This window comes from Mustela nivalis (assembly GCF_964662115.1).
Source record: "Mustela nivalis genome assembly, chromosome: X".
Classification (NCBI taxonomy): Eukaryota; Metazoa; Chordata; class Mammalia; order Carnivora; family Mustelidae; genus Mustela; species Mustela nivalis.
The window spans coordinates 15,902,058-16,145,850 of NC_139040.1; the positions used below are offsets into that span (position 1 = coordinate 15,902,058).

General features: G+C 43.7%; 4 protein-coding genes, 1 long non-coding RNA gene and 1 pseudogene across 16 annotated transcripts; 4 read left to right on the forward strand and 2 right to left on the reverse strand.

The window, feature by feature from the left end:
* Nucleotides 1–24,150: 24,150 nt before the first annotated feature.
* On the forward strand, nucleotides 24,151–38,071 carry LOC309856448. Of its 2 annotated transcripts, XR_014307209.1 has the most exons (5): nucleotides 24,151–24,205; nucleotides 24,541–24,720; nucleotides 29,643–29,789; nucleotides 30,557–30,644; nucleotides 31,158–38,071. It is a non-coding gene; the product is annotated as an uncharacterized lncRNA (long non-coding RNA). The 2 variants fall into 2 exon arrangements; XR_014307210.1 differs by lacking the exons at nucleotides 24,151–24,205; nucleotides 24,541–24,720 and adding an exon at nucleotides 24,734–25,987.
* Nucleotides 38,072–53,677: 15,606 nt separating this feature from the next.
* Nucleotides 53,678–55,585, reverse strand: SMIM10 (small integral membrane protein 10). The gene has a single exon (XM_082716983.1). It carries the CDS (start codon nucleotides 55,248–55,250, stop codon nucleotides 55,026–55,028), a length of 225 nt encoding a protein of 74 aa, XP_082573109.1. The 5' UTR covers nucleotides 55,251–55,585; the 3' UTR covers nucleotides 53,678–55,025.
* A 58,941-nt stretch (nucleotides 55,586–114,526) lies between these two features.
* On the forward strand, nucleotides 114,527–137,540 carry MOSPD1 (motile sperm domain containing 1). The gene is made up of 6 exons (XM_082717670.1): nucleotides 114,527–114,723; nucleotides 126,526–126,783; nucleotides 126,898–126,973; nucleotides 128,624–128,838; nucleotides 133,545–133,706; nucleotides 135,812–137,540. The coding sequence occupies exons 2-6, from the start codon at nucleotides 126,630–126,632 to the stop codon at nucleotides 135,841–135,843; spliced, it is 639 nt and encodes a 212-aa protein (XP_082573796.1). The 5' UTR covers nucleotides 114,527–114,723; nucleotides 126,526–126,629; the 3' UTR covers nucleotides 135,844–137,540.
* Nucleotides 137,541–151,372: 13,832 nt separating this feature from the next.
* LOC309856438 (P2R1A-PPP2R2A-interacting phosphatase regulator 1-like) lies at nucleotides 151,373–218,107 on the reverse strand. Of its 4 annotated transcripts, none has more exons than XM_082717657.1 (12): nucleotides 218,004–218,107; nucleotides 215,219–215,405; nucleotides 209,776–209,851; nucleotides 207,173–207,259; nucleotides 196,213–196,275; nucleotides 185,835–185,878; nucleotides 185,677–185,731; nucleotides 184,134–184,223; nucleotides 183,653–183,741; nucleotides 182,994–183,055; nucleotides 178,770–178,866; nucleotides 151,373–151,487 (listed from the first exon to the last, which is right to left on the reverse strand). In XM_082717657.1, coding segments are annotated over exons 1-12 (900 nt in total). In that variant the 5' UTR covers nucleotides 218,053–218,107; the 3' UTR covers nucleotides 151,373–151,486. The 4 variants fall into 4 exon arrangements, 3 of the variants coding, with proteins under 3 accessions (XP_082573783.1, XP_082573784.1, XP_082573785.1); XM_082717658.1 differs by lacking the exon at nucleotides 218,004–218,107 and adding an exon at nucleotides 215,721–215,782; XR_014307206.1 differs by lacking the exon at nucleotides 182,994–183,055.
* On the forward strand, nucleotides 197,932–199,135 carry LOC309856586 (annexin A2 pseudogene; annotated as a pseudogene). The gene is made up of 2 exons: nucleotides 197,932–197,979; nucleotides 198,160–199,135. The product of its transcript is annotated as an annexin A2 pseudogene (transcript).
* Nucleotides 218,108–219,755: 1,648 nt separating the features above from the next.
* Nucleotides 219,756–242,879, forward strand: LOC309856439 (PABIR family member 2). 7 transcript variants are annotated; one of them, XM_082717660.1, is made up of 11 exons: nucleotides 219,756–219,883; nucleotides 220,658–220,901; nucleotides 223,040–223,118; nucleotides 228,078–228,134; nucleotides 228,423–228,466; nucleotides 228,557–228,611; nucleotides 228,898–228,999; nucleotides 229,392–229,477; nucleotides 230,234–230,298; nucleotides 232,455–232,551; nucleotides 241,058–242,879. In XM_082717660.1, exons 2-11 carry the CDS (start codon nucleotides 220,804–220,806, stop codon nucleotides 241,125–241,127), a joined length of 753 nt encoding a protein of 250 aa, XP_082573786.1. In that variant the 5' UTR covers nucleotides 219,756–219,883; nucleotides 220,658–220,803; the 3' UTR covers nucleotides 241,128–242,879. The 7 variants fall into 7 exon arrangements, with proteins under 7 accessions (XP_082573786.1, XP_082573787.1, XP_082573790.1 ...); XM_082717661.1 differs by having other exon boundaries at nucleotides 219,775–220,901; nucleotides 230,237–230,298; XM_082717664.1 differs by lacking the exon at nucleotides 241,058–242,879 and adding an exon at nucleotides 240,023–240,285 and having other exon boundaries at nucleotides 219,775–220,901.
* The last annotated feature ends 914 nt before the right edge of the window (nucleotides 242,880–243,793 follow it).

Sequence of the window (243,793 nt, forward strand, 5' to 3'; positions counted from 1 at the left end):
GAGAGGCAGGCAGGGAGTGAGAGGAGGAAGCAGGCTCTCCGCGAAGTGGAGAGCCTAATGTGGGGTTTGATCTCCAGGATCCTGGGATCATGACCTGAGCTGAAGCAGAGGCTTTAACCCACTGAGCCACCCAGGTGCCCTATTCAGGGTTTTTAAAAACACTTTATTTATTTATTTATTTGACAAAGAGTGAGAGAGAGACCACAAGCAGGGGGAGCGGCAGGCAGAGCAAGAGGGAGAAGCAGGCTCCTTGCTGATCAGGGAGCCTGGTGTGGGATTTGATCCCAGGACCTTGAGATCATGACCTGAGACAAAGGCAGATTCTTTTTTTTTTTTTTTTAATTTTAATTTTTTATTTTTTATAAACATATAATATATTTTTATCCCCAGGGGTACAGGTCTGTGAATCGCCAGGTTTACACAATTCACAGCACTCACCAAAGCACATACCCTCCCCAATGTCCATAATTCCACCCCCTTCTCCCAACCCCCCTCCCCCCAGCAACCTTCAGTTTGTTTTGTGAGATTAAGAGTCACTTACAGTTTGTCTCCCTCCCAATCCCATCTTGTTTCATTTATTCTTCTCCTACCCCCTTAACCCCCCATGTTGCATCACCAACAAAGGCAGATTCTTAACCAACTGCACTACCAGGCACCCTAGGTCTTTTTTTTAGGATTATATTTATTTGAGAGAGAGAGAGCACACTAGTGGGGGGAGGGGCAGAAGGGGAAGCAAAGAAGGAGAAGCAGACTCCCTGCTGAGCAGGGAGCCCAATGTGGGGGCTCCATACGGGGTTCAATATGGGGCTTGATGCAAGGCTCGATCCCAGGACCCTATGATCATGACCCAAGCCAAAGGCAGACACTTAACCTACTAAGCCACCCAGGCACTCCTCCTGTATTCAAGTATTAATAAAATATGTGATTTATAAATATTTTCCACTAGCCTCTGCTTTTTCTTTTCATTCTCTTAAAAGTGTTTTTTGAAGAACACCAGGTTTTTAATTTGATGAAGTCCAGTTTACCTAATTTTCCTTTTTTGCATTGTTTTTGCTGTCATAATTAAGAAATTCTCACTTAATTTGAGATAGCACATGCTTTTTCTTGTTCTCTCCTAGTTTTGTAACTTTAGGTTTTACCATTGGAACTATGAAACATTTTGTGCTATTTTTTAAAAGATTTTGTTCGTTTATTTGACAGATCACAAGTAGGCAGAGAGGTAGGCAGAGAAAGAGGGGGAAGCATGCTCCCCACTGAGCAGAGAGCCTGATGTGGGTCTGGATCCCAGGACCCTGAGATCATGACCTGTGCCGAAGGCAGAGGCTCAACCCACTGAGCCACCCAGGCGCCCAATTTTGTGCTAATTTTTAAAAAGATTATTTATTTCTTTGAGAGAGACACAGAGAGAGCACATGCAGGGGAAGAAGCAGAGGGAGAGGGACAATCAGACTCCCTGCTGAGTGGGGAGCCTGATGCAGGGCTTGATCCTAGGACCTGAGATCATGACCTGACCCAAAACCAAGAGTTAGATGCTCAACCAACTGAGCCACCCAGGCTCCCCTGCAATGTACTTTTTTGTAAATGGAATTTAATTGTTCCTGTATCATTGTTGAAAGGACTATTTTTCCACCTAAGTGCATTTACACCTTTGCCAGAATTCAGCTGTCCATATAAGTGTGGGTCTATTTCTAGATTACATATTATCTTCCATTAACCTATCTTATGACAATACTATACTGTCTTAATTATTGTAGCTTTATCACAAATCTTGAAATCAAATAGCACTAATCCTTCAAGTTTTTTTTTTCATACAGTTTTGACATTGCATGTCTTTTTCATTTCCAAATGAATTTTAGAATCAGTTATTTTACATATTAAATTTTTTCTTGCTGGGACTTTGCATTTATAGATCAATTTGGGGAGAATTAGTATATGTGCTGCCGAAGCAAGCACCAATTTGGGGAGAATTAATATCTTAACAACATTGACTCTTTCAACGCATGAACATGTACCTCTCCATTACTCAGATTGGCTGTAATTTATCTCAGGAATGTTCTGTAGTTTTTAGTGTACACTTTTTTTAAAAACAAGATTTTTATTTATTTGACACAGAGAAAGAGCGCACAAGCAGGGGGAGAGGCAGGCAGAAGGAGCAGGCTCTCCACTGAGCAAGGAGCTCGATGCAGGACTCTATCCCATCTATGTACTGGTGAGGATGCGAAGAGAGGGGAACCCTCCAACACTGTTGGTCGGAATGCAGGCTGGTGCAACCATTCTGGAAAACAGTGTGGAGGTTCCTCAAAAAACTGAAAATAGAGCTACCCTGTGACCCAGCGATTGCACTACTGGGTATGTATTCTAAAGATACAAACGTGGTGCTCCGAAGGGGCACGTGCACCTGAATGATTATAGCAGCAATGTCCACAATAGCCAAACTATGGAAAGAACCTAGATGTTCATCAACAGATGAATGGATAGAGAAGATGTGGTATATATATACAATGGAATACTATGCAGCCATCAAAAGAAATGAAATCTTGCCATTTGTGACGATGTGGAGGGAACTAGAAGGTATTATGCTTAGCGAAATAAGTCAATCAGAGAAAGACAGCTATCATATGATCTCCCTGATATGAGGAAGTGGAGATGCAATGTGGGGGGTTTGGGGGGTAGGAAAAGAAAAAATGAAAGAAGATGGGATGGGGGGGGGAGACAAACCATAAAAGACTCAATCTCAAAACACAGACTGAGGGTTGCTGGGGGGAGGGGAGACAGGAGAGGGTGGTGGGGATATGGACATTGGGGAGGGTGTGTGCTATGATGAGTGCTGTGAAATGTGTAGACCTGGCAATTCACAGACCTGTACGCCTGGGGATAAAAATACATTATATGTTTATTAAAAATAATTAATTAATTAATTAATCTTTAAAAAATAAAGATAAGTCTTAAAATCATGTAAAAAATAAACCAAAAAACACTAAGTATTTGGCTCTCCCTTCTCCAAGTGCACCCGGCTCCGCTCTCATCTCTGAAGACCTAGGGCCCTGGGACCCTCCTCTGGCCCCGCCCCTCACAGGCCGCCCACCCTCCACGGACCCACGGACCCGCCCCTCAAATCTGACCCCGCCTCCTGGAGCGGCCATTGGGCATGACGCTCCCGCGTTCGCTCCCATACAAGCGCACCGCCCCCGCGATCGCGCCTGCGCACTAGCGACCACTCGTACCAGTGGGCGGAGCCCAGAGAGGCCACACCCCCGGACCCGTGCCCGCCCCTGCGCACCCGCGCTTCCCGCCACACCTCCCCGCCCACCGCGGCCAGCCCCGCCCAGCAGTGCCCAGCCAGCGCGAGCGCGGCGCGATGGACGGCAGGGTGCAGCTGATCAAGGCCCTCCTGGCCCTGCCCCTGCGGCCCCAGACCCGGCGGTGGAGGAACCCGATTCCCTTCCCCGAGACGTTTGACGGCGACACCGACCGGCTGCCGGAGTTCATCGTGCAGACGGGCGCCTACATGTTGGTGGACGAGACCCTGTTCTCCAGCGACGCCCTGAAGGTGACGTTCCTCATCACCCGCCTGACCGGGCCGGCCCTGCAGTGGGTGATCCCCTACATCAGGAAGGAGAGCCCCCTCCTCAATGATTACCGGGGCTTCCTGGCCGAGATGAAGCGGGTGTTTGGCTGGGTGGAGGACGAGGACTTCTAGGCCGGGAGCCCCTCGGGCCTGGGGGCGGGTGCTCGGGGGAGGGTCCGCCGCGCCCGCCGCCGCCGCCGCCGCCGCGGCAGCCCAGATGGCCGCGGGCGTCGCCCCGCCGCGCCTCCCGCCCCCCCACCTTCGCCGCGCTCGAGTGGCCGCGCTCTCCCCCGCGCTGCTGTCCCCTCCCGCGTAGTGCTTGCCTTTGTTCCAGGAATAGCGCTCCAGGTCCCCGCCGCTGCCTCTGGGCCTGCCTCCGGAGCGCGCCGCCGCCCTGTGCGGCCAGCCGGGCCCCTCCCGTGGGCACTTGGACTGGGGCCCGCGCTCCAGCTGCGGGCCGGGCTCCCGTTACACACCCGCCAGACCACCCACCGCCCGGCCGCCGCGGGCCGCCTCCGCCAGACTGACCGCCAGGCCTGCAGCGCCGTCCACCGCGGTCCACCGCGCGCCCTCGACGGCCTGGGGCGCCAGCGATGTGGGCTCAGCCAAGAAGTGTCTGAGCCGGCCGCGGCCCCTGGACAGTGACTCCAGCAGCTCGCCACCCACCGCGTCCCCCGCCCCCGAGGGGCGGGCCGGCCTCTCACCTGCGGCGGGACCCGTCGCCCCCTCCTCCCAGAGACCTCTTCTGCTCCTGCCAGATGGCGGCCAGGTCCCAGGGGTGCCTGGCAGCCAGATCCAGCCGCTCGTTTTCTTTCTCCCGTGGACCTGTTCGTTTTGCCCAGAACCCAGTTCTCTTCTCAGTTTGCATTATTTTCTTAGGTGTTCTTTGGCCAGCATTATAACTCTGACATTCTACACAACTCCTCAACACTACCTGGACATACGTCTTTTCCTTCTTTTCAGTAACGCTATTAAAAAAGAAATGTCTCAGTAAATATGGCACTCCTCCTTCCCTGTTTCTGTAAAGGGGTCCATGTCCTGTTCAGAAGAGCTTTCCCTGTCAATTCCATGAGTAATATTAGAGACACTCTTCTCTTTGTTGATTCTTGCATATAAAACATCAACGTTAGAATCCTCTGGTGGTCGGGGATGGAGACCCCACTGGCAACTGGTCAATCCCAGATGATGACTCCTTTGAACCAGTTAGGATTGTTCCAAGCCTCTTAAGAAATGGATCTTTATTTTGCCTAAGGCACTGTGAGAACTCAACCTGGAGGTTACTCTGAAAAGGTTTTCTCATTTCCAAAAAGTCACTTGAATGTACCCACATTGTCAAAGTCCATGCGTCCCACATAGATGATGAAACATGTCAAAGTTTTAGTTAACCCATTTTCCAGGAAACCAGCAGAATGATATAGGTGCTTTAAAAACCATTTATAGAACCTTCATTATGTGGGGAATGGGGGTAGGGAAAGAAGCATGCACAGATGAGTTTGTTTATGTACAAAGTTGGTTGATGACCTATAGAACAATAAATGTATAAACTTATCTAATAAGCAGAAAGGAAGTCATTGCTCCTTTTAAAAAAAAAGATTTTATTCATTAATTTGTCAGGGAGCAGGAGGGCGCACAAGCAGGGGGAAGGTCAGGCAGAAGGAAAAGCAGGCTCCCTGCTGAGGGGGAAGCCACTGGACCTGGGATCATGACCTGAGCCAAAGGCAAACACTTAACCAACTGAGCCCCCTGGCATCCCTCATTGCTCCTTGTTTATCCACAGTATAACTTTATAGTACTCTAAAAAGCTTGCGTTCCCTTACCAATTGTCCAATCAAAATTAAATATCCTGAGTCAGATGACCCATAGGTGGGTTTATATGCAGTACCGTGGTGTGGTGTTTAAAGGTTGTGCCATCAACTTTTTGTCTCATTTCCAAGTTTTGGTGATTTTTCGGAACACAAATAGTAGAATAATCACACCAGTGGTTGGTTGGTTGGTTGGTTTTACTTCTTATTCCTCTCTCCATCTCTTTCCTCATTTGAATAGGTAAGCATTTGCCGTTCATTTGTTATGATTCACAGGACTGTACGTGGAGCTGGAGGCACATTACCTGTATCACATGCCTTGACTGGTTTTTTGTTCCTCCAAATAGAGAAACCACCATTAACTTGCAGTTTGGCCTGTAATATGACAAAGTCTTGAAGTCTGGTGAAAAATTGGACTAGCTTAACGAAATGAAGTTTTTAAAATTCACAGCGTTCTTGGACGCCTGGGTGGCTCAGTGGGTTAAGCCGCTGCCTTCAGCTCAGGTCATGATCTCAGGGTCCTGGGATCGAGTCCCGCATCGGGCTCTCTGCTCGGCAGGGAGCCTGCTTCCCTCTCTCTCTCTCTCTGCCTGCCTCTCCATCTACTTGTGATTTCTCTCTGTCAAGTACATAAATAAAATCTTTAAAAATAAATTAATAAAATAAAATAAAATTCACAGCGTTCTTTAAATAATTGAAAGCAGGCTAATTATGAGCTTCAAACTCAAGGTGCTGACAGTTGGCCTGATCGTTTAAAGTATATTTATAGTTTCTTTTAAAGTATAAAGATGATCGTTTAAAGTATATTTACTGTTGGGTTTTAAAGAGATTCTGCTGAAGTGGTTTGGAAAGTGTTTGGAAACATTTTATGGAATCGGTCTAGCATTCTCCCTACTCTGTGTGTCCCCCTGCCTATAAATGGAGGTAGGAGAGCGGGGACTTCCGGGTATATTTTGAATGATGTCAACGCCCCCCCACCTCCCAACAAAAATGCCCTGCAGTTTTCTCCCTCCTGCCAGCGTGACTCTTCAGGATTGTTCCTTCGTCTACGCTTGTTTTACCATCCCCAATCCATTACTGTGATAAGAATGTCTGGGAGATGGTTAATAGTTCTCACGAATCAATCCTTAGCATTTTCACAAGATTGTATAAAGGGAGAGAAGGAAGAAATGGAATTTGTAAGGGGAGAAAGCAGGCTCTTTTTCATTAGTGTCTCCCTTCAGGCTGCTGTAGTAAAATGCACCCGCTTGGGTGCCCTCAACAAAATTTTTTTCTCACGGTTCTGGAGGCTGGGAAAGGCAAGGTCAAGGTACAGACATTAGGTGTTTTGTGAAGGCTCACTTCCAGGTTTGCAAATGGCTGCTTTTTTGCAGTTTCCTCTCATGGTCTTAAGAGGTAGGTAGATAGAGAGTTCTGGTCTCTTCCTCTTACGAGGGCACTAATTCCACCACAGTGGCTCTGGTTTCATGACCTAATCCACACCTAATAAGGTCCACCAGTGCCCTCCATCCAAACACCATCACACTGGCTCCAACATGGATTTGGGAGGGGAACACACATTTGGCACAGATGATGTTGTTACCTCACCCCTAACAGCTGTCCTCGGTTTGTTTCCCTCCCAGCATCCTCAGCAATTTTTTAAAAGATTTTACTTATTTATTTGACAGAGATCACAAGTAGGTAGAAAGGCAGGCAGAGAGAGAGGGGTGGGGAAGCAGGCTCCAGGCTGAGCAGAGAGCCCAACATGGGACGGATCTGAGGATCCTGGGATCAAGACTTAGCAGAAGGCAGAGGCTTTAACCCACTGAGCCACGCAGGCATCCCATTCTCAGCAATTTCACCTCTGCCTCCACCATGAGTCCCTACCTCAAAAGCGAACACCAAGGGAGGGAGAAACATAAAGACTGATTTTTTAAAAAATATTTCACTTATTTAATTGTCAGAGAGAGATGGAGAGTGCACGCACAAGCAGGAGGGCACAAGCAGGAGGAGTGGCAGGCAGAGGGAGAAAAAGACTCCCCACTGAGCAGAGTGCCAATGTGGGGCTTGATCCCAGGTCGCTGAGATCATGACCTGTGCTGAAGGCAACTGCTTAACCTACTGAGCCAACCAGGGTCTCCAGATGTTTTTTTTTTTGTTTGTTTGTTTTTGTTTTTGTTTTTGTTTTTTAGTTTAAAAGGGGGCATGAGAGAGAAAAGGCAATTAACCTTTCTTGGGGGGAGGGGAAGGCTGGGGCCAATATTGACATGAAGTCTGTAATTAAGATAACACCACAAATTTTGTTACTCACATGGATAAAAAATTTAATAATGTAGACACAGAGGGGACAAAGTAGCCTTTGGTTTAGTGTCCTGAGATCTTGGGTTGCAGGACAATCCTGGTAGAGAGAACTTGTGTAGTAAGTGGCTTGAAAGTATGATTCTCAAATTGTTACAACCAGAATCCTCACACAGCTTGGCGATGAATGACTGTCAAAGTCTCATTTAATTGATTATTCAGGAAATCAGCAGAATGACAGAGCTAGATCAAAAAATCATTTAAACGGTGTGAAGAAAGGAATGCAGTAATACAAATGTTAATTTAGGTACAAGCCTGGTTGATGTCCAGAAAAATAGCACTTCTTACTCTATTTCAACAAATTAACCTCTTAAATCTACCGCATGTTTTCAGTTTTCATAAGGCCAACTTTATTTCATTGAAAAGATGTCCTTGTGCTCGCTTCAGCAGCACATATACTAAAATTGAAAAGATGTCCTTGAATTAGAGATTAAGGCCTTGATACTAACAAGAGAGCTGGAGATGTTTGAGCACTTCCTATGTCCCCAGACATTTATTTTTTTTTAAGATTTTATTCATTTACCTGACACAGAGAGATCACGAGCAGGCAGAGAGGCAGGCAGAGAGAGAGGAGGAAGCAGGCTCCCCTCCGAGCAGAGAGCCCAACATGGGGCTTGATCCCAGGACCCTGGGATCATGACCCGAGCTGAAGGCAAAGGCCTTAACCCACTGAGCCACCCAGGTGCCCTGTCCCTGGACATTTACACAGCTGCTCTTATTTAATCCTCAATATCTCCCGTGAGGTAAGCACCGTTTACAGTTGAGAAAACTGAGGCTTGGCATGGCCGATTCATTTGCCTGAGGTCCTACAGCTACAGAGTGGCAGAGCTAAGAGTGACACTGAAGACACCAGGGATCCACACGAGGAACCCACATGCCGTCTGTCCTGGGGCCATTTTGATTTTTAACAGCTTTCTTGACATGTCATTTACATACCATAAAATTCACCCAATTAAAATATACAAATCAATGGTTTTTTGGTTAGTTACAGAATTCCACAATCATCACCATAATCTCATTTTAGATTGTCTTCATCACCCCCAGAAAGAAACCTCACACCCATTATCAGTCACTTTAGTTCAGGCTATAATAACAAAGAGCGTGGACTGGGTGGCTTTAAAAACAAAAATTTATTTCTCAGTTCTGGAGGTTGGGAAGTCCAAGATCAAGGTGCTGGCAGATTCAGTGTTGGGTAAGGACACATTTCTTTGCTTGCAAATGGCTGCCTTCTTTCTGTATCTTCACACAGTGCTGGGCAGTGGGGCGGGGGGGGGGACCAGGGAAGCTTTTGGGTTTCTCTTTGTTTTTTTTTTTTTTTTTTTTAAGTAATCTCTGTACCCAGCATGAGTTTCAAACTCACAATCTGGAGATCAAGAGTTGTGTATTCTTCTGACTGAGCAAGCCAGATGCCCCTTTGGTTAATTTATTGAGATATGATATGTACATAGAAAGCTATATATAGTTACTGTATACAACTCAGAGATTTGGGAGATAAGTATGCATCTGTAAAACCATCACCGTCACTGAAGCCATAGACATACATATCCATCACCTCCCAGTCTTTCTTCCCACCACCCTTAATGTATGTGTGTGTGTGTGTGTGTGTGTGTTAAGAACACTTAACTCAAAACCTACTGGAAAACTTGACAGATCTCTTACAGGAACATGCAGGGGGAACGCTCCTTGACTTTGGTCTTGGCAATGATTATTTTGGATATGACACCAGAAGCACAGGTAACAAAACCAAAAATAAACAAGTGGGACTTCATCAAACTAAAAAGCTTCTTTTCATTTTATTTTTATTTTTTACTTTTATTTCTAAGTGATCTCTGCCCCCAGTGTGGGTCTTGAACTTACAACCCTTAGATCAAGAGTCACGTGCCCTACCAACTGAGCCAGCCAGGTGCCCCATTTCAGTATTTATTATAATAGCCAAAATAAGAAAACAACCTAATACCCATCGATCGGTGAATGGATAAAGTTTACTACCAGATAAGCAAGACCTGCAAGGTGGCATCGAAAAATGATGGAATTTTAGAATAGATGGAGGAGGAAGAAGAGGAATCACTTGTGGTCTGGAGACCAATTCCAGCGCTAATCTACATCTTCTAGGTTGTCTCTCAGCCAGGTAGATGCCCCTCTTCTTTTTTCCCCCCCTTTACACTCCTTTTTTATTCTCAAATACAGAAGATCCATTAGTAAAAATAATTGCTTCTTAAATTTATTAACTTCATCCAAAATAATTAAATCCTATGGGGTGAAGCTATACTATTTTGAAACCTGGTTTGTTTGTTCTTGTTTAAGTTTTTATTTTCATTCCAGCTAGCTAACATACAGTGTTCTATTAGTTTCAGGCGTAGAATACAGAGATTTCCTGGCCTTTCATCTCCACTATTTCTTTATCCTCCACAGGTTGTTACTCCCAGTAATTCTCTTGAATGTCTAATTCTATCTTGGCATCTGCTTTTCAGAGGATCTCAAATCATGAAAGTGAAAAATTATGAATTGGATTTCATATAAACAATAAAAAACTTTGCATTTCCAGACATAGCTTTCAGAAAATGGAAGAGCAAGGTACAGGCCTAGAGAAAGTATTTAAAATACATGTATCGGGTGCCTGGGTGGCTCAGTGGGTTAAGCCGCTGCCTTCGGCTCAGGTCATGATCTCAGGGTCCTGGGATCGAGTCCCGCGTGCTGAGCAGAGAGCCTGCTTCCTCCTCTCTCTCTCTGCCTGCCTCTCTGCCTACTTGTAATCTCTCTCTGTCAAATAAATAAATAAATCTTTTTAAAAAAAATAAAAAATAAAATAAAATAAAATACATGTATCTGGGGTGCCTGGGTGGCTTAGATGGCTAAGTGTCTGCGTTTGGCTCAGGTCATGATCTACAGGTCCTGGGATCGAGCCCCACATTGGGCTCCCCACTCAGTGGGGAGTCTGCGTGTCCTTCTCCCTCTGCCTCTTCTCCTGCTTGTGCTCTCTCTCTCTCTCTCTCAAATAAATAAATAAATAAAATCTTTTTTTAAAAATAAAATACATGTACCTAATCAATCGATCAATCAACCTGGCAAAGGGGTGTTACATACTATATATAAAGAACTACTGGGGTGCCTGGGTGGCTCCATTGGTTAAGCGTCTGCCTTCAGCTCAGGTTATGATCTCAGCGTGGTGAGATCTAGCCCCAGGAAAGGCTCCACCCTTGGTAGGGAGTCTGCTTCTCTCCTTATCCTTCACCCTCTGCCTCTACCCCCCCCCTCGCTCTCTTTCTTTCTCTTTTTAAAAATAAATTAAAAATAGGGGCCGCCTGGATGGCTCTGTTGGTTAAGCAACTGCCTCGGCTCAGGTCATAATCCCGGAGTCCTGGGATCGAGTCCCACATTGGACTCCCAGCTCCATGGGGAGTCCGCTTCTTCCTCTGACTTTCTCCCTTCTCATTCTCTCTCTCTCTCTCAAATAAATCAAATCTTTTAAAAAATTAAAAATAATTAAAAGTACATTAAAATAATGTCAATACCAAGTGTGGGTGTGTATGTGGAGGAAATGGACCTTTCATATATTGCTGGCAGGACCGTGTAATTGTAAAACCATCTAAGGAAACAGTTTGGCACTTTCTCACAAAGTTAAATATATACCAACCATATAATTTAGAAATTCAACTTCTGGGTATTTGCCCTAGAAATGAAAACATATGCTCAAATAAAGACTTGCATAATTATTTTCATAGTAGCTTTATTTATAGTGCCTCAAAGTTGAAACTACCCACATTTTCATCAAACAGATTAATCAAGAAGACAAATATGGTACATCCATGTGTTGAATGAAATACCGCCTAGCAACAATAGGAATGAACTACTGACTCGTGCTCTAACACAGATGAATTTAAAAACATTACACTGAGGTGAGAGAAGTATAGGGAAGGAAATATACTCCCTCTACCTCTCATAAACGTCCAGCTGGACTAAAAGATTTAAATTTATATTTTCAAGCAGGGGTGGGGGGAGTGCAGAGGGGGAGAGAGGATCTTAAGCAGGTGTGGACCTTGACTTGGGGCTCCATCTCACTTCCCCGACATCATGACCTGAGCTGAAATCAAGTCGGATGCTTAACTGACTCAGCTACTCAGGTGTTCCCAAGAATTATTTTTAAATGGGACAGAGTAACAGGAGAAAATAACCCAAATTGTCTAACACACACATGAAAAATGAGACCTAAAGAAATGACCAACACAGGCAGTTTTTACAAACTGACTAAAGATCTGTGAGGAATTATCAGGGTGATGGAAATGGACGCTTGGGAGTTTTAAGTTGGAAAGTTGGGCTAAGGCAGGAGATAAAAAAGCAACAGGGTTTGTTTCTGCAGTCTTCTCGGCTGTAAATTTCCTATCTCTGGTGATAAGGATGTCCTTTTACTTCTTAGTACAGGAAGGGTAACTTTCATATGAGAGACTGATTTCCTGCTTTTGCGGGGGCGGGGGGGGGGGCAACGGAGGAGGGTCTGAGTGTCTTTGCACTGGCTGCTTCCCCAGCAGCTTCAGTTCAAAATAATCAGTATGCCATCATACATTGTGGGTGGTCAGCCCTTGGCCCCTACAGAAGCTGTACATAAAATAGCACACACTGTAAATTTGCATTTATCTTTTTAAAGATTTTTAGTTATTCATTTGAGAGAGAGAGAGACAGAGAGAGAGAGAGAGAGAGAGCAGGAGCAGGGAGCACAGGGAAAAGCAGGCTCCCCACTGAGCAGGGGGCCACACTCTGGCTTGATGCCTCCTGGGATCCTGACCTGAGCGGAAGACAGACACTTAACCATCTGAGCCACCCAGGCACCCCTGAAACCTAAACTTTAAAGGAGTGATTTTACTGTATGTAAATTACAATTCAATTTAAAGTTGATTTTTATTTTTATTTTATTTTTAGGTAGGCTCCACATCCAGCATGGAGCCCAACTCGAGGCTTGAAGGCACAACCGTGAGATCAAGACCTGAGCTGAGCTCAAGAGTCAGACACTTAACCCACTGAGCCAACTGGGTGCCCCTAAAGTTGATATTTTAAAATTTTTATTTATTTATTTGACACAGAGAGAGAGAGATCACAAGTAGGCAGAAAGGCAGGCAGAGGGGGAGGAGGAAGAAGACTCCTTGCTGAGTAGAGAGCCCAATGTGGGGCTTGATCCCAGGACCCTGAGATCATGACCTGAGCCAAAGGCAGAGTTTTTAACCCACTGAGCCACACAGAAACCCATAAAGTTGATTTTTAACCCTGCCACAAAATGGATTGAATATCCACAATTTAATGAGATTTGTCCTATTTCAATATGGTGCCATATGCAAGTTTGAGGACCTATGAGATGCCCATGAGAGGAGCCACTAAAATAGAGTTGGTGGTTCAGGAAGAACTGAATGAAATAAACAGATCCAACAAGTAGGAAATAGTCTTATTAGCCTGGTGAAAATTATGGGAAAGCAGGGGCACCTGGGTGGCTCAGTCGGTTAAGCATCTACCTGACTCAGGTCATGATCTCAGGGTTCTCGGATCGAGTCCTGTGTCAAGCCCTGCCTCGGGCTCCCTCCTCATCAGGGAGTCTGCTTCTTCCTCTCCCTCTGCCCCTCCCCTCTGCTTGTGCTCTCTCTCAAGTAAATAAATAAAATCCTTTTAAAAAATCAGGGGAAAACAAAGAATACAAAATACCCCAGGCAAAGGAATAAAGAAGCTAGAGTCTGGCCCATGTCAGATCCAAGAATGGTCCGATTCCTAAGCCAGAGACTTCAGCCCATCCCGGATTCCTCTTTTCCCCAACTTCCACTTCCCAACGAATTCTTGAGTTCTAATGAATCTCAATATCACCTTTATCTTTCCATCCTCTTTGTCTTGAAGCCCTCAATAGCTTTCACCCACAAAACACTCTTTGCTGGACTTGACCCATGTTCCACCCTTCCACAACCTATGTGCAAGGTCAGCCCCAGGATGAACATTAAAACACACATATAATCCCATCAGTGCTCTAGACAATAGCTTTCCATTGTTCCCCAGTGATTACACGGTAATTGATATATGCCTTTGCGTGGCATACAAGAGTTTTCCTGGCTTTTATATATTAACCACACTGTCTCATTCTTTTTTTTTTTTTAAAGGTTTATTTATTTATTTGACAGAGAGAGAGATCACAAATAGGCAGAGAGACAGACAGAGAGAGAAATGAGGAGAAGCAGGCTCCCTGCTGAGCAGAGAGCCCAATACGGGACTCGATCCCAGGCCCCTGGGATCATGACCCGAGCCAAAGGCAGAAGCTTAACCCACTGAGCCAACCAGGCGCCCCCACACTGTCTCATTCTTCAGAGCCTCAGAGACAGGTGGTCCTCTTAGATTCGAGTCAAGTCTCAATGAATGTACTACTTTCTCCATGGAGATGGTCACTGCCTCAACTGGAGCAGATTTAAATGGTTTTTATCGGTGGTGCCTGGATAGCTCAGTCAGTTAAGCATCCAACTCTTGCTTTTGGTTCAGGTCATGATCTCGGGGTTGTGGGATTGAGCCCTCTCACAGACTCCACACTTATGGGGAATCTATTTGAGGATTCTCTCTCTTTCCCTCTCCCTCTGTCCCTCCCCCCACTTGCACTTTCTCTCTCTCTAAAATAAATAAATCTTTTAAAATAATGTTCTTTTTTTTAAAGATTTTTTCTTTATTTATCTGACAGAGATCACAAGTAGGCAGAGAGGCAGGCAGAGAGAGAGGAGGAAGCAGGCTCCCTGCAGAGCAGAAAGCCCAATGTGGGGCTCGATCCCAGGACCCTGGGATCATGACCTGAGCCGAAGGCAGAGGCTTAACCCACTGAGCCACCCAGGTGCCCCTAAAATAATGTTCTTTATCTTATAGTCCCACTGTGCCATATACAAGCACTAAGTCATTATCATACCCTAAAAAAACATAATACAAATGATTGTTGTTATCATGGTTATAGCAAGTCGCATTTATTGAGTGCTCAGATATCTATATCTGTTATCTCACTGAATTCTCATAAGGAACCCAATATATAAATTTTGTTTCACCTACTTTTCATAGGAAAAAACAATGGCTTAAGGAGGTAATGAAATTTGTCCAGTGTCATACGGCTAGTGTGATTGAGCATGGACTGAAGCCCTTCTTAACCAAATCCCAAACTGAAACGCCATAGACATGCTTTTCCACTACATCAAACTGGATTCTAAATTCGTGGAAAACTTGGACGGTCCTTTTGCAGCAATGTATCCATAGTTCATAGTAAGGTGCCTGGGACACATGAAGTACTTAATAATGATAAGTGACTGACCTACAAATGAGTGGAAAAGTCAATTAATCAAGGTCTTGTAGAGAAGATTGGCAAATGAATTGTGAAAGCATTATACCAATATCAGGCATTGTAGCATGTGTTAACCAACTAAGATATATAATGTGCTAAAGATGAGAGAGGCTGAATGCACCAATGTAATTCACCAGCAATATACTAATCTTTTTCAAACACGTTGCTGTAAAAACGTGAATTCTGTTGCTAGCACTCTCTTGTGTCTGTACATTATAATGCCATATAGAGATTTTGGGATGTATAAGAAATTATTAGGACAATTCATAAGTCCAAAATTATGCAAGTGCTTAGACAAATATACAGATCTACTAATTAGGAGACAATTCTTTAACTGAAGAAAAACTGATATACACTACTGTAATAGTTTTAAATGTACCACATAGTGATTTAATATTTATATACATTATGAAATGGTGACCCCAATAAGTCTAGTCACTATCTGTTACCATGCCACGTTGTTACAACATTATTGACTATATTCTGTATGCTGTACATTATTATATCCCTATGACTTACTTATTTTCTAAATTTTTTAAAAGATTTTATTTATTTATTTGACAGAGATCACAAGTAAGCTGAGAGCCAGGCAGAGAGGGGGGGAGGAAGATAAGGGTCTCGATCCCAGGACCCTGAGATCATGACCTGAGCTGAAGGCAGAGGCTTTAACCCACTGAGCCACCCAGGCGCCCCACTTATTTATTTTCTAATTGAAAGATTGTGCCTCTTAAGCCCCTTTACCTATTTCATCCCTCCTTTGGTAAACAAATCAGTTGGTTCTCTGTATTTATGAATCTGTTTCTGTTTTGTTTGCTCATCTGTTTTAGCTGAGACTCCACATTCAGGTGAAATCATCCAGTACCGTACTGATCTTTCTCTGTCTGACTCATTTCACTGGGGGGCGGTTCTGATGGGGAGGAGAGGATGGCCAAGTATGCCGGCTTCTACAGAATGTTTTCTGAAGAGCTGTGGAAGCCCGCCCAGCAGAAAAAAAAAATGTGTACATGCTCAAGAGGCCAATACAGAGGTTAAAGGTAAAAATTCTCCCTCTCCCTCCCTGTATCTATTTAGAAGCTGGTGAAATGCCTCACATCTTCTACTCCTTTCAGAGTGAAATGACATACAGGGTCTGAAATAAAGGGAGTCACGTGGACAGCAGAGACCAGGGAATTTTTCTCTTGAAGACACTGATATGAGCATGGGAGGAGTTATTGGATAAATTGTGTCTCCCCCCAAACCCACAGTACCTTAGAACATGACCTTATGTGGAAATAGGGTCTTTAGAAGGTACCCAAATTACAAAGTTCATTAGAGCAGCACTAATCCAGCAGGACTGGTTTCCTTATAAAAAAGGGGAAATTTAAACAAAGAGACAGATACACATAGAGGGAAAATAACGTGAAGAGACTGAGGGAGAGGGCAGCCAAATACCAGGCAAGGAGAGAGGCCTCGAGGGCCCACCCTCACAGGCCTCAAACGGAGCAGACTCTGCTCATACCTTGATTTTCAACTTCTAGCCTCCAGGACCCTGAGAAAATCAGTTAATTGCTGGTTAAACCCCCCTGTTTATGGTTCTTTGCTACGGCCACCCAGGCAAATAAACACAACCACACTTGAAATTTTTCTTTGTGAAATGAAACATTTTTGGGTTGTAAATCAGAATTGTGAGATTCCTGAATAAGAAACGAGGCAGAGTTGATTGAGTGCTGCCTTGTAAGCTCACGTTTTTTTTTACTTTAATCGGATACTTAACTTTTCCAGCTGTAGATGAGCTAGCCAAGGCTTTTCTCAGCACTGTAGATTTCAGAGGTTAGCAGGCAGAGGAAGAGGAAGAGTAACATTTTTCCATTTCTGCCTTTCAGAGAAATTTGTAATTTCATCAACCAGGTTTGTGCTAAATTAACAATCACACTTCTGCATTCCCTTCTCCTCTACTCACACAACCAAGGCTTTATAAATGTAAATGCTTTTTCTAAAGAACCTGTCATTCTGCTGAGTCCCTGAATAATGCATTAAATAAAATTTGACAGGTGTTCAGCAACGTATGTGTGGGATTCCTGATTTGTCACAGAAAGGTGTTGCGCCTTCAAGCAGCTTTTTGGAAAGGAGGAAATGTTTTCCAGAAGCCTCCCAGCTGCCTTTTCCTGATACCCCCTTGGCCAAACTCAGATGGAGGTCCACTTCTTGAGGGGCATGGGGCTGACTGGATTGGAAGGGTCAGCACGTGGGCCCGAACAACGGCGGATGGGGTGTGCGTCCCCAGGACCACCACACGACCCCCTGCTGTGTTTCACCACGTCAGAGTCAACCTCAGCCACAGAGCGGCAGGGGACACACCTGCTCAACGACACCCACGGACCCCGCGCACCGGCCGGGGGAGGCAGGGGTGCCCCATTCACCGAGACTCAGTTTCTTTTTAATAGCGTCTGACATTTATTGAAAAGAAGGAAAAGACGTTTGTCCAGGTAGTGTAGAAGAGCTGGGCAGAGTGCAGGGCTTAACTACTGTGTGGAACAAAAGGCACACCTCAGAGAGACAGCTGCAAACTGAGAAGAGAACTGGGTTCTGGGCACAACGAACAGGTCCACGGGAGAAAGAAAACGAGCGGCTGGATCTGGCTGCCAGGCACCCCTGGGACCTGGCCGCCATCTGGCAGGAGCAGAAGAGGTCTCTGGGAGGAGGGGGCGACGGGTCCCGCCGCAGGTGAGAGGCCGGCCCGCCCCTCGGGGCCGGGGGACGCGGTGGGTGGCGAGCTGCTGGAGTCACTGTCCAGGGGCCGCGGCCGGCTCAGACACTTCTTGGCTGAGCCCACATCGCTGGCGCCCCAGGCCGTCGAGGGCGCGCGGTGGACCGCCGTGGACGGCGGTGGCAGCGCGGTGTCTGGGCGGCGCGCTGCAGGCCTGGCGGTCAGTCTGGCGGAGGCGGCCCGCGGCGGCCGGGCGGTGGGTGGTCTGGCGGGTGTGTAACGGGAGCCCGGCCCGCAGCTGGAGCGCGGGCCCCAGTCCAAGTGCCCACGGGAGGGGCCCGGCTGGCCGCACAGGGCGGCGGCGCGCTCCGGAGGCAGGCCCAGAGGCAGCGGCGGGGACCTGGAGCGCTATTCCTGGAACAAAGGCAAGCACTACGCGGGAGGGGACAGCAGCGCGGGGGAGAGCACGGCCACTCGAGCGCGGCGAAGGTGGGGGGGCGGGAGGCGCGGCGGGGCGACGCCCGCGGCCATCTGGGCTGCCGCGGCGGCGGCGGCGGCGGCGGCGGCGGCGGGCGCGGCGGACCCTCCCCCGAGCACCCGCCCCCAGGCCCGAGGGGCTCCCGGCCTAGAAGTCCTCGTCCTCCACCCAGCCAAACACCCGCTTCATCTCGGCCAGGAAGCCCCGGTAATCATTGAGGAGGGGGCTCTCCTTCCTGATGTAGGGGATCACCCACTGCAGGGCCGGCCCGGTCAGGCGGGTGATGAGGAACGTCACCTTCAGGGCGTCGCTGGAGAACAGGGTCTCGTCCACCAACATGTAGGCGCCCGTCTGCACGATGAACTCCGGCAGCCGGTCGGTGTCGCCGTCAAACGTCTCGGGGAAGGGAATCGGGTTCCTCCACCGCCGGGTCTGGGGCCGCAGGGGCAGGGCCAGGAGGGCCTTGATCAGCTGCACCCTGCCGTCCATCGCGCCGCGCTCGCGCTGGCTGGGCACTGCTGGGCGGGGCTGGCCGCGGTGGGCGGGGAGGCGTAGTGGGAAGTGCGTGAGCTCGAAGGCGGGCCCGGAACCGGGGGCGTGGCCTCTCTGGGCTCCGCCCACTGGTACGAGTGGTCGCTAGAGCGCAGGCGCGATAGCGGGGGCGGTGGGCTCGGAAGGGAGCGAACGCGGGACCGTGGGACCCAACGGCCGCTGGAGGAGGCGGGGTCAGAATGCAAGGGTGGTTCCCACGGTTGGGGCGGCTGGCGGCCTCTGAGGGGCGGGGCTAGGGGAGGAGCCCAGGACACCAGGTCCTCTGTGGTGAGGGCGGAGCCGGGTGCACGTGGAGAAGGGAGGGCCAAGTGTTAAAGTTTTGAGGCGTTTGTCTGGTGTACTTGGTCTCTGCTGGCCACTAGCTTCTCCCAATGCCTTAGAGGACCCTTTGGCTCTGTACGCCCTTTGCATGAGTTTCTGTGAACCCATTTTCCTGCTTATTCATGCATCTCTTTGCCAAAGGTTATTGGCACCCAGGCATCAGATGTTCCCTGCAACATTAATGAGAATACCCTGAATGTTACCATCATAATGCAGAGAGCGGATTTAAGAATGATGTATAATGACTTGGAAATGTAAAATAGTTGGAAGTTAGGAAGACTGTTAATATGCTATATTAAGAGACCAAAAGAAAATAATCAATATCGAAACTGGAAGACAAATATGAGTTGTTGGATGCTTTAAACATGACTTCATACATGTTTGTACATTAAGAAAAAAGGAAAAGAATAAGATTTATCAAATTGGAAGGGAGGGTCACCTGATGGCTCAGTCACTAGAGCATGCAACTCTAGATCTTGCAGTGGGGAGTTTAATCCCTACATTAAACTAGAACTGACTTTCATAAAATGGAAAGGGAAGGGGAAATTAGCCATGGTATGTTATATCTGAATTCACTTTGTGGCTGAGTACAAATTAATATAAATGTATCTCCAGCTTTCATATATACAGAAAATAATCAGTTGAAATGTATAGTGACATTAAAGACCCTATTCAGAATAACAATTCAAAGGAAACAGTGCCAGGAATATGTATTTTAATTGTATAAAAATGCAGGAAGAAATGTCTTAATGGTTAAAGATGAAGATAAAAGAATATTCTAACAAGTGGAATGATACCTCCAGATCTGGGATAGGATAACTTGATGTCATAAAGACATTAAATTTCCCTAATTTAAATTATACTTTCAACACATGACCAGTGATTGGGTCAGGCTATGTGCCAATATGACTTCTAATCCAATGATGTGCACTATTTCCCCCCCAACATAATCTTACCAGAAACACAAAGAGGACATTTTTTTTTAAATATTTTATTTATTTGTCAGAGAGAGGGTGAGGGAAAGCAAGTAAGCACAGGCAGACAGAATGGCAGGCAGAGGCAGAGGGAGAAGCAGGCTCCCCGCCGAGCAAGGAGCCCGACGTGGGACTCGATCCCAGGACGCTGGGATCATGACCCGAGCCGAAGGCAGCCGCCCAACCAACTGAGCCACCCAGGCGTCCCAAAGAGGACATTTTTAATTAGACAAGCTGATTTTAACTTTCATATGGAAGAATAAACAACCAAAATGAGGGTGGAAATTTTTGAAATTCAAGGGTAGTGAGGGATGACTTGTTTCAAGAAATATTCACAAATATATCATTATTTATTAGTTGGTTTTTATTATCTTTTTTCCTGACTAAAATACAAGAAGTGGGCAACTTCAGATGATCTTGGTGTTAAACAATTGTCTCTGATCTCGATTTTTGTTTTGTTTTTGTTTTGTTTTGTTTTGTTTTCAGTAAATGCCCTGATGATAGGGCTTTCTCACAGCTACCTCCCAGTCAGGTTAAATAAACAATGTCCTATAATGAGACTTTTTAAGGGAGCTATAACAGGGGAAATAGTGTCAAATGCTCTAGGTTGGGACTTTCAACTGGTCTGCCATAGCCACACGTTTGCACTGTGAGACTGCTTCCTTCATGAGAGCCTTCTGTACCTGGATTGCCGTCTTCAGACTTCAGCCTCCCTGCCTCATGGCTGTGTCATCATCCTCTGGCAGAAAGCCTTGAGAACCAACCCCAGATATCCAGGATCAGAATCCTTTCCTATCTCCCAGCTTCCACATGGAACGAGGCTCAGCTACCCCCTGTGCTTTGACTTTTCAGGGTGGCAGGCACTGACGAAGGAGTCCATGAGAGGGACTCCCTCCTTCAACGGCTGTGTGTAAGCCCAGGTCAGACTCAGCTTACGAGGTCAATAGTGGACCAAAAGATGTATCATAAGAAAATATCCAGAATGAAACACAAAAAGAAAAACAGAGGAAAAATACAGGTGACATAAGACACATAGATGATTGTATGAAAAGAAAAGATGATGCTTAATAGGAGTTTCAGAAGGACAGGAAAGAAAATGAGGCAAAGCAATATTTGAGCAGATATTAGTTGAGAACAAACAGCTCACAGAGAAAAATGAAAGAAACCTACACGTAATCCCATTTTAGAAAAGCTATTGAAAACCAAAGGCAAATAGAAAAATTCTTAAACTATCAGAAGAGAAAAGCAAATTACCACCATAGTAGCAGTAGTTAGTTCGAGAGCTGACTTCTCAACAGTAAAAAATAGAAACTGATAGAAAATAGAATATCATCTTCAATGTTCTGAAAGAGAATAATTCCCAGTGGAAACCTCCTCGCCCTGCTGCAATATATTTCAAGAACAAAGATGAAAAAAGACATTTTTATACACACTAAAAAGAGAAAAACCTGAGAGAATTTGTCACCAGCAGAATAGTACTTCAAGTAAATACTAACAAATATTCCTCAGGCCGAAGAAACAATTTAAAATAAGTGAAAAGTGATGGATTGGAAAGATATATGGGCCAGTCTCAGAGAATACTGCCTTATGGGGTTTAAAATGCAGAGAGATTGGGGTGCCTGTGGGTTAAGCATCTGCCTTCAGCCAGGTCAGGTCCTGATCCCGGGGTCCTGGGATTGAGCTTGGCACCCCTGGGCTCCCTGCTCAGCAGGGAGTCAGTCTGCGTCTCCCTCTTTCTTTGCCCCACCCTCCCATTTGTGTTCTCTCTCCCTCAAATAAATGAATAAATCTTTTAAAAAATATGTATGATAATAGTAAGAGGTTCAATTCACTAGGAATATGTAACAGCTATTGTTTTATGCACCTCTTAACAAATTAAAAATATATAATGGCAATTGGAGAGATCCTCTAGGAGAAATAGAGGATCTTCTACCCACTGTCATGGTACAAGATATTTAATACAGTTTTCTCAGCAACTGATAGAACAAGCAGAAAAAGAATCAGTAAGGAAATTAAATATTTTTTCATAGCAAATAGGGTCTAATGGAGATGCACAGAACACCACTAACAATGAGTGAAGAATGTATATTCTTTGAAGGTGGGAGGAGGGATTGAAATGAAAATGGAAAAAAGCACGGGGGGGGGCGCTTTTGGGGTGATGGAAATGTTTTCTTTATTGACATGAGTGGAAGGTTCTTCCCATTTTCATTTGAACACTTTCCTATGAGTCATATATCCAAAAATGGGGGGGTGGGCTGTTTAATTTTGTTAAACTGGCAAAGTTTAGTATTTACAGATGCAAGCTTTGTCAGTGAAACTAAAAAGAAAGGGCAGAGATTATTATGAAAGTCAGGATAATGGTGACCTTTGAGAGGGAGGAAGAATATTTTGATTAAAAGGGACCGGGTGTGGGGTTTCAAGGTGGTTGTCCAGTTGTATTTCTTCTAGTGGATGATAGTTCCAAGTTTTCTTTTTTTTCCCCCCCTTTGGGATAAGTCATTGAGTTGTGCATTTCTATGAGGTCCTGATATATATGTATATATCGCAATTATATCAGAGTGTGTGGGGGGGGTGCTCTGGGCTTGGGGGTAGCCTTGTCTTTCTGTACCACAGAGACAGGTACTGCACAGGCTGGTGCTCACAACCCACCCGATCCTCACAAGGTAAGTAAATGGCTTCATCATTTCCTTGGAATTATCCCTTGTCCTTTAAACTGCCTCCGTTCTCTCATAGGCCCCATCAACTCTCATCGGTGCGCATTTCAGCCTGGGGTACTCTCCTGGCCGACTGGCCCATGGTAGCCAACCAAATTTTCCAGAGCCCTTTGCCAACTCCTCTGTCAGAGTTCCACTCCCACTGTGCCTCCTGGCCAAATCAGTCATTGGACGAGAGAGTTTGGGTGGTCCACAAGAGGGAGTATTTCTGGAGATGTCCCAGTGAAAGGTTCTATTTCGGTACCTATATGTGTACCTTTTGAATCCCCATATATACCATGCTCTATACTGAGCTATAGTATATATGGGAAACTGGTGATACATGTAGAAAGGAGATATGAGACATAGACAAATGAAAAATTAGGACTACTTGATTTATTAATTAGCATGGAGTAATTACCACAGATGAAAGTGATAAAGTTGTGGAACAAACAATGGGAGAACTGGATTATGCGCTTAGAATGGTATTAGAAAAATGCAGATTTATATGAGCTGTGTTGGTATGGGAAGGCTCCAGACACCAAGAAAGGGCCTGGCATTAACCCAATGAATATTACAACAGCCCAATGAAATGATACTTATTGGCACATTCATTTAACAGATGAAAAAATCATTGAGAGTCCACACACCTGTACCCCTGAAACAAATAATACATTATATGTTAATTTAAAAAAACATTGAAAGTTATCCAGCTGATAGGAGGAAGTGCCAGTATATGAATCCAAGCAGCAAAGGTCCAGCCCAGCAACGTGACCACTAGCCATAATACCCAGTGGATAAGTAGTGATTGGTAGTGCCTCTCGGACACATAGAAATCCAGGGCATTGGCCTGGGATAAAGTGTAAATGGGACAAGAAAGATTAGTGACACAAAGATGAAGGAGGCATACAAGATCTGAGAGATGAACTGTGTGGTATTGCTCATCACATACCAGGCATTGAAAGGGTCCAGCATGTGACCATCCACAGAACCGTCAGAGGGACAAACCTTAGTGACAGGTGTCAAAAAGGTTGCAGCTCCTGGACCAAATTCACATCAACAGCTCCAGTCTTGCTTCTCTTCTCTCCCCCTGTGGATTAACATCCCAAATCCATCCCTCTGCTGGTTGCTGGACAAAGCCTACAACAACTCTCCTGCCCTCTATATCTTTGTGAAATTCTTACCCCCCAACCCCAACTCTGGAAGAGTTCAACCCCAAGCCTACTCTGAGTTTGTAAATGAGCCACCAGGCTCTAGTGGGAAAGACACCCATCTGGGCCAATGGCAATGTCCTTGGTGCTGGCCCACTATCAGGCAGGCTGTCTGTTTCTGCTGTCTTCCTTTCCTTACCCACAATTTGGAACTAATTTTACTTTATTTGGTTTTGCTGTTTCTCCAGAGTTCTATTTGCGGCCTATGAAGCCATCTCTAACAGTTGGAGCCACTGCGATACTCCAGGTATGTTAGTCAGTGTTATCCAGACACACAGAATGAACAGGAGGTATATATCTACATCTAGATTTAGATAGATAAATATACAGAAATTATATTAGGAGGAATTTGGTTCACACATTTATGGAGGCTGAGAAGTCCCATGATCTATCTGCAAGTTAGAACCCCAGAAAAGCCAGTGGTATAATTCAGTCTGAGTTTGAAGGCCTAAGAACTGGGGGAAGCATGATATGATTCCCCGCCTAAGGGCAGGAGAAAATGAGATGAGATGTTCTACCTCAAGTGGTGAAGCAGGAGAAAAGGGGACAATCCTTCCTTCCTCTGCCTTGTGTTATATTTAGACCTTCAGTGGATTGGATAATGCACACCCCACTTGGAGGAAGGTCATCTACTTTCCTGAGTCACCAGTTCAAATGCAAATCTCTCTCATTCAGAAACACCCTCACAGATCCAGCCAGAAATAACCTAGAATCTGGGCATTTCATGGCCGGTCAAGTTGACCCAGGAAATTAATCATCATGGTGAGTAGGGAAACATCATACACTATCACATAACATTGTTCACAAAATAAAGCCTCACAACTCCTCCCAGACCCTGGAGAATAGGGAAAGGATAGTGCTAGCAAGAGAGCATCCTTCCCGGGAGCAGTGTGCACTGTGAGTGTGAAGTCTGACTAATGTGACCCAGTGGTTATGGGGTCCACCTGCCATGATAGAGTGAAGGGAGTTGAACATTCAAGGTCATCAACCCCAGGGGAGTTGCACCTCCCAGCTTGTACAAGAGCAACTACAAGAATTACTCAGCAGATGGCCTCCTGAAAGGAAGTGGACCTCCAGTGTCACCTTGAATAATTGTGAAACTTAGTGACCTTCACACCAGAGATATGAAGTTTCATCCTACGGCGACAAAAGAAATAGCTTTTCTTGGGATTTGAGGAGGGAACATGAAATCAAAGAAGGAATCGGAGAATTGAGTTATGTATGCCTTGGCCTCAAAGAGATGGCAAGATTTCTACAGAGAGAAAGGGTGCAAAGGATATGAAAATCCTGAAAAGGGTGGTTGGAAGTTGTTTGAATTTATGGCTGGGATGAATCCTGGGAGGCTCCTGCGAGGTATCTTTTTGTCAGTTTTCCCTGGACTTTCCCCAGATTTCTGCAGCCTTAACTGACTTCACCAAATTTCCAGGTGCAAACCTTGGGTCCTTCACAGTGTGCCCAACCCAGTAGTGTCTGATCCCATAGTCTACATGATTCCCCTGCTTCTCTGCTCTGATCTTTCCTCATGTGCATATATAATAGCCAGAAAGAACTGACATTGATCTCTAGGGACGGAAGGGGTAAAGCATGGAAGGCTTCCTGGAGGAGGATGCAACTGAGCTGGACGGGGATGAACTCTGTTAGCAAGATTTCCAAAGTCTGAGATGACTAGAACCAAAGGAAAAGGCATGTGTAAAGGACTAACTGGGGGAGTTGGGCATTGAGGGAAGGACATAGGTGTAGAAAGACAGCAATATGAGCAAAGATTTTAGTAATTTAGCAGGACCTGGAAATATGGCAGTTTCTCCCCATAGACCTGAAGAGAGTGGACAGTCTGCCTGTCAATCATTGTAGCCCCTCCAATGATGACGTTTGAGGGTGGGACCATACATAGAAAGGAGGTTAAAGAAGCCCTACCACGTGACCGGGCAAGTTTCCTTTAAAATTTGGATTGTACCTTGCGGCTTCCGTGGACCGTTCCACTAAGGGATTATGGCAAATGGCGGTTACTTTTTCGACGATCTCAAAAAATGTAAGTTTAATTTACTTTATTTCATACTTGGCTGTTTGTTAAATGTGATTTCGAGAGAATCGGACCCATGGTGTGTCCTAATGGGCTTTGACAGTTGTGTCTCACGGGATTCTGGATCAATGACAAGGAAAGGCCCGTTAGCGGCCTTCCGGGGCGGGCGCGGTGTTGAGCTTTATGTAACAACATGATGAATCTTACCGATCATCTTGTTTGTTTAAAGGTGGGTCCTGAGCCCACCGCCATTCGCGGGCTTCATGTTTTGTTTGGTTTGCAACTTAAAAAAAAAAAAAGAAAGAAAGAAAAAATGGTGCGGTTGGCTGAGCCTGCGTGGGCCCAGGACAGCGCGATGGCCGTTGGCTGCCAGGCCGCTGACTTTGCTTTTTATTGTACAGTGTTGTTGGGTGGGTATTGGGTTGGATATTGTTTAAATCTTGCCCTTGGCCATTTTCGTGAACTGTCTTAGTGACAGAATTTCTGTTGTTTTCGATCTGGAAGAAAAGAAAGTAAGGCCCGGAGAGGCATGTCTGTGATGAGGACAGCTGATGTCTGCCTTTGAGCGCAGTTTTGTCTTTCATTTAATGACATGACTGTTTGCTTAATATCATTGGTTTAAAATTTGAAGTGGTCTTTTTCATATGTTGCTTTAAAAGGGGGTGGAGGAATCCTGATAATTCTAACGTGAAAATGAGTAAACAGCCACTTGAGCGGCTCGCGGATCGTTTCACTGACCAACGGGAATTGTTATCATTGAACGCTGTATTTTTATGTGATGCATTTATGTATTTAATGTCATTGTAGTCAACCAAAAATGGTCCGGAAGCTTTTCGTGTGTTTTCCATTTAAAAAAAGTGTTGTTTACAGTTTTCGAATAAGAAAAATAGCGGTTTGTTTGGCAAGACCTTGTTTCTTTAAGTCCCTGATGGGAATCATGCCTGCTGGGGTCCTGTTTCTTGTTTTATTTTATAATATAACGGCGGTGGGGTTTTTTTTTTAACCTATGATATTGGAACTTTGCAGTATTTGAATTTGTTTAACTTTTATTTTAGCTGTGTTTCACAAATATTCTCCAAATGAAAGTATTCTCAGTGTGCACTTTGGAAATAAATTGTCCCGCCGGACACTTGAAACTTTTACACTGTGTATGTCCGCTAGCCGCTCTCGTTAGCCAAGACTGAGCACTGTTTTGACATTTGATTTTACATATTCATCTTAATGCATTCAATTGAATTTTGATCCTGGCTCTCCTCATGTTTCCTTTAAATGATTGGGTGTAAATTTCGATTTACAGGGGAATGATTTAACATCTAAGTCAATTGAGTGCCTTAAGTTTATAATATAATTGCATGTTTGACATAACTTATTTTGTATATTCTGGTCTTGTTCCCTATTGATAAATTTTCTGAAAAGTAAATGTTTTGAGAGGTGCCTGACTGGCTATAGCCTGTGACTCTTGATTTCCGGGTTGTGAGTTCAGACTCCACATTAGGTATACAGATCAGTTAAAAATAAAATCTTAATGAATAATAATAAAGGTTTTGAGGTACTTTTGAGTTACAATGCAGTAATGATAATCGGTTGGCTAAGTCCTTGATGTTTTATGACAGTGAATGCTTTTAACTGTTCAATGCCGGGCCGTTAACTGAGTTTGGGGCTCGTTTTACAGAAGAATTGTGTCTGGTATCACTTTATTCTATTGAATGTTTGTCCAGGCTATCTTATAAGCTTTGTGTCAAAATTTTTCACGTTATCTTAAATTTACAAATGAGGAAAAGATGGTTCTAATTAACATGCGTCTTGCTTTACGACAGTTACTGGCCTCCGGCATACCGGAAGCCCAACGTTTTTTTTATTTTACTATTAAAACGTTTCTGTGTGTAAAAAACTGAGTTCTGTGTCTTTTGTTTCATAGTTATACTTAAAATAAAGGAAGTTTTGTTTTTAATGTTAAAAAATAACAGATATTGACCATCTAACTGAGCGGTTGCTATTTTACGACAGTGACTTTCCGGAAGTGCCTCTCACTGGCCATTTCTGGAAGCTGTTTACGTCCTTCTGGGGTTTTATTTCTTGAAATAATTACGTGTTTATTATTAAATTTATTTAGTTCAGTTGTGTTCTTAGTCTTTAGGGCATTTCCTTTGAAAATCGTGGAGCGTTTTCAATTTACTTAAAGGAAATTCACCCCAGAATGGATGCTTTCTGTTTTCTTAAATTGAATGACCCTTGCTGGTCATCCTGCATACTTTTGAATACTATTTTAGAACTATAATTGTGCTTGTGACATATTGTTATTTCTTTAAATGTTGGTCTATGTGCTCCTTCCCAGGTGTTCTCCCATAGAAAAAAATTACTTGTGTAGTTTCTATTTACAAACAAAGACAATATACCAGTTTCTGTCCTGACCAGTCTGCCCCAGGACAACTGCAGTCCTCCTTATTTGAGGTCCTGGGCTAGACTGGACTTGCTAATCTCCTTCCATCCTATCCCACCCCAATAGCAGAGGATATTGTCCCTGCCTCTTTAGCCACAAGAGCTCACTGTGCCTTAATGCCTCAATTGCTAGCATATTGCCTTAAGAAATAGTCAATGGTTGCCTATTTATACTCATTTCTCCATGCGTGACATTTAATGTGTATTCAAGGGGAGAATTAAAGGTGTTAAGTAAAGCAGTTACTTCCTTTTGATAATGGTGATAGTTGAGTTTGCCTTATTAGCCTTTTTGCTAATAAGTCAGTTCTTGGTATTGACTTGAATTATATATATTAACTCATGTAGAAATAATGACTTGTATTGGTGGAACACTGAAGATCTCTAAATGTACCTTGATTACATTTAGACATGTTAAAGATTCATTGCTGGTATTTGGGTTTTACTTTATCTGTCTTTGGTACTGAAAGGAAAACAGATTTCAGGAACTGGACACTTAACTAGTCTCACCATTCCTGAGTTTTGAGACAGAGTCCTAGATCTTGAACAATATCTAAGTGTAAAATGAACAATATTTAAGTGTGCTTTTATTATCCTAGGGGCATACTTGCAAATGAGGAGCAGATTCCCCAAACTGTCTGTTTCTGGATGTCCCAATTTTTTCAAGTGTTTCCTCCTCAGAGACCTATGTTCAATGTCAGTTGGTCGTGACATTATGTAATGTATGAAATTCTTCATACAATTGTTCTGAATTAAACAGCTTATTTTTAGTTTTAGCAGTTTTTGATCTTACTATATTACCAATTACTAAGACTAATATAACAACACAGTTGTATAACTTGCATTTTATGGTCTATTAAGTAGGACACAAAACCCATCTGAATGATTTGTTACCCATAATCTCGCATGGTATATAAGTGTCAGTAAATTGGTAACAAAGTGAGAACACCACAACCCATTCCAAAGGTACCCACAATTTTTTATGAGTCAGTTGCCTTGTTAAGAGAAAAAAAATGGAGTTCTGAGACACCCCCCCAAGCAAATAACTGGTGATACCTCTCAACATAGTATTTAATAATTCCCCTATGATGTTTGATTAAAGTGGGATGAACCATGGTTCATTTTGAGGGGACAGTCAGGCCTCTAAAGCAGCAATCTTATCTTGTGGTTTGACTCATGCAGTTCCTGTCTTACATTATCTTTCACTCTTTTGGCCTACCTCAAACAGGCTGCATGATTGGGTACTGTGGCCCCACCAACCACTTTCAGAAATTCCCCTGGATAAGGGAAAGAGGAAGTTTGTCCCATCCACTCATCTTATGAGTTTCCAAGTTACCTAATTTTCCTGCAGTGGTGCTAAGCTGACCTGCCACAGGTAAGTCTTTTGTAGATTTGTACAATCACTAACTCCTTCAGGATCTGTGATGGAGAAATCCAGTTCTGGTCAGCCTACAGGCCTGTAATGAGAGGAGAGGACCTAGACCCAGTTGTCAAGACCAGCCATAAGGTAAGTGCAACCTTATGCTGTGTGAGGCTACAGGTGTTGGCTGGAGAATAGCACCTGTCTCCTCTGTCAGTTGTCTCATTATTTAAGATGGTTTTATTGTCTGATTATTTAAGATGGTATTGTTGTCTCATTATTTAAGATGGTGTTGTTGTCTCATTATATAAGATGGTGTTGTCTCATTATTTAAGATGGTGTTGTTGTCTCATTATTTTAGATGGTGTTATTGTCTCGTTATTTAAGATGGTGTTGAAATCCCTTCCCTGTCTCTAATTTGGAACTTCCAGCAATGGCAGGGTCACTGCCTGGGTACTACTGATTAACTCTGTGGTAGAGACTCTGTGTCTCTGATTTATTTAACTGGTCAGTGGAATCTTTTCCAGTCCTTACTTGGGTTTCTCTGTTTACTGTTGAATGCCACTCTTACAGACACGTTGGCTTTATTAGAATGTCAGATTTCAAACAAACCTGATCTCGATGTTATCACATCGCAGTTTTGATCTGTCTTTTTATCCTTTTGGAAGACTTGTAATACCATGTAGATGCAGGAGGGATTGGATGGGCTTGTCCAAAACATGCTTTGGGAACCTAGAGATTGTGGGAGCACTGCTCAGGTGTTTTGTTTTGTTTTGTTCCAGGTACAAGTGTAACTTTTTATCATGGATCTGAATGCAGTTAAATCCAGCTCCATTTAGGAAAGGGGAAAAGATGAGATCTGTACCCCAGGTGGGTGCTAGAGATTGCCAGTCTGCAAATGTACCCCCACTATGGGTGGGTGGGCATTTATTTGGCAGCTCCTGGAAGCACAGGGTAACAACTCAACCAATATGTAGCCATACTCCCTTAAATATTTCCTCTTAAATATTTGTTAGCTGGTTTTTTGGCCTTGCAGATGTTCCTCATTTGCTTTGCAGATGTTGCTGAGACCACTCATTGTGTTTTACTCACAATAAATTTCTATTATCTGAGTCTGAAAGACCCTTGGCTCTTTCTTACTCTCTTCTTTGAGCCTCAGATTCTACATTTGCATGGTGGAAATCACACCTTGCTATCAAGTGTGATAATCTTTAGAAAGTGCTCAGCACACAGTAGGTGCTGAAATAATTGGGCCATGGTTTCCAGAAGCCATATATTGTCCAGAACATTATGGCTTGGCTTAGCTCCTCTTCCTACCTGTCCAGACCCCACTCCCTTAGATTTTTGCCATAATTTCAGCTAAGTGTTTGTTTCCTTCCACAGGGCCAGCAGATATCCTCAGAGAGTATTGGGCGTCTCTTTGGAAATCAACCTCTTTAATTCTGCTATGATGCCAGGAGGTTGCCCAGCAACGCACACTTTGCCTTGCTCTGAGCTGCAGTCTTTTGTGGCTCACTTGGACAGCTTACACTGAAGCTGACATGTGTCAGCATCAAGTTGGGGCCACAGGGGGTTTGTTAACTGGCAGTGCCAAAAAGTTATCCTCTCTTTGTTTCCCTGTGTAAAGTTACTTCTTTTCTGGGCACTGGTTAATTTGTTGAAAATCAGGTGAAAGCTTTTGACAGTGGGTCAGGAGAGCATTGAGTGTAAATATGAATTACTCGAGGGTGCATTCAAAGACACTTCTGACCTTCAGTTTTATAGACCCCCCTGCCCTCGGTTGCTTTATTAGCACTGGTTTAATCCAGAAGGTGGCATCACAGAATCTGATGGGAACTCACCAAAGATTTAAAAAAAAAAAAAAGCCATTTCTTCGTGATCAGACACTAAAGTATGTAGCCCTTTTACAACATAGTGACATTTTGAAGACTTCTCTATCCCTATAATTGGTTAAATTACTTTAAAGCTGTGGAAGGTAAAAACCTGAGGTCTGAGGTACTTTGCAAAACCTGTACCCAAACCCATGTTCCTTCCCCAGGTGGTGTGACAGTGACCAAGACTGGCTTATCTGCTTGTCAAAAGCAGCTGTTCGATTGAACAACTGTGATGCCTCCTTCCCCTTCCACACACCCTTGTGCCCAATGCCTGTCAAAATCATTTTGGGTCATTTCATTGAAGGGAAGGGCTGGGGAAGGTCTAAATGAATGGTTTATGGGTAAATCTGCTGTGTACTGGTACTTAAAAATACGTCACTTAAAAATAATTCCAAAAGGGTGACTCTCTAACTGGTGGCATTCTCAAAGTCAGGACTCTCAGGGGTAAGAGAAGGTGACCCTCCTCAGAATTTAAGGTGGGACCTGGCTTGATGGTTCTTCCCCAGGAGGCTGTTCCTGGGCCAGCCATATCGACTGCCTCATGAGGCCTGTACTCAGTGAATGTCCCCCCTGTAGTGGGAATGTCCATGTGCTTTTAGTTCATGGTGTGAAGTATTCCATGTCAAACCTGTGTTTGCCTTAAGTGCTTCTTTATTCTGCTGATTTACGTGGGCGATGGAAAGAGGATGGATATTGAATGCTTTAAGGCAAGGCCTTTGAAATGGAGTGTCTTCCTTGTTGCATGTAAACTCTTGGATGGCCAATAATATTTCATTGTAGATATATACCACATTTTTTTTATCCATCGATCTTGTTGATGAATGCTTGGGTTGCTTCCATGTCTTAGCTGGTGTGGATGCTGCTGAACACTGGGGTTTGGATAAGCCTTTGGGATAGCGGCTTCTTTTCCTTTATATAAATATGCAGACATGGGATGGCTGGATTGGATAGTAGTTCTATTTCTAATTGTTGAGCAGCTGCAATGCTGTTTTCCAGAGTGGCCCTTCCAGTTGATGTGGGTGAACACATCTTGAACTAAATGGATTTCAGGGTTGGTTCTCCAGCCCCTTCTGATTGTCTGTTCTTTTAAGGAGAGGAACTTGAGAGGTTCGAGGCTTCACGGGGGCTCAAAGGGTATTTATGATCAGGAGAGATGGAATGACTGATTAATAGGGTCCTTCCTTCAGGAGATGGAGAGAGGGCTGGGCAGAGTGGCCTTCCCTTTGTAGACCTGCCCTCAGAGTATGGGGAGAAAGCAGGCAGGAGGAGCTCTGGGTCCCTGTATTGGACTTTTGTGTGTCCAAGGGTATCTTCCGCCTACTTCCCTGTCATTGGCTCTACTTAGGATCAGCATAGCTGGAGGACAAAAGGCCGATGATGCACATTATTGAATGTGACATGAGCACATAGGACCCTCTGACAAAGGTGAAATCCTTATGATGGGGTCTGTTCTTTATTTTCCCAGCTTCCCTGAGAATTTGGGACTTTGCTCCTGGGGATGGTTTTGTTGTTCCTGCCTCTCTGTACGCTGCCTTAGCCTGTGAAATGTGGCCCAAAGAATGGCGGCCCTTCTCCCCCCTCCCACCCCGTACCGTTTTCTAGTCCGAGGGAGCCTTCCTAGAGGTGATAATTGTTGTTTCTGGCAACTAATCTGACGTGGCTGGGTTGACCGCTCAGTCTTTCATGTTGATAGTGACCTGTGTTCTCCCGGAGAGCTTGATGAAGGTGAACTGCTGCTGTTGGCATGTTCTTTAATGCACTGGCCAGACAATTCTTCCCTTGACATTCCCATGGCTCAAGTGACTTGTTAAATTCCTACAGAAAATGCATACTGGCTGGCAATGGCAGCGTGTGGGGCATGGGACAGATTGGGTCCCAGGGAAGAAATTGGCTGTGGCTGATGGTCAGACTTCTGTGCTCTGACACAAAGATATTGAATGGAGTAATGTCCACCGTGCAGAGCAGTGGCATATGTGGGATCTTTGGAATCCCAATTTTGTGTTTGGGACTGCGGTTGGAATTCCAAGCATTTCCCTATTAACTTCCTTCACTCTTCTGCTGAGTATACTCTGCACGTTGGTGGGAGGAGAAGCAGCGCGTGGACGCTGTCAATGAACTGTACGTGAGTCAGGGGACATTTTGATCCTCATGGGCTTGTGCACGTGAACTTGGATGTCTGGGAACCTCCTGGGTCAGGTCTCCAGTTAGAGGATTAAGCCCTCCTGTTTCTTTTGCCCAGAAGGGCGTATACCCACAGGCTGCTGGCATCCCTTCCCTTATTTATCTGCTACAAGTAGCCGCTTGGTCATCCGACCCCTCTGCCATTTTGGGGTTCTCCTGGGAGGCGATGACTTTGCCTCCAGGGGATCTTGCCTGTTATAGACACCACAGTGTTGTACTGAAGCTACCAGAGGGGTGAGAGGATAAAGGGGAGTTGCAGTTTGAGGAGGGGAGGGGTGTTACGGTTTCCCCATTTCAAGTTCTTGCTTTCTCTTGATAGAGAAATCTCGGGCTCAGCAGGGGTGTGAGTACACTCTGAGAGTATGAGGAAACTTGACAGCACGAGGACAAGGGACTCGGGGTGAAAGTGGTGGGCCTTGTGGGCTCAGGGGTGGGTTTCCTGCCTTTTTCCATTTCCCCACACGACCTCTGGGGCGGCATAACTGGGGCACAGAAGACATTGGACGTTGCTGGAGATGGTCTGAGAAACTACGACTGTCTCGTTGAATGGAGACATTCGTTAGGATGAGAGGGGGGTCATTTTCCAATTTACCAAGAATGGATTTATAGGCGCATGGCCATTATGCTGTCTCATTTTAATTCTGTTACCGTAGGCCTATGGACAAAGGCCTCGGGAGGGAGTTAGCCCCTCACTCTGCTGTCTCTTTGCAGGTCTCAATGACCTGAGGCCCTTCGGAGGAGGAACTACTGTTGCTCATGCTGGTTTTGTTACCAGGAGAGTCTTTGTAGGCCCTCGGACATGGTCTTTGGTGGTCAGTCCCCTCTGCACTTCTCGGGAGGGTGTAGCTGAGCCTTCTGTTTCGGCAGCTTAAGTCGTCCCCCTTCCCCTCGTTCTCGGGCCCTGCAGGGTCCCCGGGGACCCATTCCTGGACTGCACAATTGTCCAGAGGCTTGTCTAGCTTTTGAAAAAGATTTGCCTCCTGTGCAGGGAGACTGGGACCCACATTCAGAAGTTTTCTGAAGTCAGTGTTCTCAGAAAAGGGAAGGGGAGGTCCTTCGCCTCCTTTAAACAGGGGTCACTTAACTTTTAGTTCTTATTTTATTTGCCCTTATGACACGCTAGCAGGAGATACCAGGTCCCCTTGGGATCTGCACCCTCCCCTGACTGGTGAGTCCCCAGCGCTGGCCACAGTTATCGAGGCCTGCACTGAGAACTCCCTCGAAAGCTCTTGGTGCCAACAGCACCCAAGGGACAGTTCCTCAGTCCGAACAGGGCTTCTCCTTCTGCCTGCTGCGGCTTTTACCCCTGCCTGTGTTCTCATGAGGAGCTCTCGCTGGGCCACAGAGCCCACTGCAGTGAGGTTTGAAACTACAAACCTTGTTTAGGGACGGTTCAAGTTGATATGCTGATGTCAGCCATCCACTGACAAGTTGAACTGTGCTATTCCTCCCTTTCCTGAGGGCCCTGGAGTGGCAGAGGGGCGATCTGTCTCCTTTGTGAGACGCAGGACTGGACAGAATACTTGGAGGGGAGACTTCGGACGCTGCTTTATGGAGCCTTAGTGTGGAGGCCTCTCAGAATGGGTGGGAATCAGCCATTGGCCATGGCTGATGGTCAGACTTCTGTGCTCTGACACAAAGATATTGAATGGAGTAATGTCCACCGTGCAGAGCAGTGGCATATGTGGGATCTTTGGAATCCCAATTTTGTGTTTGGGACTGCGGTTGGAATTCCAAGCATTTCCCTATTAACTTCCTTCACTCTTCTGCTGAGTATACTCTGCACGTTGGTGGGAGGAGAAGCAGCGCGTGGACGCTGTCAATGAACTGTACGTGAGTCAGGGGACATTTTGATCCTCGTGGGCTTGTGCACGTGGCTGTAACCCTGGGTGGCTCAGTGGGTTAAAGCCTCTGCCTTGGGCTCAGGTCCTGGTCCCCGGGTCCTGGGATTGAGCCCCGCATCGGGCTCTCGGCTCAGCGGGGAGCCCGCTTCCTCCTCCTCCTTCCTCTCTATCTGCCTGCCTCTCTGCCTGCTTGTAGTCTCTATCAAATAAATAAATAAATCTTAAAAAAAAAAAAAGAAGAATGGGTGGGAAGAACGTGCAAAACGTTGCTCTCTCAGACCGCTGATGAAATACTTCTAGGCCCCTCGGGTTTGAGTTGACCCCCTCTGCCCCCCCTGCTGCCTCCAGGAGTGCAGCCTGTGGATTAGACTGCTGCCCAGCGGGCCGCCCCTCAGCTTAGATTAGGTTTTCATCCTGAGCCCCTCTTGTCTCCTCTGCTCATGCAGACCTACCGTATTGCTTCTCAGCTTAGAGAAGGACGGGCCGCCCCTCACATGAGATTGGGTTGGCTTCCTGAGCCCCCCTTGTCTCTACGGTAGGTCTGCAGACCTACCGTATTGCTTCTCAGCTTCAGAAAAGGGTAGCCGTGGGCTGTGTTCGGGGACTCCCGAGGAGAATTCACTGATTGCCTCAGCCTCCCTGGTTAGTCAGACACAGTAGCCTTACAGAATGCTGAAAGGCCTGTTGGAGAAGCCAGGCTTCTGTCTGCTCAAGGACTGTAGGTTGTGGCCTTGGGGGGCTGACTCATAGGATGTGGAATATGGTTACAGGCGGGAGCCAGACACCAGGCTTCTCCTCCAGAGCTCAGAGGAGACACAGACTGCGCCATTTGCTAAGAGGGTAGATCTTCTACCTTCTGTCATCTTATTCCAAAAAATAATGCTAATTACTGGGGGTAGAATGAAACTTTGGAGGGGATGGCTGTGTTTATGGCATGGGTTATGGTAATGGCTCATGTATGTATACCGATCTCTGAACTCATTAACTTGTATACATTAAATATGTACAGTTTGTTGTATGTCAGTCATATACCTTCATACCTCAATAAAGTGGTTTAAAAAAAAAAAAAGCAAAGAAAGGGGTGCCTTGGTGGCTCAGCTGGTTATGCATACAACTCTTGACTTCAGCTCAGGTCTTGATCTCAGGGTTGTGAGTTTAAGCCCTGTGTTGGGCTCCCTGAGCCTACTTAAAATAAAATAAAATAAAATATGTTAAAAAAAAAACCTCCCATGTGTACAGATGAGTGCTCCCCTCAAATGTTTTTAGATTTGCAAACTGAAGGGGAAGGAAGTTTCTGTCCAGGGAAATGGGAGATTACTGCTTCTTTATTATTGCTTTGTCTGTATTGTTCCATTTACATGTGGCATTTGCCCTGGCGATGTATAAAGGTAACCTTTAGTCTGTAGGATTTTCCACTTCATTGAGTCACAGCAGTTCTACAGAAGCCGTGAACTTCACCTGGAGGACTTGGACTCAAGGAGCAGCCGTGGGCCATCAGCTGTTTGTCATCGAACCAGAAACTGACTTTGGGTTAATGTGACTTTGGGATTGGCCTGGATTTGGGGTTGTCTTCATGGTTTACAGTTGTGCTTTTGTGCTCCTGCAAGAAATCTGTGAAAATATTTTGTATATGAGAACATGTCAAAATGTGTCTATGTACTGTATTTGTGTTGTGCAGAATGGAGGGCAGTAGTCTCAGGCTGCTGGGTCTCCTCTGTAGGCACTTTTCTCTGAGGCTGTGTCCCACGCCCTTCTGTCTACTATGTGACTGAGTTCCCTAACCATAGCTACTTGGTTTCATACTTTTCACCTTATCAGAGTTGAGCCAATGATACTTTTGTTATATTTAGAGTTTGGGACTAGGCCCCAATAATGAGTGATAGCTCATCCTTGGGGGTGCCTGGCCAGCTGGGTCGGTAGAGCATGTGACTCTTGATCTGACTCAGGGTCATTAAGTTCAAGCCCCACATTGGGTATAGAGATTACTTAAAATCTTTTTAAAAAATGAGTGATATCTTGAAAGGGTACCTTCATATTCTTTTACTGCAGAGAATATAATTAGAAGGTGTATTGTTGTGTTTCCCTGAGCTATCCTCATTTCTGTATTTAAAATGTGTTTGTTGGGGCACCTGGGTGGCTCAGTGGTTAAGCCTCTGCCTTTGGCTCAGGTCATGATCTCACAGTCCTGGGATCAAGCCCCACATCGGGCTCTCTGCTCAGAAGGGAGCCTGCTTCCCACCCCCCACCCCCCACTGCCTGCCTCTCTGCCTGCTTGTGATCTCTGTCTGTCAAATAAATAAATAAATCTTAAAAAAAATAAAATGTTTTTGTTGCTTAATGTTCTTGCATTTTGTAAAATGCTTGTGTTCTTCCAATAAAATGTATTTGCTTCAGAAAATATCACTTGTCGATTTTTATTATTCACTGTGAACACCAGCATCATCTAAGCTGTGACCCTGCCATGAGAGCCATCCCTGAACCAGGGCGGAGCTCAGAAAGATAGACTTTGACACATTAACAACAGGGTCTCGGTAGGAGGGGAATGGGGTCTCCAGGCCAGGTTGGAGGGTCCCTCTCTTTGTTAAGCTCTACCCTTTGGTTACAGAAGTATGGCCCTTAAATTATTGGGCAATATAATACCTCCCTATGAAAAGTGGTCCTTTTAGCACTTCCTGAAGGCCACAAGCACCTATTTGGGGATTGTGGAAGTGGTGGGAGAATTTCCTGATATTCCCAAGGATAAGGCAGAGGTAGCATGACTGGTAGGATTGTACAGGGGATAAGTCCAGAAATCAGTAGGAGCAGCAAGCCCATAGTTGATTCCTGGTAAGGCCAGCATTAGAATCTTGGTCCTGTGCACCTGAGGTTTCTAGGTCTTAAAAAGTCTTTGTAATAGCAGAATTAAATTAGTTAGATGGGTAGAAGAGTTTGGGGGCAGTTTGTTTTTTAAACATATCAACACAGGGTTCAGTTCTTGCACACAATTTCCAGGTAGCTAAAATTGCATGTCTTCCCCACATCATGGGGGTTGTTTAAACATCTCAACAGGGGTGCTTGGCTGGGTCAGTCCCTAGAGCCTGGGACTCTTGATCTCAGGGTTGAGTTAGAGCCCCACATTGAGTGTAGAGGTTATTTAAAATCTTTTGGGGCGCCTGGGTGGCTCAGTGGGTTAAGCCTCTGCCTTCTGCTCAGGTCATGATCCCAGGGGTGGTGAGACTTGAGCCCCGCAACATTGGGCTCTCTGCTAGGAGGGGAGCCTGCTTCCCCCGCCCCTCCCCCGCCTGCCTCTCTGCCCACTTGTGATCTCTGCCAAATAAATAAATCTTTTTTTTTAAAAAAATCCCAACACATAGCCTATCCGTATGGTCGAAAAATCTCCCAAGGCAAAGGAGAGCAAGCCTGTGGCAGTCTGTTCTGTCTTTAAATATACAGGGTGGTGGGGCACAGGGCTCTCCCTGGGATTCATAAAGACTTCGGATGCAGGTGTCAGCCCTGCTGTTCTTGCTATCCCGTCTAGAGGGGCCCCAGCTGCAATGTCTCCTTCCCGGGGCCTGAGAGTTTCAGCAGCACCCAGAGTTCAAATCGCTTCTCTTTTTCTCCAGTTGCCGCCGCACTTTGTATCCCTTTTATTATCATTTGTGAGGCACATTCCCCACTGGGCCTATTTTAGGTCGGTGGGTATGATTTCACCTGAGACATTTGCTTTTAGTCCTTACCAAACACCATGAAGTCCCGTTAGTACCCATTTTTACATTCCCAGGCCCCTGCAGGCGTGCATTCCTTGGGGGCGGGACCAGGGAAGGGGAAGGCGGGGTCATGGGCGGCACCCGACGGCGGCGCAGGCTCCGCCCACAAAGCCGCTAGGGCGCAGGCGCATCACTGGGGAAGGCGCGCGAGGCTACGAGGTCGGGAGGAGCGGAGGGCCTAACGTTAGAGAGGAGGCGGGGTGGGATTCCAGGAGCGAGGCCGAGGGTTCCCAGGCGGACGGCGGGCGAGGGGCGGGGCCAGGGGAGGAGCCCAGGGCGCTGCGTTGTCCGCGGTGGGGGCGGAGCCTGCTGCACTTTGAGAGGGGAAGGTCCCTAAGTTTTCGAGCTGAGGGGTCCGCCTGGTGCACACCTTCCCCGCCGGTCTCTCACCCTTTGCAGTTCCTTAGCGGACCCTCGGCCTCTGGACGCCCCTTGCGCGAGGTTCTGTGGACGCGTTTTCATGCTTATTCATACATCTCGGAGCCAGAGGTTGCTGGCACGGAGGCTGCAGATGTTGTCTGCAACATTAATGGGAAAACCACAAATATTAGCCACCATAATCTGGGGCAGCATATTCCGAGTGATGCACCATGATGAGGGAATATAAAGAGGATTAGATGGTAAGAAATCGCTTAACTTGCAAATCATATGGTCATCTCCGCAGATGCTGAAAAGATGAAAACGGAGGGATTAGATGGTTTTATGAGAGGCATTTGCTTAAGTCTATTACCAACACCACAATGTTGAATTACCGCTCTGATGATGACATCACCTTCACAAACATCATAATCACATGTATGCCCATAACGCATCATTTGGTTAGGGCTATGACACTCCAGTGTCTTTTGTAAATCGTGTGTTTTTAGGAAACGGGGCTGCAGGTCACCTGCCTCCCCGACGCCGGCAACAGCTTGGCCCAAACTTCATGTGGCTCCTGGTGTTCCAGTTTAAAATATGTAATTGAATAATGGGTTTGGAGTTGCAATTTTAAGTAGAACTCTTACTAAGTTTGTATACTGCTTATATATTGGAACAGTGAAGTGAAACTTAGTTTCACTGATCTTGCTGGTTTACTTTTTTAAATAAATGGAATTATGTGGTATTTATGAAAGTTTTATTCAAGGTTTTTTTTTTTTTTTTTTTTTTTTGCCTCCCAAACCTGCTCTTCCTGTGTCTTTCCCTCCTTGGTATAGGGTAATTCTTTCCTTTCTACTCAAGACAAACACCTTGGTGTCTTTCTTGACTCCTCCATTTCTTTCTGCCCCACATTAACTTCATCGGCAAATCCTCAACTCTGTCTTCAACCTACAGCCAGACTCTGACTGCTTTATTGAACCTCCGCTATTACTACCCTTGCCCAGACTCCCTTTACCACGCTCCTGGGTTATTCTAACAGTCACCTAACTAGTCTCTCTGCTTCTTCCCTTGCTCTGCAAGGTCTGTTCTCGAGCACAGCGTTTCCTGAACAGCTGTATGGATTTCCATGAGGTCGAGAACTCAGAGTTACGATTGCCAGGTTGCAGGGGAGGCTGATGTGTAGCTTTGGTACATAATGCCAAATGGTTCCGCATTTGTGGGGCCAATTAACGCTCTCATCAGTAGTTTAACTTCACAGTAAAGGCAAGGACACTCGTGTAAGGAAGAAGACACGGCTGCCATCCCACCTTGTCATTGCATCGAGTGTGTTCATTGTTTCCTCAGTAGTTTTCATTTGGGACATGCTCTCTTTGTGCCACTGGGATGTCACAGTGGCATCTAGATGTGTAGATAGCCGTTGGTGATAGACCATGAGGCTTCAGTGGGGTATGACCCTGAGTGCGAGCCCACAAAACAGAGCCGACCAGGTCCTGTGGGCAGCATGGGTAGGACTACCTCTCCTGGGATGTGAGGGTCAAGGCTGAGTTTCAGGCAGGGCAGAGCCTGGGCTGACCACCATGCCGACTCTTTCTCTCAGCCCTGCCTACTCACGTGTGCATGTTTATAAAATGGAGTTCTGGTGAGAGTAGACCCTCAGGACAGCTTTGACAGAGAGCAAGAATCCAGAAAATGGCAATAGGCCCCCTGGAGGACGTACTGGAGAGAGCCCAGCCCCAGCTCTGCACCTCGCCACCCTGAGGAAGGCTTGTGGACTGCTGATATGAAGCTGGGGTTCGGGGCCTTCTCTCTGCCCTCCTGGAAAACTCTTGAGTCACTGCCCAACTGCCAGCAATATGGGGCCCTGCAGAGCACAGGGCCGAGAGCCACTGGTCCTTTGTGTCAGATCCAAATAGCAAGTCAGTATTTTCCAGCTTTAGACTGGGGCTCAGGGGTGCACGTGCCTAACCTGGCCTCCTCTCACGGGTCTCTGTATTTCGCAACTCCCAGGGCATTTAGGCTTCCAGGCTTCTTGACAGGGAGGTCTTGGGGCTTCGGGAGAACAAGAATAGAAGCTTCACAGTCTCCTTGATGAGCTCCCAAATCTCACATTGTCCCTTACACTGCCTTCTTTAGGTCAAGCAAGTCACAGGCAGCCCAAGTTCAAGAGCATGGAGAAACAGACTCCACTTCCGGATGAAAGGAGTGGTAGAATCCCAGAACAAAGGGCTGGGAGGAACTGCGGCGGCCCTTTGCAATCAATCTACCGCCGTCTGTGCGTGGAAATAGGAGCCAATACCTGAAGCAGAGTCTCAGAAGCACAACATAGACTCATAAAAGGACGTGAGCTAATATAGAAGAACACTGTTCGGGGGAGATGAGCTTACTCCAGGTGTGTGAATCCTTTCTAATCTAATAATGGTGAACACTGAATGACAAACTGAGTATAAAGGAACCATCCGTGAGTTTGCCAGGAGTTGGAATTCAACTCAGCCTTCCCTCCTTGTACCCAAAGAGGAAGGAAAAATACAGGGAGTATCCTGTCTCCCTCCAGGAGAGTGGAAGAGAAAATAAACATCTAGCCCCCAATGTGAATGTTGTGCAAAGTTCAGATGCAGGAAGAGGGTTTGTTTTTTTAAGATTGTATTTATTTATTTGAGAGAGATCACAAGTTAGGCAGAGAGGCAGGCAGAGAGAGAGGGGAGGAAGCAGGCTCTCTGATGAGCAGAGAGCCCGATGCAGGGCTCAATCCCAGGAACCTGAGATCATGACCTGAGGCCCAAGGCAGTGGCTCAACCCACTGAGCCACCCAGGCGCCCAAGAAGAGGGTTTTAGACCACTGTCTGGGATCGGTAAACCTTTTTGCTTTGTGATGATAAACAAGGCATGGCTTGGCTTCATCTATGATAGAAGTGAGAATGTGATTTGGACTAGCATTTTGAGCAGGCTCAGAATTTTGGTTCTTGTTGGTCTTCACAGAATACTCGGTTCTTTGGCAATATCTCTCATCACAGGCCATCAGAACACTTGGAAAACACACCCCTGTGGGTCCCTTTATGCTGTCTTCCCATAGGAAAATCCTTAACACCATGAACAGTGGTTCATCAAAGAAAATAGCTTACTAAGAATCTTAAGACGTTGACCCTGAGTGGCTTGGATACATCCTAGTACTATAGCCTGACTTGTGTCCCAACCCCCTGCCAATTTCATATGTGGAAGCCCTACCCCCAACATGAATGTACTTGAAGATAAGGCTTTTAGGAGGGAATTAAGGTTAAATGAAGTCATGAGGGTAAAGACCTAATCCCATTGGATTGGTGTTCCTATGAGAAGAGGAAGATCTCTCTCTCTCTCTCTCTCTCTCTGCACACACACACTGAGGAAAAGCCATGGAGGACATAGCTAGAAGACAGTCATCTACCAGCAAGGGGGAGAGCTCTCACCAGGAACTGATTTGGCCAGCACCTTGATTTTGAACTTCCAGCCTCCAGAACTGCGAGAAATACATTTCTGTTGTTTAAGTTCCACACACCCCCCTGCCCCATCTATGGTATTTTGTTTTGGCAGCCCAAGGTGACCAATCTAAGGTTTTCCTGAGTGTGATCTGAGAAATGCTCATGTATTGGTTCTGTGGTCAAACACCTTTGAGAAAGCTGAATGCCATTAACACCTATTGGAAATCCACAATGTACATTCAAATGTGAGGGGTTTCCAGAGCCCAGGAGTGAGGAAGACCTTGTTAGATTGTTGGAGAGGCACCTGTCACCACCTATATCACAGATCTCTAACATGGGAGTACTTTGGAAGCACCTGTGGGATGTTCTTTTGTTTTTGTTTTTTAAAAAAAGATTTTATTTATTTATTTGAGAGAGAGAGAGAGAGAGAGGAAAAGAGCATGAACAGGAGCGAGGGAGAAGGAGAATCAGATTCCCCTGCTGAGCTGGGAGCCAGATATGGGGCTCGATACCAGCATCCTGGGCTCATGACCTGAGCCGAAGGCAGACGCTTAACCAACTGAGTCACCCAGGCGCCCCTGTATTTAGTTTTTGTTTTATACCTGTGTCCAGGCCCTGACTCTGCTCCAAGCTCAGTGAGCCAGAATATTTAGGGGTAAATCATGGACATTTATTTCAAAGATCATAGACAATTCTGGTGAGCAACCCTAATTACCAACCCGTAGAGGCATACACACTTCATGGAGATGACTTTGGGAACCACTGATCTAGGACCTCAACCTTATTTTACAGGCAAACAAATTTAGGTCCCAGTAGGAAAAGGACCTGCCTAATTGTGAGCACAGCAAACAACCAATGTTCCAACACTTTTCCCTTTAATATGAATGACCTCTAGATGGCACTCTTATTTCTTGGTTTAGGCTGCGTTCTCACAGGCTGAAAAGTTGGAACTGGATGAATTCGTGTGGATATATAACAATTTAGTCAAATGAGTGTCTGTCATAATACGTTGCCTTGGACCAGGGAGCTCCTGGGCTATTTCTGTGGATGCCTCACAGGCCAGGCTTCCAGCCTGGAAGCTGGAGAACTGAGGGAAAATGATGTCTAGTCAGGGAAGAGACAGGGGAAGGGACAGCAGGCTCCCATGGAGCCTCTTGAGGCCTCGTCCTGATTGACAGGCACAGAGATAGGTCAAGCCAAGACAACCGCTTTTCCTAAGCCACCTGCTAGTCGATATGTTCTTTGAGAAGGAATACTTTGAAAAATGTATCTCATGAAGAACCATTTGGAGAGATGCCTTTTGAGATCCAGTCATTTCAAGAACCTTTTCTCTCATCCTAACTGGTCTTCATCAGAATCCTAGAATATCTGGAAAGTTTCAGACTCTCCAGGCCAATACCAGGGTTCTAGTCTTCTATCTGCTACTAACTTCCAAAGTGACTTTGAGCAAGTCACCTCCCTTCCCTCGGCCTTCACCATCTGATTTATTTTCATTGAATTCTTTCAATAAATCAGTGACAGTTTGAATGATGGCATTGACTTCAGTGACTCAGTTTATGTTGGGCAAGACATAGCATCCCAAACCCAGACACAGGAAATGCACGTGTGCATTTCAAACACCTGTGTTACACAATCAGTAAGAGCTTCCTTTTTTTTTGTGACGTCAGGGAAGACGTCCAGAAGTATAGCAGGCTCTGGACACAGAGCTTCAGCTCGATTTTTTTGTGATTCCCTCAGATCTGTCATCCTCCAGGACGGGGTGTATTACTGTCCAGCTCTTGGGAAGATGGCTACAATAATTCCCAGGGGACATTTCCAGACCTAACAATAGGGGAAAATGGAAAGAAGGGACCACAGGGAAAGAAGGACCACACCTCTGTGTATTTACTTCTTAGGAGAGAGACCTTTCTTGGAGGCACCCCAGTGCACTTTTCACATTTCGCTGGTCCTGATTGGATCAGTGGGGGGTTTTTTCCATCTGCTGACAGAAAGAATGGTAGAATCATGATCGGCTTGCACTAGTCATTGTAGGGGGCAATAAATATTGAAGTCAACCACTTGCTACTCTCCTTCCTCCCCAAGTAGAGAAGATATGCTTATTAGTGTGAAGATAGGGTTGTTCCAGATCCACTGAGAAGGATCCGATGGTCATTTAATTCATGGTGTGAGCCAGTCATTGCTGTCTGTTCTGTGTTTGTGTGCAGAGGGGAAGGAGCTACCTCATGGAGAGTATAGTATCCACCATCCAAAGAGTCTGTCATCCCTCTAGGTTGACTTAAGGCATGTTCCCTGGGGTTGGAAGTGAGATGCGGGGTTGGTCAAGGAACAGAGTTAAATGCAGAATGTAGACATTCATGAATTTTATTCACTGTGCTGGGCTCAAGTAGCAGGCTGTGATTCTGCTTTCTGAGTTATCTAACACAAACCTGGACCATCTGCTACCCTGTGATACTGGGCACTGAGGGGCTAGAACCCAAGAGCATAAGGCAGGGGAAGAGAATCAAGATTTCTGAACATGAGAATACTGTGTTGTATCCCATGGGCATCCGCCCCTTCACCCCCTCACTTTGCCCTCCAAAGGAATGTGTCTGTCCTGTAACCTTTGCCTCAAGAAACTAGTAGATGAGTGAAGCATCAGAAAATTGCAAAAGCGCTTTGGCTAGCTCTTCTCTCTAGATGAGGATGCCGGTGAAAAGTAGGTGCCATTCAACTGGGCTGTCTGGTTTGTAGCATGTTGGACGGAGCCAAGAATAGAGTCTAGGTGGTGGCAGTTCACATCAGCAGCAGAATGGGTGTTGGTACCTAACAGACACCTGGGAGTGTTCCGCCATGCTCTTATGCACTGAATTGTGTCCCCCCACCAAGCCCCCCCAAGTTCATATGTTGAAGCCCTAATATTTGGAGCTAGGGACTTCAAGAAGTGATTAAGGTTAAGTGAGGTCATAGGGGTGGGGCCCTGATCCTGTAGGACTGGTGTACTTCCAAGAAGAGGAGGAAAGGGGCACCTGGTGTCTCAGTGGGTTAAGCCTCTGCTTTTGGCACAGGTCATGATCTCAGGATCTTGGGATCAAGCCCCCCGTCGGGCTCTCTGCTCAGCAGGGAGCCTGCTTCCCCCTCTCCTTCTCTGCGTGCCTCTCTGTCTATTTGTGATCTCTCTCTCTGTCAAATAAATAAATAAATTCTTTAAAAAAAAAGAAGAAGAAGAAGAAGCGATACCAGAGATCTCTTTCTATGCACACGTAAAGAGAAGTCATGTAAGGACCCAGTGAGAAGGCGGCCAACTATAAGACAGTGCTGGGAGGAAGAATTTCCCTCCCCTTCAAGAGTCCTTCTAGATAGATTAAGAATCAAATTAACAAGAGACATATTGACAATCAAATGTAATAGGTTACATACAGGGACTCCACATCGACCTGGAAATTCCAAAGACAGGCAAAGGGAGGTCTATGTGTCATCCTGAACTAAACAGAAGAGGGCAGGGGTCTGGGACTTCAGAGGAAAGGGATGCATTTCATGGGGTGATAAAAAGAGCAGATATTGGTAGTTACATGTTTGGCCTGCCATCCAGATAGGTCTCTCGGATAAAATGTATCTCTGGTAATAACTCTTATTCTGGGAAAGACCTCCTGATTTAGATTCTTCTATGTCGTTAAAGGAGGGGCAAAAATGTCTCTTGAGCCCACAGGGTCTCTGCTGCCTTCAGCTCAAAATAATTTCATGCCAGAGTGGCCCTCCTTGGGATGACCTGCCTTCAGTTCCTACAACAGAAAGAGAGGCCTCACCAGAAACCAGCTCTGCGGGCCCCTTGATCTTGGTTGGACTTCAGTCTCCAGTGCTAGGAGAAAATGAATGTCTGCTGCTTAAGCTATGCAGCCCATGCCCTATCGATCGCCAAGCCGGCCCGAACAGAGTACCACACATACAGAGACCTCTGACTACGGATCCTTAAGCTTGGAGTCCCCAGGAATGGAATCCGTGGACAGTCCACCAAGGCCTCCGTTGATCTGTATAACCAGAAAGATTCTCAGGTCTGGCCAACAGAGGCGTCAAGAATTTGAATCACCATACCAGTGTAACAGCTGGAGGAATAGCTCGCATATAGTCCCAAGGCATGAATCAATTGACATTGACTCAGGGTTCTTATAATGGGGAGACACTGAGGTGAACCTGAGGGAGAAATTTGCTATAACACAGGTGAACCTTCCCCTTGGCCTTGTTCTGAAAGCACCTCTGCCCGTTGACCTTGGCAACTTGCAACTGGGAGCCGGACCAACCAAGACCTTTCAGAGGCTACTTGTAAAGTGCCTTTCCATCCATGCTGGTGCCAAGGGACCCAGAACACCCCTGCAGGAGTACCTACCGTGGAGGAGAGGGGATGCCGATGGCATTTAGGGGGAAATGGAGCTCTTTCCTGAGTCTGCCGCTCAGTGGGCCTGGTGGGACCCTGAGCCCCTCCTTTGGGTTGATTCTACCAGTTACCTGGTAGACTTGGCGTTGGGCAACATCTGCACTTGGCCTAGAGTAACCTTCTGTGACTGTTGTTGATGTTTAGCCTCTGGGTGCACCCCTGTCCCCGACCACTATGACTAAGAACCCCTCAGAGGGAGGAACATCTGAGTGACCTTTAATTAAGTAATTAATTATTCATTTATTTAAGTGAGCTTGAACTCACGACCCTGAGATCAAGAGTTGCATGCTCTACCAACGGAGCCCACCAGGCGCCCCTGAGTGCCCTTTGAAACGCGCCAGACCAAGTGCCCAGCCCAGGCCATCCAGGTGAAGTGTTCCTTAGTGGCCGGCAGCTGCCAGGGCCCCCCAGAGGTCCTGTGGTTTCCTCTGAGCTCCATACTGCAGCACATTGTGTCCCAGAAGGCACTGCGGTCTCCTTCTGCGCCATCTGAGGGTTGCCCAGAGGTACGGAGTGGGAGGCTGCCTCCACCCTTTTCTTCCTATTCACCCCACCGGTACAGGCTGCCCAGGCAGGCCTCCCAACTTCAGAAACCTGCAGCCTGAGACCAGCGTCTGCCTCCTGTATACAGCCGCGCTGGCTCCCTGGCTCCCGGAGAAGGGGGTATAGCATAAGAAGGGGTAAATGGAATCAATGAGTGCTCCCGCCCCTTATCAACAGACGAAGTAAAATGTCATAGTGAATCATTATGGGAACTGCAGAGATTCTTTGCCACCATCCAAGGCTTGAGTAATGAGAACATGTGCACCCGCAGCTGAAACAGGCTCTCCAGCAGGGGCCGCTCCCGGGCTAGTTCACTCTGCACCTTGGCCCTTATCATCTGGCGGATGCCAGAGTGGCCCCAAATGTTGGGGGGTAAACCAGGAAGCTCTATGCAGCCTGTGGCAAGCCCTAGCAGGAGAATCACGGCAGAGCGCTAGGATGTAATAAAGAATATGAACCAGCAACCAACATACAGTGCTGTTTCTCCCACTGCCAAGATTTGCAAGCCTGAAAGATGGGTGGGAATCAAGGAAGGGCTTCTCGTCATTGTGCTTGAGCCATCGGCAAGTTTGACTTCTCATTCCTGCTACTCTGCTGGTTTCGAGGTTTTAGTTCCCCAGAAGAAACACATCCAGTATGATCTGAAACCATGGTTCCACTGAATTGGAAACCACTCTGAGCTGCTGGAGTCGCTCTAAACAGGTGATCATGGTGTTCATGCTATAGAATGAAGACAAGTGGGAATATGAACGAGACCCAGGAGATCCCCCAAGGTGCCTTCTTCACTACAAGCCCGAGGGGGCACAGAACAGAGGCTTGTGATCCTATAGAGGACCATCAACGGCTCAGCCTCTTCAGGAAGGAAGACCTGAGCATTCCCAGGAGGAAAGGAAAAAAAAAAAAAAACCACGCAGGGTTGATAGAGATGTCGTAAACGGACAGGACCACCTCGTGGCTTTTGCATAAATCAGGACTATACCCTCCACCTGTGCTTCCCGGTTGATTGTCTGTTTGCTTTTTCAACTCTCTCACCTCTTCTTTAGTATTGTAAATAGGATAGCGTAGTGGTGATGAATTCACCCTTTAGGTCATGGTATTGCAGAATGTCAATATCAAGTTGGGATAAGGGCACAGCTTGAGAATTAAGGGTCATCACTGGGAGAACTTGAACTATAAACAGAGGCTCCAACACCTCACCCCCAGCTAGGATAGTTGGGAATGTTTGTATGCATAGTTCTTGGTTGTGTCGGGTAATTAAGTTATGCTGGGAGGAAGTGTTTTTAGAATCCTATAAATGTTAGAAGGGTGTTTGTACATGTTAGAAATTTAAGGAGTGCAAGGTTATAACTCTCTACATTACTTTTCTATCTACTTAATATCCCCATCTTTTGGGAACTGCCAGAAATCACCGGGATTCACTATTCCAGGCCACGGCAATGGAAATACAGGTGATGGAAAGACATTAGCATCTGGCAAAGCCCCGAAATATTGGATATCCTTCCTTGACCAGTGGCCTCCACCTTTGAAGACTTTGGTCAGCTTGCCCAGAGTCATTCAGATCCTTCGGTTCAACAAAATTTGGCTTGTGAACCTGACCTTCAGGTTCTCAAGCCATTTTCAGGAAGGATTTGAAGTGAGGTTCTCAGATTTGCAGTAGAAACACCCAAAATGAGACTTCTGGTAAGTCATGTCTTGGAAGACAAAGTTTACAAGTCTCCCACCACCTCTACCCATGTCTTGGGGACAAGAATTCTAGAGAATCTTTTTGAGATGCTGGAGAAAGGCGTCAATGCCAGTAGTCATTCAGGCGACCAGAACCAGTCTTGAGTCTGAAGGCAGTCACAGAACCGTGTCCAAGGAAGGGGGTCAAGGGTGACACAGAAGGCCCAGGCGGAGAAGTCCTGGGTCTGGAAGCTGCGTTTGTGCCTGTAAAGTCAGATGTTGGTCAAATCAGGAGAGGCCCTGGAAGGGGGAAATGATAGAGTCAAGGTAGGAAATATTAGCATGGACAGGAGGAGCTCCGACCCGTCCAATGCTTTCGTAGGATTGCATAGGGGAGTGTGAGTTAAAGGATATCTTCTCTTGCTGTAGGGTAGTATTAGCTGTGCTCGAGAGAACTGTTTCTTACTATAATAAGTCAGTGTAAACCTTGCCAGAGATATTCAGCTCTCGAAGGTCGGATGAGCATGGAAGAGAACAGGTTAATAAACCTAAGAATACTGTAGTTACACAGGCTGTCTTTTGTGGTTTTTGTTTTTTTTTTTGGTTTGGGGGCTTTTTTGGCTGTGGGGTGAGAGAAGTTATCCCTGTGGGGAATTAGGGGAAATGATTTGAAAAGTGAAACACAAAACAAAAAGCCTTGTGCTCTTTGCAGTTTAAAAGTTTTAAACTGTAATTGTTTAGAAATGTGTGTATTTGATCTTCGTTCGTGGGCAAGGAGATGTGTTTTCTGAGAATAAAGTGATGTTTAATTAGTTACAGTTTCCACGTTGAGACCAATTTGCTTTTATTTGAGTGTTTGCTATAAAGAATGCTTTTTTTAAAAAAAAGATATTTATTTATTTATTTGACAGAGATCACAGGTAGGCAGAGAGGCAGGCAGAGAGAAAGGGGGAAGCAGGCTCCCTGCCAAACAGAGAGCCCGATGCGGGGCTCGATCCCAGCACCCTGACATCACAATCTGAGCTGAAGGCAGAGGCTCAACCCACTGAGCCACCCAGGCGCCCCGGGAATGCTTTTAATATCTCATTAAAATTAGTTTCCAGGCACCTGGGTGGCTTAGTACCTTAAAGCCTCTGCCTTCAGCTCAGGTCATAATCCCAGGGTCCTGGGATCGAGCCCCACATCGGGCTCTCTGCTCGGTGGGGATCCTGCTTCCCCCTCTCTCTCTGCCTGCCTCTCTGCCTACTGGTGATCTCTGTCTGTCCAATAAATAAATAAAATCTTTAAAAAATAAATGAGTTTCCTTGGTTAGAATTCAAATCCTCTGTCAGTGGCTGAGCCCCTGTGGCCCTCCATTGTGTGAGGCCAGTAGCGCTAGAAGGGGCTTCCAGGAATTGAGAGCCTAGCTCAGGTTCCCCCAAATTCCAGCGTCTGTGGCACCCACTGGATAGTGAATCTTACACCAAAAATGCAATGGCCTCACAATTTAAGTAATAAGAACACAATTAAAAACTAATCATCACAATGAATGCCTCCTATTAGTAATAATACTGTATATATACATATGTACACATATACATATATATACATACATATATATTTATATATATATATAAACACACACACACACACACACACACACACACATAGTGCTTAGAACATCCCACGGCTTACTCTAAGGGTGCAATAGCATTTCCAAGTATTCTTTTTTTTTTAAGGTTTTATTTGTTTGTTTAAAAAAAGCAGGCAGAGGGAGAAGCCGAGCAGAGAGCCCGATGCGGGACTCGATCCCAGGACCTGGGACCATGACCAGAGCCGAAGGCAGACGCTGCGGACTGAGCCACCCAGGTGTCCCTCCATTTATTTACTTGAGAGAGACAGAAAGAGAGAGAAAGAAGCAGAATCCCCACTGAGCAGGGAGCCGGACATGGGACTCAGTCCCCGGACCCTGGGATCATGACCTGAGCTGAAGGCAGACACCCAGCCAACTAAGCCACCCAGGCACCGTTTCACTCCACTTAGTGCTAGGGTTTACGAATGTATATCCGTGTATACATCTGTACGTGTGTGTGTGTGTGTGTGTGTGTGTGTGTCCCACTGGCTCTATCACAAGCTATTTGTGAGGGGAGTTTCCATCGATTAGATTCATTTCACTTTGATCCAATAGAATCCCTTATTTTTAATGGCTACACAGTACTCCATTGTATAGTTGTGCTATTTTTATTAAACCAAAGTCCTGCTGTTGGGGAGGAAGTTCCTCTGCCCTTCAAGGTCCTTCCTGTCCAACTAAGACTCAAACTGACATGCTATAGATTAACAGAAAATCAAATTTAATAGCAGGGAATCCACACCGACAGGACACTGCAGAAACAGTGAGGCAACATGAAGCTTACAGGAAGGGAGAGGGGTAGGGTCTGAAAATAAAAGGGGAGAAAGACCATTAGGAAGGGGAGAGATGATTGGAAAACAAAGATCATCTTGGTATGCAGATCAGTTTTTTGGGTAAAGAGGAATCTCTGAGGCACCTCGTTGGCGGCTCAATCCTTGAAGCCCTGAAGTGTCAGCCTTGGCTCAGGTCCTGATCCCAGGGTCCTCAGATGGGATCGAGCCCCGTGTAGGGGGCTCCCTGCCCAGTGGGGAGTCTGCTTCTCCCTCTTCCCCTCCCCCAGCTCATACTCTCTCAAATAAATCTTTTTTTTCTTTTAAAAGATTTTATTTATTTATTTGACAGAGAGAGATCCCAAGTAGGCAGAGAGGCAGGCAGAGACAGGGGAAAGCAGGCTCCCCGCTGAGCAGAGAGCCCGATGTGGGGCTCAATTCTAGGACCCTGGGATCATGACCCAAGCCGAAAGCAGAGGCTTTAACCCACTGAGCCACCCAGGCGCCCCAAATAAAATCTTTAAAAAAAAAAAAAAAAAAGAGGACTGTTTCAAGCTTGCTTCCCAGTACAGGCAGGCAATTGATGGGGAGGTTTAGAGCTTTTCTGGCATCTGCTGGGTTCTGACTGCCTTTGACTCAAAGTCAAGGTCATACCAAGGCAGCTCTTCTCAGGGTGGCCTGCCCTGCACCCCCACACTGGCATGGGACATCTGGTTTGTTCCACCTGCTTGCTCTTACGACCGATACTAAAATGTAAGCACCTCGTTGAAGTGTCCATCAGTGTTCAGTCTGATCTCATGGATCAGTGGAATCGAAAAAGGCCAAAGCCACAGAAACAGAGGATGGGGGCTAAGGGCAGTGAGGAGATGTTAGTCCAAGGGTACAAACTCCCCGTTAGAAGACACACAAAACTTTGGGGATTTAAGACACAGCATTGTGATCCTAGTTAATATTTTATTATACACTTGAAAGTTGCTAAGAGCAGAATCTTGACTGTTTTCACCACAAGAAACAGTAATTATGTGATGGGAGAGGTCAGCAAAGGCTGGGGGCAATCCCACTGCAGTGTAGAAGTGAATCAAACCAACACACTGGGCAGCTTCTGTTTACACAATGTGATATGTCACTTATGCCTCAATAAACCTGGAAAGCAGTTTGGAAAAATCTCAAGTTTTATAAAATAAATCTTTTTTTTTTTTAACCTTAAATACGTTGCTGCAGAAATTTGGTCATGCAGTTTCAGGGAGTGAGGAAGCTCTGGGCTTTAAAAGCTTTTCCTTGAAGTCTAATGTTTGCATGGAAAGCAAGGGAATCATATTCCGTGGGATCGTTCAGAAACATTTTAGGATACACGTGCACATAACAGGGCTGCACAAAGGTAGGAAGGCAGAATCTCTCTGGCCTTCTGAGGCGATTCCCGGCTCCCCTCCCCCAAATGTTCTCCTAACTGCAGTCAGTTCAGTTTTTAAGAACTTTTAATTTTTAATCAAAGCAATACATACATAGTTTGCAAAAAATCCAAGAGTGAAAAAAAGGCATATAATGAAAAGTAGTAAATCCCTGCCCATCCTGCTCAATGCAGTTCCCCAAGCCAGAGGCAAAAACATTTACACCTGTTTAGTGGTTACCTCCTTTCTTAAGAATATGCTTTTATTACTACTTTTTTACTTGGTAACAGAAGGAATTCTGACTTCCTGCTTTCCCAATATCCCCTCCACCCTTCACTATGGCTGAATCATTATTTTTAAATCTCCTGTTGGCTACCTTGTTTGCTTTAATAATAGGATCCCTAAACCTGCTTTATTCTTTGAACTAGAGACCATCTGGACTTCCTGCTTCGTGAGAATAACGCCACCGCTCCATTTCCTCCTGTCTGCCCAACTGTCCAAGAGAGGCGAACCTTCCTATCCGGTCTTACCACCGTCGTGAAGTCTTCCCAGCTTAGCTGACAGATTTGGTCTAAAGACGAAAAACCATAACTTCTGTTTCCATCGGAATGATTATTCAAATACGGTTCACTGCAGAGCTGAGCTGCACGGGCTGACTTGTCTCTGCGAGCGCCGCACGTGCCCATCCGTGTTCGAGCTGATTCCCTTTCTCCCACTCCGGGCAGCTGTTCAACACCCGGCCGCGTCTGAGGTTGCTTCCCTTTCGAAGCCTGCTTTCCTTGCACAGTCTGAAGTGTTTGTTTTGCCCTGTAGCTTCTGTTCGCCATCGACTCGGTTTGGGGGATGAAGACATGTCTTCCATCAAGTTATTAATTCCCTCCAGCGTCCATCTCAATCCATCTAACGGCTTGGAATTCATTCCATTCAGCTGGAAGTCTGTTCACATCTTATTCTAATTTGGGAGATTTGCTTTCCCAATTGGACCGTTGTTACACAGTTAGTTTACCTCTCGGTCCTTAGCAATCTTTCCTCTTGTTGCCCCCCCCCACACCCCGCCCCCGGGCATCCTGGGACCACCGTCGCTTTCCTCTCGTTCGCGCTGTTTGGGGTTTTACGGTTGCAAGAACGTCGCAAGTATTTCTGAGGATTTTCAGAGTTTAAAGTTCTTTCCTGCTCCTTGAACTATTTCCTAGAGAATCACCCTTTCATTCTATCTTCGGCTTTTTTGGTTATGCTATAGGCTTTCTGCAAACGATGATTTCTAGCCGCCCATTGACAGGGAAAGATGAGGCGGTGGGAAGGCAGCCCGGCGAGTCCGCCGCGCGACCCTACTGGCCGCTGTGCTCCAGAGAGGGGGAGCCGGGGATGGAAGCCTGCCATCCTTCCGGGACCCCCGAATGCCACAAAGTCAGTTGCCCTAAATGTGTACCTGCAGGCGGACGTTGAGGATCACGGAGGCCACCACGTAGAAGTAGGGGAAGTTGGTGCGCAGCCGCCAGGCCAGGTCGAAGAAGGTGATCAGCGTGCGCGTCAGCCCCTTGCAGAAGGCGCCGTACGAGCCGCGGGCCGCCGCCGAGCGCGACAGCCGCACCCCCACGGCCGACAGGGCCGCCGCCGTCGCCGCCGCCGACAGAGCCGCCATCGGTCTGGTGTCGCCTCCCAGAGGGTGCCGGGAGCCAGGGACTTCTAGCAACCTGCGCCGACCCACCGATCGACGGACCGAGAAACGCGCGCGGGGGCAGTCGGTGCGGAGGGCCCACCGGGCAGCCGCAGATGCCAGCCGCGCTGCACCGCGAACACCCTCCTTCCCAGCCGCAGCGATCGACGATCTGCGGTGGTCGGTGTTGCGCCGGGGCCGCAAGGCTGAGCTGCCTTGGGGTGGGCGGGGCGCCGGAGCTCGCGAGCCCCCGGACGGGGAAGGGAGGGGGGCCGGGGGGGCGGAGTGGGGACCAGAGGCTGGAGGTAGGAGGAGGGAGGGGAAGGGGAGGAGGAGGAGGGAAGAGAGGGGGAGGGGCACGTGCCTTTCCCGGGAGACCCAGCTTCCTCCTCTTGGTGGTCCTTTTTTTTTATGTTTTAAATTTTAACGGAAGCAAAACGAAACTTGCACAAAACGTTAGAAGAGTGCCTTCGTAAACATGATCTTCAATAGCTGAGAAGCATGAACCCGTTTCCTGTTGCCTCAAATCCCTGTAGGAATTTTTTCAATCCTCAACTGTGAGCAAGTACGAACACACAAAACCTAATTCATTTTCTCAACTGTAAAATGCTTGCCTTCTGCTTTAATGATTCCAGTGACTTTGGAAATTTGGTTTTAGATCTTTAGCGTGCTTCTAAAGGGAAAAGTTATACAGACAAGTTGTTAAGACATTTTCAACAGCACAATTAGAACAATGGGAAACAGATTCCCTACTTAGTTTCGCATTCCTCACCCCGCCCCCGCCACGAACTACCATTCCGTTTTCTGTGTATACTTTCAGATTTGATATGTTCATACAGTGCTCCTACCATGTCAATGATACGTAACTACCTCACTCTCTGGGACGGCTGATCACTCCCCTAACATGTATGTTGATATTTAGTCATTTATTTAACCAGTCCTCTACTGATGAAGATTCTGAATGTTTCTGCTTTTTCTTATTGCAAACACTATTGCACAGAACATCAATGTACACATGAATTTTCAAGTGGCAGAAAAGAATGAGGAATATAATCCTGTTTTTATTTATAAAAACAATCATATAAACATATTTAGTGTTTGAGGTCAAAAAAGTTTTGCTTTTTAATACATATGGTTGATCAATGAGACTAGGGCTGTATACAACACTGAGTGTTAATCTTGGCATCTTTTCACCAATATGAAAGGCAATAATCACTACTCATTATTCCTCTAATTTGCATTCATTTTAATTAACAGTGAAGCTGAGTGACTTTTCTAAAAATTTTTTAAAAGATTTTATTTATTTATTTGACTCTCAGAGATCACAAGTAGACAGAGAGACCGGCAGAGAGAGAGAGAGAGAGAGAGAGAGGAGGAAACAGGCTCCCCGCTGAGCAGAAAGCAGGATGCGGGGCTCAATCCCAGGACCCTGGGATCATGACCTGAGCCGAAGGCAGAGGCTTTAACCCACTGAGCCACTCAGGCGCCCCTCTAAAATTTTTAAAAAGATTTTATTTACTTGACAGAGAGAGACAGTGAGAGACGCAACACAAGCAGGGGCAGTGGGAGAGGGAGCCCTATGTGGGACTCCATCCAAGAACTCTGGGATCATGACCTGAACCAAAGGCAGATGCTTAAGGACTGAGCCAATGGCTTTAAATATATATATCTTGCATATCTTTCCATGTTGATACCTTATGGGCTGTGTATTATTCCTTATGGATGGCCACTAATTAACGGATGGATATTTCGATGGTTTCAAATTTTTCACAAGTATAAACAGTGTAGAGATTAATATCTTCGTGTGCATATCTTTGTAGGCTTCTCTGATATTTCCCTGGGGTACATTCTGACAGGTGGAATTCTAGGATCAAAAGGTGTTCATCTGGGTTGCCTGGCTGACTCAGTAGACCATGCAACTCTTGATCTCGGGGTTGTGAGTTTGAGCCCCACCTTGGGTGTAGACATTACTTAAAATTAAAATCTTAAAATAAAAAGGATTTCATCTGTTAATGGATTTTGATACATGTTAAAACTGCCTTCCACACAGCTGCTACTATTGTATCCATATCCATGAACACTTTCAACTTTCCTAATAATGGGCATTGATTTTCTTTTTAAAAAAAAATATTTTATTTTATTTCAGTGTTCCAAAATGCATTGTTTATGCACCACACCCAGTGATCCATGCAAAACGTGCCCTCCTTAATAGGCGCCACCAGGATCACCCCACCCCTCAACCCCCACCTCCAAAACCCTCAGCTTCTTAGAGTCCTCAGTCTCTCATGGTTTGTCTCCCTCTCCCCCAACTCACTTCTCCCTGGGCATCGATTTTCTTTCAAATCATTGACATTCAGATAGCTGAAAGGTACCCCACTGTTTTAATTTGCATATTGTGATTACTAGCAAGGTTAGACTTAATATGTGCATATATCTTTGCACCTCTGTATGAAAGGAATTACTGTCTCAAAGTTTTGTGGTCTTGATTTTTTTAAAAGTAAGCTCCATGTCCACTGTGGAGCCAGCGTAGGGTCTGAACTCTCCACCCTGAGATCACGACCTGAGCTGAATGGGGTGCTTAACCAACTGAGCCACCCAGGCACCCCTGCTACCTTAATTTTTATCAGTATTTCCAATTCACCAATAAGAAGGTTGTACACACAGGCTAAGGGGGGCCCAGGAGCCCCCAGGGGCAGTGGTGACAGTGAGGAAGGGAATAGTTAGACAGGCTTCCCCTCTTCTCCCCTGTCTCCCTGACCCTCAGCCTGCTCAGGTCCTGGCCCCTTTATTTTTATTTTTACATTACAATTTTTGCCTGAGGCAGGCAGAACAGCATAAGCAGCCTGAAAATGATAAAATCTCAACCATAGCCTTGGGAGAAACCAAAGTAGACAAAATAGCCTACAGTGACGTGACCCATTAAGCAAAGGAAATGCCTTCCCCCACATCACACACTGACTATAAACGGCAATAGGCTAAAACTATTGTCTTTAGGAAATTATACAAGTCTCCTGGCTCTTCTTTCCCACGCTAGAGTGCATATACCTCAATTCTTCTATCTGTGGTCACCCACTCTTAATACATACGGGAGGAATACATTTTGCAAACTGCTATATTGGTTTAGAGAGAGAATAGGTCCAAGTGTAATCAGAGGCTTTTGTAGTAAAAGGTCCCAAATGAAACACAAGTGTTTGCCTTTCCAAATCAAACAGGAACAGTTAGAAAGAAGTGCAGAGTAAATTCATTCAGAAATTAGTGGAAAGGGTAAGGATAAAGGATCAAGAGTTTGAGAAATTCACCCAATGGATGTTGATGGGCTCCGTCTGAAAATCAGTCAGAGCCAGCAAATCTCAGGCAAAGCCTGGGTGGGGAGGGGGCAAAAGCCAGCTTCGTGGAGGAAGCATCCCAGCTCTCCAGGCATGCAGAGTGGAAGTGGGAAGATGGCACCAAAGGAGCTGGTTATTTAAAATCTATTTGAGAGGTGCCCAGGCTGCTCAGTTAGTTAAGCATGGGACTCTTGGTTTCAGCTCAGGCCATAATCTCAAGGTCGTGAGATCGAGCCCCACATCGGGCTCTACACTCAGCACAGAGTGGGCTTGTCCCCCTCCGACAGTCTGCTCCTCCACCCCTCCCATACACTCTCTCTCTCAAATAAAGTCTTAAAAAAAAAAAAAAACATATTTGACAAATGCTTGAGTAAGTGCATTTGCACCACGGCCCCCCACCCCCCAGCTAGTTATCTCCAGGATGAAAATGGGCAGTGTTTCTCTAAAGAAACTGGGTGGTGTGCTTGAAAGGGGAAGGCTCCAGAAGCAGGGGGTGGAGATGGAATTGGTGCCTGTGGTAGACAGTAAAAATAGCGCCAAATGTTTCCCCTCCCTGAATCCCAAATTTTGTGTGGACTTTGTAGATCCTGTCATCAAGAAATGGTCTGCTGGGGTGCCTGGGTGGCTCAGTGGGTTAAGCCTCTGTCTTCAGCTGAGGTCGTGATCTCAGGGTCCTGGCGAGCCCCGAGTCGGGCTCTCTGCTCAACGGGGAGCCTGCTTCCTCCTCTCTCTCTGCCTGCCTCTCTGCCTACTTGTGATCTCTGTCTGTCAAATAAATAAATAAAATCTTGAAAAAAAAAAGTGGTGTGCTGCTTTTTTCTGGAATCTGCCATATGACTGGCTTTGATTAACAGGCCATTGGCAAAAACAGTGCAGCAGGATGAAGTGGAGACCAAGGACCATGAAGAAGGCCGCTAAGGTAGCATAATAACTATGTCCCACCTGTCTTCCTAGCCATCCCCCAAAAGGACCTGCAGTGATTTCCCAAGGTAACTGTTCAAAGGAGAAATAAAAAACCCACACCATCCAGGGACTTTTGGACAGGGCTCTGAGCTAACCCTAAGCCTGGGGACTCAGAGCAACATTAGTGCCCAGTCAGAGCACAGGCTAAGGAAGGCCAGATGATAAATGGAGTTTGGGCTTAAATCCAATGTATGCTGGGCCCAGTGGGCATAAAAACTCGCTCTGTAGTAATTACCCGAGTTCCTAGATTTTCAGTTCTAATATATGGAACCAACAACTGGCCAGACACCCCAACTGGCTCCCTGACCTGTGGAATGAGAGTTTTTCTGTTAGGAAGGGCGCGATGGAAGGCCGGAACTTCCTTCCCCTTCCAATGGCAGCAAAATAGCAAACATAAAGCACTTATTTTTCTCTCAGATACTCTCCCAAGCGCTTTGCAGACATGAACGCATGATGCCTCAAAACTACAAAAAACACTACAGAAAAAACCCAATAGCGCTCAAAGGAGACACTATCATTGCACACCTTTTACAGAAAAGGAAATTAAGGCATTGAACATTTAAGTCACTTGCCCAAGGTCATTAGCGTCATTCCACCAATTATGGTGGAACCAGAATTGAAACCTCAAACCCGTTTGGGTCCGCGCTCTTAAGCTCTATGTTCTCCTCTTGGAAGAGCAAACCCAAACCAATACTACAGGCATGGAGGACTCCCAGAAATCGGGGCCACAGTCAAGACTCAAACTTCCAGGGTAATGAGCCCTATCACCTCCCTGTTCGATGTACCTGTTTGGCTAGTGAAGAGTATAGGGGGATCTTGAAACAGATGTGATAGCAGGTTATGGAGGCACAGGTAAGGCCCAGGAGCAGGGGTTCGCTCTCCTGGGGTGACATTGTCGGCCACACTGCCTTCCCTTTTTCCACCAACAGCCATCGCTTCATGGGGACTGGAATGGCCTGACTTGTTTCCCTGCTGAATTCATATGCTGAAGCCCTAATCTCTAGTATCACAGAATGTGACCATATTTAGAGATAAGGCCTTTAAGCAGGTAATTAAGGTGAAATGAGCACGACCGGTGTTCTTAGATGAAGAGGAGATTAGAACACAGATAGGCCCAGAGGGAAGATTATGTGAAGGTACAGGGAGAAACCAGACAAGGAAAGAGGCCTTTGAAAGAAACCGACTCTGCTGATATCTTACGTCTGACTTCTGAGTTTCCAGAACTATAAGAAAATAAATTTCTGCTTTTGAAACCACCTCGTCTGTGATACTTAGTTGTGGCAGCCGTCTCAGAGTAATCCAGGGACCTGGCTATAACCGGTTGAATCAGGGATCTCTAGGCTTCTCTTAGATCTGTAGACCTCTCTATAACCAATTGTCTTAGGGTATCCTATAGAACCAGTAGCATACGTGTAGATAAATAAGAGGAGATTTATTCTTGGGATCGTCTCACATACAAGGTAATGGAGGCCAGGAAGTTCCACGGTCTACCGTCTCTGAAAGCTAGAGAACCAGGAAAGCCCGTGGTTGAATTTAGCTCCAGTCCAAAGGTCTGAGAACCAGGAACTTCATCCAATGTCCAAAAGCAGGAAAGACGGACATCTCAGCTCAAGAAGAAGGAATTTTCCCTCTCTTCACCTTACTGTTCTGTTCAGGCCCTTGAAGGATTGGCAGCTGCTAGCCTCCATGGGTGAGGGGCGACCTCTTTACTTGATCAAAAATTAAATCCCTTCCAGAAACACCCTCGTAGACATACACAGAAGGATGTTTTACTAGCTATTTGGCCTCCCTCAGCCAGGTCAAGTTGACACAGAAAATTAACTATCGCATCAGTTGTTTGATGAGGAGATGATTCAAAGCTATGTAAGTCCAGTTCACATGACAGAAAGGCCCCAGCCAGAAGCGTACCGCTGTGGCATCACAGCCCCTCACAGGTAGCCCAAAATATTCTCTGAGAACATAGTTCCTATTTTTTTTTAAATTTTATTTATTTGTCTGACAGAGAGACAGAACGAGCAGAAAGAGCAGCAGGCAGAGGAGAATCAGGCTCCCTGCTCAGTAGGGAGCCTGACATGGGACTCGATCCCAGGACCCTGAGATCATGACCTGAGCCAAAGGCAGATGCTTAACTGACTGAGCTACCCAGGTACCTCTGAGAATATTGTTTTGAGTGGTGTATCTGGTTGTTCACTTTGCTTGGAAGGAGAAATGGCCTAAGGATATGGCTCTACACTGATGTTCAGGGACTTGGAAAGAACAAAATTTAAAGTATTGGTGACAAGAAGGTTTTTCAAAAGTGATATGTGGTTGGACCTCTAGGGATGGTCACAGAGCATAAACACATCTGTGTTTCATATAAATGCCCAACAGAAGTCATCAGTTGGGGTAAAGGCTGGGATAAAGGCTCAGTAATCGTGTGCACAAGATGACTTGCCTAAGAATGTCAGCCTTTTCCCCCAACCACTCTGAAGCTTGCTCGGAGGCCCATGTACAAAGTAGCCATGGTTGCAGGGATGGAGGCTCAGTGTGGGGTCAGCCACTGGGACTTCCAACCCCGAGGCGGATCTAGCCATCAGAACAGTTGAGTGTCCACTCCCAACCTGTCACTGGCAGGCCAATGCCACATCCCTGATATATACCATTTTCTTGTGGCAAGAGGAGGCTCCAACCAGCCATTGGGGGCAGGGTGATGACAGGGGCCCCTTCCATCATGGAGGGGGGCTTCCCTGCTCAGCTGATACCGCTTACAAGGGCATGATACCCCACTCAATGCTGCTTCTGACAATGGCACTCATTTTACAGCAAAAGAAGGCAAGAAAGAGCTCAAGAGAATTCGCACAGGTCATACCTTTCCCTAGTCGTATCTTATTTTCTATCATCTGGAAAGGTGGATTGCCTGTTCCACATCCATTCGATAGTAGTTTCTTCTTGTTGCCTTGATTTTAGCCCTATGCTAATACTGCGGTTGAGCTGTTCAGCATCTAAGCTCCACATGTCCCTAGACCAACAGGACAGATGAGAGTTTGACTGGTGTGATTGATCCCGAACATCAGGAGATGTTTTGTTGCTCTTCGTGCAGCAGAGAGGATTAAGAGTGAGACTCGGGGGCCCCCCTCCCCATCCTGCGGTGTTCCTCGGTCAAAGTAATGAAAGATTAGAGCGATATCATCCAGGCGGCACTACAGAGGGCTCACGTCTCTTGGAAATGACACTTTTTTTTAATAAAGACTTTATTTATTTGAGAGAGAGAGATAGAGTGAAAGGGGCAGAGGGAGAAGCAGGCTCCCCGCTGGGCAGGGAGCCCCACGTGGGACTTGCTCCTGGGACTCCAAGATCATGACCTGAGCTGAAGGCAGATGCCCAACCCACTAGGCTACCCAGGCGCCCCACTCAGAAATGAAGCTTTACCTCGGTCTGTCAGGCAAAAAGAAACCGGCTGAGAGCAAGAGAAAACAGAAGGGGTAGTAGAAGAAAAGTTTTAAATACCAACTATGGCCTTGTAACTAGTTTCAGAAACAAAATGGAAGTAGCTGCTCATGTTTCCTTTTTTCCTTATTTTGGGGTGTGTGTGTGTGTGTGTGTGTGTGTGTGTGTGTGTGTGTTGTAGGTATGGCAACATATTCTCTTCACCCTGTCCCTTATATAGGGTATGTTGATGGTAGTAGAACTTCACAATTTCGTGCACAAATTACAGAATAGCAGTATATAACTGTGACGGACTTAGAGATAAATGAATATTGAACCACAATCTTTTGTACATTTTCTTTTTTAAAAAATATTTTTTAAATTTATTTGCCAGAGATCACAAGTAGGCAGAGAGGCAGGCAAAGACAGAGAGTGGAGGAAGCAGGCTCCCTGCCGAGCAGAGACCCGGGGATCATGACCCGAGCTGAAGGCAGAGGCCTTAACCCACTGAGCCACCCAGGCACCCCTGCATTTTCTTTTTTAAAGAAGCTCCACACTCAACCTAGGGCTTGAGCTCCAGACCCCCAAGACCAGGAATCACATGCTCTACTGACTGAGCCAGCCAGGCGCCCCTCAACAGTCTTGAATTTAGAGCTGGATGTGATCATTCATGAGACACTGGGCATCCCCTATTGGGAAAAAATTGGGAGTGATTTGTTTTGTACAAGGCATGGTTGTGCTATGCTAAGTGGGAACATGGCATTATAGGAGAGGAAAAGTTTTCCCTTCTTCCCTTCTAGATTCATTGCCTAATCTAATAATTAAATTGACATAAAACAGATTAATAGGAGAAAAACAAATTTAATTTCATACATACAGCAGTTCCTGAAAACACAAGACTCAAGGGATTGATCAAAGCAGGCAGGTTTTAACCTTTTCAACAAAGAAATAACAAATTTGTGAAGAATTGATGAGGCAAAGAAGTTTGGGCTTAGGGTAAGTAAGTAACAGGGTTTCTTTATAAAGGCTTCTTGGCTTTGAATTCCCTACTTCTGGTGATAAGGATGCGTTCTATTTTCCTGGTACAGGGTACCTCCCACATGGGAGAATGATTTCCTGTTTTCACAAGAGGATCAGAGTGTCCTTGCACTGACTATTTCTTAAGTAACTTTATTCTTTCTCTTCCCCCGCCCCCCCATTAAGTAACTTTGACTAAAAAAAATCAGTATGTCAAAGTGGCAAATTTTGGGGCAGACCGCCCTGAAACCCCATCTTTTTTTTTAAGTCATCCTTACACCCAGTGTGGGGCTTGAACTCACAACCCCAAGGTCAAGAGTTGCCTGCTCTACCAACTGAGCCAGCCAGGCACCCCCGAACCCCATCATTATTGTTGCTATCATTGTTTTTATTTAGAATTTTAAGTGTGGAAAAGATTGTATATGCACTCATCATTATTCGAGTCTAAACTATTTCTGAAAACATGTTAGAGCCCACATTTTTGGATAGCAGAACTCTATCTTTTCTCAATTTAAATGGGAAAAATAATAATGCTTCCCATCTCATCCAAACCAATTTTCCCGAATGTCATGAAAACACCAAAGGCTTCTGCATAATATAAAGCACTTATAATCCAACCATCTAGTAATTTAATATTTCGTGAACTCACTGGTTAACAGGTACGCAGTATGATGCATTTTGACAATATCACACAGTATGGAGTATGAATTATACTCTCCTTCCACATTACAGGAAACAGTCTGTAGCGTAAATGGGGCCAAGTCTTATGTTTACATTTTATCTGCTTTATTTTGTAAATTATCATGCTATAATGTAACAGTGTGCTATTGGAAAGAGATAAACACACATATCAGTGGAACAAAATATAGTCCAGAAGTCCACCCACACACACATATGGCTAACTGATATGTTACAAAGACGAAGAAGCAATTTGATGGAGAAAGGATAGCCTTTTAGCAGACATGTTGAGATAATTGAAGGTCAATAGGCAAAAAAAAAAAAAGAAAAAGAAAAAGAAAAATTATACCTTGACCTAAAAATGACACCTTATTACAAAGTTCATCCAAACCAGATTATAAATTTAGATGTAAGACATAAAATGGCAAAAATTCTTTTTTTAAAGGATTTTATTTATTTTTCCTTTTTGTGTGTTAGTTTCAGTGGTAGAGTTTAGTGATTCATCAGTTGCATATAATAGTCAGTTCTCATCACATCCCATGCCTTCCTTCATGACCATCACCCAGTTACCCCCATCTCCCCACCCCCCTCCTTCCATCAACCCTCAGTTTGTTTCCTAGAGTTAAGGGTCTCTTATGGTTTGTCTTCCTCTCTGATTCCATCTTAGTTTATTTTTCCCTCCTTTCCCCTATGATCTTCTGTTTTGTTTCTTAAATTCCATGTATGAGTGAAATCATATAATTGTCTTTGTCTGACTGACTTATTTTGCTAGCATGATACCCACTAGTTCCATCCACATCATTGCAAATGGTCAGATTTCGGTTTTTTGATGGCTGAGTAATATTCCAGTGCATGCGCGTACACGTGTGTGTGTGTGTGTGTGTGTGTGTAACATGTCTTCTTCATCCATTCATCTGTAGATGGACATCTGGGCTCTTTTCATAGCTTGGCTATTGTGGACATTGCTGCTATAAATTTAGTTTATTTTAAAGATTTTATTATGTATTTATTTGAGAGAGAGAGAAAGAGTGAGGGCAAGGGAGGAGCAGAGGGAGAGGGACAAGCAGGCTCTGTGCTGAGTGCAGAGACCAACATGGGGCTCGATCCTATGACCCTGAGATTGTGACCTGAGCCCAAACCAAGAGTCAGATGCTCAACTGACTGTGCCCCACCCCCAGGTGCCCCCAAACTGTAAAAAGTCTTAGAGGAAAGCACAGGAAAAAAATTGTGTGTGACCTGGGATCGTGCAAAGAATTTTTATCTGTGACATAAAAGTACGATCCACAAAAGAAACAATTGATAGATTAGACTTTATCAAAAGTAAAAACTTGTGCTCTTAAGAAGTCATGGGTAAGGAAATGAAAAGACTAGGTATTGTGGGGAGTTGTACAGAATCTGAGATTTTACCCTCCTTATCAGCCAAAAGGTTAACTTGTTGCTGCTTCGTGGATATTGGCAAAAGACGCGAGATTCCCGAGTGTGAGAAAATGACCTTATTACTCCTGGCAAAGCAATGTAGCCAGAGCATCTGAAGAGTGCTCATGCTCGTTCCCCGTGCTCCCTAAGTCCCACAGGGGTGATGCTGCGGACCTCTCATGCGTGTTGGCATGTGCAGTGGGCTTCATTACAGGAGAGGAACAGCAAGCTGGGAGAATTCACTGGTTTTAGGGCAAGTGGTAACAAGCCCTCTCCATGTAGGGGAAGACGTCACCTCATCGCTCAGGGCCGTTGGCCTGGATGCAAAAACATTGCTGAGAAATGGCCAGGCAAAGAGCAAGTCAGGGTCGTCCAGTCTTTGCATGCCTGGCAAACAATGTAGGAAGGCACTCACGCGCATGGTGGGTTGCCTCTCCCAACGTGGCACCCTCTAGCCCCACCCACTTGTAGCTCCTCTTTCGGACTCTAAGGATATAGTCTGAAGCCAGACTGGTATCCATCGCACAGAGGGGAGCTTAGACTCTTCTGATGATCTTCATTGTCCTTGTCAATAATTATAAGGGGTTGGGGATCCTGGCTCAGTGGGTTAAGCGTCTGCCTGCAGCTCAGGTCGTGGTCCCAGGATCGTGGGATGGAGCCACACATTGGGCTCCCTGCTCAGCGGGGGTCTGCTTCTTCCTCTGCCTGCGGCTTTCCCTGCTTGTCCTCGCTCTCTTGCTCTCTTTGACAAATAAACAAATAAACTCTTTAAAAAAAAAAAAGGTGATGAGATGAGCCCTGGGAGGTACAGTCCAAGGTCTGAGGTAGTCAACCTGTCAGGAGTGAGCAGGGTCAATGGCCCGTGCAATTTGGCCTGCTTTGCGCCCAGTCCCTGCCGGCAGATGTGTTGCATGTCTGATGGCAATCTCACTGGTGAAGCCTTGGTCAGCAGCTTGATTGTAGTTGGTCTCACTGGAGAACGGACCTCTACTGTGGGCATCTCTGTGAGTGACCCCAACAGTCCCATAAGCATTCATAGTTAGTTTGCCCAGTTTTGTGACCCCAGAGAGGGGTGTCTTATTTATTTTTTTTTTTTTTGTAATCTCTACACCCAACATGGGGCTCAAACTCATGACCCCAAGATCCAGAGTCACACACTTTTCCAACTGAGCCAGCCAGGTGCCCCAAGAGAGGAGGTCTTTAATCTGCTGGTCTATACTTTGTCTTTTTTCTTTAAGATCTTATTTATTTATTTGACAGAGATCACAAGTGGGCAGAGAGGCAGGCAGAGAGAGAGTGGGAAGAAGGCTCCCTGCTTAGCAGAGAGCCCGATACCGGGCTCGATCCCAGGACCCTGAGATCATGACCTGAGCCGAAGGCAGCGGCTTAACCCACTGAGCCACCCAGGCGCCCCAAGTCTGTGCTCTTTCAAGTGGCAGATCAGATGGCTAGGCCATCGGCAACAGCCCTGGAGTCAGTAAAAATGTAACACGTTTCATCAAGGGGAGGGTTGGCCAGATGTCTGAGAGCAGCTGGTTCATAGGAGTTCTGACGTGCCAGCCATTGGCAGGGCAGTTCTGGGCATCAGAGGCTGGGGGTACTCACGCCAGGTGCTGACAGCCAGCCCCCTCACACACACGGTGACAAATAGCAGGGGAGTCTGTCCGAATCCTCATGTCGGTGTCCTCGACGGGAGACAAAGCTTCCGCTGCTTTAGGCACCACGTCGTAGTGAAAGCCTGGGACACATCATTGTCCTGACACATTTTCACAACGGTAGATTGAAGTGGCACAGAGCGCCCCATCCACGAGTCACCTGAACTGATTTTCTTCATGGAGAACTTTATTCAAATCCTATCAATTTTTTTAAAAGATTTTTATTTATTTGCCAGAGAGAGGGAGAGAGAGCTCAAGCAGGGGCTGAGCAGGGAGCCCAAGGGGGGACCGGGAATCCTGACCTGAGCCGAAGGCTCAACCGACTGAGCCACCCAGGCGCCCCTCAAACCCTGTCAGTTGGACTCAGGCTCTTTGTGTTCCATACGGGAGCATGGACCAAGGAGTAGAGCAGCCTCTCTGGGCATCTCTGCCTGGGAAGCAGGAACGGGGAGGGGACACGGCTGGAGGAGGCTGGCTTGAGGGAAAGGGCTGGAGGCTTTGTCTCCTTGTCTCCTAGCCCCAGGAGTTACCTGCTGTTTACCTCCTGCCGCTGGGCCTCCTCACAGGCCAGCACTCTAGCGGGGACCCCTCAAGCCCTGGGCCGCCTCTGTGAGCAGTGCCCCTGCTGCCAGAGGACCAGGGGGCTGGTGACTCGGATGCTGGTGGCCAACAATCCTGAGTTTGAGTCCCTCTCCCTGCAAGTTCCCCCACATATTCCTTTTCCAAGCAGCTGAAATCCTGGTAGAGGAGGAGGCAGCCATGTGGGGGTGTGGAGGCAGGGAGAGGTCTCTGGGAGCAGGCGAAGCTGTTTGTCACGTTCAGCTCTGAGCCGCTGCCCACTCGGGCTCACCAGATGAACTTCTGATGGTTTTCATTACCTAACGGTGGGTATCCCTGCTCGGACACTGTGTATTTCAGCTTTGGTGACCCCTTTAATCAGACCCCATAGTCCTATCCCCTTCCAGCTTGGACCCCATGGCCTGCTGCCCCACTGGCAGGATAACATCCCTTGCTCCGCCCACCCAGAGGAGAGGGATCAAGAACGAAGGTCCCCAACTTAGAGAGAAAGAGATCCCACTTGTAGTGACCAGAGGCAGGGGTGGAGGCAGGGAAGATTGGAGGAAGGTGGTCAAAAGAGTCACATTTCCAGTTGCGAGACACGGGGGCGCTGTTAGGAGAATAAATCTTAATGATACTGACTGATAGATCAGAGCCACTAACTGGAAAAATGAAAGGGTGAGCCCTGGTGTGTGCTCTGCGGGGCCAGCTGCTCTGGGCTGGGAACCCCGATGCGGCCGGACACATGGAGAGCACAGCTCTTGGCTGAGGTTGCCAACACTGTTGCCCAGCAAACTCAGATAAATTCACCCCAGGGAAGCCAGTAACTCAAGAGATGAGGGTCTGGGAAAGAGAAAGGGAGAAACGTGTTTCAGGTGCTGGCATCTGGGGGTCGGTGCGTGTTCAACCCACGATCATGAGCCCTGAAGGGGACACGTTGGGTGTGGTCTTCAAAGCTCTCCGGGCTTTTCTCTGGCAGTTGGAATGTTTTGGTCATGATAAAACGCAGTAAGAAATAAGGACAATAGGTTTTAGTTTGAGCACGAGTTAAACAGTCTTGGCTGTTTCTGATTGTAACTGTTGGGGTCTGTATTTGAACAAAAGGGCTCACTAACACTATGAGTTCTTTCATCACAAAGAAAACATTTTCCCCCATTTCTTTTTATTGTATCTCCATGAGATGACAGATGTTAGCTTAAGTTATTGTGGTCATTGTTTCACAATATATGGAAGTCAAACCTTTATGCTGCCCACCTGAAACTCATACAGTGATGTATATTGGTTGTATTCCAATAAAAACGCAGGCTCGGGGGGAGAGTTAGGTACCCAGTGGAGGAATCTTGTGATGGAGCCCAGGAGAAATTTTGTGTGATAACCGAAAATGCCTTGGAGAATGGGGACTTCTGAAATGGATACTGAGTCCCAGGAAAAGAAGGTGGTTTGAGGGGTGCCTGGGTGGCTCAGTCGATTTAATGTCTACCTTCAGCTCAGGTCATGATCCAAGTGTCCGGGGATGGAGTCCCGCATCAGGCTCCCTGGTCAGCAGGGAGTCTGCTTCTCTTTCTCCCTCTGCTGCTCCCTCTGCTTGTGCTCTCTCTGTCTCTCCCTCTGTCAAATAAATAAAATCTTAAAAAAAAAGTAGGTGGTAGGGGGCACGACCTTCTAGAAGGTAAATAGCCTGCATGTGTGGAGAGCCTCCTTTTGGGATGGTAGCTACTAGAAAAAAGGAGAGGAAGAGAACTCAGGTGTCAACAGGTGTGTTTTTTCAGTCTTACCAGTATTTAGCTTCTAACGTTCATTAACAGGAAGAACAGTGGGAGAACCTTATTCCTCACTTGCCCACCATCTGGGCAAGAGTTTTCCCTACTGCATCCCAGGAAGGTTTCCCACACACCTTACCTGGCTTGTGTGGACCCTTGTCCTCTTGTGCAGAGTCCCTCCCTCCGTCAGCTTCTCATCCGTATCACCAGAACGATCAAAGCAGTGCTTGAACCCACTGCGTGGGATCTGAGACTTTATCCTGCCTACACACTAACAGCTTAGCCTGTTCCTGTTCCGTGGATGCTGGCGGAAGACTGCGGAGTCCGAGACAAGGTGCTTCAGAATTCACTGTAAAAGTAGTAGCCAGAGCGCCTGTCTGATGCTTGGACCAGTCCCCACGTGCCCAGGGCCTGTGGGGGCGATGCAAAGGGCCAGTAGTGGGAGCCTGTACGCAGGGGACTGTGTTACAGGAGAAGACACCGAGTTCGGGGGATTCACTGGTTTTTATGACCGACAGAAGCGGACCCACTCTTTATCTGGGGCATGACAGAATGCTCCTCAGTGTGAGAAATGCTCAGGATACTTGGTGGTTAAGGCCTTACCCAGCAAGGCTGTGGAGGGACACACATGGCCCATGGTGAATTGCTTGTCCCAACAGACACAAGCTGGGAGAAAAGATTGCAAATCACCTATCTGACAAAGACACATATATCTGACAAAGACCTTTTATCCAAATCACATATAAAGCGCTCTCAAAACAACAGACCACGAATAACTCAATTACTCCGTCTTGTCGGCTTCGGATTGATGTTCTATCCCACGAAGCCACGTGGTCTGCTGACAGAGGTTTCCTCCTTGACAAAACTCCAGCCAGGCTCCTCAACCTTGGCCTATAAAGAAGTGAATGTAGAGACTTCTTTTAGGCAACAGGCTTGAGCAATGGAATGCAGAAAGGACCACAACCCCCCTCTGGCTGAATCCAGGAAGACCCGTTAGGTGACCTACCCTTGGAATACCCATAAGCCCTCACTGACCAATGGGCTACTTAGGACCAGACACAGTTACCAAAAAAGGGAGAAATCCGAAGATTGCCATACCCCCTCCTCATCCCCCCTTTAAAAACATCTCCCACCCCCTGTTTCTCCTGGCACACAGCCTCTCCCCTGCTATTCTGAGCACAGATCCCTTGCAGTGTGTTCCAGAAACTTCTATCTCCTTTGCTCTGCTTCAGGTGAATCCTTGTACTGCCTGCGCCACCGGCTTTCACGCGATCGTCACCCCACTCTTGGCAGCCCCTGGCCAATCAGGAGAGCCACCCCGTTTGGACACCACAGTGAACAAACACCAATATAGTTTTAACAGCTCAAGGCCTCAGCTCTAGGATGAAACTAGTCCCCCTTAAAGTACCTGCATGGGAAAACTCAAGGCTTCAAAAAACATTGACTGTCTGTTTCAGTCAGCCCCTAAAGATAGGGCCCCTGTTTCCCAGTCTCTGTGAGAGAGTAGGGCCTAACCTTAATGGCGACAAGGTAATAAATCCAGAGGGGTTTCGTATGGACCAATGCTCCTCCCCCCACTTCCCATTTTTTACAATAGAGTGGGGGAAGTGAGAGACGGAGAAAGAGGGAGGGAGCTCAGGGATGGGGACAGAGGGAGAGAATCTTCCAGCAGACTCCCTGCTGAATGGAGAGCCCAGCTCGGGGCTCCTTCCCACGACCCTGAGATCATGATCTGAGCCAAAGCCCAGAGCCCGCCACTTAACCTACTGAGCCACCCAGCCACCCCCCGCTTAATGAGTCCCCCCACTTACTGCCATCCTGCTTTTCATACTTCCTTTTAAGTGCCTGGTGAGGTCACCTCCCCTCCACACATTCATGCTTGCCTCCTTTCCCTGTTGCAATAGTTAAGATCCTTCTCTACCACTCTAATGTCTGGCTTTGTCTATCTTTGACACTACCACCAATAGCTACAGGTACTCAAGCCTTCTAGAAGTTACTTGTCATTCACAAAGCGTGAAGAAGGCATGCCCCAGAGGAAAGGGGCCGGGGAAAATGAACATACTTGACACATTAATAGGGTGGGATCATGGCCTTGTTTTCATTCCTCATATGACAACTTCCTTTGCTGTTGCTACAAAGTTGTTTTGTAGCAAAGTAAAAAAAAAATTCTAGGTGTGAAAAAAACACAAAACCAAACCAAACAAAAATTATAGATGTGAAAATGCCTGTCCTCCTCAATCAATACTTCCAGACACGGGGCGCCTGGGTGGCTCAGTGGGTTAAAGCCTCTGCCTTCGGCTCAGGTCATGATCCTGGGGTCCTGGGATGGAGCTCCACATCGGGCTCTCTGCTCAACAAGGAGCCTGCTTCCTCCTCTCTCTCTGCCTGCTTCTCTGCCTGCTTGTGATCTCCGTCTGTCAAATAAATAAATAAAATCTTAAAAAAAAAAAAAAACAAAAAAACAAAACCTTCCAGACCCAATGCCGGGTTAGGATGAAGGAGTCAGTTCCAAACATAATGAATGTTGAAGGCACTATCTAGAAGATGGAGTTACCGTCCAGAGCTCACCATGTGTCCCGACTACTCAGGAATTCAGGGAGAGAGCGGTGACAGGGGAGGCTTGTGGCAGAGGTATTTTGGAGACAGAAGGCTGCCTCACACATGACAAGTTTTCCACAGTGAAAGTGTGTGATGTTGTTACAATCGCTCACATCCAGGCTTGAAGCCTCCTACTTACGAGTCTGTGTCATGATGAGGGGAAAGCCCAGAGCTTCTGCTCAGGGACTTGAAGTGATCATTGCCTTCTGACTGTCCCTGGTCACAAGCAGTGGCATACCTCAGGGTGTGTGTGTGTGTGTGTGTGTGTGTGTGTGTGTGTTGGGGGGTGGTGTGAACCTTTACGGGGCCAGCAGCGCTGCTATCCGCTTTTGTGGTGAGACAGGGAACAGGCCTCCTACTGGTACGAAGCCACCTCAGCATGTTGGGCTGCCGGCTGGGAGAGAATGGTGGCGGAGCGGAGTGTGTTCTTTACAGGATATAGGACATCGTTATTATGGCCACAAGCTTCTTGTCAGCTTTCCTTTACCCCTACCCCCCCCCAACCACACCCCAGTTCACGAAAGCAGAGACAGGATAGCTGAAGAGCATAAGGGGCGGAAACATTTAAGTTCATCAGTAGTGAGGGGAGCAAGTTGTATATTTATCCTGAGCTGATTATTTTTGAGAGGTTGCAGAAACAGAAGCTCTAAAAACCCAGCAGAAGTTACTCTTTTGTAGGGACATTTACATTTATAAGGGAAATCTCTATTTGTAAGAGTGTATCCCTGGCTGTATGGGGAAGAGGTGTGGGGGGGGTTGGCTCTAAATGTCCAGAAATGACTTATTTTATTAAAAAAAAAGGTTTTATTTATTTGACAGAAAGAGAGAGAGAGAGAGAGAGAGCACATGAGCCAGGGGGAGAGGCAGAGGGAGAGGGAGAAGTAGACTTCTCACTGAGCAGGGAGCCTAGCATGGGGCTCGATCCAGGAGCCCTGTGATCAGGACCTGAGCTGAAGGCAAATGCTTAAGACACTTAACCAACAGAGTCACCCAGGCACCATTAAACTGTTTGTCAATGGTGAAGGTAATGAGTTAAATCTCCGTAAGAACCTTACCCTTGGTTACTGTGCTTTTCCTAATAGTCTCCCAAAACTGACTCCCCATCCCAACATCTTTTTTTAAGTTTACTTTTTTAAAAAGTAATCTCTACACCAAACATGGGGCTCAAACTCATGACCCCGAGATCAAGAGTCACATACTCTGGAGACTGAGCCAGCTACGCGCCCCGCACCCGCCATCTTCTTTTCTCTTTAGCTAAAAGTGGTAGTTAAGGTGATGGCTTCAGCCATTTGGGATGTTTTAGTTTCCTGGGTCTCTGCCACATACACAGAGATACACATTTTTAAATTACAAAAACTCAACCAAGTCCATTTTAAAGATGTAATTGGCTTTATTAAATGATTCACACAATCGGGCAGCATCCCAATTAGCAAATAGAAGGTGCTCCAAGAAGTGGAAGGTTTTTTATTTTTTCTTTTAAGATTTTATTTATTTATTTCACAGAGATCGCAAGTAGGCAGAGAGGCGGGTAGAGAGAGGGGGGGAAGCAGGCTCCCTGCGGAGCAGAGAGCCAGATGTGGGGCTCGATCCCAGGACCCTGAGATCATGACCTGAGCTGAAGGCAGAGGCTTAACCCACTGAGCCACCCAGGAGCCCCCAAAGTGGAAGGTTTTAGTAGGAGAGTGGGGCAAGAAGTCACTGGGGAGGGCGAGATTATTCCGGGCCAGTGGGCTTTCCCTTAGGTTGGGAAAAGATGGGGTCTTGTCAGGCAGATTACTTCATCTTTCTTTGGGGAATGGAGGGCCCAGGAGGTTGACTCCTTGGCCCAGAAGGTTGACTCCTTGGCCCTGACTGCAGAAGTCCTGACTGACCAGTTAAAACTACATTTCTGCAATTAGATCAGGCATTAAGCCCCAGTTTGGGAACTCAGTTTACATGACACCATCTTGGGCCTGTAGTTTTCTTTTTAAGAACACGTTATTGGGGGCACCTGTGTGGCTCAGTGGGCCTTCAGCCCAGGTCATGATCTCAGGGTCCTGGGATTGAGCCCCGCATCAGGCTCTCTGCTTAGCAGGGAGCCTGCTTCCCTCGCCCCCTGCGGGGCTCTCTGCCTACTTGTGATCTCTGTCTGTCAAATAAATAAAAATAAAATATCAAAAAAAGAGAACATGTTGGGGCGCCTGGGTGGCTCAGTGGGTTAAGCCTCTGCCTTCAGCTCGGGCCATGATCTCAGGGTCCTGGGATCGAGCCCCAAATCAGGCTCTCTGCTCGGCAGGGAGCCTGCTTCCTCCTCTCTCTCTCTCTGCCTGCCTCTCTGCCTACTTGTGATCTCTCTCTCTGTCAAATAAATAAATAAAATCTTTTTTAAAAAAAGAGAGAACACGTTATTAAACTTCTGTTTTTCTCCTGTTTAACCCACCTCAACCGAGAAAGAATCCACTGAAAATATAAGCAAATGGGCATTTATTTGGGCAATTAAAATTGCAATTCTGGAGACACTGATTCTGGCAGAAACCAGATTCCTGTTCTGAGGAAGACAAAGAAGGGCCAGAGTTAGAAAGGCAAAAAGTGACAAGTGTGGCTCTCATTTAGTTCCTTCGCGCAAAACAGGGATTGAAACTAGCTTAACTGGGATTGGTTGGGTTTATTTGCAAATGAGGGACTGAAATTTGTTAAAGTGCATTGGCTTTCAAAGTGAAGAATGCTGAAGAATGCGGATAATCTAGTTGCCTTGGTGAGGAGGTGAGGGGGGCACCTGGCTGAAAAGGTTTTAAGAAGTTAATCGTTTCTCCCACTGAGGGCATACATAAATTCCACCTCACAATCCTAGATCCTATTTTGAGAGAGATTCTCTTAGTTAGGATTGCTTGCTCTGTTTGGAAATCTACTTTTACATCTGTCTTGAATTATTAGAGCAGCCAAAGAACCTAGAAGGTGGAAAGGAATTTTTTTTTCTTCCCAGCAGTAGCCAAAGAGCACGGCTCTTTCGCTCTATTACATGCTACTCTGCTGGTTTCCTCTCTAACCCACGACTTCTGGTTTATTGGTTGACTTTGGCTGAGGCGTGCCCCATCTCCCTAGAACCTGAGGCTGGGGAACAGGACCTGTCTTATTCCATGCCAGGTTCCCAGGGGTACAGAGCGGGAGACTGAAACGATGCTCAATAAATATTTCTTTTACATTTGGTTGTGGAAGAGGTACAATTTCAAAAAACAATGATGCAAATATGTCGCCTGTCACATTGGCAGAGATTTCAAAAAGGAATGTTACAAAGAAAACCACCGGGCCATAAGGAGCCACTTCACATCGGGCCCCAAGTCTGTAAACCAAGACTTAATACCTAATCTAACTGCAGTTTCAACCATCCTAGGAATGTAACCTTTCGCCAGGCAGCCTGGGAATTTCCTGGTCAGCACTAGGAAATTCACTGATGGACCCTTTCCGCTCCCTTTAGGAGGGGGACCTTGCCTAAAACAATGGGTCCTTCGCTAATAATTTCCACTTTTCCTCTCCCTTTTTGCCTTTAATAGACCTTTCCCTTTCTGTAGTCCTCTGGAGCTCCTTTCTGGCTGCCAGATTCACAAATCATGGGATAAAGCCAAGTGGATCTTTAAAATTTGCCTGGTTCAGTTTTGTTGTTTAACCATAGGAACCCTGTTGGAAACGACAAGGCCAAAGCAGCATTCTCTCACATTTCCAGGAAGATTGTTGGTCCCCCATTTAGTAGAAAGCAACTTGTATGATGATGGTGTTGGGGGGAGCAGCGTTTGCTACCCCGAAATACTCATCTTTGGCATATTTATTTGGGGCTCCTTATTTTTGAGAGGCTGAAGACACTGGAGGTGCTCGGAGAACCCCAGTAGAAGTTACCCTTTTGTAAGAGATGCTCACATTTATTTATTTCAAGTTTATTTATCTATTCAAGTATCTATGCCCAACGTAGGGCTCCCCACTCACAATCCCAAGGTCAAGAGCTGTAGGCTCTTCCCACCAAGCCAGCAGGCCAGAGACCTTCACAAGTATGAGGGAAATCTCAATTTGTAAGGGTGTCTCCTCAGCTGTGTGGGGAAGAAGGAAGGGGATGTCTCCAAATCTCCAGAAACTCTCAACTCTGATCAAAGGAAAAGACTGCAACTTAAATGTGCATAACAACCTTGCTCTTGTTTACTATACTTTGCCCAGAGCCTCCGGTACTGGCACCCCAGCCCCCCACATCTTTTGTCTTTAGCTGGAGACAGTATTTAATGTGGTAGCTTGGGCCATTTGAGGGGAATGACTGTTTTCCTGGGTCTCTCCCACGTAGGAAGGAGATATACATATTATTAAACCTGTTTGTTTTTCTTCTGTTAATCTGTCTTTTATTATGGGGAGGAGGGAGTCTCAGTTAAGAATCTAGAACTTAATTCACAGACCTGTACCCTTGGGGCTAATAATATATTATATGTTAATTAAAAAAAAGAATTTTTTCTAAATAAAACGAACAGGTGCTCAAGCCAAAAAAAAAAAAGAATCTGGAAAGTTAGAAGGAAAATTATTTTTCCTCCCCTTCTGTATGCGCAAAAATTTAACCGCAGTGAAGAATGATTTTTTTTTCTTTTTGGTAATAATTAAGCGATAGCAAATGATACCATAGAAGGATATATCACACCTAGGAAAGATTTTTACAAGACTTTGTTACAGAGTGGAAACCAGAACATACGTAGAGAAATTTAACGTATTTTATTTACATTTAGGTGATGGGGGAGAAAGAATGTGAACAAAATGCCATAACATTCTGAGTGGTCATCAGATGACTTTTGTTTTCTATTGTTGGTTTATTTCTATTTTCCACCAACGTTGCACACTTGGGTCCTAAGAGTCAACTGTAATTTACTAAACTAAAGCAGCTTTGCCCCCTGGTGGCTCATTCAGTAATTGTCTGTCTTTAGTCTGAGGGAGGGATGTTGTCATCCGCCCGAAGCCAAGAGCAGAGCAAACTGCAGGCTTTAATCTCCAGGCAGAACTTTCAAGATTCACACATCCTTTGTTGGGACAAGTGGTTGTGTCCTAAACAAGTGGTTTTGTGGAAGTCTAATTGTTACCTTTGACTGCATGATAACGGGCTCTCGGCCGCTGCCAGCGGACATAGAGAAGCACCAACAGCAGGAAAACAAGGTTCCAGAATCTGCTGGGCACTGGTGCCAGGGGGTCCCGCAGTCCCAGGGTTAAGGAGGGCAGGTGACAGGAATTGGAGCTGGAGAGGAGGGGACCCACTGAAGGGAGAAGCAGGGCAGAAATGACTTGGCGACTGTCGGTGAGGGACCCGTGAGAGCGTGGGCATGAGGAGCCCTGGGGATGAGTGGGGGACGGCGGTGTGACAGCACGAGGACCAAAAGGAACCAAGGGAAGGGAAGGAGCTTAGTTCTGGGCCAGCAGCTTCCAAATCCAGCCACAGGACCAAGGCCTTCTCATAGACATGTCCTACCTCATCATGCTCCCAGGGGCCACCTTCCTCTCATCCAGGTTCTCAGGGGCTCATGGTTTCCTCTTGAGGGGCCCAGAGAGACCCTCTCATTTCCATAAATAGTGATTTCCTCATAAATATATGCATATTTCCATAAATAGTGATTTCCCAGGAGACTGCTCTCCTTATCCACTGAGTACAACAGGGAATGGGCAGCACTGGGGCTGGGGCTGGGGCTGGGGCTGGGCCTGCCCCTACCTTAGGATTGTCAGCTTTGCCCAGGGGGAGCCACGGAAGGGCGGAAAGGAGAGAACTCACTGACACAGGAGCACTCTTCCATGGTTCAAGTTTAATGGCTTGGCAATGACTTGTGGAGCCAGCACTTATATCTTCAGGGTAGCTACTTGCAATAGGAGAGCAGGGGAGTAGGGAGTCCAAGCTTGGTTGTAATCGATGAAGTGAACATGCTAGGACTGATTCGATATTGGGGAAGGAGTCAGAAAGTTCAAGGTGTCAGGGATGTGGCAATATTATAATGAAATTATACTGTGAGTCCAGACAACCTGCTACCAGGCTAGGTTCCCTGGGAAGGCCCAGAAGACAATCCTTCACAGGAATGCACTGGTAAAGCAGGGGAACCAGTTTCACTGAGAAGGGCGGTGGTGGTTTTCTCCTGTAGGCCAGGAGGGACCGTAGGAGAGGCTATGGTGGTGCTGGGCCCTGTTGTATCAGTGAAGGTTCTGGAAGAGCAGAAGCCAATGATGGTATTTAACTGACCTACATAAGACGGAGGTAATTATCATAACAGGACCTTGTCATGGACTGAACTGTGTCCTTCCCAAACCCTAGTACCTCAAATGACTGTGTGTGGACATAGCATTTTTGGAAAGCTAATTAAGGTAAAAGAGGCCTTAATCCAGTATCCCTGGTGTCCTTATAAGAGAGGGCAAGGGGAGAGGCCTCAGATAAAACCCACCCTGCTGACGCCTTGATCTCAGGCTTTCAGCCTCCAGGACGGTGAGAAAATACATTTCTGTTGTTCAGTCACCCAGTCTGTGTCTGGGCCGCAAAGCTGGATTCGTAACAAGAACGCCTTGACCCGCAGAAAGCTGTGGCGACGGTTAATAGACGTGGTGTTCTGAGGGTCAAGAGAGAGCATAGCCAGCTTGGGTGATAGATGACTTGTAGACCCCCGAAACGTTTAAATGTGGGGAGCAAAAGGCTGATGTCAGCCCTTGCAACAGGAAGTCATGATCGCATGTCCGGTTTCCAGATCTAAGCCAGTTCGCAGATCCAGAGTTCAGCAGTTGAAGGGAAGGGTGAGGACCTTTGGGGCGCCCATGTCCGTTTACCCTCAGTTACACTGGGAAGGAGGTGGAAGGAAGCAGCTCATTCGCCAAGGCCAGCATCCGTCTGCGGTCGAGAACAAAGAAGCTGCAGATAGAGACAGGACCGTAGTAGGTCACTAGGGACTGAATATTTGCGTCCTCCCCAAATTCACAGGCTGAAGCCCTAACCATCCATGGGATGGTATTCGAAGTTGGGAACCTTTGGAAGGGAACTGGGACGAGACGAGGTCCTGAGCCTGGAGCCTCCAGGATGGGACTAGTGCCCTTATCAAAAGAGGAAGAGAGGGACGCCTGGGTGGCTCAGTGGGTTAAGCCGCTGCCTTCGGCTCAGGTCATGATCCCAGGGTCCTGGGATCGAGTGCCGCATCGGGTTCTCTGCTCAGCAGGGAGCCTGCTTCCCTCCCCCTCTCTCTGCCTGCCTCTCTGCCTACTTGTGATCTCTGTCAAATAAATACATAAAATCTATTTTAAAAAAAGAGGAAGAGAGATGAGATCTTCCTTTCCCTGTCTCTCTCCTCTTTCTCTGTGTGCTTGGGCCAAGAAAAGGCTATGTGAGGACCTCACCGAGATTCTGGTCATGCTGCCTGCCTGACCTGGGACTTCCAGCCTCCAGAACAATGAGAAATAAATGGTGTTTAACCCCTCAAGTCTGGGGTATCTGTAACAGCAGCCTGACCTAAGGCTTTGATGTCAGAGTCAGATAAGTCATCTGCAGTGACCGTCTAGAAGACAGACACCGAGGCAAAGCTGTGTGTTGAAGCCGGTTAATGCCCAGGAGAATAGAAGGAGACATCATTCTGGTCAGTTTTCTTAGCCTGCTCTTTCAGTTCGATGTGGGATGACTTTAAAAAATATCTATATGAATTTCTAGAGGCTCAGGGGAGTACGACAGGAGTCTAAAGCCACCTGAGGACAGCCCTAGATTTGACGCTTTATTCCAAAGGAGGGCCCATCCTTTCCTGTCACGGGTCTCTTGGTTGCTGTTAATGGCAGAGTTCTGGCCTGGACAAACTTGCGTGCTGACCTCATTCGCATTCCATTTTTACATTTTGGGGGATGATGCCCTACTCCACAGTGACTCAACTACCTAGAAAGTACCATCATTGGATAAAACCATCTTGTTAATTTAAAATGTTGCAGAAGGGATGCCTGGGTGGCTCAGTAGGTTAAGCCTCTGCCTTTGGCTCAGTCATGATCTCGGGGTCCTGGGATCGAGCCCCACATTGGGCTCTCTGCTCAGCAGGGAGACTGCTTCTCCCTCTGCCCCTCCCCCCTGCTCTCTCTGTCTTTCCCTCTCATTCTCTCTCATACTCTCACTCTCTCGCAAATAAATAAACAAAATCTTTAAAAGAAAGCTGGAGAAAACAGATGTATAGCATTAAGAGGATTTGGATTGGCCAATATTTTCATCAAAGAAGAAAAGATCGTAAATAGCGTCTGTACCATTTTTGCCCGTTTGTATCAACTTCACAAAGTTTTTGTTGTATTTCCTGGCACCTGCCTTTTAATACAGAATGTCCTCAGGCCTAGTGACTCCTGATGGGACAATCTTAGCATTGCTTTGGCAGCACAGGTGAAACTGGACTGGATTAAACTGGACTGGGTGTTGCTACTAGTTGAAAATCTTCATAAATACATGCTGAGGGTTTGTTGCTATTCATTACGCAAATGTTTTGAAGAAAGTAATTTTAATATTGACAGTAAGGAAATTCTTGTAAGTACTTTACTAAGTCCTACCCTATGCAGCAGGTACTTAGCAAGGAGATGAGGGGTGGAGTTTGTTTGTTTGTTTTAATATTTTATTTATTTATTTGACAGGCAGAGATCACAAGTAGGCAGAGAGGCAGGCAGAGAGAGAGGAGGAAGCAGGTTCCCCGCTGAGCAGAGAGCCCGATGTGGGGCTCGATCCCAGGACCCCAAGATCATGACCCGAGCCAAAGGCAGAGGATTCAACCACTGAGCCACCCAGGCGCCCCTGGAGTTTGTTTTTTTTTTTTTTTTTTAAATTTTTTTTTTTTTTTTTTTTTTTTTAAGATTTTATTTATTTATTTGACAGACAGATCACAAGTAGGCAGAGAGGCGGGCAGAGAGAGAGAGGAGGAAGCAGGCTCCCCGCTGAGCAGAGAGCCCGATGCGGGACTCGATCCCAGGACCCTGAGATCATGACCTGAGCCGAAGGCAGCGGCCTAACCCACTGAGCCACCCAGGCGCCCGGAGTTTGTTTTTTAATTTGAGACCTACAGTAACCATCTTTTTTTTTTTTTAAGATTTTATTTTTAAGTGATCTCTGCACACGACGTGGGGCTTGAACTCACAACCCCGAGATTAAGAGTCACAGGCTCCACTGTCCGAGCCAGCCAGGCGCTCCCACTGTAACCATATTTTTAAAAGTTTTTTTTTTTTTTTATCATGGAAGAGAGTTCTGTTCTGTACGTAAACGGAATATCATTTTGTTTCGTTTTTTTCTGACCCATCAACTCACTCTGAGTTATGCCCTCGTATGGAAGGGAAACATTTCTGTCAGATCTGAGAGCAAGGGACAGATACAGCTGTGGCATCCCAAGCAAGCAGGTGGCTTTAGGTTAGGGTGTGTGGTCAAGAGTGAAGGGAGGGGTCCCAACTTGAAGTGACAAGAAATATATCGACAGAATCTTTGAGCAAGGAATGAACCAGAAGGTCCACAGATTTATTTGGGAACACCAGGCCCTTGGTAGCTAAAAGGGTAGGAAGGTCATCAAGTGGGAAGGCTACCAAGACCTAATGCTCATTCTGGAGTGTCCAGACAGTCCAGGTGTCCTTGGAGTGTCTCCTGGAGTCTCACTGCTAACATGAGCCTGGAAGGAAGCCAGATGTGGTGGAAGGAACACAGGTTTCAGAGATGAGCACACCTGGCTTCGCGTCATCGTTCCATCATTTACTTACCTGCTAGGTGACTTAGGACACACAGTGTGCCCTCTCTGTTATTTAACTCCCTCATCAATAAAATAGGACTAACAAGAGGACTGACCTAATAAGGTGTTTTTAGGGTTAATGGAGGCATTGGAAGTGTCATGGGTTTATCGAGATATTTCAAGTCACTGGGGATATATATGTCTCATTTTATTTATTTCCTATTTTCTCCGTAAATACCCCTCAACAGCTCTGTGCCCCTGATGGAGGCGTAATACCACATTCTGTTGAGGTGTGAAGCTCGTCGCCCTCACACTGTGGTGTTCTGGGCCAGATCGCAGGCCCCAATCTGATCTGTCCTTTGGGACAATTCCTCGGCTTGCAGACATAAGCCCCATATATCTTTCTTTTTAAAAATTTATTTGACACAGACAGAGAGAGAGAGAGAGTACAAGCAGTACTCTCCTTGGCCTCCTCTCCACTAGCCAATGCCTCTAGGCCTCTACCACTCCAGAAGCTCCTTCCTCTCCACCCTGCCAGCTTCGAGAAACCCCATCCCAGGAAATGCTGGGTTGCTTCCAAGCCTTATTTTTATGAGTGGTTCCATTAGCGTCTCCCTTCTCTGCTTGAGGGAGGAAAACACTGTAGGCCTCAAACCAGCCCTCTTACATCTACTGGGCAGTGAGGCCGAAAGCTCATTTTCCCCAGCAAGATCTGTGGGCTGGTGGCTGGCCCTCATGCTTTCTGATCCTCTGAACTCAGAATTTGGGGTAATGAATGTCTTTTGCTTTTAGTTTTGGGCCCTGAGCTGTGGTCCCTGAAGTATAGCAATAGGAATCAGACCAGTGGTCACTAGGGCCTCCGGGCAGGGTTGGGGGGTTGCGGGTGGGGGGGGTGTGCAGAAACTTTTGGAGCTGATGAAATATTCCACATCTTATTCTGGTGCTGATTCTATGGTAAAGTTCACAAAACTGGGCACCTAAAAAGGGCGAATCTTACTAAATCTAAATTATACCCTCATCAGGGGCACCTGGGGGGCTCAGTCCTGTTACCTGGGACCGCTGGAGTGTCCCCTCTAACGCCGGTGCTGGCGAGGTTCCTGTTGCTGTGTGTCCAGCAGAGGGACGGCCTGTGTCCTTGGAGGGTCCCTGGAAGCTCCGAGCCAGGGGGAGCTGGAGGATCCCCCCAGAGAGGACTGAGTCCCTGCTGGGAACCAGGGGGCCCGTGACCTCCCAGGAGCCTGGCCAGCCTGGTCCTCTGGGTGCCCGCTGTCCACACCGCCTTTCTCGACGTCCCTCCAGAGAAGCCCGACCTCATCCTGAGCCAGGCTCACTCACTCTCCTTCACAGAAGCCCTGCACTCTCAGTGCAGAGAGGCACTGAGAGGCACGGAGAGTACAGGGAGATAAAGCCAGAGAAGGAGGCTTGTTTTTTTGAAGGACTCCAAAAAAACTCGGAATAGTGGCAAATGAGGCCTCCCTGATGGGGAAGACTTCCCTGTTTTCATCAGAAACTTGGAAATATTTTATTTCGGTATTTCAAGCTCTTGAGGCTTGACACTTTGGAAAAGGGGGCCTTGCCCAGGGCTTTCGAATAGCAATTATAGAGGAAATGGGGGACCATCTGGGGCAGGCAAGGGGTCGGTAAAACTCAGATGTCATCTGGGATCACCCTGTCCCTTGAGACTCCTGTAGAATTGGCTTAAACCCCATCCCACATCCATAGGAGCCCCCCAGCACGGGTCTGCGCATTCTGAGGTGAACCTGCTTTTCTCCTAATTATACACTTCTGGCTCCAAGTTCTTGCTTGGGCTGAGTTAGCTCAGGAAGCAGATGTTCTCACATCTCACCCGCACTGACGCTTCCCGGCCCTGGCGACGGGGGAGTGTGGAAATTAAGAGCTCTGCCCGCACACTTGCGTCACCCCAGGAGCTCTGAAAACTCCCCACGCCAAGGCTGTACCCCGGGCCACTTCCCTCAAACCCTCCCACGGGGGAACCCAGGCATCAGGATTTTGTAAAGCTCCCTGGTTGCCTGTGTTGGGCAGCCGGAGTTGAGAACTAGTTGCTTTTGAAATTCAGATAGATCTGTGTTCATTTCTCTTTTTTTTCTTTTTTAGATACATTTATTTGAGAGGGAGAGATAGCAGGGGTGGGAGGGGAAGAGGAAGAAGGAGAGAGAACATCAAGCAGACTCTGAGTTGAGCATGGAGACTGACGGGGGCTCCATCTCACGACCCTGAGATCATGACCTGAGCTGCGATCAAGAGTCAGGCTCTTGACTGAGCCACCCAGGTGTGTCCCCTGGGTTCATTTCTTTCTTTTTTTCTTAAACTAGGCTCCATGCCCAATGCAGGACTTGAACTCATGATGGACTGAGCCAGCCAGGCACCCGGCTCTAGGTTCATTTCTTACAACTGCATATGAATCTACAATTAAGTAAAAGTGAAAGTTTTTCTAAAAAGCAAATTTTGGTTGCTGAAGGGGAGGGTGGTGAGAGGGATGGGGTGGCTGAATGATGATAGACACTGGGGAGGGCGTGTGCTATGGGGAGCGCTGCGAATTGTGTAAGACTGAAGATTCACACACCTGTACCCCTCAGACAAATAATACATTGTACGTTAATAAAAAGAAAATGAAAAAAGTACTGAAAGAAAAAAATAGCAAATTTCACAAAGAATTAAGTGTAATATGACTCATTTTATATGTGGGCCCTCAAAAGAATATATATATATATATATATTCTTATGTATATAATAGACAGATGTTCTTATATATATAATTATATAATATGTCTATGTATTTCTAGGCTTGTGGCAAGAAGCGACCTATGTTTTACTGTATATCCTTTCACACTCTCAATTATTTTAACAATGTGTGTATTTTCTTTTTAATTTAATTTAATTTTTTGAAGTTTTTTTTAAGTAATCTCAACACACACCCGATTTGGGGCTCAAACTCATGACCCTGAGATCAAGAGTCTCATGTTCCCTAACTAAGCAGCCAGGCACCCCTTCTTTTTAATTTAATTTAATAAATTTTTTTAAAAATTTATTTATTTATTTATTTATTTATTTACTTGAGAGAGCGAGAGAGAGAATGAGCCGGGTAGGGGCAGAGGGAGAGGGAGAAGCAGACTTCCCACTGAACAGGGAGCCCGATGCGACGCTCAATCCCAGGACCCTGAGATCATGACCTGAGCCTAAGGCAGACGCTTAACCAACTGAGCCACCCAGGCGGCCCCCTCCTTTTCAATTTTAAAGAAAAATTAGTTGCAGAAAATAAATAGTTGTCTCTGGAATCAGATGTGCCACTTTATCATCAGAGTACTGGCATCTGATTTCCTCCTGCTTTGTTGCACTCCCAGGAGCGACCTTCATCTATGCATTGTTGGATGAGACTGATGGCCTGCTGAGGCTATCATGAGCCAGGACATCACTGATGGGCAGTCTTACTGAAACTGATGCCCTTTATAGTTAAAAGCAGTAATTCTCTTCTTGTTTAAACGGACAAAAAAGTTTGGTGGATTTATAAAGGATGTTATTTAAAAAGATCTATGTCTGTCTATCATCTATTTATATACAAAACAAAGATTTTATTTACATACATATTCATCAAGTTTAAGAGCTAAATGGTGACCTTAGACAAATAGTTTTCATCCAAGCTCCAGAGCCTAATAGGAGAGAGGGCTCTGAGTGGATGGGGCTCTAGGCCCACTCAGTCCTGCTAGAGCTGAAGCATTTTCACTATTATCTATTATTTATATTGGGTTTTGGTGGCTGTATTAGTCCAGGTTCTGTAGGGGGAAAAGGAGCAAGAGAAAATCAGAAAAACTTACTGTTCTTTGTGTCTTTCCTTAGCCTCACACAGAACACTCAAAATGCTTTATGACACCAGATATGGTGGGGGTTTCCCCTCCCAAGCAACTCTCTGTGACACTAGCTGGGTGTCATACAATTTAACTCAATTTTGACACGCTCTACCTGGAGATGGCATAGTATCTCACAGGTGAAGAACTTACTCCTCTAGGAGTGCTCCAATCCCTCTTCAAATACCAATAGCAAGTCCAACAAGTCACCTGTGCTTCTGACCAATGGCTTATCAGTTGGAGAGTCCAAAGACCCCCACCCCCTTGGGTTTGATTAATGTGGTAGAGTGGCTCATAGAGTGTAGGGCCAGGTCTCAGTGAGTCCTGAGCACAGGGGCTTCTGTCCCCGTGGAGTTGGGGTGGGTCACCCTCCCAGTATGTGGATGTGCTCACCAACTTGGAAGCTCCCCAAACCCCGTACTGTTGGGATTTTTGAGAGGCTTCCTCATGCAGGCAGGATCAATAGTTAATTCCATTTCCAGCCCCTTTCTCCTCCTTGGAGGGTGCATGGGGGGGTGGACTGAAAATTCCAAGCTTATCCGGGGTCACCCTATTAGAACAAAAGATACTGCTAGTGCCCAGGAGCTTCAGGAGCCCTGTGTCAGGGATGGGGGACAAACACCAAATAAAAAACCCAATGTCCCAGTTCAGAAACCATTAGGTAGGAAGAATTTTCTCTTACCTGGAAAGGGCCAGCCTTTCTGTGCTATTCAGGCCATCAGCTGATTGGGTGAGGCCCACCCGCAATAGAGAGGGCAATCTGGTTTACTCAGTCTACCAATTTAATTATGTGCTGCTGCAGCAAGCACTCCATACCAATTTAAATGTTAATCTGATCCAAAAACATCCTCACAGCCAGCGTTACCTTGATCTCAAAACCAGACAAAGGCCCCACCAAAAATAATTTCAGACCAATATCCCTGATGAACACAGGTATAAAAATGCTCATCAAGATACTAGCCAATAGGATCCAACAGCACATTAAAGGATTATTCACGACGACCAAGTGGGATTTATTCCCAGGCTGCAAGAGTGATTCAACAACCGGAAATCAATCAATGTGATACATCACATCAGTAAAAGAAAAGACAAGAACCATATGATCCTCTCAACAGATGCAGAAAAATCTTTGGACAAGGTACAACATCCTTTCTTGATTAAAACTCTTCACAGTGTAAATAAGATAGAAGGAACATACCTCAATATCGTAAAAGCCATATACCGAAAGCCCACTGTAAATATCATTTTCAGTGTGGAAAAACTGAGAGGTTTTCCCCTAAGATCAGAACAAGGCAGGAATCCCCACGTTCACTGCTTTTGTTCAACATAGTACTGGAAGTCCTAGCCTCAGTAATCAGACAACAACAACAACAACAAAATGCATTCCCATTGGCAAAGAAGAGGTCACACTCTCACTCTTTGCAGATGACATGATAGTTTATGTGGAAAATTCGAAAGACTCCACCCCCCAAATTGCTAGAACTCATACTGGAATTCAGCAAAGTGTCAGGATATAAAACCAATGCGCAGAAATTAGTTGCATTTCTATACAGTAACAATGAGACAGAAGAAAGAGAAATTAAGGAATCGATCCCATTTACAATTTCACCCAAAATGTTGAGATACCTAGGAATAAATCTAACCAAAGAGGCAAAGAATCTGTACTCAGGAAACTATAAAGTACTCATGGAAGAAATTGAGGAAGACACAATGAAATGGAAAAACGTTCCATGCTCATGGATTGGAAGAGCAAATATTGTGAAAATGTCTATGCTACCTATAGCAATGAACACATTTAATACAATCCCTACCAAAATACCATCAACTTTTTTCTAAGAAATGGAATAAATAATCCTAAAATTTTTATGGGACCAGAAAAGACCCCAAAAAGCCAGAGGAATGTTGAAAAAGAAAACCAAAGTTGGCGGCATCACAATTCCAGACTTCAAGCTCTACTACAAAACTGTCATCATCAAGACAGCATGGTACTGGCACAAAAACAGACACATAGATCAATGGAACAGAATAGAGAGCCCAGAAATGACCCCTCAACTCTATGGTCAACTAATCTTTGACAAACCAGGAAAGAATATCTAATGGAAAAAGGACAGTCTCTCCAACAACTGGTGCTGGGAAAATTGGACAGCACATGTAGAAGAATGAAACTGGACCATTTCCTTATACCATACACAAATATAAATTCAAAATGGATGAAAGACCTAAATGTGAGACAGGAATCCATCAAAATTCTAGAGGAGAACACAGACAGCAACCCCTTTGACCTCAGCCACAGCAACTTCTACCTGGGAACATCACCAAAGGCAAGGGAAGTAAGGGCAAAAATGAACTCTTGGGACTTCATCAAGATCAAAAGCTTCTGCACAGCAAAGGAAACAGTCAGCAAAACCAAAAGTCAATCCACAAGATGGGAGAAGATATTTGCAAATGACATATCATACAAAGGGCAAGTATCCTAAATCTATAAAGAACTTATCAAATTCAACACCCCAAAAATAAGAAATCCAGCAAAAAATGGACAGAAGACATGAACAGACATTTATTATCCAAAGAAGACATCCAAATGCCCAACAGACACATGAAAGAATTCTGCACATCCCTCAGCATCAGGGAAATACAAATCAAAACCACATTGAGATACCACCTCACACCAGTCAGAATGGCTAGAATTAACAAGTCAGGAAATGACAAATGCTGGCAAGGATGCAGAGAAGGGGGAACCCTCTTATACTGTTGGTGGGAATGCAAGCTGGTGCAGTCAGTCTGGAAAACAGGATGGTGGTTCCTCAAAAGACTGAAAGTAGAGCTACCCTATGACCCAGCAATTGCTCTACTGGGTATTTACCCCAAAGATACAAATGTAGTGATCTGAAGGGGCACCTGCACCCCAATGTTTATTGCAACAATGTCCACAATAGCCAAACTATGGAAACAGCCTAGATGTCCATCAACAGATGAATGGATAAAGAAGATGTAATACATATATACAATGAAATATTAGCCATTGGAAAGGATGAATACCTACCATTTACATCACATGGATGGAACTGGAGGGTATTATGGTAAGCTATATAAGTCGATCAGAGAAAGACAGTTGTCATGGTTTCACTCTCTGAAGATATCAGAGAGGAGACAAACCATGAGAAACTCTTAACTATGGGAAACAAACTGAAGGTTGCTGGAGGGGAAGTGGATGGGGGGATGGGGTAACTGGGTGATGGGCATTAAGGAGAGCACGTGATGTGATGAGCATTGGCTGTTATGTGCAATCGAAGAATTATTGAACTCTACATCTGAAACTAATGTATTAGATGTATCTAATACATCATTAGATACTAGATTAGATTAGATCTATATTAGATTAGATTAGATCTAATACATCATTAGTATCGAATGATGTATTAGATGTTGGCTAACTGAATTTAAATGAAACAAACAAACAAAAAACATCCTCACAAGGGCAGCTGGTGGTTCAGTCGGTTAAGCCTCTGCCTTCAGCTCAGGTCATAATCTCAGGGTCCTAGGATTAAGCTCCGCATCGGGCTCTCTGCTTGGCAGGGAGTCTGCTTCCCCCCTCTCTCTCTGCCTGCCTTTCTGCCTACTAGTGAGCTCTGTCTGTCAAATAAAATCTTTAAAAAAAATCCTCATAGCAACACCCAGAATACTATTTGACCAAATATCTGGGCACTCTGGGACCCAGTCAAGTTGACAGATAAAATTAACCATCATAGTGACTAAAAAAGACTTGAACATCACTGACCTACTAAACGTCCACCATTGGACTGATGTGAAATTTGAAGTCAGAGATGGGAAGGCCCTTCCTTGGTCTTCTGATCTTTCTTACTGGATTTCCCTTTGCTGCTTCAATTTAGGTGGAAGGCTTCATTCCCTTGTGGACGTTCCAGGGTAGAATCTGCTTCCTCACTTTTTCCAGTCACATTCCTCAGCTTGTGACCTCTATCCTCAAAGGTAGCAATATGGAATGAGTTTTTCTCATGTCACATCTCTCCTACATGGACTTTCCTGACTCTCTCACTTACAAGGACTCCTGTGATTACTTTGGGCCCACCTAGATAATCCAGGGTCATCTCGCCATCTCAAAGTCAGCTAACTAGCAACCTTAATTCTGTCTACAATCTTAATTCCTCCTTGCCAAGTAACATAAAGTAGCCACAGAGGGATTAGGAAATGGACATCTTTGGAGCACATTATTCTACCTACCACAATACAACTGCCAGAGGTCTCTATAAGAACCTCTCTCTTCACACTGCTGACCTGTTTCCAGAGGGACACTGGCTCCCTGGATCAAGGCAAAACCCTCCCAACTCTCTGGCATCCAGATCCCTACTTAGCAAGCATTATCATCTCAGAATTTCTTCTTTTAGTGATTGCCTGCCTGGAAAGTGGTTGTTTCTTTTGGGGCCAAGATTATAGAACTCAAACCAATCAACCAACCTAAGGTCAGCTTCTCATTCTTAAAGGGAACATCTAGGGGTGCCTGCGTGGCTGAGTCAGCTAAGCACCTGACTCTTGGTTTCAGTTAAGGTCATGATCTCAGGGTCATGAGATTGAGCCCTCTATTGGGCTCTGCACTGGACGTGGAGGCTGCTTAAAATTCTCCCTCTCCCTCTGCCACTCCCCACCACATGTTATCTCCCCACCAAAAAATAAAAAATGGCACATCTAATAAAAAACTTGGCACTGGGGCTTTCCATAATTTGGTCCCTGTTTGCTTGTCATTCGATCATGAAATTCATGAGCACCCCATCAATGCCAGATGCCATTCTAGATTCCGGAGGCACAATAGTCAATGTGACAGAAAGCTCCTATGACTAACTCATAGGTCTTGAAACTGACAGATCCAGGAAACCAGGTGGGTTGAGGGATGGAAGTTGGAGTGGAACAGCTGGGACAGAAGGTATAAGAAGCACCTTTTGTAACCAGCAACCACCCCAGTGACTCCTTTCTTAACAAAATGGAAAATTTACCTTGGGGAGAGCCCAAGAATGAGTACTAGGACAAGGGGGGCAGGCAGAACAGAGCCCGGGGTTCATTTCTGACCTCCACAGCAGTCCCAAAATTAAAGAGGAAAAGAAAGCCACACCCAGGGATAAAATGCACTAAGAATGAAGTTTACCTTACATTGGTGATGGGGGTGTTTGGAGGATAACCTGAGCTGGCCTCTCTGTCCATTACCCAAAGGGAAGCTGGCCTATGGGGGGACCCGTTTACTGATATTGAGGCTAGAGTCAGGTGGTCCTTTCAAGGAAGATGATCTTGGGGTAAATAGTTCTATTCAAAGGCCAAGCTGTACCTCCTGTTCATTGAAGTCCTCCCGTCATAAATATAAACAGCCGCCCAAGGAGCACCAAGTATTTGAAAGAAACAGTAACATAAGAGAAGTCCAAGATGAACAAAGAAACATCCTGAGGGAGGCAGATCAAAGGTTCCAAAGGATCAAAAATGATCTTTAAAAAATCCTTTATTTAGCACCCTCAGAAAGATTAGAAAATATATCACATACATAAAACCAAAAAGAGCCATTGGGAAATGAGAAAGTTCTTTAAAAAATTAGAAAGTTCTTAGATAAATAGAGATATGATTAGAAAGTACAACAAATAATGGGGCACCCGGGTGGCTCAGTCAGTTAAGCATCCAGCTCTTGATTTCGGCTCAGGTCATGATCCCGAGGTCTGAGGTCCCTGGGTCGAGCCCTGCGTTGGTCTCCACGCTCAGCAGGGAGTCTGCTTGAGGTTCTCTCTCTCTCCCTTTCCCTCTGCTCATTCCACGCCACCCTTGCACTCACACACTCTCTCTCAGAAAACAAAAACAAGGAGCGCCTGGGAGGCTCAGTGTGTTAAGGCCGCTGCCTTCAGCTCAGGTCATGATCCCAGGGTGCTGGAATCGGGCCCCGCATCGGGCTCTCTGCTCAGCCGTGAGCCTGCTTCCTCCTCTCTCTCTGCCTGCCTCTCTGCCTACTTGCGATCTCTGTCTGTCAAATAAATAAATAAAATCTTAAACAAAAACAAAAACAAAACAAAAACAAAAAGAACCCAACACAATGAATATGACAGAAACAGCAGAAGAGCCAGATTATATTTTCAGAAAGACATAGAAAGTATGAGACAGATTTTACCTGTAGCATCGAGCTCATAAAAGGGAAAAATATTGTCCAAGCTGCTGCCACAGTTATTCAGAAAATCCCCACTTCTGTACTCAGCGTTGATCAGCCTTTTGCAAGCAAGCAGTTTGTGTTTTAGGCCGACAACTTGTTTCCACGTTTGGCAGCACAAACACATTGCCGTGAAAACTAGCATCCCTTAAATCTGGAAGATCTTTTTTTCAAAGATTTTATTTATTTACTTGAGAGAGAATGAGCATGAGTGGGGGTGTGGGGACTGAGGGAGAGGGAGAAGCAGACTCCCCACTGAGTAGGGAGCCCAATGCAGGGCTCGAACCCAGGACTCTGATATCATGACCTGAACTGAAGGCAGACGCTTAACAGACCAGGGCACCTAGGCCCCCCTAAATCTGGAAGGTCTTTTTGAAAGTTTTGCTCTTCATATCACAGGCAATATTTATCTATATTTTTCATAGGCAATATTTAAAATTAGTAACTGACAAAATAAAAATTAGCACTTTTTAAGAAGTAGAATTATCCACATATTTATGGGACTACGGGACTCCAGGAATATTTCAATTTATACCATCAGAGCTGGACAGAATCTTATCTCAATGTTAGGAAAAGAAAGCTGAGGACCACAGAGGGTGGGTGGGATGTTCAAGGTCAGTTAGAGCCTTAATGCTGAGTTTGGCCTTCAGATTTCTAGCCCATTGCAGACTGGAAGTCAGTTTAAGGTCAGCTTCAAACTCTTCTCGAGTTTCTATACATTTAGAATTCATACATTCCAACTGTATGTTGGCTAGTTGAACATTATTTTAAAAATAACTAGGTATTAAAAATAAATAAATGACTGTTCTCCAATAAATGTGCCTATTTTAAATGACATTCTAGGCCTCTTAGACACAAGTTCCCATGGAGATATAAAGGCCTATGAGAAATTGCTTGTCAGGGGGCGCCTGGGTGGCTTAGTGGGTTAAGTGTCTGCCTTCAGCTCAGGTCATGACCCCAGGGTCCTGGGATGAAGCCCCACATTGGGCTCCCTGCTCAGTGGGGAGTTTGCTTTTCCCTCTCCTTTTGCCCCTCCCCCTCCATGCTTATGTGCTCTCTCTCAAATAAATAAATAAAACCTTAAAAAGAAATCGCTTGTTGATGCCTTTCACGTTTTATGAGCGATGTCTGTGTCGCCTCACCAGCATGGGCTCCACCTCTGGGTCTGATGTTAAAGACTATTTTGACTTTGGACAAGTGACATCTCTCAGCCATGAATACATTTTTTTATAGATTTTATTTATTTGCCAGAGAGAGCAAGCACAAGCAGGGGGAGTGGCAGGCCAGGCAGGGAGAGGGAGAAGCAGGCTTCCCACGGAGCAGTGAGCCCAATGTGGGACTCTATTCTTGGACCCTGGGATCGTGACCTGAGTCGAAGGCAGCGGCTTAACCGATTGAGCCACCCAGATGCCCCTCTCTGAGCTATTAGTTATATTATTACGACTATTACTATAGATTCCCACTTCAAGTGAGGATAATTAAGGACCTGTCTCCAAGAATGGTTCTGGTAACTGCTGCCTCCAGATTTTTCCTCAGTTCATCCAGTCATTCCACAGGATTTATGAGGCCGTAGCATGTACCAGGCACTCACTGCCCTAGGAACTGAATACACAGGCAGCCCAGCCCTGTACCCTGTGCCTTTGCTTCCTCTCCCCCTTCCTGGGGCATGGGGGAGGGGCACTTCATGTGCTATCTTCATCATTTCTTCCAGTTCTTCCTTAAGGAGCTTTAATTTGGTTCCATTTTTCTGTTTCTGAGGACAGTATGGAGTGGAAAATCCCTTTGCACCCTCTTTTTGCTCAATTTCATAACTGCTTCCAGGTCTGGTAGGAGACAGCAGTAGAGAGAGAGGCAGTCACATGTGGGTGAGAAGGGAAAGAAATAGCAACTCCGCCTTTCTTTTTCTTTTTGCCCACCTCAGGCCTTGCCAGTGCATCATTTTGGTTGGGAGAAACAAAGGAGAAAAGAGCATAATCTATTAGCAGTGATTAAAAAGCACGAATTGCTAGGATGGGGTAACTCAACTCAGGAGTCCAGGAGCACCCGAGACCTACGGCAGCCCTGCAGGTGCATGAGTCTCAGTGGTTGGAGAGGCTGGGGTCACCTTAAACCCTGCAGATATCTCTAAGGTAGTAACAGCAACAACAAAATTCCAATAACAGGACTCCCTGGCCGGTCAAGCAGCTCTTTCCAGCCTTCAACACCAAGACGATGCTTTCTCAAATACAGATGATGTGTGGATGCTTCCAATTGGGGAAAAAATTGCTTTTATTATAATATTATTTAAATGTATGCTAACATACAATAAGACATCCTCCTTACGCTATAGTTCAACAACTATAAAAGCAGAATGTTTTTGTGTATTACAGGCCAACAGAGCCGCAAAATCAATAAAATTCAAAGTCACCAACCTTAACTTGATGGATGATGTTGTTTGGCTGAAACTAAATCACCTTCCCCAAGTGAATATGGGTACGCACGTTATTAAAACACTGCCTCTGAATTAACTATGATATTGTCTGCCTTGGTTTGGAGCAAATACATCACTTATGCATTAGGTCTCTGTTCTTTTCTCTCGGATCTGAAATAATTAAAAAATACTCTTTGTTCTTTTGTTTTATGTTTTTTGGATTTTTTAAAAAGATTTTATTTATTTGAGAGAGAGCAAGTGGGCGGTGCACAAGCAGAGCGACTTTTCTAAATTTTTTTTAAAGAGTTTACTTCTTTGACAGAGAGAGACAGTGAGAGACAGAACACAAGCCAGTGAAGTGGGAGAGGGAGAAGTAGACTCCCCACCGGCCAGGGAGCCCCACGCAGGGCTCGATCCTAGGACCCTGGGATCATGACCCTGGCGGAAGGCAGTTGCTTAACCGACTGAGCCACCCAGGCGCCCCAAAACAGTACTCTTTGTATTACTGTGATTTTAAACAGAAATGCAAAGTCTGAGGCTGAAATTGCAGGATAGTACAGTTAACCCTTGAACAACACAGGGGTTGGGGGCACCGATTCCTTGCATAGTCGAAAATCTATGTATAACTTTTGATGCCCCCAAATTTAACTACTAATAGCCTACTATTGACGGGAAGCCTTCCTCATAACAGGAACAGTCCATTAACACATATTTTGAATGTTCTATGCATTACATACAATATTCTTATACTAAAGCAAGCTAGAGAACAGAACATGTTATGAAGAACGTCCTAAGCAAGAGAAAATACATTTCCAGCACCGCACACTGCATTTATCCGGAAACTAAATCTGCATCTAAGTGGACCCTGCGTTGTTCAAGCTCATGTTGTTCAAGGGTCTCCTGTCCTTGGTTATAATGTGACCATCCACTTAATACAATTTTGGCAGATGACTTGAGGACCACGGGTTTGGAAACACTAGTGATTAAGAGCGTAAGATCCCCAGAACTGAGTCTGCATCCTGGCTCTGGCTTTGGAGCTTTTCAGTTGCTACTTTCCATGTGGACGAGTTATTTAACCTCTCTGTTCCTCAGGGCTCCTCCCCTATAAAATGCAGATGATAATAATAGTTCTTTAATTTCACCAGCAGAGACAGACGCCATGACCCACTTTCTAGGCATGTGTGATGTGGAAGCCTGGACCTGGAGAGACGCTTCGGCATAGCTCTTATTTCAGAACTCCTCTGTAACCTGAGAACCACAGGGAGTGGGGCAAGTTGAAAAAGAAAAAAAAAATGTTTCTCTGGCCTTCCCCCATACCTTCCCAATAACTGCGTTTACTGTCCCAGGTTCCCGCTTACAGAGGGAGTGGAATCCTTGCTTGGGCCTAAAAAGGGCAACAGTGGCAATGCCAGTAAATAGACCAATGAGAATCGGTTGAAGCCAGGCCACAAGACAGCTGTTTTTATCTGAAGCCCACCAATAAGGGCTTGCTTTTTGGCTTCCTGGCCTGGCAAGAATCCCCTAATTCCTGAGGCCCCCAAGGTTGAAAATAGCCCAGCCACCTGCCAGTGGTCGGTGTATTTTTAGGACCAGCAGAGTTGGAAACAGGGCCCTGGATGCCTGGAACTTGAGCTAGGCTGCGGGGTGGGTCCTTCACCTCCCGTGGGTTACTAGGTCTGGAGCTGTTGGATCAAATCCAGCAGCTAGTCGGAAGAGGAGAGGGAGCTCTGAGAGGAGCGGATTGGAGGAGTGAAAGGAGGTGGGGTTTGTTCATTTTATGGGGGAGAATTCAGGGAGAAGGGGGTGAGGGGGAGCCCTTAGTTGGTGGGTACTTGGATAAAGGATGTAGGGAGGTTGTGTAAAGGGTAGGACTGCATAACGAGCAAAATTCACAGCACTAGACACTTCCTTTGTTTAAAAAAAGGATAGTGAAAATTGATCTTCCTGTCTTTTACCAATCTTTCTAACAAAAAGCCCACTATGTTTGAAACTATCCAAATTATAACAGACAGATCTGAAGATCTGGTTCTCTCCTTCCTCTTATCTCCATTTCACTCAGGAGAAAAATGAATTTGAGAAGCCTGGGTGTCTCAGTGGGTTAAGCTTCTGCCTTTGGCTCAGGTCATGATCCTGGGGTCCTGGAATCGACCCCCACCCGCCATCAGGCTCCCTGCTCGGCGGGAAGCCTGCTTCTCCCTCTCCCACTGCCCGTGCTTGTGTTCCCTCTCTCGCTGTGTCTCTCTCTGTCAAATAAATAAATAAATAAAATCTTTTAAAAGATTAAACCCAAAGGATGAATAGTGTGAAATCATGGGGGTGTCATGGGGGAAGAGAACACTGCAAGTAGGGGGAAGGAGTTGCAAAGTTTCTGAGTGGGGGGAAAGGGTATGACACTTTTGAGGAGTTCAGAAGAGTCCTGTTTGGGGATGCCTGGGTAGCTCAGTCGGTTAAGCATCTGTCTTCAGTTCATGTCATGATCCCAGGGTCCTGGGATCGAGTCCCACATCAGGCTCCCTGCTGAGGGAGCCTATTTCTCCTTCTCCCACTGGCTGTCCCTCCCCCTGCTTGGTGCTCTTTCTCTCTGTCAAATAAATAAATAAAATATTGAAAAAGAAAAAAAAAGTCTCATTTGGAAGGAGTTGAGAGATCCTAGGGGAAAGTGGCAGGAAAGGAGATCCGAGAAAGCATTGAAGATCGGATCACACGTGTAGGGCCCCACAGATCATGTAGGGCCCCATGGGCTTGTCGGGCTCCACGTTCACCTATTCTTTGAGCAAGTATTTGCTGAGGGCTCCCTCTGGGCCTGGTGCTCATCTGCTAGGGATTATTTTAGTTTGCTAGGTCTGCCACAGCAGAGTACCCCACACTGGGGGGCTTAAACAACAGAAATGTAATTTCTCAGATTTCAGGAGGCTAAAGTTGGAAGTCAGGGCGTCATCAGGGTTGGTGCCTCCTGAGGCCTCTCTCCTGGGCTTGTAGAAAGCTGTCTTCCTCCTGTGTCCTTACATGATCTTCCTCTGCATATGTCTGGGTCCCGATTTCCTCTTCTTGTAAGGGTACAAGTCATATTGGATTAGGGCCCACACACGTGACCTTATTTTACCATAATTGCCTCTTTATTTTTCTTTTTAAGATTTTAAAAAAGATTTTGTTTATTTATTTGCCAGAGAGATAGAGAGAACAAGCGGGGGGGGGGGGTGGCAAGCAGAAGGAGAAGCAGGACCCCTGCCCAGCAGGGAGCCCAATGTGGGGCTCAATCCCAGGACCCCGCGATCAAGACCTGAGTCACAGGCAGACGCTCAACCGACTGAGCCACCCAGGCATCCCTGTAATTGCCTCTTTAAAAGTCCAATACTATCCTATTCTCGTGTATTGGGGGGTTAGGATTTCAACATATGAATCTTAGGCCGGGCACACTTCAGATGGTAACAGGCATGAAGCTGTGTACAAAACAAAGATGCATGATCTCATTTAAGAGATGGGAGATGGAGAATAAACAATACTTATAAAAAGTATACAGATGGTTGGAAAGTGGTAAGTACTATGGCAAAAAAAAAAATGTATGGTGGGATGAGGGTTTGGGAACAGCAGCCATGATGTGACAGAAGGTGGAGGGGGGGATGGAAGTAAAGACAGAGAGCTCCAAGTTTTGTTTGTCATCCTGGAGGAAAATGGAAAGCTGTCTAAGGGTTTTAAACAGCTGCATGATGGGGCGCCTGGGTGGCTCAGTGTGTTAGGCCGCTGCCTTCGGCTCAGGTCATGATCTCAGGGTCCTGGGATCGAGTCCCGCATCGGGCTCTCTGCTCAGCGGGGATCCTGCTTCCTCCTCTCTCTCTCTGCCTGCCTCTCTGCCTACTTGTAATCTCTCTCTGTCAAATAAATAAATAAAATCTTTAAAAAAAAAAACAGCTGCGTGACATGATATCTGTTTTTGCAAAAGATCACTCTGCTTATGGAAAACAGAACAATGAGTTGGGGATATGGCACTAGTCCAGGGTCATTCCACCCTAAACTAGGGAGGTCATAAGGGACAGGATGAGCGAACGGACTGAAGATACGTTAAGGAAAATGCAATTTTTAGGATTTGGTGACCGATTGAATGGGGAGGGCGAGGAAAATGGACAAAACAAGGATGATTTCTAGCAGTGTGTCTCACCTAATAAACTAGATGGCAGTGTCAGTCACTGGGATCAGGAACACGGACAGAGGACCTGGTTTGGGAGAGAGGAATCCTGAGTTTGATTTTGGACGTGCTGGCAGAAACGTCTGTATGATACCCAAGTGGAGATATTCACTGGTCAGTGATGTAGGTGGGCGTGGAGGTCAGGAGGCATGCCTGGGCTGGAGGCACGGGTCTGGGAACCAGCAACACAGAAATGGTAAAGGCTTGGGACACGGGGGCGGCTCAGTTGTTAAGCATCTGCCTTCGGCTCTGGTCATGATTGAGTCCCACATCAGGCTCCCCGCTCAGTGGGGAATCTGCTTCCACCTCTCCCACCCACCCTGCTTGTGTTCCCTCTCTGGCTGTGTCTCCTCTCTCTGTCAAATAAATAAATAAAATCTTAAAAAAAAAAAAAAAGAAATGGTTTAAAGCCATGGGAGTGGGGATCAACCATGCGTAGCAAGCTGACTTTGTTTCTCTTCCTGCTCTCTGCAGTGACAACCTCACACTTTCTCCACTTTCTTTAAGACTTCTAGTACCCCTGCTCATACAACGCGCAAACACAACACTCCCATCACCAGACCCCAACCTCTTCTCCTGAATCTTGCCCATGATTCCCCTCGCTCTTCTGTATCTACCGCCCGTTCCTCTCGATTTTCTCCATCCCATCATCATTTATACACACTCATGCTTTTCCCATGTTAATTTTTAAAAGATTTTCTTTCTTTCTTTGAGAGGGAGAGAGAGCAAACATGAGCTGGGGGAGGGACAGAGGGAGAAGACCAATCCTGGCTGAGCAGGGAGCCCCATGTGGGACTCGATCCCAGGACCCTGAGATCATGACCTGAGCCGAAGGCAGACGCTTCACGGACTGAGCCACCCAGGAGCTCTTTTCACATGTTTAGAACAATTTCCCTTGACCCTACTTCCCCTCCAGCTATTGTTTTATGTTTTCCCCTTCATTTGTTAAACTTCTGAGAAGGGTCTGTTCTCACGGCTTCCCTTCTCTTTCCCACTCCCATGTCAGCCTGCCTTTGCCGGTATGCCAGCCCCCCGCATCCAGTGAAAATTTTCAAGGAGGTTGGCAAGACCTCCATGTTCCTAAATCTAATGGACATCTTTTCTTGCTCATCTTCCTTGATATCTCAGGAGCATTTTTAACAGTTGACAGCAGTTGAGAGCAAAGGTTGTTCTCTTAGAGTTCTCGGGTCACGCTGGTCATTTATGAGAAAAGCATGTGACAAATATTCAAGTCTAAATGACCATAGTTTGTCTGTCATTCTTTCAGGTGAATATGGAGTTCCGTGAGAAGAACAGCTGGTTCCGTGTGTAATTCCACTGAGCAAGCTATTTTTTTTAATTAAAGAATTTATTTATTTATTTATTTTAAAGATTTTATTTATTTATTTGACAGAGAGAGATCACAGCAGGCAGAGAGGCAGGCAGAGAGAGGGGAAGGGAAGGAAGCAGGCCCCTGCTGAACAGAGAGCCCGATGCGGGACTCGATCCCTGGACCCTGAGATCATGACCTGAGCCGAAGGCAGCGGCTTAACCCACTGAGCCACCCAGGCACCCTTATTTATTTATTTGACAGAGAGAAATAACAAGTAGGCAGAGAGGCAGGCAGAGAGAGGAGGGAAGCAGGCTCCCCACTGAGCAGAGAGCCCGATGTGGGGCTCAATCCCAGGACCCTGAGATCATGACCTGAGCCGAAGGCAGAGGCTTTAACCCACTGAGCCACCCAGGCGCCCCTATTCTTTTTTTTTTTTTTTTTTTTTGAGACTACCGTCATACTTTTTTTTTTTTTAAAAAGATTTTATTTACTTATTCGACAGAGAGAGATCACAAGTAGGCAGAGAGAGAAAGGAGGAAGCAGGCTTCCCGCCAAGGAGAGAGCCCGATGCGGGACTCGATCCCAGGACCCTGGGATCATGACCTAAGCTGAAGGCAGAGGCTTTAACCCTCTGAGCCACCCAGGTGCCCCACCGTCATACTTTTTTAATAAAGATTTTAAGTCATCTCTCTACCCAATGTGGGGCTCAAACTCACAGCCCAGAGATCAAGAGTCGCCCGCTCCACAGAGGGAGCCAGCCAGGCGCCTCTGTAGGAAATTGGTTAGGGTTCAGAGCCAAAGGCCAAGAAAGAATTCTTGAGACGTCTTTGGTGCAAAAAGGTGGCTTTATGGGGCACCTGGATGGCTCACCAGTTAAGTGTCTGCCTTTGGCTCAGGTCAGAATCCCAGAGTCCTGGGATCGACCCTGCATCAGGCTCCCTGCTTCTCCCTCTCCCTCTGCTGCTCCCCCTGCCTGTGCTCTGTCTCTCTCTGTCTCTCTGTCAAATAAGTAAATAAGATCTTTTTTTTTTGTAAAGTGGTTCTATTAAAGCACAAGACAGAACCCCTGGCCAGAAAGACCTGCACTGGAATCAGGAAGAGTGGCCCATTATATTCTTTCAAGTGGGGATGGGGTGGGGGACAGCACAAGCTTCCGGGGCATTTTGGAAACAAGGTTTCCAGGACCTTGAGGGGGGGGGGTCAGCTATTGTTAGGAAAGGGTCGTTTATTAATGTTTGGTAAAAACTCAGTCATCTCAGCCAAGACACCCTTCAGATGTATTTCGGTGGGTCATACGCTTTGGGGATGATTACCAACATGTATCTTGGGGGATGGGGGTAGAAATAAAGGAAGTTTCGAAGGCATTTCTGTATGTTTAAAGTAGACTCCCAGGATCCTGGGGTGGGGTGGGGGCGGGGGTCGGGCTAAGATTGCCATTTGCCCTTAGCCTAGTGTCAACACTGAGGCAGCTGAGCTTCTAGGGTAAGGTCACCCTGCCTGTTTCAAGGACTTCTGATGGGTTGTAAGTAGTAAGGAAATTTAATGTTTTCTTTCTTTTATTTTAAAGATTTTATTTATTTTAAGATTTTTAAGATTTTAAAATTTATTTATTTTATTTATTTATTTTAAGATTCATTTTAAGATTTATTAATTTTAGGGCGAGATAGCCAGAGAGCACAAGCAAGGGGAATGGCAGAGGGGGAAGCAGACTCCCTGATAAGCAGGGAGCCCGATCTGGGGCTGGATCCTAGGACCCTGAGATCATGACCTGAGCCCAAGGCAGCTGCTTAACTGACTGAGCCACTAAGGTGCCCCTAATTTTTTCTTTTGCCTCTGTTTCCCACATCACCTCTACCATCATACCGAAGCAGGAGAGTGAGGTTGTTATCTCAAAGAATGACTATCACACCCAACGGAGAGTGAGCAAAGCTATAGAATTTTATTGAGCAAGGATACAGAAAAAGCTCTCCCGAGACAGGTTCCGACCCAACTGCAGATGGGAATCTCCGCGGACAGTCTTTTATTTAAATCTGACCAGGGAGCTTGTGGCTTAACATTCTTGTGAGGTCTTGGTTTGAGTAAGGACTGGTGATAGCATCTTTAATGGCTTACTTCTTTGTGGTCTGGTCATTCTTCGTGGTCACAAAGTGACTGCTTTAAAAAGACCCCACCTAGATGCCCACGGCAGGGTGGTCTGGTTTGTTCCCTTATCTCTGGTTTCGTCATGCCTCAGCATTTCTGGGATTTTTGGTGAGCAGTGTCAGGTCGTCTGCTACCTATCCCTCGCTACCTAGCCCCGCCTGTCCCTTACTCAGTACTCTTCTACACAGAAGTGCACACTTTGTTTTGTCACACAGAATATTCAAAAGACCTGTACTCAAGGGCTGAAATTTAATAAGATTGATACTTCTCACTATTTTTTAAAATATTTTTAATTTTTTAAATTTTAATTTAATATTTTTAATTTTAAAAATATTTTTAATTTTTTAAAAAAGTAATCACTACACCCAACATGGGGCTCAAATCTACAATCCCAAGATCAAGAGTCGCATGCTCTACTGACTGAGCCAGCCAGGCACCCTGTCCCACTGCTTCCTCTGGTAAAAGTGAGTTTGTCTTTCTTCTTCAAGTGTGAGGTGACAAAAAGTACAATGACTCTTAGTACAGCCTAATGCCACGGCCTTGATTCATGGCAGATTCACCCACAATTGGTTTTGCATCATCAGTGAAAATGTCCACACAGGAACCAAAAAAAGAGACTATTATTATGCAAATAGTTTTGACCTTGGGGGCTTTGGAAGGGAAGGAAGGGGAGATGACCACAATTTGAAAATCATCCTTTTAGATTCATCTAGATTTTACCCCTAACCTGATGAATCACGTTCCCTGAGAGGCGGATGGTGGAAAAAAGTGGAGTTCTGTTTATCTGGAAGAGGAATGGGATAGTGTCGACAGTGTAAAAGAACAAAAAGTCAACTGAGTCAATTCAAAGACATAATTGAATTTCTTCACTGATTCATGAATCAGACAGCATCTCTTCTAGCCAAGAGAAGCATGCTGAGTAGTTAGACAAAAATGGAAGGTTTTTATAGGCAGGAATGGGGTGGGACAAGGAAGTTATAAGCAAAAGAGAAAAAAAGAATTATTTTTCAGGCAAGGTCACCTTCCCCTAAAGGGAAGGGCAGGTGGGGGTCTAATCATGCAGATTACCTCACTAGTGCTGATCAGGAAATTCCAGACAGATTGGTTTCAAACGCCACTTCTTGGGAGAGGCTGAAACTGCAATTAGCAGTTAAGTCCTGGGGTGCCTGGGTGGCTCAGTCGTTAAGCGTCTGTCTTCTGCTCAGGTCATGACCCCAGAGTCCTGGGATGGAACCCCACATCGGGACTCTGTGCTCAATGGGAAGTCTGCTTATCCCTCTCCCACTTTCCCGGCTTATGTTCCTCTCTTGCTGTGTCTCTGTCAAATACACAAATAAAATATTTAAAAAAAAAAAAGAGTTTAGCCTTGGTGGGACTTAACATAAGTTACTCCATTTTGGACCTCTGGGCTTTTGTTTCTATTTAACAATAGCCAGTCAAATGACTCTTCATTCACCAAACAAAACAGGTTTAGTGGGATAATTAGAGGGAAATGGCATAATGAAAGGTTTGAATTAAGATAAATTTTTGCTGATTACAAGGGTTATCTAGTGTGTAACTGTTGGAGTGGGTGGCTTAGTGGAAGAGAGGGTCTTTGGAAACAAGGAGATCAAGGCTAATGGGTGGGTTGACCGTGTGGACATTGAAGGCCTCCGGGTTAAAGGCAGCAAAGCTTACAATAGAAAGGAAGACTAAGATCTAATTGTTAAAAGTCTCCAGTGGATATGGAGGAGTGGCTAGACATTCAGGCAAAACAGGGACCAATAGAGGAAGCATTAGCACAGCTGAACAGGATGGACTTCAAAGGAGGGAGTAATGGTTTGAAAGTCATGTTCACCAGTGTGGAGGACACTAACCACCCCCCTCCCCACCAGCCTATGGAATGTGGGGTGTTGAGAAATGAAGTAAAGACTATTTGAGAAGACTGCAAAGGAAATGGTGTCCTCAGAAGAAAATCAGATTTCCATTAAGATAAGGAGATGGAAAAATTGTTCAGAAAAGGTGTTGAGGGTATAAAGAAGTGTAATAGTTATGTAGTGGCTGAAAGACCCCCCCCCCATCGTTAACTAATTAACTGCTCTTTTGTTGTGTAAGAGTACCCCTCCTCCCCTTGCAATGAAAAGACCCTTACCCCAGGGTTGAATTCAATTTAACTGCTCTTTTGCCTTTCTGTAACCACTTGGCTTTTAGGGCATGACACTTGTCTCCTGTTTGAACAAGATACCTTCTCCTAATAGCCGAGGCAAGGTCACGCAGGCAAGGGGGCTGCATGGTCACGTAGGTCACGTAGACAGGGGGCTGCATAGTCACGTAGGCAGGATGTCTTTCTGCTGAGTAATAAGGTCAAACTTCCCCTCTTTGTTTCCCCTTCCCGCCTTTCTCTTCGCGAGAGGGGGTCTTCCAAAGCCAATCCGCTAACACCAAGTATGCCTTTTTTCAAATGTTCAAATTGTCAGCCAATCGGCCCCGTCCCATCCGGGACTTGTTGGTACCTGTCTATAAAAATCCTGCACCACCCCAGCCAGGTGTGCTCAGCTAGCAGGAGCTGCTGACCACCCACAGGCGCCTGCGCTACAATAAAGAACCTCTTGCAGTTTGCATCCTGTGGCAGTGTTGAATTCTTGGGTAAGGGGATCCGCGGGTCTTTCAGTGGCCATTCCAAAACAGGCATGATGGAAGTTTTTGGTTGCCCAGAGAAGAGCAAATCTTTGTGTCATGAGAAGAAACAGAGGATTTCGGTGAGAATATACTTGGGAGATGGGGGAGCAGGAATATATGACTAGAGGGACTTAAACAGTTGGGAAAACACCTTGGAAAATAAGCCTGTAACTACCCTAGATTTAGCCCTGACAGCCTCTGGGAGGACTAGATTATGAAAATTAATAAAGGGAAACAGAGCCTGGAGATTGGATGGGGGAGCTCTCACACCCTACCATTCCGCTCAATCGGAAACCTAACCGGAAGAGAAGGATCTGGCACACAGATACTCCTTTACTATCCCAGCAGGAGGAAGAAAAGCTTTCCTCTTCCCCCTGGCAACAGCCCAGCCAATGAGAAGCCACTATACTTAGAACTCCCAGTTTACTCCAATGGACTCCTTGTTTACAACTCCCCGCCTCTATAAAAAAGCCTTCCTCTTCTTCTTTTTCTGGACTTGCCTCTGGTTTTGCTGTAGTTTGCTTGTCCCAGGTCCTCTACTATTGCAGAATAAACATAGTTGGCAGTTTATTTTTATTTTATTTTTTAAAGGTTTATTTATTTATTTATTTGAGAGATAGAGAGAGAGAGCAGGAGCAGAGGGGAGAGGGAGAAGCAGTCTCCCCACTGAGCAGGGAGCTTGATGCAGGGGTTGATCCCAGGATGCTGGGATCATGGCCTGAGCCAAAGGCAGAAGCTTGACCTACTGAGCCACTCAGGAGCCCTGGCAGTTTATTTTTTAAGGTTAACAAGACAGACATCCAGAATTCAGCCTAGATTTGGGGGGAAAAAAGGCCATGAGGTTATCAAGTCCTGTGGGTACTGGGGCGGGATGGAGTGGGGTGGATGGGAACTGACCATCTTGTATTTTGTTAGACTAAAGGACGCTTCACGGGGTGGGGGGAGGGTTCTTTTGTTTGTTTGTTTGTTTTCCAGAACAAAGGAGTATCTCCCTGGAAGTCTGCAAATCCATACCTCTTAAGAGATGGAAATGATTCCAGCTTTGAAATGAACTCCAGTTTTTAACAATCTCATTAGAATTATTTAAAACTGTAGAGGCGGCTACCAGAGCACCTATTCAGTTACAACAAATCCCATTAAGTGGTATACATTTTAAAAAAAGACTATAAGATTGTTATCAATGGGACCAAAAAGAGCCGGATTGTTCCTGGTTTAAATATTTTAAGATACTGCTCCAACCAAACCAAAAAATGGGATTTGTTACCTATACGTAAATAATCTCTACAGTTTTAACGAGAAGTCACTTGGTATGTCATGATTTTTTAAAAAGATTTTTATTTATTTATTTGACAGAGAGTGGGCACAAAGGTGGGGGGCAGGAGAGGGAGAAGCAGGCTCCCCTCTGAGCAAGGAGCCCAATGAGGGACTTGATCCCAGGACCCCGGGATCATGACCAAACGCAAACACCCAACTGACTGAGCCACCCAGGTGCCCTGTCATGATGTTTTTAAGGTAACTGACTATAGCTGGTTACTTCCATAGTGGTCAGTTTTACCTAAAATGCTGCAGCATTGGTAAATGACTAAAGGCAAGGAAGTGGTTAGAGCTGCTGATGAGTAAATTACCATAGCGGTGTTTTCTTGCCTATTTTCAGAGGCTTGCTAGTGTGGCCACAGATGAGTAGCACTGGACCCAAAACTCCTTGGTCCTTTGTGATCACAAAGGGACAAGCAGTCATGGGCTTTCCTTCATTGCCAAGAATATACAGTTACGCAAGCTTAGGCAAGCTCAAATACCACTGGCCAATCAGAGTGTCCTTGGATGACATAATCATTTGTAATTTAGTTTTTATGGGTTCAATACGGTTTTATTTGGAGGTTTTGCTTCAAAGATGAGGAGCTCCTTTGGGTGTGTGTAAGCAGATTAAACCAGAATTGGTTTCTTAAACATGGAGTTGAGGTGTTTTTTTTTTTTTAAAGATTTTATTTATTTATTTGACAGGCAGAGATCACAAGTAGGAAGAGAGGCAGGCAGAGAGAGAGAGGAGGAAGCAGGCTCCCTGCTGAGCAGAGAGACTGATGCAGGGCTCGATCTCAGGACCACGGGACCGCAGGGCCACAGGACCACAACCTGAGCCAAAGGCAGAGGCTTTAACCCAACTGAGCCACCCAGGCACCCTGAGTTGAGGTGTTTTAAATGTTGGATTTCATTTATTTAGTAAAGTTACTGATCTAAATACATATCTCACCTCTGATTTTACTCCAAATGCCAACATTAAAAATGACTTTTGTAGCATTATATAAAGAACCTCCACATTTATATAATTCCTCCTAGGTTACAGATAGGAAAACTGAGGCTACAAGAGGCAGACTTACCCAGGGTCACACACAGACTTGCCAGAGATCAGGTTTTATCCTGATCTTGTCAATGCTCTTAACCCCTTCATCGCAGCAGAATGTACCTGCGTTCTGCAGTGGACCTTCGGAAAAATACTTAAAACTGGATTATAGGGCTGTCACTTTTGAAGTATGAAATCACATGGGCCAAAGTGAAGTCTAATTATATACAAGCTACATCTTAAGTAGCTGTTATAGCAAGATCTCCCTGCCATGGTTTTACTCATCCCAGTCATTAAAATCATCTGTGCCTCTGTGATGAAATGTTCCCAGATGGGCCATGGCGTGCATGCTTACCTTAAAAACATTGTTTTTGGGTATATTAAGTTCTGTCTGCCTTCCAAGTTTGCCCATGAAGTGATTTGATAAGTAGATAAGCACCCTAGATGCTTAATGAAATTTTAGTCCTACCCTTTGGCATGATCCTTCAAGGGTGTCCCCAAAGTCTAACTTGAAAAATAAAGAAGTATTTAAAAAAACATTTTGTAGACTTAAATATTTAAGTTTAAAAAATAGAAATATATTTTATGGAGCACCTACCAGATTCCTAGATAGAAGATCCCAGATTGGTGTGCCATTTATGAGAGAAGCCAAGGAGTTAAAGCACAAAGGGTTGGGTCATGGGGAGTGCAGGTGTTGGAAAGGAGCCCAGCAAGAAAGGGTGAAGACAGGAGGATAAGAGGAAGCTACTTAGGGTACTATGTGGGCTCTTCCTGACAACCCTTAAAATTTCCAGGAAAGTCACCAAATTTAGAAAATGCCGACTGTGTCAGGATTTCTTGTGGGAAATGGTGAGACTCATCTGGGTTTGATGTGGGACAGAACAAAAATGGCACTCACAAATGTCAGATAGCATAGAGGTGCTGATGTATGAGGATGTAAAAGCATTAAAATCCCCTGGAGTGCACTGACATATAAGCTGGGATCGGGGGTGACCCAAGCCAGTGTCTGGACTACACAACCATTAGATACTAGGGACTGCCCTTGAGTTTTTGTGATCAAGTTGACCAGTCTCAGTGGCCCATGGTCTTTCTTTCTTCCTCAGCTCTCAAATTCTTCATGATAATAAGTATCATGTCCCAAGTGCCTTCGATGGTGTCATCTCTTCACAAGCATGGCATTATTTCCTCTCTTCAGGCCGTGATCTGAAGGAAGCCTTGACAAATGCAGGATTTGAGCCCAGGGAAGTGAAGCAACTCACACCAGTTTCCACAGCCCATGACTCCATGCATCTTCCTGTAAACCGCCTGGCCTCACACGCCCTGTTCCACAATCACCTTCTCTAGTCAAAAGGAATTCTTGACTTTTGCTTCTTTCCCCTTAACGCTATGCCCAAGACCGTCTCCCTATCTTGTTCAATGTTCCTTAGTGTGGTGAATAGAAAGCCTTGTGTGACAGTGTTGTAACCCCACAGGTGCTAAGAGTACAGGTGTTGTGGTTGCCACAGCAGAAGACAACAACAACCATCCTTAGCTCTGCCCATAGGCTCACTAAGTCATAGGCTCCTCTTGGTGTCCTTGAGGCCACTTCAGGCTCCTGGAGCATGAAAAATGCTCCCACCACTTAAAGAACAAAACAAAGCCATTCATACATAGTGTTGACATCTAGCAGGAAATTCAGTAAATCTTCTTGACTAATGGATCATTTCATCATTTTTATTTTTCTATGGGTCATTGGGTAAAGGGGACAGAAACTGCGGAACCATGTTTCTGTGGTTGATTCTGTAAGTTTGGGTGAGGAATGAGGGCAGGAGAAAGTCTGTGTCCAGGACCTTGAACAGATATTTCTGGCTAGGCCTGCCACACACTCGTTGTAGTCCAGCAACCTCATCATAAAGATGGGTGAATTTTGAGGTCCAGGATGAAGTAAAGGATTTGCTCAAGTTCATACAGCTAATTGGTGGGACAAGGGATATCAGTTCCTTCTTTTGCAAAAACTACTCTAGACAATTCAAACTCTCTTCTCCACCATCAAATGCCTGCTAATATGATTCCTATTACTTATTTTTTTCCCCCAAAATGAGCTATGGGAAGAATGAAAGGAGAGGAACTCTGGGCAAAGGCTTCCAAAAGGAATAGCAATGCAATATGTCTGAACAGTCTAGAATTAAAGGCATGAACTCTAATGCCCTTGTAGGCCTTCATTTGCCATGTGTCTGGATTTGTCAGCTGAGGAGAATGCACTTGAAGCTGTGTGGACTGCCCCACCCCATTTTAGCTACATCTTCCAGTCCCAGCCCCTATCTCAGGGTAATGGGAGAGCTAAGCAATACGCCCCACTTAGCTCAGAAGGTCCTTCTGAAAACCACCTGGGATCAAAAGTTGCTCACCTTTGTTAAGGCTGTGAGCAGTTAGTTCTCTCTGAGTCCCAATCCCAAGACTGTCGGTGTAGGTGCCTAGCAGATCACCTCTCTCCTGAAGTAGCTAACATGGGCTCTATCAGAACGGGAGGTCTTTGTAAACACTTGCCGACCCATGACCCTGAGTGGCGTGAGGCGAGGACATGAGGATACAGAATTGACCTGTGCCTGCCCTCAGTGGCCTCCCAGTAAAGCAGGGGAAGCTTCCAGGCAACAGTTTCACACATCGGCCCACCATAAACCCTTAGCTATAACCCATCAGGCACCACGCTACATCCTGGGGATACAAGGATGGACAACACCAAATCCAGCCCTCGTCACCTCAGAGACAAACAGGAGAACAACAACAATAACAGTGTTTCCCTGCTGTGAAAGAGGTCTGCTTAGAAGCTGAGGAAATTCTGAAAAGAGGGATCCAAACGGAGTGTTGGTCATCAAACCCTTGCGCCACTGAGAAAACCCTGGGAAACCACCAGCTGGATGTAGGCAGCAAAGGCCTCAAAATGAAAGGATGAACTTTGTCTTTGGCTGGTAGATCAGATTCTTTGTAGGCTACAGGGCCTCAAGCCAGTTTCTTAGAGCCTGGGGGCAGGACAAGGGCCTTCAAGGGGAAGGTTTTGCCTGAAGGACTTGCCCACACAATTGTGACCCAGACTGCAGATAGATTCGTCCTCCGGAGCCTCCTCCAATGTTCTGCTCCCGCCATGATCTCTAGCTGTGAAGGCCTTTACCAGAAAGAATCCTAAACCAATTCGTTCCGATAGGTGAGTGCCCGGGAATGGCAGTGTCTCCCACACTTGCTTAAAGAGAAGAATCCCCCTGGGGATTCCTAACTGTACTGTTGATTCTTCTGCTGCGGGGGACTAGTGGAACCAACCACGTGATTGGAAGCTTGACCCTTTCAGTCCCATCCCACTGACGTCTCTGGACGGGAGAGGGGCTGGAAGTTGAATCGAGCACCAATGGCCAATGACTTAATCAGCTATGCCTACGTATGGAAGCCCCCATAAGAACCCCAAAGAAGAGGGTTTGGGGAGTTTCCAGGTTGGTGAACCAGAACACTTCCACATGTCACCATGCTGGGCCCCAAACTCCACGGGGACAGATGCTCCTTTGTTCGGGACCTCTCCTTACCTATCCTTTCACATCCTTTGCAAGAAGCTGGTAATCGAGGGAGTAAACTGGTTTCCTGAGTCCTGTGAGCTGCTTCAGCACATTAACTGAACCCAGGGAGGGGGGCGTGAGCACCTTTGCTTTACAGTGGGTTAGCAAGAAGTACAGGCGACAACCTGTACTTGCGATTGGTATCTGAAGCGGAGGGCAGCCTTGTAAGACGGAGGACGGAGGCCTGACCCTGGGAGATCTGATGCTATCTCCAGGTGGATAGTGTTACCCTTAAAAAAAATAAACCGACCCATTATTTTACCAGCAAAAAGGGGTTTTATTGAAGAATAGGAGAGAACTGCAACCGGGGACAGGCAAGCTATGGCAAAACCATAGGCAAGCATAGAGGAGGAAGGAAGGACGGTAGGGGAAAGGGGGCAGTTGTAAACAAGAAGCCCATTGGAGTAAACTGGGAGTTGGAAGTGTAGTGGCTTCCCATTGGCTGGGCTGTCGCTGGGGGAGGAGGAAGCAATCCTTCTACCCCCTGGGCTAGTAAAGTCCCACCTGCTAGTTCCTTCTCTTCATGTTGGTTCCGTCATAGACCACGAGGGTCGGGTGTCAAGAGCCGCCCCTGCCAACCCCCCGACTCCATTTTAGTGAGGTTTCCCCTGTATTAAGTTTCACAATAATGTCAGAATTGAGATGAACTGTAGGATGGTGTCAGAGAATTGTTTGGGTGGCATAGAAAAACCCACACCTTTAGAACTGTTCGGGCAGAATCTTACCTGGGAATTTCTATTCGGTAGGTTTGGGGAGGTTCTGGGAATGCTTCAGACAAGGGCTCCAGGTGATTCTTCCCTTAGGGCCAATTTGGGAAATCCTGATGTAAAGCACCACCCTAGGAATTTGCAGTGAGGGCTTGATTCCTAATGTGAACTGTCAAACACACATACCTAAGCAGCAGAGTGTAAAGGCTTTTTTTTTTTTTAAGATTTTGTTTACTTATTTGACGAAAAGAGAGATCACAAGTAGGCAGAGAGGCTGGAGGGGGTGGGGGGGTGTGGAGAAGCAGACTCCCTGCTGAGCAGAGAGCCCAATGTGGGACTCAATCCCAGGACCCTGAGATCATGACCTGAGCCAAAGGCAGTGGCTTAACCCACTGAGCCACCCAGGTGTCCCAAGGCTTTTAATCATAAAACAGACATTACATTTGAAGAGCATCCTATCCTTACATTATCACAGATACTATGAATATCACCACACTAGAACCTCCTAAAAGCCTAGTCTACCAGGTAGGCCAAGGATTCTTGTGCCCCCCCCATTTTAGGGGCGTGGAAACCTGTCAGAGTGCAGCTTGTAATATAATTGGCGAAAAAACAAATACACACTAAATGATGCAAGAATAACACAAAGCGGGGTGCCTGGGTGGCTCAGTGGGTTAAAGCCTCTGCCTGTGGCTCAGGTCATGATCTCAGGGTCCCGGGATCAAGCCCCACATCGATCGGGCTCTCTGCTGGGTGGGGAGCCTGCTTCCCTCTCTCTCTGCCTACCTGTGATCTCTCTCTCTGTCAAATAAATAAATAAAGTCTTTAAAAAAAGAACAACACAAAGCAAGATGCCTACTTTCACAAAAGAATACCTTGTAACCTGGGGTATAGGGCCTGAGGAGACCCGGAGCCCAAGGGTAGCCTGAGGCAAATAGGGATCCACAGCCTACTGATGGAGGAGATATTTCTGGCCTTTGGAGACTCAGTTCTTTTCTTTCTTTCTTTCTTTTTTAAAGATTTTATTTATTTATTTGACAGAGATCACAAGTAGGCAGAGAGGCAGGCAGAGAGAGAGGAGGAACCTGGCTCCCTGCTGAGCAGAGAGCTGGATGTGGGGCTCTATCCCAGGACCCTGGGATCATGACTCCAACCAAAAGCAGAGGCTTTAACCCACCCAGGCGCCCCCAGAGACTTGGTTATTTTCTGTGTCACCATGAAATCTGTCTACAGTGGATTCTCATGTGAACTGTACCAGTTACATTTTCCACAACCACATATTATACCACAAGCCTGTCTGACCTGCAAGGGAAGTCCACGCTTTGAGTCTTTTGCAATCTCAATGCTCTGCTGTCTAACCAGTTTGTGTTTGCAAAATGGTATGTGGCTGGGCCAACATGAAGATGTTCCTGCTGAAGCCTGGCCTGGGCTCCTTTCCCGGCCTACTTAGGGCTTTGGATACCATGTAGCTGAAGCATTTCATGTCTGCCGATTATACGGATGCCTTTTCTGGACTAGACAGTGTGTGCTAGCAGCCAGGGGTCGCTTTGAGGAATTCATAGGTAGAAGAGAAAGGATGGTAGATCACACAAGTAGTGATTACCTAAGTCAGGAAGAACTGCAAAGCAGAATAAGCTGGAGTTAATAGTTCTCATGGAAGATCCTGGGAGGTTTGTTGGAGGAAGTAGCATTTCCACTGGGCCTTGAAAGGCAGGTAGGTATTCCAAAGACAGAGCAGGGAATCAAGGAGCAAAGGCACCAGAAGCCTGAGCCCAAGGGTGATCTACCTGCAGCCCATTGCTTGTGGGGGGCAATCGAGGGTAATTCTTGGGGCCTTCTACTTGTAGGGAGGGAACATGTGGCTTTCTGGAGAGCATTAACATTTCATTCTGAATATTCCAGCTTTAATGCTATTCCAAGGGGCCTGTGGACATTACTTTCAAGGGGGAGTATTTGGGGTGGGCAGCCTGGTCGCTGGCCCCGCCTTCTTCCCGAGAGGCCTAGTTTTATGGCGTTAGAGTATTGGGGGCATCAGAAGGGGATTACAGAGGACCTTCTATACCATGCCGAGGGACTGGAGGCATTTCTGAGGCATTGAAAGTTTTTTTTTTTTTTAAGATTTTATTTATTTATTTGACAGACAGAGATCACAGTAGGCAGAGAGGCAGGCAGAGAGAGAGAGAGGAGTTAGCAGGCTCCCTGCAGAGCAGAGAGCCCTATGTGGGACTCAATCCTAGGACCCTGGGATCATGACCTGAGCCGAAGGCAGAGGCTTTAACCCATTGAGCCACCCAAGCGCCCCGACATTGAAAGGTTTTAAGCGGGGAAGTATGAGGTCACCTGTACATCTTAGATAAATCCCTCTGGTTGCCATCTAGGAGATGGTGTGGACAAAGGCAAGCGTGGAAGCAAAGAGAGCCCAACCACGAGGCTACCGCGCAGCTCCAGGCAAAAAGTCATGGGGCCCGACACAGAATCTGCAGCCCTGAGGAGGGAGTGGAGAAAGGTGGTTAATAAGCAATGTCTGGGCGGTCCAGTCAACTAGCTTTGGGTACGCCCTGTATGCATGTGTGTGCGTGTGTGCGTGTGTGCGTGTGTGCGCGCGCGTGCCTGGGGGAAGAAGGGGGAGGAGGGAACCGAGAATGACTGCCCGACAAGTGCAAAGAGGAACGACCCTCAGTGAGGGTCTCCGGTCTCCTCAAGGGGCGGCGGGAGGGGACGGGAGGAGAGGGCAGAGGAGGAAACGCTCCGGGACAGCGGGAAGAAGTTTGGATCACGGAGAAGGAGAAAACCCGAGAGGCCAGGTGAGCAAGAAGGCTCCGCCCCCGGGCCGGCCCCGCCCCCCGCTCCACCTCCTCTCCCTCTTCCCACCCACCCCCAGCCGCAGCTCATCCTCGAGGGCGGAGAGAGGTGGCATTTGAGTCCTCCGGTATCCCAGCAGGCAGTGCAGCCTAGAGACGCTGACAAAGGACCGGAGGAGCAGTGGCAGCTGCTTTCCGAGGAGCCGGTGTTGCCGAGGTGAGAGCCCCCCCCACCGTCCCGTCACCCACTTCCTCCGACTTCGGGAAGACGTGGAAGTTACGTTGCCGAGAGACCCCGCGCAGAGAACGAGCCGTACCCAGCCCCGGAGCTTGGCTCTGTGACTGACGGCGGGGCTCGGCGGCGCCCGGCTGCGGGTGGGAGGCGGGGAGCGGGCAGATGGAGCCCTTTCTGCCCCATCTCTGACTGTCAGCCGCCCCGCCGCCCGCGGAGCCCGGCGTCAGGGTCTGGCCGGCCCGTGCGCGCCTTTGCCGTGCCCGGGTGGAGGCAAGCAGGCTCGGGATCCCCCCGGTGCCCGCCCGGCAGAGTTCGGTTGCCCCGGGGATGAGGCTCCAGGGACAGCTCTTTGGCGGATGTGGCGAGGAGGGCTAGGGGAGGGAGGCTGACTCCCCATATGGGGTGACACCGTCCTCGCCCTAACTCCTCCTTCTCCTAACCCGGCCGGTACCCGCCCCCCCCACCCCTCCCCCGCTCCCCCGGCGAGCAACTGGGAGGAAATCGGCGGAGCTGAAGCGAGGCGTCCCGGGATGGCTGGAGGGAGGTGAAAGTGGGGTGGCGAGGCAGAGAGGGAGAGCGAACGCCTTCGTGGAATAGTGGCGGGGGGTGGCAGGGGTACGTGGCCTGCATCCGTCCCGCTTCCTGTACCTCCGCACGGATCCTGATGGTTGTACCAGCTGCTCGGCTGTAAACAGGCTCACATGACCGGTTTCACATGGAGCCGGCCGGTGTGGGGACGAAGGCTGGAAAGGCAGGGCCCGATCAGGTGGAGCGCCAGTCCTAGGACGGACCGGTTCACACTCATCTCCAGCCTTCCAGCTCTTTTTCAATGTTCCGTGGCTTCCCCTCTGGGTAAACTGACGTCTGCCCCCTCCGGACTGAAGTTGCTTTTCTGCCCCAGTAGAATCCAAGAGACCTCACCTCGGGGAGCGAGAGGGCAAAATAGTACATGAAAGCGGTCCCGGATTTTTTGACCTTTGAGGGAAATAAAGAGATGGCCCCAAACTTGGAAAATGGGATCCTTTGGCTCTTGCTTAAAAAGCAGCCCTGTTCTATTGGAATGCATTGCGTTCTTAATGCGAATTCCAGAGAGAAGGGGAAAAGTCTACTGTTTCAGCCAGGGAGCACCTGGAATTTAATATATACTTGATGATGGAAATCTCCTCTATGTTTCCTTTAAGTACTTGGAAATCTGCCTATAAAATGCTATATACAGGATATTGACTAGGGAGTGGACACCAACTTCTAGATTACTGTATATTTGTGGTAGAAAGCAACGGGAGGTTTGGAAAACAGGAAATGGGCCAAATGTGCCTTTCAAGTTGTTCACGTGTACATGCCCAACAGGATACAAGATTAAACTAGTTTCTGAAGAATTTCTAGAACTCTCAAAATACAAGATTTACTCAGGTACCAGGATATTTGAAAATTTGGAGTTTCTTAAATCTGTAAGGGGTAGTGGTTATAGATTCTCTTCACATGTAATATATAATTAGATGTAATGGGCAATATTTAGTATAAAGCTACCCCTTTGTAGGTGAAGACCAAAACCAGAATAGCTTATAAAATAATGCATGTTTCTCCCTTTGAATTGTTCATGACATTTTCTTCCCAAATTTTTTAAAATTTTAATTGTTTTCTCCTGAAGCTTTGACATTTATTTTTTATTTTTTTTTTTGAGAGGGTGGGGTAAGAGGGAGAGAGAATGTTAAGCAGGCCCCACACCCAGCAGGAGCCCAGGGTGGGGCTTGATTTCAGGACCTTGAGATCCTGACCTCAGCCAAAATCCAAGAGTCAGAGGCTTAGCCAGCTGAGCCACCCAGGTGCCCCTTAATTGTTTTTCAGAAACTAGAGTTAAGAAACTACAAGAAAATCTTCCCCATCCTCTAATAGCCCAATAAAGTAAGTAATTTGCTACTCTTCTTTTTGTTTTTTTTTTAATGTTTAAAATGGAAAATAGAGGCATTTTAAATATTGTCTAAAATTTAAATGGGCAGATGATCTGCATTGCTCTGAATCTTGTTCTGCTGCCTTGTAGTATTCTAGAGAATCTTGTCCTACAATAAATAGATGAAGTGATTTACTCTTTGAGGCTTTTTGTTTCCTCATCTGTAATATGAAAGTTTTGTTTTCATCTCCAGGGTCCCTCATAGCTCTCAAATTCCATAAAAACAGGGCAGTTTTTGATTGGGGAATACTCTTGGACAAAATAAGAGACTCAAATAAGCCAAGTTATTGGTATCAGCTGGAAGAACACGCAGTCCTTCACAAGAGCTATTCAGAGCCCTAATAGAAATAGGGATTGTGCCCTGCAAAATTCTCATTAGGTAAATTAGTCATATGGGTTGACCTGGACCCCTCTCTCCTCTCAGTCAGGAAATTGAAGATTGCCTCAGCTGAATCCTGCCTCCCAAATTAGAAAGTACAATTACACCTGACTTCCTTGACCTTTGGGGCATAGCAGAGTGATTCATTCATCCCAGGTTCTTCCTGAATTAAGTGGGCTGTGTGATCCGAGATGAAATGAGGATGAAAAGAAAGCTCTAGCAGGCGCTCACTTTGGCCGTGCCTTGGTTAGATCCCAAGAACCCATGCCCTTGTTTCAGCTTCGCGGCATTTGAGATTTAATTTTGCACGCGCGTCCTGAAATTATCAGTCTCAAGGATTGATTCACGCTAACCCAGTTCACAAAACATTTTTTAAAAAGATTTTATTTATTTGACAGAGATCGCAAGTAGGCAGAGATGCAGGCCAAGAGAGAGGGGGAAGCAGGCTCCCCGCTGAGTAGAGAGCCCAATGCGGGGCTCGATCCCAGGACCCCGAGATCATGACCTGAGCCAAAGGCAGAGGCTTAACCCACTGAGTCACCCAGGCACCCCTCACAAAACATTTTTATGTTAATATGAATGCCGGTTGACTGACTGCCTGTGAGAAGTCGAACGGCCAAGCTGACCAAGAAGACTCGTGAATAAGCCCGGGCACCCTTTGCTTTTGACGCTGTGGAAGCACAGACCTTGTCCTCCATCTCCGCCTTTTTCTAGGGACTGTGTGGAGCACTCCTTTTTTAAAACTCCTAGTGGTTGCTACCTTCGACAAGGTGACAGCTTTTATGTGAAAACCCTTAGATAGCTATTTCCGAGTCCTCTGATTGAATCTGGGCCACCTGTAAAACCTCTCTAAAATCGGTTTCCTCTCCATTCCTATGGCCTTCGTCTAGGCCCTCACTTCATGCCGCGTTGATTCGGGGGTGACTTGGTTTTTCCTGTAACTGCTCCAGAGTCCACTCTTGTGCTTAACTGGTCAGATTCCCACTTCGGATCTTCTCTAGTCCGGTCTCTGCTTAAAACCCTTCAGAAGTTTCCAACCATCGCCCACAGCAGTGGTTCCCAAGGTGCAGCATGCCCTAGAATCATCCAGAGGGCTTGTGAAAACACAGATGACTGGGCCCCGCGCCCAGGACTTCTGGGGCTGTAGGTCTAGCCTGGGACCCAGGAATTGGCTTTTCTAGCCAGTTCCCAGGTGAAGCTGCTGCCGCTGGTTCAGTACCACATTTTGAGAACCACTGGCACCCAGAAGCAAGTCTCCAACCCCAAACTTGGCTTACAGCATTTTTTCACCATCTCTCGCCACTCCTCCATACAGGCTATTTTTTAACCATGTGCTGTGCCAAAGCTCATCTTAAGAGTCCCTTTCATGCATCTACACATCTTCTTCCTGGAATTCACCACCCCCCACTCCTACTGCAAACTTCTATTTAAGGCAGCCTGGCACTTTCTTTATGCTCCTAGAGCTTTCTTATCTATCAGCATTTTAACACTTGTCACATCTTATCCTAATTACCATGTATATCTGTTTTTCTTGCTAGACTGAAATTTTCAAGGGCTGAGAAATTGTTTTCATTTTTTCTCTATATTCCTCAGCACCGGGCCTAGCACATAATACGTGCTCAGTTAAAGTTCCGTGAGTGAACTTGTGATTCTAAGACTCTGGAGAGGGCCATGGGTAGCAACATATGTATTTCTTTCTTATTTTTAAAGATTTTATTTGTTAGCACACAAGTGGGGGGCGGGTGGTGGTGGCGGGCAGAGGGAGAAGCAGGCTCCCCGCTGAGCAAGGAGCCCAATGTGATGTAGGACTCAAGCCCAGGACCCTGGGATCATGACCTGAGCCAAAGGCAGCCGCTTAACTGACCGCCACCCAGGTCCTCCACAACATGCATTTCATATAATGAATTCATAGGGATTTTGCTTTGAGAACTACACATCTTGAAATACCTGAAGACCCTGAGATATTGTAAAACAAAGGAAATAACTAGTTTAAAGAAAAATGCTTTTAAAACTGATGCTGCTAGAGGATATCCTTGGTTTTTTTTTTTTTTTTAAGTCTTAAAATGCATACTGCTTAACTTTTCCTCCTTGAGTAGATAGTAGCCTGTCATCACTGACCTGTAGCAGGTCAGTTCCATTGGTAAGACATCAAATTACACGAAAAACCTAGGACCTGTATAGAAACCAAATGGCCTAATACCACACAATGAATGATTGAACCTATAAAGTGGACATTAGAACGTTGCTTGTGAAAGACTTGACTTTATTTTTTTAAAGATTTTCCTTGACAGAAAACAAGCAGGGGGAGCAGGAGAGGGAGAAGCGGGCTCCCCACTAAGCCAGAAGCCTGAGGTGGGGCTCAATCCCAGGACCCTGAGATCATGACCTGAGCCAAAGGCAGAGGTTTATAACCACTGAGCCACCCAGGTACCCCTGAAAGACTTGACTTTAGGAATATACCAGCCATTCAAAATCCTAATAGATGGTACCGGAGATTTAAAGAGGAAGAGAGCAGAGCTGATGAAATGGGAAGGAAGAGAGGTTTTGTGTGTGTGTGTGTGTGTGTGTGTGTGTGAGAGAGAGAGAGAGAGAGAGAGGTTTGAATAATAGACTAAAGCAGAAGAACTTATTGCTCTTTTTTAAAAGATTTTATTTATTTGACAGATCACAAGTAGGCAGAGAGAGAGGGAGAAGCAGTCTCCCAGCTGAGCAGAGAGCCCGATGCGGGGCTCGATCCCAGGACCCTGAGATCACAACCTGAGCCAAAGGCAGAGGCTTAACCCACTGAGCCACCCAGGCGCCCCAAGAACTTATTGCTCTTAACTCTTTAGTATTTCACTGGCCATTGGCTGCCCACACCAAGTATGGAGAAAGGAGATAGTCCTCGTGCCCAGATAAAAGGGAGCTGGCCCAGAGGTGGAGAGTAATCAGAGTAAACAGAAGAGGCTGGGAATGGCAGGGAGGAGCCCAGCAGATGGGTTGCCAGTTCCTGGGGAAGCTGGACCTGCGATGATCCTTAGCTGTTTAAAGCTTGAAACCACTGCAGCACAAGAAACCCCAAGGACCTCTCATTTCATGTGATTTTCTTGCAACCCCCTCTTTCCGAAAAAAGGGGGGTAGGGTAAATGACAGTAGGCCTTTAAAGTGGTTTCTGTTTTGAATCTCCATTTTGAATCTGGTGAACAAAGGTATCGAAACTCCCATTTATCTCCAGGTCTGATCTTTTTCTCCTTCTGGTCCATCTCATGTGAGGAAAACAGAAAAAAAAGATCACACGTTGGGGTACTAATCTCCCTGGACTGATGGTGGGGAGTGTGAGGACTTGATGTGTTTAGGGCTGTGTGTGTGTGTGTGTGTGTGTGTGTGTGTGTGTGTGAAAGAGTGAGAGGGAGAGAGTAGTTTGCAAACTCGTCACAAGGTGGTGTACACACATAAGGTTTTCTTTCGAATTGCGTTCACGATTGCATTTCTGTGCCATTGGTACAGAGCAAACGGACAAGGCAGCTGCCGCATCACCAGCTCCCAGCCGCTCTGTGTCTCTGTGAGGTCCGGGCTCTATTGGAGCCTAGTTGGGCCCTGAGGGAGCCAGAGCTAATAAGGAGGAGAGGGAAACGGAAGGGCTGCGGGGAGGGGAGATGCAGCCAGGGGTGCAGATTCTCTGTTCTCTACTTACCCACAGTAAGCAGCTACCATAGATTGACCGTTCCTTTAATTGGGATCCTTTTCCTGTCTTTTTTGGACAAAATGTGTTCAGGCGTGAGGAGGAGGAGTGTTCCCTGATGGAGGAAACCGTTATTAGTAAGCACCTGTAGGCAAGCTGGCAAGTTCGGTATCTGCTGAGTGCCTAATACCAAGCTTGGGTCTATGTCGGAGGAGAAAAAACCAAAAACCGCCACAGAAAAACAATATGGCATGGTGCTTGAAGTCTGGGGAGTCCAAATGAGCCCACACAAAACAAATGTCAGAATATTCCATCAATGCAGGAAGTACATGAAGAGAGAATGTAATAAAATTAGTGAGATCATGTAGATCAGAAAAGTAGAAGACCACCAAGGGGGAATTTGAAGGAGGCTTTGAAGAATGAGGAACATTTTGGTGCCCAGACAGGTAGAATGCAGAATAAACCTTGTTTACTAATGCTCTCATAGGTAGTTACTGTCAGTCCTAGATCATCTTTCCTAATCAGGAAAAGAAAGCACACCCAACTTGGTAAGTGAAACTATTTTTCAATTGTTTTTCTTTATAAATAAACTGAAAAGGAAACACATGTATCAAGACTTGAATTGTGGCTCTTCCTTTGAGAATGCCTCTGGAAAAGCAGGGACCTTTCTAGAGATGAGGGCATGTGTGACAATGTGACAGGATCAGAGGCAGGACTTTTGAAAATGAGACACAGGAGATGGAACCGTTTAGGGAAGTGTGAGTCTGGAGCCCAGAGATCTGCCACCAGCACTTTGTGTGACCTTGGGTAAGTCCTTTAACTGTCACTGGGCCTGCTTTCTTCAGCAGTAAAATGAGAAGGCTGGGAGCTCACGTTCTTCGACTTTGTGTGTGTGTGACTTTTGGAAAGCAACCTCATAAACCAATTTGGAGTAAGGTTTTACCAAAGGCTTAGTATATAATCTGTTCCCAGAATTTTTACACTCTGTCCTTTTGCAGTATGGACAGGAACAAAGAGAAAGTGTTGGTTTCCAGAAGATCATCCATTAGAGGCAGGTTTTCTGCTTTGTTATGTTTTTCGACAGAATCTCTAATATTGTGCTTGGTGACCTGAGGCTGATTTCCATTAGCCAGGATAAATGAGAGATGGGAACAGGGATTGAAAAAAAGAATAAACTGGGAAGAACCAATGAAACACTTCTTTAACAGTGGCCGGGGGAATGGACAGCCTACTTAATCACCATTCGTGGGGCAAAGTGTATATATTCAGCTCGTCCAGAGAAAGCTTCAAAATGAAAAGAGTAATAATTCTGCTAAGCCGTTATGTAAAACTAGCGAAATTTCTACTCTGACTTGTGCCAATGAACTTTCCCCTTAAGGTTGGAAGAGTTCAGGGCTTGTTCTGTGTGGTTAATTTTGACTGCCCAGTCAGATTTATAAACCATGTCCTCCTCCTCTGTAACAGCTGCACATTTCCCACAGTTTGCAAGTCCTGCTAAACCTTTGTTTTTCTCAGTGTAATGAGTTTCTGTTGCATCCAAGAGGAGCTTAAAGAATTGAAATCATGGTATTTAACACATCATTTCAGGCTTTCCATGTTATTAAAGGATCATGAATTGGAAAATGAAATTAACAGATTTTTTCACACATTGTTTCTAAATTCCTGCTTGAGTTTCAAAACTGGGGCACCTTTTCCAAAATTGGCCCTGGAGGAGTTATTGTTTAATTTGACTTAAACACACACACACACACACACACACACACACCTTTTGAATGGGTGTTCATAGGGTTCAGAATTCAAAAGGTACACAAAGGTATCCCGAGGAAACTGCCCTGTCACCTTGTCGCCAGCCACTCAGGTAGTTTCTCCAGGGGCAGCCCGGGCTGTCCTTCCAAAGATCTTTTTTTTTTTTTTTAAAGATTCTATTTATTTGGCAGATCGCAAAAGAGGGAGCACAAGCAGGGGGCAGTGGGAGAGGGAGAAGCAGGCCCCTCACCTAGCGGGGAGCCCGATGCGGTTCTCAATCCTAGGACCCCGGGATCATGAACTGAAGGCAGACGCTTAATGACTGAGCCACCCGGGAACCCCCTTCCAAAGATCTTTTACCCAGAGCCCGGAAACAACCTCCTCCCACACAGATATCCTCAACACCACATCACGCCCTGCTTTTCTCACTTTGTACTGCACTTGACTGTCAGTCCACACCTACACGACACAGAGAGCTCTCCTTTTCTCTCTGACAGCTTCCTGGCCTCCCAGCGAATGGCTGTATTTTATTTTATCACGTGACATCCCCCCAAACCCCCCCCCCCCCGTCTTAAGGGACAGTTGGGCAGTTTCTACTCTGACTCTTGACAACAACAGCTAACCCTTGTTGAGTGCCAAGCTTTGTTCTGTGTGCCTCCCCTAAGTCATTTACTCCTCAGTACTGAGAATAGAGACTCTTACACATTCGGGACATCCCACAAGACAAATATTTATGCCGGCTGAATTCCTAGAAGTAGAATCGTGAATCTCCAGGTCCAAGGGCACAGGTGTTACTCGTGGCAGGTAGAGTCAGCATGTCAGCAACCTGCAGAACAGGCCTGGTGGCTCCCACTACGGGCTCCCAAAAGTTGTTGACTGAGCGCCAATCTGGCAAGTAGCAATGTGTATCTCTCTTGTGAGAGGTTCCCCCTCCTCTGGGAATTTTAAAAACAGTTTGTCCTTTTCTGTGAAATATTGTAGCATTTGTTTACTTCTGTTGAGTGCCTTTTCATAGTAATTTATATTTCTGGTATATCTGGTAGGGAAATTAGACCTAATTTATGATTGAAAAAGTTCCCTTGGCTTTATGTAGACTGGTTTTTTTTTTTTTATTGGTTTCGGGTGTGTTTTTTTGTTTTGTTTTTGTTTTTTTCTTTCCATGTGGCATTTTTAAGTGTTTTTAGATAGTTGAGTTTATCAATATTTTTTGGTTGCTGGTTGCTAGAAAGACTCAGATTGGAAAAGAAAAAAAAATCTCCTATGGTTTTAAGTGTTTTATGGATTTCTCGTTCTACATTTAAAACTTTTATCCATTTGGAATTTACCCTAATAAAGTTTTGGAATTTTGTGAGCAATAAGGGGTAAATTCAACCCCCCTCCTCAGGTTGATACTGGTTTTACCAATATTTATTGACTAAACTGTTTCTCAGAAATTAGAGATGCCATGCCACCTTTTATCCTAAGCTAAATTCTCGTCCTTTTTTTTTCTAATATTTTATTTACTTGAGATAGACAGCACAAACCGGGAGGAGGATCAGGGAGAAGCTGAACAGAGAGCCTGACGTGGGGCTCGATCCCAGGTCCCTGAGATCATGACCTGAACCGAAGGCAGATGCTTAACCCACTGAGCCACCCAGGTGCCCTTACATTCTCGTCCTAATGTTTTAGAATGAGGTGTTGAATACTATTTAGTGATGGCAAACTCGGATGTTGTTTTTCTGAAAACCAAGCTTACTAAGAAAGTAATAGAGCTAATTATTTTCTCTTGAAAAAATTATACCAAACTTCTGAGAGCACATTATCCAAATAGAAATGTGTATGGCCCTTAACAAAAAACAAAGAGAGAGAGAGAAATATGTCGCAAATAAAAACTCAAAATTAGAATGACTTCATAACAGATGCTTTTCAGAATAATCTTTGTTTTATTGTATTAGAGCGGAGAGTTCGTTAGCTTGAGTGGAAATGCTGGGCTGTGGCAGGAGGCCTGCTGACATTATTGTCTCTGTCTCTTTCTAATTTAATAACCATAGCAAACACTTAGAACGTTGCGTGGCCTACAGTGAGTGCTGAAAGCATTGCATGTATTAATTAATTCAGTATATGTAATTAATAAAAAGTTTGTGATCTGGTATGAATGATACACATATTACATGTTCTTACTAACAAAAATGTCAATAGGCTCTTTTGGCACGATCAAAAAAGCCCCCAAACCCAGCCCACCCCGTCATGAGCTACATGTGAGCATGTTGTAGGGTACGTGGATAGGAAATAGCAGCATGATGGTCTGGGACAGGTTGTGGATTATGGTCTCCCCAGCATTGTCCCTCACTTGCACATTGTCCCTCTGTGCCTGCCTACCTGTGCCTTCCCCCAACACAGAAGTAAATGCCTTTTTTTCTTTTTCTTTTTAAGATTTTATTTGAGAGAGTGCGTGAGTGATCATGAGAGGGGGAGGCGGGAAGAGGGAGAAGCAGGTGCCCTCCCCTGAGCAGGGAGCCCGACTTCTGGGCTTGATTCCAGGACCCTGGGATCATGACACGAGCCTAAGGGAGACGCTTCACCGATTGAGCCATCCAGGCGCTCCTGCCTTTTTTTTTTTTTTTTTTTTTTTTTGCTTTAGAGACTACCTCAAATGTCATCTCCCTGCCTCTCTTCCAGGTAGAATTATTCATGTATCTTCTGATTCCCCGCTGCTTTATAGATAATGATATGCGTTGTAATAGAGGTAGCTTAAATATTGTTTCATCGGTTAGATTTGAGTCTTTTGTTAAGATTTTATTTATTATTAGAACACAGGCAGGGGGAGAGGGAGAGAGAATCCCAAGCAGACTCCGCACTGAGCGTGGAGCCCGATGCGGGGCTCCATCTCATGACACCGAGATCGTGACTTGAGCCGAAACGACGAGTCGCTCCCTCAGCCGGCTGCACCACCCAGGGGCCCTTCTGTTTGAGTCTTCTGCATGCAGGGCCTGTGCTTTACTCATCCTTGTATCTGCACAGCTCTTGACAGAGTTCCTGGCTTGTAACAGGTGTTCAGCGGAAAGAACATAAAAATTTGCCTACTTGATTATACAGTATCTCATTTGATAAAAGTTGGAAGGGCCTCAAACGGAACCCAGCAGTTGAATCTTGTGTTACAGCGCTCCTGGAAGGTGTGGGAACTTGAACACAAAGTCTGCAATGGTGTCTGGCCTATTTTAAAGGTGTCATCTACAGAGGGAAAATCAGACTTTTTCTGTGATCAGATTGTTTTAGCTTTGGCATTTTCAGAAGCCACATTCTTAGGATACTAGCTAAATAAGAATGTTGTTGATTAAAATTAGATGAGGAAGTAAACACAGCAACAAAAGGTCTCCAAGTTGGAAGAAAATAGCTCTGAAGCCTGTGTGCTTGACGCAGGAGGGGAGGCACAGAGCTTGTGGCATGGCAGAGCCTACGTACTGACTTTGAATTTTCATAGAAAACTCCCAAGGACTCCTTAAGTTTGGATATTCGGCTTCCTTTCAAGACATTTTTTCTTGTCGTGGGTTTTTGGTAGGAAAAAAAGATGAAAAGAACTCTCCCACCCATGCTGCCAGAAGGCACCAAGGCATTGTTGAAAAGAGTGTAAAAGTGTTTTTCTCCCAGAACTCACAGAAACTTTCTTTGCTTTTTATTTTTTAGCCTTTGAGAATTTGGATTAGCTCACATAAAATCAGTTGTGACAAGACAAATTCTACTTTTTAAGAAATCCGACTTTTTAAAAAGAGTGATGGCCCTTTGATCTCATCTCCTTGAAAGAGGGTGATTAATTTGAGGTAGAAAGACTTCTTTATCCAAGCATTTATGTAATTTATCATAGGTTGAAAGCTTGAGCGTGAAAGGAGCATGTGTAAATTTCTTTGCATAGTTGGAAACAAGCTGTATAAGTAAGCCATGAGGAAAAGTCCAAGGGCATCTTTAAATGGTTCGGGGACCTGTTTTAATGCAAGCTGAACATGCTTTTTGTTGGAGGGACAGTAAATGAAAACAGGTGTCATTCGATTTCCTTCTCTCTTCTTCTCTTTCTAGATTGCCAAAATGCTTTGGAGTTTTTAACTAACTGACTTAAGAAAAGTCCCAACTAGATTTGAGACTATAAAAACCGAAGCTGCAGCAAGGGCGATTCAGTGCCAATGCATCAACAAAAAAGACAGCCAGAGTTAGTGGAAGGAAATCTTCCTGTTTTTGTGTTTCCCACGGAGCTAATATTTTATGCAGATGACCAGTCAACACATAAGCAGGTGTTGACTCTGTATAATCCCTATGAGTTTGCCTTAAAGTTCAAAGGTGAGTCTCCTAGGTCTCTTTTATGGATTGTAACTGGTCCCTACTAATTGTTTACTTGTAGAAACTAATTAAAAAAGAAAAACCACTAATGGCCATTGTGACTTTTTCTTTCAGTTTTGTGTACTACTCCAAATAAGTATGTTGTCGCTGATTCTGCAGGTGCAGTAAAGCCTCAGTGTTGTGTGGATATGTAAGTCAAAAATCCCTTCCTGGTAACATGTTTTAAGTGTGTTAGTATTTATGTGTTTAACTTGAAAAGGATCTCTTCTTGAAGCTGTACCCCCTTAGGCATTTTTTACATTTTGAATTTTTGCTGGAAGTTTTTAGTCTCTCACGGTTCTTTTTAAAATTTTATTTATGGTTTTTAAAGGTTGTTTATTTTTTTGAGAGAGTGAGAGTGAGCGAGCGAGAGCGAGTGCGGATGGCTAGGGGTGGGGGGAAGGAGGGGCAGAGGGAGAAGCAAACCCTGAAATAGATCATGACCTGATCCAAAGGCAGACACTTAACTGACTGAGTCACCCAGGCGACCCAGTCCCTCACAATTCTTAAGAAGCCCCTAATATTCGAAATAGGTCGATTCAATCCTTAGTATATTTCATGATGCTGGAGCGGATGGGCGTGTTACTGTTTCCATGAACATCTCCTCAGTTGTGCTTGTAGCCACAGCGGGGGTCGCTTACGAAGGTCAAGTTCTAACTCATTCCTTTAAATTTCTCTAGCTATAACAGGGAATTTAGCTTTCCTTGGGACATCCTATAATATTATAGTGACATTTGGGAAGCTAACACTGCTACATTCACAGAACAATGGTAATAGAAGTTCATCTGAAATAATATCTCGCTAATAAGCCTGGAAGTTAATCTCTACAAACAGGAAGCAGGCGTGTAACTACTCATCTGTAAAAGGTTATCTGAGCTCTTCCAGATAATTTCGTCAGAAATTAAGTGTCAGATAAATGATTGTTTGTTCAAGCTGTTCATATTTAATTTTCACTTTGGAGCTAGTGTTGACCAGATGGATCCATGGACCAGCTCTTAATTTAAGCTACCTTTGTTGAAACCTTCCGAGAAGCAGAGGTTGTTTTTTGTTTTTTTTTCTTAATACAGTTTTGTCCTCCCATAGCCGTAAAATGATATATCTTCACAGGATGTGCTTTCGCAGGTTTCGTTAGATTTTCATTCAATACACAATAAGCAAGAACTACTCCAAAGAAATGTAGTCTCTTGCCAAATAAATGCGTTATCTTTGACCTAATTGGTTTGTGTTCTCTATTAAGAATGAGGTAAGATCAACAGAATTGTAGATTGCTCTCATAAAATTGCAAGTGCTTTACGCTCTTCTCAGAGGAAGACAGAAGCACATTGTTAGCCTTCTGTAGCATTGGTTGTACTGGTTACTTACTATTTAGTTGCTTGTTTTTACCTGCATGCACAGACTTTCAGTATTGGGTCTAGGTGTGAGCGGCAGTAGAAATCCAGGAGACTTTCGTGGGGGAAGAAAGCATCTCTTGTGTCCTATTCGGTAACCACTGCTGCCCGCAGATCTCAGGGGGGAATCAATGTCTTTGCTAAAAGGAATTGTCTTTACCTGTCATTCTTTTACTTCAGACTTTTATTTTATATTGTAGAGTATGTGTTTTCATCAAATATTTTAGAATCACCCATTTCCTTTTGGGTTATGCTGGGACTTTTTTTTTTTTAAGCCTCCTTAGCAAGTTTCTGTATTTGAGCATTTGGTTACAGTTAGTTAATGTTCTCCTGTATGAAATCTCGGGCTGACTTCTGTTTGACAGGCCCCAGGAAATCTAAACAGCCTTTTTTTTTTTTTTTAATGTTTTCAGTGTGATCCGTCATAGAGATGTTCAATCCTGTCACTATGGTGTAAAAGACAAGTTCCGCCTCCAAGTTTCCGAGCAAAGCCAGAGGAAGGCTTTAGGAAGGAAAGAGGTGGTGGCGATTCTTCTCCCATCTGCAAAAGAACAAAAGGAAGAAGAGGAAAAAAGGATAAAGGAACATTTAACCGAAAGTTTATTTTTTGAGCAGTCCTTTCAACCAGGTAGTTTTGGGGTTGCTTTTAAAGGCCATTGGCGCTCTTAACGCATTTCTAACTGGAAAATCACCAGGGAGCTAAGAATCATTACTAGAAAAATGATCTGCCACTTTTCACCTAATTAACTACTTCAGGACGGAACCGAACTAGAGATCAGGTACCGAAAATGGAGCAAGAGGCCTAGAGCTGGACTTGAAATGGGGAGAGAAGCTCTCGGCCGCCTCGGCTGTGAGGAGAGGGCGAGCGTGGCTATCGCCTCTGAAATGTGTCGACCCAAGAATGCAGCCCCCCGCCCCGTACTTTCGAAGGCTAGCCCAATTTGGCAATTACATACTTTTGTTTCTGTGACTTTCCCGTATCCTTTCTCATTTAATTAGTTCGAAGAAGGAGAAAGATTGTGTTTGGCAATAGGCCAAGCTTGGTGCACTGTTCATATTATTTTGAAAAAAAAAAATCTCATTAAAGTTGAAGTTAATTAAACTAAGTAGATTATAATATCCCCTGTGGGCTATTAATTGAATCCCTCTCCATTCCTCATTTCCTTCCCAGCTTAGATATTCAGAAGTGTTATGATATATTCTTTCAACATTGACACTATCCTCATATGCAACTGTTTGGACGTCATTCCTCCTCCCTCTTAACGTCTCATTATCTCCTTCCAACCCCATTCTAAGAGGAGGAAGATAAAATTTTCCATAGAGAAACATGGAAACTTTTCTGTTAGTGATATATGAATGTGATAGCAGCTGTCCTTGAAATTGCAACATTATCTATGAGGAATTAAAAACAAATCTACTTGTCATTCCATTAATTCACAGACCCCTATCAGTTTGTTCATCTTAGTGTTTATTTGGATAACACAGGGAGTAATGGCTCTTTGATTTACTGTGCTCAAGACTCTTATAGTAGCCAGTAGAGTGCTTCCCAGCAACTGTGACTGACCGATAGGACCAGAATTTCATCTTTTGAAACTGAAAGAGAGCCTCTGGTAAATGTCACTGTGATCTCTGGTCAGTATTGGGAAGTTGGCTTATACATGTTTATGGAAATGGAATCTTCCCCCCTAAAGATGCCTCCTCTAGAATAAGAAAAGTCATACAATGAGCATTTTTGGTTTTTGATGTAAATTCATAATTTTAAAGGAAAATGGCCCTCAGCTCATTTCTGTATTTAACAGACCAGTTTAGTAGTCCCCCTCCCCCAATAATGAGGATTAAAAGTTTCATTTTATATTTTTTCCCTTTATTTTACAACTCATTAGAATTTAGGTGAAAAGCAATCCTAAAAGGCTAAATAATTACAAGTATTAATTGAGCATTTTATTCTTATTTTCCTTGGACAGTGAACCTTTCATATCTGAAGGATATTAGAGAATTCTTCTAATTGTAAAAGTAGATAAATCAATGAGGTGGTTTCTGTTTGGGGGGAAAAAACCTCTCTCAGCCGTCCATGTCAGGAAGCTCAGTGAAGACAAGCACCCTGTTAGCACCTTATTTGTGTGGTTAATTCTCACTGTCCTTGGCCTTGAGCAGAGTGCCCCCTGCACAGAGTCATGTGCGTGGGTTTCACTAGGAGGGCGGGACTCCTCGTCTGGTAGGGTCCGTTGGATTGGTTTGCTTTGTCTTACAAGGTTTCCATGGCTCTGGCCGCTCTTCAGAGCAAGGGCGATGCCACAGTAGAGCCCCCATATGATGTCCTGGCCCACATGTCCTTTTTGCAAGGAGTTTACCCCCATGTTTCTAATAGTGTGGCAGGAAACCAAGGGACGTTTTCCTCGTTAATAGAGTATAATGGTGCCTGATTTAATCCATGTGGACCAAGTGATATTTTTCACTTCTGTTTATTAAATGAATAGTAAATTAACATGTGGTTTCCAGTATGTAAAATTCTATGTTTTTTTTTTTTCATTAAGTGTCTTTGAACTAAAATGTTGAAATGAATTGAGATTGTTTGGGGGGATGTTTTGAAATGTGATTATTTTTGCACATCTTTAGAGAAATGATTATTAGACATATCACAAGTATGACAATGTTGGGGGTCTCTGTGAACCAGCCAGAAAGTGGTCAGAGGCTAGATCGTGAAACACTTAGATTTTATAAATGTATTTTTATAAATGTATCAGAAGGCAAGAAAATGAGATATTTCTTCTCGAGTTGATTGTACTATAAAAGACATAGCAGTAACAAATTCAAAAAGGAAAACATCTACAATCCCACACACTTAACAAATTTGCTTATGTAACTGTTCCATGTTACTTTCCAGACCTTGTCTATGTGCATAAGTACATTTATGTATATATATATATATATATATATATATATATATATATATTCATTTAACAGAAATTTAAGAGAAACCCACAAAGCATACTTTAACAAAATACCAAAGCCCATGTTATTAAAAAGATGTTTTGAAAAGATGCAGCTGAATCTTAGTGGGTTTGTCTTAATTACATTACTAATGAACTGCTATTTCTATGCAATGTTTTGAGTCCGTGCCCTCTGGCTTAAGAAAATTACACTCTTTATTATTGTTTATAATAATAAAAGATTGAAAATGACCTAAAAGTCCATCAGTTGGGGATTGGATTAAATTTTGAATATTCATAAGATGGGATGCCAGGCAGACATTTATTTACAAGGTTCTGATGGAATGATAGATGGTTATGCATTGACCTATAAAGAGGCTCGTATATATTTCTGAGAGGAGAAACAGTTTATAGAATAGTAGGCATATTATGGTCTCACTTATGTTAAAAAAAACATTTTTTTAAACATGTTTATGTGGGTATTTATAAAATCTGAAAGGAGCTGTACCAAGCTGTTAACAGTGTTCTCTCTAGGAGGGTGAGACTGATTGGGAACCTTTATGTTTTCTATAGCTCGATACAATTTTTACAACAATCTTGTAGTATCAGAAGAAAAGCCATTTATTTCCGCTTTGAAAAATTTCAAGTATCTATGCAAATAGATAAGCTTGAAAGCTCATCTCTGCAGCAAGTACAAATACAAAGCTACTTCATTCACGAACTAAAATAAGACTTGTTTTTTGATATTTATGCTGTTGTTTCGTCTCAAGCAATAATCACTAGAAAATTTGAATTTGTTTTCACCTATCTGGCTTTGGCAAGGCTCCATTAAAGTTCGCACAACAGCTAAGGTATTAATAATTTAGAAAAGCTGCATTTAATAATGAAATGAACAGTGTTATTTCATTAATAAAACACAAGATTGTGTTGCTGTTGGCTATTCCTTTTAATGACAGAAGGGTAGTGGGAAAACTATATGACAATATGCTGTTACTGGGTTTCTTAAAAACACGGATGTGAACATTGCACACACATAGCAAGCACTGTAGGACCATAGCCCGGCTACTGTTCTTTCTTTCTTTTTTTTTTTAAGTTTTCTTTCATTGTAGTAAGATCACTTAACATGGGATCTCCCCCACTCACAAATGCTCAAGTGTACAATACGGTATTGTTAACTATAGGTACGGTTTTGTACAGCAGAGCTGTAGAACTTACTCGTCTTGCTTAATTGAGCCTTTATGCCCCTGATCAGTAACTCACATTTTAAACACACCCCCAGTCCCTGGTCACCACCGCTCTGCTCTCTGATTCTGAGTCGGACTGTGTTGTGGATTCCTCAGGGAGGTACAATCGTGCAGTATTGATCCTGCTGTGGCTGGTTTATTTCATTTAGCAGAACTCCCACCAGCTAACGTTTCTGCTTCCTCCTTTGCTGTAAATGGGATAGAGCAGGGAACAAGAATTTTTATAGGTAGGTTTTTTTTTTTTTTTAAGATTTAATTTTTTTGAGGGGCGCCTGGGTGGCTCAGTGGGTTAAAGTCTCTGCCTTCAGCTCAGGTCATGATCCAAGGGTCCTGGGATCTAGCCCCGCATCGGGCTCTCTGCTCTGTGGAAAGTCTGCTTCCTCTCTCTCTGCCTGCCTCTCCGCCTACTTGTGATCTCTCTCTCCTTCAAATAAATAAATAAAATCTTAAAAAAAAAAGATTTAATTTTTTTGAGAGAGAGAGAGCACGAGCAGGGGGGAGGAGCAGAAGCAGACTGCCTTCTAAGCAGGGAAGCCCAGCATGGGGCTAGGGCTCTATCCTAGGGCCCCTGGGATCAGGACGACCCCAGCCGAAGGCAGCCGCTTCCCCGACTGAGCTGAGCCACCCAGGCAACCCCACAGGTAGCTTTAAAACCTTCAAGTAGAGCTTTTCTGCTGCTTTTTAAATATTTTCAAAAATGGTAGCAGGATGCTACAGCTGGGTTAACCTGTCTCCCTAAAGACACTCTCAGAAGGCAGCAGGCTCCCGAGTGGAGTAAGACACAAGCCATCCATTGGCTTTCCATTTTCATTTCTAGCCCATTCTAAAAATTCTGCTTGTGTACTTTTATAAACACACACATGATGCACGGACACTTTCTAATGAGGGTGAGGTGGGGGGAGGGGGAGGCTGGTGACCTTTCAGTAGGAACTTGCGACTTCACAATGCCGTTTCAACATTCCATTCCGTCACGACTCAGAGACGTTATGGGCTTCCAGATAAGTCCAGCAGACACGTCCCTATGGCATGGACATGATGGGCAAAGAGTCAGAGAAGTAAGACAAAACCAGCATCCTGGTGAGTGGGGACAGTGTCTGTGAGTGAACTTTGGTCTTGGGGCGCTTTTAGAAGCAAGCTCAGGAATTCTTGTCTTTTGACAGAGAACAGAGTGGTCTCCTCTGGCCCGAGCCTGCTGACCATCTTCCTGGGAGCGGTGTGCATCGGTGCCCTGATGCTTCCCACGCTGGGCGATGTGGAGTCACTGGTGCCTGTCTGCTTGCACTTGAGTGTGAATCAAAAATTAGTGGCTGCTTATATCTTAGGTAAGCGGTCCAAAGTTCTACGTGGGAGGTGCTGGGCAGGGGGAGTTCCACGTGTACAGGGTCACGGTGAGTGGTGCTGGTACCAGTTTTGTTTTGTTTTTTAAGAGAAACAAGTAAGCTGGCTTCAAAAGCATACGTTGAGGTCAAGTGCATTTTAAGATTTCATTTTAAGCTTACGTTTCGTTCTTTTTTTTTTTTCTTTTTAAATTTATTTAAGTCCTCTCTACACCTATGGGGCTCGAACTCACGACCGCAGGATTGAGAGTCACATGCTCTACTGATGAAGCCAGCCAGGCGCCCCCTACAATGAGTTCTTTGTAGCTGATTGAGCTAGTGCCTGCTACTGTATTCACTTGTCTTCCCTTTGCTGACTTGCGATGGTGTAAAGCACATATAAAATGTAAAATACACCTGTTGGCTGGCACAGCATTTCTACTTCTGGGAACTGATCCCAGGGAAACACTGAGACAAAGTGTGTACAGTGATAAAGGTGAACGGTACCGCCTTGTTGAACACTGCGAACTTTCCTCTTTAAACCAGTTCCCAGATTTCCCGTTAGATCATTCTTTCAGTCATCCTGGCTTGAAATCTTGTAATTCGTTTAACTGAACAGTTACTCAGTCCCTGCCATGTGTCAGGGATCAGGGTTCCAGTCATGGCTGGCTGTTTTCATCATCTCTTGTCACGTCTTCTGAGAGGCCGACTCTGCAGTATCCTCTCAGTACACCTCAGTGTGCTCTCTTTTTGTATTTTTTTTTTAAAAAGAGTTTACTTATTTGACAGCACATGAGCAGCGGGGATGGGCACAGGGAGAAGCAGACTCCCCACTGAGCAGGGAGCCCAGTGCGGGGCTCGATCCAGGAACTCTGGGATCGTGACCTGAGGCGAAGGCAGACGCCTAACCGACTGAGCCACCCAGGCGCCCCTATGCTCCCTTTAAATTTCAAAATGGTCTTCTCAGTTTGGCTTCCTACCTTCTCTTCCTATTTCTGCGCCGCCCCCCCCCCCAGTTATTTTAACCCCCCAAATGCTCCATTGCATTGCTGCCAGATGGATTTCCATTCTGGTTTGGTTTCATCATTGCCCCTTCTTACTTGGGAGCCGTCAAGGACTCTAGTCCATAGAAAGAAGTATGACTCTGTAGTTGGGCATGTGAGACTCTCCACCCTGAGACCTCTGAGCCAATCTTGTCCAGCTGATTCCCTGTATAAATCCTTGATCACAGCCTGTGAGGTAAATTATGGAATTTGAAAAGCTCATTGAGAATCCGGTTAACCTCCTTGTCCTTGCTTCACCATCCCCACGCCCGGAATGCCTGCTGATCGCCTTGCCTTTTTTTTTTTTTCCAATCATTTCTGCCCATCTTATTTCAGTTTTAGCTTTTGGAGCATCTTTTCTGACCTGCCCTGGTCCTACAATTGTCCTCTTCTCTGTACATTATCATTTATGGGGTGTGTGTGTGTGTGTATGTTTAAACCACTTATTTAGGACTGAGCATATTCTTACGTGTGTGTGTGTGTGTGTGTGTGTGTGTGTATGTTTAAACCACTTATTTAGGACTGAGCATATTCTTACGTGTGTGTGTGTGTGTGTGTATGTTTAAACCACTTATTTACGATTGAGCATATTCTTACGTTACTAAATTTTTCTGGTTTCATGTACGGAGTCTCTTCTAAAGAGACAAGCCCAACAAGAATACTATCCTTCTGCCTCTTCGCGGTCCTGGAGCCCTAGGATACAAATAGGCTCAACATGTTTTTGTTAATGACGTTGGCTGCCTTTACTGACACCTTAAAAATGCCACATCTGCTGGTCTTAGAGCTGATGTGACTGGATAAAGTGGGAGGTATATTTGATGGTTAAAAAATTAGCTATGGCCAGACATCAGTGATCTAATTAAATCTATCCAGTGACTGCCCGTTGCTGTAAATTGGATTTCCTCTGTATAATATCAACTAAATTAAAACTGACTTTGAATTCTTGGTAGAGTGCCCATCTGTGTGCTGTAGTTTATTTGCTCGTCGAAATCTAGACAATTGCTTATTGAATGGAAGACTTGGTAAAATGCCTGGCTTTAACTGTTCTCCATTTTTTTTTTCTTCCAGGTCTTATCACAATGGCTATACTTAGAACATGAGCAAGGAATTCAGTTGACTTCTGAAGTAAACTTATCTTGCAAATATGAATGCGGACTGCCTTTTATCTCTCTCTCACTCCATTAACATGCGACAAACTATTGAGTGATTTACAGTAATTGAAAAACTATAATATATATTTTAAATTACTCTCTAATTTTATTGGAAGGACTCCAGCTCATTATGTCACAGACAGCAAGGATACTTTTGAGCGACCCCTAGGAAATTATTTGAAGAAACTCTTTTTATATCTAAAGCTATTGTGCAAAAGACTTTAATTAAAACATCTGCTATTTTGTCATCTTTTTTTTTCCTAATTCACTTTGATTCCTAAGGTCATACATCCTTCAAAGTGAAAGGCCTGAAAGAGCAAACTGAGAGCAAACTGACCAGCCTGAACATTAAATGACATTTATTTCCTAACTACAAACAGCAATGTTACTATGTAAATTATACCTTGTCCTCTGTCATTATAAACAGTTGCCATGGTGTTTTTAAAATAAGTTTTACAGTTACTGTGTGGAGGGTTAAAAAAAAAAAAAAGAAAGGAAAAAGCATCTAGGGTTTTCTTTAACCCTCACAGAAGTAGCATGGCTTCTCTGTTTGGTCTAAGAATTTGAAAGGAAGCTAGGCATTTGTTTAGTTACTTGGTTTGCCCTGGCTTTACCTCTGGATCGGGCTTTATGTTACTAGGAGGAGAAAAATCACTTGATCATTTCTTCCTTTTTTTTTTTAAGATTTTATTTATTTATTTGACAGAGAGATCCCAAGTAGGCAGAGAGAGAGGAGAAAGCAGGCTCCCCACTGAGCAGAGAGCTGGATGCAGGGCTTGATCCCAGGACCCTGGGATCATGACCTGAGCCGAAGGCAGAGGCTTTAACCCACTGAGCCACCCAGGTGCCCCTGATTGGTTCTTGCTAACCCTTTGCCTGACTGTCAGCAACTGGCCCAGCCTGGGATTACCAGATGCCAGATGTTGTGTTTTTCACCTTTAAACTCTAAGCCAGGTATAGAAAATCCTTGATACGTGTCTATTTTATATCAGTCACTGAGACATTTTTTAAGTTTTTATTTATTGAAACAACTTTACCAAAAAAAACAAAGTCCCCAAAGCACAACTATTTACATTTCTTTATGGCCTCTTTGATCTTTACCATATATACGCAGTTCTAACTGTTATTGTCACAAGAACTGATCTTTTGACTTAGGATTTTTATCTGAGAGCACAACGCATTGAGTCTCTTGAAAATCATCTTTCAGGTGTTTTTATAGAACGAACTTAGGCACTGCTACTGTTGTCTTCTCAAGGAATATACCTAAACACAAAACGTATGCTTGAGGTGGGTTTCTGCAGGAAATAGCACTTTGCTTCTAAAGTGAGAGCTTTTACGTATACTCTTTCATAGAAAATCCTCATTGTTTAACAATTTAAGAAAGATAAATCATTATTAAATGGATTATGTCTGTACATTGTATAATGACTGAAAAGCACAGAAATGTAATCTATTTTAAACTTTGTAAAAAAAAATTACATTTGGAGGCTATCCTTGTTTCTCTGTCCCTTTCAAGTCCTCTGTGCGTGTGCACACGTGTGTGCACAGGTGTGTATGCGTGTGAGTGCGTGTGTGTGTGAGGCAACACATTGTAAAGGACAGAAATTACTTTTAATAAATAAATGAAAATGGAGGCCTGAGTTTCACACTGATGTACGCTTTTCATTCTGGTTGCATCTGAGGAATTCCCTTTTGTCTCCTGTTTGCTAGTGCTGTCTCCTATCCCTGTGAGTTAAACAGGAAAAGTAAAAAGTGAAATAGGTGAGCTAAAATGTCTTAGGTTTCTTAATTTGCCAGGGGAATTAATTTGTTTAAAAGTTTTGAATAGGTGGGGCACCTGGGTGGCTCAGTAGGTTAAGCCGCTGCCTTTGGCTCAGATCATGATCTCAGGGTCCTGGGATGGAGTCCCACATTGGGATCTCTGCTCAGTGGGGAGCCTGCTTCCCCCTCTCTCTCTCTGCCTACTTGTGATCTTTCTCTGTCAAATAAATAAATAAAATCTTAAAAAAGTTTTGAATAGGTAATAGTCACGTGCTTCAAAAATCAACTATTAAAAGGAATACGGGGGCACCTGGCCAGCTCAGTGGATGGGGCGCGTGACTCCTGACCTCAGGGTTGTGAGTTCAAGCCCCATGTTGGGGGTGGAGATAACTTCCTGAAAAACTAAAAAAATCACCACTTCCCTGTCTACTCAGGCCCTTTCTTTTTTTTTTTTTCTTTAAATATTTATTTATTTGACACAGAGAGAGAGAGAGATCACAAGTAGGCAGAGAGGCAGGCGGGGTGGGGTGGGGGAAGCAGGCTCCCGGCTGAGCAGAGAGCCTGATTCGGGACTCGATCCCAGGACCCTGGGATCATGACCTGAGCCGAAGGCAGAGGCTTAACCCACTGAGCCACCCAGGTGCCCCCATTGTTTCTTTATCCGAATACGTATTTTCATTTTTATGGTTTTATATCTAAACAGTAGCCTGTTCTACATACTGTACTGCACGTAGCTTTTTTCCATTAACAGAAAATGTATTACTAGTTTCAGAGGTAGAGGTCAGTGATTCCTCAGTCTTCTATAGCCCCCAGTGCTCATTATATCACGCGCGCTCCTTCATGCCCAACCCCCGTCCACCCCCAGCCCTCCACCGCCTCCCCTCCAGCAGCCCTCAGTTTGTTTGCTGTGATTAAGACTCTCGTATGGGGATGCCTGGGTGGCTCAGTTGGTTGAGCCGCTGCCTTCGGCTCAGGTCATGATCTCAGGACCCTGGGATCGAGCCCCGTGTCGGGCTCCTTGCTCGGTGGGGAGCCTGCTTCTCTCTCTGCCTCTGCCTGCCTCTCTGCCTGCTTGTGTTCTCCCACTCTCTCTCTCTCTCTAACATAAATAAATAAAATCTTTAAAAAAAAAAGAGTCTCGTACGGTTTGTCTCCTCTGGTTTCATCTTGTTTCATTTTTGCCTCCTTTCCCCTATGATCCTCTGTCTTGTTTCTCAAATTCCTCATATCTGTGCGATCACGTGATAATTGTCTTTCTCTGATTGACCTATTTCACTGAGCATAATACCGTCTAGTTCCATCCACATCCTTGTTGCAAACACCTTCTTTTTCACTGAGCGCTAGCTCGAGGAGAATTTTCTAGATCAGTGAAAAGTATCCTCATTCCTTTTCCTAACAGCTGCCTTGTGTTTTCTTGTGTGGCGTGTAGCATAATTCACTTAGCTGGTTCCCTCCTGACCGGTTTTACCAGCACTGCCGAGTATCTGTTCTCCCACTGTCGCAGCAGCCACACAGCAGCCGTGTGTTCTGCCGATCTGAGGGATGAGAAGTGGCATCTCCGCGTACTTTTCCTGATTAACTCCAAAGTGAGGTTGACCACCTTTTCACAGAGCTATTTATTCATATCCTCTCTTCCCCCACCCCGTGCTCCCGGGCGGGTGGGTGGTTTTCTTCTTTGTGGCTTGTAGGAGCATTTTGTGATAAGGAGTTGCAAAGGTTTCCTTCTAGCTTCTCATTTTTCTCTTGACTTTGTTTATGGTATGTTTGCCATGGAAAACTTACTGTGGGGTAGTTGAATTTTTGAATCGTTTATGACTTCTGGATTTTGAATCCTAGAAAACCCCAGACCATTCCAAGGTTATAGATCATATTTACACACAAACACCAATTTGGAGATCTAATGAAGAGAATAATCTATGGTAGTAAAAATCAAAATTCAAAAACCCTAGGTTTAAATTTAAAGTTCAAAATCTTTTATGAGGGGAACTATAAGACACTCCTGGTAAACCGAAAACTAGACTCGAGCAAATGGAAAGACCTCTTACTGTTTTTGGAGATCACTGAATCTTGACATCATTAAAATTTCCCTTGTTTCTTTTTTAATATATATATATATGTATATACACATATATATATGTATATATATGTATATGTATATGTATATACACATATATATATATATTAATAAGATAGGCTCCACACCCAGTCTGGAACCCAACATGGGGCTTGAATTCAGGGCACTGAGATCAAGACCTGAGCTGAGGGACACAGGGGTGGCTCAGTTGGTTAAAACGTCTGCTTTGGGCTCATGTCGTGATCCCAGGGTCTTGGGGTCGAGTCCCCCATCAGACTCCTTGCTCAGCAGGGAATGTGCTTCTCCCTCTGCCTCCTCTGCCTGCCACTCCCTCTGCTTGCTTGTGCTTTCTCTCTTTGATGAATACAGTCTTGGAAAAAACAAAAAACAAAAAACAAACCTGAGCGGATATCAGGAGTCAGACACTCAACTGACTGAGCCCTCTAAGTGCCCCTCCACTGTTTGTTACATAAATTTAATATGCTTCCAATAAGAATACCAAGAGGTTTTGGTATCTCTTCTTAATCTAGACAGGTTGATTCTAGAGTCATGGAGAAGAAGTAGGCACAGCCAGGGAAACTCTTCAGAAAATTAGTGGGAGAAATTCTTCTAGAAATTAAAACATTTATATAATGATTTTTTTTAAAGATTTTATTTATTTATTTGACAGAGAGAGAAATCACAAGCAGGCAGAGAGGCAGGCAGAGAGAGAGGGGAAGCAGTCTCCCCGTGGAGCAGAGATCCCGATGCGGGACTCGATCCCAGGACTCCGGGACCATGACCCGAGCTGAAGGCAGCGGCCCAACCCACTGAGCCACCCAGGCACCCTAAAACATTTATATAATCCCAACAATTCTAACTGTGGCACTGGCCCATGAATAGACCAATGGAAAAGAACTGAATGTACAGAGATAGACTCAAAAGCATCTGGGAATTTAGTATATGCTAGAAGTGTCCTCTCAGAATAGATAAACAATATACTGGTCAATTAATTGAAGTTGGACTGATGGATGCTACCAGGATAAACTCTAGATGGATCAACAATTTAAATGTAAAAAAAAAAAAAAAAAAAGAACCTATAAGGGTGCTAGATACAGTATGGGAGAATTTATTCCTTTATAATCTTGGAAGGGGTTTATTCTCGATGACTCAGTAACAGTATTTCCTATCAAAGACTAAATTTGTAACCAGTGTCTCTCCTAGGCAGATTTCCTCCTCTCTGAAGTGTGTAATTTCGCTGTTTTGTAAAAGGACCCCCCCCTCCCAAGTGAGTTTCTAAAGTAGATTCCCAGAATCATCAGGCGGTTGGATCTCCCCTATTAGAGATTACTTAATTCAACTCACTGAAGCCCTTCCGTTTAATCTGAAACCTGGACAGGCTGTCATCCTCAGGTGACTGGAAGGGATCATAGGTCCACTGCGCGTTGGCACTGGGCGGACTGGCGGTCCACATTTGAGTGCGGTGGCTCTGCCCCTCGCGTGCTGCTGCGGTGGGAAGGGTGGGAGCTGGCCCTTCTGGGGTGGGCTTACAAGTAAATTGACAAGGGTGAGGGGACTGCGAGCCGCGGCCAGTTGTTTTAAAGCAATTTCCAGGGAGACATTCAGACTCCGAGGCTATTACTTCCTGTGCACCACCAAGAAAGCCTTTTCCCGGCCGTGACTCCCGGGCCCAACGTGGGCTCCCGAAGGAAGAACCAGCCTTCCCAAGGGGCCCCAGGCAGGGCCAAGTTTAATCGTCACCGTGCAAACAAATGTGATTCATCCCCAAAGCAGCCGGCAAACAGGAAACGCACAAGAGGCCGGGCCAGCGCCTTGATTATCTGTCGCTGCAGGTGTTTCTGTCACCTGGAAATCGTTAGATCCGCACAGTCTGCCACCCAAGTTAACTTCAGAAAGAACTGTACAAAGGCAGCTTGTAAAGTTTCAGGTTTCTAGAAGGGATTCTGGGGTCAAGCGTCTCTCCTGGAGAGGCGGAGAGGCGGAGAGGCGACAGGGCAGCCGCCCGGGAGACACCTACAAGTTTCAACAGGCGCACAGAAACAGAACCCTGACATTTCACAACTTTGTTATTAGGAAGAAGACTGAAGATTGCCAGCAGCACCTAAAGCCCTGACATTTTGCGAGAACACAAAGGGAATGGTATAAAACGGACCCAAAGGACATTGCAGGGCGTGGGGTGCAGGGGGAACCACGCAGTTCCATTAGAAGATTCAGATGGAGAGGCCCGCAGAGCCTGGCTGTGTTCTGCCCGCAGGAGAATGCCAAGTTAGTGATTATTTCATTAGGAAAATATTTGCTACACCTATAATCTGGAAGTGATAAACAACATACCAGAGCAGAACATTACTCTCCAGGATTAAATACCAGACAGAGGAACAAAGAGTTGACCCACCCACAGGCCACTGGGATGAGGCCTGGTCCAGTTACCACATCAAAGACCCTCTAAGTAAGTCATAGGCAGAAAAGAGAGGAATCAATTAAGCCCCTGGTTTAGAGAGGATTTCTTTCTGAAATGTCACTTTCGTTAATCAAATGTCGAAAGATTTAACGACACCTATCCTGAGCGATGGCAGCTCAGAACCTCATAGAAACTGGGCCCAGTTCAAGGAAGGTGATGATGATGGAGAATGTCCAGCTCACTACATACATTTTCCAATTAGCTTGGTCCTTGCTTTGTGAATCACTGTCTTAATGAACGCTGGGCGGCTCCGGACGTGATCCAGGCAGGTGGAGGAAAGCCCCGATTCAACAAAGTGAAAAGAATAAATGATTTTATGCGGATGTGGATGGATTTTTTAGCCCACCACGGCAGAGGGGAAAAAAAATGCACAGTGCGCTGTGATAAAGTGAAGTGTGAACTGTGCTAATGGTACTGGGAAAAAAATGTGCTAAACCCTGGGGCGGATGGGTCAATTACTTTTATGTAATCATGGGTCACAGAAGGCCAGGTTAGGAATGGATTTATTTGCAGAATCGAAATGAAAGCTTTCTCTCTCGTAATGAACATGTTTTTGGAGGTAATCAGTGTACTAGGTAACCTGTATCTCCTGCTGTTCTCAGGCTGTTAGGAAACAGGTGTTTTTTATTTGTTTGTGTGGTTTTTCTTAATAGACTTTATTGTTTAGAACAGTCCTGGGTGCACAGCAAACTCAAATAGAAAGTACAGAGAGTTCCCACAGGCCCCCGCCCCCCCAAAACACAGGCATAGCCTCTCTGCTATCCATGTCCCCCGGCTGTGCATTTGTTACAGTGAATGAAGCTATACCGACAATCATTATCACCCAAAGCCCATTGTTTATATCAGGGTTCACTCGGTGTATTTTCTGCAGGTCTGGACAGATGTATAGTGACATGCCACCCCCCCATTTCAGTGTCATGGACTATTACTGCCCTACAAATCTTCTGTTGGGGTTGTCTTTTTTAAATTTAATACATGTATTTCAGAAAATGTTAAACATGTACAAAGGAAGAGAGAATAGTATAATGATCCCCGCCCACGTACCCATTACCTGCTTTCAGAAATTACCAGCTGTGGCCAATCTCAAAGGGCCATTTTGCAAAAGGCTATGGGAACATAGCTATAAGCAGACCAGTATTACATTTGAGGAAAAGGGAATTTTTAAAAATTTTTTACTGATTTATTTGAGACAGACAGAGAAAGAGAGAGAGAAAGTGCATGTGCATAGGGGGAGCAGCAGAGGGAGAGGGAGAAGCAGGCTCCCCTGTTGAGCAGACAGCCCAGATGCGGAGCTTGATCCACGCACCCTGGGATCATGACCTGAGCTGAAGGCAGACGCTTCACCGACTGAGCCACCCAGGCACCCCAGGAAAAAGAAAACCTACAGGAGATTTCTTCTCAGTAATTTGTCAGTGAGTTGGTTGAATTATTGTGGGGTGATCATGTGTTAAGCACTAACTGTCCTAGGCACTTTGCAAATGACCTACTTGCTACTCCAAGTATGGTCACAGGGATCAGCTGGGAGTTTACTGGCCATGAAGACCCTCCCGCTCCACCCCTAACCTACTAGGTCAGAGTCAGCAGTTCAACAAGATCCCCACGTGATCTCTATGTGCATTTAAAGTTAAGAAATACTGACTGCCTGACCCAAGGCACACACTTAAAATAGCCTCGTAACCATCCTGCAACACAACAACACTTCGAGGCAGATACTATCTTGCCCAATTTATGGATGAGATAACTGAGACTGAGAGATATTATTTGGGGTTCCCAAGATCTCACAGCAAATACATTTCAATGTGCCTGGCTTTACAGTTGATGATTTTACCACTTAGACCATGCAGCCTCCCCACTAGGGACTTTCACTGTTAGGGCAAATCGGTAAAAAACAAAACAAAACAAGGAGAGAGTATGTGTTTGCACAGCACACACCAACCAGCCATCTTGGCAACAACAAGAGCAAGAGAAAACCAAACCATCTGCTATCTCAAAAGCGATCGCTTACTCCCCCAAAAGACCTTTTCACTTTTCCATCCATTATTATGGCATCATGTAGATGGCTCAATATTTCAGGAAAAAAAAAAAACCCAAACCTGGAGCAGTTATCAAAGTTCCTCCCTCTTGACAGTTACCTTTGACCCAGATATGAACCAAACTGCAATCACAGGCTGTCCCAGAATGAAGGGAAGGGAGGTTACAGACCCGAACAGCTGGGCCACGCAGTTAAAAAAAAAATCTGCCTGACTGGTGTGACCTCGCAGGGCCGGAAAGGGTAGACAGTTGACAGACTGCGTTTTTACTTTCCAACCCGCTGGGTGGTCTGAGTCTTTAGCTCCGCCCAAGAGCGTGGCTTACCCAGACGGATGGGGGACCTCTCAGCGGCTGGGCGCTGCTGGGCAAGGCCACAGACCCTTTGGTTGGCTGCGCAGCTTTCTCAAAGGACTGTTACAGGAAAAGGTAGAAAAAGCATCATTCCTGGATCATACCCCCAGCTTGGCAGGGACTCATCAGATCTCGGGAGCTTCTCCCTGGTAATCCCGGGAGGAGATCAGGCCATTTCCTCCTCTGTCAGCTGTCCTTAGGACTCTGGGGACCTGCACTAATGGATCAGCATGGCTACTTGGTTTTGCAATGAGTGGATTCGATGATTAATTAGCTGGTAGTGGGACCTGATGAAGTTCTCAGCTCAAAACCCCAGGGATCCAGCTCAGGGCAATCTGTCCACACACACACACACACACACACACACACACACACACACAGGCCAGGTGAAAAGGCATGCAACACGGCCTGCTGATGGACGCCACAGGGGTGATTCTGATTGACTTTGCACTTTACAACCCAGTGACCTGGGCACAGCTTACTGTTGTGCAACAGTCAATCCTACTGGAAAGTGGTAAGCGCACCGGCTTAACGAAGTGAGCTGTCTTTATGCATGAGATCAAATTCCTAGTACTGGGATCACTTTATCCCACACTCCTTTTTTTTTTTTTTTTTTTTTTACAATTTCATAAGATTTTATGGCCAACCTCACCCTCACGCTAAAAAATATAATGAATAGAAAGAATTGAGTCCAAATAGGCCAAAAAACCTGGCCTGTTAAAATAGATAAGACTAAGAGTTTTTAAAAAATATTTAATTAATTTATTTGACAGACAGAGATTACAAGTAGGCAGAGAGGCAGGCAGAGAGAGGGGGAAGCAGGCTCACCGTCGAGCAGAGAGCCCGATGCGGGGCTCAATCCCAGGACGCTGGGATAATGACCTGAGCCGAAGGCAGAGGCTTTAACCCACTGAGCCACCCAGGTGCCCCAAGACTAAGAGTTATTTTAAGAATGTTTTTCTTGTTTTAAGATTTTATTTGTCAGAGACAGCAAGCACAAGCAGGAGGAGCGGCAGACAGAAAGAGGGAGAAGCAGGCTCCCTGCTAAGCAGGGAGCCTGATGCCAGACTTGATCCCAGGACCCCGAGATCGTGACCTGAGCTGAAGGCAGACCCTCAACCATCTGAGACACTCAGGCACCCCTTAAGAATGTTTTTCTATTTCAAGATTGCTTTGGCTATTTGGGGTCTTTTGTGGTTCTATAAAAAATTTAGGATTGTTTGTTCTAGCTTTGTGGGAAATATTGGCATTTCGATAGGGCCTGCATTATATCTGTAGGAGGCTTTGGGTGATAGAGACATTTTAACAATACTTGTTCTTCCAGTCCATGAGCATGGAATGTCTTTCCACTTCTTTGTGTCGTCTTCAATTTCTTTCCTCGGTGTTTTATAATTTTCAGGGCATAGTTCTCTCACCTCTTTGGTTAAGCTTATCCCTGGGTATTTTATTATTTTTGGTGCAATTGTAAATGGGATTGTTTTTCTTTCTGTTGCTTCACTATTAGTGTATAGAAATGCAACAGATTTCTGTACATTGGTTTTGTATCCTGTGACTTTACTGAATTCGTTTATCAGTTCTAGTACTTGTTTGGTGAACTTTCTAGGGTTTTCTGGATATAATGTGTCATCTGCAAATAGTGAAAGCTTTACTTCTTCCTTACCAATTTGGATGCCTTTTATTTCTTTTTGTTGCTTGATTGCTGTGACTAGGACTTCTAGTACTATGCTGAATAAAAGTGGTGAGAGTGGACATCCTTGTCTTGCTCCTGAACATAGGGGAAAAGCTCCCACAGAAGATCTCCAAAAGCCAAAACAATCTTGAAAAGGAAAAAAATCTGGAGGTATCAAAATTCCAGACTTCAAGTTATATTACAAAGCTGTAGTAATCGAAACAGTATGGTACTGGCACAAAAAGCAGACACATAGTTCAATGGAGTAGAATAGAAAACCCAGAAATAAGCCCATAATTATATGGTCAATTAATCTTCAAGAAGGGAGGAGAGAATATGCAGTGGGGAAAAGAGAGTCTCTTCAACAAATGGTGTTGGGAAGACTGGACAGCTACATGCAAAAGAATGAAACCGAACTCCTGTCTTACACCGTACACAAAACCAACTCAAAGTAGATTAAGGACCTGAATGTGACACACAAAACCAGAAAAATCCTAGACGAGAGCAAGAGCAGTCATTTCTCTGACATCGGTTGTAGCAACATCCTTCTAGATAGGTCTCCCGAGGTAAGGGAAACCAAAACAAAAATAAAATATTGGGACTACTTCAAAATAGAAAGCTTTTGCACAAGGAAGGAAACAATCCACAAAACTACAAGACAACCTACTGAATGGGAGAAGATATTTGCAAATGACATCTCTGATAAAGGGTTAGTATTCAGAATATCTAAAGAACTTATACAACTTAACATCCCCAAGAAAGAATCCAATTAAGAAATGGGCAGAAGACATGAACAGATATTTCTCTGAAGAAGACATCCCGATGGCCAACAGACACGTGAAAAGATCCTCAACATCACTGATCATCAGGGAAATGCAAGTCATAGCTACAAAGAGATCACACAGGTCAGATTGGCTAAAATCAAAAACACAAGAAACAAGTGTTGGTGAGGATGTGGAGAAAAAGGAACCCCTGGGGTGCCTGGGTGGCTCAGTCATTAAGCATCTGCCTTCAGCTCAAATCATGATCCCCAGGGTCCTGGAATCGAGTCCTGCATCCGCATCTGGTTCCTGGCTCTGTGGAAAGCCTGCTTCTCCTTCTCCCATTCCCCCTGCTTGTGTTCCCTCTCTCGCTGTCTCTCTCTCTCAAATAAACAAACAAAATCTTTTTTAAGAAAAGAAAAGAAAAAAAAAGGAACGCTCGTGCACTGTTGGTGGGAATGCAAACTTGGTGCAGCCACTCTGGAAAACAGTATGGAGGTTCCTCACAAAATTAAAAATAGAACTACCCTATAATATAGTAGTTGTACTTCTGGATATTTCCCCCTCCCCCCAAATACAAAAACACTCATTCAAGGGGATCTGTGCACCCTTGTGTTTATGGCAGCATTATTTACAATAGCTACATTATGGAAGCGCCCCAAATGCCCATCGAGAGACAAATGGATAACAAAGAGGGGGTAGATATATACAATGGAATATTACTGAGCCATAAAAAGAATGAAAGCTTGCCACTTGTAACCACATGGGTGGAGCTAGAGAGTGTAATGCTATGTGAGATAAGTCAGAGAAAGACAAATACCATGGGATTTCACTCATATGTGGACTTTAGACAACAAATGAGCAAAAAGAAAGAAAGAAAACAAATGAGCAAAGGGGAAAAGAGAGAGAGACAAAGCAAGAAACAGACTCTTAACTACGGAGAACAAACTGATGGTTACCAGTGGGGCAGTGGGTGGGGGGCTGGGTGGACTAGGTGATGGGGACTAAAGCGTGTGCTTACCATGATGTGCACGGAGTCATGTATTGACTTATTGAGTCACTATACTGCATGCCTGAAACTCACACAACGCTGTATGTTAACTCGACTGGAATGAAAATAAAACTTCATAAAAAATAAAAGTAACCATTTGAGTTACAAAAAAGCATGATTTTCTAAACATTGAAGAACATTTTATTTTTTATGTCTTTAAAGATTTTATTTATTTATTAGAGAGAGACAGTTGAGAGAGGGTATACAAGCAGGAGGAGTGGGAGAGGGGGAAGCAGGCTCCCCACTGAGCAGGGAGCCTGACGTGGAGCCTGATCCCAGGACCCTGAGATCATGATCCCAGCTGAAAGCAGATGCTTAACCCACTGAGCCACCCGGGAGCCCTAAAACAATATATTTTTTAAAGATTTTATTTATTTATTTGACAGACAGAGATCACAAGCAGGCAGAGGCAGGCAGAGAGAGAGGAGGAGGCAGGCTCCCCGCCAGGCAGAGACCCTGATGTGGGGCTCGATCCCAGAGCCCTGGGATCATGACCTGAGCTGAAGGCAGAGGCTTTAACTCACTGAGCCACCCAGGCGTCCCTAAAGCAATATTTTAAATACTGTATTTGAATGGTTTGATCACTACATTTTCCTTCTGAAACTTGTACGGAGATGCTGCTACCATGTTTATCTCAACGATCTCCTTTGTCAGGTTAGGAGGGCAGTTGTTAGTTATCCCTCTATCGCAGATAAGGAAACTGAGGCCAGGAGGGTTGAAGTTATTTGCCTCCCAGCGAGCAAGGGGAAGAGCCCCACGCAGCCTCCCAACCATAAACTGGCCCCGTGGTCTATCCAGCTACCGCAGGTTAAAGAAATAGCCCAAGAGGAGCCACAGAAATTACCCCCTAGGAAACCAAAGCAGCTCAGCACTTGTCCAGATTCCTAAAGCAGCTGGACATATGTTTTCACTTTGGACATTACCAAGCACACTCATAGGTTCTTTAGAGAAGGGGAAATCACTGGGCCGTAAGCAGCTGTATTCACCAGTCATACTGTGGGCCACCAGCCTTCAGGCTGAAAGCTGCCACAGTGGGGCCCTAGAGCCATGGCACTTGGGGTGGGGCACACAGCTTGCTATCCTCTTGCCTTCTCTCCCTCGCTGCTCATCCTCTCCTTTCCTAAGGTGAAGTGCAGAGTGTTCTGGAAGGCAGGAGTCCCCACTCAGAAAGTGGGGAGCGAGGGTGCTGTTGGCCATACTTCACGGAGGAGGAGGAGGTATGCATGGGCTTGCAGTGTTTCCTGGGCCCCAAATCAGGTGCCCTCCCCACCTCTACCTTTTGAAGTCATCTCTTCTAAAGGGCACATCCTAAGGGGTCTCAATCTGGATTTGCGCAAGTGCAGCTCTGGCGGTGGGACAGGGAAGGAGCACAAGGTGCTCTTTGTGAAGAGCAAGTTCAGTTTGTGCAAAGTGGAAAGATTGCAAAACAGTCCTGGGAGAGGGAAAGGGGGTGGGAGATCCAAATTAATCCTAGCCCACTGAACCCCCATGACTTGACTTTTGCTAGCCCCTCCTGGGCTTAGCGTGAATTTCTGACGCACCCAGGCTATGGAGCGCCCCTCAAAGCTCTCACCCACCATGAGTGAGTCCTGGGGAGTTACCCCCCCCAACCCCTCCATGACTAGTAGATGTGATGGAGATAACACAGTCACAGTCCCATGGGAAATAAATTCCACACATGCACCCACTTGCATTTGAAAGGCTCCAACTGCCGGAGGCCAGACTGTTTAATTTTTGGAATTTTCTGTGAGCCTTCCAGGCCTCCTGCATCTCATCCCTCTCGCTGGGTAAAATAATGGAAAAAGGAGATGCTCATTTGGGATAGAATAGTGTGTGGGAAAATCAGCTCATGAGCGCGGCTTTTGTGATATTTAATCTAAGGGTAAGAGTTTTGATAATTATACGTTTGTAGGAGGAAACGATGTCCTTGCTCTAAATGTATGACATACCTCAGGATCCTGGAGAAGGTTCTGGTTTCCACGTTATAGTGGCTGGATGGACATTTGGAAGGACTACAGAGGGAATTTGGGCACAGGGTGAGAAACTGGGCTGGAGAAGTTACTCCTTTGAGCCCGTGATTCTACGAAAGCTGGAGGTGCCAATTCATTTTGATAAGGGAACTGTTTTTTTTTTCCTAAATATTTTATTTATTTATTTGTTAGAGAGAGTGAGCACAGGCAGACAGAGTGGCAGGCAGAGGCAGAGGGAGAAGCAGGCTCCTCGCTGAGCAAGGAGCCCGATGTGGGACTGGATCCCAGGACACCAGGATCATGACCTGAGCCGAAGGCAGCCGCCCAACCAACTGAGCCACCCAGGCATCCCAGGAACCATAGTTTTTAAAGTACAGGATTATAGAGATTGGAGAACAAATTAACAGTTGCCAGAGGTTAGGGATGGCGGTGGGGGTGGGGGGCAGAGTGGGCTTGACTACAGTGGGATACACCAGGGAGATCTTTGCAGTGACAGAATAGTTGTTTTTTTTTTTTTACCTTGATTGTGGTGGTGATCACACAAATCTATATATGTAATTAAAAATATGACTGTACACACACATTGTACCTATGTCCGTTTTCTGGGCTTTCTATGGTACTACAATTACTTGTGATGTAATCAGTGTGGGAGATTAGGTTCAGGGCAACTTCCTGTGAATCTATCCTTTTTTTCCCCCTGTGAATCTATCCTTATTTCAAAGTAAAAAGTCTAAAAAATCCAGGCACAGTTCTACATTTCTTTTATTTTTTTATTTTTAATTTATTTTTAGTTTTTAAAAGATTTTATTTATTTATTTTACAGAGAGAGAGAGAGAGACAGCGAGAACAGGAATACAAGCAGGGGGAGTGGGAGAGGGAAAGCAGCCTTCCCACCAAGCAGAGAGCCCGATGTGGGGCTCGATCCCATGACCCGGGGATCATGACCTGAGCCGAAGGCAGATGCTTAATGACTGAGCCACCCAGGTGCCCCTAAAATTTTTTTAAAAATTTATTTGTCAGAGAGAGAGAACAAGTAGGGAGAGCAGCAGGCAGAAGGAGAAGCAGGCTCCCCATGAGCAGGGAGCCCAATGTGGGGCTCCATCCCAGGACCCCAGGATTGTGACCTGAGCTGAAGGCAGACGCTTAACCGCTTAACCCACTGAGCCACCCAGGCGTCCCTCAGACATTTCTTTAAAGTGACCACAAAGCTTTTAATTTATCCCATTTTTCAGAGAACCCTCCCCACATGAACCCTCCCCGCCCCGAAACACTGTAACTGTTGAGAATTAGAACTATAGACTTAAGGAGAAACTTTTCCTTTTCATCACTGGCGGGAAACAATGTCAGAGAAAGAAGGTACCCTCTTTTTTATTTTACAGATCTGATGTGTCAGATGGAGGCTCTTTGGTTGGCGAAGCCTTGAGCAGACCGGGAAGATGCTATATCTGACTAGGCCCATTCTTCTCCCTGCCGTGGGGAAAAAAAAAAAAAAAAAAGCAGAAACACATTAAATTCCTTTCATGCCTTCTACGTGAACAGAAACATAAGGGTAGGAAAGGAGGGAGAGGGCAGGGCAGCTGGGGGTCTTGTGGTTCTCGAATGAGAGGTTCTTCCCAGCTCAAAGGGAGCTGTGCTTCTGGGCTGAGAAACTGCCCCATGAGGTCAGGCACCGGGAAGAGAAATAGCTCAGCCAGCCTCAGAGAGGGGCAGTATGAGTCGACGGGGGAAACGTGACCCAGCTTCTCCTCCCCACCTTCCCAAGCACACCAGAGGAGGAGATGGACCAAGCCCGGGCCCTTCACTGGGAAAAAGGTGGTTGTAATGGGCAGGTTCTACAGGAATGTGGCGTGGGAGCCTCATGCTCTCAGCTTCCCGACACACGCTGGCTCCCAGAGGCCCCATCTTGGCCTTCTTAGATTCCATGCATCTCCCCGAAACTTTGCCCAAGCAACCAAATGCTTGACTGTATGCTGTCTCATCTTATTCTCTTAACGTTGGGTCCTGGGCCTGCTGGGTTCAAACGCTAGTTCTACCACTTACTAGCTATGTGATCTTGGGCAAGCTGTCTTAATCTCTCGGCTCTTCGGTTTGCTCCTCTGTTGCATAGGGGGAATACACGCCTTACACGGTTTGTCCAGGGTCTGGCACCTACTAGGTGCTTAGCAAGGGTCAACTTCTCTTTGTTCACTGTTTCCCACGGGGATGCCACATCGTTCACCAGACTGGAGGCTCCTGGAGAGAGCTTCCTTCTCTTCCCCGCCCCCCGCCCCCCACCCAGCATATGGTTGGGCGCACAGCACACTGTCAATGACTCCTTATTGGCTAGGCTGAATGGACCTTTCCTGGCTACCTCAGTGATGCTGATGGAGATCCAGAAATGGGTATAAGGGAATTATCAGTATTCTGTTTCAAAGATATGAAGGTAATATCCTGAATTCTTTACTTCCTTGATACATTGTTACAGTATAACAGTCTATGTGCTAAGGCCTGCCTTTAGTGCGAATGTAATTTTATAATTTATATTTTAAAATATAAAAAAATTTACGATTTTCAGACAATTACATAGCTCAAGTAAAATTAAAGCCAATGCCTAAGTATCTTGACAAAATGGCATCTTGATCGGTTTATCAGGAGTGGAGCAGGAAAAGAAATCAACTAGACTGACATACTCATTACCACAGAATTCAGAAGGTTCTTAAAGATAGCAAAAGAATCTGAAATTGACACAGTCACTTCTTTTTTATTTATTTTTAAAATTTAATCTAATTTCTTTTCAGTGTAACAGAATTCATTGTTGATGCACCTAAACTCCATTGTCTCAGGACAACACCTCGGTCTGCAGTTACTTGTGAGGGACCATAGAAAGAGGAATGGATCCAAACATGAACACCAGGGGCACCATCTCAGATTAAGTCATTCATTCACTCCTGCAGGCAACAAAATTTACGGAGCGCCTGCCATGGGGCTAGGCTCTATGCTTCACAGACACGATCCTGCCCTGTGTGAAATTTACTGTCAGTCACTTCATTTCTCGGGTCTCATGTTCCCCATCTATCAAATAGTAACAAATCCATTTCTATTGCAATTATAAGAATTCTAGAAAGAAGTGCAGGGGCCAGAGCCTTGCAGACTGTTATTGTTCTCTGCTGCTGTCCTCTATGTAATGGCCACGAGAATAGCTTGCAGTCATTTGAAAATTATGTCCAAACTGAGTATGTTCTGCCTATCTCATTTTCCTTCCTTACATGTTGCCAAGCCAACCAAGCCCAGAGTGAGCAGGAGGGACAGAGAGATCTACGATACTGGGCTGAAGCATTATAGTGAATAGCACTCCACTTCCTGTTCTCTAATGGGTCGGATTTCACACATGGTTCTTGTGATGGGTTCAGGTCCCCTCACCACTCATCCCCTGCCCCCCACAAGATATGCTGAAGCTCTAACCCTAGGTACCTGTGAGTGTGACCTTATGGAAACAGGGTCTTTGCAGATGTAGTCATTAGGGTGGGCCCCCACTCCAATATGACTGATGTCCTTAGGAGAGAGGAATTTGAACAGACGCAGACACAGAGAGAATGTCATGTGAAGACACACACAGACACAGAGGGAAGGTGGCTAGAGAAAGATGGAGGCAGAGATCACATACAGCCGTGCAGCAACCAGCCAGGAAAGCCCGGGGGCTACCAGAAGCTGGAAGAGGCAAGGAAGGATCCTGCCCTAGAGGCTTCCGAGGGAGCATGCCCCTGCCACACCTTGACTTCAAACTCTAGCTTCTGGAACTGAGAGAACGAATTCCTAATGTGTTAAGTCACCCCATTTGTGGTCATTTGTTACGGAAGCCCTAGGGAACAAACACAGTCCCCAAACAGAAACAGCTCCACGGTGGACTTCCCTCGGCCCTCCAATATAGTCATGGTGACTCTCCTTTTCTGTACAAGAACCCACATACAAATGATGCCTTGATCCCAGTGCCTAAAAATGTGGATCTCCAGAATGGCAGATCCGATGTTTTTCAAACAAGTCAGAATGGGAAGCAAGAATGCCCTCCACCTTTAGCTTCTCTGCTCCTAAGTTGGATGGAAAATAGTTAAGACTAGGCAGGCATGGGTCCTATAGGCATGGAGATGACTAAGCAGGCCGCTGCTGTGGGCCCTCAGCATGGAGACCACCTTGGGAAGGCCATGGAGTCCATTCTGGGTCCCGATAAAGGCCAGTAGGCTTAGAGGAGAACTGACCTCATTTAAGGTTTCCAAGCACTGCAAGCCTGTCTTCACCTAGACTTCACTCTTGCAGCCAATCAGAAGCTGGTGTCCTAGCAAAGGAGGCATCCCTTCCGTAGGACAAATGAGCAACTCATTTAATCAATGCATAGGTGTTATTTTGAAAATTACTATCTGGCAACCACCATAGTGAGCATGAATTCAGGCAAGAGTCATTAATGGATCCTAAAACTGGAGAGTGAAAGTTTTATGAGAAACATGTTATTTATGTAGTCACAAATTATCTCTTCATACGTTAGTTATTAAGTACAAAAAGACAAGTCACTTTTTTTTAGAGAGGGAAGGGGTGGAGGAGCAGAGGGAGAGGGAGAGAGAGAATCAAGCAGATTCCACACCCAGCATGGAGCCCAATGCAGGGCTTGATCACGACCCTGAGATCATGACCTGAGCCAAAATCAAGAGTTGGACTCTTAACTGACGAGCCACCCAGGCGCCCCATGAAAAATCATACCTTTACAGCGGAAAAACATGGCGGGCATTTAACCAGTTAATCCAAGTTAACATCACCAACCATCATAGATGCTTTTTTATGTTTTGCTCATGCCAGAAATGTGCAACCTCTCATCATGAGGATACATCAGGCAAACCAACTGGGGGACATTCTACAAAGTAACTGGCCTGTATTCTTCTAAAAGCTGGATGTCATGAAAGACAAAGAAAGGCGGGGGGCTGTTCTAGATTGAAGGACGCTTGCGAGAATCAAGAGACATGACAACCAACTACAATGTGTGATCCTCCACTGCACCACGGACCAGAAGAGAAGTAGCTAGGAAGGACATTCTCGGGAAAATTAGCACAACTGGAATATGGCCTGTGTGGTGTATCCACATTATATTTCTTGAATTTGCCAACCTATACATGTTTGTCTAACAGAATGTCTTGTTCTTAGGAAATACATATTGAAGTATTGGGGGCAAAGGAATATGATTCTGCAACTCAGTCTAAAGCGCTTCACACGAAAATGTGTGTGTGTGCATGTGTGCGTGGTCATTTTAACAGGATGCTAACAACAGATGAATCTTGATAAACGCCACATGAAGGTTTTTGTTACTACTTTTGCATACAATTTTCTGTATGTTAAAAGTCTTAAAATTGTAAAAATGACACATTTTGAACATTTAACCACGCGCCTGATGCTGTGCTGAGTGTGAGGTATTCAAGGGATCATGAGACACAGTCTTGATCCTTAACCCAGGAGCTCATCGTCTGGGATGGAAGCACGTTCTGGTGTGCTAAAGGAAGCTGCGAGAGCGCAGGGAAGGCTTGCTAAACCCCGGCTGCCTGGGGAATGGGGCCAGAGTGGGCTGTGTCCAGAGGGGTCAAGGGGAGGCTTCAAGTGGGGAGAATTAATTCAGTCTGGGGTGCTGGTGGGCTATGCAAGCAGGGCTGAATGACAGACTGTGGGACACCGGGAAGATGCCCGTGTCTGCAGGCAGCAAGGGGAAGCCACCTGCCCGCTGAGGACAGACAACAAGGCATGGGTTGGCAGGTGTTGGGGGCCAGGCCAAAGTCACCATAGCTTCTGAGGTAACAGAAGGAATGCCGACATAAGCAAAACAATTTCAAGCTGAAAGGCTGAACACAAGTGTGCTTACTGATGGCATAGGGTGAACTTGGCGGGGCCATATACTGAATGCCCCCGAGACATCAGCCCCCAGATTGATAACTATACGTAACCGGGATAAGGGCATGGCCCCAAATTAGTTAGGAGGCCTAATAATAGACCGCGAGGTAGGAAGAGAATGTCAAGTGATCATAAGAAACTAAAGAAGTGCTTTTTTTGAGAACACGATGAGCTTCCCCAGCAATAAGGATAAGGTGGTACCCAATTAACACGCAACCAGATGGGGAGAGGTTGTTGTTAACAGGAAAACTCCCCAGGACAGTACAGGGTCCTCGACAAAGGTGATGGGGAATGGGAATTTCCACTCAATTACAAGACACAAGGGCTGGGATGAGAAAGAATGCGGATATCCCTAGCAAGAGCCTGGTGGGAGCTCATTTGTCTTCCTTTCTTTGGAAAACCTTTATATTATGGAAAATTTACAAAAATAATGAGAACACTATTAGCTTAAACTGCACGAAAGGGTTGCGATGTGACCATTTTTGCCTTGCTAAAGGGGCTCATTCATGTTTCAGGTGAAAATGAACCTCCATATACCCAGCACCCAGGCTCAGCAATTATTTCAATATATGGTCAATTTCACCGCAGCCAAATTCCCACCCATGACCCTGGCAAGCTCACTGGTTTGAAGTAAAACCTCTCTGGTGGGAGTTTTTGTTGTGCTTTTATTCGAATGATTTACTATCTTAAAAAAGAGCTCCAAATTACACATAGATATATGTATACCTGTATATAATGTTTTTAGTTAATTACTTTATTCCCTCAGTAAGTAATAGACTCACATGGCTCAAAATGCAAAAGGCACGTCACATTGTACACCTTGAATATATACAATTCTTGTTTGTCAATTATACTTCCATAAAGCAAAAAAAAGAAAGAAAGAAAGAAAGAAAGAAAGAAAGAAAGAAAGAAAGAAAACAAGCTATAATAAAAGGACAAGTGAAAAGTTGCTTTCCAAACAGATCCTGTCACCCAGCCAAGAATTCTCCCTCCTCAGAGGCAGACTATATGAACAGTTTTTTTCTGTGTCCTTCGGGAGGTGTCTTATGTATGCGTTAGCAAAGAGACCGCGAACTATTCCCACTGATCTCTGTACCTGGCTTCTTCTACTGAATAAGAGAAACGTCCCCCTTTTCCCAGCTACCCGGCATTCCCATTTTATGAGGCGCAGTTTATTCAACGAATGCATGCTGGCTCGACTTCGGGCCATCCTGCGGCCATCCCAGACAATGCTGTCTTGGTTCAACGGGGGCCACAATCGTCTCGCAGCAAAGCAAGTAAGTGTATGTGGATGAGAAACCCCTCAAAGCTGATCTGCAGGCTGAGAGGTGACAGACATTTGCAATTTCGATGGATATTGCCAAGCTGTCCTCCATCAGCCAGGCTTACGCGAAAGCTCTCTTCACCATGTTATCCGCACGCTTTCCCGCCACGCTTCCCGCTTCCTCCCAGGGCTCCGTGGGAGAGGTTTCAGCATCTCAGACTCAGAAACAGCCCCCTGACCTCGGCCTCCTACTGGTCTCCCCCTACCCCGTCGGGCCTCCACGGCCACCGGGCTGTCCTTCCTCCCTTCTCCTTTCCCAGATGCCATCGGGAGCCTGCTGGCATCTCTTCCTCCTTCCAAGTCGGGCCCGTGAGCAGGAACTTAGCCATGCTAGCATTGACCGCTGGACTCACTCTCCCAGTGACCTTCTGCAGCACCTGCTCTGCCAATCCCCAGCCCTGTGAAAACCCCACCGTCTATGCTCTCCAACCCCCACTCCCCGGCTGCTAGCTTGTGCTGGAGAAGGTCATGAAGTTGGCTCCACTACAAAGCCAGGCCAGCCAGCCTCAGCGGGGCCCCAAGGGCTGTAAGGCAATCCTTTTATATATCTGTATCAAATTTCTCCCAGGGATTGTTCCAAATCCTCTCCCTCTCCTCAGATCCCCATACCCATCCCCCTCCACCTGGCCCCTCAGTAGGGGGCCCGCTTTGGATTTCAGCGACAGGACTCAGGTCATGGGGCAGGAACTCCCTCCCTTCTCCCTCTTCCCCTCACGCTTCCCCTGTTCTCTGCCTTTCTTCCACCCCTGAGCCTCATGGGGATGAGAGGCTTCCTCCTCAAGGTTGCCTCTTCCACTGGTGCCCTTGACACTAGGTTCTCCTGCTCTCTCCTGCACTTGGTTCCAGGAGCCATTCTCTTTCCCTTGGGGCAAGCTCCCCCTTCCCACTGGTGTTCCTCCTCTCAGTCTAGAAACACTTCCCACAAATCTGTGTCGCTGCTCTACACTACCCCCAAACTTGCAAAATGTAGTCATCTTTAAAATTACACAAGTAATTCCTGCCTCCCGGCGGCACTTCCTCCTTCTGAGTCAGCCCCCAAATTTAACACAAAAATCAGAAAATTATAAGAAGAAAGAAAAGAAAAGCCACCCACAATTGCATCAGCTTACTGCTACTATTTTAATATATTTCTTTCCAAGCTTTTTATACATATATCTATACATTTATATATCTATATGTACTTTTTAAAGATTTATTTTTCAGAGAGAGAGAGAGAGAGAGAAAGCAAGCACGAGCAGAGGGGAGGAGCAGAGGGAGAAGCAGGCTCTCCGCTGAGCAAGGAGCCCAGTGCGGGACTCATCCCAGGACTCCAGGGTCATGATCTGAGCCAAAGGCAGACGCTTAACCGACTGAGCCACCCAGGCACCCCCATATGTATTTTTCCTTACAAAAGTGGATCATAGTGTACACATTGTTTGTCATAATACATTTCAGACATCTCAGCTTTGCTACTTATTAGCTGTCTGACCCTGGATAAGTAAATTCACAAAATAGTTATCACAGTGCCTGAATTAATGCTAGCTATGACGATCATCCCACATCAATAAACACAGCGTCACATAATAATTTAATGACTTCTGTCAGTGCTGTGTCTAATAGGAGTGAAGAAAGCACCACAATGAGTCACCAACACACACTCATTTGGCATATGAGCAAGTGTATCTGTCGGATAAACTCCGACAAGCAGAATTACTCATTCAAAGGCTACACGCATCTATAATTTTGATAGATGGTGCCAAATTGCCCTCCAGCACGTGGGAGTTGCTGTGATTTCTCGAACTTAACTCTGATTGATGGATATCGAGGGTGTCTCAAATTTTTCACGGATACAAACTCAGACTGTGACAAACATTCTTATAACCAGATCTTTGCATAGATCCATGATCATTTATTCAGGGTGGAGGCAAGAGCATAAGTAAATGCACAGAGATGGGGGAGCAAATGGTAGCGCTCAGGACACTGCTGGCATCAGTGACATACGGAGAGAATGACAAGAGGCAAGGCTGGAAAACAGAGCAGGACCAGATTATAAAGGATGGCCAATGCCACGGTCATTCAGTCTGTCGGTTATCAAGTGTCTGCCTTTGGCTCGAGTCCTGATCCCAGGGTCCTAGGATGGAGTCCCGCATTGGGTTCCCTGCTCAGCGGGGAGTCTGCTTCTCCCTCTAACACTCCCCCTGCTTGTGTTCCCTCTCTCGCTGTGTCTCTCTCTCTCTCAAATAAATAAATAAAATCTTAAAAAATAAATAAAATCTTAAAAAAGATTAAAATTGTGTGCTTTGGACTTGCTAGGTAGCTGAGCCGAATTGCACACAGCAATATTGTGAAGTCTGTCTTCACAATAACTCCATGCTATAGGTGCCACTCTCGTCCCCAGGGTGAAACTTGGACACCACATAAGCCTCCCAAGTCTCCGCTTGCTCCTAAACAAATGGCGACAATAATGGGGATAAAGGAGAGAAGGCCCATGGCTTCTGTCCACTCTTTGTGGTGCTGCGGGAGCACTGGAGAGGGGGCAGGAAAGGGACAGAAGCTCTCAGCTACATCATCCCCTGACCACTGCCCCCCCCCCCACCAAATTCAAACGACTAATGTTAGAACTAAACTAATGCTTTAAAACACAAACAACCCTCCCTGGGGTTAAATTCACTGGTCACCTTAAATTTTCTGTGCAGAACTTTAATCTGAAAGTCCCCATTGATTTCAGACTTGCCGGGATGGAAGGTTTCCTTTCTCATTTCCGTGTAGTTAATGTACAGTGTTGTATTAGTTTCAGATGTACAAGACGGGGACCCAACACTTCCATACATCTCCCGGGGTTCCTCACGACAAATGCTCTTCTCAATCCCCACCCCGTTTCCCCCAGGCTCCCGTCCACTTCCGCCCTGGTAAGGAGCAGCGTGTTCTTTATAGTTAAGTCTTTTGGTTTGTCTCTTTGGTGTTCTGTTCGCTTATTTTGCTTCTTAAATTCCACATCTGAGTGAAATCCTATGGTATCTGTCTTTCTCTGACTGACTTACTTCATTATACCCTCTAGCTCTATCCATGTCATTGCAAATGGCGAAATCTCATTCTTTTTTATGACTGAGTAATATCCCGTTGCGTGCGTGCGTGCCTGCGTTTGTGGGTGTGTGTATTCACACCACATCTTTATCCATTCATCTATCGATGGACACTTGGGTTGTTCCCACATTTTGGCTATTGTAGATAATGCTGCTATAAACATAGGGGTGCACATATCCCTTCAAATTAGTGTTTTTGTATTCTTTGGGTAAATACCCAGTATTGGAAGTACTAGATCATAGGGTGGTTCTATTTTTTTTTAAAGATTATTTATTTACTTATTTAAGAGAGAGAGAGTAAGAGAGAGCATGAGCCAGGGGAGGGGCAGAGAAACAGACTCCCCACTGAGCAGAGAGCCCGACATGGGGCTTGACCACAGGACGCTGGGATCATGACCTGAGCCACAGGCAGATGCTTAACCCACTGAGCCACTCAGACACCTGGGTAGTTCTATTTTTAACTTTCTGAGGAACCTCCATACTGTTTTCCACACTGAATGTATGAGTTGGCGTTCCCACCCATAGTGTATGAGGGTTCCTTTTCTTCACATGGGATAAGAGTTTTGATTAGAAGAGGGAAGAAGATGAGCCCCTGGAACATTGGCCCCAGCCCCTTTTGGCAGAGGGCAAATGTAGGCAGACATCAGTGGGGGAAGGGAGGCCAGCACCAGGGCAGCTGGAGGGAAACAGGCAGCAGAAAGCAAGGTGGGCAGAAACGGGGACAAACTATGTCAACTTCAATTTCCTCCACTTTACGTCCTTTGGGGGAAAGAAGCAGAATATAAACACACTAAAGGATACATCAGTACAGACACAGTGCCCGGGTTCTCTTAACCTGCTTGGTCTCTCAAAGCAGACTCCTGCTGTTGAACTTCCTGTGGAGGGTGCTCTGTTTCTAAAAAACAAAGCCATTCCATTCACAGGAAACAACAGCGGACTCTGAACCACTCAATCGAAGAATCTGAACCAGAGGTATGTTTTTCCCTGTTTTCAGTGACCACTGACTAATAGTTCCACAAAGTCACACAGAAGAATCCAGGTTCTGTAACAGGCATACAACCAAGGAAAGGTCAATATAATACAGTAATTCCAGGACATGGGCATTGGGGCAGCCCTTCAACATTTGGTGTAGAATAAATAGTATATTTAAATGTCTTAGAGAAAATGGGAGATTAAAGAAAAGCTTCTCACGAAAACAAAAAAGCGAGGCGCAGAAGGGGTTGGTTTTCTGGTGCATGGCAGGCATTGGCAAATGACCCCAAAAAGCCCCCAAATGTGATGTGTTAATGCGGGTCCTAGATCACAGAGGAAAACGGTACTAAGTCTGTTTTGTGCAGACTGTCTATGATCGGATAGAGATCCCTAGCGTTAAGCACACTACTCTTGATTTCGCAATGTAGAAAAGAAGAGATCAAAGTGCTTTAGTCGACGGTCTGGTGAATGGGGCACCACATTTTCTAGTACACGAATGGCTTCCTTTTCCTGCCCAGCATTCGAGGAGTCCCAGACAAGACTCAAACAACCCTGGCTCAAGTGAGATTAGCAAAGCTTGTTGCTTGGTAACATGTATTCTATAAACCCTTGGATCTTGGATAAGGTGAAACAGACCAAGTACATCGAGTGTTTTGTTTCGTTTTTTAAATAATTCCTTTCTCGTCACCAAGATCCAAAGGCTGATTCCATGCTTCACAGTTTTCCAGATACCCACAGCCCCTAACCAATGGGACACTGGCAAATATCTGAAGTCAGACTCTTCTCTTGCCATTAAGTGAGGGAGGTTGGGAGGCCACATACATGTTTACTATGTCACTGGGAGCTTAGTAGGCCACAGCTTCTCTTTGAGTATGATTTATCTATGAATTTATCTCAAAATTAACTAAAAGAAGTGGGAGTCATATGAAGTTATTCCTTAGGGTTTTAGAAGACTCTGGAGAAAGGTCAGTTTAGGGGCGCCTGGGTGGCTCAGTGGGTTAAGCCTCTGCCTTCAGCTCAGGTCATGATCTCAGGGTTTTGGGATTGAGCTGCACATCGGGCTCTCTGCTCAGCAGGGAGCCTGCTTCCTCCTCTCCCTCTGCCTGCCTCTCTGCCTACTTGTGATCTCTGTCTGTCAAATAAATAAATAAAATCTTTAAAAAAGAAAAAAAAAGAAAGGTCAGTTTATTTTCTAAATCAACTGGGATTATCTTTTGAAGGAAGTATGCCCATTAGCTGATCATTTTAAATGGTAATGAATAATTGCATTTGGCCAAATAACAAAACCCAAGATCTACAAGGTAAATTTTTTGAAAACAAATATAATCTGATGAAAACTTTCTATTTTTTATTTTTTCAATGAATATTTTTAAAAAGAAAATAAACATATTTAACCATATTTCCTTACTTTCACTGATGGTTTCCTATCTTAAGTAACTGTTAATACAACAAATCCTTTAGAAAGCAGGATCTCAAAATGAAAACATTTTAAATGAATCACACACATGAACTACTTAAATGAATATGCACTGCTGGTGGGAATATAAAATGGTGAAATCATGTTGGAAAACAGCTGGGAATATCTTACTAAGGTTACACATGCACTCACCATTATAATATACCAATTCTACTAGGTATTTACTCAAGAGAAATTAAAATATACATCCACACAGAAGTTAAAACTCAAATATTTATAGCAGCTTTATTCATAATGGCCCCCAATTGGAAACAACCCATATGGGCATCAAAAGGTGAACAAATTATGCCTTATACATAACAATGAAATATGACTCAGCAATAAAACGTAAAGAACTACTGATATGGGAAATAGCATGGATGGTCTAAGGACATTCTAAGCAAAACCAGCCAGACACAAAAGACTACATACCACATGATTAAATATGCACATGAAATTTTATAAAAGAGAATCTAATCTATAGTAATAAAAGGAGGTCAGTGATGACCTGAAGCCAGCAGCGGGGGTGGACGGTAACTACAAAGGGGCATTTGCCACGGCAATGGAAGTGGTCTATACCTGTATTGCAAGCTTAAAATGGGTGCAATCTGTGATAAATATGTCAACTATATCTCAATAAAGTTGATTTTATGAATTACTGTAAATGAAAAACTCTTAAAAAGTTGAAGACTTTTGGGGCACCTGGTGGCTCAGTGGGTTAAAACCTCTGCCTTCGTTTCAGGTTATGATCCCAGAGTCCTGGGATCAAGCCCCTCATTGAGCTCGCTGCTCGGCGGGGACCCTGCTTCCCTCTCACTCTCTGCCTGCCTCTCTGCCCACTTGTGATCTCTGTCTGTCAAATAAATAAATAAAATCTTTTTTTTTAAAAAAAAGTTGAAGACTTTAAAAAATATTTTTCTGATTTTTAATTTATTTTTTATGTTCTTTAAATAATTTCTATGCCCAATGTGGGGCTCAAACTCACAACAAGATAGAGAGTCACATCTTGGGGCACCTGGTGGCTCAGTGGGTTAAAGCCTCTGCCTTCGGCTCAGGTCATGATCCCAGGGTCCTGGGATCGAACTCCTCATCAAGCTCTCTGCTCAGCAAGGAGCCTGCTTCCCTCTCTCTCTCCACCTGCCTCTCTGCCTACTTGTGATCTCTCTCTCTCTGTGTCAAATAAATAAATAAAATCTTTTAAAAAAACGATAGAGAGAGTCACATCTCTACCGAACTGAGCCAGCAAGGTACCCCCAAAAGTTGAAGATTTAAAGTTACTTTTAGCAAGTATATGTATTATTTACATCCTGTGTAAACTATGTACCAAGACATAGTCCCTACAATGGGGGAAACTATTCTCTTAAAAAAAAAAAACAACAGTGTGGAGGCTCCTCAAAAAATTAAAAAGAGTGTCTTTTGGTGCTGGGAAAATTGGACAGCTATGTGTAGAAGAATGAAACTCAACTATTCTCTTACACCATACACAAAGGTAAACTTGAAATGGATAAAAGACCTCAATGTGAGGCAGGAATCCATCAGAATCATAGAGGAGAACATAGGCAATAATCTCTTCAACATCAGCCACTACAACTTCTTTCAAGACATGTCTCCAAAGGCAAAGGAAACAAAAGCGAAAATGAATTTTTGGGACCTCATCAAGATCAAAAGCTTCTACACAGCAAAGGAAACAGTCAACAAAACAAAGATGCAACCCACAGAATAGGAGAAGTTATTTGCAAATGACACTATGGACAAAGGGGTGATATCCAAGATCTATAAAGAACACCTCAAACTCAACACACACAAAACAGATAATCATGGCAAAAAATGGGCAAAGACATGAACAGATACTTCTCCGAAGAAGACATACTAATGGCTAACAGACACCTGAAAAAATGTTCATCCTCATTAGCCATCAGGGAGATTGAAATCAAAACCACATTGAGATACCACCTTATACCAGTTAGAATGGCCAAAATCAACAAGACAGTAAACAACATGTGTTGGAAAGGATGTGGACAAAGGACAACCCTCTTATACTGTTGGTGGGAATGTAAGGTGGTACAGCCACTTTGGAAAACAGTGTGGAGATTCCTCAAAAAATTAAAAATAGAGCGACTCTATGACCCAGCAGTTGCACTCCTGGGTATTTACCCTAAAGATAGAGATGTAGTGAAAAGAATGTTCATAGAAGCAATGTCCACAATAGTCAAACTGTGGAAAGAGCCAAGATGTCTTTCAACAGATGAATGGATAAAGAAGATATGGTCCATATTCACAATGGAGTATTACTCAGCTGTCAGAAAGGATGAATACCCAACTTTTGCATCAACATGGACGGGACTGGAAGGGATTATGATGAGTGAAATAAGTCAAGCAGAGAAAGTCTATTATCATATGGTCTCACTTATTTTTTTTTAAAGATTTTTATATATTTATTTGACAGAGATTACAAGTAGGCAGAGGAGATTAGGCAGAGAGAGAGGAGGAAGCAGGCTCCCTGCCGGGCAAAGAGCCTGATGCGGGGCTCAATCCCAGGACCCCGGGACCATGACCTGAGCCAAAGGCAGAGGCTTTAACCCACTGAGCCACCCAGGCGCCCCTGGTCTCACTTATTTATGGAACATAAGGAATAGCATGGAGGACAATAGGAGAAGGAAAAAAAGTGATGGGGGAGGATATTGGAAAGGAAGACAAACCATGAGAGACTGTGGACTTTGGGAAACAAACTGGGGGTTTTGGGGGGTGTGGGTGAGTACGGTGATGGGTATTAAGGATGGCACAGATTGCACGGAGCACTGGATGTTATACACAAACAATGAATCATGGAACACCACATCAAAAACTAATGATGTACTGTATGATGAATAACATAACACAGTAAAAAAAAAAAAAATGGAACACACAGCATGAAGTGGCTGAGTGGGGCAGCGGCAGTAGCTTTGTGGATCTGCAATGCAGATCTTTGCGAAGACCCTGATGGGCAAGATGGTCACCCTTGAGGCTGAGCCCAGTGACATCATTTCTTTAAAAAGATTTATTTGTCAGAGAGAGCGCGCATGCACAAGCTGGGGGAGTGGCAGGCAGAAGAAGAAGCAGGTTCCCTGCTGAGCAAGGAGACTGATGCGGGACTCGATCCCAGGATCCCTGGATCATGACCCGAGCTGAAGGCAGATGCTCAACCAACTGAGCCACCGAGGTGCCCCGCCCAGGGACATCATTAAGAATGTCAAAGCCTAAATCCAAGACAAGAAGGGCATCCCGCCTGACCAGCAGCATCTGACTTTTGCGGGCAAACAGCTGGAGGATGGCCACACTCTCTTGGGCTGTAATATCCGGAAAGAGTTCGCCCTGCACTTGGTGCTTCACCTGTGGAGTGGCATCATCTGGCCTTCCCTCCACCAGCTGGCTCAGAAGCAACAACTGTGACAAGGTGATCTGCCGTGAGTGTTATTCTCATCTGCACCCCAGTGCTGTCAACAGCCGCCAAGAAAAAGTGAGGCCACACCAACGACCTGCGCTGCATGAAGGTCAAATAAGGCCCCTCCACTGGCTTAGTTTGCCTGCAGGCCAGCCTCTTGCCCAAGCCTCAAGGCCCTGTATCCTCAATAAAGCTTGACTTTCATTGCCTGGTGCAGTGAAACAAACCAGCCAACAAACAAAACAACCAAGCATACAGGCACAGGTGCATGGTGGAAGGCACTGGGCTGATGCTGTTTGGGGCTGGTATATACAGTTTGCCAGGATCTATTCAACAGTGCCTGCCACGTGGGAGGCATGCCACCAGGGTTAAAAGGCAAAGGATTCATTAGGCTGGAAAGAAGATCAATGTACAGACTAGGTTGGTCAGGGACCTGGGATCAGATCAAGGCCAAGAAATGATGTTCCACATCACCACGAATCCTGGCTTGTCACTGTCATCTTGTTAGGGGACTCTCAAGAGAGAGGATGCAGCTTGACCTTGTCCAAAAACTGGAACCAACGATTGGTGAAAAGAGTAGAAAATGGTATAGGACAAGAGGTTCTTCAACTCCTAGGCCACACTGCAGGGATTCTCTTGCTGTCTCCATCAGCATGAAATCGCTTCTCATACTCCTTTCAGTGCCTGATAAAAAGTTCTCCTAAACTTTTTAATAAATGCCGAACACTGGGTAAGGAACTGATCTGGAATATTTTATTCATCTATATAGCTTAGAAATTAAAAGATGGGAAAATAGCTAATTCAGTATCTCTCATATATAATCTTGTGATAGGATTCCAAGTACAGTCACACTGAACTGGGAAGTATTCGGAAATTACTTCTTTAATTAGAGAAATCGAATATCACAGTTTTTAAGGAACCGATCATGAGATGGGAAAAGAAATGCGTGGAGTGTTATGGTCATTTCTGGGTACCACACTTGAAGGATATTGACAAACTGGAAAACGTTCAGAAGCCAATGGTGAGGATAGTACAAGGTCTAGAAACCATCTCATAAAGATTAGAATGGAAACCTAGAGGAGAAAGATGGTATTTGGCTCTTGCCAAATACCTGGTGATGGACATTTGGGTTGTTGCCACCTTTTGGCTATTGTGAATAATGCTGCAAGGACCATTAGCATACAAGAATCTGTTTGAGTTCTGGTTTTCAAGGAGTGGAAATCTTGGATCATATAATAATTCTATGTTTAATATTTCGAGGAACTGCCAAATTGTTTTCCCCAGTCACTGCATGATTTGACATTCCGACCAGCGATGTACAAGGGTCCTATTTCTCCACATCCTCACCAATACTTGTTACTAGGGGCTGGATTTTGTTTATTTTGCGGCATTCCCTGTGACAAATTGGGACCAAATGATGGAAAGTAGATTTCAGTTCATTATCAGGAAACATTTTTGAATGAGCAGAACTTTCTGATAGTGGAAAGGCCCTTTGACTCTCCTTCAGTAAAAGTTCAAACAGAAGTAAGCGAAGAGTCCAGTAAGAGTGGTGAGGAGTCCTGAGCCTCTCATCCCCTCCCTCGTATAATTAATAGCTGCAGATAGGTTTCTAAAATATACTTATTTTAACTTCTATTATTTCTTGATCATACAAGTAACCAATATTCCATGTGGAAAAATATGAAAATACAGACAAGCAAAGAGAAAAATAAATGAAAACAAAATCATCCATCTTCTCACCACCCAGAGACTTAAGCATTTTGGCATACAGCCTCACAAACCTTTTTCTGTTATATATCCATATAAAATACATACATATACTTTTTTAAAACAAAAATGAAATCCCATTAATCACACTGCTTTTTTACTTTACAATATAGTATAAACATCCTTCCATGTCAAGTGATATATGACCATGTCATCACTCTTAATGGGTGCACAGATTTCCATGGAATGAATGTACTGTAATTTGTTTAACCCAGTGTTTTCCAAAGGGTCTACATAGCATAAATCTTACAAGATGACCCTCAAAAACAAGAACTTAACTTGAACAGTTTAAAAATGCTTCACACCGTATCTCTTTATCTCTTTTTTGGGGCTTTCACAATGTGAAAGAAATGATTTTAAATGATTTTCCTAAACCTACTTGACCATAGACTCCTCATGGTCTTCCCCTTCTTTCATTCTTCAGGACACTTACTTATTCACATTTGATAAAACACCCTGAGGAATGATGGCTTAACTCATCCTTTAGTGTTAAATACTAGGGTTTTGTTCTTTTACACAGAACTTGCCATTTTAAACACTTTTAAGTATGCAATTCTGTGGCATTGATTACATTAACAATGTGCCACCATTCCCACTATCTAATTCCAAAACTTTTTCATCATCCCAAGCAGAAATTTTAAACATTATGAATAACTCTCCAGGGGCCCCTGGGTGGCTCAGTGGGTTAAAGCCTCTGCCTTACAGCTCAGGTCATGATCCCAGGATCCTGGGATCGAGCCCCGCATCGGGCTCTCTGATCGGCAGGGAGCCTGCTTCACTTCCTCTCTCTCTACCTGCCTCGCTGCCTATTTGTGATCTCTGTCTGTCAAATAAATAAATAAAATCTTTTTAAAAATTAAAAAAAAAGAATTATTCTCCATTCCTCCTCCCACCAGCCCCTAGTAACCTGTAATCTGTTCTATCTCTACAAATTTGTCTATTTTAAATAGCTCATATAAGTGGAGTCATGCAATATTTGTCCTTTTGCATCTGGCTTATTTCACTTAGCATAATGTTTTCAAGTTTCATCCATGTGGTAGTATGTACCAGAACGTCATTCCTTTTTATAGCTAAACAACATCCCATTGTATGTATCGAACACATTTTCATCCATTTATCTTGTGATGGACACTTGGGTTGTTGCCACCTTTTGGCTATTGTGAATAATGCCACAAGGAACACTAGCATACCAGTGTCTGAGGCCTAGTTTTCAAGTAGAATTGCTGGGTCTTATGACGACTGTATGTTATCACAGAGTTTAGAGTTTAATATTTTGTGGATGTTTAATATATTTTATGTGTTTAGTATTTTGAGGAACTGCCAAGTGTTTTCCATTGTCACTGCATTATTTTACATTCCAAACAGCAATGTATAAGGGTCCTCTATTTCTCCACATCTGCATGAATACTTGTTACTCTCTTTTTATTCTAGCCAACCTGGTGGGTATGAAGGGATCTCTCTCTGTGGTTTTGATCTGCATGTCCCTAATGATTTAAGAAGTGGAACATCTTTTCATGGGCTTATTGGCCATATGTATATCTTCTTTGGAGACATGTCTATTCATAAAGTTGTTTGCCCATTATTTTAGTTGGGTTCTTTGTCTTTTTGTGACTGAGTTGTAAGACTTCTTTATATACTCAAGATTAAACTCTTCAGATATGATTTACGAATACTTTTTGTCACTCTATAGGACATCTTTTTCACTGTCTTGTTAATGTCCTTTCATGCACACAAGTTCTTAATTTTGATAAAGTTCCACTTATCTATTTTCTTTTGTTGCTCATGTTTTTAGTGACATAGCTAAGAATCCACTGCCAAATCCAAGGTCATAAAGATTTACCCGTTTTCTCCCTAAGAACTTAATGGTTTTAACTCTTAATGTTTAGGTTGTCGATCTATTCTGAGTTAATTTTTTGTATATGGTGTGAGGTAGGAGTCCAACTTCATTATCTGGCATGTGGATATTCAGTCGCTCCAGCACCATCTGTTAAAAACATTACATTTTTCACACCTACAAATAACATTACAGTAAACATCCTTTTCAATCTGTTCCATATTTTCCCTAAGAAAAAATTCTAGAAGAATTGCTATATCAAAAGATATGCACATTTTGAAGGCCCGTGATACATCCTACTAAACTCCCTCCAGAAAGGACATTAAGAACACACCACAGGGAATTCAAACACCAGTTTCACCAAACTCTCAACAGCCATGTGTACTACAAACAAATTTTAAATCTCTGCTAATCATTGTGGCATGGGAATGTATTCTAATTAAAGTTTAAGAGAGTTTTAGCTGAACTTGCCTTAACAGCCCTAACATGCTAGCCTCAGCACCTTCCTTTCCAAAGGCTTCACACTTATGAAAAGATTATCTAAGGACTCGATGTAAACCACTGCAGAGTTTAATATAAGTCTAGTTAAGCAAGAAAACTAAACCTCCCCTCTCGTAAGAGTGGGGTTAGAAATGGAAAGTATAATTAGGTTCCTCCACGGGATAATGTAATTTCAAAATATTTCCTTCCTCAGCACAAAGTCACAAACCAGCTGTTTGCGACTTTCAAGTGTGTCCTTTTTTTTTTGTTTGTGTTCAGGGGAGAGTTACCAAGCACAAGAGCAAGGCCATGAAACCAACTAAACTGAAGTTAGAGGGTTTTTCTTAGAGCCATATAATGACTATCACGGAAAAAGAAAAACGATTTTGCTGGTAGTCTGTTTTCATACTAGTTGAGCACTTCTGAATGTGAATTGTGCCTGAGTTTTTACAACTGATGTAGCTTTTTTTTGCCCTGTCTCTTTTGCTTCTCTGAAACAGACATACCAAGTGTATCTTTATTTTGTTTTGTCTCAAGCTGTAGTTATTAGAAAGAAAATTTTATGGTGAGTGCTTTGTCAGTGGGAACTTGTTATTAATATGGAAATCCTGAGAGGATCATTTATCCACACAAAACAAGAAACCAGGGGGAAATTAGCTTTCCACATTTCATCATAAAGCATGCATAATTCATAGAAGAGAGGAAACTATTGATGAGGCTGATCAAAATGAGTTTCTTGTTGCCAGAAAGAATAAAAATATTAGGCATAAAGCTCTCTAATTTCCTAAATATTTTCTTAAAGCTTTCTGAAGCTTAATGCCATCATGACTTTCACTGTTACAGTAGCAAAGATGAAGGCAGATGCTTTTACAGAATCAATAAAATTTTAAGAGGCAGAAAGGAGCTTGTAAAATACCTAGTTCGACTCTATTTTACTTATTGGAAATCTGAAGTCCAGATTGGTGCAGCGACCTGTCAAAAGTCACAGAGAGTGAGTGACCAGAGCTGGAGCCATGGGTCAGGTCTCCTGACTCTTGCACTCATAATATTGTCTGGACATTCCCTTAAAAGGCTGACATAAGTAGCTGTGTCACCAGTTTACTTTGCTGTCACTGATGTCACAGAGATCTCCAATCACATATCTATATCTATATCTATATCTATATCTTATTGGTCAGTTTAGAGAATTCAGTTAATGTATTAATTTTATTATTAATTTAGCACATTTCTTCTGAGAGGCCATGGTCATTAAGTCTCCCACTATTAAGAAAGTTGAGCAAGTTTCCAAGATTCCAATATGACAGATGACTCTTTCCACCCATACGTTATAGACATTTTTAAAAAGATTTTTGAAATTTATTTATTTGACAGACAGAGATCACAAGTAGGCAGAGAGGCAGGCAGAGGGAGAGAGAGGAGGAAGCAGGCTCCCCATGGAGCAGAGAGCCCAATGTGGGGTCCAGAGCCGAAGGCAGAGGCTTTAACCCACTGAGCCACCCAGGCGCCCCTATTATAGACATTTTTAAAAAGCAATTTCATTGACTCTTGGGTTAAGAACCTCATCAAATCTGTGAGATATCATGGAACTTAAGGGAAACAAGGTTACCTTTTTTGGTCAGAGTATTTATTGTTCTTTTGCCTCTTCTAAATGCATAGTTTCAACTATCTGACAGGGAAGCCTACCTATATGATAGATTTTTCAAGCTCAACTTTTAAGATCTAAAATATTTAAAAACACTTGAGGCAAACTGTAATTAGTTTTCTCCATAGATATCCAAAGTACCATACATGCATTTTCATCACGGATATTTATATATAGTTGCTTCTAGGTGAATTTTAAAAATTCATTTAGGAGATGAGATTAAATATATCCTGTAGTGGGGGTAGTAATAATTCAAGGAGCGGGACAAAGATTAATGCCAAATTAGAATCTTAACTCATCTGCTTTTAATAGCTCATTTGATTTGCCTTGGTTCTAAAGATCCAGTGAAACAGGCCACCTAGATACAAATTCCCACTCCATCCCCCCCCCCTTTTAACATAAGAGCTTTCTGATAGTGAGAGCTGACCAACAGCAGAATGAACAGTTGTGTGAGCAAAGTTCGTTCATTACTACTGAAAATTTCAAACTAAGGCTAAAAGATCATTTGTCTGGAATTCTTAAAAGGATTTCTGCATTGAGAGGTAGCCTAAATGGCTTCTAAAATCCTATCATTCCAATACTGTCCTTATCTCCTACTTTCATAGTGCAAGGGTCGGTCCTTCCACATGTGTATCTCTAGTCATCTTATCTTAGACTGCCTGGTCCCACTATTATTTTTGTACTTATCCTGCTTGAAGAGAGGGATGGTATTTTCCTCATCTTCCTGTATTTTACAATTTTAAGTATAGCTTCCTGTACATAGAAAGTATTCATTAGACACTTAATTGAATATAATTGAAATTAGAAGCCTGATTGGTTGATTTACTTATTATAAATCTTCAGAACCATATTTTTTCCCCTGACCTGAGAATCATATTACTACAGTGAGTCTTCGTGTTAGGATAAATCTGCAGTGCTGCTCTCTTTTTTCAAAAAGATTTTATTTATTTATTTTTCAGAGAGAGAGTGAGAGAGAACACAAGCAGGGGGAGAGAAAGGCAGAGGGAGAAGCAGACTCCCTGCTGAGCAGAGAGCCCAATGCAGGACTTGATCCCAGGACCCTGGGATCATAACCTGAGCCAAAGCAGACACTTGACTGACTAGCCACCCAGGTGTCCCATGGAGTGCTGCTCTTTTATAAAATTGTAAGTAAAATAGGAATATTTGATTGAACATGAATACATATTAAGGCTTAAAAAGGATGCTTTGAAAATATTTTAAAAATATACTTCCACTTTCATTTATCCTTTTATTGATAATGTGAAAACTAGCTTATCTGTCTATAAACATAAATTTATATTTAGAAATAAGCATATTTTTATAATATATAAGAAGATATACCAATGCTATGTTCAATATGGTCACCTCTTGTTCTCATATATTTTTAAATGGGTTATAAGATAGATGATTTGAAAAACTAACTTAAGAAAAATGGAACAAGTAAAATAAAAATCCCTGAAGTATTCTGCTGTGGGTTAAATTTTTTATTAAATTGTGGGTTAAATTGATGTTGAAGTCTTAACCCCCAGTATCTGCAAATGTGACCTTAGATGGAAATGGGGTCTTCACAGATGTAATCAAGTTAACATGAAGTCATACTGGAGTAGCCTGGGCCCTGAATCCAGTGACCAGTGTCTTTGTAATAACCACATGAGAACACAGGAACACAGGGAAAAGCCTATACGATGACAGAGACAGAGACTGGAGTGATAGGCCTGCAAGGCAAGGATGTCTGGCACCTGCCAGAAGCTACGGGAGAGAAATGAACAAATTCTGCCTCAGAACCTCCAGAAGGAACCTACTCTGATGATACCTTGATCTTGGACTTGTAGCCTCCAGAACTGTGAGATTATCTACTTTGTTTAGGCTACCCAGTTTGTGGTACTTCATTATGGCAGTCCTGGGAAACTAATACTTGTCTTTTTCTGTGAAAACTGACATGATGGCTCCTTGGCAAGATTAGGATGACAAAATACAGTCTTACCATAACTGAAAGTAATCAGCCACCCTGACAAGTGAGAGGTGATACCTCGTTTTGATTTCTGTTTCCCTGCCCAGCAACTGTACTACTAGGTATTCACCCAGAGGATACAAAAATACTGATTCGAAGGGGCATGTGCACCCTGATGTTTACAGCAGCATTATCAACAATAGCCAAACTATAGGAAGAGCCAAAATGTCCATCAACTGAGGAATGGATAAAGAAAATGTAGCATATATATATAATGAAATATTATTCAACCATTTGCGATGACATGGGTATATTAGGGTATATTATGCTAAGTAAAATAAGTTAATCAGAGAAAGACAAATACCATACAATGTCGCTCACATGTAGAATTTAAGAAACAAAACAGCTGAACACTAAGGGGAAATGAAAGAGAGAGACAAACCATAAAACAGACACTTAACTACAGAGAACAAACTGAGGGTTGGTGGAGAGGAGGTGGGCAGGGGATGGGCTAGACGGACAATGGGCATTAAGGGGGGCACATGCTGTGATGAGCACTGGGTGTTGTATGTAAGTGATGAGTCACTAAATTCTACTCCTGAAATTAATGTTACACTGTACATTAACTAGAATTTAAACAAAAACTTGAAACAACAACAGAAGAGAAAAAAAAATCAACCACAAAAAATATCATGTAAAGGTTAGAAGTACTTTGGTCTGAAAACCACTTAAGAAATGAAAAATCATTTAAGAAACAGATCCTCCCAAAACAAAAGCTCAAAAGGCAACAGATAGGAAAACCAACTACAAAATCCTTGATTCTGAGCATATTATAGTAAGTTGTGGCATCCTGGAATACAACTAAAACAACAAAAATTAATCAAATAGGGTGAAAGGAATTGTCTGAGTTGAAAGAGATGCATTCAGATTGTCAAGATTACCAAGATTTATTGATTAAAACTCTTTATGGGATGCCTGGCTGGCTCAGTTGGTTAAGCGTCTGCCTTCAGCTCAGGTCATGATCCCAGGGTCCTGGGATCGACTCCCACATCAGGCTCCTTGCTCAGCAGGGAGTCTGCTTCTCCCTCTGCCTGCTGCTCCCCCACTTGTGCATGCACTCTCTCTTTCTGACAAATGAATAAAATCTTTAAAAAATAAAAAAAAAAGCTCTTTGTACAACTGATGAGTAGTCCCACTCATGCTGTTCACTTTCTCCACCCTTGGTCTTTGTTACCTGAATATTTTGCAAATCTTTTTTTTCCATTTTGCCCAAGTATCAATGATACAGGAGGACACTGGCTGCCACTGATCTACAGTCCCAGCAAGGAACATCGCTGCAGTCCCACCTCATCCCATGAGGGCCCCCGGAGATGTTCATAGCTGGTCCAGTAAGGGTCTGGCCAGTATAGAAGCCGAGTTACAAAGGCAATACTGATAGTTCTCTTGTCCTTGGCCAAGTTGTAGAATCCTGTCCGACTTTCAGAGACTATCATGGTCCCGGTCATCTCATAAATATTCATTTATTCGTAGGTGAACAAAATCTCCCCTCACATATCTAGTTATGCTAATCAATTCCACTGGGGTCATTGTCAAACAATTCTCTCTCTCTTTTTTAAGATTTTATTTATTTATTTATTTATTTGAGAGAGAGGGAGCATGAGTGAGCAAGAGAGACTGCTGGAGCACCAGCAGAGGGAGAGGGAAAAGCAGGCTCCCTGCTTGGGCTCCATCCCAGGACCCTGGGATCATGACCTGAGCTGAAGGCAGAGGCTTAACCCACTGAGCCACCCAGGCACCCATGTCAAACAATTCTCGACACAACGGTCTTTTCTCATGTGGGGTATACTTACATCCAATTTTCCTCATTCTGATTATTTCTAATGACAAGGAAAAACTTTTTATAAATATTTAGATAACAATTCCTATTTCATTAGCTAAGGAAATTTAAACTAATTCTGAACTTAATGAGGAAGCATTTCTATTTTTCAAAATGCTAATGCTATCCTCAATTACTTAAAGCACTGACTTTAGATTTTAAATTTTTAATTTTTCTTATTCAGAAAGCCTTTAAGACTTTTGAATAGAAAATTGAGGTTTAAACAAACATTTGTAGTCCTTAGGGGACAACTGGAAGTATATGATTCCTGCAGAAAAACTCTAACATATTAAGCCTTATTTAATCCAATCAGTAGTCATGATGATGAATAAAAAGTAATTCATAGAAATGTAAAAGACCACAATTTATCAACATTGTCTTTTTTCCACACTTAATTAGAATACAAAATTGATCAGGGATAATCAGGTTAAGTACAAATTGAGTAAAGCCCAATTACATATTATTTTCCTGCTATTCAATTACCTTTTATCATCTTGTTTCCCCTACCTATTTCTTCCCAGCCAATTAAATATCCAAGGATTCAGGTGCAAAATAGGCAATCCTTGTATCAGCATAGTATGACTGGCTTATTTTTATTTTTTTTTTATTTTTTAAAGATTCTATTTATTTATTTGACAGAGAGAGACACAGTGAGAGAGGGAACACAAGTAAGTAAGGGGATTGGGGGAGGGAGAAGCAGGCTTCCTGCTGAGTGGGGAGTCCCATGTGGGCTTTGATCCCAGGACTCTGGGATCATGACCTGAGTGGAAGGTGGAGGCTTAATGACTGAGCCACCCAGGCGCCCACTAGCTTAGTTTTAAAAACTGTTAAGATAGGTGATTTTTCCTTACCAAGAGGAACTAGCAATTATTGAAAATATTAAGAACTAGCATGGGCTGGAGCACCTGGGTGGCTCAGTCATTGGGTGTCTGCTTTCGGCTCAGGCCATGATCCCAGGACCCTGGGATCCAGCCTGCATCAGGCTCCCTGCTCAGTGGGAAGCTTGCCTCTCCCTGTCCCACTCTCCCTGCTTGTGTTCCCTCTCTCGCTTTGCTGCTCTCTGTCAAGAAAGAAAGAAAAAGAAAGAACAAATGAACGAACTAGCATGGGCATTCAGGACCTAACCTAAAAAATTATTTTACTTGTTGATTAATGGAACAATAATATTTCATCAGGACTTACAGCTGTATCTACTTATTCATATAAACAAATAGTGCTCTCAATTTTGTTTTTAAGAAAATCGAAGTGCAGAGATGCCTGGGTGGCTCAGTCAGTTAAGCCGCTGCCTTCAACTAAGGTCATGATCCCAGTGTCCTGGGATTGAGTCCCACATCAGGCTCCTTTCTCAGCGGGGAGCCTGCTTCTCGCTCTGCCTCTGCCTGCCACTCTGTCTGCCTGTGTTCGCTCTCTGTCTGTGACAAATAAATAAATTTAAAAAAAAATCAAAGTGTAGCATGATTACACATTAGCAGCTTGAAGACATGATTGTATCTTTGATATGGTTCTTATTTGGAAAACATCTTTTTTTAAAAAAGAGTTTATTTATTTATTAGACACAGTGAGAGAGGAACACAGGCAGGGGGAGGGGGAGAGGGAGAAGCAGGTCCCCCAGCCCCGCCAAGCAGGGCTCGATCCCAGGACCCTGCGACCATGAACCTAGCCAAAGGCAGACACTTAATGACTGAGCCGCTGCTGGAAAACATCTTTGAAAGTATCACTACATTGGTTTTAAGGGCATATACAGCAATTAGATATGCAAATTCTGTACATAAACAGAATTTTAGGACATTGAGAAAATAAGGTAATAAGAAATAGTTACTCTAACTTGTGTATGTGTGTGTGAGAGAGAGAACAGAGAAGCAAACATTTTTCTCCACTGGTGAGAAAATCCTGGGATGGGGGAATCATTTAGTTGAAAGTTCATCCACTACAATACATGAAGAACGAGAATCAAAAGTTGATATGGGAGAATGTGACAGCGCTGATTCTTTTTTCTAAAAAAGATTTTATTTATTTATTTGACAGAGAGTGGGAGATCACAAGTAGGCAGAGAGGCAGGCAGAGAGAGAGAGGGAACCAGGCTCCCTGCTGAGCAGAGAGCCCCATGTGGGCCTTGATCCCACTACATAGAGATCAAGACCTAAGCCAAAGGCAGAGGCTTATCCCACTGAGCCACCCAGGCACCCAGCAGTGCTGATTCTAACTGGTCAGTTACAAGAAGAGCCTGCACCACTACTGTTTACATCAAGAATATCTAGAGATAGACTAGGACAAGAAAATGCTATTCATCAATAACAGAATTCAAAAGATCTCTGTGCATTCTGCTTTGTCTACAAATGAACACAAAATATGTGAAGCCAAGAACTGGCACTAGTTACAAGAGCAATTTTACAAGAGCAGTAAAACAAAGCCAACGGTAACATTAAATAAAAATCCATTCACTGTATTTCCCATCTTGATTACTAAAACATGCTTTCTTGGCACGCTTTCCGATAATATGCTCAGCCTAACAAAGCACACAAAAATCCAAGGAAGAAAAGATGGGCCTAAGATGCTCTTCTCCAAGCTTGGATTTTTATATATTTCTCTAACACCTCTTTTTTTTTTTTAAAGATTTTATTTATTTGATGGGGGAGATGAGGAGCAAAAGGGGAGCGGGGAAATCTCAAGCAGACTCTGTGCTGAGCTCAGAGCAACCCCCTCCTCCACTGCAACAAGGGGCTTGCCTTCACAACCCTGAGATCATGACCCTGAGAGCATGTCCTGAGCTGAAACCAAGAGTCAGATGCCTAACTGACTGAGCCTTCCAGGCGCCCCTTCTCTAATACCTCTTAATCAAATGCCAAAACTCCACTTCTAAAAACGTATCCAGCATATATTAATGTCACACATAAATAAATGTGAGGGAGAAGAACTAAAGTTAATAGCATTCATTTGGGATATCAGTTTTATAACTTCTAAAAATATTTAATAATACTTCTGAATTTATACTACTGTAAGAATAGGTTTAAAAGGCAAGTGAAAAACACCAATGAATGTTTAAAACCTCATGTTAATACTCACTACTCATTCATATCAGACTGTTGAGTAGTATCGGAAGAAATCATGCTGGTAGTGCCTTGGAAAAGTTTCTTTGGCTGATCTTCAAATAGCATTTCACCTATAACAAAAAAGCAGATCAAAGGAGATATGTTTTATCTAACATGCTTTTGCTTTTAAATGCAAAGTAAAACTTGTTTATTGGAAATAATTTATAAGATACATAAAAACAAAGCAAAAAGTTTTATATCCCCATTACCCAGAGATAACCACTTTCTGGTAATTCCTAAAATGTATGTGTACACGTGACTGTTTTTAAACAAAATTTCATTTGTATCATATACAATACCAATATGGAACCTAGTTTTTGTTTTTAATGATTACAATTTTCTGTATTGTATTAACTAAATTCTACAATGTGATTATATAGAGCTATGTGGTATGGTCATACCATAATTTAATCTCATTCCTTATTTTAAATGTTTAGTTTGTTGTTATCTTTATTTTGCCAAATATATACAATGAAATAAATAGACTAATTCTTTTACAGCATTACAATAAACAAAATACATATATTTTTAAAGATTAAGGAGACACATCTAATCTCAAAAAATTGCATTGCTGTAATCTTTACCTCAAAGTAAATGCTAAAATCTACACATTATTTGCCATCATGCAGTAACCATGTCTGGATGAGAGAAAACTGATGTTCAAGTCCATAACTCATAGGGTGAAATTTGAATGATAAAACACTAAGGCCACTTACTCATTAAAAAATATATCCCTAGATATAGGGGCACCTGGCTAGCTCACTTGGTAGAGCATGTGACTCTTGGTCGTGAGTTCAAGTCTACTGTTAGGTGTAGAGTTTACTTAAAAATAAAGTAAAATAGGGGCGCCTGAGCAGCTTAGTCAATTAAGCGTCTGCCTTCAGCTCAGGTCATGATCTCAGGGTTCCTGGGATTGAGCCCCACGTCGGGCTCCCTACTTAGCGGGGAGCCTTCTCCCTCTGCCCCTCCTCCTGCTTGAGCTTGCTCTCTCTCTCTCTTTCCCTCTCTCAAACAAAATCTTTAAAACAATAAATAAAATAAAATAGGGGGACCTGGGTAGGTCAGTTGGTCAAGCATCTGCCTTCAGCTCAGGTCATGATCCCAGGGTCCTGAGATAAGGCCCCAAGTCTGGCTCCATGACTGCTTTTCCCTCTGTCTCTGATGCTCTCTATCTCTCTCAAATAAATAAATTTTTTTTAAAGATTAAAAAAATACATACATCCTGGGGCACCGGGGCGGCTCAGTCAGTTAGGCATTGGACTTTTGGTTTTGGCTCAGGTTGTGACTTTGGGATCCTGGGATTAAGCCCTTCGAGGGGCTCTGCGCTCAGCACAGAGTCTGCTGGAGATTGTCTCCCCTCTCCCTTTGCTCTTTCCCTGCTCACAAACTCTCTGTCTCAAATAAATTTAAATAAATTTTAAATATATATATATATAATCCCTATTTCTAGCGATATATATATATATATTTAAAATATATATATAAATATAGTGTTGTATATATATTGCTATGTATATATCGTTATGTATATCACTACATATATATCTATATCTATATATATCTTGCTAGAAATAGAGATCCCACAGACCTTCTCAGGAGTATAATTGTGGCTCATAAAGCTCCAAAGAGCATATCCTGGGTATCCTATCCCCTGCCAGATTATAATCACATCATTATAGAAAAACTACTCACCTTTCCTTTTGGGTTTAAAAGCCAGACATATCAAGACAAATTCATCATATAAAAAAATTGAAATTTTCTTTGCTGAAATCATTATTACTTATAAAACACTTTTTATAGCTGTGTGATTTCTACAGATTTCTCAGAATTCCCCCCTGAAGCCTCATTTGCTCTTACTTATTCTAGTGGAAGTGTACCTTATCACCATACAATCTGCTTTCATATGCTTGCAGATTCTAACTGCTATCTCATACCTCTCTCCCATTTTATAGAGTCCTCATTGTTTTTTCTCCCCCACCCAAGACCTCTTTGGATTTTTTTATATCTTCTTTCCCCACATTTCCTTTGTATTAATACGCTCCAAATAAGACGTCATTTGTTGTTCCCCAAATGGATTCATATTACTAAATAAATAAAATTAAATTTCTGTTTAATCTGTTACTGTATCTAAAATTCCACATGAATTTTGACCAAACTTATACAGGCTGTGTTTGGAAAGGTCTGACTTAAAATACAAACCATGTAGTACATATAATTCTTAGGGATATCTCAAAGAAAGGAGGCAGTCATCCTCCAGAGCAACTGAAAACCGGGTATAAGAGGCTTGTGTGAGACATGCCACATCCACCAAGATACTGCACAGAAACCAAGTGTATTGTGTAAAAATTATAATATAAAACAATTTTTAAAATCATAAATTCTAAGAAAATCCCAGGAATTTTCAATGGCATAGGACATTTTATGTGTAAATGTCTTAGAAGAACAATTATTTTTATTTATTTTTTAAAATATTTATTTATTTATTTTAAAGATATTATCTATTTATTTGTCAGAGAGAGCACAAGCAGGGGGAGTGGTAGGCAAAGGGAAAGGGAGAAACAGGCTCCCCGCCAGGCAAGGAGCTGGATGTGGGACTTGATCGCAAGACCTGGGGATCACGACCTGAGCCGAAGGCAGACACCTAACTGAGTGAGCCACCCGGGTGTCCAAGATTTATTTATTTTAGAGAGAGAAATTATGCAAATGGGGGGAGGGGCAAATAGAGAGGGAAAGAGAGAGAGAAGCAGACTCTGTGCTGAGTGTGGAGTCCAATGAGGTGTTTGATCTCATGAACCTGAGATCATGACCTGAGCCAAAATCAAGAGTCAGATGCTCAACTGACTGAGTCACCCAGGCTTCCTAAAAGGAGAATTATTTTAATTTATTAAAATACTGTCTTTCATTTACACAAATTTTATTTTATTGTTTTATTTTTTAAAGATTTTATTTTTAAGTAATCTGCACACCCAACATGGGGCTTGAATTCACAACCCTGAGATCAACAGTCAGTCACACGCTCCACCAACTGAGCCAGCCAGGTGCCCTTATGCATATTTTATTTTAAATACTCAAATGACCCCCAACATTGTAACAGCTCTTAAACTTAATATATTTAAATGTTTTGTCAACACTAGCCCCTAACTTCACAGCACACGCAGAAGATCCCTAAGCTAGGTCATTGGTCCATCATCATAAAACAAAGTGCTTAGTCTGAAAGTGTTTTCCAGAATTGATCTAGTCTTAGTCTTAGAATATAATAAGTACATGCTGAGTTAGATGTGTTGTTAGGACAACTGCCATTAATTAATCCAGAATACATGCAACACTGAAGTACATTTAAATTTCAATTTCTTTCCCTATAGTTTTGCTCTCCTTCCCTTTTTCCTTTCCTCTGCTTTTTTCTTCTTCTTCTTTCCTATCTTAATGGATTTTTCACAAATACACATTTTAAAAGTTTAACCTCCTTTCCTATTTATCCATTTCCCCTCCCTACTACAGTTAAAGTCAGTAGTGGTATTAACAAGAAAGGAAGAACAAACCTAGTGAGGCAGGGTTGGGATCCGGCTGTGGGAGTTAAAAACAAAAACAAAAACAAAAACAAAAAGGAAAAACCAAAAAAAAAAAAAAAACCAAAAAAACAAGCTGTTTTTTTTTTTCCCACTGTCCTTTTATTACTGGGAAGATGGGTCACTTTCCATATATTTAACCAAAATTAACCCCCATTAAGAAGTGAAACATCAGAGAACATACACCTCAGAATATAGTTTTAGTGTAGTAAGTGAATCTGATTTGTGTCAACTTATTCACATGATGTCAACAAGTAGATGTGGCAGCAAGCAGCGCAGGGTCAAGATTCAGTGGACTACTAGGACTGATCCATTGTTTGTTCATTCATTCATTCCCCACCTTGTTTCAGAAAGTATTTAAGGCAGCTAGCTTGGCAAATTATATAATAAAAATCATAATAGTTGACTAAACTGGAATTAAACTTCTCAATTCACATTAATATGGCATTTTACAGCTTTTAATATTGTCTCTACATAGTTTTTGTTTGAGTAAAACAAAAGGCCTCTTGTAACTTATCAAATATATTTAAAATAAATCCTTTAAAATTAATTTCACATAACACTTGATTTTATATGCTATTTTATAAAAATAATTCAAAGTTATATTTATTTTTGCTGGTAGATAAAAGTACCTTTTCTTTTTAATGATCCACAGATACTTGGTCTAATAATGTTGGTGGGGTTCTGACTTCCTCTAAAATAAAATTATATAATCATTACAAGAAAAATTTGAACAAAATCAGCTATGTCTATTTCATTATAATAGAAGGGTATACACTAAAAAAGGACTGTTGTAGTATCACATCATTTTATTGCTCTTCTGTAAATCTGGGTTAAAAACAGGAATGCCTCAGGATAGCAAACTATCTCGTAATTTTTAAGGATTCAGTCTTCTTTGAAGTTGTGGTTGGGGGGAGGCTAGAAAGACCTACAGTTCTGGTTGTGACTTGCCTTGAATCAAGGTGAAAATCATGGGTAAATGAGCAGGTACAGATGTTTACAATTTAAGAATTAGCTCTGATCCTTATCATCAAGCTTGGAGAGGAAGACTATGTTCGAACAGGGCTAATGAATTACTGATCCTTCATGGGTTCGCATGTTTTCACATGTTCTTATTCACTTGATTCTTTTCAACCCACAAAATAATAAATCAAAACAATGGCATTTTAATTTAGCTAAAAACACACAGCTTCCTTGGTTGTCACAGAACCTGGAGCTATCAGTTCTTGTACATTTCTTAAATTCTTATTTTATAAGCAATTTGGTATATTTTCATACAACAAAAACTTACATTGGAAATCGTGGCGTGGGACTAGGAACGGGACTTGAAGGCAAAGTGGTGTAATTCACACAAGTTTGTAACGATGGAGGAAAACATTGCTAAAATCAAATTAGAACAGAGGTTTTAAAACCACCACTCTTCTCAGAAAGCAGATCAGTGGTTTCCTGGGGTGGGTGGGGGGTGAGGAGAGGATATCAAGGGCAAAAGATCACGGGGCCATTGTTAGGAGTGGGGACCTGCTCTATATCTTGACTGTGGTTATGGTTACAGGATGGTGCACAGTTACAAAAGTTAATCAAATCATATACTTAAAAGTCGGTGACTTTTGTTATATGTTAATAATAGTTCAATAGATGAAAAGGGAGGGGAAAATATCATTTAGAATCAGATGTCCTATGGTAAAATATATCCCCCCAAAATGTAGGTGGTGAAACATTCACATTTTATAAAAGTTTCAAGGGACACAGATTCTTAGGTTCTCCTTTCTTACCTTCCCAATCTCCTGGGTGGGAGGAGCTGCTGGGGATACTGGAGTTAAATCGATGCTCTCTGAAGATGGTTTCTCTAAATTACTGTCACTCTGTATAAGCAGAAAGCAGTGTACCATTGTAGCACCAATTGCTTCCCTACCACGTACTCAGGGAGATAGCTGCTGCCTGGGGAAGGGAATCCCTACTGAGTCAGTGTGTACTATGGCGAGGGGCTCCTATCATCCTAAAGCAAGAAGGGAACCCAAGATTCACTTCACTTTCTCCTTTTGGGAAAGAATGCTCATGGCAAGTTGAGGGGCTTCCCTAGTGTCCCCGAAAGGCCTAGAATGTGAGCACTTGGTAACGAGTAATACTTACCAGTATATACACAAATCCTCAATTAAAATTTTTCTCTTGGTGTCTGACCTGTGCTTTGTTGTTGAAAATTGCAATATTATGCTCAGGGAACAGTCAAAAAGGATTTGGTTAGAACTAAGATACAAATGGGACCGCAAACGTAACTACAGCTATAAAAGATGTTTATAGGTTTTATGTGGACAAAAGCAGTACTGCATAATTCAGGCCTTTATAATGTGCTCTTTTCTTTTCTAAGACACAGTACGTTATGTTATGTATTCCCTTCCTCTTCCTAACATATTCACAGATTCACTCACTCGTGCCAACATGTAAAGCAATTATAATTGGGTTAATGGAGTCCAACAGTGTCTATACATTGTATTAGCACTAACATGAAAAGGGGCAGGCTTCAGAGGCTATCTACTCAATCTTTAGTACCTACTCCTAAATCAGGGATAGATGTCCATCTAAGGCACTCAGGACTCAAAGGAAAATAAGATGTTACTGTTTCTGTTGATGACCCATTTCCAAATCTAGTGACTCCCAAATCTGGACACTAACATCTAGCCAGAATCTGTTCTACCCAAATTTCAGCTCAATTCTCTGTCATTATCTGAAACGTCCATGGAAAAGAACCCTAAACATTGCTCAACTTCTACAACTAAGTAATCATAATGTGTAAAGAAACATTAAAAAATGTTAGCAGGGGATGTAACTCAATTCCAAATATATTCAAATTAAAGGCTGCATGTTAAAAATGTTAGTGGGAATATATGTGCTACAGGCACAGAAATGTAGTATTTATGCAGAAACTCACTGTCTGTGGTTTGAAACTCTAATACCTAGTTAATAAATTACATAGGAAGGAGTGAAATCATTCATTGTTTTGTCAACTAAGCAATTTGACCAGCGGAACTGAACTTTTCTTAGACTCAGTAGGACAGAGAGGAGGCTGGTCCACAACATTGGTTTTGTATCAGATAACTATTTACTATGAACCCCACTTTCAAATGATGTCAGTTATTTTTATGAGTAAGTCATCAACTATTTCTCAGGAGCAATAAAAAATTATTTATGCAGCATATAGATTTCAGTTTCAAATGAGAGCTTGAATTTCTAGAAATTATAGCAAAACTAAGTAGTGCCAATACTGAAAAGCAGCAAAAATTTCAAACTGTCTATAAAATTGAAGTGTTAATACCATACCAGGTTCAAACTCTCTTCCCAAGACCGACTTATCCGTAGTGCGGTTTGTACCTCCCTGCAAAAGAAGAGGTATCAGTACTGGCATTTGCCTAACAAAAAGAAAAGAAGTGACTGAACACAGAGATGATCAGAATAGTAATTCAAAGTACACTACTCACCATTCATGCATTGCTTCTCTAGTCATTAAGTTCATGCCTTCCTCCTGAAAGGCAGAACATGAGACTAAATGAATACCAGATCCTATGGTTTTACAAAATTATTTGATTTGGTTGTACCTTTATTATTATTCACTGGGACATACAAGAGCTAAAGGATAAACAAATCTCTAAACAAGTGTCTAGTTCTCTACTTTTAATCGTCGCACCTACTACACCAAAGATCTATTAGTAATGCATTACAGTACATCAAATATGGAGAAACTTTCTAAATGAATAACTCTGTAGCATTCTTCATTCAAAAAAGCAAACATCAAACATTCATTATTATACTATTTTCCCTACCATTAATACTATGATATTAATAAATATTACTCACAGTCCAAAGCAAACTAAATGTCTATCAACATTGGTTTGTTTAACTAAATGATGGTAAAACACGATTTATTTATTTTTTTTGAAAAGATTTCATTTATTTATTTGTGTGTGAGAGAGCATGCATGAGAAGGGGATGGGGCAGAGGGAGAGGGAGAAGCAGACTCTCCGCAGAGCAAGAAGCCCAATGCAGGGCTCGATCCCAGGACCCTGGGATCATGACCTGAGCTAAAGGCAGACACTTAACCAAATGAGCTGCCCAGGCTCCCCTATGTGCAAACATGATTTAAATCTAGTCATTCACATTGAAGAACACGTATTACATAGCAAGTAGGAAAAAACCTCAGATGCTATTTATGTAAAATTATAAACAAGAGATGTTCAGAAGGATGGTCACCAAAAAGTTCACAGTACTTATCAGAGTAGTGAGATTTAGAGCAATTTGTTCTTTCTTTGTACTTTACCATATTGTTGACCTTCTTTTTAAAAAATAAACACAAGTACCATTTCTCACATAAATTGTTATTTTAAAAATAACCTACATATAGAAAGATATCCTGTGTTGGTGAATTGGAAAAAGTAATTTTTAAGACAGCAATGCTACCCAACATGATTAACAGATGCAATGCAATGCTTATCAAAATCCAAGTGGCATTTTTTGTAGAAATAGAAAAACCCATACTGAAATTCACATAGAAGAAAAAATAAAATTCACACGGAATCTCAAGGAGCCCTGAATAACCAAAACAATCTTGAAAAAGAAAAGGCCTATATTTGGAGGACTCATACTTTCTGATTTCAAAACTTACTATAGAGCTTCAGTAATCAAAATTGTGTGGTACTGGCATAAGGACAGACATATAGATCAATGGAATAGAACAGAGAGCCCAGAAATGAACACCTACGTACACTGTCAATTGATTTTCCATAAGGGTGCCAAACCATTCAATGGGGGAAAGGATGATCTTTCCAACAAATGGGGCTGGGAAAACAACATCAACCTGCAAAAGAATGAAGTTGCATCCTTTCCTTACACCATGTATAAAAATTAAGTTGAGATGGATGAAAGACCCAAACATAAGACCTAAAATTATAAGACTCTTCTAAGGAAACATAGGGCAAAGGCCTCGTGAATTGGATTTGGTAATGATTTCTCAGATACAATAAAAAAGCACAGGTAACATGAGAAAAAATAGATAAATTGGACTTCATAAAATTTAAAATTTTCATGCATCAAAAGATACTATATCAAGAGAGGGAAAGACAATTACAAAATTGGAGAAGATAGGGTGCCTGGTGGGGGGGGGGCTCCGTCAGTTAAAAGCATCTGACTCTTGATCTTGGCTCACATCACAATCTTAGGGATGTGGGATCAATCCCCACGTCTGGCTCTGCACTCAGTGTAGAGTCACTTGAACATTCTCTCCCTCTCCCTCGGCTCCTCCCCACCATGCTGATGCTCTCTCTTTATACATAGATAAATTAACTGGGTGCCTGGGTGGCTCAGTTGGTTGAGCGTCAGCCTTTGGCTCAGGTCATGATCCTGGGGTCCGGAGATAAACCCCTGTATTGGGCTCGCTACTAAGCAGGGAGCCCGCTTGGCCCTCTCACTCTGCCAGTCTCCCTGCTTGTGCTCTCTAGAGCACTTTCTCTCTCTCTCTCTCTATCTCTCTCTCTCAAATAAATAAATAAATAAAGACTCTTTTAAAATATAATTAATTTTTAAAATCTTTTGAAAAAAGAATTGGAGAAGTTATTTGCAAATCTTATATTTTATATATCCAGAATATATAAAGAACTCTTATAATTCAAAACAAAAACAAGATTAACAACCTAATTACAATAGGGGCAAAGGACTTGAATGGACATTTTTCTGAAGAAGATATACAAATGGTTAATAAGCCCGTGAAAAGATGGTCAACATTCGTCATTAAGGAAATGCAATTCAAAACTGCAATGAGCTAACACTTCACACTTACTAGGATAGATATTATTCTTTTAAAGATTTTATTTATTTGACAGAGAGAGATCACAAGTAGGCAGAGAAGCAAGCAGAGAGAGAGAGAGAGAGGGAGGAGGAAGCAGGCTCCCTGCCTAGCAGAGAGCCTGATGCAGGACTTGATCCCAGGACCCTGAAATCATGACCTGAGCCGAAGGCAGAGGCTTAACCCACTGAGCCACCCAGGCAGCCCCGGATAGATATTATTTTTTATTTTATTTTAAAGATTTTATTTGGGGCACCTGCGTGGCTCAGTCATTAAGTGTCTGCCTTTGGCTCAGGTCATGATCCCAGGGTCCTGGGATCAAGCCCCGTGTCAGGCTCCTTGCTCAGGAGGAAGCCTGCTTTTCCCTCTCCCAATCCCCCTGGTTGTGTTTCCTCTCTCACTGTGTCTCTGTTAGATAAATAAATAAAATATTTTTAAAAAATAAAGATTTTATTTATTTATTTGGGTGAGAGAGAGAGCACAAACATGGTCAAGGGCAGAGGGAGAGGGAGAAGAAGACTCCCTGCTGAGCAGGGAGCCCGATGTGGGACTTGATCCTGGGACTCCAGGATCATGACCTGAGTGAATGCAGACGCTTAACCAACTGAGCCACCCAGGTCCCCCTAAGATAGCTATTATTTTAAAATGTAGAAAGTAACAAGTGTTGGCGAGAATGGGGAGAAATTGGAACTCTTATACATTGCTGGTGGGAATGTAAAGTGGGGCAGACTCTGGAAGACAATTTGATGGTCTCTCAAAAAGTTCAATATTGTATTACCCTACAGTCCGCCAATCCTGTTCCTATGCATATATCCAAGGGTATTAAAAAAGGGACTCAAACAGGTCCTTACATACCAATGTTCATTAGGAGCACTATTCACAATAGCCAAAAGGTGGAAACAACCCAAGTGTTCATCACCAGATGAATGGATTTAACCCACTGAGCCACCCAGGCGCCCCCCCCTTTTTAAAGATTTTATTTATTTATTTGACAGACAGAAATCACAAGTAGGCAGAGAGGCAGGCAGAGAGAGAGGAGAAAGCAGGCTCCCTGCTGAGCAGAGAGCCCGATGTGGGGCTTGATCCCAGGACTCTGGGATCATGACCTGAGACCAGATGAATGGATTTAAAAATGTGATATATACAATGGACTTATCATTTAGCCATGAAAAGGAATGAAGTTCTGACACATGCTACAACATGGATGAACACTGCAAGAGTTATTTTAAGTGAAATAACAAACACAAAAGAATGAGTATTGTATGATGCCACTTTGATGAGGGTACCCAGAATAGCCGAATCTTCATAAAGACAGAAAGTAGAACAGAGGTTACAGGACACTGAGGTTCAATAGGAAGTTATACTGAATGGGTATGGAATGTCTGTTTGGCATGATGAAAAATTTCTGGGAAACGAAAAGTGGTGATGGTTGCTCAACATTGTGAATGTACTTAATAACACTGAATTGTACCCTTAAAAATGGTTGAAATGGCTTTAAGAAATTGCACAGTCCAAATTCATCCTAGTATTTTTAAAAACATAATTCACATATAATAAAGTATCTAGGATAGTGCTGGGCAAATAGGGTGCTAAATATTATGGGGAACAGAAAATAAGAGGATGAGCTTTTCCTAAAATGGCCTAAAACCACGTTTGAGAGCTAAGTTTTATATGCATTAAGTTGGTGCTCTCCAAAGTAAGCATGATCATAGTCCAGGAAGTATACAAGGTGATCCACTGAAAAGCAAAAAGCAAAACACAGAAATTCAATTTATATATTTTAAAATCTAGGATACTAAGGAATTCAGGTTTGCTAATAGTCTACAGTTTGACATAGGTGCCCTCACTCAGCCCAGAGGGTTCCAAGATCTTGCAAAACACCAGCATGTTTTTGGTCTTTAGCTAATTATAACTAATTGCAAGTTAGGTGGCCATATGGATATATTACCCAGTTTTAATTAAACCAAGTTTCACAAAACAGACAAGTATCTTAACAAGATTTCTATAAAGAAATGTTGGACAGAAGATATGTAATACAAGTCTAAGCGAATGACAAGGAAATGACAAAGGTGAAGCTCCTACCTAGCACAGTGCACATCATCTGCCACCTTCCTCTAAAAACACAATGCTGAGCTAATCTCTATCGAGGCACAGGCTAAAATAATTTTAAATCATGAAGACTACTGGAAATATGAACTCATATTGACTCTCAATGATGAACTGTAGTTAATAAAATACAATTTAAAATGTTCCAAAAATATCATTTCATCTTTAGTTCATCCTTTTTACATTTGTATTTTGCATATATTCAATGATTCACATGATATACTAGCTTAGTAGTATATGTCCATCATGTTTTGGAAGGATATATTATTTACATATATTGGAAGGATGTGTTAAAATATTTTGTACTGTTGCAGTGTATGATCAAAAGAATTTAAATATTCTTGTCAATATAAGCGATACGTGGGGCGCCTGGGTGGCTCAGTGGGTTAAAGCCTCTGCTTTTGGCTCAGGTCATGGTCCCAGGGTCCTGGGATCGAGCCCCGCATCGGGCTCTCTGTTCAGCAGGGAGCCTGCTTTCCTTCCTCTCTCTCTGCCGGCCTCTCTGCCTACTTGTGATCTCTGTCTGTCAAATAAATTAAAAAAATATATATATATATATATATTTAAAAAAATATAAGCGATATGTTATGGGTAGTCTGGAAGAGAAAAGTGGCTTGAGTTGTGTGAATTAAAATGTGATCTAGGGGATGCCTGGGTGGCTCAGCTGGTTAAGTGTCTGCCTTTGGCTCAGGTCATGATCCTAGGGTTCTGGGATCGAGCCCCACATCGGGTTCCTTGCTCAGTGGGGAGCCTGCTTCTCCCTCCACTGGCCAGGCTCCCCCTGCTTGTGGTCTTTCTCTCTCCCTCTCTGACAAATAAATAAATAAATAAATAAATAAATAAATAAAATCTTAAAAAATATAAATAAAATGTGACCTAGGCCTTGAAAGTGGTTTAAAACATAGACAAACCCAGGGAGAAGGGGAAGGTATTCCAAGCAGAAGGAACCATGTGAACAAAAGCTTAGAGGGAAAGAACATGGCAGGTTTCAGGGTAGTGAGACTAGGTTGACTGAAAGGGAGTGTGTTACGAAGTAATGAGAGATAAAACTGGCCAAATTTCTAGGATCTTAAGTAACTGAAGGGTTTGAGCTTAAAGAGTTTGGGCAGAATAGGATAGTTGTTAGGACCACAGGATTTGGAGCCCAATAGAACTAGGCTGAATCTCAACTCTGTAACTTATTACCTGTGCAACCCTAGGCAAGTGATGGAACTTGAGCCTCGGTCTCCTTGTCCACATGAAGATGATGATAAGAACTGAGGATAATGACATGGGTATACCGTTCTTTTCCACAGTGCCTGGCAACCTGTGTAAGCAAGCACTCACTACAGCCTAGCTATTCTTAATCTTACTCCTATTCGATAGGTAATGGGAAGCCATTATAACTTTTTGCACAGGGGAGAAAAGGTGAAAATGATGTCTTCGAGAAATTATCTTGGTGTTGGTTGTAGAAGTTGGATTATACTGGCAGAGATAGGAAATCTCCTAGAATATTATTAGGGTAATCTGGACCCAAGGGACAGAAGGAAGTGGGAACAGAGAGGATGTTGTCAAGGAAGAATTAATAGGATTAGATGCCTAATTAGATACAGGAGAAAAATAAGGAAGAACTGAAGGTGAACCCGGAGCTTCCAGTTATTTTGATGTCATTACTGAAAATGAGGGAAATCAGGAAAGGAAGTTTAAGAAGTTAGTCTTTTAAAACAACAGAATAACAGTAAATCTTTCCAACAAAATGTAAGGTTAATATAGTCCTTCCATTTAAGACTTATGTAGGTGTTTTCCTGTAGTGAGAAGCTCAAAGTATTTTGTAATTTACTTAATCAACAAGAGCAATCTTTCCCAAAGTAGGACAAGATTTTGCCCATTGTTCCTCCCATGGAAAGTTGGGAGCATTAGCCAACATCAGCTATTTCGATGGTTGTTAGTAAAGGTAGGCTGACTCTTTTATTGTTTATATTTTAAGGTCAAGAGCCATGTAACTGTCAAGGGCAAAGAGTACTGTATGCTAGAAACCCAGCTTAAGGAGAATTGCTACACTTTGAGCGCTAAGCTTAGCTTTCAGGTTTTTAGGCTCCAAGGTAAAAATGGAAACAGTAAGTTAGCCACTAGTGCTCTCGGAAGGTGAGTATGCCTGAGAGATTTGAGTTGCCCAGTGCTGGCACAGTGCTTAACAAATGCTTGCTGGAAGAATGAAACGATTTGTAAACTAAGACCAAATTAAACATTTCTTCCTAAAAAAGACTAGGTACTTGGTAGGTTTCAAGGAAGACTGAAAAAAACGTATCACTGAAATCTAATGCCTCTGCTTTCCTAGACTGTGGAAACTAAACTGTGGTATCTGAATGGTTCCTATCAAAATCATGCCTGGCGCTCCTAGCATCATCTGTTTCCAAAGCTTTGTTTCATAAAGTTCCCTTACATTTGTGTCGAAACCCAGTTTAATTTATCCAAACCAGGTAAGATAAAACAAAGACTGTAGTATGTGTTGCTAAAGTTTACATTTGTGAAGGTGTAAAAGCAAGAGATGCTAGAAATGCAGCGGTAAATATGGAAGTAGATGATTTGCCTGATCACTTAAGGCACTGCAGAAAAAAGTCACATTCTTACTGGGTATTGGTGATTTTATATCCTCCTGAACAAGGCAGGAAATAAGGCAAAGTTTTAGAACCATACACTGTGAACAAACTGTTGTGGGTGGAATTGTGTCCCCCTAAAATCTAGTATGCTGAAGTACTAACCCCCAGGGCCTCAGAATATGACTTCATTTGGAGATAGGGTATTTGCAGAGGTAATCAAGTTAGAGCAAGGTGATGAGGATGGGCCCTAATTCAGTACATGTTCATAAAAAAGGAGACAGACATATGTGAAAACGCCATCTGAACATGAAGATGGCTATTTACAAGCCAAGGACAGAGGCCTGGAACACATAGGCGCTTCTCTCACAGCTCTAAGAAACCAATCATGCCAACACCTCGATTTCACACTTCCAGTCTCCAGAGCTGTGCTCAACTAAATTTCTGTTGTTTGAGCCCCCCTGTTTGTGGTATTTTGTTGTGGCAGTCCTAGCAAACTAATACACAAACTACTTCAGCAGGGTGGTTAACTTATCTTTAGTGTTTCAGGGTAGGGAACTAAAAGCTGAGTGATTCCAAACCTCTTGAAACATAAACTTGATTATTACTAGGAAAGGAAAATTACATAAAAAGAACAGTTCCTGAACACTTAGCAAAGTACTATGTGTTTAGAGAATTAATTTCCATGGTCACTACCTCACAATGTATACATAAATCATCATGTTGTGCACCTTACACTTAGACAATGTTATATGTCAATTACATATCAATAAAGTTGTGGGGGGGCAAAAATAACTTCCAACTTCATTTTCTCAAGCTCCCTAAAACCTAAAAACAGCTACCAGCCCCAGTTGAGAAGAAATTATCCACTAACTGCCTGCTAGGAAAGGGGCAACCTAAATCATACACTGACTTAAATGCTAACCCAAAACCTAATACTGACTTGCACTGTGTGTTTATTTAAAAGTAAAAGAAAATGTAATCAACTCAGTTTATAGCAAATGCAGGGAACAAAAGAGCCTATTAAACACCACATGGAAGCAGAATCAGAATCTGGGGCAGTCTACAGGACAAATGGCCTCGCTTCTTCAATAAGTAAGTGGCGCAGAACAAAAAACAGGAGGGGAAAGGAATGTTTTAAGTAAAAGAGAGCTCCTGGGTGGCTCAGTGGGTTAAGCGTCTGCATATAGCTCAGGTCATGATCTCAGGGTCCTGGGATTGAGCCCCACATTAGGTTCCCCACTCAGTGGGGAGTTGGGTTTCTCCCTCTGGCCCTTTCCTGCCTTGTGCTCTTTCTCTCTCTCTCTCTCTCTCTAATAAATAAACAAAATCTTAAAAAAAAAAAAACCCAGAGATCTGAGAGATCATGGTTGGAACATGTTTCAATCAGTAAAAAAGACATTTTAAAGAATAGTGAGAATTTTAACATGGACTGCTTATTAGACGACATTAAAGAATAACTTAATTTTGCTAGCTATAAGGATGGCATGGTGATTATGTAAGGAAAAAAGTCCTTCTCAGAGATTCATACTGAGTGTTTGTGGGTAAAAAGAGATCAGGGATTTACTTTCAGGCATCCTCTTCCCCAAAAGGTTAATAAGTTCAATAGCTAAAAAAAAATCACGGTTAAAGAATGCATATAAAGAGGGGCGCCTGCGTGGCTCAGTCTGTTAAGTGTCTGTCTCTTGATTTCAGCTCGGGTCATGATCTCAGGGTCATGAAATTGAGCCCTATGTTGGGCTCTGCCCTGGGCATGGGGCCTCATGGGGCCTACTTGGGACTCTTGTTCTCCTTCTTCCTCTGCCCCTCACCCCTGTGTTCATGTGCTCCCTCTCTCAATCTCAAAAAAAAAAAAAAAAAAAAAAAAGCATGCATACAAAGAAATACGCAATTTAAGATATCTATCAGACCATTAAGCTGCTAAAAATAAGTTTTGGTTTTCCATTCAATCAGTACCCAGATTGAAAGCCAATATTATTTCTGTTTTCCCATTTAATTCACATTCTACTTGTGTTTCATTTAAAATGTTTGTAACATATATTATGTCACTATGGAGATAGATTGCTTTATAATTTACTGACCAGTTAAAATTTTCTTGGTTTCAAGCTTCATAATCAAATGGCAACATGTAACCAATTTTCAAAAATTTATCTTGATTTCAAGCTTTATAATCAAATAGCAACATGCAATCAATTTTTAAGTATTGATCTCATTTAGGGGAAGCAACAAAACAAATTGCACAGATAAACCAGAGGTCATCCTACCTACTAACTTAAGGTTCTTTCATTAAGAACTTCTAAAAGAGCTTCCTATTCTCAAAGACAGTTAAAGAACGTTTTATCTACTAAAAAGCAAAAGGATCTTTTTACCATACTTGTTTGCTCCTGGATGACAGGCTAGAATTTAGGGAAGCCATGGTGGGAAAGGGAAAGAGGGAAAGAAAGCAGGAGCTGGAGTCCTAAGCCCCAGGCTCATGAGATACTATGGCTTTTGTGCCACTGAAGTAGGGAAAGGGTAGCTGGAAAGGAATCCAGTAATTTAGGGCTAAATCTGGCTCTGACATTCACTAACTCTAAACATTGGGTAATTTATGAAATTTCTCCTATTGTTAATTTCTGATCTTACGTTGTGAGATAAAATGAGAGCACAGATGTAAAATACGTATTTTAGAGCTAAGTGAATAATAAGTGCTTCGTAACAGTTAAGCCCCCCTTGAACAAAAGTCTGTTTGTAGTTGGGTCAGAAAAATCCTACCACCTGTGGCAGAGTGGCGATTTGATCTTTTGAGTTCTGTGGCTAATCTTTGGATAATTAAAAGGTTTAACTGTGTATTAGGCATTTGCTTTTAAACACACACACACACACACACACACGCACGCACGCACACATACAGGCCTGCACAAAACATAAGCCAGTAAGGTACAATGTGTCCCTGAACTCAGATCACTAAGCAATTACACAAAATGGTAGCATAAAGGCCATTTCATCCATCAAAAAAAATTCACCTGATGGTTTTTAGAAAAAATGATAATTATGGTCATTATGAACCTAAAAATTAATAATCTTTTTTTCTTTGTGACCTCTGAAAGAGGCCAGATCTGAGGCAGAAGAATATATCATCTTTCTGGAAACTATCAGTTTATTAAAATAGGTAATAACCCAAAGAAATACAGGACTTCTTAGTTGTTTTTATTTTAGAGGAACCATTCCTGGAATTAGAATCATTTGTGACCTCATTTAGAATTACAGAACCATAAGTATTTTTTCCCATAGGTATTTTTTTAAGGAAAAATAGTTTTCTTTTTACTGAACAGCTATCAGTTTTGAAAGTCTTCTTACCTGTTTGATTTGATGAAGGCGACCAAAGGAAGCATGGATGGGGATGGGAGAAGGTGGTAAAAACTGAAATTTAAAATATAAAAGTCAATACCTGAAGCTGACATAACACTGAATGTTAATCATACATCAATAGAAGAATAAATAGAAGTTGAGCTGGCTCTAATGTTTCTGATTAATTATTTCTAAACATTAATTAAGTCAATGTTGAATCACCACCTAAAATGTCTGAATGTCTAATGCACGTTAGCAACAGTATAAGTTAGGTTTAAAATTAAATATTAAAAGATCCAATTGACTCTTGACTGAAAATTATACTAGCCAAAAGTATGTGTGTGTATATATATACATATACATATATGTAGGTATGTATATGTATGTGTGTATGTGTGTGTATATGTGTGTGTGTGTGTGTACAGAACAAAATAACTGTTAACATAAGAGGTACTGGGCAGAACATCAACAGAACATTTTGTTTATCTCTACTTTCCCTTTCTCAAGGCACTGGATCTTAAAACCACTTCATTTTTTTCTTGCCAGATTTACCTTGCAACAAACAAACAAAGCAACCCCATCACATATCTTAGAACCTAGCTGAAGAAACCATACTTTCATAATATAAAATGACTTAAGGCGGTCACTTCCAAGTAGCTCAGTACATTTTCTCTTGCTTGTTCAGATACTTGTCATCTAGATTACTTTCTCCTGTTCCGTCTTATCGCAAAACTTATGAGGACCCACGCAAGAGGGGAATGAAAGAATGGACAGATTTAAAGCTAAGTGTGAAAATGAGTCTTGAAAAGTACCTTTAGAATTCATTTATCCATTCTACCTGTATCCTGGTTAGTTCTTGAAATGCCAGATAATGAATCTAGCATATCTTACTTTTACATTATATCTTAAGAACATAATGAGTTGTGCATTCAGAAATATTTAATGAGGCAAACCACTGTACTAGACCTTGAAGATCTAAAGAGAAATAAAACGTTTTCCTGTCCTTGAGAAATTTAAAGTGTAGGTAGGGCAAATTAGACCATAGGTCAGTGTTAGAACTAGTTATGATTTGTGTGAAGTCAAGGAACAGAGGCTGTATCTCCATCTGGGGTTCCTGGGGAAGGCTTCACAAAGGAGGGTAGGAATTCGATAGACAGGGAAGAGGTAGCAGGGTATTTCAGGGAGTGGGAAAAGATGCTCAGGTAGAGGCATGTTTGGGGAACAGAGAGATTCAGGGTGGCTGAAATTTGGTACATGATAGGGCATGAAAGGATAGGGCAAATTTGGGGAAATCTGGCTGAAACCAGATTATGGATTTTGGATTTTAGCCTTTTGAGCCCAATAGGAAACATAAAGCATAGATCCTTCTGAGTTCTTAAAACTCAGAACTATTTTGTTTTATTTTTAAAGATTTCATTTACTTATTTGACAGAGAGAGAGAGACATCAGTGAAACAGGGAACACAAGCAGGGGGAGTGGAAGAGGGAGAAATAGGCTCTGCACTGAGCAGGAACCCCCATGCAGGGCTCAATCCCAGGATCCCAGGATCATGACCTGAGCCAAAGGCAGACACTTAATGACTGAGCCACCCGGGCACTATCATACTGAATAGTGCCACTGCCCTAAGAACCCTCTGAGTCCCACCTATTCATCCTGATCTTTTTTCCCAACGGAAACTGACTTACTTTTTTCTCATTATAAAGCAATACACGCCCAGTATAGAACATAATGAATGGGGAAAAAACCAGCAGCACCCACTATCCAGAGATGGCCATAGTAAATATTTCAGTGTTTCCTTTTCCAGACCTGGATCCTCCCACACATTCTATCCTGCAGTTTGGGTATTTTTTTCTTTATATTTTAATACATTCTGGCTCTGCATCTTGAGATGCTAGCAGCTTTCAACTTATGGGCCAGCATCTTCCAAAATGTCCACTGTTCACACTCCGCTGAGAGGGTGACCACTCTATACCCCCAAATACATACAGGTCAGTCAAAACATACACCAACTTTGAAATCAAGTGTAATGCTTTGAACACTGAAATGGTATCAAGGCTATAATTTGGATGAGGTAACTGTCATCAACATACTGACCAACCACAGTAATGAGGATAAACAGGATATTGCCTTCACCTACCAGACAAGGATCAAAAAGGAATCTGCATCAGCATTGAACTCAGCCTTGCCTAGATGCCTGGCCACATGGAGAAGGTGATTTGGGGCCTACTGAAAAAACACCTGCTCAGTATGCAGCTTCCAAGCTGAAAGCCTCGCTGATGAACATGCTGAGAACTGAGGAGAGCTCCCTTACTGAGATCATCTGCTCCAGGGCCAATTAGATGCTAGAGGAAATTAACAGTTTATAAGGAAATGTACAAGACTGATCTGGAGAAGGACACTTTTTCCAACACATCTGGTGACTTCTGCAAGCTGATGGTTATCCTTGCGAAGAGCAGAAGAGCAGAGGATGGCTCTGTCTTTGATTATAAACTATTTGACCCTAGATGCCTATGATCTCTAATGCTGGAGTGAAGAGGAAAGAACTGATGTTCCCAAGGTGATCGGCATCTTGACCAAGCGAGTATGCATCACATCCAGAAAGAATCTGAAAAGTACAAGAGCTACAGCCCTTATGATCAAGGAAGAGGTCAAAGAGACCTGGAAAATGCTTTTCTGAACCTGGTCCAGTGTATTCAGAACAAGCTGTCCTATTTTGATGACTGAATGTGTGATTCCAAGAAGGGTAAGAGGGGTCATGATAAGGTCCTGATTAGAATCACGGTCACCCACAGAGAAGGAAGGGGACATGTTGAAAATTAGGTCTGAATTCAAGAGAAAGTATGGCATGTCCCTGCACTATCACATCCAGGAAGACAGTAAGGGCAACGACCAGGTGTGGCTGTGCCTGGGGGCAGAGCGGAAGAAAATGTGAGTGTCCGAGTGGTGCTCCTGTGCCTCCAGCTACCAATTCTAGAAAATCAGCTTGCTACAAACAGCCCCTCGTGTCCATCCCTGTGAGGATGACATCAGCATTGCCCCTCAACCCAACTTTATTTTACTTGCCTAGGCATTGCCTGGCTTTCCCCACTAGTCTCTCCTTTTAGCAAAAGAAATGACAGTTCAAGGAGTTGAAAGTGAAATCTATGATGTGAAACACTTTGCTTCCTGTGTATTGTGTTATAAACAGATAAATAAACTGAATTTTTACTGTAGAAACAAAACAAAAATAACTTCATACATTCCACATATCACTCCATGTTAAAATTTACCTGCAACACCATTTTTATTTTCATTTTTTATATTTTATTATAAGTAAGCTCTACACCAAATGTGGGGCTTGAACTCATGACCCTGAGATTAAGAGTCACATGCTCTATCGACTGAGTCAGCCAGGCACCCCACCTGCAACATCATTTTTCAAGGCTGAATATTATATCATCTGAATGTACCATAGTAAGAAGCATGCATTAATTATGTGCCCAGCATGTCTTATCTCACTCAATTCTCACAACCCCATGATGTAGCCATTATTATTGTCCCCATTTTATTTTATTTTTAAAAAACATTTTATTTATTTATTTATTTGTCAGAGAGAGAGAGAGCGTGCACACACAGCAGGCAGAGTGGCAGGCAGAGGGAGAGGGAGAAGCAGGTTCCCTGCTGAGTAGGGAGCCCAATGCAGAACTCGATCCCAGGACCCTGGGATCATGGCCTGAGCCAACTTCAGCAGCTTAACCGACTGAGCCACTCAGGCGTCCCTATTATCCCCACTTTAGAGATTAGAAAACTGGGGGCCAGAGAAATTAGGCAACTTATTCAAGTGCATAGAGCTAGTAGTTGCCAGAACTGGATTCAAACACGGATAATGAAAGCTCATTCACTTCATCTATCCCTAACCATTCATATTGTTGCCACATTTTTTTGCTCACTCATAATACTATGATAACAACTTTTTTTTAAGATTTATTTATTTATTTATTTGACAGAGAGAAATCACAAGTAGTCGAAGAGGCAGGCAGAGAGAGAGAGAGAGGGAAGCAGGCTCCCTGCTGAGCAGAGAGCCCGATGCGGGACTCGATTCCAGGACCCTGAGATCATGACCTGAGCCGAAGGCAGCGGCTTAACCCACTGAGCCACCCAGGCCCACTATAATAACAACTTTAAAGCTAATCTTTGCACATATCCTTAATGAGTTCTTTAGGAGAAATTAACAGAGATGGAATTTCTGAGTCACAGTGCTATTGATATGCATTGCCAAATCGCATTCCAGAAAGCTTATACAAATTTACTTTCTTTCCTTTTTTTTTTTAAAGATTTATTCATTTATTTATTTGACAGAGAGAGAGAGAGAGGTCACAAGGAGGCAGAGAGGCAGGCAGAGAGAGAGGCAGAAGCAGGCTCCCCACTGAGCAGAGAGCCCAATCGATGCGGGGCTCAATCCCAGGACGCTGGGATCATGACCTGAGCCGAAGGCAGAGGTTTAACCCACTGAGCCATCCAGGTGCCCCACAAATCTACTTTCTAGCAGTGTATGAGAATATCAATTTTCTTCTACCTCTCCAACATTAGATATTATTACTAATTTAAAAAAATTGTACAGCCATTCTTAAAGCATGCTAATAAAAATAATCTATTTTCCAAAGCAAGTAGAAAATATTGTGATTTATCCACAGTTTGGGATATTTCCCCCAATGCTTCCCTTTATTAGCATTGATCACTGAGAAGCTGTTATACAGTGACATGCACCAAATCTGAAAAATATAGGTTTTCCCTGAAAAAAAAAAAAACATCAAATACACACACACACACACACACACACACTCACATCTTTCAAACACACAGAATTTCAATAAATCTAAGTCATGCTACTGATGCTCATGATGTTATCATTCAAACCCAGAAGTTCACCATATAAAATGTGAAACATTCTAATTGCAAAGACATGCTAACCTGAACTTCAATATATTCATATGCTCTATAAAAAGAAATTATGGTACTTTAGCTATATCATGATGACATGTTATAAAAAACAAAAGAAGAGAATTGCATGGTGTGGCAAACTGTCCCAAACTAACTATGAAAGACTTCCTGGAAGAGATTATCTTTAATTGAAATCTAAGGGATGGGAAGGAACTGGTTAGTTTTAGGTAAAGTTTTAGAATTTCCTATTGGAAAACGTTATCTTGACTCCACTCCAAATCTGCTAGAACTTGTATAGGAATTCAGTAAAGTGTCAGGATATAAAATCAATGCACAGAAATCAGTTGCATTTCTTTACACCAACAAGACAGAAGAAGGAGAAATTAAGGAGTCAATCCCATTTACAATAACACCCAAACCCATAAGATACCTAGAATAAACCTAACCAAAGAGGCATAGAATCTATACCCAGAAAACTATAAAGTACTCACAAAGGAAATTGAGGAAGACACAAAGAAATGGAAAAATGTTCCATGCTCATGGATTGGAAGAACAAATATTGTGAAAATGTCTATGCTACCAAAAGTCATCTACACATTTAATGAAATCCCTATCAAAATCCCATCCATTTTTTTTCAAAGAAATGGAACAAATAATCTTAAAATTTATATGGAACCAGAAAAGACCTCGAATAGCCAAAAGAATATTGAAAAAGAAAGCCAAAGTTGGTGGCATCACAATTCTGGACTTCAAGGTCTATTACAAAGCTGTTATCATCAAGACAGTATGGTACTGGCACAAAAACAGACACATAGATCAATGGAACAGAATAGAGAACCCAGAAATAGACCCTCAACTCTATGGTCAACTAATCTTCGACAAAGCAGGAAAGAATGTCCAATGGAAAAAAGACAGCTTCTTCAACAAATGGTGTTGGGAAAATTGGACAGCCACATGCAGAAAAATGAAACTGGACCATTTCCTTACACCACACACAAAAACAGACTCAAAATGAACAAAGGACCTCAATGTGAGACAGGAATCCATCAAAATCCTTGAGGAGACCACATGCAGCAACCTCTTTGACCTCAGCCACAGCAACTTCTTCCTAGGAACATCACCAAAGGCAAGGGAAGCAAGGGCAAAAATGAACTACTGGGAATTCATCAAGATCAAAAGCTTTTGCACAGCAAAGGAAACAGTAAACAAAACCAAAAGACAAATGACAGAATGGGAGAAGATATTTGCAAATGACATATCAGATAAAGGGCTAGTATCCAAAATCTATAAATAGCTTAGCAAACTCAACACCCAAAGAACAAATAATCCAATCAAGAAAGGAGCAGAGGACATGAACAGACATTTCTGCAAAGAAGACATCCAGATGGCCAACAGACACATGAAAAAGTGCTCCACATCACTCGGCATCAGGGAAATACAAATCAAAACCACAATGAGATACCACCTCACACCAGTCAGAATGGCTAAAATAAACAAGTCAGGAAATGACAGATGGTGGCAAGGATGCAGAGAAAGGGGAACCCCCGTACACTGTTGGTGGGAATGCAAGCTGGTGCAACCACTCTGGAAAACAGCATGGAGGCTCCTCAAAAAGTTGAAAATACACTACCCCATGACCCAGCAATTGCACTACTGGGTATTTACCCTAAAGATACAAATGTAGTGATCCAAAGGGGCACATGCACCCTAATGTTTATAGCAGCAATGTCCACAATAGCCAAACTATGGAAAGAACCTAGATGTCCATCAACAGATGAATGGATAAAGAAGAAGTGGTATATATATATACATACACACACACACATACATAAAACGAAATACTATGCAGCCATCAAAAGAAATGAAATCTTTTCATTTGTGACAACGTGGATGGAACTAAAGGGTATTATGCTTAGCGAAATAAGTCAATCGGAGAAAGACAACTATCATATGATCTCCCTGATATGAGGAAGTGCAGATGCAACATGGGGGGGGGTTGTGGGGTAGGAAAAGAATAAATGAAACAAGATGGGATCTGGAGGGAGACAAACCATAAGAGACTCTTAATCTCACAAAACAAACTGAGGGTGGCCAGGGGGAGGGGGGTAGGGAGAGGGTGGTGGGGTTACGGACATGGGGGAGGGTATGTGCTATGATGAGTGCTGTGAAGTCTGTAAACCTGGCAATTCACAGACCTGTACCCCTGGGGCTAATAATACATTATATGTTTATAAAAAATTTTTAAAAATTATTTTTTAAAAATGTTATCTAGGAAATCCTGAGAGGACTGTCTGACTAAAATTGATGAGATCAATAGGAATGTAGTGTGAAATGTCTGGGGAGGGTAGGATTTGAACTTGAGCTATAGACTCATAAGCCACAAAATGTAGATTAAATATTGAACTTGGCTGATTTTTTAGGAATAACATGGAAAATTAGTTGGAGAAAAGAAGGCTTCTGGAAGACAATCTCCCACAGGTTAAGCACTACAGGTGGTGTTTGCAAGGGAATTACCTTAGATAACTTTTTAAAATATATTTTTTGAAGATTTTATTTCTTTATTTGTCAGAGAGACAGAGACCGCACAAGCAGGAGGAGCAGCAGGCAGAGGCAGAGAGGGAAGCAGGCTCCCGGCTGAGCAAGAGGCCGGATGCAGAACTTGATCCCAAGACCCTGGAGTCACGACCTGAGCCAAAGGCAGACGCTTAACTGACTGAGGCATCCCTAGATAGTTTTTCTACATGAAATCAAGTATTAAAATAGAAAGAAAGCACTTTTGAGACATCAATAAACCTCACTGGTGTCTTTCATGTAAAATTCTCATTGCGCCTGTTTATCACACTCTAGGAGCGGAGAGGAGGAGGAGTTCTTGGGAGGAAGCAAGAGAAACTGCACCAAGGAAGGAGGGCATGGGGCTGGGGAGGAGTGGGGGGCATTGGGGAGTGCGCTGGGTGAAGCAGATTCCCAAGCATTATCCTCACCGAAGGAATTAAGAAGGGAAAGATCAAGCTTACTTCCATTTAAAGGAGAAACCACAGAAAACTAATACTGTAAAGACCTTAAATTCTTTGAAAACAAGTTTAACTTTACTATGTTTGCTATTTTTAACCCATTCCTTCTGTACTTACTAGAGCTAAAGCACTTAGCAAATCCAGAACAGGAGCTGTACGCTATGTTTCTCAATGCCTCTGCCTAGTTCCTGCAATGACTGACCCTGAACATGAACTGAATGTAGGCCAGCGGGATGGAGCATAAAGCAGGGCCAGGAATGTATCACACACTTACTACTGGGTGGGCCGTAAATTAAGTTTAGTTTGTAGTTGCCACATGAAAAGCAAAACCTAATCAGATAAATATCGGTAGCCATAAAATTAAAAGGGATAAAGTGTTCAAGAAGAGCACAATCATTTCTGCCAGGAAGAAGAAACATTTCTCCTGCTTTTCTTGGAGTAGGAGGGGGTGGAGATGGAGAAGAGATGTGGCTGCCCCAAATTCAACAGAGGTGCCAGGAAGAGAACTCCTAGTGGAAGAGTGGGGACCAGGCACACCAACCCTGGAGTTCTTAGGAAACACAGCGAAGGGACAGTCAGGGGAAGGCACGGTCCCTACGATCAGAAGAGGACTTTGGGTTTCTGCTCATCAGAAGTGAGGTGGAGTGATTTTTTGAGAGTGTGGAGGGAACTACTGGAGCTTAATTAAGAAAATAATTGTGAGAGAGCAGATTTTTACAAGGACTGGAAATGTGCATCTTTATCTGCATGTTAAATGGCTCCCGTGGTTCTTCAATGACCTCTACCACTGCATTTTTTTTCTAAAACACTTTTACCCATATTGAAATACACGAAAAGCAGTCCTGATTTTTTTAAAAAATTGTGATAAAATACACATAAAATTTGCCATATTAACCATCTTAAGTGTACAGTTCAGTAGTGTTAAGTATATTCATACTGCCGTGCAACCAATCTCCAGAACTCTTTTCATCTTGCAAAACCAAAATCCTATACCCATTAAATCACTCTCATGCCACCCCCAGTCCCAGCCTCTGGCAACCACCATTCTACTTGCTGTCTCTATGAACTCTGGGTTCCTGCGGCACCAATTTTAAGGACAGTCTAGTATGGGGAAAGCACCCTTACACTTAGGATTCATGTTATTACTCAACCATATGTGCATTTTTTCCAAAACAATTTCTATTTTGTAATGGGATATATCGGGATTTTGTTACTTCTGCTGAAAGCACTCTAATTACCATGTCATTCTCACAGACAATTCAGCTTATTTATCCCGAAAGCAAGTAACAACCTACGTAAGTCTTAGAATAATAACGAAGTGATATTTCAAACAAAATAAAAGCCTAAGGGGTGCCTGGGTGGCTCAGTAATTAAGCTTCTGCCTTTGGCTCAGGTTGTGATCCCAGGGTCCTGGGATCAAGCCCTGCATCAGGCTCCCTGCTAGGCGAGAAGCCTGCTCTCCCTCTCCCACTCTCCCTGTTTGTGTCTCTCACTTGCTGTGTCTCTCACTGTGAAATAAATAAATGAAATATTTAAAAGAAAAAAAAAAGCTTATGCATTACACTGTTACAGCAAGCTAAACCATTAAATCTTAAAACTCCCATCATCAAGTCAGTGTGAATGACATCAGTTCTGCCAAACACAACCGTTCTGCAAGATGGTTTTTTTGAAACATGTCTTATATTAAATTGAACCTTATGCCAATTAAGAGCCTAGAATTCCTAAGGAAAATTATGCATTTAAAAAATTGTCAGGTACATGTTTGCGCTCTATATGTACTATTGCTAATTAAACATCTAGTACTTATTGAGTACTTAGTATGTGTCAATACAGTGCTGAGTGCCTTATGCTGATTTTTTATATGCTGTAAGCATTTTTTAATTTTTTTTGTAAGAGCGAGAGCATATGAGCAGGAAGAGGGAGAGGGAGAAGGAGGCGCTCTGATAAGCAGGGAGCTCAATGCTGGGCTTGATCCCAGGACCCCGGCATTACGACCCGAGTTGAAGGCAGATGCTCAACCAACTGAGCCACCCAGGCGTCCTGCATTTTTTTTTCTCTAGACTATCGTAAGATACACATAACATAAAATGTACCATGTTAACCATGTTTAAATGCACCAGTGCAGTGGTGTCAAGTATATTCACACTGTTGTGCTATGTGCTCTTCAGTTTTTCTCTTTTTCTTCCAGTTTTTTTGAGATATTTTGCACTGATTAATGTACTCACATCAATAAATCCATATTCCCATCTTGCAGAAGAGGAAATTAAGGCATAGAAAGGGTAATGTGCAAGTGAATAACCAAGCTGGTCTGTATGACGCCACTTAGAGGCCCCCACTTCTCGGGCATTCTTCAGCCCAATCCAATCCGGCTTCATCTCACCCCACCCCTCTCTCCAAAGAACTTGTTTTTGAATATAAGAAATTCATTAGTAATCTCCATTTGGGTAACTCAAGGGACATATTTCGGTTTTTATCATGTTTGACCACTTGATAGCATACGACTTAACATTTTCCTTGTATTTTCATGGTACTACTAGTGATCTTTAAAGCCGTTTCCTGTAGCCTCTTTTTTTTTTTCCTTTTTTACTCTCCCCATAAATCACATTATTCATTCCCATAGCTTTAAATAAGGATCTACTGATGATGCCTAAATGTATGTCTCTAGCCCAGACCGTTATTCTGAGCTTCAAACTAGTATAACTAACATGTCTACCTAGAGATCTCAGAGAACTTCAAACTGAACATGTCCAACACTAAATTTATCTTCCCCTCTAAATCCACTCTTTTGGCAAAGTTTCCCCTCTTCTGTGGCCTCGCCAGACCCATCAGTTGCCCAAGTCAGAGGCCTAGTAGTCATCTTCGCCACCACCACGGCCCACCCTCCATCCAGTCTACCAGCAATTGATTCTACCTTTCAAATATCTCATGAATCTCCCACTCTTCTCCATGTCCATGGCCATAACAATAGCCTGGGTCACTGTACTTGCCTCCTCTGCAATCATCTCCTATCTCCTTTTGCCCAGTTCCAATCTACTTACCCCTTTGCAGTCAGAATAATCTTTTGAAGATGAAAATGCGGTCATGTCAATCACAGACTTGGAACTCTTCAATGGCATTGTATTGACCTTAGGAGGACAAAGCAAAAAATCTTTAGCATGACTTGGAAGGCCCTACGAGATCTTATACTAATCCCCATCTCCAGTCTCATCTCTCACCACTTCATCTCTACTTCCACACTGGCTAGAATGCACTTCTTTGAAATTCTCTACACACTCTATTCTCAATGTACTATACTCTCTTCTGTTTCTAGGCCTTCACACATGCCAATTTTTTAAAAATATCTTGTCTGTCCCTATGACCCACATCCCAAGCTAGTGAACTCCTACATATCAGTAAGATCTCAACTAAGGGAGGTCATTTCCTACCTATGCCTCTCAGACTAGGTTAGATCTCTCTGGCAACTAGATTAGGGCCTAATACATAGGAGATTGCTTAAAAAATTTTGTTGAATTGGCTGAGTAGAAAAGAAGAATGACTAGGTATGGAGGTCTTTGATAGACAAGCAAGTGCTCAATAAATACCATTAAATGAATGAGTAAATGAATAAGTAAATAGAAGGAAGATCTGTTTAATGAACAATTCTAACTTTTTCCCAGAATAATACTGCCTTTGTGGAAATAATATTGGATACCATTCTACAAAGAAGAAAATATCCAGTTTCTTTTTTAAATAAAATTTTAAAAGGTTTATTTATTTTAGAGAGAGAAGGAGGGCATGTGTGAGTGTGGAGGAGGGGCAGAGAGAGAGGCAGAGAAAGTTTCAAGCCGACTCCATGCTGAGCACAGAGCCTAGCGTGGGGCTCAATCTCACCATCCATAAGATTGCAACATGAGCTGAAACCGAGTCAGATGCTTAACTGACTACACCACCCAGGCACCCTGGAAAATATCCAGTTTCGAGATTAGGAGGCAATATTTTAAAATGGGTTCCAAGCTATAATATTTCACTAAAAATTCATGTAAGAGAAATCTATGAACAATTATATGTCAACAAATTAGATAATTTAGAAGAAATGGGCAAACTCCTAAAAAAAACACACAAATTACCAAAATGGCTTAAGAGAAAGGAGATTTTTCAACAGATCTGTAAACAAGTACAGAGATAGAATTTGTTTCAAAATGCCCCCAACAAAGAAAAGTCTAGGGCCGTATATGGCTTCATTGGTGAATTTCACCAAACATTTGAAGAAGAATCAATACCAATCCTACTCAAACTCTTCCAAAAACAGAAGAGGAACATTTCCTAACACATTCTATGAGATCAGCATTACTCTGATACCAAAGCCAGCAAAGATATTATAAGAAAAGAAAACTATGGACAAATGTCCCTTATGAATACATATGGAAAAATTCTCAACAAAATAATGGCAAGCCCAATCTAACAGTATATTAAAAGGATTATACAACAGAACCAAGTGGGATTGATCTCAGGAATGCAAAGGTGGTTCAATATAAGAAAATCAATGTAATGCATCATATTAACAGAGCAGAGGGGAAAATAACACATTATCATCTCGACAGATGCAGAAAGTATTTGAAACAATTCAACAAGCTTTCATGATAAAAATAGTAAGTAGGAATGGAAAGGTATTTCCCTAACACAATAAAGGGCATTTGACAAAACCTATAGCTAATATCATACGCAAAGTTAAAAGACTGAAAGCTTTCCACCTAGGGAACAAGACAAGGATGTGTTCTTTTTTTCTTTTTCTTTTTTTGAGGGGAGGATGAGGGAAGGACAGAGAGAGAAGCTCAAGCAGGCTCCATGCCCAGCACAGAGCGACATGGGGCTGGATCTCACGACCCTGAGATCATGACCTGAGCCAAAATCAAGGATCGGATGCTCAACAGACCAAGCCACCCAGGCACTCCAGGATGTCTGCTTTTTCAAAGAAAAGAGGGGTGGTCGCTGAACATTGTAAATGCGCTAAATGCCCCTGAATCGTACACTTCAAAATACTTAGCTGTATCTTAAATGAATTTCACATTAATAAGAAGATTCACATAGTGAATCATTTGTTCGTTTTGGTTTACTGATCTACAAGCATATTTCATATGTTTACAAGATAATTAGTAGATAAGAGCTATAATTTAGAGATTACATTATAACACCATGAAAAACAAACCTTATTTTCAATTCAAGATAAATGAGAGATAAAAGTTGAAGTAAAAGCCTAAAAACTACTCTTAGGAGAGCTTGCAAATTTTCCTCTCAAAATTAGAATGTTCTTTTAAAAATTGGAAGCCAGATGGTCTTATACATAATAACAAATCTCAATGTTAAATCCAGATGGGATTTAAAAGTTAATTCTGCCACAGCTGCAGCAAAGTAATCATAACTGTAGTTAACATATTTATTTTTCTTTCAGTGACGTTTAGATCCCTGTTGCTCAAACTGGGAACTTGTTGGAAATGCAAATTCTCAGGCCCCGCCCCAGACCCCCAGAACCAGAAACTCTGGGGTCGAGGGCCAGCAGTCTGTTTTAACAAGCCTTCCAGGTGCATCCTCAAGTATGAGGACCACTAGTTAAGACCAGTAGCACAAGTCTTGGCCAGTGAAGCTGCTACAAGCATTTTCTTACCAGACTATGTTGTGTCATAAGCGTTGGGTCATTTCTTGGAGTTACCATGTCAGCTTGGAACACCTGTGAGTTATCACTACGAAGAAAAAGAAAGCATTTGAAATCCATTACAAAAAAATTTTTTTTAAGAAATAAGATTTCAAATACTTAAACAGCAATGCCGTTAATGTAAATAGGTTCTTTGTGGAGACAGCTGTGCAGATGGAGAAATTAGAATGCGCATGCATGCACACACGCACGAGTGCACACACGCACACCCACACACACGTGCACACACAAAGCCTTAGTTGGCTGAGCCTAAACAAATCTCCGTGTAAGGAAAGGAATTCTCAAGCATGCCACTTTAACGCTAATCATGCTACCAAGAAGAAGTATAATTTATCGTAACCTTGGAAATGCATCATTTTCTGTATAAACCTGTAACTGATTTAAATTTATGATTGAAGCTACAATGTGCAGTCCCAATTCCCTCTCAACTCTGAAGTTTTCACATGAACAAGAGGGATAATCAGCAGCAGGGGTCACCAGAACGGAGATTTTTACAGATATGTTTTGTTTGACCTCTTCGGTATTAAAATGTTTTTAAGTTCATTGCACACACTCGAAATGCTGAGAGGTTTCCCACAGATAATCCAGATTCCAGATTTCTAGCTTCTGTTGAGAATTTGCAAGCTGTGTCCACACTGGGCCACATCCCCACATGGCAAACAACAGACGGGAGCTAAGCAACTGTCGCCTGCTGAAGCAGAGTCTGGTCTTCCTCAGCTTCCGATGGTGCCTCGGCCCTATTTGGGTTTGGGACCCTGAAGAAGTCTTTTCCTTTTTATGTCTTGTTTTTGTTTTAACTTTTTATTTTGAAGGAGTTTAAGATACACAAGACATTGCAAAAATACAGAGTTCCCATGTAGTTTTCATCCAGGTTTCCCTGATGACGGTAAGAAGACAGTGTTAACACTTCCTTTTTTTTTTTTTTTTTTTGCCATATCCAATCAGGTGCTAGGTCTCTCTTATAGCTATCTTTTTATTTATTTTATTTTTAATATATTTATTTATTATTCATATTTTTATTATTTATTAGATTTTATTTATTTATTTGACACAGAGAGACAGCCAGAGAGGGAACACAAGCAGGGGGAGTGGGAGAGGGAAAAGCAGGTTTCCCGCTGAGCAGGGAGCCCAACTCAGGGCTCATCTCAGGACCCTGGGATCATGACCTGAGCGGAAGGCAGACGATTAATGACTGAGCCACCCAGGTGCCCCTCTTACAGCCATCTTATCCTTTACAGGCTCCTTGCCAAAAACCAATTCCAAGCCTTTTTACTTTCCTACAGACTCTGCAATAGTCTGATTTGTCCCCTCATCTCGGTTTAGTCCCTATAGCAATCTACCTGCTCACAACTTTCAGTAAATCTTTATCATGAGCTGAGTTCAGTTCCATTCTTTACTACAATATCCAAAGCCCACCACCATTTAGCTCTAGACTTTTGGATTTCGTGGACTAGAAAAATTTCAAAACAAAATCTTGGCACAAACATAGAGTTGCTAACTATCTTTCCTTTGCCAGTAAGGTCATTAAAACAAAAATCCTACCATCTACCAACACCATTGTTTCATTTATGAAAGGACAATTTGGTATTAAAAAAATTATAACTGACAATCTCAGGATAAAGTACAGTCCTGCCCAGGAAAGGACAATTGGCCAATTATATCACAACATATTTAAGTACTCTGCTCTTAACTTTAAAAAAAAATATGGGTGGTGAAAAATTCACTCGGGGTCAGCACTGGTCAGCAGATGAATGTCTGGGAGCCAGTGATCCAGGCAGAGTTGACCAGCTCTCTGGAATACATCTGTTTTTCTGTCTGCAAGCTTATTCCATACACTCGGAATGCTGTCTGAGCTATCTAGCTCCCCTCTCCCCATCTGCCTCCTATCAATCCTTCAGCACCCATCTCATGCTTCTTCTCCAAGAACATTCTCCTTATTCCTCACCAATCCTGCTGTCATTTCTCACTCCGTTCTTCGAATCTCCCTAGCACTTTCTTTCTGTCCCTAAGCCTAGATCTTACTCTATCATATATTTAAGTCCTTTGATTACTTATTTGCCCTACTAAGTTAAAAGCTTACTGAGTCGAGATACAACTTTGCAGCATGGTCATTTGTATGTAACAGGCAATTATTCAGTATTTTATGAGCACATAGGTGTATATATGGGTCTAAGTTTTACTCCATTTTCCAGTCATTTTCTCCTATAAGAACAGGAATGGATTCTAGCAGTCATTTATAAGAGAGCTGGAGGGACACTAATGAGTTACATATTTCCACTTTTTTGTATGTTGTGGGGGGAATTCTTAAGGCTGGCACAATTATATTCTCCACTAAAATTTTGTCTGTCGATTTTAACAGGACTATAACTGAAAAAAATCATTGATGAAGTATATATTTCAATTGGTAGGTGTCATTCAACATGAATTCCTAAAATCCTAGTGATATCTACAACTGAGTTAAGTGCTACAGCTTAGAAAAAGTGAAGGCACTATAACTAGACACATGTTCAAGGCTCCACGTCAAATGACCAATAAGCAGCTCTAAATATCTAAACTGTAATATGTTTATGTCAGTTATATTGACAAAGCAACCATTCTCTATGGCCACTATTCTCTTTCCAGGTTTGTAAGAATTTAATAAAACAGATGGTCAGCAAACTTCTGCAAAGGGCCAGATAGTAAATATTTGAGGCTTTGTTGGATATCCAGTCTCTGTGCCAACTACTAAGGTGGGAAAGTGGCCCTGGACAATAAGAAGCAAATGGGCAAGGCCATGGTCCAGTAAAACTTTATTTACAAAATCAAGTAGCAGGATGGATTCGACCCACACATAGTTGTTTCACTTTCAAACAGTAAATGCAGGGTCAGGCTAGAGGTATTTATGGAGGGGGGAAGACACTGGCAGAAATCCTAGAACTTGCTCTAATCCTCCTAAGAGCCAGAGAAACGAGACAAAAAACAAACCTACTACCTTTAAACAAAGTTATTGACACCAGTAGTGAAGTCAGGTAAGTAGAGGGCTAAAGAGGATAAAGAACCAAGAGGTTCAAAACTTTTGACATTGGTTATTTTTATTAATACAAGATGTACACAAAACAGTGCAAGAACTTCTTTAAAAACAGCAATACTTGTATTAAAGAGTCAATATTTAAGGAACAAATTCTCCAAATTCTGGCACGAGAGATTGTATGTATATACAGGAAGCATGAAGCAAAACTGGAAAATTACTTGAAAGAGGTGCAACAATTATTTAGTGAGCAGTGAAAGAAACAAAGCAACAAGTACCGGAGGCTCTGTTAAGTGAAAGTGAGGGAAGTGAGCAATGTGCCTAAGTAACCGGAAGGAATGGAGGTGAACATGAATTCAACCGAGACGGTGTGTGATTCTACTCTAGATTGTTCTTGCTTCCCTGACCACACCCTAAACTGGCCACAACCGCACAAAATCTGCCCTCAGGAGATCATTTGGCCAAGTTCCCTGACCTCAGGCATGTCATGTATCATCCTTATGCTACCTCCTTTTGACAACTGGTCCACCTTGCAGTTTCTTGACCTTGAACTCCTACTAACTAGGTATATATGCAATTGCCTCTTACCTTTCTGTGCCAATTTTGCTTCATCCATCAGGAGCGGAAGCTACATAATTTGACACTGTAACTATGCTCTAATATGATTTTTAAAAATTTAAGTCCTTTGCAGAACAAAACAAAGCATGAAGGGATAACTGCCATCATTCTGTTTCTTGTTTGCAGCTTTTTTTTTTTTCATTTCATAAAGGCTTCCAATAAAACCAACATTCTCCCCCAAGTACTTTCTTCTAGCAGATCAGGTTCATAACAATTCATGTTTTCATACAACAGGATTAGAGTCAATCCTGGATTTATAGAATGTTCTTGTTTTCAGCCCAACATGCACAGCTGTGGCCCCTTTATTTCTCTATTTTAAAATATCATGTATTTTTTTTTTTTGCTTAATCTTACTTTGCTTTTCCTTTTATACAGTATATTCTTCTTTATCTCAAATGACCAGAAAGCTGCATTTGGTTAGAGTTAGTAAGCTTAGAAGCTGACAAGCACCTGGGTGGCCGTTTGTTAAGCGTCTGATTCTTGGTTTCGGCTCAGGTCATGGGATCAAGCCCTGTGTCGGGCTCCATGCTCAGCACAGAATCTGCTTGAGTTTCTCTCTCCTTCTCCCTCTGCTCCTCCCCCCAAACTCGCACTCTCTCTAAAATAAACAAATCTTTTTTTAAAAGCTTAGAAGCTGATTAGTAGTGGACAAATCACTAGCTTAGGAAATCAGGAGGTACAGGTTCCTTGTACTGGCTCTGTTACTTGTCATTTTAGAGACTTATGGGCCTCAGTTTCCTCATACGTTAAATAAGGAGGGTAGGTCTGGTATCCAAGTTCACTTCTGACAGTTGTGATTTGTACCTATCAATTAGAAAGATGCTAGAAAAGGGAGGAGCAAAGTTACTAACACAGGGATTGAGTGAATTTTTCAAACACTTTTACAATACTGATAAAACTTTATGATGCTGCGATGTGAGATCCAAAATCTTACTTTCAAATTCTGTTTTAAGAAATTATAAGCACATGTCATGCCAGACTTTTGGGTATGTGCAGGAAATCGTTAACCATCAGTTAGAATGGTGTTTCTAAATCTTACGCTTTTCATTATCAGCATTCTAAGGAGCTGTTTTTGACACCACCCCCCCATTACTCCCTCTTGAAAATTTTCACGATATTTTTGTATTTATAGCTGTGGCTCATACATAAAAAGAGCAAGATTTTTTTTTTCACATATCCCCAAGAACCAAGTTGGGGGCAGTATTGGCCATTGAGAACGCAAAATTTAGGAGATCAAGTTTCTGTGGTACCTAAACTTTTTGTTCAAATAAAAACTGGGTGTAAAACAGGTCCAAGCTAAAAAAAAAAAAAAAAAAAAAAAAAAAAAGTCCAAGCTTTTTCGCTTGTCAACCATTTTCATTTGCTGGAGGTGAAGGTCAGAGGTGACAAAGCAGCTGAGAGAATGACAGAAAATTACAGTCATCACAGAAGATCTCGAGGCGAGGGTGGGGAATGCTCAGCTTCTTCAAAGGAGTGGGTAAGAGGTGGGGTGAAGTTAGAAAAGTGGTGCTCCACACCAATAGGTTGCTGCTTTTGGGTCCTGGTGGACTGTCAGAAGAGGACTTCCAGGTTCACATGTGTGTCAGCCTCAGGGTAGGTGTGCGCTCTCCCTCCAGCCAGCCCATCCCACTCCCCCCAAAGCTGAGCGTGAGATCTCCGGCGAGCAGGAACAAGAGAGATACCTGTAGAACCCCGAGGGAGAAACGCATGGGAATGCTTTATCTGAAGTCTCTTTCCCCACCTCCTGCCACCCACCCCCTGCTTGCTCACCCAAGCCCACTGATCAAAGGGGCGCTGTTGGATCTTCTCAGCATGTCATCTTTGGTGGCTGAACTCGACAGCAGCTCCAAGTCTAGTTCCATTTTCTCTTGTGCCATGTCCGCGTCGAGGAAGAAACCACTGCTTGGTTGGAAGTTCTCAAGGTTTTCTGGCTCCCATTCACGCAAGGACAAGTCAGCTGGGTGAGGAGTTGTGGACAGACAGGAAAGGGCGGAAAAGAGAAGAAAGGAGGAACCTCTTAGACGTGTGAGGCGCTCATTTTTGCAGTCCTACCTACCATCCCTAATACCAGTGGGCACAAAGTAGGGGGCAGGACTGGCTCAGAACCTCCTACCCCCCAACCTCGGGGTCCCTAACGCTGAGAAGATCCTCCACCTCAAAGTCCATAATGAAAATGAGGAATTTATCTTAGTCACCCCCGCGAATCGTTCTTTATTTCTCTCAGCAGAGGAAACCCCAAGTAAGGCTTTCCGGCCAAAACAAAAACTACAACCTGTCGCCTTAGAGAATCCGTCGGGTGCCGCCCCTCTGCGCCTGCGCCCCGTGCCCGGCCCGCTGACGCATGCTTATTACGCAAGCAATGAGAGTCAATGAGGGCGCCTTTGTCGGCCTCACCCGGGGCGCACGCGCAGTCTTAGGAGCCGCCTTTTTACCCCAAGCCCAGTCTTCTCTTTATTCCTAGTGGAGATTCACCGTGGTTGTTCCTCTGCTGCAGTGTGAATCCTGGGATCATTTCACTGACCGTTATTCAGGAAAGAAAGGGTGGGGAGGAGTAAGCTGTATGGGAGCGCTGTCCTTCCTGCGCTATGTCTAATACTCAGTCTACCCAGTTTTGATTAGCCCATTATCCTCTTGTAACTGAGGCCGATAAGCTTGTGAACTCCCATGACGAATTTTTCCATTCTGTTATAGCCAACACTACACAATTGTCATTTTAAAATGCTCTACGTCTGGGGAGAAAAAGCAAGCCAACCCAAGCCCTGCCACCTGCTCCTAAAGTGCCCCGGTAGGGCGCCAACCCGATTGAACCAATTGTGCGGACGAAACATTGTTTTACATGTGATCTCATTGTCTGGTTTTAAACCATAATCGTAAGTGTATTTTTACACTAACTAAAATTTAGCTTCTCAAAGCTATTCATCTAAGAACATGCTTTGAGTTAGAGAAGCTTATTAAAACAAATAACTCAGAATTTAGTACCGTCCAAATCAGGGTTTCCATTTAATAATGCTGTCATGGCTCAAACATTGTAAGAATTGCTCTTTTAGAATTTTTCACCACCAGTTAGTGAGCCACAATGAGTACTGAAATCTGAACTGCATGCTAATAATTTTGTAAAACCATACCTTTTAAAAAGGAACCATTTGGAAGACTGGCACAGAAGGCAAGTGTAACTACTGAAATGAGAGTTATTAATTAAAGTAATCATTACGTGGTATAGCACTTTGCAGTTTAAAAAATGTCTTCACATATTTATCTCAATTGGTTCAATCATGAACCCTGCTCAGCTAATCAGTGGTGAACTTAAAATAATGGGATTATCTTGAAACAGTTCAAGACAAGTTATGACATGAATGATCATAATCATTCCTCATTCATTCTGAGAATAGGATAAGAAAAGCTTAATTATATTAGGCAGAATTGGGTTATCTAAATCCCAGACATGAGGACGATTTGGAGTCTCCTTTCCTGATGTAAGACAGGTTAACAATAGCTACCATTTTTCATACACTTAATTATATGCCAGGCACTGTCCTAAGCACTTTAAATATGTGATTACATTTAATGCTTACAGTAACTCTGTGAGGTGGTCACCATCACAATGCCTGTTTTGCAAAGGAGGAAACTGAAGCCCAGAGGGGTTACCCAAGTTATAACTGCTAAGCAGCAATGCCAAGTTTCCCCTGCCCTCCTGTTTAAGTGAAAAGACAGATGAGGTGCCTCTGGATATTTCTCTGGATACTATTTCTGTACTCATAAACACTTTGATAAATATTTATTAGATTAATTTATGAATAAACGCAGGTTTAAATAACCTGACAGTCACAGCTATTGTGTAAAGCAGGCAAGTCATTTCTGTTTCACAGCTGATAAAATTCTAGAGAGATTAATGGCATGTAATTAGGTAGCAGTAGAATCTGAGCTGATACAAAGATCTGATCTGTTAAAGTTCCCAGGGTACCTGGAAAAGTTACAAAAGATGACAGTTAAAGCTGAGTAAAGGCAGGGTGAAGGTAGAAGGCTGTGGTAAAATACAGAACAGAGGTCAAAGCCAAACTGAATAGCAGAAAAATGGTGGGTCCACCAGAAAACAAGTAAATCTTCCCTCCATTCTACTGCTCATTTTACTTTTCAAAGAGTTTGTTAATATTCGTGGCAAGTAATAAGGTTTAATGGATATATTTTGAACGGATAGACAATCTCATCATGCCTATGCATCACAAATATTAATTTTTAAAAATCTAAGTACAAGAACACTAAGAAAATAGATAATAAAATGACAAGGAAATAGCAACGGAGAGACTTTCAAGAAAAGAGGTCGTAATATGAAATGCCTACATGCTTGAGATGGCAAGAAGTATTCAGCTATTATCAAAGAGGAGGAATTCTCTAACTAAAGTGTAGCCGAATGCCAGGAATCCGTAGTATGTATACAAATTAGAATGTCTAAAGGAACAAGTACTGGAAAAACAATTCTATATACTACAGTGGCAAACAACATTTAAAGAAATTATTTTTACTTCTCCCCCCTCTCTTCATGCATTATTATACTAACCGAGCTCTGTGTCATGATCATCTCCTGCTGTTCCATAGCAATATTCCATGATCTTAGGTGGCTGGTTTACTTAGATCTATACTTTGCTGCTTATGCTGCTCCTGTCTTTGCTTGTCCCAGTCTGCTGACATTTGCACCAGGCCTCTTACTTATGAAAGGTGTCCCACAAATATGTCATAATCTGTTGTTTAGTTTGTCAGTGGTCATGGCAACTTTTAAGCAACTGGTTAACCTTTAGTTATCATAAGAGCAAGTCAAAGACAAGTTGAACCCAAGCCCACAAAACACAAATACCCCAAACCTCCCAATGATTTACATGAAGGGTAAAAGAAACTAGGTAGGCAAGAATGATATGAATAGAATCTGGAAATAATGGCCAAAATAGCATCCATCTTCTCACATGTCCTTGAGTTTCTCCTAATTGTTAAGCTTCCCAAGAGTTAGGGATTATTTTTTTAAAGATTTAATTTATTTATTTGAGAGAGAACATACATGAGAGAGAGCATGAGTAGGGGAGAGGGGCAGAGAGAGGGGGAAGAAGACTCCCAGATGAGCAGGGAGCCTGATGCGATGCAGGGCTTGATTTCAGGACCCTGGGATCAGGACCTGAGCCAAAGGCAGGTGCTTAGCCAACTGAGCTACCTAGGCACTCCTGTAAGTTAGGGATTCTACTAAATTGTTTGACTCTTCAGAGTTAGGAACTCTGCATGTGGGCAACAGATGATTATTTACTAGCTATTGTGAACAATAGAATGTACTACATTTTTTTGAGCAGATGAGGAGGTTGCTGAGATCTTGAGATAAAAAGAGCTACATAAATTGACCAAAACACCGCTTGCTTTTCTAATTCAGTTGACAGAAAAATATAGGCAATCTAAAGGAAACGATCCAAAAACTCTTAAAAACTCTGTATTATAGGCAGCAAATATTAACACCGAAGAATAAAATGATTAGGCTTGGCAAGTTTAATACGGGACAACAAAGTTGAAGAGGCAGGAAAAACTCTTTTTGTTTAATTTTGAAACCAATTCTATAACTATTAAATTTTCTACATTTCTCCGTATGTATGATTAACACAATATAATACCATCTTTATCCCAGGGCCATTCAAGTAGTGAAGATTATATTTCTAAAGCTCTTAGAATGGAGCCTAGCACACAGTAACTGCTATGTGGGTGTTTGTTAAATAAAATAAATAATTCCAGGCCTCACACATACTGAATGGCTATTGTTAGGGTCTCAGTAAATCCTAGAAAGGAAAAAAAAATGGCTCTGTTCCTTGTTCTTCAGGACGTTTCCTAATATTGTTGAAGCTAACAGTGCTTGTAAAATGGAGATGAGTGCTTGCCACTTGTTATATGAACTCTCATTAGAGTCTCTTTATTTTTACACCATTGCTTTTGTTTTTTCATTTCCTTTGGTCTAGTGCATCCAAATGGATTATCTGAAAAAGAAATCAGCACCTCTAAAGACCAACAAAATCAAGGGATTTAAGAAACGGGCGGAGATCAGAGTTCAGAGCAAACAAATTGGCACTGAAAAAAACCTCCTGGAAACCACAAGTTTCTATTTCCCGTGAATATCGGCCCAAACTCCTCTGAACGAAGATGCTCCAGGTCTCCAAACTATTGGTTCTTTTCAAAATCGGGCGCCAGGGTCCCCCGGCCAATGCCAGAGAGGAAGGCGCCGGGCCCCCTGGAAACGCTCCTCCCCTTTGGAGGAGGTTTGCTGGGCGGGGCTCCCACGCATGCTCCGTGCCCGCGGGCTCATTGGCGCGGCCGCCGGGCGCGTGCGCAGGACCCGATGGGTGCCCGGACGCGGAAGACCTGGCCCCGCGGAGGTTCCCGCTTCTGAAGCGTGGGAGGCGGAAGAGGCGGCAGGTTGTAGATTTTGGTCTTGGCCCCAAGGGGTTCCTCCGGGCCATTAGAACCCAAGAGAGGAAGAGGAGGCACCGCGGCGGCGGCTGAGGGGCCGAACCCCCCACCTGTCCTCCAGGCGGGGAGGGGGGGTAGGGAGGGGAGAAGCACCCCTCACAGGGCTAAGGAGCCTCCGGGACCGGGTCCCAGAGCATGGGGGGCTGGACCGGGTCCCCGAGCATGGGGAGCTGGAGCCGTCGAGGCCACCCGGCCGGGCCCTGCCCGACTGTCAGCTTTTCGGTGCTAGGGCTGCCCGGGCAGCCGCGGTGTTTGTAGCCCGGCCCCGCTTGAGGTCGTCGGCCGAAAGATAGCAACATGAGTTCCGCCGCTGCCTAGTTTCCTCCCCCTCCTCTTCTCCCTCTGTCCGCTTCCTTCTCCTTCCTCTCTCCTCTTCCCCGCACCCCGTCTTTTTCTTTCCCTCCCTCGTGTTCCTCTTTTCCCTCCACCCGGCCCTCCTCCTCCCCCTCGGTCCTCCTCCTTACCCCCATCTTATTCCTTTCCCGATCCTGCCCTCCTTTTACCCTCTCTGTTTTCCTGCTTTTCCATCTATCCGCTTTTCCTGCCTCTTGTTCTTTTCCTTCCATCCCTCTCTTTCCTCCATCCTCTTCCTTTAATCTGTCATCGTCCACCACCACCACTACCACCTCCCCTTCCTCCGCCCCTCACTCACTATCATCCTCCCTTCCTCATCCTCATCCTCGTTCCCTCCTCCTCCTCTCCTGCTTTTCTCCGCCCCAGCCCCCGCCCCCAAGCCTCCGCCCCTTAGCCCCCGCCCCCAGCTGCCAGTCCCCAGCAGCTCAGTCCTGCAGTGAGAGTCTTGGGAGTCCATAGCTAAGCACCAGGAGCTGAGCCCTGTCCGCTGTGCCTGCCTGCAAGTCTCCGACATGGCTCAGGAGAAAATGGAGCTGGACTTTGAGCCCGATACATCTGATGGGGGCACCCTGAGGAGATCCAGCAGCGCTCCCCTGATCCATGGGCTCAGGTGAGGCGGGTTGGGGACGGTGAAGTACTGGGTTCAGGGGCTCCTCGACCTCGTGCAAACAAGCTTCCTTGCCTAAAGTGAGAGTTGGCGCTCGTTTGGGCTTTCTAAACTGAGGGAGTGGGGACTTGTTTGCTTGACAGCCACTTGGGTCCCAAGGTGGAGTGAAAGTTTGACCCCAAACTCTGGGAACTGTGGGAAAAATGGGGCCCTCTTTACCTGGAGCTCTGTTGGCCCACTCTGAAAGGATCTACAAGAAGCTTCTGGCTGTTCTAACAGGTTGCTTGCCCTGCCTAATTTACACCACTGAATGTCAGACTGAAACCCCTGGAACTAGACTTGCAACTTGACACCTGTCTCTAAGAGCTGCTATTTCTAAGCTTAGTTTAGGAACCCTGGCATTAACAGAGCATTTACTTTAATAAATCACAATTTATCTAATAACTTGTAATCAAGTAGCGTGTTCATGGCACATTAAGTGATTTGCATTTGTCATAATGTTTTCAGATCCTAAAACTGCCAGAAATGCATTCCAGTGAATTAAAAAAAGGAAGGGTGTTGTGTAGCTTAGGTCAGTGAAAATAACAGGTTTTAGAAAACAATGGAAAGAATTAACCCTTGAATTTTAGTGGTAAGGTCTTATATTTTTGTGTTAAGTCACCAGAGGGTCTATTTTAAGGTAGAATCTTAGGATAGTGAAGGTTAGGTTGGAAAACCTCCTGAGCCTATTACATTTCCCTCTTATAAGTAGATAATTCATCTTAGTAGAGAGCTAATTTGCGAGACCCTGTAGAAATGGAATTAGTCCAAAAAAGGGGATGGGAGTAGAATTAGCCAAAATCATTACTTAAGCACAGTGAAAGCAAAGAAATAGGTAATTCTTGTCTATCAAACTGATTATAATATCTGTATTTTGGGGGGAAATGGAATTAACTCATTTTCTTTTATTAAATTTTGAAACTGAGGGAATGATGGAGTGACTGCTTTCCTAATGCTGTCTTCAGCTCTGCATTTATTTTTGATTCTGTAGGCATAAATCGGTCTTTGGGCGTTTTTAAAAAATCTGGTAAGCAAGCAATTGCTAGGGACTAGGGTGATCCTGCTGACCTGCGCTTAGACTGTTGTAGAAATAACACACTATTTTTTTGAATCAGAAATCAAATAATTACTTGCAGGGTAGCATGATGTGACAGAAGAAGGGGTGAGGAGACTAGACCTAGTCCCAATATTTCTCCCTGTGATCAGGAGTGACTCACTTAGCCTTTCTGAGTGTTTTCTCATTTGAAACTTAGGAGAACTGAATTAGGTGATCTCAGTGGGCCCTTGAAGTCCAATTCAGTTCAGTCCTGAAAATCTTTTTTGACCTCTTATCACGGGCATGGCACTCTGCTAGGCACTGCAGGGACGTTATACAAAGAGGAACAAAAGGCCTCCACCACAGAGTTTAAGACACAGGCACGCTTTTCTTTAATAAAAGGTAAAATGAGTGTCTCAAGAAGCATCTCATTTCCCATTGTGCTCTTTGGACTCAAAGGAGGGAATGCTTGCATTCAGTTTGTGGATTGAAGAGAGGCCTCATGGAGCGGGTTGCCTTGAAATGGGGGCTCGAGGAGAGGAAGGATTTGGACGGATGGTGGTGGGAGGGAGGACACCGGAGGCAGAAGAGGCAACGGGAGCAAAACTCCAGGCATATTTATCTAATGGCACAGCAGGCTCACGGGCAGAGCACATATTTAGGGCAACAGTGGGAGATGTGCTGTGGAACAGGGCTCCTCAGCCCTTCTCGCCCTCATGGCACGCACAGAAAGCAGTAATATGTTTAGGTCTTCTGGGGTAAACAGATGAGGCTGCTCCTGTCTGGTGGGAACCGGTTTGGGGGCGTGTGTTCTGACCAGAAGCAGCTGGAGGCAACCAGTCTGGAGCTCCGCCCCATACCTCTCAGCTGCCCCCCAACCACTGAGGAGATCAGTATCTGGGCAAACCTGTCCTCCACAGCACACCACCACCGAAGCTCTGAAGAGGCTGGTGAGGTATTTATTCACTGTACGCAATGAGGAGCATGGAAGATTTCATTGTTGACTAGAGGCTTGGCAGTTCCCTTAAACGAGAAGACCTTATTAATTTAATTTTTATTTTTTTAGTGACCTTTCCCAGGTTTTTCAACCTTATACCTTTAGAACTCGGAGGAATAGTACAACGATCATGAGCCGTCATAGCCTGGTAAGTATAGAAGTAAGTATTTTTCGTGGTATGGGTCGGGGAAAACACTTTCCAATGTAGTCTCTCGTTCTCAAGACGATGCGCTATGCACCATTGTTCACAAAAGAAAAAAAAATTATCTTACCTACCTCGCTCATGAGTGGCCATTGTCAGCTTTCGGTGCCAAAAAGAGATCTGGTTAAAGTTTTTTCCTGGCTGTGGGACTTTGTATTAAAAAAAAAAAAAAACTATTCATTTTTTTTTTTTTTTGTCACTGCTTGCATCATGGTTATGAGGTAAATCAGGATTGACTTCTAAATATAGCTGAAAAAGTGGTCTTTATTTGTCCTAGGAAGCAAAAATCATTTAGACAGTAGCAGAGTGTTTATTTCTGGCACATAGCTGTTGGACAATGTTATTTACCCAAAGTAAGCGCTCCTTTATAATGCCTGTATTTATATTCCCGGTAGAGTTGCTAATAGTGACTGTTTTATATAGCCAGAGCTGTCAGGGATCATCTTATTAGCCGGTCGCATTGGGAGAAATTATGATGAGGTTTTTTATGTAGTAGCACTTCACATGCGGACCCCACTTAGCCAGTAGCTGCAGCGCTCTGGAAGACATCTGAGATGTAAGCAAACAGACCTGTGAATGGCTGTGCTTGATTTCCATAGTCTGTGCACAAAGGTTTGTCATTTATAGGGAGCCTCTCTGACCTCTGAATCATCTAAAATTTATGCACAATTATAATAAGCTTCCAACTCGGTAGTGTGGAGAAGCAGCAAATCAGAAGAGGTACATTCGGGTTTAAGGTATACTAATAGCTGCTAGCAGGGGAGGAGAGGGAAAAACTGAAAAGCAGAGAGAGGCTTTTAAAAAATTAGTCCGTGGCTTAGTACAAGGGCTGAGAGCCCGTTAATAGACCCTGAGGACCTCGCCAGCATAGAACTGTAAAATACTTGATGTTCTTAAAGATACCCAGGTCATTAACCTTTGCTTAAATTATAGTAGTACCTATGCTTATGTGGTATTCTACATGTTACAGAGTCCTTACACACTTGTCATTCTCATAGCAACCCACATGAAGTAGGCAGGACAAAAGATGTTTTTCCCAGTTCAAAGAGGCAGCAGCTAAGACTCAGCCGATAGAAGCGACTTGCTTAGAATCACATAATTGGGAAGCGGCAGGGCCGGGATTAGAATAGAGACACGCCAGGGCCATTCTGTTTGGCAAAATCTGTTTAAGAAAGGGGGGGGGGAGTACAATGCTTTCCAGAAAGATTTCCAGCCGAAGTGGCTAAACATACTTAAAGGGGAAAATGTTAGCGATCTGGAGGTTTGATTCATGTCACCTTCCCTGAGGATGCTGGAAAATAGAATTTAATTTTGCTATGTTTATGAAAAATGTTTCTACTTGTTACCCAGCTGTGTTCCTGATCTCAGTAGTAGAGCAAAGAAGGGAAAATGAATTTGCCTCTTTATACTTGACTTTTTCTCTTTTCTAAAACGCAAAGATTCTTATCCACTCTGTCTAGGCTCATTTCTCCCCCCGCAACAAATATCTTTTTCTTGGGCGGCACTACAATCCCTAGGTTTGCTGGAGGAGCCATGTTGATTCACTGCTCTGTGGTGATGCTTACGTGCTTTTCCCTCCATCCCCTTTTCCTTTTGAGCTTCCTGTTTCAGGAAGCCTTCCGCAGCACCTTCTGGGTACTTCTGTCGTCACTGATTACACCTTACATGTTATATCAGAGTGTCCTCTATAAATCTTTTAAAAAATATTTTATTTATCTATTTGACAGAGAGCACATGAGGAAGGGGAGTGGCAGGCAGAGGGGAGAGAGGGAGAAGCCGGCGCCCTGCTGAGCAGGGAGCCCGACTTGGGACTTGATCCCGTGACCCTGAGATCATGACCTGAGCTGAAGGCAGACGCTTAACCCACTGAGCCACCCGGGCCCCCCCTCTATAAATCTTAATACACTTCCCTGTGTCTTGTATTAACCTGCCAAAAGCAAGGTGTGGAGCGAAGTGGAAGGGAGGGGACTGGCACATGAAGATGTGCAGAGATCGTTTCTTCATGATTTGACAATGGATTACGTATAAATGCAGGGAGAAGGAGAACTCCAGGGGACTGAACTTTTACTTCTTAGTGACCAGGGGAAAGGTGTTGCCTGTATATGACGAGTAGGGAAATTTCAAGGAATTGGTCATTTGAAGGGCCAGGAGATAAATTCTTCCTGGGCATTTTGGGTTCCAGGTGCCACTTGCTCCATGCTGTTCTCCAAAGCAATATTCAAACTTTGAACAAAATTCTGCAAGCTTCCTACACCTTTCACTTTGGGCAGATGACCCTTCCCTGTTTACAGAGTGTGCAGATGGCCATCTCGTATACATGTCAGCTTTCTTCTCCTGAAAATGTCTTTACCTTCACATGGGGCACTTTTTCCTAATGGTTCCTAGATTTTCCGAGTCTCCTGTCACTTTGCTCAGGCTCTTGTCTACCCTCTAGTCCCTTCCTCCCTGGCTTTTTTGCTCCCACTTTCTTCTGACTCACATATCTAGTATCTGGAACACAAGTTGTCTTCCTTCATAGGTCTCTCATTCCCTGTTTTCCTTCCACCCCTCTGAGCTTTCCCAGAGCTTAATCCACAGCACACTTCCTCTCATTCCTCGTCTCTTAGTTTCTTGCCAACCACTCAGCCAATTTGTGATTGCACTACCTCTATCACCACACTATTAAAAAACTGTTCTCAGGGGCTCCTGGGTGGCTCAGTGGGTTAAGCCTCTGCCTTTGGCTCAGGTCACGATCTCAGGGTCCTGGGGTCGAGCCCCACATCAGGCTCCCTGCACAGTGAAGAGCCTGTTTCTCCCTCTCCCTATGCTCACCCCCCACCCACTCAGCTCCCTCTCTTGCTCTCGCTCTATCACAAATAAGTAAAATATTTTTTAAAGAACCTGTTCTTGTAGGGTGCCTACGGCTCAGTCAGTTAAGTGTCCGACTCTTGATTTTAGCTCAGGTCATGATCTTAGGGGCCTGGGATCGAGCCCCATGTTGGGCTCTGTGCTTAATGCAGAGTTGGCTTGTCCCTCTCCCTCTGCTCCTCCTCCTGCTCTCGTTCTCTCTAAATAAAATCTTAAAAAAAGAAAAAAACAACAAACCCTGTTCTTATGAAAGTCACCAGTGCCCACGTGATGCTGGTGGCAGGGGCCTCCTTTCTCACCCCACTTAAGCTCTTTGCTGTACTTAATGCCATTAACCAGCATCCTCCTTGAAGCACTTGGCTTTTTTCTCAGCCTGTGCATTAACACTTGTTTCTAGTACTAGCCACAGCATTGTTCTTCCCCTTTGGGTCTTCTTTCCAGTTCTGTGTATGTTGACAAGTTGGACGTCATATAGATGCAGCATCTCTACTTCTGACTTTATCTGCCATCAGCTTTTTGCAATCTTTGGCTTTCCTGCAGATTTCGCGGCCTTCAGGGTTTCTTTTGTTCTCTGACAGACACATCTGTGCTCTCTTCTGTGGTATTCTCTTAGTCTTTCCTCTCTTATTTACTTGCCTAGTAGCTTAGTGTTTTTCTTTCTTTCCTTTTTTGGGGGGGAAAGATTTATTTATTTGTGAGAGCGAGGGAGAGTGGGCACCAGTCGGGGGAGGGGTCGGGGCAGAGGGAGAGAGAGAATCACAAGCAGATGCCCGGCTGAGCACGGAGCCTAACTCAGGGCTCCATCCCAGGACCCCAAGATGATGACCTGAGCCGAAATCAAGAGTCAGCTGCGTCACTGCCTGCGCCCCCGGGCGCCCTGCTTCGTGTTTCTCAAATGGCCTTCATTAAGAACTTACCTGTAAACATATATTTGTTTTCTAGTGGGGGAAAAAAAAACCCTTTTATTTAAGAGGATTTTATTCGTAAAGTTTTTTTTTTATTTTCAGAGCCTAGGAGAGGAAAAAGTAAGAGGAAGGGGAGGGTACTGAAGAGATATCCTTTGAGGTAAAATCCTGTTTCAGTGTATACCTTTAAAAAAAACTTTTTTTTTCACCTGACTTCGCTTTTGCCTAAAAAACTTGGAGCAATTTATCACCATTTTGTATGACTCACCACTTTAGGATTTTTAGGCGTTTTAATCGCATAGGGCCTCTTGTAACAGGGCTGGTGTCTTATTTGGTTTTACGGCACTACAGGTTTATTTGGATTTAATTAGGGGCTAAGTAGCAGTTGTTTACATTATGGCTGTTAGAGCCCTGTAAAAGCTGTTGAGAGGAATTGTACCTTTCATCTTGTGATTAGATTGTGATTATTTTGCGGGACCATAATTTGGGCCCCCTCCCCCAAATCATTTTAGTTTTGCGTTGTCAAAAAAGCAATGATCTAAGGGAAAGCAGAAGATATTTGAAAAATACACATTGCCTTCCACACTGATTTTTCTTAACTAGTAAGTAGGGTTTGCGGTGATAGCGGTGATGACCAAATTTTAGGATTGATTTAGATCACATAAGCAAAATCTTATGGCAGCTTTAAAATGTTTTCGATCGACCCTAATCATAGACAGAATATTATACTGGGCTTCTGAGCCTGTGAAGACATGTACCATTGGTACTTTGGTGTTAAAATGACTAAAATCAGTTTTTTTTTTCCTTTCCCTTCTTACCTAGTTCCTTATTTTAGATAAGTGGGGTAATGGATATTTCCAAGGCCTGGAATCTTTTTTTTCTCACATAAATGTACACAGCCCTGCATTCATTTGGGAAAAGTGTTAAAGTCAGTGCCTGTCTAGTGACAGATGGTGCTTTGAGGTTGGACACCTGGTGTACTTCCCAAAGACTGAATGTCCTGCCTCTAGTGTGCTAATGTTCAGTGATCTAAAGAGCTACATCTCTGAGAAGAGTATGAAATCTTATCTGGGAGGAGGTTGGACACCAGGACTGACAGCAGACTGCTGCTCTGTGCTTCAGAAAATAGTAAATGTTTACTTTTCCCTTCCAGTTGCTGTCGTCCTCGCCTAACCGTGTTCCTAGCAGCAGGCTGCATCAGATCAAAAGGGTAAATTTTCCTTCCTAGCTCAGAGCTACAGTAGTCTGAATTGTCCACTTCGCTTTTGTTTTCATTCTGAAGATTGGGCCATTAAACATGAATAGACACAGGCAGCTGGAAATTCTTCTGAGTGTGCAGGTGAAACACAGATGCAGCAGGGGAGACAATCTTAGAATGTTCTGCTGCGCTGTGATGATGGCAAAGAAGGCAGAAAAGTCTTTTAAGATTTTCTTCGAGGTGGAGAACCATGTGGATGTGCATAAATACTGTGTTTTCAGCATGTGTTTGTCTTTGCAGGAGGAAGGCATGGATATGATGAACAGGGAAACTGCACACGAACGGTTAGTGCTCCATGAGAACATGGTCTAGCTTGATGTATGTCTTGTATGTATGTCTGAGCACTGAATGGCCTTTATTTCTGTTTGTTTTAGGGAAGTGCAGACAGCAATGCAGATAAGCCAGTCATGGGATGAGAGCTTGAGCCTGGTAAAGTTAATCCCATGTTTGCTTGTTGTTGTTGTTGTTGTTGTTTTTCCTGGAAACCTTTATGTTGTTCATTGGCTTCATTCATTTTTTTGGTACCCTTCTGTTCCCCCCACCCTGTTTCCAAATTTGTGTTCATTTTTGATCTCTCCATTTCCACCAGAACATGAGAGTGCGACTTTTAGAATCTGTACATTTCTATTCTAAAAACGTAGGTGTGTTTGAGTAGTAAAGAGCTGTGATGTGCTGGATTGTGAATTATGAGGAAGTAACACTTGTGTGTTTACAGAGTGACAGCGATTTTGAGAAGCCGGAGAAACTATATTCTCCTAAAAGAATTGACTTCACCCCGGTGTCTCCAGCACCATCGCCCACTAGAGGATTTGGAAAGGTCGGCTCGTTGAGAAGATGTTAACTCTCTTTCACACACTAAGCTGTTAGCTCTCTAAAACACACACACACACACACACAAACACACACACATGCATGCATACACACACACCCCACCTCATGTGTAAAGAATCCGATGATGAGAAGGAAAATGATTGAAAGTCTGCGATAGTAATTTGGAAAAAAAAAATGGTCTGTCAATACATGTGTATATTCTCTCTGTCTCTCTCTCCCTCGTGTGTGTGTGTGTGTGTGTGTGTGTGTGTGTGTGCGCGCGCGTGTGCATATAGACAGACAGCTAAGTAATTCTAAGGATGTTGTTTCTGTTATCTTGAGAACCTTTTGAAAGCTGGAGCACTAAAGCTATGTTAATATGAAATGTGTTTTTTCTAGCAATGTTTTTCACCATCCTTACAAATGTTTGTGAGCAGCAGCGGGCTGCCCCCGAGCCCCGTTCCTAGTCCAAGACGCTTCACCAGGTAAGTGAACCTGCTTTGCAAAAGCTTGTCTCTCCTGATGCACTTTTCCCCCAACGTTTTCTTCTGGAAATTATCGAACAGACAACAAAATGGAACCAAATGAGCATCCGCATACTACCTGTCACCTATATTCTACCAGTGACATTTTACCAGGCACACACCCACCCACACAAACACCCACCCACACACACCCAATAACATATCCTTTATAAGGATAAGGAAAAAAATATAAGATTGTAGACCAGTAAAATCAAAATACCTTTTTAAAAAAATATATATATATATATATATTTTAAAGATTTTATTTATTTATTTGACAGAGAGAGAGAGAGAGAGATCACAAGTAGGCAGAGAGAGGGGGAAGCAGGCTCCTGCCTGAGCAGAGAGCCCAATGGCGGGGCTTAATCCCAGGACCCTGGAACCATGACCCGAGCTGAAAGCAGAGGCTTAAACCACTGAGCCACCCAAGCGCCCCTCAAAATACCTTTTTAATAAGGTTTATCTTTAAAAAAAAAACTGTTGTAGATACCTTGTCATATAGAATGATTTTTTAAAATAGCTTGAAATGCCACGTTGTCTCCGATTGCTGTAGGCCAGCTCAGATCACGTTTTGGCATTTCAGTTCGTCAACTTTCAACACGGGCATTTTCCACCGTTTTCTAGATGACTGTCAATTTCATTGATTTATTTGGTGGGTGCTAACGTTTATCTTGCATCTTAGAAGCACTTCACATCCTGTTTGTTTATTCTTTGAAGCAGGAGGAGTCAGAGTCCAGTCAAGTGCATCAGGCCCAGTGTTCTTGGTCCTCTGAAAAGAAAAGGCAAGTGTCACACTTCTGATACTAAACCTAGTTGAGCTTGAATGACAAACTAGAATTTGTCTGAAGTTAGCTCAAGGCATGAGTCCTTTTTTCTAAAGAAATGGGAAATATTCTTCCCAACATATGCTTTATGAATTCTAAATTTTGTAAATGAGTTATCTGATACTGTCTATGTTTTTTGTACTTATAACTGAATCTTATTCATATATTCATATTACCAATATATATTCCAGAAATTTTTGCCTCTCAGTGATCTGAATAGAAAGTAGATGCAAGTTAATACATTGCAGAAGTACATGCTTATGTCCTGGTAAATAGGTCTCTGAACACGCTGCATATTCAGATATAAAGCCACCACCAAATTATGCCTCACAGAGAGAAACTGCCTCATATTCTAGTCCATAGGGTTTTTGATACGATGGCGTGCTCTTAATTACCTTATTTTAAACCACAGGGCACTCTCACTCGGTGCTAGTTTCAGATACATTTGAGGGTCCCTTATGGAGTCTGTTAAAAAGGCGCAAAAAATAAGGAAAGGTTGAGTCATCCTTCCTGGGGCTATACCCGTATGATTCCAAGTGTTGGGTGTCATTTTAAAGAAGAGTTTTAACCATAATTTTGAAAAAGCAACTCAGCAAGTGGTTTCTTTGTGCAGATCACCTTTGGGGCTAGGAAAACAGTCCCACTCCTAATACTGGGTAAACAGGTACTTGGAGCTTTGGTGGAAACTTTCCACCAATAGCACCATGCACAGAGTCAAAAAGTGTGATATTTCAGATATCATACTTTTTCTGGAAAGTAGGTTTTGATATGGTGATGATGTTTGCATTTAGTGAATAAATTTTTTTATAACCTGGTAGTCCTTTACCTTAATGCTGCAAGGAATTATTTACAACAAATTATTTAAATAATTTACAATTATTTACAAGTAAAGCCATTATTATTGTTATTATTAATTTTTGATTCATTGCAGGAAGTTGGAATTAGTATGGTTGTTTAGTTTCAAAGCAATTCCAAAATATACCAGCAGATGGGGGAATTCTTTGATAAAAGGGGCTAAAGTCTTTTGCTAATGGGGTGTTGAAAGTCTGGCAGTAGCTTTTAAAAGCTCCATATTAAAGCATGGCAAAAGCAAATAAAAATACAACTTTTCCGGAGTTGGTAATTTCCAAAGTAGCTCCAGAAGAAAGATAATATGAATTAATTGATAATATGAGGGAAAAAAATAAATGTTACATTTGTTCTTGCTTGATCTTTTTCCATGAGAAAAATCTTGTATGGCTGTAAATTCACAGTTACTAATTTCCCATTTGAACATATAGTTAGGCCCAAGAATTAAGTTTTATTTAATATTCATTTTAAAGCTCAGATAAAGAGCCTCAAAACTAAGGTTTTTGTGTGTTTTAAATCATAGCTTATTTGAAAAGGGGCTTTTTTTTGGTCTTAACTGAGGGTTTTTAGTCTTTGCACTCCTGGTGGCAAAATGTTATTCCGATTAATGCAAAGTTTTTCTGCTACCTTAAAGATATATTGAGATAGTCTGTTAGAGTGAGGTGTTGCCAGTACAACACCAATTTCCTGAAAGGATTAATGATTGCTTTCAATTACAGATGGGCATTCAAAGTCACTTTTTTAAAGTGTTCATTTTCCCTAAGTAGTCTAAAGCAACCTTTAATTTATACACCGTTAGACTACATACTTTTTAATCCATTTGACTTTGACTCAGGAAATACTCCAATATATTAAAATAAAATAAAATCAGTAGTCTTTGCTAGTTGCCTGGGATAAATCATTATTCACTGTGAGCTTCAGCTGTTTGGGGATGGTTCTTTATTTCTGCTGGGGTAAGCCTTGATTCATTTTGCCTGATACAGTCCGTGTTCTGGTTCTGCTCTTCGGTTAAAGAACAGGACTATATCCATAGCATGCTAAATAAGGGGTGTGTGTGTTTTTTTTTTTTAAAGGGCCGCTTACTTTTTGGTTGAGGTTATATGGAAGTATTATTTCTTCCACTTTAAAGCCTGTGGAAAAACAGCTTCGAAGTAATGGCTTGATGAAGCGATCTGAGCTTTAGTTGAACAAAGATCATCCCATTTTTGCCCCATGCCTGTATTTGTAAAGTTGTTTTACGGTAGTATTCATCTCTTCTGTTGTAGGTGAAATGGAGACAGAAAGCCAGCCCAAGAGGCTCTTCCAAGGCACTACCAGCATGCTGTCTCCAGAGGCTGCACAACTGTCTGATCTCAGTTCATGGTAAAAAATGAAATCAAATCCGAAGGATGTTAGGGGATGATCTATTAAAAAAGAGCCACATCCGAAGTATGTTGGGATCATTTGGAATAACATTCGGCTTTTTATTCATGCTCTATAGAGGGGAAAGCTCCAGGGAGGTACAGAGAATGTGAAACAAAGCAGATCATTTGAAAGTCATTGAGTACTCCTTCAGAAGTGTGTGTATGTTTTTGGCACCTTCCCTTTCCTCCCTAGCTGCTGTTAGGTCAGCCTCTCTCGGTAGGTAGTAATGGTGTGGGAGCGTGGCAACAGCTGGATGGCGCGAGAAAGAGTGTCCGGGTTGGTGTGGATAATGTGCATTGATTGTAGCTGCTCTGCCTGCATTTTGTATTATATCCTTTGACTTAGCAGGGAACACCAGCATCCTCTGAAGCATGGCGTTTTCTATAGCATTTTCTGTTATAAAGTGTTTTTGAAATTTGGGGGGTGTTCTGTCACAGTCCTACCCAGGTTTTGTCTTTTAGTATAAAAAGAAGTGTTAGTATAAAAACACTTCCTGATTCCTGTGGTCTAGTCACATAATATTTTTTTCAGCCATACTCATCTAACTTAAGGCCCTTCAATGTTTCGGTGCAGAAGTTAATATCTTTTCATGTACCTGAAGTCGAGTACTTGAATGCTGACATACATTGGAAGGAAGGGGAAGGGATAGTGGCAGTGGCCAGGTAATACTTTGAATTCTTTCAGTATTTACTTCTTTTTAAGAAAAATTTTTTAAAGATTTCATTTATTTATTTGAGAGAGCGCGAGTGAGAGAACACAAGCTGGGTGGGGGTGGGTGGCAGAGGGAGAGGCAGGGAGCCCGAGGCGGGGCTCGATCCCAGGACCCTGGGATCATGACCTGAGCCGAAGGCAGATACTTAACCAACCAAGCCACCCTCATGCCCCTCGGCACCTGTTTCCAATCAATTCACTGAGCGTGTGTGTTCTAGACACAACTGTATAGTGCCTTTTAGTACTTTTTGTTGCCTGAGTTTTATAGCTGAGGATCTTTTTTAAGAGCCCCAAAGTGCATTCACTTTGGAAATGTAAGGATGGTGTCCTCTAAATAGAGGAATTGTGCACGCCACTTACAAGGTATAAGGATTAGTGTTTCTTCCTTTCCAGATCACATATCTATTGTTTTGTGTAAGATAACTTGCACTTGTAGTTGACCAAGAAGTCACAGATTCTTCTAGTTTATTAGACTCGTTGATCAGTACTGTTCTAACCTTGGAACAGATGCCTTTTAGATTGTTCTAGCTATTTTCAGCCCCACAGTCCCTCCTCTGTCATCTATGTCTGTCCTTGGTAGCTCAGTGTGCTAATTTTGGGATAGAGAGCCTTTCCAGGTATGTAGATGATTGCAAAGAGAAAACTTCTGAAGCTTGTCAAGAGGACTAGTGGATGAAACTCTACACTTAGTGGAAACTGTCTATCACTTTTATGGTAAAGTGTGTTTTAATATAGGCACATGACAGTATAAATAGCTTTGCTTACCCAGTTGCTAACCAAGTAACCAAGTTAGGGAGAAGATAAGGAAGCATTTCGCCAAGCTGAAAACACAGAGGGTGAGGCGATTTTTAAAAAAATATTGTCATAGACTGTACAGGATGCCATAAAACAATAAAGAAGGAAGGAAAGCAAAGGGTCTGGGACTTACCAAGGGTCCTCACCCCTTGTCCAGATGTTTATTCCTCTGAATAGCAAAACCTAAGTTGTCAACGATGGTGGCTATGGTGAGGGTCCTGTTTCTGTTGCCACCCCTCCCATTCTTTCTCCTTAGAACCGTCACTAACTATGAGAGCACTGGAGACATCGACATTGGTGATTAAGGGCATTTTTGATCCATAAAGACAAAAAGCATTGCCTCACACTGGAAAGATTCACTTCTTTCATGGCCAGTCGGAGCAGTAACAAGCCAACGTGTGGCTCAAGTAATAGGTTGAAGTTTATTGTCCAAATTCACAAAACTAAGTGTAAAAGATATTTAAGCAATTGAACTTTAAAAGGTATTTTCAGTAAGTTTGTAGCATTTGGACTCCTGAGGATATTAAAGCTCAAGATTGCTCTGACTTTTGGGGCACCTTGTATCCTAATATTGCTGACCTTTATGTTTGCAGTGAAGAGATTTTGAACAGGAGTTATTCGTGATTTGTAAAAATTGGATGCTGCTTTTGCAAAACCTTTTTTTCCTATCTCTATAATGCAGTTCCATTGATCAGACTTTCTTTCATTGATCAGTATTGTTAGAAATGGGGAGAGAGACAGATACTACCTGTGTTCTGGTTTCTGTTGTCAAGGATAGCCAATCTATGTGATAACCAAGGAAACCGTTTTTATACATTTTAGGGAGCAGAAAAGGTACCGGGCCGATCATTACTAGATGGCATCTCATCTCATCATTTCAGTTGTCTTCGTTTGGCCCTCTTCCCCACCCCACAAAGGAAAGATGGGTTTTTAAAACTTGAAGTTAAACTTCATATGTTAGATAACAGTCATTAAAATCTGACATCTTGGGCCTCCTGGGTGGCTCAGTGGGTTAAGCATCTGCCTTTGGCTCAGGTCATGATCCCAGGGTCCTGGGATTGAGCCCCACATTGGGCTCCTCGCTCAGAAGGAAGCCTGGTTCTCTCCCCCCCCCCTACCTCCTGCTCCCCCTGCTTGTGCATGCTCTCTCTCTCTCTATCAAATAAATGAAATCTTTAAAAAAATAAAATCTGACATCTTTGAAGTGTAAAATAAGTGTGAAGTTTGAGTAGAGACCTATGTAGGGTTTGTGTCCAATGTGGTGACTGCTGCCCAAAGGAATAGTTAGGCCCGCTCTTGATACCATATTTTTTTACTAGATGAAATCTCTGAAATCTTTGCCAAGCAAATCCAGGGAACGTTGTCAACCACAAGGCAGGAATTATGTCATTCTGCATTTAGTTCTTCCGAACCTCAAGAATTTGATTGTAGCTTGGAAGTTCACCAGTCCGTGGTGCTTTGATTCCTTTTGTGTGCTGGGGACTCTTGTTCTGTTCCTCGTTCTTATGGGAACAAGATTATCTGTTTTTAGGGCCACTAGCCACATAGGGAAGATTCAGTGATAGTCTGTTTCTCAGACAGGAAAGGAAAAGTTCTCCCATGAGATTCTTGCCCAGTGCGTCAGTGTTAGTGTGACTGCTGACTTAACCTTTATATTTTAACATTTTTCACTGGGTTTCACTTAGTGATTTTCACATTATTTTTAGTGGTATATGTGTCACGGCAAGAAAACTTAATCAGGAATATGTGAGGTGTACAAAGAATGAGATCTAATCACGATTTATTTAATCTCTTGATTGTGTTTAAGTGAGCAGCTTAGACATCTGTGCTGGTACTTAAAACTCCTATCCCTGGGGTGCCTGGGTGGCTCAGTGGGTTGGGGCCTCTGCCTTCCACTCAGGTCATGATCCTGGGTTACTGCTCAGCGGGGAGCCTGCTTCCTCCTCTCTCTCTCTCTCTCTCTCTCTCTCTCTCTCTCTCTCTTTGCCTACTTGCGATCTCTACCTGCCAAATAAATAAACAAAATCTTTAAAAAAAGAGAAACTATCCCCAAGGTGACTATGGAAGTGATTATATTTAAATATGTGATCTTAAAAACTTAGAAGTTATGCAGAAATATAATGTTGGATCTTTCTAAGGTAAGATCGTAGAGACCAGAAAACCTACCCTGTGAACCACTTTAACCCACAGCAAGGGGTAGTACCAGAATCTATGTGGGGGTTGATAGGGCTATGATGAATTGGGAGTACATTTTCCTGCCTGTCCTTAGTCGGATAGAACTCAGTTTATTGACTGCACAAGGCACAAAGTGACTCTGCCAAATGAGTAATAGCATCAGTTACACTGGACATCCTGATTTTGTTGTTTATCATTTGAAGGTTTTAATAATTCTCTTATACTTTCCCTCTTACTTTTTTTAGACCGAGGACACTACCTTAATAGTCATAAGTATTTTTGGTTGTGTGGTTCAGATATTGTATCATTATGTATACTCAGAAGCCAGAATGAATTAGAATTAGTTTATTTAAAAAAATATATTTTTTTATTTTTTATTTTTATTTTTTTTCCTCTACATGCACTTGAAAAGAATGTGTGTTCTTCTGCTTTAGGATGAAATTCTCTGAATATATCTGTTAAGTCCATCTAGTCCACTGTCATTCAAAGCCAATGTTTGCTTGCTGAACTTCTGCTTAGATGATTTTCTCCATTGATGTGAGTTAGGTGTTAAAATCACCTTTTTTAAAATTTAATTTTATTTATTTTATTATTTTTAAAGATTTTATTTATTTATTTGACAGAGAGAGAGGTTATAAGTAGGCAGAGTAGCAGGCAGAGAGAGAGGGAAGCAGGCTTCCTGCTGAGCAGACAGTCCGATATGGACCCTGGGATCATGACCTGAGCTGAAGGCAGAGGCTTAACCCACTGAACCACCCCAGTGCCCTGAATTAGTTCATTTTTGATGCTTGTACTCCTGTGTCCAGCTTGAACTGTCTAGGTCCTTTGCTTTCCTTGCATTGTCTGGCTTTCAGTCATTAGTCTGAGGTCCATTAATACCTCCATCAGAGTTTCAGCTAGGAAAGGAAAAAGATAAACTTGAATTGGACCATACTTTGTTGCTTTTAGAAGGCCTGACAGAAGGTTTAGTAATGAACGCTGTGAAAGTCACTTTTATTCAGGGATCTCTCTGCGAATTAAAAAAAATCACAGAAGTCTTGCTCTGCACAGATTTACTGACAGTGGGTAATCTGTGACCTGTAGTCTCTGCTTCCATGATCAAGTGTAGTAGTGTCAGATTTATTAGAATAGAAACTAGACCTTAGTTCAGAGAAAATACCTGGTTAACGGTTTACCAAGTTCTGAATCTAAATTATGCTGGAGGCTAAATTTAAGTATGCTATTTTACTATTAATGAACATAATTTTTCATATGTTCATATTTAATAATAGAGAAAAAATCCCTGAAAAGGAATATATGAAACGAAATGTTCAGATTTGTATTCTTTTTTTCCCAGTAACGTCTTGGAATTTCCCTGTTAGCTTATTTCTCTTAAGGTAATCAACTGTGCTGGATGAGAGGTTTCTCCTCATGAGCCATGTTCTGTGTTTTTGAGTGAATACAGGATTCACCTAAGCAAGCAGGTCTTGTTACAAACGGAATCTTTTAACCCAGGGCTCACCATAAGGCCGGTGGTTGGAATAAGAAAGTCTTTATTTATATTCATATTATCTGCTCGGTGGCCAAATTTTAATCAAGGCCTGTTTCTTCTTGCCAAGTAGCACAGAGCGTGTCCTTCGGCTGCCTAGCCAATATGTGCTTTAGGAAAGTAAATTCATTTTAATATTAGTCTAGGCAAAGTGCTGCAGGAGGAAAAATCACATATGTTCCAAAGGCAAATATAAAGGTCTTTTGATTTTCCAATGCCTTAGATTATCTGTGTAACTTTCTTTCAGTAGTTTGAATAATTCATATTTTAGACCTATTTTACCAGTGGGTTGAAAAACAGCAGTGCCAGCTAAATTTTCCGAACTTCTTACTTAAAAGTGCTGTTATTAATGATGCATTTCACAGCAGTGAGCGTAAAGTGGGAGTACCGTGGACCCTACTGTTTCCCTTTTTATGTTTACTTTTCCAGAGTTTATTTGTTTTCTGTCTCTGCCTAAAAACAATCCACAGGCAATAGAAAAAATAACAGAGACGTTGGGGGAAAGCATTACATGTCTTTGAGGTCGGGGGGAGGGTACAGGGCCCAGAAACTTCCAAGTGTGCCGTGGGTTGCTTAACACCAGGAATGTATTAACCTGGAGATCCATAAAAGTGATCATATTAAAAGTGAAGCTAATATTTAGCCTCAGAGCATATTAGACCAGGGTTGGCTTTTGTAGAAGAGCTAGTGACCAGACTTCAGCTAGAACCCATATTTCCTGATTCATGATTCCTTTTCCAATTCTGTGCTTGCTTCCCTTTTCAAAATTAAAAAGTGTGTCTCTGTAAATCCTAAAACCACCCGACGACCTCTTCGGCTTTGTCTCTCACCGTGTCCTCGCTCTCTCTACTTAACAACCGCACTAGCCCTCTTTCGGCTCCTAAAACCACCCTTGCTTCCTCCCAAACCAGACCTAGTTAATACCTACTCAGCTTTCAGATGAGCAGCTCAAGTATCACTTTTGGGGAACATGTTCCTCCCAGTCCCTCCAAGTTGGATCAGATTACCCATGCCACACACTCGCAGAGCCCTTTGTATCTTGCCTGTGCTGCTTTGATCCCAAATTACACACGTATCAGCATGGTTCCTTAAATGTCTGTCTTCCGCACTGTACTTCGTAAGTTCCATGAGGGCCAGGACCATGTCTGTCTTAGACGCCATCATATTTCTAAGATCTAGCATACTTCCTGCCCTTGCAGATACTCGGTAAATATTAGAATAAGTGAGGGAGTGCATTCAGGTCAGATATATAGAGCGTAGGACTTACATGTTGGACTGATGGGACTCAGAGCCAGAAAGGCAGCCTGGTGTGAAATGGTGACTACTGAAGCATGAAGCTGGGTTTATGACGAAGCGGGCCAGATGGATGGTTGGCAGCCATGAGAGCCTAGGCTGGGTGGGTAAGGAGTCCCTGGGCTGGATCCTAGAGGCTCTGGTGCCCAGATCGGGAGTTTTCGTGGAAGGATGGGAGTGGAAGCTAGCTGTCAGAGTCAGAGAGGCAAGTGGAGGGTGAGGGTATTGGGCCCGTGGCTCTAGAACATTCCTTCTAGCAGCCTAACTGGATAGTAACTGAAGGAGGCTTGTAGAGATACTTGTAGATTCTAACAGCAAGAGAAAAGGAAACCGTGTCAGAAGTTCATCAGATGAGAGGAATATAAAAGACAAATGGTGGAGGGAGAAATCAGAAAAGAGAAGTGTTTCACTTGAAGGCATCTTGGGAAGGGGGTGCGAAGGGGGAAGCGGTCGGATCTAGAGTGGTTGAAGGACTATGTTCTGGGGTAGAGGAGCCACGAAGCAGGGAACGTACTAGAGTACTTCAGATGGTCCAGGGTGCCTCAGTGAGTAACCAGTCCTCTTACTCGAAGGCTGATGGGAAGGGAAGAAGAGAAATCTAAGGATAGCGATCTTTTGAGCTGAAGGTAAGGGAACTCCCTCACCAAAATCTTGACACGTCAAGGAATGCTTACTCTGTGTTGGACGTTCTGGTGCCTCCAAGAGAGCACCAAAGTGGTACAGAATGCCCTCTGGATATCTGTGACCTTGTTTTTGCAGGTATCTGAATGTAGCACCTTGTGTAGGTCATTGCTGTCACTTATGCTTTTTATTATTTAAAAATGCTCTTACCGATGTGTGAGTTCTTGGAACTATGTCGTTGCATGTTATGTTTACCTTTATCCTGATAGAGGCATCTGCTTATAATTCTTTTTGCTTTGTCCTCAGTTCAGATATTTTGGATGGCAGTAGTAGCAGCAGTGGCTTATCCTCAGACTCATTGGCTAAAGGCAGAACAACCACAGAGTTTCCAGTAGCATGCTCCAATCCATGCTCTCCGTTCATCTTCACGGATGATCTCTCACCCAAGTGACTTACCCATTTCTGATTCAGCATTCTTAACTGCCGTTGCTTACGTCAAACTTGCAGTGAGGGAGGCAGAGAACTTTGATCCATAGTGAGGATTAAAGTGTGACAGGCTAAAAAAAAAACCACCAAAAAATAAAACCATTCCGATGCCATCCTGTGTGGCATCTCTCTTCTCTAAAAGTTCAATTTTACGAGTGTAGTGACCTTACGTATGGCCTTTTTTGCTGATCTCATTTTGGATCTAGTGACTAAATCTCCAATACTCATTTTTGATTGCCCAGTATATATATACATATATATATGTGTACATATATACATATTCCTCGGTGCCTCAAAGCGCACCTATTATAGAGCCTATACGTTTAAGGAAAGCACTGATGTGTATTTTCAACAGTGGTTCTTTTTCCCAGCAGCAACACGACAGCTAAAGTTGATCAGAAATTCTCTTGCTTGAGAGATTTGGGTTTGTTTTTTTGTTTTTGTTTTTTTTTTTTTTGGTTCCTGTTTTGTTTTGTTTTGTTCTGTTGACTACATAGATTCAGATCTCTTTATTTCACAATAATAGATGGACTGCTTTCGATTATATTAAATTTTTATTTTTCTGCATCAGCTCTAAGTACATCATTTTGTTTCCTTTTCCTGTTTGAGCTGCTTACCTGCCATTTCTCACAGAGGGGAAGAAACCCGTAGTCGCTCTCATTACTACCCATATCGCTTCTTTGCTGGTGGAGTGTATGACGTGAGGATTGATTTTAGTGCTGAGAATGTAAATGGACTTGACAGGATGCCTGGATGACTCTCCACAGGTTCTTATGCCTTAGCCACCACAGTTGATATTTTTCTCCCCAAACCTGTTGCCCGAAGGAATATATAAAATATTGTTGATGTTTCTAGGTGGTGTTATCAAGGAGAAGAAATCCCTGCCTTGACCAGATGTGTGGAGCATCTACAAATGAATGAATAATGTTATTTACACCCAAAGCACTGTGTAGAAAAGCATGCATGGGGCGTGACAGCTTGTCTCGGGTGGTATTACGAGGCCTGAGGTGCCTTGGGGTACAGTGTTGTGCTGTAAAGATGGATGTCTTAAGGTAGGGTAGAAAAGGGGGCTTTAATGTGTCTGATTGCCACATACTGTTTTGATTGCTGCTTTTTTTTTCTGATTATTTTTCTGTCCTTGGATTTGTTGGTTTTGTCGCGTGGTGAGTGTGTGCTGCCGCTGACTCTGGGTTAATCATGTTGCCACCAGAGTCCAAATCCAGTTCTTGTCGATGCTGCCTCCTAGTAAGGGCAATTTAATATCTGTGAGGAAGCTTTTAGGAGCTGAAAAAAAGTCGATGTTACTGTGCATTCTGCTTTTAATGGAGCTGTTTGAGCTGTGAACAGTGTACATGATAGTAAGTCCGAGGTACCGTAAGTTATTTAATTTTTAAAAGGAAAATCCTGATAGAGCTATTTAAAAAAAAACAAACCGAGTGTAATCTATCGTTGTATTATTTATTATTTAAAACTGTGTAAAAATGTCTGTTGTGCTTGGTTGCTTTTTAATGTTCAGACATCGTGGTTGGATTGTCTGTGTTTAATATGCAAATTTGCCTGCTAGGATCACAATATTCCACTTTTGAAATGAATGTAAGAAATGGAAACTACTGCCCCTGTGTCCTTTGAAGGCAAAGATTCTTGAATTTTGAAGGAAGATGATGCACTTTGAGGGGGCTCACAGAATAGTCCTACCGTATGGCTTGAGGGGAAAGCGATCCGCTTTGACTTACAAGAAGAGCATCACTTAGCTTTGCAGTGAGTAGTTCTGCTCCGGCATCCGAGGTGGTGTTGATTCTAAACTGTACTAACCGCCCCAATGGCCATTAACGGCTTGATTTCTCGTATTGCTTTCACCCGTGCAAGGTCCCTCAGCTTTCAAGCCCAACATCAATGTACATACTATGAAGCGTGTTCCCTAGCGTGCCATTTTTAAAGAATTACTTCGATGGTATCCAGTGTGTCTGTCCTGTTTCTGAAAGAACCGCATTCAAATGTTTCTGCCCATATAATGCCGAGAGATGGTTTTCTCTTTTACAGGCTAATCATCCACTTTCGCACTACTGTCTTCTTTGCCTTAAAGGGATACTTTTGGCCATGATTTTTTTTGGCTCTAATTTAGGTCTCATAAGAAACAACCTTCGGAATGTGATGGTATTTCAATTTCTTCTTGAGATCCAGTGGTGGGTGAGAATTGGGACAGGAAATTGTAGTCATTAACAGTAGTATGAGAACTAGGAGACGAGATGAGTCACTTCATCGTTGAACCCGGGGTTCGTTTTTATTGTTCAAATTGACTAGAAAGTTAAGTTTATGCAGGGATTGTTTTGGAAAAAATAAAAGAGAGATGCTAGCCTTCAGATGAGCTTTGTTGACAGTACCCCTTTATTTTTATATGAAGTCTAATATTTGAAAAGTGGTCATTATTATAAAGTAAAATTCTCTCTTCCTATTCTAATATATCATATTTCAGGCTTCTATTTGAAAGCAAGTACAAGAGATGATATCATAAAAAAATCCTACAGATGCTCTTTTTGCTTGACTAACTTATATAATCATACTCTGTTTCATGATAACTGCTTTTGGAATAAATAATAGGAAGTTTTGTGAAATGCTGACCTTGTGTATATCTTAGAATGCAAATTTAATAAAATGTGTACACATGCATAAAATTCGATACAAGTTTTTCAAGTCTATCTCTTTTATCCTTACTAATAATTATTTTCTGCCTCCGTGTCCCAGTATCCCATGCTCTGTGTCTAATTGCAGTCAAGTTTGGAGTAAAATGATACCAGGAGCTCAGAAGAATAGCCGCATTGAAGATTGGGCTGTCTCCCAAAACAAAAAGAAACCTCTCCACGTAATCTGTCAGACTTTCACGAGCATTTTGTAGAATTGGACAATTTAGACAGTTTTTGCCAAGGCCACATATATTTCTTACTTATTTTCAAGTTTTTTTTCTTTTTTTTTAAAAAAAAAAGAAAAAAATTGTGTCAAAACAATTTAGTCTTATGAATAAGGTAGGGGGTTGACAGGTTAAAAAATAAAAGCCTTTCTGCATGACTCAGGTTCTAAACACTCAGTTTTCTTTTCAGTATATTAGAAACATGAACTGGGATATTTCACACTTACAGAAAGGTGGCAAGAAATGCACGAGGAGTCCCTGTGCATCCTACACCAGGTTCCCTGATTGTTAACATTTCCCCATATTTGTTTTATCATTCTCTCCCCCCGCCCCGCTGTATGTGTAAGTCCTTAAATATTCACATATTTCTTCTGAACCATCGGAGAAGTTACCAAAACGATACCCGATTACCCTTCCCTGCTTCAATACATTCTCTCAAGACTATTTAGGACATTCTACACAACCATATTACAACTGTCAAAATCAGGAAATTACCTTTGATACAAAACTCCCATCTAATTTAGAGATTCCATTCAGATGTTGCTTGTGGTCCCAATAATGCTATTTTAGCAAAAAGAAAAAAAAATCTGACCCCGGATTATGGGTTACACTTCATTGTTACAGCGGGTCTTTGATCTCCCACAATCTGGAAGTCCCCCAGCCTTTCCTTCTGTGATTTTCATATT

Coding starts and splice junctions, on each gene's coding strand:
- LOC309856439 (XM_082717664.1), top strand. CDS start 220,804: ATGGCTCAGGAGAAAATGGAGCTGGACTTTGAGCCCGATACATCTGAT. Junction 228,135..228,422: donor GGCTGCATCAGATCAAAAGG/GTAAATTTTCCT, acceptor TTGTCTTTGCAG/GAGGAAGGCATGGATATGAT. Junction 229,000..229,391: donor CCACTAGAGGATTTGGAAAG/GTCGGCTCGTTG, acceptor TGTTTTTTCTAG/CAATGTTTTTCACCATCCTT.
- LOC309856438 (XM_082717657.1), bottom strand. CDS start 218,052: ATGGAATATTGCTATGGAACAGCAGGAGATGATCATGACACAGAGCTC. Junction 184,224..185,676: donor GGGAAGAGAGTTTGAACCTG/GTATGGTATTAA, acceptor CTGCTTATACAG/AGTGACAGTAATTTAGAGAA. Junction 183,056..183,652: donor CCCACGCCACGATTTCCAAT/GTAAGTTTTTGT, acceptor ATTTTATTTTAG/AGGAAGTCAGAACCCCACCA.
- MOSPD1 (XM_082717670.1), top strand. CDS start 126,630: ATGCATCAACAAAAAAGACAGCCAGAGTTAGTGGAAGGAAATCTTCCT. Junction 126,784..126,897: donor GTTTGCCTTAAAGTTCAAAG/GTGAGTCTCCTA, acceptor TTTTTCTTTCAG/TTTTGTGTACTACTCCAAAT. Junction 126,974..128,623: donor CCTCAGTGTTGTGTGGATAT/GTAAGTCAAAAA, acceptor TAATGTTTTCAG/TGTGATCCGTCATAGAGATG.
- SMIM10 (XM_082716983.1), bottom strand. CDS start 55,250: ATGGCGGCTCTGTCGGCGGCGGCGACGGCGGCGGCCCTGTCGGCCGTG.